The sequence below is a fragment of the Amphiura filiformis genome, chromosome 5 (genome assembly GCF_039555335.1).
Source record: "Amphiura filiformis chromosome 5, Afil_fr2py, whole genome shotgun sequence".
Lineage (NCBI taxonomy): Eukaryota > Metazoa > Echinodermata > Ophiuroidea > Amphilepidida > Amphiuridae > Amphiura > Amphiura filiformis.
Genome location: NC_092632.1, coordinates 73,154,290 through 73,427,140, shown reverse-complemented (window position 1 = coordinate 73,427,140; position 272,851 = coordinate 73,154,290). Strand labels below are relative to the sequence as shown.

Sequence of the window (272,851 nt, the reverse complement as noted above, 5' to 3'; positions counted from 1 at the left end):
TGTAGAAGCAAATCCAGTGCGAGACTTGTGGAATGCAGGATAGCTGCAAACCTTGTAAATTGTGGTTCATTTAGGGGCTGTGCAATAATTGTGAGCCCCCCCCCCCTCGGCCCGCCAAAAATTCTTTGCCCCCCCCTTGCACATGCCAAACTTTTAGGATCCCAATTTCCAAACCATTAATGGTGTATATACATGTTGCGAGCGCAGCGAGCAGGAAAATTTGCACATTTAAAGCGTTTCCGTAATGTTTTCCTAATCCTTTTTAGCGCGTTTTATTTAAAAGGCATCCCATGAATGTGTGCCAAAAATTGCTTGCCCCCCCCTTTCGGCTCGCCAAAAATTTCTTGCTCCCCCATTTTACCCTCCCCTCCAGGGCTCACAATTATTGCACAGCCACTTAGTGACCCAATTCTAAATGCACCATGCATGGCGAGGAACTCACCACTATAATCATATTAAGTAATTCTTGGCCAAACTGGAACATGCGCGTTACGTCCATGTAGTGTACTAAGTGTGTACAAGAATGTATTCTATTCATCCAATTTTTAGTGCAACTGTTCTGAATGATATACTGCAGAATTCCATCTACACATGTACAAGCATATATGCCTCCAAATGAGTTTTTTTTTATGAAAGAGATTGAAAGTCGCACTCTCCACAAAAACATACTAAACTGAGCTCAAAAAGAAACTTATAATTTTTCACAAGGTCATTTCTTAAAATCCTGTCCATCAAAATCAACCAAAATAACACACATGCTTACTTCAATACTCTACTCTAAACGTGTGTCAGTAACCAAGCAGTTATCCAACTGACACAACAGCAAAATGCACTGACATGGAACAGCCCAATAATTGGCACCCAGCAAAAGAAATCTGTGAGAATGAGTACAAAATCCTTGCACCTGTGATAATTCCCAAAGAGTAAGTGGAATAGTGTGGAACAAGACCTGTTTCTTGAAGAAAGTGTGTGAAAAGAAAAAATCAGCACCGTTTCATCATCTGTGCCAGGATCTTGTATGCATTCTTACAGATTTGTGCTGGGTGCCAAATATTGGGCTGTGAAAGTGGTCCAGGAAGCTGTTCTGTGTCAGTGCTTTTGTGTCAATTGGACAACTGCTTGGTTACTGACATGTTTTGAGTGGAGTATTGAAGTAATCCCGTGTGTAATTTTGGTTCATTTTGATTGACAGGATTTTAAGATATGACCTTGTGATTCACAAGTTGTGAAAAAGTTTCTTTTTGAGCTCAGTTTAGATTGGTCTTATTATAGTAAATTATATTAGTATTATAGTACTTGTTTGTACATCTGCCTGTATCAGTAATATATTGCTCAAACTCTAAACATATGATGTATTTTGTGGAGGGCATCTGCCTTTTGTCATCATTTGGTATTGTTCTTATTTAGAGGCATATATGCTTGTAGATGGAATTGTATGGTACTTCAGGGGTTGTAAAGCTACAAATAAATAAATAATCACACCATAATACACAATATTTCAATCTGGGAAGAATAGTTTGGAATAGTGTATTGATTATGCAGCTTTTGAAAATGTCCTTCAAAAATCAGTTTCCCCAAATCCCTCAACTTACTTTTGAGGAACTAGGGGACCCACCAAGCCAAAAGGGCTCTTAATCATACACAAGATACACCAAATCTGAGAGGTGTTTTTAGCCCTGGTTTTTAGTCAATTTAGACCCCTGGGTTCCAATTCGCTGCATGTAAAGCAGTTTTTCAATGCTGATCCCCTGTAGAGCCCAAAATACATCATTTTACCTTTTAAGCTAATATAACTTGATAATGGTGTCACAGAAAGGTCAAAGAGAAATGCATTGAAGTGGTTTTCAACAAGATTTCAGCAATTTTGAAATTTCACCCCTATATCAGGTAGTGTACTATGTCCCTTTAAAATGAGACTTTGACAACTTCCCTCAAATTAAAATTTTTACATGCAGCAGATTCAAACTTGTCACCTCAAAATGACTTAAAACACCTTTCTGATCTTTTAGTGTATCTTGTGCATGGTTCCCTACTAATCGGTGTTTACTCTCTTTTGCGATGACTGTGCAAAGAGTCGATTAGCTCTCCCAGCTATAGAATAATAGTCCAACCTCACAAATTCAGCTGTGCTTAAGCCTTTAAATTGGAGCAGGATACTGAATGACACTGTAAAGCTATTTGGTTTCCCTAAACATTGTTAAAAACAACATTCAAATATGAAAGAAATCGTGATTTTGATTTAAACTCGCTTTCATACCTTTCAAATAAGGTATATTGCTGATAGCAATGGTAAGCCGGCAAACATGATGCATGCTAGGAATGAAAAGGGCTCAAAAGCTATCAAATTCATCACTCGCGACGGTGAATTTGAGCCCTTTTCATTCCCAGCATGTATCATTTTTGCCTATCACTCACTATCAGCAATATACCTTATGTTTCGAATAATGGTGCCAAAAAGCAACAAGTTTTCCTTGAACCAACTTTCAAGAACCAAGAAGATGTAGGAAGGATAAGTGAAGCTGGACTAGACTTGTCACCTATGTGCTATAATTTTTGAGAAAATGCAAAAATAGGCACAAAATTGGGCAGGGGTGTAGTACTCCCTTAACTTGCAAAACAACAAGGTGATAGAAACATGGGGTTTTCAATGAAATGAAGCTTAAAAATATATACTTGTAATTGAATTTCAACCGACTTCAGACTAATTTTGCTTCATCGCATCACATATGTCAGAACTCAACTGTTGGTTGTATTGCCTATTTATCATGTTGTGTATATGTGACATGTCATGTCAAAAGGACACATTTTTGGGCAGGTTATGAATTTTGAAGTTTTTACATATCTTAAGGTTGGTCTGAACCCTGGAAATATGGAAACTTTTGGGCCTCATAACTTCTAAATTGTTGGTTCAAAGTATATAAAAGTATACATATTTAGAATGGCAAAGACTTGATAAGTTCATCTGTGATGTCAAATTTGGGCCAAAATGGCACTTTTGGCCCAAAGTCCCAAAAATAACGGTTTTTTTTTTAATTTCGACCAACTTTGAGAAATTTGCGCCAAAAATAGTCAAAAAATCATAAAAAAGCCAGATTTTGGCCCAAATTTCAAATATTTTTGGTGAAATTGGTCAAAATTCAAAAAAATGAAAAAACGGGTCCTAGATATTTTGATCTAGTTTTTGAAAATTAAGAAAAATAAAGTGTCTCCTTTTGACATGACACGTCACATATATGCTTTATCAAAGCATGTCCTTGTATCTTTAAACTCTGAGCAAGTTTATAGTAGAGTTAATAAATATGTTCAAGACTTGATATAATGGACCCTGAGGTTTTCTGTGAGGTCATACTCTTGGGGCACCAAAGGCATCTGGCATTCTCTCTATAGTGTACCTGAGAAAAAAAAGGAAGGAAAAAAAAAAGAATAACATTTATTACAAACAAGAACCATCCAATGAGAATTTTCTTATAATCGGCCCCTTCATGCCATTGGATGACGTGGGCTACACAATTATCTACAATTTCAGTTTTCCGCTTTGCTAATTCTGGTCTGATTAGAGTTATGATAGCGATGACTTATGTGGCGGTTTGTAAATTTTGACTGGTACCACCACTGGAGATATCTCCAGGAAGCTGGGCAGCAGTTTGGCACTGTCATAAATTGTATGTTATGTCATTCAAATATTGAATGGGATAGTATTCTCAACCTATGAAATCTACCAGGACCCTGACAGTAAATTTCACTGGTATGCCTGCGGACTTTTCCATTCCGATTTAACCAGCGATTCCCACTGTTGTTTTAGCACCCCGGTACACGCATGGAGGGTGCCATTCCCGGGCGCCATTGGGGTGCTAGGATGCTAAAGGGGGTGCTAAAAGCATGTCCTTAGCACCCAGCTACCATGGCTACGCGATCAGCATCGCGTACAGTACAAGTTTCCAACTGTCAATCATCGGGGGTCAATCACCTCCAGCTTGACAAGGACATCTGAATAGACTAACGCCAAGTCTTACGTGTAGGCATGTCAATTTAGGTTAGTTTTCGTGTTTGAAACGGTATTTTCTTGTATATCTTGGCCCGGATAGCGGGATTGTTTGCCTATTCCATGTAAAATAAAAGTTGGTTCATGGATGTGCTAAAAATGTCATTAAAAAGATTGAAAATAGCTGTTCAACATTTGAAAAAAATTCACTGTAGCAGGCTTGGATGCAGCAACTTAAAGCCGGGTAATTTCATTACTTGAACGGGGAGCATAGACATGATGCAGCTGGTAGAAATCGCGGTAGAGTTCCAAGATAGGCAATGGCAAGATAATGGCGGCTTATATATACACCAGGCACAAAAAGAAACTTGTCAGTTATATTCATCCTTGCTGTTCAATAACTTAATAATTTTGGATTATTCTGAAATATACATTTTGTTAATTGGACATTTCTTTCTCATTTGACAACCTGTTCGTGAACATTGAGCAAGAATTGACCAAGATATGCGCCTCCAAACTCTCAAACCCCAAAATGAAAAGTTGCAATTTTAACGACTCAATTGTGCCTGTTACACTGTGTGCTTTATTGATTGGCCCGTGGTGCTTGTGTGCAATGCAACGATGCGTTCCCAATGAAAATCGTTGAAAATGCAACTTTTGATTTTGGGGTTTGAGGTTTGAGGCGCATATCTTGGTCAATTCTGTTTTTTTTTCACGAACAGGGTGTCAAATGAGAAAGCAAAGTCCAATTAACAAAATATATATTTCAGAATAATCCAAAATTATCATGTTATTGAACAGCAAGGATGAATATAACTGACAAGTTTCTTTTTGTGCCTGGTGTATATTTTCTAGTTAGCTATCATATCCCAATTTGTTTTATCTCTGAATCTACAGGCAATCCACATGACCCTGATACAAAACACAAATTATTTTATAAAGCATGTTATACCTACCTTTGTTGTGAGATATACATGATTGGCACACCAGGGACCTTTCGTATTCTTCTCTTCAAATCTCTGTCACATGTGGCTACTATATAACATTTATGCTGGAAAATAAGCAAAAAACAGTAATTTAATAATTATTCATTAGGGCTCATATTGAAATACCCTACCAAATTTTTCACACAGAAAGAAGGCAGGATTCCCCTCGCTAAGCGTGCGCCTCAGGAAAGCTCGGTCATAAAACGGATGGATTATATGCATCAGTGATACACCCTGCCCAGGATTTTTAACAAAAGGCTAGCACAGGAAAGCTGCAGGATGGCGCACACCTTCCTGTGTAAGGGAATTTCAATATGAGCCCTTACACATTTATAGCTTGCACTGTAACATAATATGGTTGATAAATGCATAGAGCAGTGTGAAGCAAAGCGTGAGCAGAGCAAAATAAATTCTCACTCTCTCTCTTGAAAAATATGCTTTTATAGAATATTTTGATTATGTAATTATTGTTCATGATCGTTGGGAACTGATGGCTCATTATGTATGTCTTTTCTCCTCCATCAGTTCCAAGCACAGGGAATTAAAAAAAAAAAAAAATATGCTTTTATATTCCCCAGATTTGGACTTCCTAAACATACAACTTTTTCTTCACTCTTGAAAATCTTGTACCTATACTTTGTTCATGTCTTAATAAGTGAAAAATGAAGCAAGTTGTAAACTGTTTGTAAAATGCATGTCACAGCACCAGAGAGCCAGCTCAAGTGAAAACGACTCGGCTGTTTTCTTACATTTGAAACCCAGTGGACACCATTTTGACACTGAGGACGTCCAAATTTTGGATTGTGAGTATCGATGGTTTGAGCAAGGTGTGAAAGAGGCAATCTGGGTGAGGGTGGCGCAACCGTCCCTCAACTGCGGTGGAGGGGTCTGGGCAAAGCTTTCTCATGGCTGGGACAGAATCATAAAGGACATTCCTCATGGACCGTTATCTATACCAGAAGTTACCGGAACTCAAGGTCATTTGCATCACAACCCACCTGAAGACGGAAGGTTTTAGTCGCAATGTCAGTTCGTCTGTCAAAATTAAGTATGTCTGATTGACCAGATAACCCCAGATTTAATTTAAATCTTCTTTTCAAGTGTTATTACCTGTGTAACTCTCTGTACCAAGCAGTCATCAGCATAGATGCCTTTATGCATGCATGGTAATCGATCAAATCTAGAATCTTTGATGATTTTTAGTGCTACTGTGTATTTCTTTCCAAGTCTCTCTATTTCACCCATCACACAGTCTGTAATGCATGGAATACCTGCAACAGACATAAGAAAACAAATATAATCAGAATTATATCATACTAGATTTCGCGGTTCTCGGGTTGGGCGGTTCTCGTGATAGAACACCCGTTACCCATAATACTTGTCCTGACCTTTCAAACTACTACGATATATGCATGGATATACATCTCACTGTCACACTGTAATGGTTTCCGAAGTGCGATGCGGTACTCTGCGCACACCCCAGTTGATACTCCGCGATAGCACACCGCGAACATGTGATATCGCACCGCGCGTACGCGATAGCGTGCGGACGGACGGATGGACACTCTGTGATTAGTATTATGATGGGTACTTTGGGTTGATTCAAGATCATATTAAACAAAAACTATAATAATTATAATCAACAAAAGGTATTCAATACACAAAAAGGACATTGCAAGAAAATATAGTTCAGGCCTACCAACTTTGTAATAAAATATGAATGATAAAATACATTTTTCCTACATGTAGCAAAATTAGGAATAACGTTGTTTTGTTATAAGCAATAAGGATCACATGATTGGTATACCCAATGATAGTAAGTGAAGGGGTATGCTGTGAAACTAGTAGTAACGGTTGCCTTTTCCAGAGGTCTATACTTTGAATTTGTTTCTACGCTCACCTGTAATGGGTTTGAGCACTTTTAATTCCAAAGTTAGTCACCTGAAAAATAATACTTGTTATACACTTATAATGTATAAAATTTATAACATAACGAGAAGAAAATAATAGTATTATAACTATATAAGTGTACTCTTTCACTCTGTTTAGAACATTATCAACTAAGCATTTTGGCATAATTGACAAAATTGCTTTTTAATTTAATTCAAACTAAGTTAGTTTCTTTAAATATCAGATTATGTTATAACATATATACAAGTCCAGAATTTTACTTGCCTCTTAGACGTTCCATCTTCCGTGTGGATGATTTCATGAGTAGGCCTAATGCGCCGATCTAGCCACTGCACCACCTCTGGCAATCCTCCTACTCTCATCCCCATGGTGTGTAGTTTCTTACAGTAGCTGATTGTGTATGTGACTCAAAGAATAAGTTGCTTCTTTGCCAGATGTTGTGCAGCGGCTAGATCGGCGCATTACTGATGAAATCTTCCAAACGGAAGATGAAACGTCTAGAACGCGAGTAAAATTCTGGACTTGTACAACATAATCTGATATTTTACTTAATTATATCAGTCTTGATGAACTTATTCAAATAATTCATTTCTTTCTATAACATCTTTATTTGATACAACCACCAGTTCCATTCGAGTGAGAGGGACGTTGAGCATCAACACACAGTGTCTATGAGCGAAAACCTAACACCCCTCTCAGCCTCAGTGGCAGTTGAGATTGGATTAAGCACTTCCTTTCTCTTGACCCAAAGGCTGACAGTAAAATTGTTTACTTGATTGTTGGCAGTGGCCTTCCTTTCCTTGTTCTTTGTCTTCAAATCTGTTTCTCACTTCTCTTTCCATACAGGCCAGCATACTTATAGCTTTTTAGCCTGGCTTGAGCATTTTGTTTGAGCCTGGTCCCATCTGGACCCAAGCGTGTCTCCACACTGAGCGACCGTTTAAACAAACAAACAAACAAACAAACAAACAAACAAAACCGGTGAGCAGATCAAGTAAAACAGACAATAACAGTACACTTACATTTTGCGTATAAGCAGTCCATCATACCCTGCATTAAATCAATCTTGTGTTTGATTGAAAAATTGACAAAGTTGGTATCTACTAAAACGTAATATGGCGGACCTAGTTGTGTGTTGTACTTGAAGAATAAAGCTGACGAATACTGGGGTACCTCCCTGGTTACAACGCTGGATTCCTCCTTCTTCTTTCGTTTCCATTTGGGAACTTCTTTCTTCTCCCGTTCTTGGTCTTTTCTGAAATTATAAATAGAGAACAATATTTGTCTCTTATCTATGTAGAAGCTGCTTTCTACTCTCTATTCCAGAAAAATACAGCACTAATTTTTTGGGAGTTAAAAAAATATTATCAAGTTCTGCCAAATGAACTAGCAAAAACATTGTCAAATTTGAATTACGTTTTGGTGTAGGGCCTACCCCGGTACCAGAACAAAATTACAACAGTGTCTTATGAGGCAGTGTAAAATGTATCATAATCATGCATAACTCGCAAACGCAAAATCGGAATCAACTGAAATTATGGGAATAAGCTTTTTTTTTGATATCTACTCTACTGTAGAACAATGTAATAAAAAGCAGATGTTACGATCACAAAATACACCTAGGCTCTTTAGAATATTAAACGGTCTATTTTGTAGTTGAACAGCCAAGGACTTCCCAAATTTTGTTAATGCAATTTTAGCAAAATTTTTGATGCAATCACCTGTCGTGATAGGCTGTGTTAACTTCTGAACTTACGTGGCTTTACACAGCGTTATGATTATGCGAATCCAACTAGATTTTGAAAGCAACTTGGTGTCTAGCCTCAATTTCAAATGTGAAGCTATCGGTGAGCAAATAGCCTAGACTTGATTTTCGAGCAAGGCATAGGCAGACATAGGCCTTTAAAATAAGGTACATATTCTGGGGAGCATAACAAACACCAAATTGGTGTTTTATGACCTTTGACATGCATGTATTCTTTTGCCGAGAGTGACATGTCTTTCAATTCGTGCCGAGTGTCCAAGTTGGCAGACTTGACTATGCTTCAGTGGTCATGAAAGGATTCAATAGATAACCATTGCCCCAATAATCCCAAGCTAAATTGTCAGAAACTGCTCCTTGGAAGATGTATCATATAAGAACTCAGTCCTCATACAATGTACGATAGTCATATAACGTCCAAAAGATAAATGACTGACTAATGACTATCAGTATCATTGAAAAGTTGAAAGTATTTCAATGCTTGATCGAACCAATACATGTGTGTCGGGTCGCTAATAAACATGATAAAACCCACTTGAGAACACACAATTGCCGGTCATTTCTAAAGATGCATTTATACTCGATCGCTTTTGCAAAAACTGAATCGCACGCATGATCAGTGTACTAAATCGCCGTCGTTTTTGCATGCTGAGCATGTGCATGATTCGCTGTTTTTCAAAAGCGACACATAGACCTATATTTGACACCCTCTGCTCTATCTGTCAACGTTTGCTAAAATTACACACATAACTTGTGCAGTTATAGACGACAATGATTCAGTCTGATGTTACTCGAGAACTCTTAGCTTCAAATTTGCACATGATAGTTACGCATTCGATGCTAGAGTGCGTTGCTATAGTTTTTCGGTTGGACAGCGCCACAACGGTGTAATTTTTTGCAACAGAGGTTATTTATTCTGTTAATGTTGAAATTTAGATGAAAGTTATTTCAATGAGTCGACTGTATCTTTTGAGCAGGATTTACCTATTTTGGACAGTCTAAAAATTTGCTGAAGTGTAATTTTAGCAACATTTTTGATGCGATCGCCTGTCGTGATCGGCTGTGTTTACTTCTGGACTTCCATTGCTTTACATGGTGTCATGCTTCATCGAATCCGACTAGATTTTGAATGCAATGGTCTCTAGCCTAGAATGTGAGGCTATCGGTGGTGAGCAAATTCTTGGCTAGACTTCTCGAGCAAGTCTGATGTCTAGACTATGATGAGTAACCCATGTGAGTATAAACACAGTCACAGATTTACAAAAGTCAATGACTAATTTACATATAGCCTAGGCCAGTTGTAGTAACTACAAATTTCGAACGTTTGAGGACTTGTTCTCAAGTTGTAGAAGTTGCCATAGGGTGGCTAGAGTGTTAATTATTTTCATTATAAATGTCGCAAAATATTAATATTGACAATAATTAATAACCTGTTTCACCTCTCCATATATTCATACATTGCTCACCTGTGTTTTCATATCATATTTTGTGGTGAAAAATGATTGCAAATGTGTAATTTGCAATCATTTTTGGAGCAACGATTTCTTTGAACCAACGGCTTAGTGTGTATGTGAATGCACATTAAACACATACAAACACATACACAGCACCTGTTGCAAACTCCCGGTCGGAGCCGGGAGTTTCAATTATTGGAACTGAGCCTAGGCACAAAAGACCGTGTTCGTGTACCATTATTCAGCCAAACATGGCAGAGTAGGGCCCGGATGTCCTATAGCCTATAATCTTCACAACGTCGACGTTAATTTTCTCAAGGAAAGACTCAGTCTCAAGAGAGAGATACGAAAAGCGAACGTCTCGACTAGGCGCGCTGCCAAAATGAAAATATGCCCATTGCCCAATATTAAATTTATAGCAATATATCAGAGGATCTCGATGCAGGACTTTTCCATGGAAATTATTATAATTTTATAACTATGGCATATTGATATTTATTATTGATGGATGTCCAACGAACATGACGAATTCGGAAGTCATGCAGTGGAACTTACATTCTCGCATCCCGAAGAGAGATCATCTTCTTCATCACTGCAAATTTCCTTTGTCTCTTATCCTTGCCCTGTAAATGATAAATAAAAAAGAACCATAAGACATTCGCCATGAAAACTACAGGAAATCATCTTTGTTACTCGCCCCAAATAGTAAATTTACATACCATGTTGATTTACGGAATTCCGACACACAGTTGCATGCAAAACCTTTGACCTGAAAATGGACTTACCGGAACAGAATTAAATAGACATAATCGATTTATTGGAAAGGTTGGTCGGATTATTGTAAAAGTTGGGCGGATTATTGCGAGGAGTCCTCTTGGTTTTCTTGCCATGGCTCATCAGTGTTGTGTAACTTGTGTTTATATTTATTTTCATGTTTTTAATATTTGAGTGTTTTGAAATATGATGTCAGTTAGTGTAATTTTTAATGTAAATGTCATGCAATTCAGCCGTTGGTGAATCCATAAATTCACTATAACACTCTTGATCACCAATTCACTAATAGGCCTACAACATTATATAGGCCTATAATTCATGTAATCTGATTGGTTAAAAGTGCGGTCATTGAATTAGCTATGCCCTCAATAGAAACGAACTATGGACCGATTTGAGTCTACGCATGTGCAATCACATCGTGCATCCATTTGGTATATCAAAACTAATATTGACTGCTTTATTCGGGACATGGTTAAAATGATTTCAAAACCATGCTATGACCCTCGGCTGCGCCTTAGGTCATAGCATGGTTTTGAGATCACCTTGGGCCTATAATTTTAACCATGTCCCTAATAGCAGTCAATATTTGTATCCTATTGCCTCATTGATTGCCTCATTGATCACCCATCCATAAATTCACTACAACACTACTGCCTCATTGATCATCCATCCATAAATTCACTACAACACCATTGCCTCATTGATCATCCATCCATAAATTCACTACAACACTATTGCCTCATTGATCATCCATCCATAAATTCATTGCAACTATTGCCTCATTGATCATCCATCCATAAATTCATTGCAACTATTGCCTCATTGATTATCCGTCCATAAATTCACTGCAACACTACTGCCTCATTGATCATCCATCCATAAATTCACTACAACACTATTGCCTCAGTGATCATCCATCCATAAATTCACTACAACACTATTGCCTCATCATCATCCATCCATAATTCACTGCAACACTACTGCCTCATTGATCACCCATCCATAAATTCACTGCAACACTATTGCCTCATTGATCATCCATCCATAAATTCATTGCAACACTACTGCCTCATTGATCACCCATCATAAATTCACTACAACACTACTGCCTCATTGATCACTCATCATAAATTCACTACAACACTACTGCCTCATTGATCATCCATCCATAAATTCATTGCAACACTACTGCCTCATTGATCACCCATCATAAATTTACTACAACACTACTGCCTCATTGATCATCCATCCATAAATTCACTACAACACTACTGCCTCATTGATCATCCATCCATAAATTCACTACAACACTACTGCCTCATTGATCACCCATCCATAAATTCACTACAACACTATTGCCTCATTGATCATCCATCCATAAATTCACTACAACACTACTGCCTCATTGATCATCCATCCATAAATTCACTACAACACTACTGCCCTCATTGATCACCCATCCATAAATTCACTACAACACTCTGCCTCATTGATCACTCATCATAAATTCACTACAACACTACTGCCTCATTGATCATCCATCCATAAATTCACTACAACACTACTGCCTCATTGATCATCCATCCATAAATTCACTACAACACTACTGCCTCATTGATCACCCATCATAAATTCACTACAACACTCTGCCTCATTGATCACCCATCATAAATTCACTACAAAACTACTGCCTCATTGATCACCCATCCATAAATTCACTACAACACTACTGCCTCATTGATCATCCATCCATAAATTCACTACAACACTACTGCCTCATTGATCATCCATCCATAAATTCACTGCAACACTGCTGCCTCATTGATCATCCATCCATAATTCACTGCAACACTATTGCCTCATTGATCACCCATCCATAATTCACTGCAACACTGCTGCCTCATTGATCATCCATCCATAAATTCACTACAAAACTACTGCCTCATTGATCATCCATCCATAAATTCACTACAACACTACTGCCTCATTGATCATCCATCCATAAATTCACTGCAACACTGCTGCCTCATTGATCATCCATCCATAAATTCACTGCAACACTGCTGCCTCATTGATCATCCATCCATAATTCACTGCAACACTATTGCCTCATTGATCACCCATCCATAATTCACTGCAACACTGCTGCCTCATTGATCATCCATCCATAAATTCACTACAACACTACTGCCTCATTGATCATCCATCCATAATTCACTGCAACACTGCTGCCTCATTGATCATCCATCCATAATTCACTGCAACACTATTGCCTCATTGATCACCCATCCATAATTCACTGCAACACTGCTGCCTCATTGATCATCCATCCATAAATTCACTACAAAACTACTGCCTCATTGATCATCCATCCATAAATTCACTACAACACTACTGCCTCATTGATCATCCATCCATAAATTCACTGCAACACTGCTGCCTCATTGATCATCCATCCATAAATTCACTGCAACACTGCTGCCTCATTGATCATCCATCCATAATTCACTGCAACACTATTGCCTCATTGATCACCCATCCATAATTCACTGCAACACTGCTGCCTCATTGATCATCCATCCATAAATTCACTGCAACACTCTGCCTCATTGATCATCCATCCATAAATTCATTGCAACACTACTGCCTCATTGATCATTCATCCATAAATTCACTGCAACACTACTGCCTCATTGATCATCCATCCATAAATTCATTGCAACACTACTGCCTCATTGATCATTCATCCATAAATTCACTGCAACACTACTGCCTCATTGATCATCCATCCATAAATTCACTACAACACTACTGCCTCATTGATCATCCATCCATAATTCACTGCAACACTATTGCCTCATTGATCACCCATCATAAATTCACTGCAACACTACTGCCTCATTGATCATCCATCCATAAATTCATTGCAACACTACTGCCTCATTGATCATCCATCCATAAATTCACTACAACACTATTGCCTCATTGATCACCCTTCCATACATTCATTGCAACACTACTGCCTCATTGATCATCCATCCATAAATTCACTACAACACTATTGCCTCATTGATCACCCTTCCATACATTCATTGCAACACTATTGCCTCATTGATCACCCTTCCATAAATTCACTACAACACTATTGCCTCATTGATCATCCATCTATAAATTCACTGCAACACTACTGCCTCATTGATCATCCATCCATAAATTAAGGGGCTCAATATAAAAACGACCTATCCCACATTTTGGTAAAAATATAGGGCGCTGCTGAAAAATATAAAGGTCACCAAAGGTCATTATTACAAACATGAAACATTATGAATGTAACTTGGTAAAGTTGTAGAATTAACGTTTTAAGATGTGAAATTGTTATGTATCGTATTGAAAATTCGCACACAGTTTTCTCAAAATAACCCAAATGTGGGATAGGTCGTTTTTAAATTGAGCCCATTCACTACAATACTCCTGCCTCATTTATCATACATACATACATACATACATACATGAGAGCTTTTGTTACACGCCATTTCAAAAGATCACAGCGTGAAAAACCAAAACATAGGCAAAATATATACAAGAAACAACTGAAAAAACGAAAGAAAAATGAAGCAAGCAAAATTATGTTTGCGGAAACAGGTGGGTTTTGAGGCCTTTTTTAAAGGCAGAGACTGTTTGAGCACTTCGCACAGATGACGGTAAATTGTTCCAGATTAGAGGTGCATTGTAGGTAAATGCCTTGTCGGCAGCGGATTTAAAAGTCCAACTACGTATGATCGGCAAATTCAAACGTGTGCGATCTGAGGCGGATCTAAGGCCCTCGCGAGGATTCTTAAGTTCCAGGCATGATGACAGGTATTCTATTCCAATGCCGGCAAGGCATTTAAAAACATACAGCATGGCTTTGAATGTTATTCTATCCTCTACAGGCAACCAGTGGAGCTGATGTAAAAGCGGCGATCATCCATCCATAAATTCACTGCAACACTATTGCCTCATTGATCACCCATCCATAAATTCACTACAACACTATTGCTTCATTGATCACCCGTCATAAATTCACTACACCACTTTTGCCTCATTGATAATCCATCCATAAATTCACTACAACACTGTTGCCTCATTGATAATCCATCCATAAATTCACTACAACACTACTGCCTCATTGATCATCCATCCATAAATTCACTACAACACTCTGCCTCATTGATCATCCATCCATAAATTCACTGCAACACTATTGCCTCATTGATCATCCATCCATAAATTCACTGCAACACTGCTGCCTCATTGATCATCCATCCATAAATTCACTACAACACTATTGCCTCATTGATCATCCATCCATAAATTCACTACAACACTACTGCCTCATTGATCACCCATCCATAAATTCACTACAACACTACTGCCTCATTGATCATCCATCCATAAATTCACTACCAACACTACTGCCTCATTGATCACCCATCATAAATTCACTACAACACTACTGCCTCATTGATCATCCATCCATAAATTCACTGCAACACTACTGCCTCATTGATCACCCATCATAAATTCACTACAACACTACTGCCCCATTGATCATCCATCCATAAATTCACTGCAACACTGCTGCCTCATTGATCATCCATCCATAAATTCACTACAACACTCTGCCTCAGTGATCATCCATCCATAAATTCACTGCAACACTACTGCCTCATTGATCATCCATCCATAAATTCACTACAACACTACTGCCTCATTGATCACCCATCCATAAATTCACTACAACACTACTGCCTCATTGATCATCCATCCATAAATTCACTGCAACACTATTGCCTCATTGATCATCCATCCATAAATTCACTGCAACACTATTGCCTCATTGATCATCCATCCATAAATTCACTACAACACTATTGCCTCATTGATCATCCATCCATAAATTCACTGCAACACTATTGCCTCATTGATCATCCATCCATAAATTCACTGCAACACTATTGCCTCATTGATCACCCATCCATAAATTCACTACAACACTATTGCCTCATTGATCATCCATCCATAAATTCACTGCAACACTACTGCCTCATTGATCACCCATCATAAATTCACTACAACACTACTGCCTCATTGATCATCCATCCATAAATTCACTGCAACACTGCTGCCTCATTGATCATCCATCCATAAATTCACTACAACACTCTGCCTCAGTGATCATCCATCCATAAATTCACTGCAACACTACTGCCTCATTGATCATCCATCATAAATTCACTACAACACTACTGCCTCATTGATCACCCATCCATAAATTCACTACAACACTACTGCCTCATTGATCATCCATCCATAAATTCACTGCAACACTATTGCCTCATTGATCATCCATCCATAAATTCACTGCAACACTATTGCCTCATTGATCATCCATCCATAAATTCACTACAACACTATTGCCTCATTGATCATCCATCCATAAATTCACTGCAACACTATTGCCTCATTGATCATCCATCCATAAATTCACTGCAACACTATTGCCTCATTGATCACCCATCCATAAATTCACTACAACACTATTGCCTCATTGATCATCCATCCACACTGAAAACTTAAACTAGTCAATTACAGGCTGGACTAGCTTTAAACTAGTCAAACTGGTTAGTCAAGCCTGCTTGACTAGCTTAAGCTAGTATTTCAACCTAGTCAAGCCTGCTGGACTAGTTTTCAGCCAACTGGACTAGTTTTGATTAGTCCAGCTGGCTTGACTAATGTGATTTGACCTGCTGGACTAGTTTTAAGGATTGACTAGCTTTGGTTAGTCCAGCAGGAAGTTAGTCAAGACGCCTGCTTGACTAGCTTAAGCTAGTCAATTTGCCAGTAGTCTGTGGTATGCGACCTCTGACCCAACTGAAATCTGTAAGCGGGGAAACATACATTTTGTAACCGTCAACTGCTGAGGTCAACTGGATACTGCTGTCACTTCACTATACAGAGAAACACTCTCAAGTTTTTGCCACAAAATGTCCTGGAATTAATTCATCAAGATTTTGTAGAACATGAAGGTAAGTCTTGCTTTGTGTTGATGTATGTAAGGTTGCAATTTGTTATGATATTACATCAGAAACACAAAAATAGTATCAGCTCAGAATGCCAGTCACTAACCCTATATAATCATGATAATATGCACTATGTACAGCAGTGGTAACAGCACAATACAACATGCATACGTACTACTACTAGTAATTTTGTTGTTTATAGCAATCATGTGTGCACTATGATATTCTACAATGTACTTGCAATTGGCATGATTGGGCCTTGGTCATCAATTTTAGTGTAAGTTCAAGTCTTGGCACCTTTATAATGATATAAAGGTATTGGTAAGCTAGCTGATGAGCCCAGATCCTCCAAGTTAAATTAGGGACTGCCTGTGTGGACAGTGTGTAGGCCTAATTATATATTATAACATAAGCCACCACTGGGGATGGGGGTAAAGTTGTGTAGGCCTACCGGTAATGTTTTTGCTACTTTATTGTTTGTTGCTATAATTTATTCTAAATGAATTAGAAGAAAACTACTTGGAATAAAGTGAAATGAAATTGGGAGAGGGGGTGTTGGCTAGCGAAAAAGGGGAGCAATTTTGGCACACATTCATGGGGCACCTTTTAAAGAAAATGATATTAAAAGCCGTAGGAAACAGTACGGAAATGCTATGTAAATTTTCCGCTTGCAATATGTTTGCAAAATTGGATCCCAAAATTTGGCATATAGGGGGATTTTGGGTAGGCCAAGGGGGGGGCAAGCATTTTGGGGCATGCCATTTGGAAATTCCTCAAGGGGCTCTCAACTAAGAAATGCTATGTGCATGGTCTGCAAAATTATTAATTATCACTTTCTTTAGAATAACAACCACGACCCAAACAATATCTACAGTCAACAGTTTGTCAAATTATACCATTTTAATGTCATGTATTTTTTTCATATAGGTTCTGTTCCTTTTTTGACGATGCAACCGTGAAGCTTGAAAGACTCAACATATACAGTCTGTAGGATTTCACTCAAATAACAAAGGTAATTGAAAAATGTATGACCAGATGACAGCCTCATCCCCCTACTGTTATAAATATCTTATCAAAATGAAGAATTTTTTTTGGCATCAGAAGAAAGCTTATATAATTATAACCCCAAGTGAAATTTTATGCCTGAAATATGTTTTTAAGTTTAGCATGTTTAAATGTTGTAAACTGTGGTTACCACACATATGGATCTCAGTGGCGGCACCTGGATTTTGGGTGGGGGTGGGGGATGGGGAGTAAATTTCAGGGAGGGGGGGACAAAATCAACACATTTTGGGTTAAATTGCTGCAAAAAGTGAAAATTTGAGGGACCAAGAAAAATATGGGGGGAGCAAATGCCCCCGTATTGCCTCAACGATTGGTTTTATGGCCATTGTGAAACACATTTTTGCTGCTAAATGTTAAAACTGCTACTAGTGCAATTTAACTCAAAAGTCATCACGAAGAAATCAGAAATTAGTGTGATGCCAGCCTCAATGTGAGGTATCTTCAAAACACAACAGAATGTCAGAATCTGACCATGCCCTTTAAGACAGTACGCTATATTTTGTAAACACTGTCCCTGGTGGTGGATTCTAAAAATGTGGAAAAATACATGACCAACCAAAATTTTGGAGGTGTAAGAACTTCCTTAAATTTTGGTGGTTTAATTGGTGGGACTATTACGGAACCCCCAAAGTGACATGGAAGAAAAAAACTTGGGCCCGAGATTGTAACTTGGGGCCCGACATCGTAACTTGGAGTCCGAGTTAGTAACTCAGGGCCCCGCAATACCATCTCGGATTCTCGGCTTAGTAAGTCGGGGCCCGAGTTACTATCTCGGACCCGAGTTACTCAGTTGGGGTCCCGAGTTACTAATTCGGGGCCCTGAGTTACTATCTCGGGCCCCAAGTTACTATCTCAGGGCCACAGGTACTATCTCGTGCCCCAAGTTACTATCTCAGACCCCGAGTTACTAAGTCGGGGCCCCAAGTTACTATCTTGGGGCCCGAATTACTATTTCGGGCCCTGATGTACTATGTCGGACCCTGAGTTACTATGGCGGGACCCCGAGTTTCTATGTCGGGACCCCGAGTTTCTATGTCGGGACCCCAAGGGACCCCTGAGTTACTATCTCGGGCCCCAAGTTACTATCTCAGGGCCTGAGTTACTATCTCAGACCCCGAGTTACTATCGCGGGGCCACAGGTACTATCTCGTGCCCCAAGTTACTATCTCAGACCCCGAGTTACTAAGTCGGGCCCCAAGTTACTATATTGGGGCCGAGTTACTATTCGGGACCCTGAGTTACTATCTCGGGACCCTGAGTTACTATCTCAGGGCCCCGAGTTACTATCTCGGGCCCTGAGTTACTATCTCTGGGCATGAGTTACTAAAATCGAACTCCGTTTTTTTCCTTCCATATCACTTTGGGGGGTCCGTAGACTATACATGTATTAAACTGTAAATAAAGTTCTCGCTGACACAAAATATTTTTTCAGAAAACTGCCAGATGTGAAAGCAGGAATATTCATTTTGCCTATTAAAGTTTAACTAATAGTAACTTTTTGTATAATTTGCTTTCAGGTGCTGCTGAAATGTAACCCAACTGTGGTAGAAATAGACTTCCAACAATTGCAACTAATCAAGAAGAAAATGCTGTACATCAGCCATGCAAAATAACGAGTTAAGGCGTTACACAAACAAGTAGTGTGAAAAAGAACCTTGCACTAATTTTGCCTGTCAAAGATGGATTTATCTGAATCATGCACATGAAACTTGTCTGATTGATTTGACAAACATTCAAAATGGATTCATCAAAACTTTTGATTGTGGTGACTTCATTATTGTGAATATGAGTGACAAACTTTAATGACTATTTTTCTCACAATCAGGCATTAAAAAATTATACAATGCCCTTTCCGACCAGCGGTGGTCCGCTATCTCTAAGGACCACTATCTCTAAGGTTCGCTTTCTCCAAGGTTAGCAAATATGAATTGTAGATTTAAAAAAAGGGACATCATGAGTTTGTTTGCTGGATGACTATGCAATGACGTCACTGCCATATCAGGGAGAAAAATGGTATCATACCTATCCATGATGCTTATTATGTATGTTAATTTGTATGACATCTGGATAGACTCTATACTGTGAATTGTAATCAACATGATCAATATTAATGTTTTTAATCTGTCAAACCAAGCTGTTTTAAACAAAAAACAGTTAAGGTTTTGACATATTAAATACATTTATAATTAGTTATTTATTTATTTCATAAACAGAAATCTTTGTAATTTATGTTTAAGGCTTTTATAATATGAAGAGTTGGGTATCATAATGTTGGATGCAAGATAAGAATGTCATAAAGTTTTTTCTAATGTTATTTTGGACTTTGAATTGTTTCTTATTTCAGAATCTATTGTGTCCAAAAGAGGATAGGATACAGTCTGTGGTGGGTACTAGGTAGGCAGATGAAATGAGACAACATGGTCAGAAGAGAAAAAATCAAAATCCTCGCCAACATGCAGGTCTAGTTCTGTACTAATTATTGGTGCTTGCTTTTGCTTCATATTTCACTATTTATGCTGCATGATTCAAGATTATCTATGGAATAATTCTTGTAAATTCATGCAGGAAGCAATAAGCAAACATTAATCTATCTAGACTAAATCCACATGTGGCTCATTTACTTTCCAATTGTATAACCCTTATCAGACTGTATCCAATCTGCAACTGCATGCATGGTTTGCATTAGGTTTGCTCGGCTGGCTGGACTAGCTTGAGGTTAGTCGAGCATGTTAGTCAAGCCAGCTGGACTAGTCGAGCATGTTAGTCCAGATGGGCACCAGTTGGACTAACTTAAAGCTAGTCAATAACTAGTCGAGCGACTAACCTTAACTAGTCCAGCACGCTGGACTAACATCAAGCTAGTCAAAAAACTAGTCAAGCGACTAACCTTAACTAGTCCAGCGTGCTGGACTAACATCAAGCTAGTCAGCGACTAACCAAAAGCTAGTCAAGCGACTAACTAAAAGCTAGTCCAGCATGCTGGACTAAGATAAGTTAGTCATCCTTGTTAGTCCAGCAAAAGTGACTAGCTTAAAGCTAGTCCAGGTGGGCACCATCTGGACTAGCTTTAAGTTAGTCCAGCTGACCAATTTAGGTTTTCAGTGCATAAATTCACTGCAACACTATTGCCTCATTGATCATCCATCCATAAATTCACTACAACACTACTGCCTCATTGATCACCCATCCATAAATTCACTACAACACTACTGCCTCATTGATCATCCATCCATAAATTCACTGCAACACTGCTGCCTCATTGATCATCCATCCATAATTCACTGCAATTAACACTATTGCCTCATTGATCATCCATCCATAAATTCACTACAACACTACTGCCTCATTGATCACCCATCCATAAATTCACTGCAACACTGCTGCCTCATTGATCACCCATCATAAATTCACTACAACACTACTGCCTCATTGATCACCCATCCATAAATGCACTGCAACACTATTGCCTCATTGATCACCCATCCATAAATTCACTGCAACACTATTGCCTCATTTTTGGTACCCCCCTCCCCTTGTGCAACTTCAAACACACCCCTATCAAAATATTTATGAACATTGAACACTCCCTAAGGGGGATGTCATTTTCTTCGGCAGGGGGGGATCATGAATATGTCGGTGACTGGAGTCGATTTTTTTACCCCCCTATCACGGGGAAAGTTTCTATGACCCCCCCCCCCCCTCATCCGCCTACACAGACTCAAAACAAATATTCATTGCCGGAGAAAGTGTGCATATTATTCAAATTTTGATAATGTGTGTAAAGAAGGCGCGTGAAGCGCACAAATTTTGCATTATAACGAAAGATTGTGTGCACATTTTGATTATTATTAAAAGAATGCGAAATTTTTTAGTCGCCAGCTCTTAATAATTCTATAACCCCCCTGTTTTGGTCTAAAATTCTATGACCCCCCCCCCCCTCCAGTATATCCATGACCCCCCTCCGAAGAAAATAATTACACCAACTTTAACCAGAACTAACAGGGCCTGCTGAGAAAGAACCCCAGTCAGTGCGCCCTCGGTTTTTTTCAATACACCCAAATACCGCCCAAATGTAAAGGTGATATTTGCGATAAATCGATCATACATTTAATTTTTCTGCTCGGCATTTTGTGTTGAGAAAATGAAAACAAAATATTGCAGCAATGGGAAACTGGCTGTGAAGCGGCTGGAGAAAGCTGTGTTTAATAGGGATTTAAATGCTTCATACGAATTTCCCTTCATACTCGTGTATGGTGTCAACGAAGGCTGGTAAGTTTTACGTATATTATTATTAAAATAGTGTAATTTTTGCCACAATCATGACAATTGTGAATTGAGGCAGAGGTGAAACACGATCAGTGCCGATGAGCAGTGTATTTTTGACAGTCGCACAGTGTCAACAGTACAACACCCTGTATTAATTTAGGGATTCAATCATATTTCACCGTTGTTCATCACCGATTAACAACGATGCGTCCGCGTCGTCTGAGTGGTTTACTTCTGAGTGGTTTACTGAAGTAAACCACGGCGTGCACGCAGACGCGCCGGACGCGAGTTGCTAATCGGTGATGAACAACGGTGAAACATGATTGAATCCCTTTCAACAACAAAACAAGCTAAAACTTAAAGATGTCTACATTCATTCGGAATGTCCGTTTATCATTGCCACTCAACCTTACAAAAAAGATCGCGGCATTTCTCTGTTGATATCAGCAATAAAACTAAAGAATAAAGTGGTAATAATATTTAGCTGCTACCGCCAATATAAGAGAGTTCATGTTTACACATAATTATGTTCCAGGCATGACGAATTTTACACGCTCATGCGTAACGCGTACAGCATACGCGTAACCTTGCGTTCGCGTATACGCTACTGAACTGTGGATTCATCACGGATTAACAACGGTTGGCTCCTGTACAAAGGTATAGGAAGAGTTGTTGAAAAATATTTTTTCCATTCAGCTCCATACTCCGTTGAAATCAATATTCTATTATTGACACAGATAAAGAAAGTTTACATATATGCATTGTGTTATAGGACTTGCACCTGGAACTTAACTGAATGGGCTAAACGTGTTCCTTTATACCTATAAAAGTATACCGGTAATTGTAATTCTCAAAATTAAATATATCACAATTTTTACGGGCGATTTAAAAATCTTTACAGACAAAATGCAGTAAAAACATATACAACAAACAGCAGGCACCGCTAATTAGTGTATTGCATTTCAAGTTAGTGTACTGGAAACAAAACCCTGGCTTTACTGAAAACAAATCAATTTTTCTTGTAATAGCAACATCATATGGGGTACTAGAGCATGCACAAATCGTACTAATAATAGGGATGCCCACTGTCAATACAGTTTCCACTAGAACGCTTTTCATTAACTGTGTGCGTGCACTCACACACGTATTGTCTATGGAGAAACTGATCGATACAAGAAATCCCAGGCCTGTTAAATGTCGTACATACTTGTTTTGATCCAAATGTAGGCCTATATCAGGGTGTTTCAAGAAATTCCTGATTCCACCAGAAAACATTAACCAAACTTTTTCCTGATTGGTCAGTAAATAGAGAGGACCTTCCTTCATGAAGAGATCAACTTTTTTTAATGAAAAATTTAATGAGATGAGAACTACAACCGGGTAAAGTGACACCATTCCGTGCATCAGGTGTGCAAACGGAATTATCTTCGAATTTGGAGTGAATCAGACAAGCAAACTTACATACTCATAAAATTTAACTATTTTTGAAGACAAAATGTGCAGGATGTTAAGAAATTTAAGAATGTTTAAGCCTACCGATGCCCATCGCAAATCATGCACTTTCCCGTGCACACTACCATGTCCATTTCATATGCTATCTATCATCACTGATCATGGCTTCCATGCACACACAGTGTATATTGCTCAATGTAGTAAAGATAACCTTTGAGTTGGAGCAAATTTCTCAAAATTGGTAGTGATTAATGTTACCAAACTTATGCCATGATGATAATTAATAATTTTTGAAGATAAAATGTGCTGACCTTAAAAGATTGAACAATGTTTAAGACTACCGCTATTCATTTGAAATAATGCACTTTTTGTTCATCTCCTCTATGGAGATATTTTCCATAGCGGCCATTTATGATCATGCTTGAGGTTTCATCAAACAAACCATGGGTTTTGAGGTCTTATATTTTTGTTGTATGTCAACAAAATCGATTAAATTTTCAGGATGATCTTATTTTCATGTTGTTATAAGCAAATATAATGTTCCAGATAACGCTAGTTAATAAATACATTAAGAAAAAGTACCTTAAAGTTGCACTTTCTGTTAGTATTCCTTTTTGGACTTTAACTTTTTAACATGTTCTAGCAGCCCTATATAAACCGTGACACTTTTCGAAAGGCCATATCTCTGGAATGAAACGTCCGATTAAGATTATTTAAACGCCAAAATGTTTCTTTCATCAATTCCCAGCCAATAAGTTAGGTCTGAATCAATTTAATAGTACTTCAATTTTTAGTGGACATGCCTACTAATAATGTGTAGAATATAGAAACACTGTGGTATCTCATATGATAGTCATGGTATGCTTAGCCTGAGTTGCTCGGCCTATCTCGAACAAAATCGCCATGCGTAGCTTTTGAAATACGAGAGGATTCGCTGTACTATCACGGCAATTTTTGACGCGAAGATATAGGGATGATGACGATGTGAGTCATAAAGCTTAAACTTGGATGCTTGATATGGCTTGCTCGAGAAGTCTGGCCAAGAATTTGCTCACCGATTGCTTCACATTGTATGAACGGTTGTTTATGCCCTTGGGCATAAACAACCGTTTAATCATGAAAATATATGAATGAACCCCTAATTTACATAACGCTTTGTGGTGTTTTGATGTTTTGGGAGACTGACTATGAGGGATCCCAACTCGCGGGTGACAGATCTTGATCGAAAACAGTCAGGGGTTAACACCCTACTCTTTTCGAAACTGGCTGCGAAATACATGTACAGGTATGGCTCTCTGCACACAGGACCGACGGCTTAACGTCCCCTCCGAAGGACAGAGTAATTTCATGATTTTACCCAATTCTAAATTAACCATGGGGCAGGGGTAGCACTACCCTTACCAAAGTGTCAGGCCTGAATTAAACCTGAATTCAGCTAGAAATCAGGCCTGAAATAATGACTAAATTCAGGCCTGATTCTAACCTGAAAAAGGGCGAAATATTTAAATGAGATAAGCCAGAAATTTAATGTCAGGCCTGAAATTTTAGCCAGAAAAATTTAACCAGAAATAATAAGCCAGAATTTTAGCTAGAATTATTAAACAGAATTATTAGCCAGAAATATTAACCAGAAATGAAATCAGGCCTGATTCTAACCTGAAAAAGGGCGAAATATTTAAATGAGATTAGCCAGAAATGTTAGGGCTGAAATTTTAGCCAGAAAGATTTATACAGAAAAAATTAGCCAGAATTTTAGCTAGAATTATTAAACAGAATTATTAGCCAGAAATATTAACCAAAAATTAAATCAGGCCTGATTCTAACCTGAAAAAGGGCCGAAATATTTAAATGAGATTAGCCAGAAATGTTATAAGGCCTAGTGAAATTTTAGCCAGAACAAATTAGCCAGAATTTTAGCTAGAATTATTAAACAGAATATTAGCCAGAAATATTAACCAGACTTCACTCTTCTCAACTTCAGCCTCATACATGTGTAGATTGAAATTCCCACAATTGCCATGATCAGAATGCACCAGTGGCATATAGCGGCATGGGGGGCATAGCGCATGTGCCCCAATCGATTGCAAAATTTAGAAAATCCGATATGAAAATTGCCAAAAACAGCTTGTGCCCCCCCCAATCAGCCCCGGTGCCCCCAATCATGGTTGGTGCCCCCCCCCCCATCGGATGACCCATGCTTCGCCACTGGAATACACCTTTTATAGGATTGTGTTATCAGAACTTGCTGGATAACATCAGTTTATTTGAACTCCAAACCTGAAAGAAGTTTGATATTCATACTGTGCACTTGACCCTCTTTACAAATTAATGCTCTCCTTTCTCAAATGTTGGTCACAACCTTGTCAGTTTTGTTTTCAGTCTTTAACCCAGGTGAAAAGTGTTACTGATGTTCTTGGGGTGTTATGAAGTGGGGAAGGGTTATTTGGAGAGTTCAAATATGGCGAGTTGTCATTTGGAGAGTTCTGATATGGCGAGTTGTCAATTGCAGAGTTCAACTATGGTGAGTCGTCATTTGGAGAGTTCCAAAGTGGCAATTTGTCACCTTGAGCATATTGGAAAAGTTTTGTTTGTATAGTTGGGATGTGGTGTGCTATGTCAATGTAATGGGAAGTTTCTATTTTGAAGTGAGGAGGGTAATTTAGAGAGTTCAAATATTCAGAGCTACCTTTAGCATATTGGAAGAGTTTATGTTTACAAAGCACATCCTAACGGCACCACACAACTCTCCCAATATGCAGAAGGTGACAACTCACCATATTTGAACTCTCCAAATGACCCTTCCCCCACATTAAAGTACAAATATCCCCAAGACATCAACATGACATACCACATTGCAACTTTTACAAAATATAACTCCCGGATATAACTCTTTCAATTCGGTGTAGGTCATAACTTGCTCATCCTGGTGCATTGAATTCTCCAAATGACCCTCCTCCCACTTCAAAGTACAAACACTCCCAATTTATGCATCAACAGAACACACCACACTCCAAGTTTACCAAATACAACACTTCAAATTTGGTGAAGGTGAAAACTCACCACATTTAACCACCAAATCATCCCAACTTTAAAACCAATACAAACGTACCACTATGATGTGACAACCTTATTTGAACTCTCCCAATGACAACTCGCCATATTTGAACTCGCTAAATAACCCTCCCGCTTCAAAGTACAACCTCCCCAAGACATCAGCATAATTAACACCCCAACAACATCAGTAACACATTTCACCTGGGTCAGCCAGCATCAACCTGCAGTATACCCACATAATTATTATAAATAAATGATACATGCATAATGCATGCGCATGTCTGCTGAATTCAACAACCTTACTAGGCAATGTTTCCTGGGGAAAAAGAATGAAAAAATTCAGGCTTTGAAACTTACGAACAGCTGATCTTCCTTCCACAGACATAGCTGGTATGTTCCCCATCAACTACACAATGTTAAAAGACCCTAAAATACCCTTTAAACTGTTAATTTTTCAAAAAGTTGTGGCAGTTTCTGAGCCTTATCAGCAGTGTGCTTCCTTACAGTTGGTGACCTCTGACCTAATATCATGTGACCATAATTAGCCTGAAAAATAATTAGCCAGAATACGAAATCTGGCTAATATATATAGCCATATTTTTGATTCTGGTTAATGTTTTAACCAGAATACAAAATCTGGCTAAATATCTTAGCCAGAAAACTTTTCAAGTTAAGATTTTAGCCTGAAATTGGATTCAGGTTATGAATTCTGTTTATTAAATAACCAGAATTGATATTCTGGTTTATTTGTTAACCAGAAATTGATATTCTGGTTAATTTATTGGTCTTAGAATAATTTCTGTTTAGATTCAGGCTAAATTAACCAGAATGTTTGGTAAGGGTAGGTTTTTAAAACCAGGGGTTCTCAGAACCCCTGAACCCCCTGAAAGTGTTAAAAATATGCGCTCAAATCCTAAAATGAGGGGTTCTCTAATCTGTCAAGTATTGAATGTACCGTTTTAATATATCAGTATCAGATTTTGTGATTTTGGTTACAATGAAAAATGATGTGTTACCTGTACCATAGTTAAGCAAGGCCCGGCAAAAAAACACAATCTCACGCTTTTCATGCCGCGATTCTCGCTATTAACCAACTATCGCACTTTTTAAGAAAGTTCCCAAGCAGTGTACTAAAATAAAAGTGTTCCTTTATGCCATAAAAGTTCGCCGAATTCCATAAAACGCAGTTCAACTTCGGCCATGTCGGCAAAGTGCAGAATTCAACACCATTGCAAGCACATGGAAGCTATGCTTTACTCAATAAAAAATGACATTTCATTGCAAATGAGTTCAACTTTAGGTCAAATATCATGATATTTACTGAATTCCTGGAGTATTTTGACTATAAAACATAATTCAAGGGCAAATTTTGTCATTTTTTCTTCTACGGCCGATATCATTGCGTCGTATTTCACCGATGACATATCTCTACACACCACCTGCCAAGCATTTCTTTCCGATCCCTAGAATTAGAAATTACCAACTCACGTACGTGTCATCATTCAGTACTGCAATAACAGTGATTCTAGACAATATCGCAATCTGTGTAAATATGCCGACGGTGTGTATTTTATTTCTATTTTTAATTTATGTTACAATGCTACGGCGACTTCACTTGAACATTTATGTTACATTGCATTTTATGTTACATAATTTCTGGACAGGCCGTAAATATTGGAGATCGAAGCTTTTATTTTCTTTCACATGTTTTCATTTTTCTGCGCATGAAAACCCCTGAACTGGTATGCAAAAATGAATATATGCGCTCAAACTTCAAAATATGCGCTGTACGCGCAGAAACGCAGGTTAGCGCGACCCCTGCCATGGGGAGAGCGGAAGTCTGAATTTAATCTACAGATGTTGCCAATTAATTTCAGACTTTTTTTTTCCAAGTCAATATCCCAGCGAATTGAACCCGAGACCTCATGCACTAAAGGCAAGTACCCTAACCATTGCGCCACGCCCTCCTGGCTCTCCTGATGATGGATTATGAGGATAGAATGGGGAGCTATCTCAAAACGCATCAGAATCAGTGAAGCCTGACACCATGTAAAGCAATGGAAATTCAGAAGTAAACAATACCGATCACGAAGGGTAAAGCGACCGAAAAAGTGCAAGTCAGAGAATTGTTAGCATGGTTAACCTCCTAAAAATTAACTTTTCTCTGAAGATACAGATTTAAGTCTTCAAAATAAATTTTGATACCGGTAAAAAACTTCACAAAGAATTGTTTTTTAAAACCCTAAATTCTATTACCCCCACAAAAGTGGTATACATACGGTATTTGAGTGGTGTGGAGGTATCATATTAACTACTGCGTTGCATTTTTCTCACAAAATAACTACACACTGGTAACAAAAGTTATGTATATGGGCAAGGAATCCAATTACTTCACTGAAATTTCAGTGATTCAAGACTTGGTGGTTCATTATATGTTAAGAAATGAGGTACATTCTAGCGGTTACATGTACCTCTTTTCTTATCATAAATAACGTACTGCTCATCTTGAGTCACTGAAATTCCAGTGTATAAGTAACCGGATTCCTTGCCCCTAGAATTTACATCACTTTTGTTACGGTACCAGTGTGTTATTATTTTTGAGAAAAATGAAAAAATAGTCACACATTTATCAAGGGGTGTAGTACCACCTTAAGAGCACCGATCAGGTTGTTCATGTATTTGCTATCTGGTCAAATTTTAATTTTTACCCAGAGCAGGCAGCGCACATAAATGTTGAAAAGAAACAAACTGGCGCCCTTCGTAAATACTAGCATGGCACTCCAACCAACTGATCAACAGTCAGCATGCCTCTGTTGATTAGAGTGGTTAGGGACCGTTCACAAACACTTGTAAGGGGGGGCCTGGTGCAAAAAAAATTTTATCGCAAAATTTTTTCGGCCCCCCCCCTTTACAGACCTCGAAAATTTCAGGGCCCCCCTTTTTGACATGAAAATTATGGGTTAACCCCATAGAAAAGCATATAAACTCAATTTTTCCAGGGCCCCCCTTTTTGCATCAGGCCCCCCCTAACAAGTGTTTGTGAACGGTCCCTTAGAGTGGTCACTCTAAAGCAGTCAATCAACACTGTTCAACAAGTTTTTAAGGGATGGACTGACCCTATACCCCAACTGTGGACATTGCATATAATGGGTTTAAACTAGATTGGCAAGTTTACTGTGATTTAAAACACTGAATTCTGCGATTTTGTGTGCATGGTTTTAAAAACTAAATTCCTAAAAATTGGGGTAAAAAGAAGTTACTTTCTTTTTCATTATTTTTACCTCACATTCTGATTTTTTTTTCTTCATTTTTATTTTTCTCAAGGAAAAACATGTTTTCCGTGAATTTCTGTGTTTTCCGTTAAATTCCGTGGATTTGTCCATTTTTCTGTGACACGGAAAACTTGCCACTTTAGTTTAAACACCGTTCAATCGTTCACCAATTGCGGACAATACCCCTTCAAAGGTGTCCCCAGTGTCATGTGTGTGTAATTTTGCTGAGAGCCAATTTGATACAAACATGTGTTAAAAATCATACTTTTTTCCTATTTTATATTCTTGCAGATCTTCATCAGCACATTGAATACATCTGATGAGAATTCTGACAGGCCTCAGAAAGCCTGATTCTATAAATCATTAAAAGTTAATGGAAGAGTGACTTATAAACAGGGTGATGAAATCCAAGTTGTAGATGAAACTGAAATCAGATTGGCCAAATCACCATTAACATAGCTTACAACTTTGTAAGCTGGAAAAGCAGCGGATTATTGTTTGAGATAAAATTCAAAAATTGTTGCTCCTGCAACCATTTCTTCATCATCAGTAGTTGGACTCATCATTTGAGGTGGTCACCATGGCAAGTGCAGTGGGAGTATGTGGTGTCACAGTTGCGGTGATGTTTGTGAGTGTGATGTCATGGATGTGGCTGATGAATTGGTGGAGGAGTCGCTATGAGATGGAGACATGGCTGGAAGAAAATGATTTGGATGAATACTATCCAGTCTTTAACAAAGCTGGTAAGTGCTTGAGTAATTCATCGGTCGCAACACATACATGTAGTTTGTTTACCCAGGTTGGTCCGTGAGGGACACATGCTAATCCATGGGGGAAATCCATGGACCGTTCCAAGCTCATACTAAAAAAGCACAAGCCTGGATAGCCAGTGTAGGCTAATAAAATGCAGGCTGGCCTAGATAGCTTTGATAAACAAAGCACGAAATGGAAGAAAATAGCAAGGAAAAGGAGAAAGGAGAGAAGGCTACTCCCAAACACAATTGTACAATTTTACTCTTAGCTCTTACTTCGTGAGAAAGGAAACTGGAATTCCAATCTCAAGCCCCAATGCAAAGGCTGTAGTGGCATATAGGTTTAAAGCTAGCTATTATCCTATAATAGTTAACATATTCCTTGTTAACTATTCCTTGTTAACTATTTAAGATAGTTTTATAGTTTGATTCAACTTCAGGCCCGTACGCAGGATTTCATTTGGGGGGTGCTGATTTTGAAAAAGTGGACTTTTTTCCAGGATGGGGGGGCGATTTTGTGAAATTTTGGGACTTTTTGTATACTTTTCCAAATTTGGGGGGTGCGATGCACCTGCGCACGGGCCTGTTGAACTTCAATTTCAAATGAAAACAGGCCACTGAGAGATAACAGTGGAGGCGTATCAACTCCGTTACTAGTAGCATGTCCTTCAAAAACGTTTTGCTCAGAAACATATTTTGTCCTTCAGGTACATGTGTTGCGACCGACGGATTGTAACTCTGTGTTTTGGTGTAGCTAATAATATTTGTTGTCTTTTAAACATTTGGAAGCTAACAAGATCATTAAGCCTTACTGGAGGCCTTTTGGTGATGGGGGAGGAAAGAAGGAAGGAAGAAATAAGATGACGAGAAAAGTTGTTTACTCGGGTGCGGTTTGAACCACAGACCTCTATGGTGCTAGACACACTACCTGGAATAGCGCGCCACGGGTGTACATTGTACCTTGGCCAGCCATGCTTTCCATGCCCATGTACGTTCGCATGATGATGCAATTGGATCATGTGGTATACTTGAGCTTGCAGAACTTGCTGTACCCTTTTGCACCACACATCATATTTTGATCTTTTTTGTGCAAATCAATAAAGGTTGCACCATGCATCATATTTTTTTGTGCAATTTAGGTAATGAAACAAAATGAACTAGAGTCAACAGACGCTGAATACAAGCCATAATTTGACCCCTATAACTTGACCCCTGGGTTACGGATGGGGTCAACTGCTCTTGCATTGCGCTTAGGATGTCATAAGAAATATTCCTGGTGAATTTCAGCTTAATCGGAACTTATACATGGATTTTGATTTTTTGAAAATTTCTGATTGACCTTTTGACCCCTTAATGACCTTTGACCTCAATGGAAAAAAACCTTATGTACACCGAGAAAATGCATTGTTCCAGTTTTAATTAAAAAATTCTGCTATGTTCAGTTGTTGAGATAAAAATTCTTGAAGTTATCTAGCTAAAAACAGGAAGTGACCCCTTAATGACCTTTGACCCCCAAAATAAAAATACCGTGCATACATCACGTAACACTGATTCATGTATGATGGCAGGGCCGTAGCAAGGTTGAAAAATGTGGGGCGGCCATCACAAATGTGGGGCGGCCAAATTACAAATAAATGCCCAAATTGAAATAAAGATATATAGAAAAACATAACAAATTTCTAAAAAAGTGGGGCGGCCATGGCATCCCCGGCCGCCCCGCTTGCTACGGCCCTGTATGATGGTTATATTACTCTGGTCTGTTTACATTTTGAGATACAATTTTTTTGAACATTTTTGATAATTTTGGTTTTTGACCGAAGTAACCCCTTAATGACCTTTGACCCCAAAACTGTAGGCATCCTAAAGACCCTGGCTAGTAGCGATGCATGTGTGCTAATCATGACTCTCTGCTATGTAATTTGTAAAGACAGTGATTTTTGAATATTTTTAGACTTTGACGGAAATGACCCCTTAATGACCTTTGACCTCAATTCTTTTTAGGAAGTTTTAAGCACTGCCACATGTTGATTCATATGCATGAGTCACATGATCATTGCATGAAATTTGTGGAAGGAGTAGCATTTTTTTGTGAAATCACATTTTTGACCATTATAGCTAGGTCAAAGGTCACAGCGAGGTCAAAGTCAAATGGAAGGTTTGGCCTAGCCCAATGGTCATTTGGGTCAACTTTGGTTGAAATCTGTCAATCCCTAGCAGAGATACATGCAGTTGATTGCGGTTGCCAGAAGAAAGAAGAAAGAAAAAAAAACTAGAGTCAACAGACGCTGAATACAAGCCGCAATTTGACCCCTATAACTTGACCCCTGGGTTACGGATGGGGTCAACTGCTCTTGCATTGTGCTTAGGATGTCATAAGAAATATTCCTGGTGAATTTCAGCTTAATCGGAACTTAAACATGGATTTTGATTTTTTAAATTTTGATTGACCTTTTGACCCCCTTAATGACCTTTGACCTCAATGAAAAAAAAAAAAACTTATGTACACCGACAAAATGCATTGTTCCAATTTTAATTAAAAAATTCTAACATGTTCAGTTCTTGAGATAAAAATTCTTGAAGTTATTCAGCTAAAAACAGGAAGTGACCCCTTAATGACCTTTGACCCCCAAAATAAAAATACCATGCATACATCAGGGAACACTAATTCATGTATGTTGGTTATATTATTCTGGTCTGTTTACATTTTGAAATAAAAATGTTTTGAACATTTTTGATAATTTTGGTTTTGACCGAAGTAACCCCTTAATGACCTTTGACCCCGAAACTGTAGGCATCCTAAAGACCCTGGCTAATAGCAATGCATGTGTGTTAATGGCGACTCTCTGCTATGTAATTTGTACAGACAGTGATTTTTTGAATATTTTTTACAAATTTTTCAGATTTTGACCGGAAATGACCCCTTAATGACCTTTGACCTCAATTCTTTTTAGGAAGTTTTAAGCACTGCCACATGTTGATTCATATGCATGAGTCACATGATCATTGCATGTAATTTGTGGAAGGAGTAGCATTTTTGTGAAATCAACATTTTTGACCATAAGGTCAAGGTCAAAGGTCACAGTCAGGTCAAAGTCAAATGTAAGGTTTGGCCTAGTCCAGTGGTCATTTGGCTCAAGTATGGTTGAAATCTGTCGAAGCATAAGAGAGCTAGGGCGCTAAACGTGGCAAGTCACGCAAAATGTCACGAGTTGCCAGAAGAAGAAGAATTGAGAAGAGACAGAACAAGCCGACATCCGTCGCCGGCTTGTAAGAAGAAGAAAGAATTGAGAAGAGACAGAACAAGCCGACATCCGTCGTCGGCTTGTAAAAAGGTTGCACCACACATCATATTTTGATGCTTTTTGTGCAATAAAGGTAATGAAATGAAATGAAATGAAATAACTTATGGCAAGGTTTATATATATTTGTGCTTTTCAAGCCATGAACATATTTTGGCCCATAAATGTAGGCTGCTGGTTTAATGTATACTATTATCAACTACAAAAATTAAACCTTTCTGTGGAAATCATGAAAAATTAATTGACAAAAACATCTTGCTATGCATACAAATGATTCAATATTAAAGTACTTGAAATATTCACTATTGATTAAATTGTACATCACAAATTATGTTAATTACTAATTAGTCATACATATATTGCCTTAGGGTTTATCAAAATATATGCATTTTAGCCATTACAGACCATAAAAACAGCATATGTATTGTAAATTGTACTGTTGCAAAATAGTGCCCCATAATGAAGCTTATCCCCAACTGAAATTGAATACCTGAGTGGAAGAAGGGCCCAACTCCCAATTTTTTACAAAAATGAGTTGGACCAAGCATTTTATTGCCAGCAGATTGTTCTTCCATGTGTGTGAAAGGTGAGCCAAAATCCACTCTCTAAATAGTCTTCCACATACACTTAATGCATGGAAGAAAGGCCCAACTCCATTGGGCCCTTCTTCCACAAATATATGGTTAAAGAGGAATTTTGTTCATACATGAAATCTGCTTTTCACTACAATAAACTTTCTTGCTAACATATTACATGAGTTCTACTTGTGCATAATGGTGATCATACCTAATTTCTGTAGCTATTTATAACACAGAACTGGCACTTGCAGTATATTAATGGAAGAAGGGCCCAACTCCAGCTCGTATTTAAAAGACCTGCACTGTTGCCATGGAAACATCATATATAATTTTGGATGTATGTACATGTAATATTGTATGTGCATGTATTTAAAGGTCCCATGAAGACAAAAACATTCTGTCTATAAAACTTTTCCAAATATTAATTTATTTCTTAATATCTCAAAAACAGTTTTGATGGAGTTGGGCCTTTCTTCCTCTCAGGTATTCAATTGTTTGAAAATGACATACCTATTTGCCAGTGCACAGTCTTCCCCAACCAGGCACAGCTTTTGCAGCCACAGTGCTTAAGCTCACATTGAATGGGGCACATAGGTATGGGCCCTAAATGTGAACATCTCTGTTTTTAATATTTCAGGATTTGTGCCCTCTGAAACCACATTTTCTTCCCATTAACCCCATGGAGGGAAATCACATAGGAGAGGATTTACACATAAGTATTTAATATGCATGTTAATGGGACTCGACATGTACATGTATATATAGAAAGGTGTATCAGCTGCAGAATCATGGAGCAAAGGGGCCCCCTTTTTCCACTGCAGGTCCCAAAATAGCATACTCTGTATGTGGCTAGTAATCCCAGTAGATCTAGAAAATATAAAACATACTATGTTCTCTAGAGCTCACTGGTTCGACTTGATTCACTAAGATAGCTACTTATAGGACAATTTAGATAAAATGCATGCCTAGTTTGACAAAGCTCATGTTCCTTGGGAAACATCTAAAATTTTGAAAATGATCAGTGTGAAGCAATATACGAGTCTTTCAAGTCACATATATCAAAGATGCTGTAGGCAATTTAAGTGTTACTTTCACAAGCATACTAAATGCCTTTTCCAAGCACGGCATACATAGGTCTACTCCATAATTGTCATCCATCATCCATGCTTTCATTGGTTGTGAATGAGAATGAATTAATGTATGCATGCACATTCTTTTGAAATGTCTAATTTGTCTGAAATAGGTAGAGTTGGTTGGTTCCAAGGTGAATATGGTTTGAAATAACGATATACATACCAGTAGGCAATTTTGGACTAACAGTTACTGAGAATTATGTGAAAATAATGAAAAATACTCCTAAATATGTGAAAATAATGAAAAATACTCCAAAATGGGAAACATTAGCATATTAAAGCTTATTTTACATTGATATGTTTAGATTTTGCTAGAACCAAGCAGTGGTGTAGCTAGAACTTTTTTTAGGGGTGAGGGGAGCAAGGCAACTTTCAAGGTGGCGAAATTCAACAAAAATGGTCAAAAGTGGACTAAAAAGTATAAAAAGGGCATACAAATCTTAATTATTAGCTGGGCGACCAGCATCCCAGATGGGGGAAAGAAGGGGAAGACTTCTCACAGGGGGAATTCGAACCTTCCCCTTTTTGATCTGGCGCGAAAGTTAAACTCGCAGTGGTGTGTATGGACGTACATTTAGTGCGTCTTACTACCATGCTTGGAACTTGTGGTTAAATTGGATTGATAAACAAGTATGATTGACAGTGTGTTTTAGAGACCAAAGTCCCGGGGTAAAGTTCTGCTTAAAAGTCAAAGTACATAGTCGGATTTTTTACTTAGGCTTTCGCGATCAATAAACTGGTAGATTCCAAAATCAGAATTGCTCAATATTAAGTGAGCAATTATAATTATGCAAGTTGCATTCAATATAACTTTTATTGTCACTAATCATCTAATTATATAAACTCTTTATGACCATTTTACTATTGAACACTTTAATTCTAATAAACATCAGTATAATTTTGAGTTCAACGGAATGCGTTCATCATTATTAATAATAACATATTTTTTTAATCAAAATTCGACTATGGCATATAGTCTAGGTGTAATGCTTGAAACCCTTTAAAACCTTATTGCCCGACTTTTTTCTATGCATACATTTGTACATGTATGCGTTATGGATTTAATGCTCAAAGACTCTTTAGAAATGGCTCATTGTAGGAAATGTAGTATGATACTGTAAAGATGATCTTGAAAGATTCAAAGTTCTGTTACCTTAACATATTTCAATTTATGCAAATTACACAAATTTGATGTTACCTCCGTGGCCTAAAGTTCTGTATTGTTATTTCCTGGGTAAGGGAGAGCATGGCCTAATGGTTAGGGTACTTGCCTTTGGTGCATGAGGCCCGGGTTTGATTCCTGGCGGTAGCGATTTGCTGGGAAATAGACTTGTGGGGAAAATGTCTGAAATTAATTGGCAACCTATGTAGATTAAATTCAGACTTCCGCTCTCCCCAGGGTTCATTTAGAATTGGGTAAATGCATCATGAAAGTATTTAAGTTATTAAAAATTAACACACATTTAAATAGTGAGATTAAAATTAGCCTAATCTGTTGCATTTCCACCATATGTAAAGTTTGTTCGGCTTACATAAGGCGGAAATTATTCGGCTTTTGTTACTGCGGCGTCAATAAATTCACAACTAATGCTAGCGTAAATTCACATAAGCGTGCGCCAGTCATGCATTACGCAACGCACAACTAGCGTAAGCACTGCGCCCAATATCTATCAATATACAGTGTTATGAGTGTTATTTTTTCCTCCTTTTGATATAAACCGAACAAACTTTAGCCATGGGTACACACAGTAGCATAGCATTGTGGCAGCCCTACTATTAGGGATGCCCACTGTCCATACAGTTTCCACTAGAACGATTTTTCATTTACTGTGTGCGTGCACTCACACACGTATTGTCTATGGAGAAACTCATCGACACACGAAATCCCAGGCCTGTTAAATGGCGTACATACTTGTTTTTGATCCAAATGTAGGCCTCTATCAGGGTGTTTCAAGAAATTCCTGATTCCACCGGAAAACATTAACCAAACTTTTTCCTGATTGGTCAGTAAATAGAGAGGACCTTCCTCCATGCAGAGATCAACTTTTTTTAATGAAAAATTTAATGAGATGAGAACTACAACAGGTTGAAGTGACACCATTCCGTGCATCAAGTGTTCAAACGCAATTATTTCCGAATTTGGAGTGAATCAGACAAGCAAACTTACATAGTCATAAAATGTAACTATTTTTGAAGACAAAATGTACAGGATGTTAAGAAATTTAAGAATGCTTAAGCCTACCGCGGCCCATCTCAAATCATGCACTTCTCACTACCATGTCCATTTCATATGCTATCCATCATGGCTTCCATGCCTTGACCTACCTTGACCTAAGCCGTCCACACCATTTTGGGAATGTGTGATGGCTTCTGTTTCAGGATGGCTTGCCAGATCCTCCGATCACGTGATAGACTGGTAGCTTCAGCCAGGGAGCTCAGGTTTCTAGTAGCACAGTCTGCCTTTACACAATCTGTCCATTTCTTGGCTGGTCTTCCACGTGGTCTGTCACCATGGATATTGGAGGTCAGGAGAATATTTGGGTATCTTGATGGTTGCATCCGATTGACATGGCCAAAGTATTTCAGTCTTTTTGTGGTCACTCTGTCAATTATCGTCTCCTTCAGACCTAGGCTTTCTCTGATGACGGTGTTCCTGATTTTGTCTAGTCTGGTGACCCCCATGATTTTCCTGAGGCAGATCATCTCAAAAGTCAGCAGCCTATTTTCGCTTCTATCTTTTCAGTGTCCATGTTTCTGAGCCATACATAAGGATGGACAGGACAAGTACTTTGTAGAGTTCGATTTTTGTTGAGCAAGTGATGTCTTTAGCATGCCAGATTTTGTTGAGACTTTGAATCGCCCCAAGCGCCTTTCCGATTCTGTGCCTGATATCTTCTGAGCATGTTCCCCTCTGAGTAATGGCACCTCCAAGGTATATGAACTTGTCTACCTGAAGAAGTTTCACCCCATTGATGTTGATGTTTAGCTCCTGTGGTTGCTTGCTGATAACTTGTACCTCTGTCTTGGCGATGTTAATCTTCAAGTCGAAATTTGAGCTGTTTAGGTTCACTTTGTTGGTCAGTGTTTGCAGATCTCTTTCATTTTCGGCTATCAGCACAATATCATCTGCAAAGCGAAGATTATTTATCAGGTGACCTTGTATGTTGGCGCCAATTGTAGTGTCATTAGTTGCGTATAGCATTACGATTTCAGGAGGATGTTGAAGAGTTGTGGGGACAGTACACAGCCCTGACGCATACTCCCACCGTTGTTCTAAACCACTCTGTCAGTTCGCCGTTCACTCTGACTGCACTTGTAGACTGATTATACAGTGCTTGAAGAAGTTGTATGTGCTTGTTTGAGTATCCAAAGAACTGCATCGCTTTCCAAAGACCTTCCTGCCACACTGTATCGAATGCCTTTTCAAAGTCGATGTAACAACAGAATAGGCTTTTCTTCTTCTCAAGGTGTTTCTCTGCTATCTGTCTGAGGGTGAACAGTTGATCTGTTGTTGATCTTCCCGGTCTGAAGCCTGCCTGGGACTCTGACAGAATTTCTTCTGTCCTCTTTATGATTCTACGTTGGAGAATTAGAGCAAATACCTTTCCTGCATGGCTCAGTAGACTTATGCCTCTGTAGTTGCCACAGTCAAGTTTGTCTTTCTTCTTAAAGATGGGATTAATAATTGCTCTACCCCAGTCAGCTGGGAAGACTTCCTCCTTCCAATGCACACACAGTGTATTGCTCAATGTATTAAAGATAACCTTTGAGTTGGAGCAAATTTCTCAAAATTGGTAGTGATTAATATTACCAAACTTATGCCATGATGAAATATAATAATTTTTGAAGATAAAATGTGCTGACCGTAAAAGATTGAACAATGTTTAAGACTACCGCCATTCATTTGAAATAATGCACTTATTGTTCATCTCCTCTATGGAGATATTTTCTATTTCTGCCATCTATGATCATGCTTGCGGTTTCACCAAACAAACCATGGGTTTTGAGGTCTTATATTTTTTGTTGTATGTCAACAAAATCGATTAAATTTTCAGGATGATCTTATTTTCATGTTGTTATAAGCAAATATAATGTTCCAGATAACGCTAGTTAATAAATACATTAAGAAAAAGTACCTTAAAATTGCACTTTCTGTTAGTAATCGTTTTTGGACTTTAACTTTTTAACATGTTCTAGCAGCCCTATATAAAACCGTAACACTCAAAAGGCCATATCTCTGGAATGAAACGTCCGATTAAGATTATTTAAACGCCAAAATGTTTCTTTCATCAATTCCCAGCCAATAAGTTAGGTCTGAATCAATTTAAAAGTACTTCAATTTTTAGTGGACATGCCTACTACTATATATTTTCAAAATTAACCAAATATAAAATTTGACTTTATTGCCAGTTAGTTTCAACTAGAGGATTAATTAGGATTGTGATATATATTTCATTTTGCCAAACATGATGGGGTTTTTTTTAATTGCAATTTTTTTTCCAAATCTGAGTTAAACTCACTATCCAGACTGTGCTAATGATGCTGCTGATGTTAGGTTAATTATCTGTGCATCTAGAACTGACACATTGATGTCATTGGGCTATTCCAGATGTATTCCGCACCCCCTATGGAAGACACTTCCGAATTAGGGGCTAAATTGACAGCCGGGATTCACATGTCAGGAAAAACCCATGGAAGACACTGCCGGAATTGTGGTAATATGTCTAATATGGCCAGCCGGAATTCATGTAAATGTAAATGTCTTCCATAGGGTTCCAGCTGGAATTAGAACATTTTTTTTTTCCAGCCAGAATTCAAGTAAATGTCTTACATAGGTTAATCGAGATGGTGATCATAAGTGAAGATTCTGCTGGAATTGGAGCATTTTGACCATTTTCCAGCCGGAATATTAAGAAATGTGAATGTCTTCCATAGGCACATCATGGCCTTTCACAATCCCCACTCTTGTTTTTTCGTTTATTTTAGCAGCCGGAATGTCACCTAATCTCAATGTCTTCCATACCCTCCAGCCGGAATCTTTGCTAAAAATGACTGCTGGAATTCTAGACACATCTCAATTCCAGCTGGAATTGTATTTTTTTAAATTTCTTCCATAGGGGGGGGGGGTGCGGAATATATCTGGAATAGCCCATTATTTGTGCACATTATTTATTGCAGCTTGCACTGACTTTCAGTAGCAGGTGTCTCCCATATGGGCAATGATTCTCGTTAAATATGATTCACACCATGAACATTAGACATGTGCCAATATTATTGATCCATCAACTCATGCCGGATCCATTGGGCTATTCCATTTAAAATCCTCACTACCTTTTTGGAAATACCTTTCACAGAGGGAGTATGAATTTAAAATGGAATGAACACATTAGGTAGCTCCATTTGAATTTCATACACCGTCTGAGAAAGATTCAACCAGAATCTTCCACTGAAGGAGGGTGAGTTGGAGCTGCTAATGTGTTCATTCCATTTGAAATTCATACTCCCTTGTGGAAGATATTTCCAAAATATTCCACAGGGCTAGTGTGGATTTTAAATGGAATAGCGCATTCTGAATAGTGCCAGCAATATTTTTTTCAAAAACTATATCATGAATTGTGATAACTATGTGAAACGGTCACGTCACAGATAATAAGACATAAATTTGTCATTAACATTGGTTCTGAGATACAGCCCCATATGTATTCAATGGTAAAAATAAATGGGCTACTTTTCAGGCCTGTTACTTAATGCCTACTGTAGCCCATTGAGAAATAAAATCATAATACCAGTCATATAATGCTGGTATATCAAATGTCACAGATTTCAATTGTATTTTGAATGCAAAGTAAATCTCCCCAATCACAGATTTTGGATGCCATAGAGATTAGCCTTAAACATTGGTGTTGTATGACTCACTCTAGTCAACCTTTCACGATAAGCGTCAACAGAGTGGGCATTTTTTTATGAAGTATTGTGGCTTTCTATCTTTAGAATGTCAAGTGGGCTTATCGAGTCTTTAATCCTACATCTTGGCATTTTGCTGCCACGTCAGAGAGACGGAAATGTTATCTTGAGTAATATCACATCTTGTTTTTAAATTTTAGTCTAGATATTCATTTTCGTTAATTTGTACAACTAATATGAATTCACAAATTTCAAGGTTTACTCCATAAATTAAAGGCCCATTCAGTGATTTGCTCATCTGGACGATCGTAAAAATCATCCAAATTCAGATTTTGGTACCTTTGTCATTGTCATAGATGTGCTAACATAGCCTGCTAGTGGTTCAGCCGAAAGCCGTGTATTTAAGACAAAATAAGACATTTTACACGAATCTGTAATTTAGATACTGTCAGTATCTAAATGAGCTACATGTATTTGAATGGGGCTTCAGTGCTGCTGTTTTCTTTGTTTTTTTGACAAATTTGTCATTTCAAAAATACCAAATGACAATTTGAATGACTTATTCTTCACTCCCTCCCTCCCTCCATCTCTCCATCACTCTATCTCTTCTCTCTTGCTTTTCATCTTCTGAGTCCTCCATTTTAGACTGTATTGTAGTCTATTGTCCCCATCTCTCTGTCGCTCACTCATTTATTTTGTGGAAAATACCAGACTACCTTTAAATTTATTAATTCTCTTCATGACTAAGTTCATGTGGGTGTCAACTGCAGACGACAAGTATCAAATTTGTTTTTAAAAAATCCAAAATTTCAGAACTGTAAATTGTCATGACCATGAATAGAAAGCAAAATTATACTTCTATGCTACTCAAATTTGGTACACTCACCGGAGCGCTTTCACCGGGTCAACCGGCGTCTTTAGCGGTAGTATAATTTTGCTTTCTATTTACGTTTACCGCTACGTATATGAATATAAATCATTATGTCATGACCATATTTGGAATTTGTATGAAAAATACATTAAAATGAGTACAAACAAGCCTAGTATTGGTTCTTAAGATTATAGCTCTTGTTATTTTGAGAAAATATCTGAAAACTTTTTATGTTGAAGCCTATGGCTAGCACGCAGAGCATTTTAAGACTTTAATACCAGCAAAATTTAATTTTCAATCTAGTTTTCTCACAACTATACTGCTTGCAATATACAATGTAGAAGCTATTTTTGTACGATAAACTGGATGCTCTGTCATGCACCATATGGCGGGGAGTGAAATTGACGTTGATCAACCCGATATGTACAGTCGATTATGCATGAATGACATATATGAGATGTGAGAAAACCATGCAAGTATTGGCTTGCAAGTAGGTTTCAGTGGGAAACTAGACCATGTAGTAAAATTAATATCAATGGAAAAAAGAAATGCTAAATGGGAGCAGACAATTAGTGTGAAAGCATTAGCCGCCTCCCCCATTTTAAATATTGTACAAAAGGCTCTGTTTACAATAATAATTTACGTTATCCAAAGTGTTATGTTGAAGATTGTTATATCGTGAATTTAAAGACTGAAGACAAGTGGATAGTGTTTATAAAATCAAAACATGCATTCATTTGGCAATTTGAGATTAAAAAAAGGAAAATAATACACTCCTTACACAGACTATTAATTTTCTTATCTCTGCAGTGTGAAAAAAATTCCTTGTATACAGTATGTAAATATGATTTTTGTGCAAAATAGAAACTCAAAATCAAAATATGAAATGAAGTTCAATATTCTTATACTGACTTCATGTATATAGAACATCTTAAGAATCTTTTATAAGCTTTCATCTTGTTTTAAAATACCATTTTATAATATGATGGTATTAGAAGTAAAGACATCAACATTAGACATCGAAAGTAAGTACATTATCGTCAATATTTCATGTAATAGGCACAGCAGAGTAGACATAAATGTTATTGAACCCTTTTAAAACGATTAATAATCAACCAGCTTGGCAATATTATAGCAAATGCCAACATCCTGACTGAAAAATATCTTGCTTATCTAGAAACGATTAATAATCAACCAGCTTGGCAATATTATAGCAAATGCCAACATCCTGACTGAAAAATATCTTGCTTATCTAGAAAAAAATAGAGTATGTACATATCTCCTTCCGTGCTCTATCATGCTACTGGGACAGCTTTGAACATGGTAATGTATGGTGAAATAATCATGCACTGTGTACAAGGTGCAGGGCCATATTAGATTATGACAACTACATTTTGTATAGCAAGAGAGGTTGTTTGAGGCCAGCATTTCCCCATGAGTTCATAGTGTATAGTAAAAAAGGCAAGTATACCTTCTTCCTCTGAGCTCAAAGCAATGAATCCTCTCCCCAAAAGAGTGGCCAGAAATGTGTACTCATTCAGCCTCAAGCATTATATTAGTGTCTCTTATGTCAGTACCAGTATCAACTTGTGGGGTTTCCCCTGCGGGTTTCATCTTTAACCTCATCAAAAGGCTTCAGAAACGTATTAGAAAGTGTGTTTTATTATGGTCTATATGTCAGAGTGTGATGCTAGTAAAGATTAAACTAAACTATATGACACAAAACGTACTATCCTAATTTCATGTGACTGAACATGAGTAGTGTCAGGCTTGGGCGATATTTTGATTAATCGTAAATAATCAATTTTTTTTTTAATCGGTTAAAAACACCGTAATCGAAATAGCAACATTTTGATTTTATCTAAAATAATTGATTGTTTTTCTGAGGAAATAGATTATTAAAGCAATCACTGATAGGTGTTTTTTTAAATAGTTGCATCTTTATACATGTAGGTGATTATTAGCTGAAACTACAACCAGAATAAAAAGTGAAACAACTGTTAAACACATCTTTCTTCCTTTAACTTACTTGCTTAATTCGAGTGGTGTCCTCGAACTGTGATGGCTTTCCACAACTTCCTGTCCTCCATTGCTGACTTGAAGTCTGCTGCCTCCAGTCCAGTGTTATCTTCCAGAATGTCAATGTAGGTCAGAGCAGGTCTTCCAGGTTTCCGCCTCCCATGCTTGGGTATCCATTATCCAATGAACCATTTTTGATGCGGGCTCTTCACTTCTGGAACAGTGGCCAGCAAACCGGGTTCTTCTTTCCCTGATCTTGTGGCTTATTTTGGGAAGATTTCCATATAGGTCTGCATTTGACATATGTTCCTTCCAATTCACATTCAGAACATATCTTAGCATGCCGGGTGTAACAGCCATCCAGACCCTTTGCAAGTTTAGGGGTGATGGTCCATGCTTCGCATCCATAAAGCAGCACCAACTCCACTGTTGCAGCAAAGATTCAAAGTTTGAAACTCCTGGTAAGAGTTGACCTCCAGATTTTCTTAAGTTTACTGCACGCCCTCCATGCTGCTGCTTTACGTAACTTTACATCCCTTTCTGTGCTTTTCATCCAAGCGCCTAGAGGTATTTGAAGTCATCTACCTCCTCTAGTACTACCTACCTCCTCTAGTATCTAACTCCTCTAAAAAAAAAAAAAAAATGTGCAGTGATTTATAGTGCGCTACGCACAACGCCTAGGCGTTGATCCACAAGCCTCAGCACACTTGACAGTCTAGTACTACATCCTTTAAAATGCACAGCAATGTTTAAAAATAGTGGGATTCTCTATGCAACAACTGATGCTCAACCTATTACAGTCACACAATGTTCAATACATCAAACATAATTGATTAAAAAAACCAATTGAAATAGATTGTTTTTAACAATCGCCTGAGCCTAGGCAGGATACTGTCTTTTAGGTTTATCATTTATGGAACAATTGTGCACAAATTTGAAACTCTATGGCGTATATTTGAAAATGTGTACTTAATTAATATTAACTGAAAACTTGGAATAAGAATGTTTGGGTGATGGTCCTCATTTATGTGAGGTAGAGAAGACAATAATCAGAGCAGTCTTCTCGCACATCTTTATTAATTGCAGGGCAAAACAATTCACCACAAAGTCCTACAAACATTTTGCAAAATAGCTATGTGCTATGCTTTTAGGGCTCATATTGAAATTCCCTTACACAGGAAGGTGTGCGCCATCCTGCAGCTTTCCTGTGCTAGCCTTCTTTTGTTAAAATCCTGGGCAGGGTGTATCACTGATGCATATAATCCATCCGTTTTATGACCAAGCTTTCCTGAGGCGCGCGCTTAGCGAGGGGAATCCTGCCTTCTTTCTGTGTGAAAACGTGGTAGGGTATTTCAATATGAGCCCTTATTTCTTTGTAAAATAAGACATATGGCAGGATTTTTTACTGTATTATTTTTGGCCACTTCTGCAAATGGATAAAAAAATTCTTTCTGACTAAAGAAAAAAAGATTGTAAAAAGGCTTTCACATACTTCGGGCATGAGAGACAAACCTCTTTTTTTGACCTTACACCTCTGTTTCCTGAATATTTTCATGTTTCTAGAAAACAATAAACTACAAAAGAAATTGAGCATTTCTGTTGAGCATAATACATTTTGTACAGTCACTTTTATGGACAAAGAAATCACTGCTCGATCACATCGGATATGTGTTTGTAGTGATTGAGTAGATTTCATTCAAAACAAGACGTGTTTAATTGAATGAAAACACGATATATACATGCTCACCCTATCTAGTATAAAGATCAGTGTTGACCCCTTGGCATTATCGATTTGTAGTTGTGCAGCATCAAAACATCCATTACTGGCTGAAAATCTTGAGCAAATCTGTTTCCAATGTACACGATCTTTATATATACATCTCCCTCACATACATGTATTAAGGGATCTAGAATGAAGCGTTTGAAGTAGTATTTTTGTGGGACTTGAGCACATCAGACATATCGAATTGCATTCTGAATACGAAGAATGTCTTTCTGATATCAAATAATTTTCATTTTTGAAATTCACGATATAATACAAATTTTATGACATATTATTAAAATTTGATATTTTTCACATGTTTGATATATTACAGTCCTTGAAGTAAATTTTATAAATCTAATGATATATTCTTAAAGTGTATGTAGCTGGGAGGAAAAGCTGACGATCGATTGAAAATTTTAACCTTTCATATTGAAGATATGGATTTTTTTCCCCAAAGACCTAATTTTTTGTGTGTTTTGGGAAAAAATCCATATCTTCAATACAAAAGGTCAAAATTTTCAATTGATCGCCTGCTTTTCATCCCACCTACATACACTTTAAGTATAAATCATCAGATCTATAAAGTTTACTTTCGAGTACTGTCAAATATTAAAAATATCAATTTTTAATCATTTGCCATAAAATGTGTATTACATTGTGAATTTCAAAAATCAAAATTACTTGATATCAGAAGGACATTCTTCATATTCAGAATGCAATTCGATATGTCTGATGTGCTCTAATGTCCCACAATAAATACTGTCCAAACGCTCATACCCGGCGGGGGGCATCATCCTTAACATGGTTGGAATGTTTACTATGGGATGTTGATAAGAAGGAATATTTTGATTTTAAAACTTTCTTGGCAGATTTCCATAATTAAATCACACCTTTACAAGAAGTCGCCTCATATGCAGAGGGCAATGCTAATAAATTGGCCCAATTCACATCAGACTTCACCTAATTTCAAATGTTGACTTTTTGAAAGAATTAATAAAAAGCACAAATTTTATTCCATTGTCAAATTGTAAAGCAATTATAGCACAACTTTTACCCATTTATTAGCATTCCATGTATGCTTTACTAATAATGAAAATCAGTCACAACGGGTAGTGAGAATGCAATATTTGATGAAAGATGGAAGACCTTGTATACGTAGCAAACAAAAAAATGTTTTTGCAGAAGGTTAGAAAAGGTTGCCAGAAAATGCTTAAATGTTGGGTTATATAAAGGGTACAAGATGTTTTTACAACATTCAAAAACATTTTTGATAACTTAATGCAAATATTCTAATGTAATGTTATTTAAGTGTTGATAAAATATTTAGCAAGAAATGTTTACAAAAAACATTTTACAATATTAAAGATGTTGTAGTAGTGTGTTTTCATACAAAACGTTCTAAGAACGTTTTTAGAACGTTTTTATGACCTTTATACAACCCAACATTTAATGTTATTGACATGTTTTTAGTTTTTTTACCAAAACCCAAAATTTAACCTGTTTAAAACGTTTTGTGTTTGCTGACTATCTACTGAAGATAGCAAAATCAATTGCAGCCAGTTGAAGTGGCTATATTTTTAGTGTTGTTAAGGCAGTGTGTGAAATCTGTCAGTCAACAGCTATAGATATTTATATGACAAGATTACATTATGACTGCAGCAAGGTGGTTTAGCTTTGCTCAGTATACAGTACACATTAATTTATACAATGTACTGTCAATGGTTATTTTCATGCATGTATTTTTTCACACTTTGCTTATTTTTACTATTTTTGCTTGTTTTAAATGTGTGATTTTTAGTTTTCTTACTTAGAGCTATTTATACATATATGTAAACAACAAAAATATTTGTACATTTTTATTTTGCATCTATATTTATCTACTGAAGAAAGCAAATGCTTTGCATTTCATATTTTCCTTCTTTTTAAAAATTTGCAAAATTGTTCTACATTTCATGTTCATTTTTAAATATACAAAAAATGTTATGGCTTTATTATTTGCATATAGATGTTATCTACTGAAGATAGCAAATGTACATTTTATATATTCCTTCTTTTTAAAAAGTTGCAAAATTGTTCTACATTTCATGTTCATTTTTAAATATACAAAAAACATTATGGCTTTATTATTCGCATATATACATGTAGATGTTATCTACTGAAGATAGCAAATGTTGTACATTTTATCTATTCCTTCTTTTTAAAAAATTGCAAAATTGTTCTACATTTCGTGTTCATTTTTCAATATACAAAAAATATTATGGCTTTATTATTCACATAGAGATGTTATCTACTGAAGATAGCAAATGTTGTACATTTTATATACTCCTTCTTTTTAAAAACTAGCAAAATTGTTCTACATTTCATGTTCATTTTTAAATTTACAAAAAATATTATGGCTTTATCATTCGCATATAGATGTTATCTACTGAAGATAGCAAATTCAACTAGGTGTTTTAGTCCCATATCAGTATGCAGGGGAAGTAAATGGATTCCAACAACTTAATGTCACAACTAATTTGAGACCATCAATGATGTGGTATGCCTGTTAGGTAATTCACTCATACAAAGCATTAAGCTGTGTATAAAGCAATATCTGGCTCTTTTTCAGAAAACAAACAATACCTATCTACAATGTACTGAAGGTTACCGATTGAAATTTCATTTGGAAACATTCTTTAATTCTAGAATTTATCTGTGAAAGCATCAGTTTACAAAAATGAGATGGGACTAAGATCAAGAATTTGTCACAATTGATGTAAAAATGGATGCCAATAAGGACAGCACGGAAGTTACTATAAATAACTTGTGAACACATCTGCATTTGTAAATATGCCTCACGATCAGTCAAACAGGTTTTTGTATGCTCTTCTGTGCAGGAATTTGATGGATGCGAGTAAAGAGCTTTTAGAAAAGCAAGGTTTTACATTTGCCAACTCCATGATTATTTTATGCTGTAATACATGTAGCCTCAATTTTCTATTGATTTTCATTTTGTCATAATTAATCATTTCTCAAAGATCGGATGCTTGACTGTGTATATTTATGCACCAAGGAATAATTGACAGTGAAAATCAATGGGTTTTATAGATTTGTGTTGTAATTAATCGACTTGATTTGTGTCCAAGTTGATGATGATTTAAAAGATAACACTGGTTTCAGGCAAAAAGCTTATGCATGCATGCATGTATTATTTTTAGTATACACAACGTATGATTTGACCTAAAGAATAAAGAAATATGAGCATATAAAATTATAAGTAAATATGAGCATATACCAGAGATCAATATATAGTTCTATTAATACCAAACAATTATAGAGTTGATTTTAAGAATAGTTAGTAAAATTGCACTGTGAATTTTTCCTGCCGCACTTTCTTAAATTGGTGACAATTTGTACATATTTAATTGCATTCATATTCTGTACTAACAAGTACAAAAGTATCAAATTCAATAAGGTTGTCAATTATTTTGCAAACCGAGAAAGTAGTATCATTCCATTGCACAGTAATTTCGCGTCAGAGAATTTTGTTTATGATCAATATGGTGAGCAAGTTCTTATTTGTATAGCAATATGGTATACTTCTGTAGTTGCATTGACTGGATTGTGTAGCAAAGTGTGATGCGATACCGGTTTTATTATACCCAGAGTATCAAATTAATGATGTATGGTGCGATTAAATTAGATTCAATCATGTTTCATCGTTGTTCATCACCGTTTAACAACGATGCTTGACGTTGTCGTCTGCGTGGTTTACTTCGCGAGGGCAGCTTTAGCTGCCCGAGTAAGTAAACCACGCAGACGCCGCCGGACGCGAAGTTGTTAAACGGTGATGAACAACGGTGAAACATGATTGAATCCTTTCAACAACGAAAAGAAGCTAAATATCGTATAATTCACGATTATTTTACGAGGAATGTCAGTTAATCATTGCCACTCAGCCTTACAAAAACTTCGATGATTTCTCTTTAATATCAGCAATAAATAAAACTACAGAATAAAACGGCAAAGTTTAGCCGCTACCTGAAAAATACTGAAATCAACTTGTAAGCTTGCATACGCACACAGGTTCCAGGCATGACGAATTTTACGCGCTCTCGCAGAACGCGTAGTCTCGCTTCGCGTTGCGCACAGATACGCTACAGTAAAAGTGTGGATTCATCACGGATTAACAACGGTTGGCTCCTGTACAAAGGTATAGGAGGAGTTGTTGAATGAGAAGTAACCATTTGACACTCAATGTGAGATATGGATGGAATAAGTATTGCACTTCTCTTCAATTTTAGTCTTTTAGTGCAACGTGAAAGTATTCATTGACCCATGACTCCCATTTTGTTGGCATTTTAGTAGTATGTTTAATCATCAAATATATTATAAAAAACAAGAAATTAATTTCAACAAATAGCATTTTGTTTTTAAAATCGGATCATGGACATTGTTGTTTTTTCAAGCAGGTTGTTAAATTTAAATATCATCAAATTGAGGGCTAAGAACCACAAAGATGTAGCTCCAATGAGGGCTCAAAAACACAAAGACATATCTCCAACATCACTGCAGTGGATTTATTCTGTGTGCTATATTGGAGTTCCGTCTTTGTGGTTCTGAGCCCTCAAGGTTAAATACCACTAATAGGCCTGGGCGATACATTGAAATACGATGAGGAACTATTTGTTTCATGGCATTCGAAAAGACTGCATTAAAATCGCTGAAATTGATCAAGTTATATAGCCAAAAAAGTACTTTTTAGAGTTTGATGCTTCAAAATGGTACATTTTCTCTCATTATATGACATTTTTGATGTAATAGTACCAAAATTCATACGCATGGCTTCGGTCTTAGTAAATAGTCGCCTTATCATATTGTAACTTTCAGCTTCGAGGGCGCACTGTCATTTTAAGGTGTTTACGGTTCAGTGCGTTAAAACAAGAAAAGTCTCAGGTCAACCTATGTTGAATTTTTGATCATTTGGCATCTAAATCATATAGTTTCACCTGATATTGGTGGCATTGAACTGTGAGAGTTCTGAATATGAGAAAATTCCACCCGAAATTAGGCATTTTCCCATTGAAACATGTGTAATACATAATTAGTGGTATTTAACCTCTAAATGCATCTGTTTGCCTCATGCAAAATACGGTATAGACGAATCTAAATTCACGCATTCCTACACCTGACTAGCAGCCTTTAGTTGGTGAGCCGTCGGCTACAATGCACTCAAAATGTAAAATTATTCCGCCTTGGCGGAAATTTTAAACTGCATTCCATCACCCGTTTTACACCTTTCGCGAAAACACAGGTAGACAAAAGAATAACACAATACAGTTCCCTTCGACAAAACACACAGCATGGTCTATTCGTTGTTGAAGTGACATATTAATAATCGGATTAACTATACGCGGTATCTATGCATTGACGAACTTACGAAAAAAAGGACTATATGTATGAATAGATGCGACGGGATTACCTGCGGAATTATCTCCATTATATATATTATTATTCTATTAACCCTCCTCGTCCTTGCATCTTCTCTAGGTGTTAGGCGGATTTTATTTGCACAATTGGACGCTCAAAACATCAGGTTGGTGCTAGCGGCTACCCAAAGATGTCCGACCAAATCCTGACCATGACTTGGCTACTTGGATTCGTCTATATCATGATTTTGAAACATAATTTCTGTTGCACAGACTTGAAAGAAACACAAAAATATTTGAATTGCAGAACAATTCCAACTGCATAATAAATGAATTAAAGATAAACATTGATATGAAATTGACGTTTTGGATATGATTTTTAGCTTTCTCAATTATTACATTGTATATACATGCTCCAATGAATATAAATTAGAGTCACGCGGTAGCCGTGACCAGCAAGTTTTAAAAAAAAAAGACTGATAAAGAAGACTAATAACAGATGCTCCCGCGAGACTATATTTACACCTAACATTAAAACACTTGACTTCTATTGTTCGATGTTATTTTTCGCTGCGTACAAAATGTATCTAAAACCATGCTAAATGTTATTTACAGTCCCAGGTGTAATATCGTGACAACTCATTAATTCCAAAAGGGCCACCAATCCTACAGTCAATCATTGTTAAGTAATAAACAAATATTTTTGCTTCCATTTCACGCGGTATTTCATAGCGAAAATTAGTTGCAAATCATACTGATCCAGAATTTTTGGACACTGCTACAGGTCTACCTGGTTATCACCTTCACACTACTTTTTCAGATTCACTTCCAAATATACCCTAGCAGTTTCCTGGATACCCTACATACAAATTCTGAGCCACATTAGCCAAAAAATCAAGTTTTTCACCTTCTTTTGTTCATATCGGACGACGCATCCATTTATATAATAAATGCTGTATTTCGACACAGTAATTTATAGCAGAGGCCCGTGGTCTAATGGTTAGGGCGCTTGACTCCAGATACGCTATCCCGAGTTCGAAACCCGGTGACCAACTGATTTTTTTCTTCAATGTTTTATTAAACAAATTATTGTCATTAATCAAGGATAACATAATTTTAAACATCCAGTGCTATTGTGATATTATTTTTTTTATTAAAGCAAGTTGTTTGATTCTCATGAAAATTGTTTATTGTGTTAAGGGCCTATTTAAAAACACAGCATAATGAGATACAACACCATCAAGGATCAAAAGAAATCTGAATAACCAAGAAACTAGATCAGGTATTATAGGGTATGCAATACGACGTTACTCATTGTTATTCTCATTTAAATATATTTTGTCCTACCACAGGCAAATTCGCATGATAATAGGACAATAAAACATGATTGTGATATGTATGAATGGTTGTTGAATCGATTCAGAGACCTGACTCTCTGTCATCTTCAGCTATCGTAGAACATGACAATTGTCATACCGTCCCGTAGGTTGATTACAAACACTCTGTAGGTGTGGAAAATTGTTCCGCTAGTATGGAAGGCCAGCAGGAAAAAAAATATCCAAATAACATTTATCAAGCATATATAGTATGGAAGCGTCTATGTGACACAACTTGACAAGATAATTATCTTGCCATGTCGACTTATTATCAGCATTATGTCAACATGACGATATAAAATATCTCGCCAAGACAACTGAACAAACAAATCAACATGGCAAGATAAATTGTCATGCTAAGTCGACATACCAAAAATGGATATCGTCTTGGCGAAATAAATTATTATGCCAAGTCAATTTAGCAACAAATTAATGTCTACATAGCAGGATATTTTGTCACGTCCAGTTGACTTAACAAACAATATAAGTCAACATGGTAAGATTAAATTATCATACCAAGGAATAGTAATTTTTGACACCGTAGAATTTAAATTATTGAAAAGCATCCTCGGGATGTAGAGGAGGCGGCCCGAAATTAAAGGGAAAATTAAATCTCAAAAGACCGCCGACAACCGCCGCTCAATAGGGATATCCAACTAAATTGCCCCGCAGGGCTACAAAGAATCACAAACCGCGAAATTTGGATATCCAGCTAGATTGTCCCGCAGGACTCAGGAACCACAAATCTTGAAATATGGATATCCTACAAATTAAAACCACAAACCGCGAAAAACCGCCAACAACTGCCGCTTAATAGAAATATTCAACTATATTGCCCCGCAGGGCTACAAAGAACCACAAACCGTGAAATTTGGATAGCCAACTAGATTGCCCATGCAAGGGCCATAAAGAACCATAAACCATGAAATAGGGATGTCCAACAAGTTTGAACTATAAATTAGCCCTCGATAGAGGGCAAAGCTTAAAGGATTAGGGAAATTATAACCACGAACCGCGAAAGTTACCTTAACAAACAATATAAGTCAACATAGTAAGATAAATTACCATACCAAGTAATAGTAATTTTTGACACCGTATAATTACAATTTTTGAAAAGCATCCTCGGGATGTAGAGGAGGGGCGGCCCGAAATTAAAGGGAAAATTAAATCTCAAAAGACGGCCGACAACCGCCGATCAATAGGGATAACCAACTAGATTGCCCCGCAGGGCGACACAGAACGTCAAACCGCGAAATTTGGATATCCAGCTAGATTGCCCCGCAGGAATCAGGAACCACAAATCTTGAAATATGGATATCCTACCAATTAAAACCACAAACCGCGAAAAACCGCCAACAACTGCCGCTCAATAGAAATATCCAACTAGATTGCCCGCAGGGCTATAAAGAACCCCACACCATGAAATATGGATGTCCAACAAGTTTAAACTATAAATTAGCCCTCGATAAAGGGCAAGGCTTGAAGGATAAGGAACATTCTAACCACGAACCGCGAAAGACCTCCAACAACCACCTCAATAGAGATATTCAACTAGATTGCCTGCAGGGCTACAAAGAACCACAAACGGCGACATTTGGAAATCTAACTAGATTGCCCGCAAGAGGGCTACTAAAAGAACCACACACATGAAATATGGATATCCAACAAGCTTAAACAATAAATCAGCCACGATAGAGGACAGGGTTTGAAGAATAAAGGAATACCACGAACCGCGAAAGACCACCAACAACCGCCGCTCAATAGAGATATCCAACTAGATTGCCTGCAGGGCTACAAAGAACCACAAACGGCGACATTTGGATATCCAACTAGATTGCCCCAGGGCTACAAAGAACCACTTACATTTTAGTTATAGGTATAGCTACATATACTCGTATTTTTTATTATCATAAATCAAGGATAATATTATTCAAAATTCTTTTTATGCCTCCACCATGAGGCATACTGTTTTACAATGTCCGTGCTTCCGAAGCTTCCGTCCTTCCGTCCTTCCGTCCGGATGCGATATCTCGGGCATGGATGGGCGGATTGACTTCAGATTTTCAGGATAGGTGGGTCATGGTCAAAAACTCTGGCTACTTTTTTTTTGGGGTGAGGTTCAAGGTCATATCTACGGAGGTAAAAGGTCATTTGAGGTCAGAGGGCCAATTTTCCTTATTTACCTCTTTTCTCGGAGACTGGGGTCGCATACGTTCCTCAAACTTGGTGGGTGGGTGCATCTTGACCCCAGACAGAACAAGTTTATATTGGTTAGTGGGTCAAGGTCTCCTGAGGTCATGCAGGGGTCATCTGAGGTCAAATTAGCAAAAATAGTCATATGGCCATGAAACTTGGTAGGTACAGTCAACATTTAGAGCCAAATTTTTGGAAGGTCATTTTGGGGTCATCTGGGGTCACCCAGGGGTCATCTGAGGTCAAATTAGTAAAAACTGTTGTATGGGCATGAAACTTGGTGGGTACAGTCAACATTCAGAGCCTAATTTTTGGAAGGTCATTTTGGGGTCATCCAGGGTCACCCAGGGGTCATCTGAGGTCAAATTAGTAAAAACTGTCGTATGGGCATGACATTTGGTGGGTACAGTCAATATTCAGAGCCAAATTTTTGGAAGGTCATTTTGGGGTCATCTGAGGTCATCCAGGGGTCATCTGAGGTCAAATGAGTAAAAACTGTCGTATGGGCATGAAACTTGGTGGGTACAGTCAACATTTAGAACCAATTTTTTGGAATGTCATTTTGGGGTCACCAGGGGTCATCTGAGGTCAAATTAGTAAAAACTATTGTATGGGCATGAAAGTTGGTGGGTACAGTTAACATTTAGAGCCTAATTTTTGGAAGGTCATTTTGGGGTCACCAGGGGTCATCTGAGGTCAAATTAGTATAATTACTATATGGGCATGAAACTTGGTGGGTACAGTCAACATTTAGAGCCAAATTTTGGGTGGTCATTTTGGGGTCCCCCAGGAGTCATTGAAAGGTTGTTTTGGGGTCATCCAGGTGTCATCTAAGGTCAAATTCAGTATCAACTTGTGAATTCCACATCACTCCCTTTGGTGGAGGCATCACGGTCGACGCTTTGCGTCGAAAACCGCGACATCCGAGAACCGCGGTCCATCTAGTTTTCGCTTTATTCGTCTTATGGAGTACTTCGTAACCGGATGACTTTTCAAGCTTGGAGCTACTCGGCTTCATTCATAAAAAGAAAGCAAATCTACCAAAAAAGCGTTGACAACGTAAAAGCAGCAAGTTTAAAAAGCCCCCACCCGGCTCACTTTTTGAAACTTGGTCCCATTTGTAAAAGATACTGATTTAAACTTTGTCATAATTATCAACTTAAAACATTTGCAGAAGTGTTATGTATCTTTAATTTGCCGATGCGATATTAAGTTGTCAGCATTCTGGAGCGATCAGAAAGGTTGTTCTTGGCCAATATCCTATATATGTTTTGTTTTATAATAATTATTAAGTTCATGATCAATGATTGAATTAAACGAATAACAAGTAGGCATGTTAATGGCAATGATGCTATTGCTGTTGATATTCAAAATGGGACCAAGTTTCAAAAAGTGAGCCGAGGTGGGGCTTTTTAAACTTGCTGCTTTCTTTACGTTGTCAACGCTTTTTTGGTAGATACTATATACATCTTGTGTGAGTATATATGGAGTAAGCATATCTCAAGATGTTCCCGGCATGGCTGCATTCATCACGTTTGCCGACTTGAATGTCAAATTCTGTTGTAAGAATGCAGTACGTAAAAATCAGATTAGGAGACATTAGGCATGGCTTGTAAATATTTGATATCATGGTATTCTACACTCTATATAAAAGCTATTATTAGTGCCTGGCATGGTGAGTTTACCTAGAGCCAGAAGGCATCCATAATTGCCGCCTCACTGTACACGAGCCTTTATATTTACATGTATTGGCTCATTGGAGTTGCTCTGTGATGGTTGATGAGTTTTCTCAACCTTAATACGATGGTTGATGAGTTTTGTCCAACCAATTTGTCCTTCCCTATCAGTATTGGCATAGACATGAACGATAGATGTCTGCTTTTGTGTATGCGTACTACTTATAATCTTCAGCAACATATTTTTATGTCAGTAAATTACAAATGAATGCTCAACATCCATGCATGGTCGAGTTAGTTAATTAGTTGTAGATACCTACCTATTACGGTTAAAAATGATCATTCACCACGTTTAATGGGTGTGTTAAAATCGGCCATACTATTAGAATTAATTATATATTTGAGTGTAAAATGTCACGGTGAAAATTCAATGTATCAGAAATAGCACAAAGAGATAATTGAGCCCCCTTGATGTGTGCTATATAAGGAGTCCATTAGATTAATTTACCATGGCCAGAGGCAACCTCTTTGACGAGAAATTAATCTCAACATTTCTGTTGCAGAAGCAGTTCATCTGTGTTTACATTGAGTTTTTATTCTTCTGCAATAACAAATGTACAGTACACGTAAGTGCATACAGAGGTTTTCTGCAAAGAGAAGTGGTGTATTTTATTTATGGAAGTAGACTGCCAATACTGCAGTGTTAGGTTGCAATCCATTTAATTTTGCAAGGCCAGTTAGGTTGTTTACAGCATAGATCCTAGAACAGGATCTGTGTTTACAGGTAGGATGCAATTTATTGATTGGGGGTTACTTACAGCGTTCGAAATAAGTGGTTGTCCGTTCTAGCACTGGACAACCAAAAATACTACTGGTGTTGTCTACATTTCCAAAAGCTCACATGAAATTACAGTCATGATTCAAGTCATGAATAAAAATAATGGATATGTGTACACATGTAATATATTTTATCAACCATTGATCAAATCTGACTACCGTACTAAATAATAGGAGCTATAACAGGCTTAACAGTCAACTTTTGCAGAAGTTTTGATGTTGAAGAAATATGGACAACCAAAAAATGTGGCAGACAACCAAACAATGAGACCTGGTTGTCCGGCAAACAACCACATTGATTTTCTTATTTCAAAAGCTGGTTACTTATCTACACTGTATGGCTTTACAAATTAATTGAGTATCATCAAACTATGCACAATGAGTTGATGTTGAATTTGAGGTACATAAAATAATTCAGCTTTTCATTTTCTTCTTTCCTCCCTCCCTCTGCCAAAAAGCTTCCAGTATTAAAGGGCACTATAACTGATCAAATTCATTCCATTTTGGCAGTAGAAAAGTAAAAATCAAGCTGCCCCTGTGAGAAGTCTTGTCCTCCCCCCACCAACATAGCACCCCCAGCCCCCACCCCAACCCCCACCCCAACCCATCCATGTTCCTGTGAGTCCATTTTTACACACATATTTTGTATGTGGCATCCTCATCCACTTACCCCTACTTGTACAAGCCCATACTCCCTTTTGCATCACTGCCTTTTTGGTTTGGCTGTATCATTTTGCCACTAGATGTTCACTACATGTAGATTATGATATCATAATTGATTAACTCATGTGCAATGATACAGAGATGGGAATTTGACACCTATAGGTTGGAATTCCGAAAGGTGGTTTAAACCTAGGTTTAGCTAAACCCGGGTTTAAACCTAGGTTTAAACCTAAGTTGCGTTTCCCGTAGCTGGTTTAAGTTAAACCTGGGTCTAAAGCTGAGTACTAAAGTCGCATAAAAGCGGGTCTAACTTAAACCTGGCAGGGGTAGGTTTAAGTCCAGGTTTAAGTGCATTTGTCTGCATGCCAACCACGGAAGCCTGCTTGTTACGGAAGCGGACCACTGCACTTCGTGGTATTTGCAACTGGAAAAATGTGCCACAGAACCAATTTTTGGAAGTCATAATAAAAGGATTATGTTCTATAATGAATAGAGAAGAGTTGTGAGAATTGTAACCAGAGTTTGAAAGCGGAGGTGATCGGCCAAGCTTGTACACAGCAGCAATCATGGACATGGCAGTGGCAGTGCAATTATACATGGCATCGCAGCAGTGACAGTCATACCGATACCGGTACTCACGGCACAGGGCCGCGTCATGACAGTGAAGGTAAGAAACGTCGGCTTATTCGTGACATATTAATACTGTTTTATGTAAATCTTCACTCATTATTAGTGACGATTTTAGGCTGTGGTATTGTTTTAGTCAAGCTTATAGGAATCGATTAGGTTAGGCAGTAGGCTTAACAAATTACATGTAAATACCCTGTAGGCCTACATGAGAATAGCCTAGTCGAGGCTTTGTGGATTTTTTAGTAAACGAAGCTCGGACAAAGCTTTTTCAAATATTTATCGAAGTCCGGGCTTTTTTCCAATGAGTTCCAGCTTGAAATGAAGCAGCTTGAAATGAAGATGTAAGGACTCGGGGAGTTACTCACGGTAGGCCTACGAGAGTGATAATTAGAAGCCGGTTTAGTAAAACGTTTAGGCCTACCCCATCAGGCGGCCCTGGCCTGGTCATGATGGTCCTAGCTGGCTAACCTAGGGCTTAGGCTATCATGGGCTGTAGCCATGTATGTAGCCTAGGCAAAAACTGTATCTGACCGGTACCCACTAGACAGATAAATAGTAATAGGCCAGGCTTCAAGTTCAAGCTTGGTAGTGGAACATCCTAGGCCCTAGCCTTAATATCGGTCTGTACCATATGGCATGGGGCATAATTATGTGATGACATGCCCTACATCTAGGCCCTATGTTTACAGGCTGGCTAGGCCTGGACTCAGGCTGTTCCAGGCTTGTTATTGAACTTGAAGCTCCGCCTAATTAATTAAATATGAAATCTACCGTTTGTTTAATATTTTTGTCTGACTCGTGCTAGGGCATTTATCAGGTCATCGTGGTATAACTGGTATTATGAAAGTTTGGCCAAATATTCATATTATCAGGCATAAAATAGATTGCTCATCATTCCTGTGACTGATTAATTTTTTTGAATTCTCAGTGCTCACTGAAGTATGATTTTTATATACCACCATGATCATGTAGGCCTAAATATTACTACAATTAATATTGAATTGCAAATTTTAAATGCATGAAACTCTGCGACTGATTAACAGCAGCACCTTTGACAAATAAAATGGTATAATATGCTTTGTTTTGTTTTTTCGTTTACAGGCCCGGTTTAATGTCATGTCAAGAGGAATGTTTTCTAATCTGAATGATACGGATGATTCCCATGCACCATAACTTGAGGTTATTTTGGTAAGTTTAAAAGTATGGCAATGTACAAGGTATGAGGTAATTTACTGCCCCATTCCAGAAAAATAAAGCACTGATTTTATTGGATTAAAAAAAAACATTATCCAGTCTGACAAACGAAACATAGATCAATCGTAACTGACTGTAGATAATAGAAAACGTTCACTATTGTACTAATTTCTTGGGGGAAAAGCCAAAAACATGCATTTTCGACATGTTTTCTGACAATCGAGTCACAAAAATTAAAGACTTGGAACATGTCTAAGCATTCAAAATCTTGAGTATATGCCACAATTTTGCTCTAATTTTTTACTTTTGTGTGTTACTTTTGAAATGATTGGTTAAACGAATAAAGGATGCTTTTCCCAAAAATTAGACTTTGTACAAATCTTTATATACTTTTTGTTCATGAATATATGATACCATCAGGCCTAGTAAAAGAAACATCTCAACAGACAACAGCAATTATGAGATAATTATAAATTTTCTTCACATGCCAAAATCTCAAAATTGAGAGTGTGGGTGTATGTGGAGGGAGGGGCAAGATTTGTATATAGGTCTAATTCATATTTTAAAAATACTATTTTTTTCCTTTCATTACAGAACAATCTACGTGATGAAGTAACCGTCATCGATCCCCGGCTGAGATCCACTGGCCATCAAAGTTTGGACTACAGAATCGATGAGCAGTACAACCACAAGTGTTTTTAACATGAAACTTTTTACCTTGCTGAATGTTATAGGCCTTTAAGCCTAATAGTGACATGATAACATATGAGACTTTTGGTATCGATATTTATTACTTCGGAATACTAGTTTGTGTACTACTCAACGGAAATGAAGACAAGTTCTGTACGTTGCACGTTTCACACATAGTAATTATTATTATAAGTCTTAGAAAGGTATTAATAATTTTAAACACGCCCTTAGGTAACATGGTATAAGGGTCTACTAGTCTTCACTACTTTCCTATATATGAAACCAGCATGGGCATCAATCCTGGAGGGGGACATAATATCAAATGTCCGAGAAGGCCTATGCGTGCAGCGCTGACATATCTTTTCACATCCGTGCCCCCTCCATTTTCAGAACGGATCGACATTACATGACAGTAGGCCTGACATAATCTTAATAAATAAATAAACAACAAACCTCTATGCTACTTGAAACGAATTCATTCATTTCTAGTTTTATTTAATGTTCAAGGTGACTACTTGCTCACTATTTGAAGTGATGGATTATGTATCATGTTTATTAAACATTAATAATAAAATAAATATGCTACACAGTTTGCACTTTTTATAGGTCAGTGTTTTGTTTTAATATTCTAAATCTAAATTATAGCTATTTTATGCCTGCAATAGGATACACCAGGCATTTTCAATTATATAGGCCTACCCTCTGCGCTGTCCGTAAAAGAGAGAACCATGTGATGCCTCCTCGATAGATGTAACGAAGCGAAATAAACGGACAGCAGCGAACTCCTCGAAGGGTATTCCGTAAGCCCAATCCTATCCTTGCGGAAATTTCCAAACAACGTGCCACTTTGAATGCCCCTCTCAGCCTGACAAAAATTGCTTGCCCCTCTCGGCCTGCTAACAAATTGCTTGTCTCGCCCCGCCACCTTTGGCCTGCCAAAGTTGCGTCACACCATGTCAAATTTGTGGGAACCCAATTTGCAAATTCCAGCGTAGCGAGCATATTGATCATGTGAACGGAAAGAACGTTTTCATACTCTGACGGATAAGCCCCTTTTAGAGCGTTTTATTAAAAGGTGGCCCGTAATGTGCAAAAATAGCTGGGTAAAATATGCTTCCTCTTCTTTGGCTTGCCAAAACAGCCCCCCCCATCTCCCCAGCTTCATAATTATAATTCCACCGGTATTATACGTGCAAAATCAAGAAATGAAATTTAGAAAATATCATTTCAGCTTAATCACTGTTAGGCCTATAAATACAATGATGCAACGTGTGTTGGTAAAAAACCCTGGGAAATCACAGGGTTTTTAGTAGGCCTAAAATAAAACTGAGCTTTGTGGATTTCATTTGGTTTTTAAAAATTAATCATTTTCATCAATAAACTCAGAAACATGAAAAAGATAACAAATCTAGGCCCTACTACCTGCTGTTTATTCACAATTTCGTACGCAAATGCCTATTAGCCTTTTAAATTAATTGGAACATCATACCCATGCACAAAGTTCCGTGTAATATGCATAATAGTATACACCACAGTTAGTACTATGCGACTACGAAACCAGGTCTAAGTTTAAACCTAGGTTTAAACCCAGGTCTAACTAGTCCGAGCCGGAATCGTAAAATAACTTAAACCTGGGTTTAGGCTTAAGCCGGGACTAGTTAGACCCAGGTTTAAGTTAGCACCGGCTTAAGTTAAACCACCTTTCGGAATCCCAACCATAGGCTATACTTAATCATTTATCATGGTTTAGCAACAACATTGTTAGCTTAAAATTGAGTGAAACATCTCACACAAGACAGAGACATATATCCATGATCAGGGCAACAAGGTGACACATGATTTTTTAATCTTTTCATGTAATTTCAAATTTTTAAAGATCTTTTCATGTAATTCAAAAAGTCAAGAAGTATATGTATAGGATAATGGCCAAGGATTAGAACGTGAGTGGGTAAGAATGGCTGAGCCGCGGAGCGCGAAGCCATTCTACCCACTCACGCTCTAATCCATGCCATTAACCCGACTTTAATACACACCTATGACGTCGCGCTATTGTTTTACCGCTCCATTATTTTTCACGAATGGAGTGTTATTGAAATAAGTTGCTCTTTACAAATTGATCAATTACTCATTGATGCCGGACAATACACTAATATAATGATCGTACTAAATTTTAGGTGCGAGTGCAAAAATAGTCCGACTCAGCTTTATGTAAAATTTCTATAGAAATACCCATCATATCACGATCCAGGTGTTTAGTTCAAATCATCCGTAACCACCTTCTTGAATTATAAAGATTTAAAATGTTTGTTACACAAATTGAATAAACGTAGATTCGTAAAATCATTAAAGTGATTAGACCATCAATAGTTCTTTATGCCCACTTCTAATGTATTAACTGTTGAAGTAGTTGCGTCATGTTGCGTTTAGGTCTCTATTTTGCATAATAAGGAAAATTGGCAACAAGGTCATATAGCATGTATAGGCTCATATGAAATGGTCATTACAGTTGTCAACCTCAAGAAAACTACACCTATCGCTATACCTGAGCAATGATACTCTTCTCTGTGAATCGAGTTTACGATTTTGGAACAACCATGCAATTATGGACACTATTGTTTATCTTGGATAATTTTGTGATGGAATCATTCGAGGATATATATCGTTGATTCGCAGCAGAAGGACCAAAATCAGTTACGAAAAGGTACGAAAATTTTAAATGTACTACAACACATTTTACCTAGGCCTATTATTGTCCTTGAACTTTGTCGGCAAAAAACAAAACAAACTTCGCCGCCTTCGACGCGAAATAAAAGCCACCTCAACTTCCAGTCCCCCTTCCGAAATCAAATGGAGCGTCCCTAACATTGTAATATTTATTTACCGTAAAATGGGGGGTAACTTCGTAAGCGGGTAACTTTGGTTGTTCAAATATATTTTTAAATGGTCATATTTCCATTACAGCAATATTGTTTTTAGTCATATTTGGTCTCAATTTGTTAAGAAATATATTTGGAAGAAGTCGCTCATGTCCAATTTCTTTGAAAGTTACGAAAATATTGGCATTTTTGACCAAAAATGAGCATTTTTTTACATTTTTTCAGACAAAATAAAAATCGATATTTGTGAGCAAGGATGCGTGCTTGCTTAATTTTGCATGGGGATAAATGTCACAAAAAACAAAACCTTGCCCATATACAGCGAAGATCAATTTTTTCATTTTCTTTTCTTCATGGAATGTAATACTCTGACCAAAGTTGCCCCAAATGCGGGGTAACTTTGGTCAGGCTATTTTCAACCCCAAGGGCACCCTTTCAAAATTATTCAAAAATCTTTTTCAACTTCAAGATGTAGAAGGGAACCCTAACGTCATAAAAAAGAGATAATTAGAAATATATTTGGTTTTGTTTGGAAGCAGTGGTTTAAAAACTCTGAAAAGTGCCCAAAGTTACCCGTTTTACGGTATCGGATAGGCCTACTGATCGATGTAAGTAAATATTCAAGCATGCCAAAATACCATCAGATGAAACATCAAATATACTAATGACAAATAAAAAATGCCCGAAGAGAACGATTTGAAAATAAACAGATTCATAGGCCTAAATACATTGATACAGAATGTGTATTATGTATATGTAGCAATGTTGCCCAAAATATGACAAATTATATGTAGGGCCTAAGCCACTGAAAACGATATAAAAATATAAAGAAGGAAAAAAATGTTATAAAAAACAGTAAGCGTAGAAAGAAAGGTCCAAATAAATAAAAGTAAAGGCCTACTTAAGTAAAGCCTAAGTGAGGGTAAAACACATCTTGCATAATAAGTACAACGTACTTAGCCAACAATTTAACCTGCCCGTTTTGATCTTGACTTGCTTTTCACAGATTGCATTGTAAGGGCTCGGATAGCGACGTTTTTACGTATTTTGTTTGTGGCACCTAAGAGCAAATCAGACACATCCTTCTGATATCAAATAATTTAGATTTTTATTAAATTCGCGATACAATACACATTTTAAGGCAAATTATTAAAAATTGATATTTTTGAAATTTAACAGTCCTCAAAGTAAATTGTATAAATCTAACGATATGCAGTAAATAGTAGGAAGTTGGGTTGAACAGCCGTCAATCATATGAAAATTGTGACCTTCATTATTAAAGATATAGATTTTTTCCTCAAAACACTAAAAATGTAGGTCTTTTTGGAAACAAATGTTTAAGTTCTATATGAAAGGTCAAATTTTCAATTGAGTCGGATTTTCATCCCAGCTACATAGGCCTATAGTTTAATTACATATCATTAGATTTATAAAGTTTACTCGAGGACTGTTACATTTGGAAAAATATAAAAATATGAAATTTTAATAATTTGTATTATATCGCGTATTTCACAAAATCAAAATTATTATTATTATTAGATATAGGGACAATCCTCGTATTCAGCATGCAATTCGATATGTCTGATGTGCTCTCAGGTCCCATGACAATACTGTGCAAATGTTGCTATCCGCTTCCTCAATTTATTGTATTAATGAAAATCATTTTCTTCTTGTTTTTCAGTATCATTGTTTTGCATGAATGAAGTGATGATAACAATACCGCACTTTTCGCAAATACTTGCTTTTCAAAAGTGCAATTGATATTAACACTACATTAAGTAAATGCCAGTACTTTTTCCCTGAAAAGTATTTGCTTTTCAGAGAAAAGAGAAAGGCATTACTGAATGGCGTGTTATTGTGATCATCGCTCCATTCGGGGAAAATAATGGAGCGGTAAAACAATAGCGCGACGTCATAGGTGTGTATTAAATAACATTAAATCCTGGACACAAATGCTCTTGTCATGTCAAGTGGATCCTGAGTGATTTATCAATTTGTCATTTACTAACATTTTCACAAATGATGTACTAGTATTACAAATTACAATTTTGTAGGTTTATTTAAAACAGCTGATCCCTGCATGTAAAACAGACTGAAATATATTTTCATTATTCAACCTAATTAACAACCATTTTCTACAACTGCTAAAGCACCTCTTTCAGTGTACTTTTAGAATGAAATTAGGGCAAATATGCAATTTAATCACAGATGTTAATGATACCAGTATTGAGTTTTAATGGTTTTGATTTTTTTTTTTTTGAGGGGGGGGGGGCTCCCTTGGGGTCCCCCTCCCAAACACCACTATGAAAAAATGTGGGTTAACCAATTGTATGATATGATATATGATTTTATTCATACAAAATCACAGCCCTGCCCCAGAGGCCGAATTGCATTGTACAACAAATATAAGCAAAAAACAACAACGAGAAAAACATTAAGTACAAAATTCAACATATTAAATAAATATAACAACAAATGAGATCAGAACACAAGGCAGCCAAAAAGAAACGGAACCCATAGCAAGGCAATTGAATTGTTTAGAGCTAGTTCCTTCTCACCCCCTTCAAAAACATTGATTTGCAGCTGGCTGGGTAAAACAGAACATTACCAGATTCGCACTATATTTAATTATCATAGTACCAAACTTTTATATTATCATGTAACATAATCCAGTGGAGGACTTTGTGATGATACAGCCGATAACATTATTACCGTACTGATGCGAATATAGTCCCACCTTCGAGTATAGTCCCACCCCCAAAAAGTTCTAGGTTCAGGGACACTCCAAAGCAGAAAAAAACGAATAACTTTGTTTTGTTTTTGTTTTTTAAATTCGAGTATAGTACCACCCCACAGTGGTCCCAACCCCTAATTTTGAAAAATGTTCACCCAAAAATGGGGTGGGACTATACTCGAGTCAGTACGGTAATATTATGATTGTATTATTGCTGTCTTGCAGGTGTGTATACATTAGAACAGATTGCATCGCCAGAGTTAACCATGCAGAAGGCATTCAAGAAAATATCCAAGGCAGGCAAAACAAGGATAACAGAGGCTTCGGCGAAATTGGCAGATAAGCTGATACTTTTCAAGTGGCTGGAAGAACATAAGCTTCTCAGACATAAAGACAGGTAAGGGTGTGCTATTCCATTTAAAATCCACACTACCCCTGTGGAAGATTTTGGAAATATCTGCCACAGGGGAGTATGAATTTCAAATGAAATGAACACATAGGCAGCTCCATTTGAAACTCACCCTCCCCTGTGGTTGAATCTTTCTCAGAGGGTGTATGAAATTCAAATGGATCTGCTTAATGTGTTCATTCCATTTGAAATTCATACTCCCCCTGAGGAAGATATCTCCAAAATCTTCCACAGGGGTAATGTGAATTTTAAATGGAATAGCCCATTGCAATGGTTTATTAAATGTCACAAGTCCCCAGGTGCAACATTTTTTGAGAGAACAATTTTTTTAAATTCAGTAATTAGTCACATAGATAATGATGAAGTTTCCCATGACTATACCGAATAATACCCTATTTGTTCCAATAAGTGCCCATACCCCAATAAGCACCCACCCAGGGTATTTTCAGTATGCTGAAGGGTACCATTAATGTTGAAGTGACTGATAGACGTTGATACAGTGAAATAGCTTGAGGATTTGAAGTCCTGTGTAAACTTGCAAGACATTAAGCTACTAGAATGTCTCGGGACCCTATTATAACATATGTAAATTTGTACTTTAATAAACAGCCCTTACGAAAAAATTAGGTAAACCAGGTAAAAAATAAGCGCCCACCCAAAATGACTTTGTAAAGCGCCCTGGGCGCTTATTGGAATGAATACGGTACATTATGCATGACAAGGCTTTCGCTGATTTTAAATAATACACCATAGGCAAGAATTAGTGCCAACTAATTTGAGATTTTGAATCTATCCATCACTAACCTATATAACACATAAATTTGGAGGCAATAATTCCACACTTGCCTCTTGATAAACATTAACAACATCATTACATCCATCAATTTGAAATAAAAATAGCTTTTCTACGTAAATCAAAACCACAACAAATTAATGTTAATTGATAATGCATCAAGCTCTTCCTGTTGTGTGCATCACTTGCTAAATTGGGTAAATGTACCGTAACATTTGCCTTTTCAAGTTATTCAGTTTTGTTATTCAGTTGAAAAAATTAGTACTTTCACATTTATGGTAATAAAGCCAACCAGTGGTGTCAACTTGTCATGAAAAGAATGGGGGGGTAGCCTGAATTGTCAAAAAGTGGCTGAAAAAAAAACAAAAAATATTGGTCATTTGTGACCGTATTTACCGAATGAGCAGTAAATGTCCTCAATTGTATTCTGAGTTACAGTGTAAAATGGGCATGAAGGTCATATTCATAGGTATTTCAATTTGGTGCTACGTGTATCTCATTAAATGAGGTACACGTAGCACCAAATTGAGGTACCTATGAATACGACCTTCATGCCCATTTTACACTGTAACTCAGAATACAATTGAGGACATTTACGCTCATTCGTACTGTACGGTCACATTTTGCAAAACGTCTCTCTGTCCCATCCATGATCCTAACAAAATCCAATTTAGAATTTACATTGTACCGGGTGTCCCAAAAAATGTTACATTTTGAAAATTCTTGAAAATAATCTAAGTTAATGTTAATGTTAACAAATATAAATGTTCTTTTCATGACATAACCTCTATACAATCTACTTGTACCCCTGTGAATGGTCAAGTTCACAACTTGCTTAAGCAGTATATGCAGACTCCAAGTATTAGACGTATAATATTTGATGTAAGATATCTACGTTATTTAATCTAGTCCCATTCTATTTCCAGTAATGTTTAAGTTCTAACGAATGTTTGATAATGTAAAATCGATAATATGTTACGTATAATACCGTAAAACCCCGTCTACAAGCATAGAGTGTGCTTCAGTTGCCATTATGGAGTTTGAGCAAATAAATTACGGATCCAAGCATATACAAACAAGTATTATTTTAAGACCCATCAATTGTATTGGTATATTAACGCTTGCTTCGAATTAATTAAGCTTTTATAAAAAACACCATATATGCTTGTAGACAGGGTTTTACGGTATCTGGTAGAAATATATTATCGATTTTACATCATCAAACATTCGTTAGAACTTAAACATTAGAATGGCAATAGATTAAATAACATAGATATGTTACATCAAATATTTTACGTCTAATAAAAAGTCTGCATACAGCCTTACTTAGTATGTATTTTACATATTCCTGACTGAGCAAGCTGTTTATGTGACATAAAACATGATAATACAACACGAGGTTCATTACCACCATACAGTTGGTCAGGCATTTGAGTAGGCCCAACCATAGCATGGCAGATGCAGTATTTTGTTCTGATGAACAGGGAATAAAACTTGTTCAGTTTTATGTCAAGACTCAGAGTTTGGTCAGAAAATGGACAATATTCTTACAGTATATAATTTTAACTCAACAGAACCCAAACAAATCCTAAATGCAAAAGCGTGTTATTAATTTCATTACCGGTATGTTGATGACAGGAGATACAGCGTGTAGACATGCCTTTGAACACCAAAAAGATGTTCCTCTCTAATGACCATCTTCCTTTATTTGTTGCCACAAGAAGTTAACTGATTTATTTTCCAATGTGCAATATGTAATTTGTCAAAATGGTTATAGTGCAATAAGTTCAACCATGAAAAAGAGGAAAAGAGAAAAGTAATAAGAAAAATATGAAAATAAAGATGTGCTTGTGTTCAACTTTCATTGTACAATATTTTAATGGTTAGTCACTCTCGACACCCTTGTCATCTTGCACTCATAAACTAAGTTGCATTTTAGATTCTGAGTTGAAACTTAGCAGACAATTACAAAAAGGATGAATAAATAAAATCTGAAAAAATGAGTGTTTCGTTGTATACCATCGCAAATCCAGTTCATTTTCTACATGTAATCTTTTTATGGGACACCTTGTATGTCTTCTTAGAGCAGTAGAATCAGTATATTATATGCCAGTAACAGAACATCTAGTTAATTAAGTGTCTTAGTTTTTCGAGGAACAAGGGACAGAGAGGGCCCGGTGTTATCACTTAACATTGACTATGTGTACGCATGATCGTTCCCAATTTCGAGAAAAAAGGGGTTATGTTTAAACTATGATATTTAAAAAATAGGGTTGTTTTTGACGACGGTGTACTCGAAATTAAAAAATAGGGTATGGTATATTTTGTGAATCCTGATGTTGAAATCATTATACCATTTCTTGCTCAATTTACTCCCGGATGTCACTTTTGTGAAACTTGTGCATTCCAAGTAATATTCAGGAACTCACTTCCCAGTTTGGCCGCTGTGTTCTTGGTATGTGTTCTAGAAATGTTAAAAAAGGGGTGCTTTTGTAAAAGTGTACTTGAAATGCAAAAAATAGGGGTAATTTTAAGGCTAATTTGTACCCGTTTTTGTGTAAAATAGGGGTAACAAATGCTGAAAATGTTCTTGAAACCGCGCAAAATAGGGGGGTATTTTTGACTTTGGGAATGATCATGCGTTACGCCTTTGAATAGGAAGTGACAACACCAGGAGAGGGCAAATCCGACAGTGATTGATATATCAGAAGATCTGACATCCCTTACAATGTCAGGGTAATTTAGAACAGTGCTTAAGTTTGTTTAATGCTTGTTGTTAGAAAAAGTAAATGTTGATGTTCTTGTAAATAATGTGCTTGTGTGAGAGTAAAGCTTGCTTTACACGCTGTATATAATGTGAAGGCTTATTTTCTATACCCCCTTCCTAATTTGATTTCATTGCTTGTTAAAAGAACAATGGAGAAAGCATTTTTTGTTTTTTTGTCTTTAGGCATTTCTTTCAAATTGCAACTGTTTTGTATGTTCATGTTCATATGAGAACCTTGGCTGCAATTAGAATGTACTATTTTAAAGGAATTGTCAAAAGACATGTTTTTCTAACAACAACTTCAATGTTTATTTCATGTCAATTATTGGCCATTAAGGCCTCGGAGAGGGACGTGGGACCTGAGAGCATCTAGATATAACAAATTGCATTCTGAATACAAGGAATGTCCTTCTGATATCAAGTGATTTTGAATTTTTTGAAATTGGCGATATAATATTGATATTTTTTACATTTGACATGACTGTTAAATGTCCAAAATGTAAAAAATATCAATTTTTAAAAATTTGCCATAAAGTTTGTATTATATCGTGAATTTCAACAAAAAAAATCAAAATTATTTGATATCAGAAGGACATTCCTGGTATTCAGAATGCAATGTAGTGTGTCTGATGTGCTCTCAGGTCCCACAAAAAATAGTGTGCAAAGGTGGGTGGCTGGAAAGTATACAAAAGAAATTTTAAGTTTGCTTTGACTGCCCTTAAGGGGGTACTACACCCCTCAATAAATTTTTGTCTATTTTTGCATTTTTCTCAAAAACTAATAACACAGTGGCAACAAAAGTTATGTATATTATAGGGGCAAGGAATCAAATTACTACACTGGAATTTCAGTGACTCAAGACAAGCGGTTTGTTATTTATGATAAGAAATAAGGTACCGATAGGATGTACCTCGTTTCCTATGATATATACTGAACCGCTTGTCTTGAAACACTGAAATTTCAGTGTAGTAATTAGATTCCTTGCCCCAATAATATACATAACTTTTATTACCAGCGTGTTACTATTTTTTGAGAAAAATGCAAAAATAGTCACAAATTTACCACAAGGGTGTAGTGCCCCCTTAAGGGATATACATGTAGTAAGGCATCAGGTACAGAATTTCCAAATTATAAGCTTTTTTAATTGTAGAAAACAGAAATTTGCCCCTCCTACTTTCCCCGAAAAAAGGGGCTTTACTGAAGTTTTTACATTAAAAAGGTACTTTCTTGTGGATGCACTTTTGGGTATATTTCATTTGTATCCAGGAAGGTATTAACTTTTTATGGTAAATCATCCTGCCAATATGATTTTCTAGTTTACTGTATCCAAACATACAATGGAATCAAAATATAATATATGGCAATTACAGTTTGATAAATTGTGATGTAAGGAAGGGATTTGTTAATAAATTTGTTCAGTATTTGTATCCATTTCAATTATTTGTTCAAAATTGTGTTTTACTCAATACATATAGGTTACTGGAGAGCGGTTACATAAATTTGGAGAAGGTAGCACAGATTCAGATGGATTCTATGGATGTCATTGCATCGCTCAGTAGGCTTACCTATCCAGGATATGATAGTACTAGCAGAGGGTGCACAAGAACTCAGGAGAACTAGGAAAGCACCAAAGATTAATACAAGTAAATGGAAGAATATGATTAAACCTGAGAATACCCAAAGCATAGGTATGTATTTGTGTAATCAATTCAGTAGAATGCAGGACTCGCATAGAATTGGTCTTGCTTACACAAAATTGTGTACATTGCTGTTGGATCATCAGAACAACAACAACAAGCTTTGATAATATTACTGACCAAACAGTCAGCAAGAAAAACTAGTTAGTTTCTTTAATTTGGTGTTGACAAGTGAAAAACTCTTTTAATTCATTAATTACCAAACCTGATAAATTTGTTTCAAGGTACAAGAAATGATTGAAAACACAAAAGCATACATAAGACATTCTGCAGACTGGCTATCCACATATCTGCTGAGACAAACATGTCCTGCTGGTGGCAGAAGAAGCTGCTGGCAAGGTTCTTTTACGCATTCTTTCATATCTCATCATCATCAACCCAGTGTGTTTCTACAGGACCTGTTTCTGCCTTACATCATTACTTCTCATCAGACTGCATGCTCAGAAACACAGTAGGATCTCGGACAAATGTAACAACATCTTTTTCTTTTCTATGTGTTGTGTACACAGAATTAGAGAAAGAGAACCGGGACTCAACAGCCATCTTGATACAAGCCTGGAGCAAAAATTGGGGGTATTCGGTTTCCCTCGGAATGCGCTCAAGGCATTCATTGTTATGCAAGGGCGACATGGATGATGACGCGAGTACAAAGACAGTTCAGATGAGATGCAGAATTGTTTTCGTTCGTCTCCACGCACTGTCGGCAAGGACCCGAATACCCCCAATTTTCTCCCCATAGCTGACGGCACGATTGTACCTAGCAGTATAGGGAGTCCTGGTTCTCCTTCTTCTAATTCTGTGGTTGTGTCAGATCTTTCAGAAGGGGTCTGATGCTTAAGCAAGCCTGCCTCCCTCCCTTTTCATGTCTAATTAATACTAGCATCTGTTCTATTGTTCACAGAGGGTATCTTAGTGACCTCCATCATCGTGGGTATCCTGTTTGCATGGGTAGGAGGCAACTACCAGGTGGTACAGTCATCAGGAGTAAGGCAAAGACAAACCAACACTGCTCCATTCCTGCACTATATCACAGGCAGCTTCCTAGATCCGAGCAGGTGCAAAGTGGAATGGGGATGGGAAGAACCTGTACAAGTTGGGGATACAATGAGTTTTAAAGTAAAGGTAGGTTTATGAGAGTGTGGGTGCTTGTAAAATCCAACAAATGAGGACACTGACATTATAACATTCCACCAAAGCCAGGCAAAGCCCAATATTGCTCAGAGGCTACTAACTTTAAGGGATGCCAACTGAATATGACGAGATATGGAAGAGGTCTACGGGATATGGAAGAGGTCCTATTTTAGAAGCAGGAGGAAAACCGAGCACCAGGAGAAAAAAATCATGGCTCAGCATCCAAACTCACATGTGGCAACACGGGAAATTGAATGCATGCCACAATGGTGAGAAGCGAGTGAGAAGATCACTATACTAACCTGTCCTCCCATGAGAAATGGGAACATGGGAAATCTCTGTGTAACTTCGGACACACAATACCTGTAGAAATCCACAATGTCTGAACTTGTTTCTAGATCTAAAACGGCATAAGTAATAATAATAATAATAAGAAAGTGTTATAGCCATTGACCACTGGTGCTAGTGTAGGGTCAGTTGACTTAGTCCACACTTTGGATGTTGAAAACTTAACCACATCCATGATAAGGCGAAAAAATGTGTGACTGCAATTGAATAGTAAAAAATCATTAGGCGTCCTTGGTTGCTGGAGTTTACACATAGGGGTGGGTGTGAGTGATGTGTATGACTGTGAATGCAGTGGAAGCAAATTCAATTTCATTGTGATAACTACTGAGAAATTAATTAGAGATTTTATTTGAATATTTTATCTTTGATATAGATTCCTGTTAATGAAATCTCTGACCTTTTGCTTATTAGCAGTTTTCCAACAGCTCTTTTCAACTGTTGCAATTTATTGCTCTCCATGTAACCTACTTCATATGCATGTATTGATAAAAGTTGGTTAATAATTATTTACACAGGCATAATTAGTGCTTTGTACAACTTGTTGGTAAAGCGCTGTATAAACACCTGTTATGAATAATTTCTACTTACAATTGTGCCAGTATATTTAGCCTACAATGTACCTGTTTGGTACTTATTTAACAATAGCTTAGGAACTGGCAATAGGGATTGAGGATATATTGCTGTATAAACACCTGTTATGTATAATTTCTACTTACAATTGTGCCAGTACATTTAGCCTACAATGTACCTGTTTGGTACTTATTTAACAATAGCCTAGGAACTGGCAATAGGGATTGAGGATATAAACTGGAGTTACAAAACTAGTAGGGGAAATATATTTTTGTTATTAAAATGGTACATGGTTACATGGTATGATGAATCTAGTGCTATCCTGTACAATGTACACGTAACTGTCAACTAAAGATTAACACATAAATATTTCTTTTTTCAGTTTTACCAGAGAAATGGTATGTCATACCCTATCACCAAAGAAGATCGCTTGACATTAGAAATCTTAGTGGGGCAACAGAAAGTGGCATCATCAGTAGAATATGGAGGAACAGAACAAAATTACAACGAAGCCTCTGTTGCATTCACAGTAAGACGTGCTGGTGTGTATAACGTTGCTATCTATCTCGGATCATCTCAGATTGTAGGAAGTCCTTACAAGAAGACCTTCCTCTCAGGTAGGATAAATCATGGATATTTTCATAGATAAACTGGGTTAACCCACATCTGTCTCATCTTGGCTTACACTGAAAATCCGAACAAAACATCTTTCAAACCTAAAGTTTCACAGTCACTGAGAAAAAATATGGGCTTTTCACTGATACCAAATTTTGATGAAGAAAAGGTGGGGATGAGGTTATTTATCAAACCCCTTGCAAGTCAAAAGCCACACATATTCTTGGGAATGTAAAGAATTATAAGAGCTCGGCCAAAAAAAAAAAAAGAAGAAGAAAGAATCCCCATAATTAACATATAACATATTCCTTTATTTCAGGACCAGTAGAGCCATCAAAGACTGGTTTTATTCATCACAGCTCCACAGTGATTGCTACACAGAATCAACTGCATGCATTGCTTATTGAGCCTAGAGACCAGTATGGTAATGTGTGTGAGGAAAAGAATAGGGATAACTATAAGGATGATTACTGTATTCAAGTCACAGAGGTGAGTGCTTAGACTAGGCCTGGAAAAAATGTGGAAATTGGGAAGCTCCTTCCCAGGAAATTTGGAAGTTTGGAGGGAAATTAAGGTCCTTAAATAAAGAAATACATAAGAATTTGGAGGGAAATTTGTTTTTTTAATGGGAAATTTTGATCATCTTACAGGGAAATTATAATTTTTTCCAACCCTGCTTAGACTAGGCTAGTAAATTGACTTCATGCTCGACTATACAGCCCTTCGTGTAAACCTCCTTGACCTAATCCTAAGAAATGGAAAGATTTTTCTTTTATAGAAATGGGGGAGTATGTTCATCATAGAGGGGATCTTTGAAAGAGTTTGAATATGCACTTGTCTTGTGGTTCTTGCGAAACAAGTGCCAATGTTAGGGTTGTTCCTGTCATCATATTTTGTTACACCTGTTGATCTGATAGTGCAACAATTCAATTCTTTTGAATCTCTTCAGTAATATCCGCATGTCTGTGACTTTCTACATTACTACTTTTAAGTTAGTTTTTAAAGAGGGTTTGATATTATTTTCGAAAAACTGCCCTTTAGTATAGCTGCACATAAACAAAATGTTAGTCAGTAGATAATGCTCTGCGTGCTAGCCATGCGCTTCAACGGAAAAAGTTCAAGTTTTGAAATATTTTCTCAAAATATCAAGAGCTATCTTAAGAACTACTGAATCAATACTAGGCTTGTTTGTACTCATTTTAATGCATTTTTCATGCTGATTCCAAATATGGTCATGAAAATTTACATTTCTGTAATTTTTGAATTTTTGAATTTTTTTCTAAACTTGTCGTCTTCAGTCGACACCCGCGTGAAGAGAGTTAATATGCCACAGATACAAAGAAGATGTAGATTATCAGCGAAGATCTTAACCCTAACGCCCTAAGTGTTTTTGGCAATGGAAAGGAAAGAAGGAAGAAATAAAGAAGTTGTTTGTTTTGGTCAGGATTCGAACCTGTGACCCCTCGCATGCCAAGCACTAGGTTGTTTCACTGGCCCGGCTAACAAAACTATATGTATAATTATATCACTTGGGATGATTGCTGCACCGCATCACATGGAATGCATGCATGCACGTGCAGTGGATATATCACATAGTATTTTGTAGTGCCTGGGAGCAATCAAGTTCAATTAAGAAACTGGCTGGTGGAATCCATCGAAGCGATCCGTCGAAGTTTAACAAGTGAAGGAAACTATACCAAAATTGATACCTACATATTCAGTTTTGAAATAGGAATAGATTTTTGAATGGTAATTTTGAATGGCAGTTGTGTGATTTTTCCGGATTTTTCCGGATTTTTGGGAAAAAAAAAAATTCCGGATTTAAAAAAAACAAACCAAGAGCTAAATGCTTAACAGAGATGTCACATTTCCGGAATTTTCAGTTTCCAGATATGAGAAAATCTCCAATTTTAAAATGAAAATTCCTTAGAACCCTGACTGGATGATTTATAGACACACTGTGCTGTGCAAAAATGGTGATGCCATTTCTCATGTGTATGTGAATGATATGATACTGGAAGTATGTATTCACAGATAATGAATGTTTTTATACTATAAAGTGAAGTATTTTAACAGTTTCTCATTTTTGCATTTTACCCCATGAAATTGCATCTCCAGTGGTGCTCAAGTGTGGAAAATCCCTCTGGCTTCGGAGGTCTTCGCCCCCTCGACCCCCACCGGGGCGTTGCCCCTGGACCCCCGACCGCAACAGGCGAGAGCTCTGCTTCGCAATTTCATTGCCTTGGGTTTTTTTTTCAAAAAGCACCAATCACACCCCTGTAATGGTTTGTTCCTTTTCTGTTTCAGATTGGTACACGTGAAGACGCCGAGAGCAAAGAATTCCATCCGTTCTATGACTTGGCCCCAGTGTGTCAGAGTAACTGCCTTTCACTATTGATTAAAATAGAACGTACAGGTTGTTACAGGGCTATAGCGACATACCAAGGTATTCCTCTCAGGAATGGGGAGTTCAATATTCTGGTGCTGACAGGTGAGTAAGGGAACAAACCTAAGTTCAATGATGTGCTATAAATGAAAGTCCGGAGGGGGGGGGAATTAAAGAGAAAGGAATTTGTAATATATCACACTTACATTACAGGGAGGGTGGGAGGAGGTCATCCTCCTAAGAAAGCACTTTCGTTTGCAAGATGTCATCAAACATTGGGCTATTGTAGTTGAAATCCACACTACCCCTGTGGATGATTTTGGAAATATCTTCCACCCGCCAACCGTTCCCCAGTAGGAACATCCTGAGGATGGCAATAGGAGGTTGATTACAAAGATAGGGGCATCATTAGAGAAGGCCCTATCCCCAGGATGCTCGCATCAAATGTCTTTTTCAGCTAGCACATGGTGAATCTTTTCCCTAACCTAAGTCAAAAGATAATATTTTGCCCTACACATACCCATTTTTTACAAGAGTGTACTCTCCTTTGACCTACAATCTACGAAAAAAGTCCTTGGAACGCTTGGTACACTCTGGCAAAATTCCGTGCAGAATTTCATATGATCATGGAAATGACGTATATTTTGCCTGGGAACAAAAGCATGACATCTACAACAATGATTTACCCTTCCCCTCTCCCCATCAATCAATGTTGGAACACATTGAGAAACCGCTGAAGACATTGGCATTTCTCAACATTGAATGGGGGAGAGGGGTGGGAGTTTTCCGTTATTTACACGCAAGCGTTCCAAGACTTTTTTCGTTGATTGTAGGTCAAAAATGAATATACTGATGTGTTGATTCAGTGTCCCAATCTGTAATTTTATCTAATCTATGTACGAGGTATATAATACTTTATGATATATTACATTCGTCAAACCATACAGATACCGATTCATCCAAGGTTCACAAGAATGTCAAAAAGAAGAATGTGGACTGTTTTGAGGCCACGCTACTTGCCACAAATAACGAGCGCTTAAGACGTCCAAAAAAGTGTACTGTTACGTGTCGCCCAAACAACTCACTATCAAGGAATTCTACCTCAAAGTGATTCCCAAGAGGCTGCATACATTTAGAGTGTGCCCAGCTACTAAGGTAAGTCACAAATTTATGTCACCCAAACTTCATGATTCTTTGACCAAATATTAAAATTTGACTTCCATTGGCAGTTAGAACTAACAAAAGGATTAGGATTGAGCTATGTTTCATTTCAAAACAGGATAATATTTTTTAAATTCTAAAATATTATGCTCTATTTTTCTGGAATAGGGAGTAATCATGATAATATTGAAACAGGAAGAATATGGTACAGCAGCTGTGTTTTCTCATTTTACCTCGTTGTTTTGACTGAATGTTACAGATTTTATTAATTGGTTTATTTTTGGGGAAAAGGTTAGAACGTGTACAATATATGTGACTCCTCGCCACAACTGAGCCCGGATGTCGCCAGTGCCACTATTGAGATATGCTCCATCGAACTTAACAATAAACAATAGGAAAGAAAGGATTTATTGACTGTTTTATTGATTTTCACTACTTAAATGTCAAGTACTATAGACATGATATACATCATTTTAAAGCTAATTTCAAGCAGAATATTTTGGTTGAATATCTCAAAAATGATGATTGGCGACATCCGGGCTCAGTTGTGGCGAGGAGTCACATATTGCCTCAATATATTGATCAAGACATTAAATATGTGTGTGTTTATATATAGTATTATATCACTCATACATAAATTCTAGACAGTTCATTGGTTGATTACCATTTGCCATTTTTACCATCACCCTCTCCGTGTGATAGTCTTTACTATCATAGTGCTCTGTCAGTAGTGCACCTGCGCCAAGCCGTGCGCTGACTCTTGGACTCGCCGATTTAGTTATGGGTTGGGCCCCAAAATGTGAAGTATATCACGGCAAAACATGGTGTTATGTTGATGAAAAAATGTATTTCCTACCTTAAATAGTATTTTAGTAATAGAATTTATGCATGAGTGATATAAAACAAATATTAACTTTCTTAAATTTGTGTAATGGTCGAAATATAATCACTCGGTGAAAGATGTATTGTTCCATTCCACTCGCCATTCCGGCTCGTGGAATGGAACAATCCATCTTTCACCTTGTGATTATATTTCGACCATCACACTCATAGACAGTTAATATTTGTATAATATCATCTATGATAAGTTGATTAAATCTGTGTGTATGTACCTAAAGGGATAGACATATATTTTTTAGTTGAAATAGTTTGAAAAGCTGTTGGAACTGTTATGTGTCCTTAATGGAATGTTGTTTGTCTTGTTTAGTTTCATTTCAGTAGTAGTGAACAAGAAATACCAGAGTTCAGCATAGATGATGCATGCCAACCATCCATTCAACTTGCCTCAAAACACAGGGATATATTAGCTGCCACATACACCAAATTTCTTCTGGCCAATATTGGTAAGATATTGTAAGAAATTGTAATACTATAGTTTGATCAGCTCGTAATCGGCGGGCCTTAGAACATAGCGGATTGTTATCAATATCTTTTATTCGGAGAATTGTCTAGTGACATCTCGCCAGAAGTTTCACAAATTATTAATTGAAATCCTATACTTTGTGTACTTTCTTCAACACGCAAAACATAGACCAGGCAGATCAACTATAACACTCTTAACGTGGGTCAACTTTTCGGCGTTGTGGTAAATCCCTAAAAATTCCTGCCGATTACGAGCAAATCAAAGTATAGTTTGTACACTTCGGTACAGCAGAAGTGTTGACTATAAAATTCAACATACAAATAGGTCTTTATAGTACAAACAAGGGAATTTTGAGGCTTAGGCATCATACACTGGAACATAGAAACATTCAAACATTACAAACTAGGGCACAAGGTCAAATTAATGATGCTTATTCTTTATAGTACTTTGTGTGTTGAATATGCATGCTCTGGTCCCCATTTGAGTCTGAAGTTGGCTTAAAGCCTTAATGTACGATTTCCGTCAAATTTTAATTTTGTTATTCTTTATTCAAAATGTTGCAATAATGTTAGTAATAACTGCCGGGGAGGGTTGCTGTCCATTTTAAGTTGAAATAACAAGGTAATGTGAAAGAAACCCCACTGGTTATTTTGACCATTTAACATGCAATTCTATGGGAGGACATGTGACCATCCACCACAAAGTGGTAGTTAAGTCGGCTCTAGATCATTTTCTGTTTATTGCAGATTTTGAAAGAATTCACTTTCAGCTTTAAAATGACACTTCAACCAGCTTCATCTGACATCTGGAAGTGAAGTTATGGTTCATCAAAGGTCAAATTCCTACTATAGTTTACATAGAAATCCATATACTGTTTTTGATTGTATCTCAAAATGGAAAATGCAGACTTTACTACCAGTTTGTGGTGGATGGGCACATATTATCAAAATTTTTAAATTATGATAATATGTTGAACTTTGCTCTGTTGACCTACAAAGACAACAAATTTGGCCGATTCCATTTAGGTGCAAGTTGGGAATGTGTAAACATTACAAATATCAAAACAAAAAAAACAGGTTTGAAAAAAATTAACCAATTTCATATTATAAGATCGTACATTATGGCTTTAAGATAAGACATGGCGCTGTTTGTGAAATGGCCCTTGGTCATCAAGCCAAGTAGTTGTAGTGTGTGGTTTGTTCAGATAAAATTAGACACTTGTGTTCTGGACATAGGTTAGAGTGGGGGTGTAATGGGGCTTTACAATATCATATTCCTTTAAAGGAGGATTTCATGATCCTAGCATCCTCTTTTTATGACATTTTTCAGTAGATATCTACGAAAGTAGCTTATTCTCAAAATTTCAGTTGATTCCGATTTTGCATTTACGAGTTATGCATGATTATGTGTATTACACTGCTCCATAGGCCACTGTTTATAATTTCGTTCTGGTATACCGTAATGAAATTCAAATTTGACGATATTTTTGCTAAACGAATTAATCTGCAGGCAGAGGTTTCCAGTGATATAAAAATCTCAACTTTTTTGAGAAAATTGGGGTGATGAGACTGTTAACAAAATGCCCTTTTAAGGGCAAAAATAGACAATGTGTTGTAATTTCGTTCTGCTAAACGAATTAATCTGCTAGAAATATTTTGTACATAAACATTATGTAGGCAGAGGTTTCCAGTGATATAAAAATCTCAACTTTTATTGAAAAAAATGGGGGGATGAGACTGTGGATCATGAAATGTCCTTTTAAAACATGCTGTGTTGAAAGCTTTATGACATATTCTGGACATGAGTTGACTTCTGATGATATTGCATGGCAGTATGTGCACGGATCATTACAATTTCCATTGTGTTTTGCCTGGCAGTATGATTGTGCATCATATTATGTTCAGGGCTCGTGCTTTTAAAACTCCTACCATATCACAATAAGGCTGTTGAACAGTTTAGTTGTTGTAGGCAGTTCGCTCAAGCATATCGATATACCAATCCCTTGATATTGTTGATAAACATTGAGGTCAACTCATCTATCGTCCCTAGCAGAGATAAATGTAGCATATGTGGCGTCTGATGTCACCTGTCATTCAAAGTAAAAGCGTGTTATGATTGGCTGTCTTGCCAACTGACCTAATACATTATTCATACATGTGGCATCCTGTGAGTGCAAACACTTGCCACTCCTTCAATGATGACAACATTCTAAATGTATCTCTACTGATGGTTATATGTGACGTGTCATGTCAAAAGGAGACACTATTGGGCAGGTTATCAATTTTGAGGTTTTTACATAGAGATATTTTGCTCCACAACACCGTTTTCCCCAATGTAATCGGACATTCCTAAGCGAAGATATTGAATTCGTAAGTTATGGTATTAATAAATTGGAAATTGAGATATCGGCCTGTAAAAATATTATTGACAGTTGAGAGTAGGAATTACCTTGAAAAATGTCTAAAAAAAAATACAACTTACAAGATGCAAGTTATATTCCGGTCTGAAACTGTCAGACAATATTTTAAACATTAATAACATCACAAATTCGCAACAAGCCCAAATTGTGAAAAAATCACTCCCGGCCAGATTTTTGGCTATTTACCCCAAGACAGAGAAATTGAAAACACTCGGACGCAAATTTTGCATGCATGTTGGCAATCAGACACGACAACCATTTATTGACTTTTGTTTAAGCCCCGCACCAGTACCTACAACAAATAAACAAACAAACAAACAAACTCTCAGCCGTATAATTGCCAAATATATAATAGGAGATTCTCTAATCGAGCGAATTACCCAACCCAAGACTCTAGCGAAACAACGACCAAAGGCGCCGAAAATCTCGTTTAGCAAAACCAAATGTGATCCAAACTTGCACTCTGGTGGCCGCCACCGAGGCTAAATTCTGAGCGTTTGACCCCGAACCCGTGGATTATTCATCAAATATCATGGCTGGAAACTCAACAATAAATTATGGTACTGGTGCATACAGATCCCACGCTCCCAAGTGGAATTCCTGAGACTCTTCAACAGGTGGTCTACCTGAAGTTACAAAGGATCAAGTCTTAATGTTAGCATTCTATGACATATACATATATCATAATAAATAAATACAGAAAAGATAATTCAAACCCCCCCCCAAGGGACTTATTTTATAAGGAACTTGGTTAATTCCCCCCCCCCCCTCCCCCCTTAAACTTGTTTGTTCACTTTGCTGCACGGATATCATTACCTAAACCTCCTCTATCGCTCCTGGATGATACACAATGGAATGAGGCACATATTTAAAAGTTGACTAGCGCATTTGAGAGCGTCTGTTTGAAAACCAGAAACTACATGGTGATATATCTGCCTATGTTTGATAATGCTACTGATAACTAAATGGAACCTCAATGAAGGATTTTATTGTTAGCACATTGAAATATAAATCACAGTTTGGCTCTGTGCCACTAATTGCTGATTAGCATAAAACAGCACTGTAATTTCTTTGCTGGATATTGACTGTAATCCATATAATTCTCCACAATAACACTACTAATTATGCTGGCTCTATATGCTGCAAGATACATTGTATCGTCACAATAGGATATTGAAAGAAATCAACGCGATAACTAGCCGGCTGCGCAACCTCACAAAAAACTAGAAAAATGAGGGCATAGTACTTGGCCCCAGAGTCTAGCTACCCCATGCCAACCTGGAGTTGATTCCTACTTCCCTTTAACACAGACTTAATCAAACAAATACAAGCACGATTGACTAAATGTTATTAATTTCAAATGTGCAACAGAATATATGTGTTGTTGAGATATAAACCGCACCTGACGTGATGTACTCAACCACTTCTACCCTCGTATAGTCATACTATTACGTAACGCAAAGCACATCAATGTAATATCAGAGGGCTCACCACTGTATAAATTGTTTCTTGTACAATTTTACTTACAATGTAATCAATTTTTAGAAATCCAGATATTAGTGATATTCCAAGTCCCATGAGATTCATTTGTCCAATGGAAATTTCCCATGTTGTCCCCTAAAGTTTTCGGTCCAACTCTGTAAATTGTATAAAATTTGTGTATATGTTGTCCACTACCAATGCGAAGTTGGATGAATTTACTTTCTTCTTTCTTCAAATATATGAAGATGTTGATTTGATCTTTTTGATGATCAACATCACAATGGTTAACTTTCTTTCATACTTTTAGTTACCAATTGAAAAATCTTTTCGTCTATCTCGGGCAGAAATCAAGTTATTCTGTTGTGTAGTGAAAATAGACCTTGTGATCCGAGTAGGGCACCTTGCACTGGCCAGTACACTTACGCACAACCGCACATACAGAACCCAGTGATTGGGTTGTTTAATTCCATTTTGCGTCAGAAATATTGGACCAATGTGGCTAACAGCATTCTGCCTGATGTCTTGCTTTATTTTATTCTATTTCAGCACTCTCGATGTACATGCAACCCTTTGTTCCTGAGTTGCCTTACCAAAGCGCCGGTCATGGCTAAATCATGCACAACCCATCTTCCAAATTTCCACTACTCGACATCGAAGGAATGCTCAAATTAAAATTTCCCATGCAAAGTTCAACTGTGGTTGATCAAACGATGCTATTATATACACCAAGAGAAGCCCTAAAGTATTAACTTTTTCGTTAGCTGGACTCGAACTTCAGAACTTATTTGGTTCAATAGACTTCTGACAGTACAATTTGTGTAAAAGATGCATGCTCTCCTTGTATTGCTCGTATGCGTAAGTTCAGTTTAGCAGATGACACAAAATTTTCAATATGCTTCGCTGTGCATGTCAAAGTCTACTGTCGCCTCACACAAAGTCTAGTAGTCACTAGCAATTATATGGGTGTCCAGGTGTACATGTACATACAGGTCAGGCTTGTTTCTTACCACCAGCATCAAAGTGTCATTGGTATCGCCTGCAATATAAATAAAAGAAAGAAAAAGAAAGAAATGGGAACCAACCTGCCAGCACATCTATACTAATTACCCTGTGTAACTTGAATAAACCTCCTCGATTTTGTTTGTGATCCAACACAAGTTATCAGGAGACAGATGAATATTTAATTTGTATTAATTTCTTTCCCTGACCATTTTTATGAACCATCGTGTTATGTGGATAAGCATGACAAATTATTTGTGCGATCTACTCTCATACAAATTTAACCCTTTCAAAATATGACATTTACTAATTACTAATTCCAGAAACTGAAGCAATCTTTGCCTTAATTACCCTTAATCCACAATAAAAATGCTTTGACACAATATATCCTTGTCATTGTATCACAAATGCAAGGGATGAGGGAACACATTTTCCCAATTTTCACACAATCCAGCTTTTACTTACTTGACCTCAAGAATTTTTTATCCCCGTTTTTCATGAAATCCTTCTCTACATTAATTAGTTCTTTGACCCTGCTTAACGATTTTTCCTAATTAGATATCTTTATATTGGTTTCATGACCATCCAATTTATTTTACTTTACTTTAAATTGACCCCTTGTGGCCAACAGGCGATGACCAATGTATTTGCGGCACTCATAACTACTCCTCCTTAAATCACCATCCAAATATTTGACCTGAGATTTACCACAAGATTATTAAACTATCCAAGATCCTTCTTCACCAAGTTTTATGATCTAAAATCTACCGTTGAACTTCTGAACTTCACATTACTAATACCATCAAGTTCTATAAAGACTCGAAGAGCTCGTCCACATTCCCGTTGAGCCTGTGATCAAAGCCTCACAAGGGATGCAAGGTTAAAAAAGGTATGCAACTATGATCAAAATCCCTCACACAGACCGTAACACACATGATAAACCCTGGTCTTTCATTATTATTATTTTTTTTTTTTTTCAATCCAAATCCAATTTTCAATCCAAATCCAATCCAAAGGAAAGAGCATTGCAATTATTTATTTATTTATTTATTTTTTCTCCATTTTCAATCCACATCCAATTTTCAATCCAAATCCAAATTCAATCCAAAGAAAAGAGCATTGCAATTATTTATTTATTTATTTATTTATTTATTTATTTATTTATTTATTTATTTTTAATCCAATTTTAAATCCAAATTCAATCCAAATCCAAAGAAAAGAATATTACAATTCCAGTCCAATCAAATTTCCAATCCAAAATTCAATCCAAATTCAATGCAAAGAAAAGAGCGTTGCAATGTTATTTATTTATTTATTTTTCCAATTTTCAATCCACATCCAATTTTAAATCCAACTTCAATCCAAAGCCAAAGAAAAGAACATTACAATTCCAGTCCAATCAAATTTCCAATCCAAATCCAAAAACCAATTTTCAATCCAAATTCAATCCTAAGAAAAGAGCATTGCATATATATATATATTTTTTTTTTTTTTATTTATTTATTTATTTATTTATTTTTTCAATTTTAAATTTACATCCAATTTTTAAATCCAACTTCAATCCAAATCCAAAGAAAAGAACATTACAATTCCAGTCCAATCAAATTTCCAATCCAAATCCAAGTATTCAATAACAATTCTCGTCTAGGGACATATCGGGGCTATCCTTGTTTTTCGATACATTTTGTCTACAACCCGTGACTAAAAGTAGACCTACACTATATGACCACTTTATGGATGAAACTAGGTTACCTTTTAAGTAAGGCATTATGCCACAATCAAACCAAATTCAACCAAACAAACAAAACTAATGCATTACCGACTCTGTCATGTAAATTATATATCGTTTTATGCAGAGAAAGCTTAGACATAATCGTCCATTATGAAGGTAAATATCCAAGGGTAAATATACTCATGATACCCTTCCTTTCAATAAGCCACAAAAACCTGGCCTGCTAATGTTATACTAACAATTATCACCTAAAATATGCTTGCTAGAAATTGTCTAAAATTTTACCACAAACGCCCAATACGCTAAATTCGCCAGGGGGGTGACGGGCTGTCTTTACCCCATTTTGACGAACGAGGGAGACGGAAATTGCACAAGGATTTTTCCAGATTTTTATGGCTAAAATAAATTGCCTTTGTGAACTATTTTGCTACAAGTGGCGTTAAATATTATCATCTGTACACCGTATATTTTGCTACTTAAAACTATTATCATTATTAGGGATTTCCCAACCCAAACACGTAATCGTTGACCGACATTATCATCGTCTTACATCTTCCCTTTTGTTATTCTATTTTTATTGATTTTGTTATTTACAAGTAGGAACATAAAATTGACCATCTGTAAATTCTCTACTTATGATTTTCCAGCTTTTAATACGTAAATTGTAAGCCAAATGATCCCAACATTTTTTTTTTTTTTTTTATAAAAGGGATCCCTTGAATGAAAACCACATTAATTTCAAGAAAACTGACAATATTTCTTGGCACTGCTTGAACTGAATTCGCACCAAATTAAAATACGACTGTCAACTTTACCCTAAAAACATATCCGATGCTGAAAAAACCTACTTAAATGAACCGACGCAATCAAAAGCGATAGTTTAATTTGCTTAAATTTTGCCATCCCGAATTCCGAGCTGCCAAACTGATTCGACAATTGCTGTAACTTTGGTAATATTTGTCCAAATTCACCGGGTAAAAACTATGGCTCAAATGTATACGATGACACCGGAAAAATTCGCCATTGATTTGCAATGGGAAGTCATTGTTTGCCAATCGGGATATCGATTGATTCGCCCATGTCAAATTCTCAAGAACCCTGACGCGTCATAATGAGCGTGTCTTTTATTACGCCTTGCCTTATTTGGATAATGGCTACATGTGCATTGTAAAACCCTGCCCCTACATAACAATACCTCATGAATTATTCATAGAACCACACTTGGTAAACAAACATTAATATTAAATGCGAAAAGCCACAGGAATTGCAAAGTTTTGGAGCACTTTTCGTGTGCAAGAAAACACCATTAAATATTATTTAGATCCATTTAAATACAATTTCGACTCCCGCATTATACATAAATTAAATAAATTTATTCTCACCCGGATATTTCTCAGTCTAATCAGAAATTACTCAACCACAAATTTCATGAAGTCTTGAAGATGACTGCTTTGCGTGCATGTTGTGCTGTTCAGTGGGATTCGTCTACCGTAATTTTCCGGGAATTTTCCACGACGATTGTATAGAATACTGACTTGGCTAGCTCACAAAACGTGCACAAAATGTTGATATTACTACATGTATCAATATTTTTTACATCCAAGTTTTAGCACTGCATGCCAGCGCCGAACTCGCCACCAATTATACATAGCGCAGCATTAAATTCGGAACCTGAATCCTGATTATATTGTTGTGCAGTAAGCAGAAACAAGGTAGAAAAATCAGCGTGTCCTTGTTATTGATGCAGTAAGCGTGCACATTTTAAGCTTCCCAAAGCTTGATTTTTATCATCAATCAGTCAGTTGTTTATGTCTGATGAAGTTGCTGTTGATTTCTAAGAATCGGTAGCCAAAGATTTTTGTTGTTGTCGTGTCCAATACAAAACCAACAGTGAATAAATCACCACCAAATCACGCCCGAAACCCGCTGAAGGCGGTAAATCCCATTGGTTCCCCGGTCGAGCCAAACAATACAAATTTATCTGCATGACAATGATTGACATCTGACCCGGTTAACAATAACATGGATTGGTCCATTTCTCAGCAAGGGTAAATTGAGTTTAACTTGTTGCACTGTGTTAAACTTTATTCTCCATTTACGATCCTGCCCAAAAGTGTCTCCTTTTGACATGACACGTCACATATGTCACATATCTGTCAAAATGCCAACCTGTCAAATTATTACAAAGAAAAGTTCACTTGCAGGTGACTCGACTATTGGGCTATTCCATTTAAAATCCACACTACCCCTGTGGAAGATTTACTTTAAGTGTTCCACAGAGAGAGTATAAGTTTCAAATTGAATAGACAATTGGGTAACTTCCATTTGAAATACTCACTCCAGTTGTTGAACATATAGGTAAAGCCATAATACAGGGGGAGTATGGGTTTCAAAATGATTTACCCTGACCAATTACATTTAAAAAACACACCCCGTCTATGGAAGATATTTCCAAAATCTTCCACAGGGGTAGTGTGGATTTCAACTGGAATAGCCCATTAGTATCATGAAATAACATTTGTATTTTAATTATAACAACAACCTGTAATAAATTTTCATTAGATTTGTACAAAAAATTTTAGCATTTTATCAGAACATGAAAGTTTTTAGTGTTTGCTATACTAATCAGTTTGATCACTATATTGTAGCATTTTATCAGAACATGAAAGTTTTTAGTCTTTGCTATACTAATCAGTTTGATCACTATATTGTAGCATTTTATCAGAACATGAAAGTTTTTAGTCTTTGCTATACTAATCAGTTTGATCACTATATTGTAGCATTTTATCAGTACATGCAAGTTTTTAGTCTTTGCTATACTAATCAGTTTGATCACTATATTGTAGCATTTTATCAGAACATGAAAGTTTTTAGTCTTTGCTATACTAATCAGTTTGATCACTATATTGTAGCATTTTATCAGAACATGAAAGTTTTTAGTCTTTGCTATACTAATCAGTTTGATCACTATATTGTAGCATTTTATCAGTACATGCAAGTTTTTAGTCTTTGCTATACTAATCAGTTTGATCACTATATTGTAGCATTTTATCAGAACATGAAAGTTTTTAGTCTTTGCTATACTAATCAGTTTGATCACTATATTGTAGCATTTTATCAGAACATGAAAGTTTTTAGTCTTTGCTATACTAATCAGTTTGATCACTATATTGTAGCATTTTATCAGAACATGAAAGTTTTTAGTCTTTGCTATACTAATCAGTTTGATCACTATATTGTAGCATTTTATCAGTACATGAAAGTTTTTAGTCTTTGCTATACTAATCAGTTTGATCACTATATTGTAGCATTTTATCAGAACATGAAAGTTTTTAGTCTTTGCTATACTAATCAGTTTGATCACTATATTGTAGCATTTTATCAGAACATGAAAGTTTTTAGTCTTTGCTATACTAATCAGTTTGATCACTATATTGTAGCATTTTATCAGTACATGCAAGTTTTTAGTCTTTGCTATACTAATCAGTTTGATCACTATATTGTAGCATTTTATCAGAACATGAAAGTTTTTAGTCTTTGCTATACTAATCAGTTTGATCACTATATTGTAGCATTTTATCAGAACATGAAAGTTTTTAGTCTTTGCTATACTAATCAGTTTGATCACTATATTGTAGCATTTTATCAGTACATGCAAGTTTTTAGTCTTTGCTATACTAATCAGTTTGATCACTATATTGTAGCATTTTATCAGAACATGAAAGTTTTTAGTCTTTGCTATACTAATCAGTTTGATCACTATATTGTAGCATTTTATCAGAACATGAAAGTTTTTAGTCTTTGCTATACTAATCAGTTTGATCACTATATTGTAGCATTTTATCAGAACATGAAAGTTTTTAGTCTTTGCTATACTAATCAGTTTGATCACTATATTGTAGCATTTTATCAGAACATGAAAGTTTTTAGTCTTTGCTATACTAATCAGTTTGATCACTATATTGTAGCATTTTATCAGTACATGCAAGTTTTTAGTCTTTGCTATACTAATCAGTTTGATCACTATATTGTTTTGTCACAGGTGGCTCAGAAACCTTCAATGATAAACAGAGATGCTTTAGCTTAGAAGTTGTCAAATTACATTCCAACCATAAGAGATCATCAACGTGTGCAATTACCATTGACAGAAGAAACATGCTGGAGAGTGTGAGTAAATGTGACCCGTCAGCACAAATGAGCCAGAATTCCTAAATTGTATTCTGAGTTACGGTATAAAATGTGTACGAAGGTCATATTCATCGGTAACTTAAGCTGGTCCCGACATCCGTCTCATTTCGATAGTCAAAAACTAATCAATAATCCTATTGTTGAAGTGGATAATAAGCTTCTACCAAGCTCTGGTCTTTGTTTGCTTATATTGCTAAATCCTGTTCAAGTGGTGGGTTACCAGGCATTGTATTTTGCACAGGTATGCATAACCAACAATTAACAATGAGAGAACTTTCTTAAACCTCGTTGACTTGGGGATGATTTGAAATGACCGCCAATTATGTCTGTTTGATATTTATTGCCAACAATGTGGAAAAAGAGACACATGTAAAAACGTAAAAAGCTATAGTTTTGTTGAAAGAGCAAAGTTTAACAAACCATAACCCCGCTTCTGGATATCGTTTGAAGTCAAATGATATACCATTTTTAAGTTTATGATGTTTATTTTCTAAACACGAAATAAAACAAAATTGACCGGGGGAGGAATTTACGGCTCATTCGCCGTGGACGGTCACAAATGTGAATTCCTATATTCCTAATAAAAATATTGTATCGTCTGCTGAGACACTTGAGGCAGGAAGTGATCGTAACTCAGTTCAGGGGCGCTGTGAATTTGAAGACTCCTCTGAATTCACAAACCATCTATGAATTCAAATACTCTTGTTAATTTCGTACTGCATTTTTAGCTAGTTTTGTTTCAAGGTGCTTACATGGTTGTTTTATAATTATATTGTTGTGGTTTGAACATTTCCTATGTGCTACCTATGTGCTACAATAACATAATATCTTTAAAAACAGTGAAAAGTTATGCTGCAAATTTTTTGGATATTTCTGCTTTATTGCACCATTTTGCTCTGCTTAAAAAATTGCACAGATGGAATTTTAATTTGCACAGATGAAGTTCATTAACAATCTAATGTTGCAAACAGACTGACTAAGTATTTTATTTGCTGCCAAAATTGAAACAAGTGAAAAGTATGTGAAATCACAGACCTGGGTATGTAATTTCATAGACCAGGTTTCTGCATTCAGAGGAGTCTATAAATTAAAAGTGCCGTCGAACTGAATTAGGAAAAGATTCGCGTCATATTGCACAGTTGGATAGCTCATAAATCTTGAGTGGGCTTGTCCGATCCCCACCGGTTCTGATTTTTTCTGCTCTCTCAATTTATTGCATGTCAGTTCACCCAAGCTCTTCTTTCTGTTGAAAATGAATTTTTCTTAGCTATTAGGCAAAATTTATTCATTATCAAACAATTAAAACTGAAACCTTGTGAGCAGAGGGCTCATTATAACATTACGTAAATGATGATACATTTATGATCAAAAGATCTTTGAGTTGCACTAGGATCCACAACATGCTCATCTATCAGGGGAACAGTTCTTAAACCCCAATACATTTGTACATTCATTGAATGACCTTTGAAGATTTGGGTACAAAAACTCATATTCGGCAACTTGAGGTCAAATTTTGCACTTTGATTATGTAATTGAGGTTATTGGACTATGCCATTGGGATGAGGCTCTTGTGGTCCATAGTGTTGTAACAGCTTGTAGATAAAGCAGATGTGATATGCAAACAATGGTTATTTACAGCTGGTATGATGTCAATGCCCTCTGTATTAAACACATAGCTATTAGAGACTTTCCAGGAAATTTACAATGATATGAAAGTGTAATTTTGTGTATTTGCATTGAAACTTGATTGATTTCTTTCCTTTTATTTGCAGTCTTTGAAAAATACAAAGAATCTGTCTACGTCGGATTGGTGCAGGAAGTTTGAAATCACATTTGCTGGAGAAGAAGGTGATATTTGCATAATATATGCAATTTTATGTATGGGATTGGCATGTTAAATTCATTCATGGATAAGTGTCTACATCAGAATTACTGTAAATCATGATTTCAACTTAAACATTGTCAGTTACAACTATTACAGAAATTGGTCAAAGTGCATAGTGTACATTTAAGTGTAATAAGTATTTTACTATGTTCTATATCATCTGTAATTTTGTTATATTATTTTGTTGTATCAAATGTTTGTTGTAGCTCACTATTGATATTTTATATGTAAAATGCCAAGAGATTTATGCATAGGGCGCTATAGAAATCTCTCGTATTATCATTATTATTATAGCTGGAGGAATGACAACTTTCATAAGGCCAAAAAAAAAAGATGTTTGCTTGCCCTCAACCGACCGACCCTAATTTTGGAAATCTGAAAAAAGTTTTTTTCTTCTATTTACTGTACAAAAGAATACCGACCCTATTTTTGAAAATTCCTGAAAAAGTTTTTTTTTTTCTTTTCAAATTTTTGCATTCTGAAGATGTAAATAAAAATGTATTTTAGAGCTTGTGTTCAACATTTTAGTTGTTTTGTAATGTTAGTTGATCATTTTTGACACCAAAATTGTCTGATTTTTCATATTTTGAGCCTTAATTAATACAATAGAGTTTGCTAGTATTAAAAAAAAGAAAAAAAAGAAGAAATCCCGACCGACCGACCCAATTGTGAAAATTCATTGGAGGGCAAGCAAACATTTTTTTTTCTTGGCCTAAACACTAACAATGCAGGTATGCGAAATTTGACAATAGCCACAACCCAGGAAATTAATAGTTGGCACACCTGCACTAAACAATGGAAATGTGTGCCCTATTAAAATTGGGGAGGCGAGGGAAACATGCATGCAATATATGTGAAGTACAGACATTTTTACGGCATTTGTTTCATTAACTGAATATTTGAATTGGGGGAGCGGGGGCAGATATATACCAAAATACAGGCAAACTGTGCCAACCTTATTTTCCTTGATTGCAGCATTCATCTCATTTTGTTTTCATCACATCACATGTTTCCCTTTGCTGCAGGTCAAGATTGGGGCGGTCTGATGAGAGAGTGGATAGAACTTCTTTGTGTCACTTTATTTGCACCCGAGAATCAACTGTTTAAAAGATTCCATGATAGCAACCAGGGTCTTGTAAGTAAACCTGTAGAGCCATTAACAAAGATGGCGGCTGTATAAAATTGTCTTGAGTTCGCATAAATATGATTTTTAAAAAAAGGAACCATTTTTAATATAATTCTAATCTTAATCAGACTTGGTAAAGATTGTTTTGAACAGTTGTTAGAATAAGGGTTGCCAGCTTAATCTTTACCTGAACCATAACCACATGATCATTTTATTAGAATGGCCTAGTTCGCGTTCTTATCCTAATCCCAACACTTCAAGGCACTGTTCGTGATCTCAGCAAATGTGTGAAACAAAGCTTGTTGGAATAGCTTATATATATTTTTTAAGTCATTAAAATTGTCAGTATGTATTTTTTCAAGTAAAACAATTGGCAAAAAGAAGATAAATATGGAGTCCCATTCAATAGGCCATTCCATTTAAATTCCACACTCCCCCTGTGGAAGATTTTGGAAATATCTTCCACAGGGGGAGAATGAATTTTAAATGGTATGAGCACATTAACCAATTCTATAAGAAACTCCCCCTCCCCCTCAGAAGATGTATGAAATTCAAATAGAGCTGCCTAATGTGCTAATTCTGTTTGAAATTCATACTCCCCTGTGGAAGATATTTCCAAAAGCTTCCATAGGGGTAGTGTGGATTTTAAAATGGAAGAGCTCATTGCATGTAACTTCCAAATGCCTGTATGGTCAAACATTGACCAAAGCAAGTGAGAACATGTTACCCTTATTAGCTTGTTTTGGGCCATATCAATTACAGGGTATTACACACCCATTCTCTTTACAAGAATGCAAAAAGTTTATTTTTGATTATTTTTTTAGATGTTTTTCTCATTCAGCAAATCACTCATATAGTTCCTTTAAACCTGACCCTAATTCAAAATCCCTGGGGTGGCTACCCTTATTCTAAAAGCAGGGATTTCCAACCATGGGTCATGACCCTGAATGAGGTGGTGACCTTAAAATGTTAGGTCACATGACTACCCAGAAATAAAGTGTGTCATGTGACCTTATTTTGATATGGGGTCACAAGCGATCCAACTTTCAAAGAAATAGTGTCATGTCCAGAAAAGATTGGGAATCTCTGTTCTAATTCTTTTTTGTTTAATTTAGTCGTGATTGTGCCGCATGGTTCGAAATTGGATAGTACGTTTAATTTGTATTGATAATCCTTGTAAAATTGTATGAAAGTAATATGGTATGTAACTTTGTTTTTAATCAGAAATCCACTGCATTAAATTGTATCATCAGGGGTTGGACGACTCTGGTTTGAAAGTGAGGAAAGCTTTAGGATTTGAGCATTTTATGAAACTGGCATGTGTACACACACGCTCAAAGGCAGTGCATCTGCGCACACACAAAATAACTGTAACAAAGTACTGGTGTCAATGTCTAGAGGAAGTCAAATGGACTATAGTTCTTTTATAGAGGAAGCCCCACCAGAGCAGTTCTTCTGGGGTGAACCAAACCTGCCTGGTTATCAAATTAATCAGTGACAAGGTTAATCACCGATAAGGTGTTAATTGATGTTTTAGTGTTATTGCATCAATTGGCAGCTGTCAAATTCAGAGATAACCTTGTCACTGATTAATTTGATAACCAGGCAGGTTTGGTTCGCGCTAGAAGAACTGCTCTAGCGGGGCTTCCTCTTTAAGTCCAGTATATAGTGTGACATCTTTCAGTTACGACAGACATTACATTTTTGGTACTCTGCTGTGATTTTCGGTTCTTGGATGTGATTTGTCTGCTCGAGTGATTAGCTTTGTACGGCGCTTCTTGACATTTGTCCAGTGGCGTAGCTATGGGTTGTGGTGCCCGGGGAAAGGACACAGAATGGTGCCCCTCCCAATTTCAAAAACAATTGCACAAATTTGACAAATACTACTAATTTGGTTATAATCAAGTTGAATTTTGGACTTAAAATGGTCTTTTAAATGACTATATAATGTTAAAGCATGCACAGAAATTTTTTGACTTTCACTACTTGAAGGGAGCGCAGAATCATCCCAGGGGTACCTAAAATGGCACCCAGGGTATGTGCCCTCCCTTGCTCTCTTTGCTACACCACTGCATTGTTGTTGCAGAAAACACTGTTAAAATTTATCACAGCATCTTGTCGCAAGGAAAAATGACTGTAAGGCTTAAAAACTATATCTCGGTCCTAACACGGTTTAAAAGTGTTAATGGTGGGCACCACATTTATCCCACTCAGTTAGCAAGTGTTGATGGAGCATAGGTTTCATGGTCAAAGCCAATGTAGCCTATGCTTCAGCACCTCAAACAAAACGAACACCAAACCGAGCTGTCATATTTTCAAGACTTTGAATATACTGTGTGTCTTCCCAAGTTGAGAGTAACACCATGTTGGATATCGCAGTGGCAGATTCGAATCAGTGCATTTACGCAGTTGCATTGACAAATTGCCCCTCTACGTGTGTGTGTGTATGCCCCATAGGATTAGGTTGGTATGTGTAATTCAAAGCTGCCGCTGCGTAATCCAGCATGGCGTTACTCTCAACTCGAGTCGAGACAGACTATAGCAAGTGTTGAAGGAGGACAAGTTCCATAGTTACGGTACTTCAGCGCCTCAAACAAAACAAATCTTTTAATTTTCAAGACTTTGTCTAGAGTTAACTAAATCCAACCCTGATGATATTAGCTTCTTGATGCCTGTTGTACTTTGCTAGTGCTATGTATGTGACTCACACTTGCTATTCTATACGTGTTATGTGGTGATTAATCACTTCACAGGTACATCCAAATAGAGGTTGTAACGGACCTCTAGGCCAGCAGTCTAAGCCAAAGTGGTATGAGTACCCATTTAAGGTGAAGAGCAATACAGTTTGTCCATCTCGTTAGAAAACAAAAACGAAACCAAATTGCACATTGATGTGATGTGGTTTACTTACTTAAAAGAGGTTCTGCCTGCTTCATTGACTAAAGAAAGCTATAGACGAATCCAATTTCATGCATTCCTACACCTCAATGGCAGCCATAGCTGGGTCCCCGTCGGGTATATCCCACCTAAAATATGAAATGATGCGTCCATGGCGGGGATTTTAAACTGCATTTCATCGCCCGTGTTGCACATAGACAATACAATGATGAAAGTTTACAACACAATACAACATAACATCGATTTTAAGTGGCTTTAATCCACCCAATTCGGCAGTCACAACACCAGTTTGGTGCGCCGGGGACCCAGTCATGGCCGACTAAATTCTGACCATCACATGGCTCGTTGGATTCATCTATAAGTAAATGTACATCTCTTGTTGTTGGCATAATAGTGAATAGATATCGAGGAATGGTGAGGGGTCCAAATTTGTTGACTTATATTTCTGATACTTTAAAAATATGCAAAGCAGAACCTCTCTTTCATACACCAACAAATATAACCTACTAATACATTGTAGATATGATATTTATACCTGGTCGTTCATTATAACCTTTTTAGTGTTGCCATTTCCAATGATATGATGCCCCCAAAACAACCCAGAACCAGACCTAAGTATCCTTTGTACAGTTGTGTTCATAATAAAAGCAAATCATGGAAGTTCCAGTTTATGTTTAAATATTCATAAATGTATGAATTTATGTTTATTTTCCACATAATATTTGTAGTTCTGTAGTTTCATGCAAAGATAAAAATGGATGCATTGCACACTCACACACAAGAACAATTGACTGTTATGATCAACTTAGCAACTATTATCTGTTTCAATTCCAGTGACACCTCATACATCATTGTTGTCCTGGGCGTTTCATTAGCGTCAATCTGTCTTGGGGGGGGGCATTCAGCCTGAATTGTGGCTGAAAAGAACAAAAAATGGGCAATTTTGCCAAAAGGTGGGAAGGACACATCTCCCTGTCCCCCCAGGATTGATGCCCATGGTCCTGGGTAACATAAGGCCAATGCTTACTGACTGGACATGAAAATTAGCACTACAACCCTTTTATTTTGATTTACAAAAATGCTTATGCCTATTACAATACATTCAGGGGAAATTAATAAGTTGTCAATGGAGCTGGAACAGATTATAATGTTTTGCATAGTTCCTTTTACAAATTAAGCCCATGAGAACTACCTGCCGATTGGCCAAAAAGAAGTTTTCATTAGCAATTGGACCAATCAGGAACATTGTTAGAATAATTTCACCATGCAAAAAAGTTGGGGGGGGGGCTGAATTATTTGCAAAGCTCCATTCTGATTGGTGATTAAAGTGAAGATATCATGTAATTGACCAATCAGAGGCAATGTTAGATCAGCAGGTAGTGCTGAGGGGGTTAAGCGTGCTCACAGTGCTTTTGTTGCGGGGATATGCACAATAACAACACGTATGACGAGTAGTTTATTGACCCGGCAATGGTAGATCTCGTCAGCAGCCACAGAGACAAGTGCATTAAACAAAGTGACTATGCGACATATGTAGTAAAGTACGCTCTTGTAAAAGGAACTAAGCAATTTACTCTAGGCGATATTTGAAATAATATCACAGTCAAGTAAGTAAATCGGTATTAATACGAGGGGGTATCCAAAAGTTTTTGACATCACCTAGAAGCGAAGGAGCTATATCAATGAAATTTTGTGTAATTACTGGTCCTTATGTACATTATGGGCCAAAAATGGTCTCGTAAGTATGTTTACTTTCTTCACAGGTGGCGCTAGATGGGCAGTAGGCGCATAACCTTTTCATGATGAGATCCTCCACTTTCTTGGATTTCTTCACTGTAGCCGCATCATGCGAAAGTGATGGACATCCACTTCTTGGCTCATCTGTGAGGGACATGTGGCCAGTTTGGACTTTCCTTTTTCAAAATGCAACAGTGCCATATGATGGGCAAACATCACCGTAGATAGCTTTCATTTGATCATAGATTTTCTGAGCATTGTAGGCCTAACCCTTCAAATGCAGGAACTTAATCACGCTGCGTGCCTCAATTTTCACCATTTTATAGGTTATGCACCTACTGCCCATCTAGCGCCACCTGTAAAGAAAGTAAACATACTTATGAGACCATTTTTGGACCATAATGTACATAAGGACCAGTAATTACACTGACAAAATTTCATCGATATAGCTCCTTCGCTTCTGGGCGATGTCAAAAACTTTTGGATACCCCTCGTATATGTTTCATTTTGCATTTTTAAAGTTGCATGAAGTCCAGGTGTTTTTGTGGACCCAGAATAGGAAAATCAAATTAAACACATCATATATCTGAGTTTTCAAAAGTCCATTATCTTGGATTAATTCCAAATTTAGTGAATTATTTCTGCTACAATACCGATTTTGGTCTGAACAAAGGAGTAGAATATTAAATTTGTCAAAAGACTTTATAATAAATCTTTCACTGGGGAAACTTTCCACAATATCTTACAAGGAGAAGTATACTGCGCCAATAAAGTATCTTTACACTTGGAAAAATAATCACAATTTCAAAACTGAACAATATTGGGGTAAATTTGTTTTTTTTAATAGATGTACTATCTAATTTTGCATATTATGACACCATATTGAATCCAATGTGACCTCAAGAAGTAAAGTTACAAGCAATTGAATAGACGAAGGTTCAGTTTTAAAAGTGACAAACTGGCCTATACAAGGCGCAAAATGATTCCAACAAGCGCAACAAAGAGACAACACAGTTTCTTCAATGAAGCGTTATTTAAAGCAGTTTTTATTTCAGTTTTCACTTCTCTGTACTTTTCATAACTTTCAATTTATTTGTCAGTTTTCTTTTGTTCCTTTTGTTTTAAATTAAAGCCAAACGCATAAATTAGCCATTCACCACTCTCAAACCAGATGTCTAGTCTGTGGAGTTTTGAAACTTTTAAAACTGGACCTTCGTCTAATCAAATGCTTGTAACTTTGCTTCTTGAAGTCGCATTGGATTCAATGTGGTATCATAATGTGCAGGATTAGATGGTGCATCTATTAAAAAAACAAATTTACCCCAATATTGTTCAGTTTGGAAATTGTGATTATTTTTCCAAGTGTAAGGATAATTTATTGGTGCAGTATAGATGTAGATAAGGCCAAAAAAAAGGTTTGTCTCAAAACTTGCATGCTGCTTGTAAAATCGCACAATTTGACAAAAAAAGAAATGCGAAATTTTGTTTATTTCAAAAAAAAAATTTTTATAGTTTTTTCCAGAAAAAATCGGTGAAAATCAGACTTTTTTTTTCAAAATACCATGAAAAAAAGTCAGGAATAAAAAAATATAAAAAAATCGCATTTCGCATTTGTTTTTTAAATTTCTTGTGAGCTTTGAGACAAACCTTTTTTTTTTTTGGCCTAACATGATACAAATGTGACATTTTAGCTGAAAATTAACACAGGTGATGGAAACTAACTTACCACTAACCCATCAATTTAATAAATAACTGCTAAAGGTGCATGAGAAATTAATATTTCTGCTGCATAATGTAGAGCTAATTATAATGGCTGCCACTTTATGATGAAAATAACATGTTTCAGGCATGAGAATTTTCAGGTTGAAACCAGAATTAGGGTTTTTTGGTTGCCAAATTTAACCGATCTTTGGGCTCAGTTTCAAGCTCTTTTCCAGATTTTTCTATCACTTTGGGGTTTTTCAGCTTTTTCATGACAGTTCATTCTCATGTCTGATGTTGAATCCCTGGTGCAGGTATTCATTAAGGCCATTCCAGTTGAAAACCACACACCCCCTATGGAAGACTTACCCTCAATCTCCCACACAGGGGTGGTGTAGATTTCAAATGGAATCACCCATTCAGGTAACTCCATTTGAAATTCACACTCCCTGTGTGGATGATTAATGTCATGTCTTCCAAAATGGGTGTATGGTATGGATTTCATCTGAAATAGCCAATAACAACCACCTTCATTCGCCATTCAAAGTGCTATGGTTCCAATTCAATTTGGGCATCACATTTTGTTGTTGAATTATATTTTTAAAAGTAGTATGCAGCCATTAAACTTGAGTAGATATCTCACTTTTTATTGCCATTCTGCAGTCCGGTCCGACTGCCTGATCAGGAAGCACTGCCGAATCAGGCAGCATGTTGCCGAGTCAGGCAACACAGGCTTTGGTAACCCTTCCGAATTTGACAGACTAAGGACTAAATTGTTCATGGTGATTTTATAAAAGATCGGTGGAAATTTTATTTTGACACACATGAGCTACATGCAAGTTGACAATTTTTCTCAAGGCGAAAAAAAATTTTCACGGGGAGGAAAATAATTTAAATAACAAAACAATTTCTAACGGTTTTTTTAAAAATTTGATTAAAATAAGCAAATTAACTTTATTTTAACTACAATTGATGAAAAATTACTACTAATTGTAAATTCATTGATAATTTTATATATTTTACCTACTTCTTTACTCTAAACTAAGAAATAACGGTATATTAAAAGATGCTCTATTTGAAATAGAGCATTGCATTGTGGGATACCATGCTGCCTGACTCGGCAACATGCTGCCTGATTCGGCAGTACTTCCTGATCAGGCAGTCGGACCGGACTGTTCTGCTGCCAGAGAAGTCAATGCTAACAAAAGCTAGCAGGAAAATCATCCTCTTTATGTATTCACTTTTTTATGACTTGCTTTACTTTTTTACGGGAGAAAGTTTGATTTTATTTTATTATGATTTTGATGGAAAAAACAAGACCTTGTTTACAACAGGAGACAGTTGCAAATTGATTTAGATTTATTTGCTATTGAATTGAGTCGTAATTCAGTGCCAATTATAGTGTAAACAGGTTCGCTATTGTTTGCCAATGGCCTCCAAGCATTCACTAGAGAATTGTATAAACCAGAGTACACGCAGTGAAATAAATTTCTATTTTTTTTTGTATCTGCTGAATAATTTTCACATTTAAAAAAAAATTTCATTAGAAAACTTAAAATTTACTGATATTGTAAACACCCACTGACTAAAATCTAATTACAACTTTTCCATAGTGTAAACAGGTCTAAGACAATGTTTCCCTATTATTTTTCTATTATGAATATAATTTTTAAATCTTGTGTAAAAGGGAGATTGTGGTTAGAATTCCCCCTTCCGGTGCGAGAGGTCCTGGGTTTTGATTCCTGGTGGTGGAAAACTTTCTGGGGTATATTGACTTGGGGAAAAAAACATTGGTAGATTAAATTTAGACGTCCACTCTCCCTCTGTTACAGTGGGGTATAGACGAATCCAATTTCACGCATTCCTGCTCCTCAATGGCAGCCATTAGCCGCAACGGGTACCCAACTATCCCACCTAAAATGTGGGATGATGCGGCCTTGAAGGGTATTATAAACTGCATTCTATCACCCGTGTAACATGTAGGCAAAAGAATGATGACAGTTTACAACACAAAAGAATCTAACATTGAATTTTAAGCGGGTTTCATCCACCCAATTGGGTACTCACAACACCTGTTTGGTGCATGCGGGTACCCAAATATGGCCGACCAAATCCTGACCATGACTTGGCTCGTTGGATTCGTCTATATCAAAGAATCTTGTCCTTTGGAAGGGATGTTAAGCTATTGCTCTCATGTACAGAAGAGCCATTTCTTCTTTTGTTGAATAATTTTAAAATAAAATAAAATAAAATAAAATAATGGAGAAATCCAGCAAAATAATATATTCATCCATAAAATGAAATGTCCCAAGCAAAATATTTGCACACTATTTTTCTTATAGACTGTGTTTACAAACAAGATGAAAACAATAACATTATATCAAAAATAAATCTTTTCTTATCCGAATAAAATTTAATTTTCACATAACCTAGACCATCAGTCTAGTTCTTTTTTACAAAACTTCTTACATGTATAAGCAAGAGAGAAAAGAGTTCAGACTTTTCTTAAGGGATCTGGAATGAGCGTTTTGAGCGTTTCGGCAGTATTTTTTGTGGAACATGAGAGCACACCAGACATATCGTATTGCATTCTGAATATGAAGAATGTCTTTCTAATATCAAATAATTTTCATTTTTTGAAATTTACGATATAATACAGTCCTCGAAGTAAATTTTGAAAATTTTGACCTTTCATATTGAAGATATGGATTTTCTTCATATCTTCAATACGAAAGGTCAAAATTTTCAATTGATCATCAGCTTTTCATCCCACCTACATACACTTTAAGTATAAATCATCAGATTTATAAAGTTTACTTGGAGTACTGTTAAATATCAAAAATATCAATTTTTAACCATTTGCCATAAAATGTGTATTACGTTGCGAATTTCAAAAAATCAAAATTATTTGATATCAGAAGGACATTCTTCGCATTCAGAATGCAATTCGATATGTCCAATGTGCTCTAATGTCCCACAATAAATACTGTCCAAACGTTCATACCCCATCCCTTAACTGTTTTGTCAACATCTAATTTGCAAATGGTTGGCCTTGTTTCACCATTTCACCATAACATGCCATGCACTTACTAGTCCAATCCTAGCATTTTGCAATTTGATGGTGGGAAAAAACCACCAGTTTAAATGTACAATTGAAATTAATATTTAAACTTTTATATTGATTTACAGGTACATCCAAACCCTAACAGACCGTCACATCTTAATAAGCTCAAATATTTTGAGTTTGCAGGGAAAGTAGTAGGCAAGTGCCTTTATGAATCTGCATGCGGCAGCCATTCCAGACAACTAGTCAAAGCAAGGTTTTCTAGATCTTTTCTCGCACAACTCATTGGACTCAGGATAAACTATAAGGTAAGTTTATCAAGTCATAACTGAATAGCTGCCTTTGGAAACTAAATCATTTTTGAAGTAGGTTAAATACCTGGATGTTTATCTCAATTTATTCACCTTTTCGGTATGGTATATGCTTAGTCAGGAGTGTACTGTGATGATGTGCGTAACATCGATGCCGTAATCTCGGTTTAAAAGCCAAAGGTTTTAGGATCGTTTAAATGGTCTCTTTAGAGGGTCTGACTCATCATATGTGATGTGATCAAGCAAAATCAGTCGGAACTTGGAAATATTGATTTTGAGATATAGCCAAACAAAGGAAATATTTCCTTTTGTTTCCTCTTGTTTTGGAAACTCTTTAATTGCTCATATCTTTGGAACTGGTTGTTTAATTTCATTGGGATTTTCTGCAAAATCCAGCTTTGTAAATGCTTTTACCTATCCTATAAGAAGCTGAAAATTTAATATTTCCTAGTTCCGACTTATTTTGCTTGATCGCATCACATATGTGATGTGATCAAGCAAAATAAGTTGGAAGTCGGAATTTTGATTTTTGAGATATAGCCAAACAAAGAAAATATTTCCTTTTGTTTCCTCTGGTTTTGGAAACTATTTGTAATTGCTTTGAGCTATTAAAGTTGCTCAAAGCTTTTAAACTGGTTGTTCAATTTCAATGGGATTTGCTACAAAATGTAGCTATGCAAATCCTTGTTACAATCTAATAAGAAAATGGAAATTGAATATGACCAACTTCAGACTGATTTTGAATGATCACACCACATATAATCATTTGACGATGGTTCTCTAAAATAAAAAGACATTGTGAGGCATGCGGGGTTAGGTTAGCATGCTCTATTCGACACTGACAAATCGGGTTGAGTCCACGCAGAGGTTTGCCTGCCGTGTTATACTTCAGCAATGGAAGTTATCGCATGATGAGCTTCTCCAGGATACTGATTTACAAACCCTCTCTAAGCGCCGTGACGTAGCCATCCTTTGTCATCTATATAAAATCTTCCACAGTCTGTGCTCGTCTCCAAACCCCTTCAGACCCCATCTTCGTCCTACCCTGTGTCACTTAAATTCCTGTGTTGTTGATCCCCCTTTTTGCCGCCTGACTCTTTCTAAGAGATCATTTTATCCATATGCTCCCTCGCTTTGGAATTACCTCCCGGAAGCCATCGTCAAGTCCACATCCCTTCAGGCCTTCAAATTGGCTGTCCAATCCCACCTCTTTTAGCCAGTATCTTTGTGTATTTTCTCAGCTATTTCCTTTTGCTTCTTTTGTCGGTTTGGCATGTTTTGGTACCTTTTTGTGTTTTTATTTATTTTATTTATTCTCTCTGTTTGTTTTTGATGTTATTCATGTATAGGCATCCCTTCAATTTATTACTTGTCAATATTGGGTTTAGCCTGGCGTTTCGCCGAATGTTATAAATAAATACTGTGAACAGCAAATACACCCGGCACAAAAAGAAACTCGTCAGTTATATTCATCCTTGCTGTTCAATAACTTGATAATTTTGGATTATTCTGAAATATTCATTTTGTTAATTGGACTTTTCTTTCTCATTTGACACCCTGTTCGTGAACATTGAGCAAGAATTGACCAAGATATGCGCTACAAACTCTCAAACCCCAAAATGAAAAGTTGCAATTTTAACGATTCAATTGTGCCTGTTACACTGTGTGCTTTATTGATTGGCCCGTGGTGATTGTGTGCAATACAACGATGCGTTCCCATTGAAAATCGTTTGAAAATGCAACTTTTGATTTTGGGGTTTGAGGCTTTGGAGGCGCATATCTTGGTCAATTCTTGTTCGTTTTTCACGAACAGGGTGTCAAATGAGAAAGCAAAGTCCTATTAAAAAAATGTATAGTTCAGAATAATCCAAAATTATCAAGTTATTGAACAGCAAGGATGAATATAACTGACAAGTTTCTTTTTGTGCCGGGTGTAGGTTATAACCCACCTATGTCACTATCAAACTTGTGGTAGGCCTAAGGGAAATACAGAATGACACTAGACTGCAAAGTACCGTAAAACCCCGTCTACAAGCATATAGTGTGCTTCTGATGAAAGCTACATTAATCCAGTCGCCATTATGGAGTTTGAGCAAATAAATTACGGATCCAAGCATTTACAAACAAGTATTATTTTAAGCCCGATCAATTGTATTGGTATATTAACGCTTGCTTCGAATTAATTAAGTTTTTAAAAAACACTATATATACTTGTAGACGGGGTTTTACGGTATTGCCCGTAATGTGGATGCTGAATCTAATAATGAATTTGTCCTACTTATATTTTCAAAAAAGTGTTTTGAGTCATTTTAAGTTTCAAAATTGCCCGCCTTTATCTTTGAGTTAAAGTATAGAAAGTACCAGATTTGCAGAATCTTAACTGAAAACCAGTCATCATGAAGTCATTTGTCATAAATTTGTAATTCAAATCTGTGATGTTATATGTCTTTGCTTTGCAGTACTTTGAGACAGATGACCCAGATTTCTATACAACCAAAGTGCGCTACATTGTGGAGAATGATGTTGAGGATATGGAGCTCACATTTTCAGAGGAAGTATTTGATAGTCATGGTCATCTTGAACAGGTAAAAGTCAGTTTGACAATAACTAAATGTACTAAATATTTAAACCTGTGCTAATTCATCTTAATGTGGCACTTTGTAAAGTGTCACAAAAAGTGGTTCAAATTGCCAGTAAATTCAGAGATATTGAAAGGATGATGAGAAATGGGTATACTTTGTACAAAGTGTTACAAGAAGTGGTTCAGGATGATGTGAAATTATTATACTTATAACTGGCAAGACTCATAACATTGTGGATTGATTATATAGAATGGCATGCACACAGCTGAGGCACAGCACATACGTTAGTTGCTCTTTGAGTAATACATGATTGTCATGTGCTTAAGGGTATACGATGTATTGTTGGTCGAAGCAGCAGGAAAAAAAGTAGTACATAGCATCTTGCAAATGGCAGTGAGCTTTAGCAAAAATTACATTGCTCAATTCATAGCGAGCGAGTAGAAGAATTCAAATTTCACAGATATACTTTAATAGGTCCTGTGGTTCTTGAGTTATGTTGTAAAGAGGGCTGAAACAACAACACTTTTGTAAAATGTACGTAACTCATTAACAACAATAAATTAATTAAGCAAGTTTTTAAAGTATATGATTTGTAGAATAAACTTTTGCAAAACACCAAAGTGTTATTTTTCAATAATATATTGATTCAGATAATGAAAATCAATTTTTTGGCTGCTTTGACCAACAATACCTCGTATACCCTTAAGTGAATTTGTGTGAGGGTAAGTTCCAGGGGTAAGTTAGGTCTTTATTGACGTGTGCAGTCAGTTGCATAGCCAAAAGTTTGCCGATTCAAAAAGAATTGGAAAAAAAGATGAAACTTGTCGCCTGCTGTTGACAGTCGTGTTGAGAGTTAATTATATGTTTGATATGATTTGATGTGATTGAATGTTTCAGGTTGTTGAGTTGATGCCAGGTGGTGCAAGTATTGCAGTCACCAATGAAAACAAGATTCAGTACCTAGATTTATTAGCCCAGCATAGATTAGCTAACAGTGTACAGGACGAGATCGAGGCATTCTTGAAGGGTAAGTTACCAGGGCATTTTGACAAGAAACGGTGAATGGTTCTTATTTTATTTGTGTTTCCATTGATTGATTGGTGGAACTCTCCATATATGATGTGTGTATCATAGAATTTGAAGTCATTTCAGACAATTGATTTTTTCATAAAGCTTAAGTATTTGGTGAGAAGTTGGTCAAATCATCAGCTGATGGTTCTGTTTCTTCACCAGTGGTGTACTCCTCTACCAAAACAAGAGAAAGAGTGGCTGGAATTACCCTCCTAAGTTGTGTTAATGGTACAAATTTGGTGAATTAATAGACGTTGAGACTGCCACTTTGTGTTGTATCAATATAAGACAAAATATGGTGCTAAAAATGTTTATGGAACATCTGAATGCAGTAAAAAGACAACTTTAGTTGCTGGTTTTGCTGTGGTCGCCAAGAAGCAACGGGTCTTTACCATTTGGTGGCAAACTAGCAGTACAACCTTTGTGGTAACAAACAAGCAGTACAGACGTAGGGTTTGTATGCTTTGATCAATACTAATAAGTTATCGCCAAAAACTACTTACTTAAATGCCTTGTATACATAATTGAATGAATACCAGGCCTATACGCACCCCCCCAAATTTGCCAAAGTGTACAAAAAGTCCCAAAATTTCAGAATTTGCGAGCGTGGCGAGCAAAAAAAATCAGGTTTTTTTACAGGTTTTTCGTCAAAAAATGTCCAAATTTTGGAAAGAAAGTCCACTTTTCACAAAATCCCCCCCCCCCCCCGGAAAAAGGTCCACTTTTTCAAAATCAGCACCCCCAAACAAAATCCTGCGTGACGGGCCTGATGAATACTGTCTGTATTGGCTGTGTTGTCAATGAAATCCTCAGTTATTAATGTTCCTTAATGTGGCATCACAGAATAATTATGTTTATGCCAATACTTGGTATAATTGTCCAAATATATTTTTTTTTAAATATGCATGATTTTATCAAGTGTTAAAGAAATGGTCAGTTTGCTCTGTCCAACCTGTTACTTGCAGCAGTGAGTTATACTTTGTGTTTGCCCAGCAGGACTGAATGACCTCATACCAGACAACCTACTCAGTATGTTTGATGAGAACGAATTAGAGTTACTCATGTGTGGCACCTGTGCATTTAGCGTGTCTGAGATGCAAGCACATTATATCCTCTCAGGAGCTGGATATGGATTTGCTAAGGTAAGATTGGCTGAAATGGTTAGATTTCTTTATAGGAATGGGACTTATGAAGTTCAGTTTGTGAAATGTTTTCTTTTTCATGGTACTTCCACATCACACTATCTTGAATTTTAACTCAAGGTTTCATAAGTGATGGCCAGGGGGGAGGGTAGCAGTACAAATACGGGGACGTGCGGCAAACATGGGCGGCATTTTCGGTCTTTTAGTATATCAATGACATCCTTTTCTAGGCCAATTTTGGTATATGGATGGGTCCTTTTTTCAAAATTTTCTGAATTTTTTTGGAAAATATCCCAATTTTGCCTCACTGTAGCCAAAATTTTTGAAATTTTCCTAAAATTTGGGGGAAAAGTTGTAAAAATTAAGACAATTTGTGTTAAATTTGGCAGAAAATTTGGACTTTTGGTATATCGATGGGTCCACATTTCTTGATAAATTGGTATATTGATGGGCCTACTTACAAATTTTCAGCGGCACACCCATATGCAAACCAAACTTAAGTACTCCCTCCTCCCTGGTGATGGCAACACATTTACCCCCAGCTTCTAATCAGAACCCTTGCCAGGTTACACAAGTGTAGTGACCATGACAGTTTTATGATCATCCATTTCCAGTGAGCATGCGAGTGAACCCCACCAGGGAAATCCATTGATTGCAAGACCCACTTGTTGATAACTCCTCAGAGGGTGTAGGTCATGATTTCATAATAACATAACAAATTAATTTGTGACATCTGGGCACAGAGCACGAGCTATTTCTCTATTGATGCTACAGAATGACATGGTTGTCTCAACCCATTTGCTCTAGAAAGAGAATCTTTAACTTGGATCTGACTTTTGTGGCTAGCTTAAAACACTACTGTACCAAGAAACTGAAATTCAATGTTATTAATATCGTGAAAAGCAAACAGACACATGAATGTATTATTTGAGCTTTACCTTACGTTCCCAATTCATACATGAATATGAAAAACAAATGGGCTTTTCCATTTGGGCTTTTCCATCACCCCTTGGAAGACATGACTTGAATCTCCCCCACATGGGTGTAGATTTCAAATGAAGTCACCCCTTCAGGTAACCCCATTTGAAATTCACACTCCCTGTGTCAAAGATTAAGGGCATGTCTTCCATGGAGGATGTATGGATTTCAATTAGGATAGCCCAATTGAATTGCATCTGGAAACACAATAATTTACAGTTATCGACTGCTCAGTGCCAGAAGTGGGCAAGTACAATAGATGCCCTGTGAATATTTGGCAATTTACACACAGTATATTGTACTCAGCTACTGTACTTACCCACTTGTGGCACCGAACAGTCGTTATATTTGGGGTTTTTTTATTGCACAAACTTTAGGTAGTGGACTGGTTCTGGACAGTGGTAGCCAGTTTCACCCAGGAAGAGATGGCTCGTCTGCTGCAATTCACAACAGGTTGTTCTCAGCTACCACCAGGTGGTTTTGCAGAACTCAATCCAAAGTTTACCATCTTGGCTGCACCAACTCATGGATTACTACCTACAGCTCATACATGGTAGGAAAACACAGTTCATGTTATAAGATCAAAAAATATAATAGAAAATCTTGCCAAAACTTGATGCTCTGTGTACTAGCCATAAGCTTCAACATAAAAAGTCCCAAGTTTTGAGATATTTTCTCTAAATATCAAGAGCTATCTTAAGAACACTTAACCAATACTAGGCTTGTTTGTACTCATTTTAATGCATTTTTCATGGTGAGTCTTGAAAATTTACAATTCTAAAATTTGTGAATTTAAAAAAATGTGAAACTCGTCGTCTGCAGTCAACACCCACATGGTGAAGGCTAATGTTAAAATATGCTTTAGAAATATACATACTTTGGAGTTCTATTCCACTGCTAAGTACAGTGCATCTTACTCAATTCAATACACCATTGTCTAAATAAATCGTACACGGCCTAATCAAGCAAGTTGAAGATAGTGTCAACAAAAGTTACTATAAAATATTTACATTGAGCCAACAAAAAATATGTTTGGTTTGCCTTCCACAACCGACCAAAATAATTAGAAATCTTGGGGTTTTTTTGGGTTTTTTTTTTTTTCAATATCATTTTTTAAAAGAAATCTTAAATTTTGACTATATCAAGGACATTTTATATTTGTTATTCACTTATTTTATTCATTAAATGCATTATGCATATTTGATTAAAAACATTTAATTTAGTTCTTCAATCTTTTTATTTTTCTCATTTATTTTGCAAGTAATCAGTATTTAAGTTTTGACCCGATGTTGGATGCTGATTGTGATGCATATCCAAAGGTAGCACTTATATTGATATTGGGCTATTCCATTTAAAATCCCCACTACCCCTGTGGAAGATTTTGGAAATATCTTCCACAGGGGGAAGTTGAATTTCAAATGGAATGAACACATCAGTAGCTCCGTTTGAAACACATCCTCCCTCAGTGGAAGATTCATGTTGAATCTTTCTCAGAGGGTGTATGAAATTCAAATGGAGCTGCTAATGCATTCATTCCATTTAAAATTCATACTCCCTCTGTGGAAGATATTTCCAAAATCTTCCACAGGGGTAGTGGGGATTTTAAATGGAATAGCCCATTAATCCAGTTGTAGAATATTGGAAAGATTTTTATATTTCATGTATCTAATTCTGTTAACAGTTTCAATCAGCTGTGCCTGCCAACATATGACAGCATAGAACACTTACAGAAAGCAGTTGTGGTTGCCATCAATGAAGGCAGCGAGGGATTTGGACTCATCTAACTATGTTGGACAACTCTTTCTCATTCTGCCACCTGGTAATCTTCAAAGGCTGGTGTTTCCAGGGTTGGTGCTTTATTATGCCATCGATGAAGGCAGTGAGGGATTTGGACTCATCTAACTATGTTGAACAACTCTTTCTGCTCCTGTCACCTGGTCATCTCCAAAGGGTGGATTGGACTCATCTAGCTACACTAAACAACTCTTTGTCCTCCTGCCACCTGGTGATCTCCAAAGGCTGGTGTATCTAGGGATGGTGTATTATTATTATGTCATCAATGAAGGCAACGAGAGATTGGACTCATCAAACTACACTGGACAACTCTTTCTCCTCCTGTCATCTGATAATCTCCAAAGGGCGGACTGGACTCATCTAACTACACTGAACAACTCTTTCTCCTCCTGCCACCTGATGATCTCCAAAGCCCACTGTTTAATCCCAAGTTGCTGTGATCTAGGCAAGGACTCCCTCACAAAGTTATTTTGTAATTGTGTATACCCATTATGCAGAAAGTAAGGTGTATTACACTTTACAGGCATGTATTATTCCATGTATTCAAGTACATGTTACATTAAAGAGGTAAACGTGACCATGTTTTGTGTACATGGGTTGCTAGTTTCATATAGTTGAAAAAAGTCGAATGTTTTTACCCAAACAAAGCAACATGTTGCTTAATTAAAATAAGCGTGTTACAAATATGCACCATGTTTGTTTCAGACTTTATTTATATCTTCTTCAAGCTACATGGTAGGAGACAACATATCCTCACCTAAGGCCATCTTAATCTAATATAGTTCATCTCAAAACCCTTCCCAAGTTAAAAACCTAATTTTTTTTTTTACTTTAATTTTTTTATCTGTGGGACAAGCGTTTTGACAAGAATAGACCACCTTTTCATCTCTCAAGGAAGTTTCACTGTGGTCAAGATGAAGAATTTTATTTAGAATTTCGATTTAGGCTATTTTGACGTCTGACGATGTCAGACGTGAGATTTTTGTGTGGTAAATTTGAAAAAAAAAATGTAAACGGTGGGACAAAAATGAATAACACGCAAAACGTGGGTGATTTTACTAAAGTGTGTGGGGGCTTTGAGACAAACTATTAAATTAAGATGATCGAATGTGTAATATTTGACTTATTTGCAAAATCAGGACTTGCTTGTAAGATCTAAATGTCAAAGGTTACCTGTAGTCTGCATGGATTTCAAACAATGTTCTGGTATGTATGACAATAAGACCTTACTGCTATGAACATGAACACATTGTTCCTACAAATTTGTATATTAATCATGCAGATTTGTAGGAATTTTTATATTATATAATATATATATTTATTTATTTCTGTGAGTTTCAAACTTTCCCTGTGATGTATTTTGTTGATGTAACTACTTGACACGTCATGTGTAGTACTAATATTATGTGCAACATACCATTGCAATATTGTCATGAGGTCTTTGTGTCATATGTCAATGTCAATAATCTTTGAATTTGTATCAAAAGTTTCTTAACATTTACTGTGTTTTTTGACAGTGTTATTTTTTTGAACTTATTAGTAAAAAGTAATAAATGAATATAAAGTATGTATTGTACTTTTTTGATGTGCAATGAAAGTATGGATTTGAAATGTAACTTAAACTACAAGAGTATGAGGAGACTATTTATTTTCACACTGAAATATAGTTGAAGAGCTCATGAAAATTGTAGAAAGAGCTCATTAAAGTTGTTGCAATAGTTTGAGTTATAGTATTTACCCCGTAATGGGCAATTTCTTTTGAAATCCATACCCCAATGAAAAACCTGACCTTAATCTTCTACACGGGGAGTGTGAATATCAAATGGCATTACCTGAATGTGGGACTCCATTTGAAGTATACACCCCCTGTGTGGAAGATTAAGGTCATGTCTTCCATAGGGGGTGTATGGATTTCAACCAAAATAGCCCAATTACATCATGAGATTTAGTGTACTTGTATTACCCACTGAATTAGTTACCCAGATTAAAGATTTCTTAAAATATGTGACACGATCAAGGGAAATGAGTCAGATGTCGCTAATATTCATTTTGAGATATTGGTAAAGAAAGTGTTAAAATTCTTTTGTTTTTTATTGTTTTTAGGGATTGATAAATTTATGTAACTTAGCGAAGAAAAGTCGTATCAACATGGGATTTTCAGTTTCTGAAAGCTCTAAATGACCCCCTTAGAATCATGTATAAAACTCATTTTTAACCAGGGTCGACATGTGACTCATTCCCCTTGATCATGTCACATATAATAAATACCTCCCAATGGAGAAGCTGTGGTAAAACACTTTTGTTTCTCCCCTTACCTTCATGTATACATTTTATAATATCTATAAATGTGACTGTGATTTAGCAATTTGAAGAATTCAATTATCAGGACAGAGAATTATACCAAAATTATGCAGTGAAATACATACTGAACTTGATGTACGAAATCATTAATGTGTGTGATATATTGACTTGATTTAGTATTTGTTCAAACAAGTTGATGACATCATTTTTCAGTTAAATCATGATGGTAAGTAAAGAAAGGCAACCCCAACAGAACTGTTATTATCCATTCCAGCTCCAGTGATGCCTCATTCATTTCCCTGGACTTTTGGATTCATTGAAATAGTTATTAGCATTTTACTGTGGAAAATCACTATAACAGGGCCGCAATGCTAGTTTTCATGCCCCTCCAATGAACATTTGCCTATACCCTGGAAAATATACACGAGGTGTCACTTGAGTTAAAACAGATAATAATATAAAGAATTCTACTTGGAGTGGTCTATGTATGAGATCAGAACTACATGAAGTTAATTTTTGCATTCAATAACATTTCTGGTAAAATAGTGCATGTTGCTTTTAATAAAACAGATACACATAAAGATTAAATTTGACAGAAATGATTGTTCTGGTACAAGGTATCATCCCCACTTGGCAAATATTATAAACATCTCAAAAAAAGTAACTAACCCCCTTTAAATAATGACCATTATTCAAAAACGGGCTATCATATTACAAATCTGTAAAATGCGTTGGAAGCAGAATTTATTTCTGCACATTTTGACAGCTCGTTTGTAGCAATTGTCAAAATATTGACGTTGCAGCGTACATTCAAATCAATGTAACCCAAGATTTGAAAGTTGCAGTAAAATCTATTGATTTGTATTCAGTATAATGGAAGGAAATTTTGTGTAATGATATCTGAGTGTTTTTGTATTGTTGTAAGTGCAACTTTCAAATCTGGACATCACTACATTAAATTGATCAGTGTTTGATTGTTTTGTAGGCTATCATATCAAATGAGGTGTCAAAATGCGCATAAATAAATTCTGCTTCCAACGCATTTTACGGATTTTGTAATACAGTAGCCCGTTTTTGTGTAATGGCCATTATTTAAGGAGGGTTAGTTACTTTTTTTGAGGTGTTTATAAAGTAGATTACCCCATGCTTTTTGCTGCTTCTTATATTGCAGGCCTCTTTTAATAACAGAATTAGAAAGCAAACTCAATTTAAAATGGGCGTGACCCAATTAACTGCCACTATTTTGCATCATCAATCCTGAGACTTTGGTATCAGAAAACAGCTCATTTTTTTTTCTCATTACCCCAGTAAAATTCAACACTCAAGATTTCTTTTGTTTAGAGGGTGTGAATTAAAATGTGGTGAAGTGTGGTAACCACAGCCGGAAGTGTGTACTATCCTATGGGGCATTATTATACAAATTTCGGATTCTCATATCAAAATCACTGGAGCAATACAACTCCAAATTTGGAAATTTTTTTAATGGTAGACCTCAATATAAGATAGAAAACAGAACATAAAAAATGGGGCCATGCCCCTTTAAAGAGTAGCATACCCAGGGTAACTAAAATGGTAGTATAACACAGCGTAGTTTATCAAATAAACATTTTATAATGACAAACTGCTGGCAGTTATTACTAAATCAAAAAATGAATTTTCATAATATCTAAAGAATATCAGTATACTTCTAGTTTTAGATAGTAGTCTAGTTGTACATCTAATAATTGACCATTGTGTACCACTGGTACCATTGTGCGTATTATGTGTTTGGTCTTTTGAATAATGAATCATATTTTGTATCTTTATTTATTTTTCTTCATCATGTAAGCAAGGCATCTTTTTTGCCATTGAAATGTCATTTAATACAAACATATTTTGAAAATATAAGTTATGCATAATTTAGCTGTAATTTATACCAATTCCTTGGTAGCTGTACACTGTCCTGCTTGAAGTTTGTATGGATATTACCTATCAAAAATGAGATGTGCACAAAATGCTGTTTCTGAGTGTTTTGGCCTGCTCTGCTTAAGGGATCTAGAATGAGCGTTTATGGCGTTTCGACAGTATTTTTGTGGGACATGAGAGCACCTCAGGCGTGTCAATTGCATTCTGAATACTGAAGCATGTCTTTCTGATATCAAATAATTTTCATTTTTGAAATTCACGATATAATACAAATTTTATGACAAATTATTAAAATTTGATATTTTTCAAATTTTTGATATATAACAGTCCTCGAAATAAATTTTATAAATCTAATGATATACTAGTATTCTTAAAGTGTATGTAGCCGGGAGGAAAAGCCAACGATCAATTGAAAATTTTGACCTGTAGTATAGAAAATATAGATATTTTATCCCCCAAAAGACCTATTTTTTTTGGTGTTATGGAAAAAAAAATCCATATCTTCAATACTGAAAAGGTCAAAATTTTCAATTGATCGTCGGCTTTTCATCCCACCTACATACACTTTAAGTATAAATCATCAGATTTATAAAGTTTACTTCTAGTACTGTTAAATATCAAAAATATCAATTTTTAATGATTTGCCATAAAATGTGTATTACATTGCGAATTTCAAAAAATCAAAATTATTTGATGTCAGAAGGGCATTCTTCGTATTCAGAATGCAATTCGATATGTCTGATGTGCTCTAATGTCCCACAATAAATACTGTCCAAACGTTCATACCCCATCCCTTAAGAGATCCCAATATATGACCTGATCCGATCCATTCAGGCTAAAGTCAGAAATATTGAAAATTGAGTTACTACCATTACTGACATGCCCAGTACCTATACTTACTGATGTTGAATTCCCAGGTCTCTTGAATACTTGGTTGTATTAATTATGATCATTAGGCCAATGGAACTCGATTATTAGTTTCCGATTGGATGTTTGAAAGAAAGGACGAGGTCACTATTTCATTATTCATTATTCGGTCTCTTTTCATTAATCATTATGTCAACAAAATCAATGATTTTATGAACAGCTTTCTCCAAATTTAGGTACCCCACCAGTACCAAAGTTTATTGTTGATGAAAGACCATCTCAAAACAGGTATTAATGCTTAGATCATCTTCACAAACATTTTGCAACAGATTGAGAAAAGATTTGAATTTGTTTTTATTAAAATGAAAAGAAATTATGACTAGAAACATGATGAGGTAATCCTTAAATTTCCATTATTTACTACATCCTCTACCCCTACAACTAAGAAAAACTGCTCATTATGATCAGCAGGGGATGTCAGCCATTTTGAAAGTATCAATTTTGATTATTTCCATCTCAATTTTCAGATAATTGACTTTTTAATGAAAATAATGAAAGTTTTGGTCAAATTGAAAAGATGACGCGGGCGGTCAATAGGAAACTCACAATCGAGTTCCATTAGCCTTATATATTAATTTCCTTATGTTTTTTTATTGTTTTTTTCTCCTCATTTTTCTTATCTCAGTTTCATTATTGCCGACTTTAGCCTGACTGGGCTAGATCTGGTCACACTTATGATTTTCTTCTGATTCAGTATTTATGTAGTCAAAATCATGTTTTAAAGGTGAAACAAAATCAAATGTGTGTAATTCACAGTATTGTAGCTAGTATTTATATTGTATACTTGGTTGAAAAAATGATAGCATATGAAGCACATCGCTGTACCTTTTGTTATACTTTTTGCACATTTTTGTACATGCAAGATATTCTTTCTTGCATTTTTGGTGCAAATGATATAATTTCCCATGCTTTTCAAATCAGTTGTGATCAAAATTTCATTACTAAGACATGTTTATGTGATATTGAATATGATATGATGAAGCTCTAATGATTCTTATATATTTTGTGATGTTATTACATGTATGTTTTTGTGTTTGAACAAATGAAAACACTCCCATGGTGGAAAGTTTTATGAAGTAGAATTAGATTGATACACTTGCTCCGTGACATACACAGAAACACTAGAAAGCTGCATGTGTCGTCGTAGATCATTAGTTATTATTTGTGGCACATGTGGCAGTTCAAATAGAACCAGGGGTCCATTTCACTAAACTTTTAATCCTTCGTAAAGTTACGAATACCCAATACCAGACGTAACTTTACGAAGGGTCCATGTAGTCGAAGGGTACCATTCGTAAGTAAGTTTATTGAAATGGAACTTACGACTCATGGTAAGTTACGAACGATTTTGAGACTTAAAGTTTAGTGAAATGGACCCCAGGCATCTTCACGTTGCAGGTCAGCTCAAAGCTGACAGTATTTCTCACACTTGTGTCATCATAACTCAGCAGGCTACATTTCCATTTATTTTTGTCCAAGTCTGGTGCTAATTACTTGAATGTTAAATGCTATGCATGTCAAACTATAATTTAGTCCCATGTTGCTGTAAGTGTTGCTCTTGACTCATCCTCATTGTCCTACAAAAAAAGTGGTACTTAAGTGAAATGAAGTGAAAAGTCTCTGTAAGTTTGTGATATAAAATGAAACCATGTAGAAATGTAGTGAGAACAATAGTGCAATATCCAATGAGGTAGAATCAAAGAGTACCAACTCTGCCATGTTTGCGGGTCGCTCATGGAGGCCACTTCATGTTCCTCTGGATTATTTCGCTATTCATCTGGCAAACTTGGTTGTCTATATTTTGCATGTAACACATCGTGCCAGAAACATGTGCTAAGCACTGTATGCTCAAACTTAAAGATGCAAATAATAATTTGATTCCTGGTCCTTGCTAATGAATGCCAGAGGTACATTAATTGGCCTCCATGAGTGACAAACGAAGATGGCGGATTTGCCATAGTGCAACGCATAGAGCAATTTTGAGTTGGTGCTCTTTGGGTGTAATATCTTTGGCAATATCTTAAATAAAATAATCTAAAACTAGTGCACAAATGTAGAGATGAAAAGTGTTTCAATCTCAAGATAATTTTTTTTTCAAACTGGGTGTCGGTCAGTCAATTATGTTTATGATATAGAGTTCTGTTTATTTGAGTAATGATATGTAGGATGTTCCCCCCATACCGCTCTCCCATACTTGCAGTTTCACTTTTGTTTTATAACCATGAACCTAATAAAATATGTCAACAAAATTCAAATTGACTTGGAAAAAAAGTTAACTCTCAGGATACTAAAATCATGTTTACAGATTGAAAATAAAAGTCACATTGTTTAGTCCAGTGTGAGTATGGTCATTAAGCACAGACCTTTTATTTGTTTACCAAAAAACAAGAAGTAGACATACTGTATTTTATCTAATTGATGCCACTCTCTAATAAACACTGCCATCTTTGTCAAAGAAGTGACCAAAATGCAGAAATATGGATGATTAGCATGGCGAAATTTCATGGGCAAATCCTATTCCAACTTATACATTTCCATCCAATTCATCACCACATAGTAGAATGTTCATACATTTAACTAAATAAATCACATCCTTGCCTAAAAATGCACTTACAAATCTAATTTTGTAGTATTTTCTGTTAATATGTGGTTCCCGTATACATTGTAGACACTGCCATGTTGTATTTCAAACTGGAAGTCGCATTTCGTGATTTCCCGGAAGTCATATTTTGTGTGTTTTTTTCATTGAAAATTCACTTCTAAAAAGAAAAGCCTTTAAAAATGTTACGCCCTGGGGGCATTAATTAGAGGCAATATGGTACCTGAGCAGTGGCGTGTCCAGGGGGGCTTTGGGTGCTGAAGCCCCCCGCACTTTGTTAAAAACATGTAAAATCATCCGTTTTTTGGCGATTTTGGCCATTAAGCCCCCCGCATAAATCTGAAAGCCCCTCTGGGCCCCTCGCAGGAAAAGATCATGGACACGCCGGTGCTGAAGTTATGATAAATACATGAAGTTAATATAAAAACATAATATTTTCCCTATTCCAAGTTTCAAAGCCATGTAGCTGAAATTTGACTGGACTGGTATATTTCTGAATTTGGTCGACACAGTTAATGTTGTACATGCACATATCCACAGATTTGAAATCTGTAACTGTAAATTCATCACATTGTGTTTTATATTTGACAAGTGCTAATATTGTATCGTGAATTTATGTTTTCATAAATATCAATAAATGTAAACAATCTCAAATATCTTTAAATATGTTTGTCTTTCTCAATTTTGTAAACATTACATTTAAAATTTAGCATTTCAGGCCATTGGGTTTAGCTACAAGTTGCAATTTCAGAAAACTGGTTTAGAAAATGGGCAGTTTACCCCAATTTTCTCAAAAAAAGTTTAAATTTTAGAGAATGGGTGATATTTCCCAACTTCTGAAAAAAATAAGAAAAGAGTGCAAATTTTTCATTAGCCAAATTAGTAACAAATCTGCAGAAATGTGGCCCATTTAGCTTCGTTTTGAATAAAAAAACGGTTTCAAAGTCCAGAAAATGTTATTTGTGAGTGTCTTTTTCATCAAATTTTTGGGTTTTTTTTCTGTTTCAGAATCCAAAATCAAGAACCACTCCCTCTATTTTTTTGTCACTACAATCATCAATTTTGTTGATGATTCACTTCAGTTTTTGAACATAATAATTATGAGATACTTGTATTATACACCATAAATATTGAGGGTTCAGAACCAGAAAGTCATAACTCACTTTGACCAGCTCTTTGACCATTTTGACAAAATGAGCATAAAGTTGGCTTCTTGCTCTGGTCTTCAAAAACCAATATTTTCTCCACAATGTCTTTTGTTTTTCTATTGAATTTTGTAATGATTAATGGACTGTATCTTCTATAATGTCCTGGCAACTTGATGCTCATTTTGTGGGAGCAGATGATTGTGAGTTGAGGCTTTCTGGCTCTCAACCCTTGATATATTATATTCAAGTTCATATTATACAGTCTTTTTAAGGGGTACTACTCCCTGGTCAATTTTGTGCCTATCTTTGCATTTTTCTCAAAAATGATAGCACATTGGGGACAAGTAAGATATGTATATTAGGGAGTGTTCAGAAATACTTTGGTGGGGTGGGCTGGTAAAAGGGGGGGGGGGCAAAAAAAGTTTTGGACCTTAAAAGAGGGGGGACCAAAAAGTTTTAGGTGGTAGGAAAGGGGGGGCCAAAAAAGTTTTCCTCTTCAAAACCCAAAATTTTCCTCTTCAAAACCCAAAATTTTTGCACGCTTCGCGCGCATTGAGATCCTCTATATCACTTTTAACATGGCCAAGTTGGGGGGTTTTCAGTGCTTTTGTTTGAAAACATGATGTGTACACAAATCTATTAATTAATATAGGCCTAACATTAAAGATGATCAGCAATATGCAACATCTGGGTTGGTCTAAGAAATACTGGCACTTTTTATCATAGAATTTTATATCTCTTCAAAGTAGGCTACAAATATGATTTAATGTACCAATCTGATCAAAATACAATGAAATCAAGAAAATATTGCAAATAAATTGGATTTCTTTGCACGTAAACTGCACACTTTGCAAAATTATTTTGTACACATAGGCCCATGGGTAGATTTAAGGGTACTACACCCCTGACCAATTTTGTGCCTATTTTTGCATTTTTCTCAAAAATTATAGCGCATTGGTGACAGGTAAGATATGTACATCTAGGGGCAAGGACTACAACTACTGCACTGAAAGTTCAGCAACTCAAGGCAAGTAGTTATTGATTTATTGATCAAATATTGGTTTTCCCTCATTTTTGACTGTAACTCCACAACTGTTGTCTGTGCTAAAATAAAATTTCCAGTGCAGTAGTTGTTGTCCTTGTCCCTATAATATACATATCTTACTTGTCACCAATGCGCTATAATTTTTGATCAAAATGCAAAAATAGGCACAAAATTTGGCAGGGGTGTAGTACCCCCTTAACATAGGGCAGAGTGGGCACAGGCCCAGGTACCACGGTCTTTGGGGCCAAAACTAATATCTGTGTACATTTGCGTGACCAAATTAATCTCATATTTGACCATTTTAGCTTTTTGCATAAATCCGTTCCAATATTAAAATATTTGACCATTCAAGCTTCAATATGGCCAATATATATTTTTTGCGTGGTTCACGCGCATTTGTACTGTCATATTTAAAAAAAATAGCCACAGATCCAAATTATGCTGATGTGCCTATGAACCTCCAAATAAATCCTTTATTTCATTTATCCCTGTAAAATCAGATAAACACCCTGATTTTGGGACAAATCTAAATTAAGTATAAAATGAAAATTTCCTTGTGCTTGTATTTCATACGCAATTGTCCAACCGGGAATGTTTCAAACATTTACCTCCCTCAATGATATGTGACCTAGATAACACACCACTGGAAACAACACTATTAAGTAAGGCTGGCATTTTCGGTCGGGTAAACAGGTACCCGCCCGAGATTACATTACCGGGTAGGAAATACCCTCCCAGGTACCTGAAATTAAAAAAAAAAAAAAAAAAATTTTTTTTTTTTTAAAGTTTTTATTTTTCGGTTTTGTAGTGTCCCTGGACCTAGACCTAAATGCTAGGATCATTCATGGTTGACCTAAAAAAAAAAAAAAAATTCAAGATATTTTGTTATTTTAATATGAAAATTGATAATTTGTATTCATGTCATAGTCTATTAATGATTTCAAAATGCATTCAAATTCAATACATTTTGAAATCATTAATAGACTATGACATGAATACAAATGATCAATTTTCATATTAAAAATAACAAAATATCTTGAATTTTTTTTTTTTTTTTTTTTAGGTCAACCATGAATGACTACAAAACCGAAAAAATAAAACTTAAAAAAAAAAAAAAAAAAAAATCCATTTTTTTTTTTTTAATTATTTTGGTACCGGTTACCACCGAAAATTGCGGCGGTACCGGTACAAAATTACCCGAAAATGCCAGGCCTACTATTAAGTATATTTGTTATACAATGGGGGGGGCCAAAAAAGTTTTTTCTGTCAAAAGGGGGGGGTCCAAAAAGTTTAGCGGGCCATCGAGGGGGGTCAAAAAAGTTTTCGAGCGAAAAATTTGAGGTAGACCAGCCCCCCCTACCAAAGTATTAATGAACACTCCCTTATTGGGGCAAGGACTACAACTACTGCACTGAAAATTCAGCAACTCAAGGCAAGTAGTTATTGATTTATTGATCAAATATTGGTTTTCCCTCATTTTTGACTGTAACTCCACAACTGGTTTGTGTGCTGAAATAAAATTTCCAGTGCAGTAGTTGTAGTCATTGCCCCTATAATAAACATACCTTACTTGTCACCAATGCACTCTAATTTTTGAGAAAAAGTCAAAATAGGCACAAAATTGGGCAGGGTGTAATACCCCTTAACTCTTTCAGTATAACTTCCATGTTTGTGAGAGTTTCTTCAAACTATGCTAAAGTTGACAATTGGTTCCATAATATGGAGGTTGACAGAGACAGCGAAAACCCAACGGATTGGAGGATATTTGACAACATCCATTGTTTTGGCATGGGTTTTCATCACACTGAAAAACAAAACAAAATAATATGTGTGGTTTAGTTTTTAATTTATTTATTTATAATATTTGGCCAAAGCCAGGCAAAACCCAGTTGTGGTCAGAGGCATATAAATTTAAAGGGATGCCAACCGAAAATGATGGGACAGGGATATGGGAAGAGGTCCGATTTAAGGAGGAGGAATATTGGGGCACCTGGAGAAAAACCTGCAAGAACGAGCATGGATCAGCAACCAAATCCATATGTGGTAGCACGGGTAGTTGAACCTGGGATGCAGTGATGTGAAGCGAGTGAGAAGACAATATACTAACCCGTGCTCTGTAAGGTCACAACTTCAAAGCAGTATGTAATATGCCTACTTCCGGGACATAACACAGTTTTTGTTTATAGTGCATTCCTAGTCTTTAAGGCAGTATCCATTTATTTAGAAAGATATTAATTTGGTAAAGTTGGTTTCAACAGTAGCCATTTTGCATTTCTAAAAGTTTGCTTGCACAATAAATACATTAAACACCTTGGCAACCCTAATGGGCTATTTCAGTTGAAATACATGTACCCCCTATTGAAGACATGACCTTAATCTCTCACACAGGGGTGTAGGTTTTAAATGGAATCACCCATTCAGGTAGCCACATTTGAAATTCACACTCCCTAGGTGGGAGATTAAGGTCATGTCTTCCATTGGGGTGTATGGATTTCAACTGGAATAGCCCAATTTAGACTCTTTGGGCCGATTTCTAGAAGCATGGCTAGTGGTTAGGCTTCATAAGCCATCAGCCTTAAGCCCAATTTGTCCTATATACCTGTATTTGCAATTTCATGTGGTGTATCACTTCGAAAGATAAATCAATAAAATGGATCCACATTGATAGGGCTACCCTGCTGGATCAGGTAGCTAGACCACTAGCCAGGCTTTGAGATATTGGGCTATTCCATTTAAAATCCACACTACCCCTGTGGAAGATTTTGGAAATATCACCCAAAGGGGGAGTATGTTTTTCAAATATAATTGATCAGAGTTAATCATTTTGGTCATTTTGAAACCCATACTCCCTCTGTATTATGGCTTTAGCTATATCTTCTACAACTGGAGTGAGTATTTCAAATGGAAGTTACCTGTCTATTCTATTCAAAACTCATACTCCCTCTGTGGAAGACTTATTGGTCAGAGTTAATCATTTTGAAACCCATACTCCCTCTGCTTTAGCTATATCTTCCACAACTGGATTGAGTATTTCAAATGGAAGTTACCTAACTGTCTATTCTATTCAAAACTCATACTCCCTCTGTGGAAGACTTATTGGTCAGAGTTAATCATTTTGAAACCCATACTCCCTCTGCTTTAGCTATATCTTCCACAACTGGATTGAGTATTTCAAATGGAAGTTACCTAACTGTCTATTCTATTCAAAACTCATACTCCTTCTGTGGAAGACTTGAGCTAAATCTTCCACAGGGGTAGTGTGGATTTTAAATGGAAAAGCCTATTGGACCTTTCTGTACCTTTCCACCAGGATTCCTGTTGACAGAGTAGAAATCCCATCCTTGTTGCTCTTCCAAGATGCCCTCATAATACCGTACCGTGTTTAACTCGCAGGTCATTGATTCAGTATGGTGGTTAAAACTTGAACAGGTGGTGTCCAGTTTACATTGTATGATGCATTGGGCAAATGATAAACCTTGGTATGAAAGCACAAGGTTTCCTGTACTGGTGAATCGTGAGTTGGAATGCATTATTGACGGCCCAGCAGGCATACGGAGTGGTGCTGTTAAATATAGATGTATGCATAAAAAGAGTAGGATTCTAGCATTATTTGCCATTTACAGTCCTATGAGAGAAATATATCGTTATGAGTTTAGCATACAGCCAAATCCGTATTCATCTTTTTGATAAATTCATGTTACGCTTGAATTTTTATTTTGAATCAGCTCATTATGACAGTGTTAGCTCTAGATAACAGCATATCAATTTTTAATGGTGTCAGCATAGTAAGTAAGCAAAGAGGGCAGCATACAGAGTTGGCTAATGGCGCAGCACAGTACGGTCGAGGCTGATCACCAAATTGATATGCTGCCCTCTAGAGCTAAAGCGCTGGTCCCTTATTCTCTAATTAAGAATTTATCAAAAAGATAAATCCAGATTCAGCCTTCTGCCGAAGTCATAACAATATATCGATCAGTAATATCAATTAAATAAAGTCATATCATTCAAATTAAAGTGTTACTTTTAAGTTGGCATTAATTTTTTAAAAAGTGAGGCATATCCAATACAATTAGCTTCTTACCATCTTTGCCTTCAGCTAAACACAGTTAACATTGAACTCCATTTTGATATTATTTTGCACAAATTTTTTGGCCAGCCAAAGGGAGTAGGGGGGGCAAGCAATTTTTGGCAAGACAATAGGGGGAAAGCAATTTCTGGCAAGTGATTTTGGTATACATCTATGGAAGGCCTTTTAAATGAAACACTCTTAAAAGGCTTGGGGAAAATAGTACGGAAATGCTTAAATATGCAAATATTCCTGCTCGCTGCGCATGCAGTGTATATTTAGACCATTTAAAGGAAGTGTCCGGTAATCACAACATTAAGCCTTATTTGTTAGAAAAATAATTATCAAGCACGAATCACATGGTTTTATTTCAAACAAACTCATATTGACCATAAAAACGAATAAAAACAGCCGTCTCTGAACACGCGATATTCAAAATTCCCGCGTCGAAATGTTCTAGAGCAGTGACGTCATGGTTATTTGTGCTCATTTGTCGACAGGCTTCATTGAACTATTGGGACGTCACTGCTCTATACAATTTCGGGCGGGAATTTTGAATATCGCGTGTTGAGAGATGGCTGTTTTTATGCGTGTTTATGGTTAATATGAGTTTGTTTGAAATAAAACCATGTGATTCGTGCTTGATAATTATTTTTCTAACAAATAAGGCTTAATGTTGTGATTACCGGACACTTCCTTTAAGGCTTGCAAATGAGGATCCTAAAAATGGCATGTGCAAAGGGGGGGGGGGGCAAAGATTTTTTGGCAGGCTGAGAAGGGGGGGAGAAACAGCCATTTTTGTCAGGGGGGGGGGGCAAGTATTAGGACCTCTTAATTACTGAACAGCCTCCACAAATGGAGGTAATAATGTTTTCACCCTGAAACAAATAACTAATTGATAGATAAGATCTGAAAATAAACTTACTTTTGATAGATATGGCAAATACATCTGCATAGTTAACTGGATCTATAAACAAATAGATAATGAAATCATCAATTATTTCCGTCTAAAACAACATCAGTCCCCCTTTTAAAGAACAGGTGCATGGTGGTGAAGTGGGAGTTTTAACCAAAAATATTATATAAAGATGCTCCCTTGAATCCATTCAAACTGTTTGGATTACCCCTTGTTTCAGATTCCCCTCTTAAGACTAAAAAAATTCTGATTCCCCTTTAAAACTTCCACTCCCCAGCATAAATATTGAACAGTCCCTAATGAAAGGATTTTTTTTTACAATATTTTTCATTTAATAAAGCAGTAACATCTTTGAAATCTTAAGATGGAAATCACATAAAGTTTCTTATCTGTCCTACCGTATGAAAAAGTTTGGCCCACTTTCAGTCAGAAAAGATTGACCAGCCAAGCGCACAATCAGTATTATTATACCATAAACACTTGGATATAAGCCTACCCCCATAGATGACAGAATTCACTTCAAAAATGAGGTTGGGCTTATGACCGGGGAGGGGCTAGTACTTGAATTTTAAAATAAGAGCAATCATCCCCATTTGTATATGCCCGATGTACCAGTAATTTCTATCATCTATGTCAATGTTTTTTAATTATAAGTATGGAATGTAATTTATCAACTGACATTCTTTTATAGTTGTTCTTAAATGTGAGAGAAAAGCATTGATTTGATTTAAGAATTTAGCCAAAGTTACAACTGGGCTTATAGCAGAGTGCACCCTTGTTCCCAGAATGTTTGGAAAAATAGGGGGTGGGCTTATAATAGCTGAAGGTGGATTCTCCATAATCATACATTATGGCTTTACTTGCTTGTTGCATTTAATGCGACAAATCCTCTGGAAATATTGGGGCAATTTTAAACTTTGTAAACACAGGCTTTTCCCATCATCAGAAACTTTCCAAGTAAGATTTATTTTGATTAAAACACTTCTAAGCTGCTAATTATGGGTGTGGAACTGTATATTTTGTCAACACATGCCCAGGATAAAGGTTCACAACTGATTTGCAATGGAAAGCGACATGCTTGACATATCACAAAATGTCCGGAACTTTTCCATAATGTGTCAAGGTAACTTTTAGATTTAAAAATTTTGCCAAGCGAAAACTACAAACCTGATTCCCAGGTGCTAGCAGTTGTTTGGTCACTATACACAAAGAATGGATGTGCAATCCCAGCTGGGCGATCCCAGCTACATCCTGCCCAATAGTCTGTTCCCATAGCAAGCCAACCTGCGTCATTAGCGCAACTGTTATGATTCGATGCAATGTAGAAACGACGAATTGCAACATTTTCATGGTATAAACTGTTTATAGAAGATAGAATAAGATTAATTGTTTTAGAGAATTAATACTAAACATTTAAGAAAGCAATACTTTCTTATAAGGCTAAATTTTAATATTTGGGTGGGTTTGTCTGTCTTGTCTATAGTTTGGGTCAGTGGCGTAGCGTGGGTCATCCGATTGGGGGGGCACCGGGTCTGATTGGGGAGGCACAAGCTGTTTTTCGCCATTTTCCTATTGGATTTTTAAAAATTTCAGATCGATGGGGGGCACGTACCCCCCATGCCCCTATGACGCTACGCCACTGGTTTGGGTGTCATTTGTACTTGATTTTATGTGTTGTTGTAAACTGATGGTCACATCTTGTTTTATTGGCCTCATGGTTATCTCATTAATATCATTGTATTTAATTATGAGGTTATATGATATTGAAATCAAGTTTGATATGATATACTTAAAGCCATATTTGTAACAATTCCATAAAAAATAGAATAGTATTTCTTTTCCATAAATTGTTAGCTTTTACTGTCAGATATGTCCACTTTTAATTTTGAGCCAAACAACAGAACAACAGGTAAATTTACTACCAGCGGCAATGGCGCCAATGCGTATAACTCCATCAGTCGTGCTACAGCACGTCCCTTGATGTGTGTATGATCGTCTCGCAAGCCATGTACGTTCTGTGTTATGAACTCTGCATACGTGTTTAACTAATAGTTCCATTGTAGTAATTAAACGATGGTTTGTGCGCTTTATTCAAAATCTTTGATTTTGACAAAACTACAGCACTAAAGTCTTGAATTTTGCAGGGTATTTTAGTTTGATGAAGTACAATTACAATCATGTAAAAAACAGAATTTTAATAAATATTGAGGGCGTCCTCCTCAGCAAATGTTACAACAGGGGGGGCCAAGATCGACTGAATTTTGACGTCGTCATTGGTTTAACACGTAAACACGAAAATGTCTCAAATAATTCCAAAAGTGTATGTATGTTATCAAGCACTATTTTATCAGTCTAAATCCGTTGAGGTTCGACAGTGAACCTCATAGTAAGTACTGTTTTTTTAAATTTTTTGTATGAATAACGCATGATACGTATGTTATGATATATACTGAAAATTCCTCCATGGAAACCAATGCCACTACGTGGTGTAACGGTAAGTGTCTCGCCTGCCACGCAAGAGGTACCAAGATCGATTCCCGGCCCCGGCGATAATAAAAAAATTTTCTTCACATAATTCATTTTGAATCCAAAATTATTTATTTTCATGTGAAAATGTATACATTGCACTGGGAAATATATTTTGTGCATTTTTTTCTGTAACGGGCCAATAGAGCTAAAACGCACCTTGGCTCGGGAAAAATAATTGCGCCCAACGTCCAGGCAGTGTTGCCGTCATATTGTCTGTTTTGTTTACGCTATTGGCTGTTGCCACATTGAATAATGTCGGCCACCATCGTCTGTGTTACAATATGGCTCTAATACTGATATAAGGACATCTGGCTGTTCCAGTTGAAATCCATACACCCTCTATGGAAGACACGAGTAGAGTGTGAATTTCACATGGGGTTACCTGAATGGGCGAGTCCATTTGAAATCACCCCAGTGTGGAAGATCAAGGTCATGTCTTCCCTAAGGGTGTATGGATTTCAATTAGAATAGCACATTACCCCTCAACACTGCATAATAAAGTATTTGTTGCAGAGTCCAGATCACTCCAAGGAGATGCAAGTATTTTAGATGTTGAGAACCAGCTGACATGATCTGACCCAGTACCATCAAAGAGGATCTCTTTTACTACCACACCATTCTTGATCAAGGAGACTTTGACCTGATGAAGAAAAAAGTCAGAATAGTTGGATTATCTCTTGAAGTTGTCTGGTCTGAATTAGGAACATAATGTGACACAATCTGATCCTCTCCGGGGATCCTCTCAGGCCAAAGTTGGACATTTTTAAAATTAAATATTAACTTGCTCTCTACCAAAGCGTAGTGAAATTGAAATCTTAAGTCTCTGACATGCTTGGTTGATGAACTCCTGATTATATGACCTTATAGTTATTTGCTCCTTAATTTGCCTATATCTCAATTTCATTATTTTCAACTTAGGGGCTGGATAGCTGCGAGTACTGGTTATGCGAACCAGAGGTCACCGGTTCACATCTTGATTCAGCCAAATTTTCTTTGCTCCCCTTTTTTACTAAATAGTAACTGTATCATGATCCTTGGTGCCGGCAAAGATATTGGTTATTGAGATTACATAGTTCAGATGGTAGAGGTCCCCGATTGCCAGTTCAAATCCGCTTTAGCCACATTTTCTTTGCTCCTACTTCAAATAGTCACAGATAAAGCAGCACAAAGCATTGTAGCAAAGCATATTGTCAGCCTATGCTAATTGCCTATGTCACAAAGAACAAAATGTGGTTCAAGCATGCATCAGTTACGTAATCTCCCTAATTATTTTGGATTATTCCCTTTTATTGATATCATTATCATTTGTTCTTTGTATATTTTGTACTTTGTTCTCAAAATTACAAAAACTGACTAGGCAATTAGCGTAGCAAGCCGACAATATTGCTTCACGACTCATGGGCGTCTTTATTAACATTAGTCATTATTTAGTAAAGCCTGAAACATGGCTTGATTCCTGCACATGAACAACCTTTGGGGAAAAAGAAACATACAAATATGTTTACCTCAACAACATCAAGTTGGTCCCAAAGCCCAACAAGCTTGCTTTTATAGTGTCCACTGAATTCATTGGTCAGTTGCTGTGCTTTTGGTACATATTCATTGAGAGGTGCATCTGATATCCAGAGTTCATATGGATCAGGCTCGGCAACACCTGCCACCGCCTTAAACACAAGATGCCAAGCTGAAAGATATCACACTCATTTAGAAACATGTGTTTCTGTCAGGCGTAGCAACAGGGAGGCAGGAGGGGGCACGTATTCTGGGCGCCACCCTTGGGGGCCGAATTGACCAATTCAGCATCGATTCTGTGCCCCTCCAGCGCAAAATTGTTTGAAAGATCAATTTAAGACCGATATTCAACTTCATTATAACCAAAATTATAGTGGTAGGCCCCGGGGGTAGGCCCTATTTGTTCAAATTTTTGGGTGCTCCGCACGCAATTGTTTCAAGGATGGGGGTGGCGTCATTATGTATCCTTAGCCCTGGGTGCCACAAGCCCTAGCTACACCACTGGTTTCTGTAATGTGATTTGAATAAGTTTCAAGTAATACATGTAGATATCAAAGTATCTATATCATTTTATTTGCTACACTCTTAGAAAAAAACGGTTCTTGGCTGTCCTGTATATAGAACCCTCAAGAACAAAGTTCTTGAAAATTGAAAGAACCCCAGAATGGTTCTTTCTGGTCTTTTTAGAATCCTTTTCAAGTCTAAAATGGTTCTTTCTAACCTTTCCAGAACCCTTTTCTGTTCTTTGTAGAACCATTTAAGGTTCCACATTCAGGATAGATCAAGAACCATTTTAGGTTCTACATGTACTTAGAACCATTTTTCCTACGAGTGTAAGTACCTTTTCACGTATGTATATATGTCGCATCTGAAAATGCCACTGTGTTACATTGAATATCAGAGCCAGATCACTTTTTCATTGAGGGCACATCGAGACTAAAATTATATACTAGAACGAAATAATTGTTCCAGCATAAATATTAGTAACCTCCGCGTGCACCATATAGTATAGTATATTATAGTATATAGTATATTTTATTCACACACATATTGTATGTCAAACAAACTGCGTATGCGCTGGCCACCATATTTGGATTGCGTGCTAACATATTTGGATTATTTGCACAGATTGTGATATACGCATTGCACTGTTATTATTGGTCATCCTGTTTTTGCCTGTTCGATTTTTGAACCGGACGATGTAAAAATTGTTTATTTTTACAAACTTTTGAGGAAAATTTTGCATTATTTTGTAAAGTGAAGAGATTAAAGTGATGGTTATGAATAAGGTTAATAACTTTGGACCTCGGAATACCTCGGTTCCAAAGGCAAATTGTTTAGATTTTTCACAATGCCCTCCAAATACTGATGCACAGTTATTAAAGCAATAATGTGAGATTTGCATATTCTTATTTAAATGGTTGTTTTCACTGATCACATTATCCCCTTTTAATTATGAGCCAAACAAATGTGGTATAACGAAGAAAATTGCGATTCATTCCAACGCCTACAATGCGTGTACTACGCTCGCCGATCGTATTACATGTAACTGCACGGAGCATCACGCTCGACGTGTTTACATACAAGCTGACACCCACGGTACATGTTAGCAAGTACTCGATCGTTGAACTCTGAATAAAACCGGTCGACCCGGTTTTAATACAAAAAAATAAATTTTACTGTTATTAAAGCCCTTCAGGCTTAGTCTTTTACGTGGTATTTTAATATACCACTGAGCATTATAATTGTGCAAAAAGTAGAAATCCGAGTAAAATTGAGGGCGTCGCTGTGAAGCAAATCACACATTATGGCTTTAACCTCTAAATAATTACCTACCTGATAACGTCTGCGAATCCACGTTGACAGCACATGTTTGGAAACAAACACAACATGTAAGTAGGAACGTCATCCCCGCAAATTTCACAGCAATCTCCATTTTGAATGTCTTGTTAGCCAAATTCAAAAAATAATGCACACTTTGCTCATAACAAATGCTCAGTGTGCCTGCATGACATCAATACCATATCATACGTATATTCTCACATTTTAGAATTACCAGAATGAATATTTTATAATTATTGAAAATAAATTGATTTGGCCTTTCATCACTATTTACTTACTTGCAAACATATTCTTAAATGACATACAACATTAATGGCTAAATCAAACAATAGAGTCTGAACAAAAATAGTTGGTTAAGAAAGGTTTGTTGGAATAAACATTATCGTATTATTATATGTACATTATCACTATTATGTGTTATTATAAACTTATTTTTCTTTAAAATTCCGTAAAAACAAATATGTTGACATATTGTAGGCCCTGTAACAAGTTTTCCCATTCTATTTCTATTCAAATCTTACCTGATTTTAGCAAAAAAAACACAAGAACTGCATTGTGGAGTTTATTTGACTTCTGACTGATTTTGCTTTCTATTACTGATTAAAATTCATTTTGTGAAACTGTTGAAAGAATAAGTGCTTTAGAAACTCAATATGTGACGTGTCATGTCAAAAGGAGACACTTTTGGGCAGGATTGTAATGGAGAAATAGCCAAAAATCTGCCGGGTGATTTTTTTCACAATTTTGGTTTGTTGCTTGAATTTGTGATATTTTTAATGTTAAAAATATTGTCTGATAGTTTCAGACCGAATATAACTGGCATCTTGTATTTTTGAGGCGTTTTTCAAGGTAATTCCTACTCTCAACATTGTCAATAATATTTTTAAAGGCCGATATCTCAATTTCCAATTTTATAATACCGTAACTTCCGAACTCAATATCTTTGCTTAGGAATGTCCGATTGCATTGGGGAAAACGGCGTTGTAGAGCAAAATGTATCTTTATTTAAGATATGTAAAAACCTCAAAATTGATAACCTGCCCAAAAGTGTCTCCTTTTGACATGACACGTCACATATTATCAGCAACATGACAATAAACATGAGGAACCAAACAGTAGTTTTTAAAGAGAAAAAAATTAAACAAATGAATGAATATTGATATTGTTTGACAAATAATTAATTTGTCTTAACTTTTACCATGCCAACTGTTACTAGGTTTTATTTATAACGGACAATGACAATTTCATAATTTGATTGGGCTAATAAATCATAAAGAGTTCATTATGTTAAAGAACAGCAATTGATTATTTAGTTGTGGAACTAATTGAACTTGTATGTTTTATTAATGGTGATCAATTATAGGTTTATGCATATCACTTGATGGGAGTGATATTGTACAAAATAATGCACACATACTGAGATGTTGATGTGTCTAATGCACTCCCTGCTTCAGGGCTTGTATGCTATTAGATGCATCAACATCTCAGTACAAGTGCATTATTTTATACAATTTCACTCCAAACAAGTGATACACATTTATTGACCTACATGTATTTCATACACAAGAAAAAAATCCTGTGATTTTTACAACAAAATTGTTGCTAAAATATTGGAAAATGCAAGCAAATATAAAATTATAAATGCATTTGAAACATTCTGTAGGAGGCAGATATTCGTGGATATTAGGGTGCTAATTTGATAAGTTTTAAGACCATATTTGAAAAACTTTCCTGACCTACTTGCCTGGTTGCAAAAAAACAACCCTTATTACCGTACTGGCTTGAAGTATAGTCCCACCCCATTTTGGGTGAACATTTTTCAAAATTGGGGTGGGACTATACTCAATTTCAAAACAAAAATATTTAAAAAAAAAACAACCTAGGATCATTCATGGTTGACCTAAAAAAAAAAAAAAAAATTGGAATTTTGCACGGTGTTTTGTGTTTTTAATATGGAAATTGATACTTTGTTTTCATGTCATACTCTATTAATTGATATCAAAATGCATTGAATTTGAATGCATTTTGATATCATTAATAGAGTATAACATGAAAACAAAGTATCAATTTTGATATTAACACTACATATCTCAGAAAACAGTACAATATAGCAAAATCTAGGAAAAGAGGGGTCAGCATTTTTTACTCATATTTTGAAGTTTCATTAGGTTCCCTAAAGTATTCATGAAAATGGTGATGAAAAATTCTCATATCCCCCCTGAGCAAGATACCAGACCCCCTAAAACCACCCTAAAATTGGCTTCTGCTAACCCCTGACAAATTTGAAAATATTGAATTTTGCACACATTCCAGATGACATGTTTGAATATAACACAATGGTTTATCACTTTACTTTTTCTGTCATGTAATATTACATATTTTTACAATATAAAAATGCACAGCAAGCTTTAAAAATGTTTGGAATGTTCCATTTTCAGCATGAGGGGTGACACTATATTCTTGTATTTTTAAAATGTTGAAAATGCCTAATTTTCCCCAATCTTTGAGGGAAAAAATAAAACCTTCATACCTTTTTTTTTTTTTTTTTTATTTTTTTTGTCATAAATTACCCCACTCTTGATGTTTACAAAAATGCATTCTAAATCATGGAGACTTCTTTAGTATTTTACTTACATATCCACCAATTCAGGGCACTTTTAACAATTAGTCAAATCAGGAAAGTCAAATGAGGCATTTTTGTTACTTACACTTCTACTTCCATATCACTGCATATAGTGATGACTTCAATTCAAAACTGCAACATTTTGTTTATCTCTCTATACCACATGACTACGCTGACACAAACATGTGATATTAGCCAGGGTTAGTCCATTATTTCAAAGGGGTGTTTGTAGAAAACTGGGGTGTCATGGTTTTTGTTATATTCCACTGTGTAAAATGGCTGATATTGAGCAGATAATAGCTGTACGGTATGCTAAATGCTCATATCTCTACAATATAATGCTAATTAGGAGATTGGCATTAACTTGGTCAAACTTGACAAATATTGTTATAGCAATAAGCAACGAAAGACTTAAAAATGTTTTTTTTATATATATATCCAGTCTCCATGTTCAAAATGCCTTAGTTCCTAATTTTAGGAACTGCATATGGAAATGGCTTCAATTCAAAACTGCAATATTTTGTTTATCACTCCATACCACATGACTACGGTGACACAAACATGTGATATTAGCCAGGGTTAGTCCATTTTTTCAAAGGGGTGTTTGTAGAAAACTGAGTTTATCATGGTTTTTGCTATATTCCACTGTTTAAAATGGCTGATATTGAGCAGATAATAGATGTGCGGTATGCTAAATGCTCATATCGCTACAATATGATGCTAATTAGGAGAGTTGCATTAACTTGGTCAAACTTAATATGGTTATTTATATATAATAATAAGGAACTAAGACTTAAAAAATGGGTTTTTTTAAATATCCAGGTCTCCATGTTCAAAATGTTCAAAATGCCTTATTTCCTTATTCTAATTTGTGTGTTTTTATAGGAAAATATTTCATTTTTTGGAAACATTCCACTATTGCTGTTTGCACAAATATGCAGTCATATCATTGAGACAACCATTGCATCTTACTTACATGTCCACCAATGGGGAAAGAGTCCCCCCATGGCGCCACACTGAAAACAAATCATATTTTAATTACAAATACACATTAAAGATTAAAAGCCCATATCTTAAAAACATCTGCATTCTAGCATTTCAAAAAAGTAGTCCACTTCTGGCATGTGTACCTCGTAAACTAAAATATCCTCCATGACTTGTATTTCTTTATTTATTAGTCTGAAATTAAGGGTGCGGATAGCGGCGTTTCATATGTTTTGTATGTGACCTGAGAGCACATCAGGCATATCGAATTACATTCTGAATACGAGGAATGTGCTTCCGATATCAACTAATTTTGATTTTTGAAATTCACGATGGGATGAAAAGCCGACGCCGACGATCAATTAAAATTTTTGACCTTTCATAATTATATAGATATTAAAGATATTCATATTTTCCCAAAAAGATCAAAATGTTTTTGGTATATTTGAAAAAAACAACAACATTATATCACACATTTCAAAAAATCAAAACTATTTGATATCAGAAGGTTCATGTGCTTTCAATTCCAACAAAGAAATCTGTGAAAACATCGCTATCCGAGCCCTTAAACTAGTTCACCTGTGAAAATTAAAAAATTAAAATATATGGAGGTTTTTATTTTTTGCATCAACATATTGGTTACAAATCACATTATTCACTGTTTCTCAAAAGGTGAAAAGTAGGAAAACACCCTCCCCAAAATGGAACAAACCATTTGGATTTTTTTACCTTTTCTCTTATATTCGTAGTCTTATTAAGAGTAATTTAATTTAACACATGCAGATTATATTTTTGATTGAGAAGGGTTTTCTATATCTTTGTTCATCATGAAAATACCAATTTTCTACCTTTGTTGGTGTTATTGGACCATTATAAGCTAACTTTCTTGAGAAACACCTCTGTATGTTAATGGAATACCCCACACATCAAAATACCCTTGAGTGTACAATATAAAGGAGAAACAAAGACTTCAAATAACCATTTAAATTCAATATATTTACAGCATTGTAGTGGGTAAAAAACACATTTTCCCTTTTTTTTCAAAAAGTGAAAAATAGAAAAAACACCCCTCTTAAAAATGGAACAAACCAATTAGATTTTTTATGTTTTCTTTAATATCTGTTAATGGTAATTCATCAACTTAATACTTACCGAGTATATTTTGTTATTTTGAATGGTTTTCTATATCTTTGATCATCGTGAAAATGCTCTTTTTCTAGCTTTTTAGGCCCTATTATAAGCAAACTTGAGATGTTCTAGGGTGATACCTCTGTATTATAATGGAATAGCCGGGCTTCAAAATACCTTTGATTGTCACCTTAGACATTATAAAGGAAAAACAATTTCTTTTTATTAACAATACACAATCAGGGCTTCAAAAAACCAATTAAACTCGATATCTTTAGAACATCTGCATGCTAGAATATGGAAAAAGTAGTCCGGGGCTTCTATCTCGTAAATCAAAATACTCTCCATGATTTTTATTTCTTTATTTAATTACTCTTGTATTAAACTAGTTTACATGTGAAAATTATAAAAATTAAAAGGTATGAAGGTTTTTATTTTTCCGTCAAAAAGTGGGTAAAAAACGCATTTTTCACTTTTTCTCAAAAAGTGAAAAATAGGAAAACGCCCCTCCTAAAAAATGGAACAACCCAATTAGATTTTTTACTTTTTCTTTCATACCCGTTACAATTAATATGTCAACTTAAAACCTGCAGAGTATATTTTTGATTGTGAATGGTTTTCTATATATTTGATCATCTTGAAAATACTAATTTTCTAGCTTTTTAGGCCCTATTATAAGCAAACTTGAGATGTTCTAGGGTGATACCTCTGTATTATAATGGAATAGCCCGGGCTTCAAAATACCTTTGATTGTCATCTTAGACATTATAAAGGAAAAACAATCTCTGTTTATTAAAAAATACACAATCAAGACTTCAAAAAACCATTTAAACTCAATATCTTTACAACATCTGCATGCTAGAATATGAAAAAAGTAGTCCACTTCCGGGGCTTCTATCTGGAAAATTAAAATACTCTCCATGATTTTGATTTCTTTATTTAATTAGTCTTGTATGAAACTAGTTTACATGTGAAAATAAAAAAAAATTAAAAGGTATGAAGGTTTTTATTTTTTCCATCAAAAAGTGGGTAAAAAACGAATTTTTCACTTTTTCTCAAAAAGTGAAAAATAGGAAAACACCCTCCTAAAAATGGAACAACCCAATTAGATTTTTTACTTTTTCTTTCATATCCGTTAAGATTAATATGTCAACTTAATACCTGCAGAGTATATTTTTGATTGTGAATGGTTTTCTATATATTTGATCATCTAGAAAATACCAATTTTCTAGCTTTTTTGTTGTTGGAAAGGGGGAGGCAGGGGGTCATTTTAGGGGGGTCTTGTATCTCGTACCAGAGGGGTCGTGAGATTTTTTCAATGTCACCAGTGTGCATAACTTGGGACACTTGCTAAACCATCAAAGCATGAAAGAAATCTGCCTACCCTCGTTTTCCCCGGTCTGTCTGCTTCTACCAGACATTCCGTGTTAAAAACACAAAACACCGTGCAAAATTCCAATTTAAAAAAAAAATTCAACCATGAATGATCCTAGCATTTAGGTCTAGGTCCAGGGACACTCCAAAGCCGAAAAAATAAATAAATTAAAAAAAGTACGGTACTTTTCTTTTCATTGTTAACGTGTACAGTGTGTTTCACCATAGACCCTGGAAGATATATTCAGGGTCTATATCTTAATACTGCAAAGCAATATTGCAGATCATGATAATAAATCAAAATGAGTTGTCAAGCAAAATCAATATTCATTTTTCCATTTATAATTTTTGCTCATTCAATTGAATACAATATGCTGTAACAGATTTAACAGTCCTCAGATATGAAATGAAAGTTGATTTTGATGACAAATGGCTCATTATTACATAAATAGATCACCACACATACATTATTACACTTCTCAAAGACAGATTTATGTTCAAATTGTCCAAATTTTATTAGTGGTTATCATATTAAAGAGGACAGCATAATTTTATAAAAATATTTCCAATTGAATATGCATGGTAATATAAATTTGATAACTCAATTCTTATAAAGTTACAAAAATATATTCCAATTCTTCAGTCAAATACTGAAATCGGAAATCTATTCTTACCCTGTCTGTATTGATCTTTTAACACCCTTCCCCCCCCCACACACACACACAAATCTAACATGGATTTACTGTAATTTAGAGTCTCAGTGCAGTCTGTCAAAAATTGTGGTGCAAAAATGAACAAAAGAGAAACCTACCCCGGGGGTCTAACGAAAATTCAAATTTTGCTGCCCCTTCATCAACAGCCCGAAAAGGTTGACCCAATTTTTGAAAAAGTGAAGAGCAAAAAAAAAAGGATTTTAGGCGCTAGCGCCCTAAACGGAACACATTTTGATTTTTTCACAATTTTTTCCGGCCTTTCTTCTTTACTAATTCTTCCGCCACCCCTTCGTTTTGGCCGCCCCCTGCTTTTTGCCGCCCCTTCTTCTTCCGCCACCCCTTCGTTTTGGCCGCCCTTGCTTTTCCCCCGGGGGCTTGCGCCCCCAAAGCCCCCCCCCCCAAAATACGCGCATGCATTTTAATCAAATTGCACAGGCAACACGATGCTTCAATCCGGGGCTTCAATACAGGGACAACTGAATCAGGCGATCAAGACAGTCTGCGATCATGATTGCCAGCTGGCCATGCTTTCACATGTTTAATTTCACATTGATTTGGAGCAACATGTATTTTATGTACAGGTGTTTTACATTGAGGGGCTCATTTAATTAAGTATTTCTATCATATAGTTACCAAGAGATCAGCAATACTTTTGTTAATTCTGTTCCCTATTTCAGGCAATGGTTGAGGTCCAATGACCTTTAACCTTTTCCCAAACCTCCTCAAAAATCATTAGGAATCTATTATAACACATAAAACTAGATCATAAAATCTCCCCCCCCCCCATTGTTTAGAAATGGTGTGGATGATACCAAAGTACATGTATAAATAAAATGTTTTTTATCCAAATGATTCTCCTTTTATCCACACGATGACAAGAACACTGTCAAAAGGTTGTTTTACCACCATGAAAATTTTAATTTCATTAGCATCTGAGACACATTGGAACTCTCAATCAATCAATAACCCAATCAATCAATCAATCAATTTATCAACTAATCAATCAATCACCCAATCAATCAACTTTATTTTGGCACAAAAGGCCCAGGATCAGCAATCCCGGGTCAGCAATATGCTGTTCTTCCATGGGGCTGTGTTACACACACAAAAATACATATTACAGGATAATAATTAATATTAATACAAAACAAATTAAACAATATAGAACATTAGACTTAAAATACATAATTTACAATACTAAAAATCAAATTAAAAGAAAAGTATCTAAGTAAGAAGACTTTTGTAAGAATTATGATTAGGTGCAGTTCGCATATTATTAGATTGACACTGCACCTATTCATGAACTCTTTTCTTGGCGTTGGTATGTTTAAACACAGATATTGGAAAGATTTTTACGGTGCAGATTATAATTATATGAACATACGGTGAATTATTCACGGAGATAATTAGAAAAATAGAGCTAATTAGGAATTAGGAAAATCAAAATAGCTGAATGAAATCTTGGGTCTTTTGGCAAGTGTGTTCCAATAAAGAGTTGTTAATATCTAGGTGTATCCTATGGTTCTATCTTCTAACAGCTTTACTAAAAGCTAACAGGGTGAGTTACAAATACTCAAAATTGGCATCATTATGACATAAGAAATTTCTACAAAAAACAACTATAAAACAATCTAGTACTGTTTAGCTACCATCTAGGAGTTGTACTTTCTATTACTACTTAGTTTATAGATGAGGTGATTTCTGACGTCAATGCCTGGCAGTATGCGCACACATCATCACAATTTCCATTGTTTTTTGCCTGGCAGTATGAGCGCGCATCATATTTTGTTCAGGGCTCGTGTTTTTAAAACTCCCACCACATCACAATAAGGCTATTGAACAGTGAAGTGGTGGCATGGAGTTCACTCAAGCATATCGATATATACCAGTCCCTTGCCTTTGTTGATAAACATTGAGGTCAACTCATCTATAAAAGAATCACTCTTGCAAGGTATATAATACAGTCCACTGTAAACCTCTTATTTCCAACCATGATTGAGCTAAGTGAAACATCCAAGTAAATTATAGTTACAGTACCTCCCCTTGCCAAAAAAGCAGGCTAATTTAGCATGTAATTAACCTGCAGCTAGCCTGTGTTTGAAAAGCAGGTTTATTTTAACCTGCGCGAGGTTGCACTAGCGATCAGAAATGAAATGAAATTGATTTTGATGACAAACAACTCACTTTGATATAAGGGGGTATCATTTTCTTCGGAAGAGGGGGCTCCCAAATATACAGGGGGTCATAAATTATTGGAATGAAAAATAGGGGGGGGTCATACAATTTTTGATGACCAAAATGTAGGGAGTCCTAAGATGACCAGATAGTGTGTTTATTTTATTCAAAAAGACTGACTTCAACACAATTTTAGCCTGGGGGCAAGGTGTATCGGTGTTAGGGGGTCATAAAATTTTTGCTGCCGAAATAGGGAGGGGGTCACAATTTTATTGATGCTGACTTTTGTAAATTTGAGACCCCCCTTCTGAAGAAAATGATAGCCCTAAATAGTACAGTACAGTACTGATCAAAGGTCTTCAATCAGGTGTAAATGCCTCGCATCTGATTTGTTATTGATAGAGATTATAGTATAATGACACCATTCTTAAGGGCTGGGGTATGAACGTTTGGACAGTATTTATTTTTGGACATTAGAGCACATCAGACATATCGAATTGCATTCTGAATACGAAGAATGTCATTCTGATATCAAATAATTTTGATTTTTTGAAATTAGCAATTTAATACACATTTTATGGCAAATCATTAAAAATTGATATTTTTGATATTTAACAGTACTTGAAGTAAACTTTATAAATCTGATGATTTATACTTACAGTGTATGTAGGTGGGATGAAAAGCCGACGATCAATTGAAAATGTTGACCTTTCGTATTGAAGATATGGATTATTTTTCCCAAAACACCAAAAAAAATAGGTCTTTTTGTGTAAAAAATCCATATCTTCAATATGAAATGTCAAAATTTTCAATTGACCGTCGGCTTTTCCTTCCTGCTACATACACTTTAAGAATATATCATTAGATTTATATAATTTACTTCGAGGACTGTTATATATCAAAAATTTGAGAAATATCAAATTTTTATATAATTTGTCATAAAATTTGTATTATATTGTGATTTTCAAAAAATGAAAATTATTTGATATCAGAAAGACATGCTTCAGATTCAGAATGCAATTCGATAGGTCTGAGGTGCTCTCATGTCCCACAAAAATACTGTCAAACATAATAAACGCTCATTTTAGATCCCTTAAACACTTGAGAAATTTCCTGCAATCTTATTGGCTCTTACTTAGCCGTGTTATATGACAAGATATAACACGGTTCGGCAGTACATATCAACGTGATATGTGTATGTGCTATTTGAACCAATCGTGAGGCACTAGCAATAATGAGACTTTTCAATTCTAGTAAGTCCTATGTAATTTCATGTGAAACGTAGGATTTAATTTGATTAATATTTTTATTTGAATTGAAGTGTTTAAGGGGTACTACACCCCTGCCCAATTTTGTGCCTATTTTTGCATTTTTCTCAAAAATTATAGCGCATTGGTGACAAGTAAGATATGTATATTATAGGGGCAAGGACTACACCTGCTACACTGGAAATCTTATTTCAGCACAGACAACAGTTGTGGAGTTACAGTCAAAAATGAGGGAAAACCAATATTTGATCAATAAATCAATAACTACTTGCCTTGAGTTGCTGAATTTTCAGTGCAGTAGTCATTGTACCTATAAGGGCTCATATTGAAATACCCTACCACGTTTTCACACAGAAAGAAGGAAAGCTCGGTCATAAAACGGATGGATTATATGCATCAGTGATACACCCTGCCCAGGATTTTAACAAAAGAAGGCTAGCACAGGAAAGCTGCAGGATGGCGCACACCTTGGAATTTCAATATGAGCCCTAATATACATATCTTACTTGTCACCAATGCGCTATAATTTTTGAGAAAAACGCAAAAGTAAGCAAAAAATTGGCTAGGGGTGTAGTACCCCCTTAAGAATGAGAATAAAGGTATTGTGTTTTGCTGCTGTCGTGCATTTATTGTATGATATAACAAGGCGAGATCATTGTTGTTGGCGTAAAACAACTTGGCTTTGCGTCATTGTTCTACTTAATATAATAATGTCGCCTGTGTTATATGAGACAATAGATGCATGACAGCAGCTTAAAACAATACCTTTATTCTCTAAATCTGTCATGGTTTCATGAGTTGCCTGTTTTTCTAAAAATAGGATCACTTTCGAAAAGGTCAGGAACCCCTGATATAATGCCAATCATGTTTAATTTAGACTCATAAGAGTAAACAATTCTATATATCATAAAAAATCATATTTTACAACAGTGCAGCAAGTTTGTATTCATTTAGTGTAGTCCCTTTCTCTATACATTTGTAATCAATAATTATTTTTCAAATATATTCCAAAAATATACATATCAAATTCCGGTACAATGTACAATACATATACAATTAGGCCTATTACAGGTTTAATGTTGAACCTGAATACTTATACTGGTATTTTGGCAAATATTAATGTATGGAATAAGCCAGCAGAACCGAGAATGTATTATTTTGTTTTTACATGAACATTATTTGTTATTGTGGTTCTTGAGTAACCATAATTAGGGACTAGTCAATATTTATACTGGGGTTGTGAATTCATATTTTTTGACAAAACATGCTGCATGCACTTTGTGCTCCCTCAAAAAAATGTGTTCTCCATTTTGAAAATTATTGTATCCCCACTAACAAATACACCACCATTTAAAATGTTTGTTTTTTTCCTTTTGTTAAATCCTTTAAAGAAAGAATTGCATCCCCTTTCTCTGTAAAAATATTATGACCCCAAACATTACTCCATTTAAATCTTGATTGATCCCTAAAGGCAGAAACTCCAACACTTAATATTGAAGAACTAGTAAATTCTTTGAGTCAAAATCATACTTTACATACACACACATGTTACTTGTTCTGGCAAAATCAGATGAAACTTGGCTCCTTTATGTTACTGATTACAGAGCTTTGCCCGATGATCAAAACTGGTGTTTTGTCCAGGGGCACTGTGTACACATCCACTGCTCTGTGCCAGAAGTGGGTAAGTGCAATAGCTGCCATGTGTAGATGAGTATTGTGTGTAAATTGCCAAAATGTTCACAGGGCAGCTATTGCATGATCAAAGTTTTAAGAAAGAAACTCTGTAACCATTAATTAACATGATTGTGTCCATTTAACCTGATTTGGCCAGAATAGATCATTATTGCCATTCATAAATCACTGTAATTACAGTACAGTGCTGTTATATACAGATTTAAAAAATGTTTTTTTAAATAAACATACTATTTCATTGCATAGTAATTAAATGATTCATTTCAAATATCTTGGGAAGACATGTAAACCATATAGAGCATTACATGATACAGCATGTACTTGTATAGATTAAAGCACAACATAATTATACAAAACATGTAAAAGAGTCTCCAGCAAAAAATGTGAATGCATTGTTGAACCTTGTTGCTTCATATCACATATTACATCTCAGAGCAATGTTCGATTTTGTTACAAGTATCGATTTCCCCCCTCAAAATCATAAGATAACTTTTCATTGAGTCTAAGTACTGAGATAAAGTAAAATAAAACAAAATAGCTGTGTCATTCCAATGCTTAAATCATGTTTCAGTGTTATCGGTTAGCTATTTTACCTCCAGATCTTGAGTTTTTATCCAACATCTTGGATTTTGTCCAAACAGCAGCTTAAGGTATTCATTTTCACATTGTACATTGCAATTGTATTCTTTTTTTGGATAAAAATTGTCTCCATTTGAGAAAATCTTCATATCACTGATTCAATAATAACAGACATGTGTTTCACACCGATTCCATGCAGATCTAAACAAAGGGCACATATAAATGCACACATTACCCCAGGCATAAAAAAGTTTGTATTGCCCTTGAAGCTCCAAATATTTTGCCACATACAAATTGCATTAAAATATTAAAAAATGCAAGTTCACTACAAAATATATTGGTAAACAATGATTTATAAGGTTTATCAGGCTTGTTTTTTCATTATATTAGAGTTGCATGGAACCAACTACGAATAGGTAAAACATTTTGCAAATTTTATACCAAACATTTAAAAATTCAAATATGAAAAAAAATGTGACCCTACTTTTTCAGATTTTGGGGTCGTTTTTTTTTGGTTTTAGAGCAATAAAAACATTTTTAGGCCTCATTTAGCCCATCCCACACCATTCTGCTATGAATACACATTTTGATAGCTTAGTTTGCCAATAAATGGTGCATCATAAGACCCAAAATAGAGATGTGAGCCTAGATCTAACACCTCACTCACTCCAGTGATGGTTTGTCCTGTTGGGTCATGAAGACTACGTATAATTTTACCATTTTCATCTAGTTCAACCACAAGACCGTATTTTGGTACAAAATTCATGATGAATTCTTGATTAAACAACTGAAAGGAAAAAAAGTGATAAAATAGACTTATGATAAATGCATGTTATTTTATTTAACATATTATGTGATGTAATGCAGTGGCGGATTTAGGGGGGGCGCAGCCGGCGCGCGCCCCCTCTATTTTTTGCCTAGCAAAGGGCGCCGGCCCAACTTAAAATACAAAAAATGAACAAATTTTAAAAATGAACAAATTCGCCATGAGCAGCAAACAATGGGCCAAAACCGTTGAGTTTTCGAGGGGGTAACCCCCTTAACACCATTTTTTCGTCGTTGACTAAAAGGCGCCCCCTCTATCAAAAATTCCTGGATCCGCCCCTGTAATGTGATGTGTTTTGTGCATGCATGTGCAACTGCAGATTTGCAAAGGCCTTCAACGGAGGATGTTGACCAGAATACACTTCGCATAACAGTGGACACACAATAACTGTGAATATCCCCAGTTCCTTCTCCCACACCAGTGTATTGCACAACATAAAAATGCATGTATGACCATGTCTTGTATGCTGCATAGCGTAGGATCAGGTCTCAGTTGGATTGGGTCCACAGTTAGATACAAGTTCAAGGAAAATCTAGAGTCTGAGTCTACGTTTGTCCATCTAAAACTGCTCTTGGTAATATATTCTGCCAAACTTTCCATCATATGAAAAATTGTAGTAAATTCTGCACTAAGAATATGTTTTATAAAAATGCTGATACACTTTTTTGCAAAGACCTATCGCACTGGATGACCGATCGCAGGTAATCATATCACGCCACACATTGCCACTTAGATTGACCGGCGAATGATGTGCTGATACAATGATGATGTGATTCAATTAGCCAATCAGAACCCGACTTCGTGTTTATGCCATAAACTGCACCATATCGGGCAGTGTGAAAGATCTTTGCAAAAATGCTTTAGTAACCTGTATTTACCTTAGCAATAAATGTTCTGATCCATGGTCTACTGGCCATAAAATCATACATAGAAAACGGTTGTTTCCTCACAGCGGCAAATCCCACCCAATAACCTCCTCCATTACTATATCTAATGTTATCTGGAAGACCAGGAAGATTATCTATAAAGATCTCTGATGTGCCTTGCTTTGGACCATCTAAATAATATCTGTAGACATAAAAAAGAAAGATATTTACAACAAATAAACTTGAAGAGGTACTAGGTTTAATCCATATGTATATATGTAGGATAGGCAGTGGCATAGCCTGGATTTTTCACATTGGGGCAAAGGGGAGGGGGGGGGGAGATTTGACAAAAAATGTAAAAAAAATATCATGGTGGCCACCGTGGCCTGCATCCTGCAGTGGGAAAGTGTAGGGTAAGATGTCCCACAGGGAGCAGCTAAATGAGGCAAAAGGAAGTGCACCCGCTACATAAACATTATTTGGAGTTTGAGCAACTACAATACTGATACAGGTGGCTGTACAAGCATGCATTATTGTAAGACCAATCTACTGCAATGTTTTTGTGGAGGGTGCCTGCCTTTTGTCTCTTTCGTCAAAAAACTTGTTTAGAGGTGCGCGTGTACTTGTAGATGGTATCCTATAGAATCCTATGGTATGACCCCTCCAAGGGGGAGGGTTGGGGAGTAAACAAGCCTACATGGCATCATGTATGAAGCATAGTATACTGCGCCAATAAAGTATCCTTACACTTGGAAAAAATAATCACAATTTCAAAACTGAACAATATTCGGGTAAATTTGTTTTTTTAATAGATGCACTATCTAATCCTGCACATTATGGCACCACATTGAATCCAATGTGACCTCAAAAGTAAAGTTACAAGCAATTGAATAGACGAAGGTCCAGTTTTAAAAGTGACAAACTGCCTATATGAGACGCAAAAAGATTCCAACAAGCGCAACAAAGAGACAACACAGTTTCTCCAATGAAGCATTATTTAAAGCAGTTTTTATTTCAGTTATTACTTCTCTGTAATTTTCATAACTTTCATTTTATTTGTCAGTTCTTTTGTTTCAGTTTTCTTTTGTTCCTTTTGTAATAAATTAAAGCCAAATGCATAAATTATCCATTTACCACTCTCAAACCAGATTTGTGGTCTGTGGAGTTTTGAATAGGCATGTTTGTCACTTTTCAAACTGGACCTTCGTCTAATCAAATGCTTGTAGCTTTACTTCTTGAAGTCACATTGGATTCAATGTGGTGTCATGATAATGTGCAGGATTAGATAGTGCATCTATTAGAAAGACAAATTTACTCCAATACTGTTCAGTTTGGAAATTGTGATTATTTTTCAAAGTGTAAGGATACTTTATTGGCGCAGTATATTTGACCTTCAAAACACCTAAACTACCAATATAGATAAACATATATATACCTGGTGTCATTAAAAATGCAGATTTTGGTATCAGGTGAAAGGTCATATTTACTTACTTGTGTATTCTACTCCTAAGAGTTTCACATATAAGTATATAATCTTCCTCTGCTGATATCTGAATTCCATTAGGGAGAGCTAAACCATCCATCAACAAGGTTACTTCATCTGTGTATGGGTTCAATTGAAACACTCTGAAAAATAATGATATAATCTCAGGTGAGCTGACAAGACACATTTCTTGTCTATACAGGGTGTATCAAAATAAAGTATACAGTTTGAAAAATACCACTAGATTAAAAACTATGGGACATTTGGTCAAAATACTAATAGTTGATAGCTGAATCAACATGTTGTCCTCCTACCTCATGCTTTTCAATCTAGTGGCATTTTTCCAACTGTATACTTTATTATGATACACCCTGTATAACACAATAAATACATTATCTGAACATTGTGATGAAATAATTGCACTAATAGTATGTAGCACTTAACTTTGTAAAACATCTAGTCATGACAAGTCATCTTTTCCTGACTTTCCTATGTAGATTCAGTAGAAAACCTAGGTTTCAAACCAGTAGTATATTGTCAAGTTTGTCAAAACAAAAACAAAAAAGGATGGAGTATGTATGTTCATAAATCCTTTCACCAAAAACCACATAAGTTAGCTGGGGAGAGAAAATTTGCCTAAAGGACCAGCCTGTGATAGCACAAAGGCTACTAGAACTCAAGTGTTATATCTTAACGTGTAAGGCTAGCTTCAGACTCCATATTGTACGTACAATATTGTATGTGTAATATGTCCGCTCTAATGCATAACATATTAGAGTAATCAGGAGGCTATGAGTCGCATAATATATAAGAATAATCAGGCTATAAAGTCAACGTGGTTTTATCTAAATCGGCCATGTTGTAGAAGCCCGGATGGGCGGTACTTTATTAGCTAAGTAACATCGCGATGTATATGGCTGGGCGGTATTACATAAATCCATATACTATAACATCTCGTTACACCTTTCCTTTCATAATGAAAAGAAGAGAATCCTCCTGTGTTCTCAGTATCAAAACCATAATATTATAATACTGGAAGAGTGTAATACACAAAAGGTATTATGGCACTTGATATTATGAACCAGTGTGAATTCTAGACCTGTGTCATTTTTTTGACCAATTGTTTTTAGCAACAATAAACTGTTCAACAGTTAACAATAAACAAAGTTTAACAAACTAACAAGTGTGCTTTTAATTGTCTATAATGTCCTTGTCTCTCCTTTTTAGTTGCACACATACTCCTCTAGATGCTTAGGTGCTCTATGCGTTCTGCTACTACGCCTCAGTGGTTCTGATGGTTGTTTCATTTTCACTGTAGGTTTAGCTTTGCGTTTCAGCTGGGTTACCCTTGGCGTTGTCTAGCGAATCATGCGCGTTGCTGAATGGGAAGTCAGGTTCTGGGGCTTTACAGAATGATTCTTGCGTTTTTTTCAGATGCTTGCGGTTTCTGCGGTATACGCGACTGTCTTCTGTGATGACCTTGTATGACCTGATATTCACTTGGGATTGTACTTTGGCTTTCTCCCACTCAGTATTTCCAGTAGTGGGTCTGATTCTCACTGTATCACCTGCTTTAAGAGGTGCTAATTCTTTGCTACCTCTATTGTAGTAGTGTTCTTGCTTGGCTTTCTGCTTAGCTTTCTTGTCTACTACATTCTCCACTATTTTGGGTTGCAAAAGTTCTTTGCGTGTGGGTAGGTTTGTTTTAGTACGGCGACCAAAAAGTCTCTGGGCGGGCGAGCTTTCTAGCCCTTCAGATGGAGTATTCCTCCAAATTAGTAGACTTAAGTAGATATCTCCATTGTCCTTCTTCGCTTTCTTGAGTAGCTGCTTAGCGATCTTCACCGCGTTTTCTGCTTTACCATTACTTTGGGCATATGTCGGTGAGCTGGTAGAATGTGAAAAACCGTATTTTGAAGCAAACTCAGCAAACTGTTGGGAATTAAATGGAGGACCATTGTCACTAAAGAATCACGCCGGAATACCATGGCTTGCGAAATGTTTCTTTAAGAGTCTTATGATGGCTGTTGCGTCTTTCTTGCCTGTCAATCTGTCTATCTCAAAGTAGTCGGAGAAGTAATCTACGGTGCAGAGATAGTCTTGTCTGTTGAGGGTGAATATATCACAAGCAATTTCTTCCCATGGATACTCTGGGATGTTATGTCTTATCATAGGTTCTTTCTGCTGATTTTGGGGGTAAGTGTTACATGTCTCGCATTTGCTGACTATGTCTTTGAGTTCACTAGTCATCCCTGGCCAGTATACAGTCTCTCTTGCGTATCTTATGGTGCTCTGAATCCCTGTATGTGCAGCGTGGAGCTTGTTTGAATCTTGGGTCTCATGGATGTAGGAATGAAGCAGCGTAATCCTTTGACAATGATCTCGCCGTGATATGACAGCTCATCACGAATATTGAAATACGGTCTTGCTTCAGGAGTGCATTCATGAGGTTTCTCAGGCCAACCGTGCTGGATGTATCTGATTACATGCGAGAGTTCTTTATCCTGTGCGGTGGCATCTTGCAGTTCCTTGCGTGTGCTCTCTGTCAAGTGTAGATAGTCAGTGGTATGAATACTCTCAATATTAGTCTCTGTTTGTGAACGGTCAGTGTTCTCCAAATATGCACGCGAGAGGGTGTCTGCGAGTATGAGCTCTTTTCCTGGCATGTAGCGGATTTCAAAGTCATACTTGTTCATTCTCAGCAGAAGATTCTGTAGGCGTTTGGGTGCAGCGGTCAATGGTTTCTTTGTTATGGATACAAGGGGCTTGTGGTCAGTCCAGAGTATGATGTGGCGTCCATATGTATATTGGTTATTTCTTTCCAGTCCGAATACCTGTGCTAGCAGCTCTTTTTCTATCTGTGAGTATCTGGTTTCAGCATCAGTGAGCGCGCGACTGGCATAAGAAACTGGGTGTCCATTTTGCAGAAGAACGAAGCCTAGTCCTTTTTCAGAAGCATCACCTTGTGCTTCTGTAGCGACTGTCGGTCGAAGTAACTAAGAACCGGTGCTTCTGTCACAAGTCGTTTGATCTGCTCGAAGGCCGCGTCATGCTCTGAAGTCCAGTTCCAAGGGGTGTCTTTGTGGGTAAGTTCTCTAATGGGAGGGCTAATGTTTGATAAGTCCGGTACAAATTTGGCAAGATATTTCACCATGCCTATGAACCGTTGTACCCGGGCACATCTTGTGGCTTTGGCATCTCATTTATGGCAGTCAGCTTTTTGGGGTCTGGCTTAAGTCCGTTGCTTGTCAGGATATGACCCATGAAGCTGACCTCTTGGCATCTAAGTTCAAGTTTGTCATAGTTCAGAGTTATGTGGCGTTCGCGACAGCGATTTAGGAAACACTCAAGGTTGGCGTCATGATCTCTCTGAGCTTGTTCTAGTGTCTCCCCTTTGCCTGTGATTAGAATGTCATCGGCGATCTTGTACAGACCCTGTAGGCCTTCAAGATTTTGGTCTAAAGTTTGTTGGAATACCTCTGGAGCTGGGCTGACACCAAAGGGTAGGCGGTTCCATTTATATCTACCCCATGGAGTCTGAAATGTGGTTAATACTGACGACTCGTCGTCTAGCTCACATTGTAGAAACCCTTCCTTCAGATCCGCTTTTGTGAAGATTTTGACATCGTTTAGTTCTGGTAATATTTCCTCTATGGTTGGCATAGGGTAGTGAGGGCGCTTTAACGCTGTGTTAAGTGGTTTGGGGTCTATGCAAAAGCGAATTTTTCCGTTTGGCTTCTCCACGCAAACTAGTGCGGAGACCCATCCCGTTGGGTCCGTGACTTTCTGTATTACCTGTAGTTCAGTCAGTCGGTCTAGCTCGGCTTTGAGCTTGGGTTTTACGGCAATAGGGACCCTGCGTGGTGGTGTTACTACAGGTGTTACCTCACTATCTGTTTCCAGATGTATTTTACCTGGCATTTTACCAATACTGCAGGTGGTGAAAACGTCTGCATAGGCTGTTTTTACATTTTGTTTTGAATCTAGATTTGTACCAGAGATTCCAACTGTTGCAATGTTCTCATAATGGACAGTGATGAGCTTCATTTGCTCAGCGTTTAGTTTACCAATCAATGGTATGAATCTAGATTCTTTGACCACTAAAAATCTAAGCAAATATTTGCGTCCATTCTTTACATTTGTTATGGGTAACCGACATTTTCCCAATACGGGTACCACCGTCTTATTATACATGGAGAGCTTTGATTTGCATTTCTTGATTTTTACTCCCGTGGGGATGAATTTCTTTGGGATTACATTACACGTAGCCCCGCAATCCACTTGGGCTTGGATTTCTGTGCCCCCTTTGACCTTAAAAGCGGTCATTATTTTGTCTGAGCTATCCTGAGAGACGAAATGTACATCAACTTCATCTATACTGAGGGCCTCAACATAATCATATTCAGAGTCACTGTCACTACTCTGATCTGAAGCACTATCTAAAGCATGCGCAGTATGCTTCTTTTTCCTGTGGTATGACCCACGGGTTTTTGACCTTTATAGTTGTGTCTTTCAGTATTGGTGCACTTTTCTTTGAAGTGATTCAACCTACCACAACTAGTACAAGTCTTGCCATAAGCAGGGCACTTTGCTCTTTGCAATTCGTGTTTACGCCCACACCATTTGCAGTTGTCAATTTCGGATGCACGTGGTGCAGCAGCGTTGCCTATGCTTATTGTGAAAAGTAGCATGTACCTCTGCTTGTGGCTCTTGTTGATACCCTTTCATGACTTTCATCTGGTCACTTGTGGCCTCTGTGCCTGACACATTGTGACGCACTTGTCTAACGAGAGGTCGGCCTCTTGTAAAAGGCGTTTTCTTAGGGCGTTGTCTTTGATACCGCATACTATATACGGTCCCTAATGAGTTCGTTTAGTAACTCCCCATATTCACATGTCGCTGCTAGGGCTCGTAATTTGACAAGATATGCATCGAATGAGTCATCTCCTTGTGTGGAGCTATTAAATTTGTATCTCTCATATATTGGATTAGTCTTTCCCACACAGTAGTCCTGCCACAGTTTTAGTATTTTATCCAAGTCTTTTCTATCCCCCTCATTCTGGTATGGGAGGTTATTATGAATATCAAGGGCTTCTAGCCCTATGGCTGTGATAAAGGTAGCAACCCTGTACTCTTGCTGTTTATTCTTTAACCCAGTCAAGATTTCATAGCTTGTCCAAAGTTGGTGAAATTTTTTCCAGTTATTTTTCAAATCACCTTGTATGTTGAGATTTTTTGGCAATGGTCCCGAAATACGAGCAGCTTGAGCTTGCTCTTGATTTTCTGGTGGTGGCATGTTCCACAAATTTGGTTACCTTGCTAATATTAAATACAACACACTAAAATTTAAGGCCTTGAAAATCACCAAATTGCATAAACTTCCAATATTAGGGCGCTTTACCTGTTCAAATTTACACAAACTGCTGGCATATGTTTTCAAATATTACAAAAGTGCACAGCTTTTATGGTTTAAATTCATACGTATAATGATACATAACATACACTGATACATATGATATGGTACTCACAATGGTACGCAGTTTTACATTTTATACAACACAGCAATATCAAATCAAATATTTGTGCAACTGTTTTCTATACGCTCTCAATGGACGTAAACCTTGAATACGAAAACGTTTGCACGACACTTCCTGAAAAAAGAAGTCTTAAAACATGCTTGTTACATTACATCAAGCATGAGAATGGCTACCTACAGTACTACAGTTTCAACTCATGTTACACATTTTAAAGCATCATGAATAGTGTTTTACCAATACTGCAGGTGGTGCACGCTTAATTTAAATATTTAAGCTCGATAGTTTGCAAACAAATTCACTTTATTTCAGCTAAATCAATGTCTTAATGAAGGTACACCATTAAAGCTTTCATGAAAGAAGCCTAAGAAACCTTTCTGACACTAAGCTGCATTTTAATATAACATTATATATGCAAGTGACACTAGCAAACACATCTTCTTTTTTTTTCCACAAATTTTGCCTGATCCAAACTTTTGAACGATCTTTGAACACTTAATACAAGTTACAAAGCTTATAGTTCCTAAAATACAATACCCTTGGACGCATACACCAGCCTATGCAAACAGATCAACGATCTTGATAGTCGTTTCGATCAACTAGCATTTATAATTTATCGCGTGAATGACTGAGCGTCGAGTGGTCGAGTGTGCCGAATTCGGAGCCGCTGAAATCGCGAGAGCTCATACACACCCAAATTAGCGATTATAACTCTGATCTTGGCGAATGAGTTCGATCTGATGACACCATGTAATATGTCCGCTCTAATGCATAACATATTAGAGTAATCAGGAGGCTATGAGTCGCATAATATATAAGAATAATCAGGCTATAAAGTCAACGTGGTTTTATCTAAATCGGCCATGTTGTAGAAGCCCGGATGGGCGGTACTTTATTAGCTAAGTAACATCGCGGTGTATATGGCTGGGCGGTATTACATAAATCCATATACTATAACATCTCGTTACAGTATGTACAATACTTTTCGTGACGTCAAAAATTATTGCACGTGCAATAAATAAACGTGCCACGACTAGTTGAATCAGATTAAATAACGCGCTATAACCCTGACGGTTCATTGTTTGCTAAATCCAAGCGAGGACACCAGAAAATCTATGCAAGATAAATTTCTACTGCTGCTGATGAAAAATCCTAGAGTGCGTTTGGAGGTTTTTTCTGCACTTTACCAGTAGGCCTAATAAATTCATAAAAAAATAAAAATAAAATTAAGATTTAGGGTGAATGTTTTTAATCACTGCTCATCTGATCCACTTTCCCAGGAAACTAAATACCGATACTCCTTAGTTTTTCCCTGACTTTCCAGACATAATTATGAGTAAACATCAAATTTAGTGTTTACAAAACAATAAAATATATATACATTCGTTTGCATTTTGTACATAAATATTAATATTAATAATGTACAAACACTAAAAAAGGGGGCCTAAGAGTATGTCTATTTTTAATCATATACTAATTCCGCCATGCCCAAACATATTTTATATAATATGAAATCGTGTAATGGCACCCAAATTCCAATCAAAAAAAAAATAAATAAATAAATAAATTTTAAAAAGCGCAGTGATTTATAGTGCGCTACGCACAGGCACTAACGCCTAGACGTTGATCCACAAGCCTCAGCACACTTTACAGGTGTAATGGACGATAAATATTTGGCAATACCGGATTTACCACAGAGCCAGTGGATAAAGAAATTAATTACAATTAAAACAAATTAAATGAGAAAATGAAAGCAAGGACATTTTGGAGTTCAAAGTTCAGGTTCAAAGTATTGTTTTAGAATGCGAAGGAGTCCTAAATGTTATCCTGGCCCAGGACACTGATTAATGTAAATTCGACCCATAGTTATTTTATCTACTTTTGCCACCATCAACCTGTTCAATGTGATTTGTGCCTATTTTTAATACAATTCCGAAATCTGACGTATCAACGTTGTACGGTCCACAAACTATGATCCGAGACTATTTCATATGACACGGTTGTATGGATTTCAAAAGATCGGTCCTATAGTAGATATCGATTAGAGAATTACAGCATGAGGCTTTGAGGATGCCGTAAACCTCTTGACAATCAACCAATCAGAGAGACATATTTCAGAAATATGTTCGTATCGTTGAAACTCTTTCAACTCTGAAATATATATTTCAAGTAATCTCGTTTCACATTAACACGTTTATGGATGTATTGGGATGATCATAAGTAGGTCTATAACATACACCATCATAACATGCCTCAACGATATCAACATGTAAAAAGCTGTTGCAAATTCATAACACAACGTGTTATTATGTATAATGTTATATGCCAAAACTTTAAAAAACAATAAAAATATCGGTATCAATCAAATCAAAACCAGAATAAATACATAGGCCTACAAATAATACTTAAGAAACTGACTAAATCAATATATGACTGAATGTCGGTATAAATGAATCGCTAAATCAATTAATCAACCAATCAATCAACCAATAAATAAATAAATAAATAAATAAATAAATAAATAAATAAATAAACAAATAGGCCTAAATAAATAAATCTATAAATAAATAAATAAAAACTGAATGTGCCATTTATATTATTATTACAATTTTAATATTATTAATATTATTAGTATTAATAGGCCTTTTAATATTAAGTACAGTTGAATACAAGAAGACATAAAAAGATGTTCATCATTCCGCACGAACACTCACTAAATTTACCACTCTTAGAAATTTGGCAACTCCGTATCAATTAAGCAACCAATGATTGTAGCAAAATATATATTTTCCGGTACATACTATTTATTGCACGTGTAATACTTTTTGCGTCACGAAAAGTATTGTACATACAATATTGTACGTATAATACGGAGTCTGAAGCGCGCTTAAGGGTAGTGAGGGGTGTAATCTAAAGCACTGACCACCCTATCCTTGTCCGAGAGGTATCGTCTGCCATCTGGATGCAAGCACTGTTCTGAATCTCAGGATGCTTTCAGTTTAGGTCATGTATAGAGTGCACACCCCACCGCACCACTTAGGTGTGTATCTGGGGTGAGGGGACCAGCAACCCCCACTCTAAGCTGCTGTGAACCACTGATCGGCCTGTGGTTGTCTTTTATAGTGCCTATGTGCCTAAGTTCTTGGCCTATGTCACTCCTCATGGGCTATTGTTCACTCTAGCATTTTATAAAAAAATGTTTGTTTTCAAAGATAATTAAAATAATCTTACTGGCTTCCCTTAAATGCAACATATGAACAGTTCTCTTGTAAAACAGTGCACCTACCTCCCAGTAGCACTACCTTCTAATGCCAACAATTTATTCTGCCGTCTTTCAAATTTGTCACTTGAATCGGTGAAATATATCATATCCTCTGACGCTATGTCTAGATCATTTACGAACATTAAAGGTCTTCCGTTAACAGGCTCTCGAGTGGAAAAAATCTCCATAGCATCACCTACACAAACCAAACAAACAAAATAGTTGAGAAAGTTGCTATCAAATGTGCTATTCCATTTCAAGACCACACTACCCCTGTGGAAGATTTATCTAAAGTCTTCCACAGAGGGAGTATGAGTTTTGAATACAATAGACAGTTGGGTAAAATCTATTTGAAATACATGTACTCCCTCCAGTTGTGGAAGATATAGGTAAAACCATAATGCACAGGAAGTATGGGTTTCAAAATGATTAACTCTGACCAATTACATTTGAAAAACATACTCCCCCTGTGGAAGATATTTCCAAAATCTTCCACAGGGTAGTGTGGATTTTAAATGGAATAGCACAATGCAAGGCATGTGAACAAAAGTGTTACACACAAAAAATTTTTTTAATGATAATTTTCATGAATGAAATCAAGCAGATGTTTGGATTTTTTTATATCCATTCTCAGTTGTCATGGTTATATACAGACTGCCTAAACAATAAACACATTTTGGGACAACATTTATTACCTTCAGACGGATTAAACAGCTTACGGAATATGCCGGCTATAAAATTCCTCAACTTATCAATAAGCTCATTTTGGTGTAGGCTTATGTGAATAATAGACTAGATAACAATTAAGAGTACGACTGTCTGTCTGAGGTTCAAGCTTGCAATTATGACTGCAGTCTGCTGAATGATGGTTTAAGTGCCAACTTAGACATATATTAATGTTTTTTATTAATGCACTTCACAGATTTCTCACAGCTGCATCAAAAGCAATGAGGCCTACCTAATGCACTTTCTCAGGTACTTAAAAATTATTACCAATTCATTTTTACTGACAAAAATGTTCATACATTTAAACACTATGACAATGACATAACAATACAATTTGCTGCAAATACTTAGGAACATGAAACTTGCACAAAATTAAACAACTCTTAAATTTTAATATAATTTTTGTACATAATTGTTCACAAATCACAAAGATGGTGATATGATCAAAATACGCCTATTATCACAAAGCTTGAAGCCTCCCTACGGCTACGCTTATTCCCTCCCCTTCCCTGACCATTCAATGTTGGATGCTTATTTGAGGGCTGACACAAAATTTTATGATTCAACATTGAAGGTTAAAGACCACTAATAGGCCTGGGCGATACATTGAAATACTGACGAGGAACTATTTGTTTTCATGGCATTGAAAAGACTGCATTAAAATCGCTGAAATTGATCAAGTTATATAGCCAAAAAGTACTTTTTAGAGTTTGATGCTTCAAAATGGTACATTTTCTCTCATTATATGACATTTTTGATGTAATAGTACCAAAATTCATACGCACGGCTTCGGTTTTTAGTAAATAGTCGCCCTATCATATTGTAACTTTCAGCTTCGAGGGCGCACTGCCATTTTAAGGTGTTTACGGTTCAGTGCGTTAAAACAAGAAAAGTCTCAGGTCAACCTATGTTGAATTTTTGATCATTTGGCATCTAAATCATATAGTTTCACCTGATCCCCTATGAAAAGAACGACCATGTGGATGCGATCATATTTACAACCAAAATTGCGACCATAATTACGACCAAAATTGCAACCATAATGGCGATCAAATTTGATTGTATTTATCATCGTAATTTTGATCGGAAGTGGTACCACAGCGACCATTATTTTGATCGTTATTAATGATCGTAAATTTGATCGCGAATATGCGACCATTATTCAACCAACTTATGATCGTTTTTTTGATCGCAAATAATGATCGTAATTTTGTGTAATCCGATCATTAAAACGATCGCATTATTACGATTGCTATTTTTGATCGCTGCATTTGATTGCTTCTATCGCAATCAACATTTTAATAATCGTAATTTGAAATTTCCCGCTGCTGCGACCAAAAATGTCTAGTAAGTACAAACCAAGAAGAGCATCAACAGTTAAGTTATAATGAATGGTATGCTGGACAAGATGTTCACTTTAGGCCTAAATAATTTTTTTAAACAAAGAGTCAAAGTCAGTGGAAATAGTAAGTCTATAAACTGGAGTTAATATATAATTACTCAGCTGTTAACATGGTTTAAAGTAAAAGTTCTCGAATCATGTGTGAGTATATAAATAGTTGCAGAATGTCAGAAGACAATGGAAGAGAATAATTTCCCGGATAATTTCCAGAGCCAGGCCGGCCAGCTAGGTGCATTCAAAAAAAGGATTGCCAACCATCATCAGATCATGGCCGCCATAAAAATATGCCCTTTAAGTTTGTATAATTTATATACTGACGGGTTCAAATTTTAAGCTTATATCCTATAGCATGCTAAAGGAGCTCAAATTCATTTCTACTTCTACTTCTACGAAGAAATAGAATTTATCGTAGTAGAAGTATAGAAGTAAAAAAATTTAAGCTTACCTAACTGACATGCTCCTTTTTTTCTAGAAGAAACTCATATTCATCATTCATGCCCATCTCTCATTTCACTATACTGGCGCTGGCTCTGGCTGGCTGGTCCTTTTACAGCCAGGGATGTTTCTCACTTTCTTTCTCATGGACTTTTTTTTAATCAGAAGATATTATGTATATTTGATCTCTGCAACTGCAACTGCATCCAATTCATGTATGTAATGACAGAATTTTAAATATAATGACCTTTGCCCATGTGAATTGTGATTGGCTGTAATGGGCTACGGGCTTTGACCCTTCAGAAAATTTAGATTTCAAAATATTATTTGGTTGTATTTGCTGAGAAAAATGTAACAAATATTTATGCATATGATGACAAAATTATTAATCACTTTTATTTAGTAGAGAAGTTTTTAAAAAATGAGTCAAAAATTAATAATTATATGCAAATTAACCACAAAAGGTCATCAGCTAATGGGCTACGGCTGTCCCTAAGCTAAAGCTGATACCAGTACAACATGCAACTATACGAGTCGTGAGTGCTGAACTGCTGAGTGCTGTGCTGTATAAAAGATAATATGCAAGGATTATATTTGAGGACATTTATTTCTTGTAAGTAGCTGCATGAAGCGGAAGGCTATAATAAGTTTGAATATCAAACTATAGTTGGTTTAAAACACAATTACTCTGCTGGTATCCCAGGCTGGTATGGTATACTCATGCTCAGTAACAATACAATATCATATGCAGTACCTTATAGGCTTTATATTCTTTTACTACATGTACCATAGTAGTTTACTGGTAATAACTTCAGTTTATCTCTTGAAGCAATTGATATCTGCATGCTTTAAATTCAATGTGTATTTTGCAATTCATTTTTGTCACCATAAACTTTTAACACATTGTAAATGTAGAGACTAAGCACTAGTAGTGCACCGGTTAGCTGTCGTAATAACAGTGTAACGCTAAGGGTGCATGGCGAGGTCAGAACACAAAAATTTCAGGCGTAATTATGTTCTATGCATGGTATTTTATATCTCTGTAACATATGAAGTCAATTTTATTGTAAAAGCAATTTTTACTATATGGAAATAACATTGATTATGAAATAAAATGGCAAAAAAAGGACAATTTCATGGCTATTAAAATATAATATCTGGTCATTTTCATGGTTTTGATTGAGATTTATAGGCCGTGTTCCTAACGTCCTATGACAAATTTGTGATTGTAATTTTCAAATGGTGAATTTTAATTTTTGATAGTAATTTTCCAATCATAAGTATTGCGACCATCTTGAATGATCGTAAAATTACAACCATCAGAATTGTGATCATAATATACGATCAAAAAAGCGATCAAAATTTGGATTACAACCAAAAATACGATTAACTTTAGTCACAATCGAAGTAATAATTGCGATCAAACATATTTGGATTCAAAAAACGATCAAATTTACGATCAATATTTGGATTACAACCAAAAATACGATCAACATTTGTGTTACGATCATTTCTACGACCATTCTTTATAAGATCACAGCAGTCCTATTATGGTCGTACGATCGTCGGCGATCAAAATTTTGGTCGCTGCGACCATTTTTTGATCGTAACGACCAAATTTTTGGTCGTTACGATCATGATTTGATCGTTGTTTTTCATAAGGGATATTGGTGGCATTGAACTGTGAGAGTTCTGAATATGAGAAAATTCCACCCGAAATTAGGTATTTTCCCATGGAAACAGGTGTAATACATAATTAGTGGTCTTTAACCTGAACAGGGTGTATAGGGGGTTCATTGCGAATATGCCCGGGGTCACTCCCATTGTGGCCTGTACACCATCCGCGATAATCAACTTTTGAAAAGCACCCTAAACAAGGATTTAACCCTTGGCTAAAACAATACCCTAAACAGGGATTTTATTCCTTGCATCAAATTTCATACCCTAAACTTCATTTCTGCGTATTAGCAATATTGCAATTTTGCTACCCTTTTTTCTATATTTCATGTTTTTGACACCCTAAACGCGTTACGCGCGTATCGTGCCTACCCACGAAAAGCTACCCTTTTTACGCGTTTTCATTATCGCGGATAGTGTACAGGCCACAATGGGAGTGACCCCCGGGGCAAATATGGTATCAAAAAACATCTGAAGATCAATTTTCTTTGGGGTCGTAGGTTTATTTTTTGATTTGATTACCTTAAAATCAGATTAAATTATATACTTACCAGTTTCTAGAAAGACCCTATAGATCCCACTGTAGGCATCTACAGCATAGAGATTACCATCTTTGTGGAAACGTACTCCAAGTGGACGACCACAGGTGTGTTCATTTTCCACTCCACCTGATCAAAACAAAAGTACAATTGTAAAGTTTGACTGTGCGGTGTGGATTAATATACCAGTTTTTAAAGAAATTTGGACCCATCGATATACCAAAAGTCAAAATTTATGGCCAAATTTAACACATATTGTCTTAGTTTTTTCAAATTCCCCCCCCCAAATTTGGAGAAATTTCAAAAATTTTGGCTACAGTTAGGCAAAATTGAGATATTTTCCAAAAAATTGAGAAAATTGTGAAAAAAGGACCCATCCATTATACTGAAATTGGCATAGAAAAGGGGGTCATTAATATACCCAAAGGCCGAAAATGCTACCCATGTTTGCAGCAATGTCCCTGTATGGCCATTTGTTGAGTACCCCCACAGCCCACACCCCCGCATTAGTTCGCTCATTGTGTTGTACCTATACATGTATGCCTATGTTACATCAGTCCACAACACTTTCAAACCTCATTGAGGTCGTATGGCCCTGTTATTGCCATGATAGAAAATAGCCCCACAAATTTGAATGATTACATTGTCACCAGCAATCGAGCCATAGTTTCCAATCAAGCTGCCATGCCTCATTAGCATATGGTTCATTTTATATATATTATATTGGGCGTGGTTACAACCCCAAATTTGAAATTTACAGCTTTTACACACACACAAAATGCCTGAAAAAATAGATGTGTTTTTGACAGCATCTTGTGTATGAGACCTTTGTATAACAGAATGTTGAAATGATGGCCTGAAGAGCTAGCTTACACATATAGAAATTTCTGTATATTTGTGCAGACAAACTATACAAACTACTAACTTAACCCCATGAGCACTACCTCATTGATTGCCTCTGATTGGTCAATTACATGATATCTTCATTTTAATCACCAATCAGAATGGAGCTTTGCAAATAATTCATCCCATTTATTTTGCATGGTGAAATTATTCTAACAATGTTGCTGATTGGTCCAGTCGATAATGAAAACTTCTTTTTGGCCAATCAACAGGTAGTTCTCATGGAGTTAACAATCAGTATATTGTCAAATTACTGCAAATGTACATTCACCTCTTCTATTTCCACACCATTTGCAGTAAGATGCCAACCAAGAGTTAACAAAATAATAAATTGAAAACCACTAACATGCAAAACCTGGTTTTTTGTTTGTGTAAGAGAGCACATAATTTGGGGAATGGAATACAATAAGATTTTCAGTGGCATAACTGGGGGAGCAAGGGGGGAAACGTGCCCCAGGCGTTACCACTAGGGGCACCAAATCGGCCTCACTTAAAAAATATTGTGTGGCATTCCCACACCGGCCCCGCGTCTAAGATATTCTCGGGTTGGGGGTAGGGGTGCCAATTTTGTTTCTTGCCCCGGGTGCTACCAACCCTAGTTACGCCACTGAAGGTTTTATTTTGTGAACTTTTTTAATCATCTTTATAATAAGGATTATATGATACACAAAAACATGGCACACTCACCACAAGGTGGTTTTCCCAATTTAGCTATTTCTTCTATTTTATTTTTAGTAATTTTAATAATTCTGCCATCAGCCAACCCTGTGTAGAATCCACCTGCAAAATAAAGATAATCAACCATATCAGGTTACTGGCTTCAATAGTAATTGTTCCAACGAATTGTATACTCTATTTAGTTGATTTATTGATATATGTATACTGTCAAATCATACTATGTGTGAGACGATCGTGTAATCCAATCTGACCGAAGTTGGCAATAATGAAATTGAGACATAGGCACACATAAAGAGCAAAAAACAATAAAAAACATTGGAAAATGGAAAAAGTTCATAACCAAGTGTGCCGGGGATTTCCATATCAGTAAGTTACTGAGGAAGTTAATAATGGTAATAACTCAATTTTCAAAATTGCCAACTTTGGACTGAGTGGATCAGATTCTATATCACATAGCCTTATTTCTTTTTGGTGCCATTTTTTTTCATTAATTTTGTCAATAAATGGTAGCAAAAGTTTAACAAAACAAGCCATCAAAAGTTTGATAGTATCCCTGTAATGAGTTTTCCCTAAACTGAGGTCATTTAACAATACCAAACAAATTTTATTTTTACAAATGAACAGATCGTTATCAGTGTAGGGAACCAAGACACATATTGTGTACAAAGGTTTGTCTGTCTGATTGGGGAATTGATCAATGGGCAAAATAATTCAATTTGATACTAATAGAACAATTTTTCTCCATAAAATTAGCTCAAACTAATTCAAGCTGTAAGTGATTGTTGAGAAATCATTGCAATAGATCCTATTGAATACGTTGAATAAAATCACATCCACCAGGAGCCATCCACCGGTCGGCATGATAATAAAATAAAAAAGGTGATACGTATGAATCGTTGTGGAATCGAACCTGTGCTTCTGTCATCTTAATGCTTTGCGTGCTAGCCTTGAGCTTCAACGGAAAAAGTTAAAGTTTTGAAATATTTTCTCAACGTTATCAAGAGCTATCTTAATAACTTCTAACCCAATACTAGGCTTGTTTGTACTCATTTTAATGTATTTTTCATGCTGATTCCAAATATGGTCATGAAAATTTACATTTCTGACATTTTTGATTTTTTTAAATTTGAAACTTGTCGTCTGCAGTCGACACCCGCGTGAAGAGAGTTAAGACTGTTGAATAAGTGTTTGTTAATGGTAATAAATTAACCATAGCTGTTTCACTAATTTAGAAATTTAGATGTTTGTTTGTTTGATTGTTTGTACCAGGCATAAAAAAACACGGGGGCGAAGGGCGATTCGCCCCTCATTGGTTCAAAATAGCCCCCAAACAAAGGTGAACTAGGGCGAAAAAAATATACAAAAGCACAACAATCGCCCCCATCCAAAAACTAAACATCAGAACTAAATTAATGTGATTAAGAAGAAGTTTAGTGTTCGAATCTGTTTTCATTTCGCAGGTGCTAAATCTTGAATTTCCCGATGATTTTTCCATTCACCTATTTCAATGTAAAATAAAGTAGCCCCCTTGAAGCTTAAAAGAGCCCCATTAGAAATCAATACAGGGCGATTTTTATTTAAAAAAAATTGAAAATAGCCCCCTAGAAAAAAAAATTTTACCCCTGGTTTGTACCTTCTTATAACCTTATTATCAAGGGAATATGCATAACTTTTATGATAAGAAAAAATTGTTGAAAATCAATCTATTCTGTTGTTGCGTTTTGACAGTACAGCAAACACTCCTACTTCTTTGTGACATCATGTAAATATTAACCAAAGTTATTACCTAGTAAAAGTATGAATACAACAAATTTTCATTTTTATTAAGTTTTCTTTACCTCTCCCCTTTTCCAAAGATTCTGGTCCAATCACTTCACCTTCATAAATTTTTTCTGCTTGCTGCAACTTATTATTTGGTGCTAATGGCCCTTCAAATACTGGTGGGTCTGGAAGACTGAAAAAAGTAATCAATCAAGAAGAGAAAATGCATAATATGTGAACAAAAAAAGGTTTAGAAAAAAAGTTGAATAAAGGAGTACATTGCCCTGCAAATGGTGAGAAAGGCCTTGGCATTTCCAGCAATTACTTGTACTATCATGATTATAGGAGACTGTACAAGGCTTGTTCAGATTGACTTCGGAATTAAGTTTGTGTTAGGTTAACACTAAGCTACCTCTGTGGACATTAGCGTCAATCCAGCTTGAAATGTGGGGGGGGGGAGACAACCGGCCAAAATTGTTAAAAAGTGGCTGAAAAGAACATAAAATGGGTCATTTTGCCAAATGGTGGGGGGACACGGAAATGTGGGGGGAGACAACCGGCCAAAATTTCAGTGCAGCAGTTGTAGTCCTTGCCCCTATAATATACATATCTTTATACTTGTCCCCAATGCGCTATAATTTTTGAGAAAAATGCAAAAATAGGCATAAAATTGGGCAGGGGTGTAGTACCCCCTTAAGCTCAGTGGGAAGAGATTGTGTTAAAGGATGACCTTGCACTACACTAGGATCCACAACATGCCTTCTGGGTACAAAAACTCATACTCTGCAACTTGAGGTCAAATTTTGCACTACAGGTGTTTAATTGAGGTTATTGAACTATGTCTTTGGGATGAGGCTATTATGGTCCATAGTGCTATATTAAAGGAGTATTTCGTGATCCTAGCATCCTCTTTTTATGACATTTTTCAGTACATATCCACGAAAAAAGCCTATTCCCAAAATTTCAGTTGATTCCGATTTTGCGTTTGCGAGTTATGCATGATTATGTGTATTACACTGCTCCATAGACAATACGTTGTAATTTCGTTCTGGTGCACCAGAACGAAATTCAAATTTCACGATATCTTTGCAAAACGAATTAATCTGCAAGAAATATTTTGTACATAAACATTATGTAGCCAGAGGTTTCCAGTGATATAAAAATCTCAACTTTTTTGAGAAAAGTGGGGGACGAGGCTGTGGATCACTTAAATGCCCCTTTAACACAGAGGTGGATGCCATGTGATCACGGTGTTAGGAAAGGGTTGGATTAATCTCACAATTAGTCACACAACTGTGATTCTTTAATACAGCATGTAATGTACAGACAGTACGTGTTGCTCAACCGTAACAAAAGATTAAGTGAACGATGACATTTACACATACATGTACTTATTATTGCACTGATCAGTAATATGTTTTGTCTGCAATATAATATGGTGCATCAAAAATCTTTGTAGAAAAATCCAATTTTGGAGAAAAAAAAACATTTTATTTAATTCTGTTGACCTAGTCAGGTTCCTTCTACCCCCTGGCTTGCATCATTTTTTTCCTCAAAGATGTAGCTATATACATTTATTCCACTGTTGTAAGAATATGTCAACTGCTAAATGCTCAAGGCATGCTCATACCTTTGGGTAGCGCTCAATGAACAATATTCATAACAGCACCCCATTTTACCCCTGGGTAGATAGAGGCAAGTAAGCTTAAGGTAAAGCACCTTGCCCAAGAGCACATAACACAGTGGCACTGACGAGGTGAAACTCATAATCCACTGATTTCAAGGCAGAGCCCGTACCGCTGCGCCACTGTGCCCCCGCAGATATAAAGGGATATAAAGGAGAAAAAGCAGAATAATTTCCCAGTAATCATTATACCCTTTATCCATCCTTGATCTCTCAACCAAACAAAATGCTGAAATAATATTAATAAATGAAGTTAGGAGAGGATTCTGTCCATTTTAAGCTGAAATAACAAGAATTGAAGAATCCCCACTGGTTATTTCAGCTATTTTGGCTATCTAAATAGAGTTCTATGGTCTGGACTTAATGTGACAAAATTGCCCTGTTGACTTACCAAACACAATGATTCCATTTAGGTGTAAGTTGGGACATGTGAAAATATTACAAATATGCCACAAAAATGAGGTTTGAAAAAAAATTAACCAATTTTATATTATATAAGATGGTACATGTACATAGGGGAGAGCATGAAATTGAAGTCTCAGGCAAGTCACATGAGCGCATGACCTAGCTGTGTTTGTACTCAAATATCGAGACAAATAAATCTGGCACACAAGAAGAATGTTATGGGTTCTATAAAGGAGATCACAAGGGTTGCTATGAGGGGTGTCATTTCCACTAGCTGTCAACATAACCACATAAACGCGACTCAAATCTACCACTGTGAAATCAAACATGGCATTACTCTCAACTTGAGACGAGACACACCATAGTCATAGTATATTTGGAACTGCATTAGCAGGCCCGTACGCAGGGGGGTGCCCCCCCCCCCCCAATTTGGAAAAGTATACACAAATTCAAAAGGTTCAAACTTAAAATTAGGTTTTTATGCTTTTTTGGACAAAAAAGGTCCAAATTTTGTCCACTTTTCACAAATTTGCCCCCCCCTTGGAAAAAAGTCCACTTTTTCAAAATCAGCACCCCCCAAATGAAATCCTGCATACGGGCCTGTGCATTAGGTACATATTCTACTTTTGTAGAACTGACAGAAAATAAATAATTTACTGTAAAATATATCATTACTATAATTCTGGCACATATATGTGTGTTAAAGGGACGTCCCAAAGAATGAGAGTATACTAAAATAGGAACGTCGGTCTCAGATAGGTTGTCCGAAGATATGTGTAGTGACATGCATTTAGGCCTGGTACATTGCCCCCATGTTTGCAGTACTGATTTTACTACTTACCTGAAGCTAACAGGATCTATTGGTGATGGAATGATAAGTAAAGCTAATCCTAATACAATGATGAGTACAAGAGCCACTCTACGCACCCAAGAGAAGATTTTTCTGTAAGAAACACGATTCATACAAATCAAAAATTAGTAAACTTGGGTTTGGATCAGGAGTTCAATTTGCAAAAGTATAAAAAAAGGCCAAAACATCCTCCCCCCCCCCAAAAATGGTGTGGTTTTTTTTGGTAAAGAAGATGTATTGCCCTTTCAGCTCCAAAAGTTGGGATCAGTCAGTTGAGCTTTTTTTAAATATTCTGCCACAGACGATATTGTTAGTCAAATGAAAGTTCCATGCAAATACTGAAAATAGAATGGTAAGCAGCGGTAGTGAATAGAAAATTATACAGTTTGTCAGGCGTACATTAGGGATATATCAGACTTATGCAGTACTATGAATTACAAGAGGAAAATCATTCTACAAATTTTAACCAAAAAAATGTGAAAATTATTAAAAAAATGTGACCCTAGATTAACACATTTTTGGGCTCAGTGGTCAAAAAAGAACAATACTACTTTCTTTATTTTTTCGGGAGGGAGGGGGCTCATTTGCAAATATCTACATCAACAATTAAAATGCAAGCTGAATTCTGTACATGTGGATAGTGAACTAAATATTAAAATGTATTACATATGACGATTCAACATTAGTTTTATAGAACAGTTGATTAGTATGGTTACATTTTAAAATGTGTCACTAATTATTGTCAGTGGTCCTCATGAACTTTTTTAATACAATTTAAACTGAGAAAATTTGTGACACAAGCTTACCTTGAATGCCTAACAGGCATATGATCTGAAAACATTTTCCTACCTAATTTATATCCACTTGTCCATAGGCACACATTAACAGTTAAAACAATTTTAAATAAATGTGATATAAAAGACACCATTGCTAATACAATTATATCAAATCATCTACTGGAAAATAAGTATATTCCCATTACTCAGATATCTTCACTTTATGCTGCTCAAAATGATAGTGGCACTGCCAGCAGTCAAATAATCCCAAATATCCCACGCATCTCTTACAATGTACTTGCTGTGTGTGTCTGTAGAATTGAAATGATTGCGCTTGTTTTTCAGTTTGCCAAAGTACTATATTATGACATGCTCTATTTATACCTAATGGCTTTTCTAATGTATAGTATCCTTTCAGCACACAGAGCAAAAAGTTTTATTTACTTATGACACTTTGGCACAAAAGAATACCACCTATTAAAAGTTGAAGTGCTTTCATTGATCAATTCAAATATTCAAAGCATCAATTATGCCAGTACTATTTTACTATTTGTTTTTTTACACATTTAGTCATGAATATTCATTTGATATTATCAATAAAGTGTCTCAGGCTTTTAGCACTTCATGACAAAGATATAAAATTAAAATGTGAAAGCAAATGCTGATTATAATCTTTTCATGTCTTCTTTGTTGAGGCACATCAGGATTTTTAGCAGTGATTGCCAAATCAGAAAATCTGAAAAAAATCCATCTTGTTGCAAAGTTTTTTTCTTTTTTCATATGAAAAATACACCTAATGTTTTATTAACTTATCCGTCACTTTAAGGGGTCTGATAACAACGCTTTCATGTATTTTTTGTGGGACCTGAGAGCACATCAGACATATATAGAATTGCATTCTGAATATGAGGAATGTCCTTCTGATATCAAATAATTTTCTTAAAAAAGTCATTTAAAAAAAATATTATATACTCCTCTGTGGACAGGGATCACTGGTACATGTAGGGCCTTTCCAGCACTATTGTAATATGAAATTCACAATTTAACACAAGTCTAAAGGTACAATCACTGATCCGGTAAATCATAAAATCTTTAAAATCAGATTTGTGCATTTTGTGTGTTAACACACTCTGAAATTGACTGCCTTTTCTACAAAAAGTATAAACAAAAATCTTTTAGCAACAATTTGAATTCTAATGGTAGCTGTGTAAAATGAAAAAAAAAATGTTGGATCTCCCTGTGATGCCAAATCACAATGGAGATACAATATTTTTAGACCTGAAAATTGTCTTTGTAGAAAAATGCTCAAAAAAAAGTGTGAAACCAAGGTAAAATAGCTCAAATTGGGCTGAAATAGAAGAAAATACATACATTTGAGCAAAAGAAATGCTGAAATTAGCTGAAAAGCTGACAAATTTCAGGTCTGTATTTTGCATTGCATACATGTACCCCGGGACATGTACTTGTATTGCATATTTGAGTCCATACATAGCAACTGTTGATTTTTTTTCTGAGCAACCAACCACATTTTCCCAATAAAAGTAACCCCTTCACCAATTTTAACTAATTATTACTCCCCATAAGCTCTCTTCTTGTGTATGTCCATTATATTTAGATCAAAAAAGAAATAAACCTTTTGATGAACAAATTAGTATATATCCATAAACAACATTTTGCTAATTATGATAAGGATAATGAACTGAGTGCAATGCATTAGTCAAGATAATCGCACGCGCCGTGGAGTTATTGCATTTAGCTCGAGAGCCGATAGGCTCGAGAGCTGAATGCAATAACTCCATGGCAAGTGTGATTATCTTGACTTAATGCATTTGCAATACATTATCCGTCATATACTTTGAGTGTATTAAAACAATAGGCAATATTAATTGCTGCATTCATTATATTAGTTTGAATATTAGGTAAAATATCTTAAATTTTAAAAACACCGTCAGGTCATTGACCAGGGTAGCATTTACTAGTAACTGGTCAAGTAAATCAATCACTGTATAAGTTAGCTATTAATGGTATCGATTGCGCCATACGTCATACTTTAGTAACTTATTCACGCATGGTTTGTAACCAATTGACTTTATGTTGTGATCATTTAATATCGTGGTTCCGAACACAGAGAGCACAAAGCAGTTGACCTGGAAACAATCGATGTTGACGTCCCACTACATGCAGTACTACGGTGAATGGAGATGAGAGAATAAACTTATTTATCAATATCAACTGGACTTTATAGTTCTACAATTTGAACTTTAAAATCTACTAAAATTGTTAAAACACACAACAGTGGAATTTTTTAATTTGTTCAATACTATAACGCATGATCATGATATTATACGCTAGTGTGTGTTTCCCGGGCGTGTATATGTTATCTTAGATATAGGCCTACATGTAATTCATTTGTAAAATGCTGAATATTTTGTAATGGTATCATCTTGTATAATTATGGTCCACCTGTTTTTAGCCCTTTTTAATTAATAGAAGCTCGATTATTCTCATTTGATATTTGATTTATTTGAGTTCATTAATCATAATTTATGGCAATGATAGTTGCAAAATAGAACAGTTTGTAACCTATGATTTACAAAGTGCACATGAGAAAATACCATACCCTATAACTATTTTAACACCACAGAATGTATATTCGTACTTTTTTGGTGGTATATATATCGAACATAGTTACATAAATTATATAGTAATGTGAAAGTAGTATTTCTAGTATTTGAGCGTGCACGTATTATCTAAAATGTATTGTTTAGCGTGCGGGTTTTAGATAATGTATTGTTTAGCGTGCAGGTTAATATAAACCTGCACTGCGAGGTAGTTCGCGAAAATAATGCACGGGAGAAGAATACATAATGATGAATAGAAACGGGCACTAGAAGTATATTGCAAGATAACATAGACAAAATTGAGTCAAGCATCCCCACCAAATATCTATTGTAAAAATTGCATTTGTATGAACATAAAAGTGATGAACACCTGTGTATATACATGTGATCAACATGCATGCATACACCTGCAGAAGTAAATCCAACTCGCACAGATTGGCAGGTATTTCCAATAATGTCTTTTGATTGGTTTGATCAGTATTTTCACCAACTCAATATTTTGTCCTTTAAAATATGATCGCCTCCTGTCGTGTTCCTTCTAGTAAAATTATTACCAGGTATAAATACACCCTATATGTGGATTTGTAATAAATTGTACACAATCAAAGAAAATGTAAATGGATAGATTTTTTTGTGTAAATATCTACACATAAATTACCTTTTTGTCCTCCTATTCATCTTGTCATTGACATCATCTTCAATCAAGTTGGGAGCATATCTAGACTGCTGCTTACCACGCTGTCGGACCGTCTTATCAACGTCCTGTCTGCGATCGGCCATGGCTATACCTGAAAAACATAATACAAGTACAAGGTATCAGATGTGAATTGTTCACAAACTTTGAACCTGGTTAGCACATTTTAACACATCTGTAAAAATTGCGGACCTTCTCGTAGATTCAATAACACAGCCCAAGCTAGAAAATTATTACTAAACAACTACACAAATAAAAGACTTGCTTAACAATTTTACTTTACAATCCAGATAATAAACCCAAAACCAGCCCTCGAATTAACCTACGGCATAATGCCGTGGGTGCCCATCCCCACTGCCGTAATGCCCTCAAAATATGTCTTTTACCAACGGCAGTCATGTGCCATGCCCTCTATTGAAGCTGCCATCAGTGCCCCAGCCCAGGCCCCAGCCCTGCCCCTTCATTATCATCTATCAGACTGTTTGTGTGTTTTCTTCGCTTTTGAGAAATTGCCTTGGTGCCCTTCTCAAATTGTCAACAGTTGCCATGATGCCCTCTTGAAATATTACAAACTGCCGTGCGGCCTTGCCTTTTCAGTGAAAATCCAAGGCAATTATCAACTTGCCCTAAAAAAGTTGCCGTGCCCCTTCAGATCCTTAATTCGAGGGCTGCCCAAAACAAGATATATGAAAATGTAAAATTTACCAAAGCCTTAACAGCAACATCTCATGTGCATTTGGCCAAAGATAGGCATTACAACTGAGTACGGTAAAATCACATCTGGGACAAGTGCAAAGATGTGGTGTAGGCGAAGGTTTAATTTTAAACCAAATATGCTTGCATTACTCGATGACTGCCGATAAAACGCCCAATAAAGACTTAGTCACCGGACCGCGCCGGCCAGTTAAAGTACATGCCCTATCACACCACTCCACACCATACATAAATTCTCCCAGTCACATTTCCCAAATATGAAATTAAAAAAAGTCAAAGTTTGGCAGAGGCGGGGTTCGAACTCACGGCGCAACGCTTAGTACTCTATGAGCCTAGCGCCTTAGACCACTCGGCCACTTGTCTTCTTGTTATTCAGCTGAAACTTATTTAAAAATATAATCGCAACTTCAACATAGGCCTACCACGTGACAAGCAAAGGCAGAAAACGTATTATATTTTGGAATTTTATCTGCTTAAAACATTAATGTGTATTATAATAGAGCTACCATTATTTATATTGTTGAATTCTCAAGCGCATAGAGACAATTAATACGAGCGTCCTATGATACATACACAATACATAAAATCGATTTTGATCTTCGGCATTACTCGGTGACCTCCGATAAAACGCCCAATAACGCCGGTCAGTTAAAAAATGCTTAAGTACATGCCCTATTGAGATAAGCAATCCTTTTGTGATATGTCCATTCATCCATATAATAATAGCAATCAGATTTTTGGATGGATGTTTTACACAGTGATTGGAGAAGAAGCTATGTAAATAATCAAAAGTACATGTCTACAAATTAACAAGGACAACTCCTTTTGTCAAAATTGTTTTCACCTATTGCTCAGTATGTTAATTAATCCGATTAATTACGTAATTTCGCCAGCGTATGATATATCAGTACTAATATGTAGGCCCAAGGAGGTTAGATATAGAAAGAAGAGGAAATAGATTACGTATCGCATATTGGTCCTTTGTGCCTATTAGAGTTTCCGCCAAGTGGAGGAAGACACAAAGGAAGGAGGGGGGAAGGAGAGAGAGGGAGAGGGAGACCGATGGAGTCACAGGGCTCTAAATTACATAGGCGTAGATCGGGGGGGATAAATGCCACAATATTTTGCCAGGGGATGGTCAATATAATCACCCCCAATATTGACGCCTGTGTATTGGTTTGTGTCGAAATTAACCTCATATTTGGCCATTTTATAGCCACAGAATGCCATTTTAGCGCTTTGCGCGAATTTATTCCACTTTTGTCCCATATTTCACCAGTTTAGTTTCAATAGGCCTATGCTAAAATTTTCGCGCGCATTTGTACCATAAGGTTCACTGTACTGGGTACTTTAAAAAAATCCTAACCTAACCTAAAACATAACTTTAACCCTTAGATTGGAGCTCTACTAGAAGTAAAAATATAGATAGTGAACGAATTTAGTATTTCTATCATCTATGAGCGTGTTTATAGTGAGACAATCTTTCCGTTATTTAGCTAAACTACCGCGTAGTCTAGATTTGCAATGGTTAGTAAAACATAAACAAATATAGACTGCGTGGCAGTCCAGCTAAATACCGCATAATCTGCCTCACTATAAACACACTCTATGTGAGAATGATACAATAGAGGCCCTGCATGAAATTATTGATTGGCTCCAAACAAAGGTTTTCAACCGGTGTCCTTCACCGTAGTTATGGCGGAGTGCAGTCCATTCAATCAAATGTTGTCATCAACCTATTTGATCGTAGTGCAGGATTATGTGTGTGAGACGAACTGTCACGGTAGATTGCAATCATGCTTTTGTTGAATGCATTTGAGTAGTCCGCCATATTTACGGGATGATACGTCGCATGCAAGGCCTCTATATGACATGATGAACATAGTCATTGATGCATCAGTTTTAAAATAGACTAGGCGGTTACCCATATTTGGCGGTTCTCGGCTGGGCGCGATTACCAGGCTGATGGTGACATGCCCATATGACAATTTTTACTAATTTGACCTCAGATGACCCCAGGGTGACATTGGATGACCCCAAAATGACCTAAACTTATAACTCTAAATGTTGACTGTACCTACCAAGTTTCATGCCTATATATGAGCTTTTACTAATTTGACCTCAGATGACCCGTGGTGACCTTGGATGACCCCAAAATGACCTAAAAAAAATGCTGCTTTAAATGTTGACTGTACCTACCAAGTTTCATGCCCATACGACACTTTTTAGTAATTTGACCTTAGATGACCCCTGGGAGGGGACCCCGTGGTCGGATGACTTAACGAACATAGACATCTTCTTGCCAGGACAGAACTACACCCACCCACCGAGTTTGAGCCCCTGTAGGACCTAGTTTCATGCCCATATGACAGTTTTTAGTCATTTGACCTCAAATGACCCCTGGGAGGGAGCCCCGGGGTCGGACGACTTAACGAACATAAACATCTTCTTGCCAGGACAGAACTACACCCACCCACCGAGTTTGAGTCCCGTACGACCTAGTTTCATGCCCATATGACAGTTTGTAGTCATTTGACCTCAAATGACCCCTGGGAGGGGGCCCGGGGTCGGATGACTTAACGAACATAAACATCTTCTTGCCAGGACAGAACGTCACCCACCCACCGAGTTTGAGTTCCGTACGACCTAGTTTCATGCCCATATGACATTTTTTAGTCATTTGACCTCAAATGACCCCTGGGAGGGGGCCCCGGGGTCGGATGACTTAACGAACATAAACTTCTTCTTGCCAGGACAGAGCTACACCCACCCACCGAGTTTGAGCCCCGTACGACCTACGACGGCCTCACATTAGCATTCACAGACAAAACCTAAATCTACAGAATATATCCATTACTCGTCGATACTCGAAAGAGCTCAAAATAAATAACTTAGAAAATTTTCTTGATGTCCTTTAACATGTTTTCATAGTTAACCATCGTTAGCCATGGATATCTATCATGAGAACTGACCGGTGACTAAGTCCGATTTATTGGGACGTTTATCGGCAGTCAACGAGTAATGGGGGAACACAGCACAAAAAACAAGCTATTTTGAAACCATGGCATGAAAAAGCCATGAATTAATGATACGATTCACATGACCTGAGCCATATGTGGGATATATTTTCCTAAAATATCACATTTGGTTTACTCACCGGAAATATGAACCATGTTAGAATGTATAACATTTAGTTCAAGTGGTTGATCACAAATACACCACATCATGCCCACTTGGCCTATTTATCATAAATAAGTCAGAAAATTGTGCAAATCTTCCTAACCTGGCTTTATATAACTACCGTATAGTACAAGTAATTGCTTTAAAATTAACAATTGCCAGCCTCACCCCCCCCCCCCCCTCCAACTTCACCTTATTTTGGTATAAGGTGAAAGCTCATAAATAATTTTTCTCCGGTGAAATTTTAGGCCTGAAATATATGTTTCATTTAGGCGGTATGAACAAATACATGATAGTTTGGTGTTTACCACGCCTGCAATTTTCTGCTCAAATGATTAGCTTATATTGTGGTTTGTTCTTCTCCGCAACATAATTATGTCGCTGCAGAAACCACTCTGGATTTGTTTTCTTTTAAATAGCTTTAAATCATGTCACCAAATGTTTTGAAAACTTTCCCACTATTAAAATGTTCCAGTGTTTCTAACAATATTTTGCCCATTTGAGACTAAAGATTTTTCCAGTGAGTATGGTAAGGCCAAATAAACAAAAGGTTTATCTCTCAAGAATTTTGAAAAAAAAAGCTATGTGGTATATGCCTTTTCTCTTCTTTTTTTTCTTTTAGAAATACAACTTACAAGCTAAAAGTGGTACATGGGACTTTTTTTAAATAATTAAAAGCCTGTAAAAATGCCTAGTGCATAGAGCTATGTGCTCTAACATAAAATGGCTTGCACATACTTGGTACTTCGATTTTAGAGACAAAACCTTTGGGGGGGTCTGAGTCTAATATAGGTCTAAGATACTACTATATTTTGTAAATGATTTCTTAATTCATTCCATTCCATTTACAAATATTGGCACAATGATGCATTCAACCTAGCAAGAATCAAATACACATAATTGCTTGTTTATACTAAATGAATGATATATATATATTTGTGTAACTTGAAGTTGAAACACGGGGGAGTTTATTTAGTTTACAGTAAGCAACCTTGTTTGGGACATTTTTAGACAAACAAGCTATGTACTACAGGGGATTTTTTTTATAACTAAAAAGAAAAGCCTTTAAAAAAGGCTCAGTGCATCTATAAGCTTATAGGGCTATACATGCTAAAATGCCTTTCACATACTTTGCGCTCGGCTTAAAAAAAATAAATCTCTTGGGGGGCTTGATATTATAAGCCTATAAGACAAATTTTGTAAATTATTTCTTATTTCATTCCATTGATAAACATGATCTTGGTATAATACCGATGATGCAATCAAGAAGCAAGAATTAAATATAGGCCTATATGTATGACTACAAGGGACTACAAGCTGAATTGTTTTTTCTAAAATATGAATGTTCAAAACTTGTGTTACTTGAAGTCGAAACATATGGGGTCATATTCAGTTTACGGGTAGATGAGGTATTGTTGGTCGAAGCAACCTAAAATCGATTTTCATTATCTAGATCAATATATTATTGAAAATTAACACCTTGATGTTTTGCAAAAGTTCATTCTACAAATCGTATACTTTGCAAACTTGCTTAGTTTATTGTTGCTAATGAGTTATGTACGTTTTACAAAAGTGTTGTTGTTTTAGGCCTCTTTACAACGTAACTAAAGAACCGCAGCACCTATAAAAGTGTATCTGTGATATTTTAATTTTCTACACGCTCGCTATGAATTGAGCAATGCAGTTTTTGCCAAAGCTCACTACCATTCGTAAGATGCTGTGAACTACCAAATCACAACAGTTTAAAATAATTAATAACCTTAAAGTAAATACATAACCTTGTTTGGGCCTTATTTTTAAGAATTGGCTTTCAATGGCCCACACATTGCACTTGGCAACATGCAACATAACACAACATGCACAATGAATAGATATAGAGATTCTGGTCGATCCTTCATGTAATTATTTCGTGTAATCTAATCCTAACTCTAACCCTAATCCTAACCCTAACCCTAAGCCTAATCATAATCATAACCCTAATCCTAACCCTAAACCTCATCCTAACCCTAATCCTAACCCTAAACTAACCCTAATTTCGTGTAAAATTACATGAAGGAATAACCGAGATTCTTCACTTATGGAATAATAAATGTCACCAAATAATCAATCTATTCATATCAATACTAATCCCTTCTATTTATACAGATATTTCCTTTCGTTGTTGGTATGCCAAAAATTACAACATGCTATCAAATCATGAAACTTATACTATTAGTCCAAACCTGCACCCCCCCCACAGTGTCTTCGACCCTATATCTTCATGGCAGGAATCGCCATGGTAGGTTAAATCCACAGCCACGATTAGCCATTTGGTTCAAACCTTTAAAGCTCTTTTAAACTAATAATTAGTCGAGGGACATAACTAAGGCTACTCACAATAGCCGGGTAATCGATCTTGGTTGTGCGTGATTAAGCTTGTATACCCCATTGAGGTCAATGGTCATCGACTTTTATACTGCCTACAGTGAGTGCAGCTGTACTACACGCTGCACGCTGTAGTCCATAACAGGACCAACGCAATATAAAATGGTCAAATTTTGAGTTCAAAGCGCACGGCCAATTTTCAAAGCGCATTCTAGCGACTATCATATCTGTTCAACACGTATTTCCAAGTTTATGAGACCAAATCTGGTTTCTTGAGAAAAAAATCATGACGGGAGATATTCATCATTTTCTAACCCGGTATCAGAAGATTTTCGTCTGATATCAAAATCGTGCATAGCAATTCACGTGTATCGATCCCGTGTATTCATTTTAGTGTCCCTTCTGCACCAAATAATTATTAGCCAGGCGGTGTCGGTGTGCCCCCCCATGAAAGAAACATGCACCTGCATATTTTCACATTCAGTCTACAACAACTAATTTTTATTCAATTTGAATAGAAACCAGATAAAAAATGTTGGATTTAACGACCTATTCGATATCACAACAACCTGTGCCTGATGTTGTGGAGCTTATTTTAAAAATTGGCAAAAAATGAATAGATTTATATAATGTATTCACATATAGAAGTCTTTTGCCAGAAAACATGTTGGGTCCAGTTATATGAAAAGCCTTTCCTTTCATGGCATTTTCAATACATGATCTTGTTTTCGTATAATCAAATAAACATTGCATGTATTTTTTAAACACATAATAGTCAAGAGTCACTGCATACAATTTTAAAAATGGTATCCCTATTCCCTAATATATAGTCATACTCATGATTGATATGCCTTTAAATGAAGTAAAAGAATAAGGAATATAAATAAAACAAATGAAAGACCAGGTAAGCGAAACTATTTACACTCCAATTTTAAATCTAAAAATCTAAAGATCTATAAATAACATTCATTAATTACAAATACAATTTTAAGAGAAAAATCACTAACCTGATCATCATGATGAGATCATTGAGAGAAAAAATGACATGGGCCATTAAACTTGAATAGGTGTAGGTACTACACACACAACTAAATAATTGAAGATCAATGTACAGCCAAGCTCAACCAATATCTATAGTTTGTCTCAACTGGGTATGCTTGGGCACACAAATATACACACAGAAATTCTTGGTCCATAAGCCTTTCAATTCTTTCACACATCATGATAGTTTTTTAGTCAAATCACCTGGGTCATTCAAGTAAATGAACTAACAAAATACCAAGGTTTGCATTTTACTTTATTTGTTAAATCTGTTTGATTTGTTTGAATACTTCCAATTCAAGGACTTGGTCTATAGTATTTACTCTATTCACTAATATTATGACTTAATTTAAAGGTGCATGGTATTAAGATATCCAGGAGAAAAATTAATGCATAAAGATGAAAAAAAAAACACAACCTTTTACAAGTATAGCTTGAGGGTTTTAATGGTTTACCTTTGGGTAAAGTATATACCTGTTAAGCTTTCATCATGATCATGAAGAGTCCACAGCATCTTTTTGACAAACTACCTATTGCTGCTGATGATGCAGGTACACCCCTACTCAACTACTTTGTGGCTCCTCTAGAGTACACCAGTGCAGTACCAATCTAGTACTGCACAGGCTTCATCTGCTATCCATTGCTGATATGTCTTCTGCTATCTACTGCTGATGTGTTCATCTGCTATCTACTGCTGATGATGTCGTCATCGGCTATCTACTTTATGATGATGTCTTCATCGGCTATCTACTGCAATGTCTTCATCTGCTATCTACTGCTGATGTGTTCATCTGCTATCTACTGATGATGTCGTCATCGGCTATCTACTTTATGATGATGTCTTCATCGGCTATCTACTTTATGATGATGTCTTCATCGGCTATCTACTTTATGATGATGTCTTCATCGGCTATCTACTGCAATGTCTTCATCTGCTATCTACTGCTGATGAGTCATCTGCTATCTACTGCTGATGTGTTCATCTGCTATCTACTGCTGATGTGCCTTCATCTGCTATTTACTGATGACGTGTCTTCATCTGCTATCTACTGCTTATGTCTTCTTCTGCTATCTACTGCTATGTCTTCATCTGCTATCTACTGCTTATATGTCTTCATCTGCTATCTACTGCTTATGTCTTCATCTGCTATCTACTGCTATGTCTTCATCTGCTATCTACTGCTATGTCTTCATCTGCTATCTACTGCTTATATGTCTTCATCTGCTATCTACTGCTATGTCTTCATCTGCTCTCTACTGCTATGTCTTCATCTGCTATCTACTGCTATGTCTTCATCTGCTATCTACTGCTATGTCTTCATCTGCTATCCACTACTGATATGTCTTCATCTGCTCTCTACTGCTATGTCTTCATCTGCTATCTACTGCTATGTCTTCATCTGCTATCTACTGCTATGTCTTCATCTGCTATCTACTGCTATGTCTTCATCTGCTATCTACTGCTATGTCTTCATCTGCTATCTACTGCTGATGTGCCTTCATCTGCTATTTACTGATGATGTGTCTTCATCTGCTATCTACTGCTATGTCTTCATCTGCTATCTACTGCTATGTCTTCATCTGATATCTACTGATATGTCTTCATCTGCTATCTACTGCTGATGTGCCTTCATCTGCTATCTACTGATGATGTGTCTTCATCTGCTATCTACTGCTTATATGTCTTCATCTGCTATCTACTGCTATGTCTTCATCTGCTATCTACTGCTTATATGTCTTCATCTGCTATCTACTGCTGATGTCTTCATCTGCTATCTACTGCTGATGTGTTCATCTGCTATCTACTGCTGATGTGTTCTTCTGCTATCTACTGCTGCTATGTCTTCATCTGCTATCTACTGCTATGTCTTCATCTGCTATCTACTGCTTATGTCTTCTTCTGCTATCTACTGCTATGTCTTCATCTGCTATCTACTGCTTATATGTCTTCATCTGCTATCTACTGCTTATGTCTTCATCTGCTATCTACTGCTATGTCTTCATCTGCTATCTACTGCTATGTCTTCATCTGCTATCTACTGCTTATATGTCTTCATCTGCTATCTACTGCTATGTCTTCATCTGCTCTCTACTGCTATGTCTTCATCTGCTATCTACTGCTATGTCTTCATCTGCTATCTACTGCTATGTCTTCATCTGCTATCCACTACTGATATGTCTTCATCTGCTCTCTACTGCTATGTCTTCATCTGCTATCTACTGCTATGTCTTCATCTGCTATCTACTGCTATGTCTTCATCTGCTATCTACTGCTATGTCTTCATCTGCTATCTACTGCTATGTCTTCATCTGCTATCTACTGCTGATGTGCCTTCATCTGCTATTTACTGATGATGTGTCTTCATCTGCTATCTACTGCTATGTCTTCATCTGCTATCTACTGCTATGTCTTCATCTGATATCTACTGATATGTCTTCATCTGCTATCTACTGCTGATGTGCCTTCATCTGCTATCTACTGATGATGTGTCTTCATCTGCTATCTACTGCTTATATGTCTTCATCTGCTATCTACTGCTATGTCTTCATCTGCTATCTACTGCTTATATGTCTTCATCTGCTACATGTTCATTCATTCATTCATTCATATTTTATTTTCATCAATCATCAAAATGCATGTGATACATAAAACTCAACAAAGTAATACAAAATATATGAAGCTAGAGTAATGAATACAATCAGGAATCAATCAATATAATGTAAGTCAATACAATAATATAACAATGCATGCTTAAGCAGACTACCTTTTAAATGGCAGTAATGATAATAATAATAATAATGATGATGACAATAATAATAACACTAATAATGATAATAATAATAATACAAGATAGTACTGCATGATTAATTATTAAGCAAGATTAAGCAAGCATTAGATTATACAAAATATATGAATGATCATTGATATAATGAATAATGAAATATGAGGCAAGAATTATTCTGAATTAATGGTATAGTTATATATCAATACAATCAATTAGTATTACAGTTATATCAGTATAATATAAATAAATACAATAACATAATAATGCATGCTTAGCAGACTACATTTTAAATGGTCATTGATACGATAAATACAAAGTATAGTTAATACAATATAGTACTGAATAAAGTAGATTATCTAGGCTGAAATAAAATACAATTCTGGACTAGGTTGTTGAGCAAAGGAAATTGAGAGGGAAAAGAGATGAAAGAGATGAGATTGAGAGGTGCAGAGACCTCATTGACACACAAACATACACATACACATATCCGACAGAAAGAAAAGAAGAGAAAAGGATATGAAAGGGAAGAAAAAGGAAAGAGAAAGAGAAGAATAGTGAAGGTCATAGCTACTAATTACGTCAAGAGCATAATGGAAACAAACGCCTACGGTTTCTGATGATGATTCTGATGATGCAGTATTAATGTGAAGTTTGGTGGCTACTATTGTAGGAATGCAAGCAGTAGAAGACAATTAAAGCACACAAAGGGAACACAATACAAACATTGGACAGCAGCGAAGTAAAATTAAAAATCAAGCACAACTACCGTAAAGCTTCGAGGGTAAACAAGGAGTGTCTATGCCGAATCATATTCACCGATGAAACATTTTTTCAACCTACTTTTAAAGGCAACATGTGATACAGAGTGCTTGATGTTAAGAGGGAGAGAGTTCCAGAAACGCGGTCCTCTGGTTTTAGAGGTGTTACTAGCAAGAACAGATTTAGTAGGAATGATGAATGGCTCATTAGCATGTCTGGTGTTATAGGGGTGAGCAAATCCATGTATCTACTGCTGATGTCTAATTCAGCAATTCTGCTATCTACTGCTGATACACATCAGTTCATCTGCTATCTGCTGCTGGTGTCTTCTTCTGCTATCACTGATGTCTTCTTCTGCTATCTAGGGGAGAGTGGGGTAAGTTGAGCCACTTTTTACATTTACTTTCCCTACGCTCAAGTAAATAAAGCAGGACCCAAATGCAGTGTTACAAATGAAACATATGTATGTTTACTTGGTTATGATACCACAAAATTGTAATCAATATTTTGCACTTTCTCACAGTGAGACTTCAAAAATCATTTGCAAATTGGCTCAACTTACCCCAAGGGTGGGGTAAGTTGAGCCAGTCGCAGGGGCAAGTTGAGCCACCATAGAAATGCACAGTATATGCCATAGCTGTGAAATTCAATTTGGCCTTTTTTAATTGTTGTTTTCAGGTATTTATTTCGAAAAATAGTTTGATATAGAAGTAGTTTGATCTAAATATTGCATACAAGTAATTTCTGACAAGATTTTACTTTTATTAAAAAAATTGGGGAAATTTCTGCAGGTTTTTCCTATGCTCAACTTGCCCCATGGCCTTTGGCTCAACTTACCCCATGTGGCCCTTTTTGTCAACAACCAAGCCTCCCGCCTGACTAAAACTTGTTACAGTTGTAAATAGTTTCCTAAAATAGTGTTCATATATCACATCCTCAATACCCAGAATGTTATCATTTTAGCCTTTTTCTTTCTGGGTGAAACATGAAAAAAATTGGTTTTTGCCAAAAGTTCAACAAAAGTGCGAAAAATGAACTTTCTAATGCAGCTTTCTTACCCTATGAGCAAGTGATTCCATATTACACTTGAGAAGCCTCTGTTATGTCATATACAAATAAGTGGAACTGCAAAGTAAGATAAGTTTTTAATTTTCTTTCTAGAGGGGGTGGCTCAACTTACCCCTTGGCTCAACTTACCCCACTCTCCCCTACTGCTGATGTGGCTTCATCTGCTATCTACTGCTGATGTATCTTCTGCTATCTACTGCTGATATGTCATCTGCTACCTACTGCTGATGTATTCTTCTGCTATCTACTGATGTTGTCATCATGCTGATGTCTTCTTCTGCTATCTACTGCTGTCTGTTTCTGCTATATATTGATGTTTTCATCTGCTATCTTCTGCTGATATGTCTTCTGCTGCTATCTACTGCTGATATGCTATCTACTGCTGATGTCTTCTATCACTGATGTGTTTTCACCTGCTATCTACTGCTGACGTGTTTTCTTCTGCTATCTACTGATGTATTCATCAGCTATCTACTGCTGATGCATGTGTCTTCTTTTGCTATTTACTGATATGTCTTCATCTGCTATCTACTGCTGATGTGTCTTCTGCTATATACTGCTGATATTTCTTCATCTGCTATCTACTGTTGATGTGTCTTTATCTGCTATCTACTGCTGATATTGTCTTCATCTGCTATCTACTGCTGAAACATGGATGCCTTCATCCACTATCTACTGATGTCTTCATCTGCTACCTACTGCTGACATGTCTTCTTCTGCTATCTACTGCTGATGTTTTCTGCTGCTATCTACTGCTATTCTGCTATCTACTGCTGTCTTCTTCTATTACTGATCATGTTTTCTTCTGCTATTTACTGCTGATGTCTTCTTCTGCTATCCACTGATGATATATCTTCTTCTGCTACCTACTGCTGATGTCTTCACCTGCTATCTACTACTTATATGTCTTCATCTGCTATCTACTGCGGATGTCTTCATCGGCTATCTACTGCTGATGTCTTCATCTGCTATCTACTGCGGATGTCTTCATCGGCTATCTACTGCTGATGTCTTCATCTACTATCTACTGCTGATGTCTTCATCGGCTATCTACTGCTTATGTGTCTTCTTCTGCTACCTACTGATATGCCTTCATCTGCTATCTACTGCTGATATGCCTTCTTCTGCTATCTACTGCTGATATGCATTCTGCTATGCTATCTACTGCTGATATGTCTTTATCTGCTATGTGTGATGTATTCTTCTGCTATCAACTGTTGATGTGTCTTCATCTGCTATCTACTGATGTCTTCATCTGCTATCTACTGATGTCTTCATCTGCTATCTACTGTTGATGTGTCTTCTATACTGCAACCTTTTAATTGCATGACAATAGCTAAAAATACTTCAGTTTATTCTTAGTCTGCACTCGATTAGAGTAAGTTGACAATCCTTCAGGGAACACTGATTCTGGGTCCTTACCAAACCATTTACATGTAGAATGTAGATTTGAATTTTAAAAATAGGATTAGGAATCAGAAGCTCACAATCCACACACACATAGTGTTGCTCCATACTCATTCACCCTTGTACCAGTGCAGTGTACTGACATAATTCCACCTCATCAAGACAGATGGTCAACATGGCCAAGTCAAAGAAGATTACCCACAAAAAGCACTTTTGCAGATGGGTACAGGCCTATCAATTGAGGTAAACATGGTAAATGTTAGATTGGAAGAGATGAGTAAGATGGGCGAGGGGATGGATTAAACTCGCCACATCAGGGACTGCCTTTTGGAAGTTGCAGGAGAGCATTAAATAGCTCTTCTGGAGCCTTCAACGAGAGCTGTTTGGAGCATTTACAATAGAATGTATATAAAGAGAAAATGGTAAACTAAGGAGAGCTAAAAATCATTCTCCTATAATAAAAGGAGAGCAGTAGAGAGTGATTGCTCTCACTCTCCTCAAAAGGCTCATTTACTCATTTACTTACCATGACTGGTTGAGCCTAATGCTCTCATCCATATTTGGTGTTTGGTAGCAACCACAAAATTGCTGAACAAAATGTGGATGAGTCTTAAACTGAACATATCACATATGATCCTCAGCTGAAGGAGCAGTTGAAGGCTGTTTTTATGGTCTCGTGCAATTCTTCTTCTTCCTATCTTATATCCATATTGTACCTCAATGTTGAGTATTATATCGCACAGGATGAGAGTACATTGTACCGTAATTCACTTCATGTCATTGTCATATTATTTCCCTGATCCCAGCATTATTGCTTTGAATTCAGTCAAACTCTGAATACTAGCTGCAATACTGCCGAGTCAACTTTAATATTGGTAGCATTGTCAGCTAGCTGTGAAGCACTCGTAGTTGATTGATCAGCGCAATGTGCCAGGGTGACAAAATTATTTTACATGAATACACCTTAACACTAAGGGACTGTGAAATAATTATGAGCTGGGGGAATTTCCATAAATTGCTTGCTCCTCTCTCAGCCCACCAACAAATCTTCCCCCACCCCTTTGGATATGACATATTTGGCAATCCACGGTTTTAAGGATTTTAATATTTAGCGTGTTTAAGGGTTATGGTTTTAGTTACCTTAGGGTTAGGGTTTATTAGGGTTAGGGCAAGGTTGGAATTAGGGGGATGTCATTTTCTTAGGAAGGGGGGTCATGAATATGTCGGTAAAGACCCCCCCCCCAGCATCGCGGGCTTAATTTATTTACGACCCCGCCTATCTTGAGTCAAAACATTTTATTACCCCCCCCCCTTTCTGCTTACACAGGTTCAAGACAAATCATTCTTCGTTGGAACTAAGGCGCAGAGCATGCCAAAACATTTGGGCCGTGCAATAATTATGAGCCATGGGGGAGGGTAAAACTGGGGCAAGAAATTTTTGGTAAGTCGAAAGGGGGGGGGGGACACAAGCAATTTTGTGAAAATCCGAGAGGGGGGCAAGCAATTTTTGGCACAAATTCATGGAGGGCTCATAATTATTGCACAGCCCCTTAGAGCGAAGAAAGTGTGTGGAGCGCATTAAGATGCCCCCCCCAATTTTATTGCACAGCCCCTTTTTTAATTTAAGACTTTTAGTCGCAAGTGACTAACCGTACACTTTTCAATTTGAATAGATCCTTTTCAATTATTTTTGTTATTACTTGCCAAATTCATATCAGTTACAGCCTCAGGCTGTTCTTTATGATGCCTAGTTCACCGACATCTTTGTAGTTATGTTAGCACCCGGCACCCCGGGCTAGCTACATGTAGCACCCGGGGCTATGCACAGTCCATTCTCACTTTTATACTAATTATTTTTCTAAGTATAATTTAACAGGGTCAGATCAAAAGGTCAACAACACCTTACGTCCTTCTTACCAATAATATTCACGCTTCGTTTCGCTTCACTGCAGCCCTTTCGATTCTCTAGGAATTATAGCTCTCTTGCAGATCCAATTTTGCCATGCACCATGCACATTCAGGTCGGTTTTTGTAAATAATACCAACATCATCCCCTAGCAGACGACTCTTCTAAACAAAAGCAATAGTTTCCAATAGAGACTTACTCTTAGCGTATCAAAACTAACGTATGTGATGTAAATATTGGTAGTATGTTTTGGGCTGACGATATTGTACTAATCGCAGATAATGAACACAAATTGCAGACGATGTTAGATCTAGCGGCTAATTTTGCTCGCGCTTGGAAATTAAGCTTTAACCATAGCAAATCAAATGTATTGATTGTCGGCAAGCGATTGAACCCCAATAGACTATGGCACTTAGGGGAGAGTTTTATTCATGAAGTTGACAGATATAAGTACCTGGGTGTCACTCTTTGTAGAAACATGTCAAATCACTATCACATTGAAGAAGTTATTAAAAAAGGGAATCGAATGATTGGTTATATTAAATCTATTATTGATGGTCAAGACGATTTTAATCGTGTATATTATGGGGATATATTGTGGAAAAATTTGGGTCTTTCAACCATAAATTATGCTTCAGCTGTATGGGTGCCCAGTAGTTTAAATGATTCTAAGAGACTCGAGCACCTTCAAAATCAAATGGCTCGTTCTATCCTTAGAGCCCCTAGAAACACACCAATTGAATGTTTATTAGGCGATCTTGGTTGGCAACCAGTCGCTGTTCTTCAAGATAAATTACGTATAAAATATTTTAATAGACTAAGATGCATGTCTTTACATCGCTGGCCTAAATTGCTTTATAATGTCACAAATGTAATGTATATTTCAAACAAAGCCAAACACCTTCGGTGGTTGTCACATCTACAAAATGTATTTATTGAATGTGGTATGGATCACGTGTTTACTGATATGTCACTGTGTAATAACTGGGTTAACAAATGTATTAATATTCTTATTGATAACTCACATCGAAAATGGGAGAAGAACGCTATGTCTAAATCTTCTTTGTTAGATTATAACTTGATCAAAAACATGCCTCGTCTTGAAGGGTATCTGTTAAGTAACTTAGATTTCTATGCTGCATCTCTTAAATTTAAAGCACGCTCGAACACCTTACCGCTCAATGGTAGAACCCATCATTGGAACGATGGTGCAACCCGTATTTGTCCATTATGTAAGAATGAACCTTCTGAACCTTCTGAAGTTGTAGTCAGCAGGGCGAAAACCGCAAATCGCTAACTATTTGGTGACCTGCAAGCTAGAGGTTTTTCTTGAATATATCTAAAGATGGGGCTGATATAGTGGTTTGAGTGAGGGAATTCCATGCCCTTCCAGTTCTTGGGAAAATGAGTTTTTATAGACGTCCTTCTTGATGAATGGAATTTCAACATGTAGGTGGTGGTTTCTTCTCAAACCCGCAGCAGAAGAAGTTTGAATATAGGCTTCTTTGTTGATTCCTACCAACTCATTTTGGATTTTGTAAAACATAGCTAAACGATTTCTCTCCCTTCTGACAGCTAGAGTGTCCCATCCGAGATCTTCCAGCATTTGAGTGACACTACTTTCTCTTTGGTAATCCCCTGTGCAAAATCTTGCAGCTTTTCTCTGCACACTTTCAATCTTCTTTATGAGTCCCGCCCTGTATGGGTCCCATGCACCCGCAGCATACTCTAAGACTGGACGCACTAACGTTAGATATGCAGTAGACTTCACTTCCCTGGACAAAACCACAAGTTTCTCCTCAGGAAACCCAGAGTCCGGTTTGCTTTGTTAACTGTGTTTGTAACATGTTCTCCCCAGTTCAGCTTGTTATCCAGCTGCACCCCTAAGTAAGGATTTGAGTTTGGCTGCTGTAAAACTTGCCCGCAGAAAATATAGTCTCTGTGTGGAGGGTTTCTCTTCAAGGAAATTTCCATGACCGTGCATTTGGAAGGGTTAAAGCTCATCTTCCAGGTCTCCTGCCATGTTTCAAGAGATTTTAGATCAGCTTGTAGAGAGTCCATGTCCCTTTCATTTGACACTGTAGAGTACACCAGGCAGTCGTCTGCGAAGAGTCTTACTTGGTTGCTCAACATGTCCGGGAGGTCGTTTATATAGGTTAAAAACAACAACGGCCCCAACACCGTCCCCTGTGGTACTCCAGAAAGGACCTCTTTGGGTGATGAAAAATTGCCCTCACATGCAACTCTCTGGGTCCTATTTGATAGGAAACTTCTGATCCATTGATGAAGGTTGTTTCTAATCCCGTAATGATGAAGCTTATTCAGAAGGCGTTCATGAGGAACCTTATCAAAGGCTTTGGAGAAGTCTAGAACTGCCATGTGCACTGAATCCCCTTGTTCCAAAGCTCTTGCAATATCATCAACAGTTAAAATGAGTTGAGTTTCAGTGGAGCGCTTAGATCTGAAGCCATGTTGTGAATCAACCAAAATATTATGCTGCTCCAAGTGATCCATAACATGTGAATGTATAATGTGCTCCAGAATCTTGCAGCTGACGCTTGTTAACGAAACGGGTCTATAATTTTCAGGCACGGCTTTGTCCCCTTTTAAAGATGCCACAAATGTTTGCCTCCCTCCATTGATGGGGAGAGTCCCTTGATCAACAGAAGCTTGGAACAAGTCTGTAAATATCGGCGCAAGTTTCTCAGCAAACATTTTGAGAAACCATGGAGGTATCTCATCAGGTCCTGCTGCTTTATTCGGAGACAGTACTTGGAGTTGCTTTAAAACCCCCTTTTCATGAATAATTAAATCTGGAATGTCTTGAATACTGCTACTGCCAAGTGTAGGAATCGCTTCCTTGTCTTCTCTTGTAAAGACACTAGCAAATTGTGCGTTCAATGCCTCTGCTTTTTCCTTCCCATCGCTAATGATATTATTGTTAACTTTGAGATCTGCGACACCGCTTTCACTTTTACCCAGTCTTTTCATGTATGACCAAAACTGCTTGGTGTTCTCTTTCATTGCAGTGGTAAGATTATTTGCAACAAACTCACGCTCGGATTCATTGAGAGATTTCTTAAGTTCTTTCTGGCAAGACAAAAATTTTTTCCAGTCATCACTACTTTGCGACTTTTTCGCCTTGTTAAAAGCCCTCTGCTTCCTGCGTCTGAGTCTGTGGTGTGATCTCTTAAACCATGGCAAACTGTTTGGTTTAGCAGCTGTCTTTTGAGGAATATGCTTATTCATGACTGTCTTTATTTCACTTTCAAGATTGTCCCACTTTTCTTGCACAGAGACATTTCCCATGCTAAAATACTTGTCCTTGAAGGTACTCAACTCCTCATTAATCAAATCTTCATTTGCCTTCCGCCTGACGAAGTACTTCCGTCTTGGTTGTCTCTTCCATTTTGCTCTCAAATCTATGTCGGTGATTACCATGTAATGATCACTGAGTCCTGGATCAACTTTGACATCTCTCACAAGACTTGAATTATTAGTGAATACAAGATCCAAGATACTGTCTTTTCTTGTAGGTTCCAACACATGCTGGTTTAAACCAAAACCTGTTGTAGTCTCAAGAAGCAGCTCTGCTGTGGATTTAGATGCGGGTGATCGCGGATGACTGTGCTATTTTTCCAGTCAATATTTGCTTGATTGAAGTCGCCTGCCAGGATAATGTTATAGCCCTTGCCTTTCTTTTCAATTTTGTCAAGAGAAACCTCAAGATCGGTGACAAATTTTACATTGTCATGTTTATGTTTATAACCGGTGCCAATCAGTAGCGAGTGGCGCCCCTGGAGTTCAAGTTGGTTCCACATGAGTTCATTTTCTGTTTCAAATTCTTCCCGCTTTGTCATGATGAGATCCTTCTTGCACGCAAGTAGAACTCCACCATGGATCCCCTCTTGTCTATCCTTCCTAAAACACATCATACGAGTCCGGGAGGATTTCGGATTTTTTAATGTTCGGCGAAAGCCAAGTTTCGGTGCCTTGAATGATATCAGGTTTATATTGTTCAATAAGCACTTTGATATCGGCCGATTTGTTACCAATACTCTGGAAGTTCAGTAACATAATACGTATTGATTCCCTGCTACTCTTCTTTGTTTTTGCTTTATTAGAAGAAACTTTTTAGCTGCTTTTTACCGGGGGTACTGCGATCAGGAATCTGACAGTGGTCGTCAGATACGTCAGAGAAGGTTGAATTTCCATCGTCATTGTCACTCAAACTGGAAAATTGGTTGCTGGTACTGCAATCCAAAAATGACTTGAATAGGAGTCTGAAAATTCATTATGTCACACATTGGGCATATCCAGGTGCAATTTTTCCTTCGAATTGTAAATAAGTTTCATTATCAACTCCACCACATTGCGCATGGATCCACTTTTCACAGTTGTCACACTCCAGTCCCTGTTGGTATTTTGTCACCAAATTATCACACATACCACAAGGCTCAGGTTTACAAAGTGGGCAAAACCATTCCTGGTTCTGTTTGATAATGTTTTTGTATTCTTTCGAGGAAATATTGGCACAATTTGCATGGTATAAATCGTCACACTCAACACATTGCACTTTTCTGCGATTTTTCATTATTGGAACTTTACAGCTCTCACACTTGACTGGACCAGGGTTTAGATTGATATCACCTGATAACAATAAGATCATGCAGATGCCAATATGTCTGTTTGGACGAAGCTGGATATTGATATATCTTGGTCTAGACAACAATTTATATGTAGTAATATACAAAGTTGAACCTGCTGTACAATCCACTCTAGCTATTGTCTGAGAAAACCTCCATCCCACGAATTTAACTTGTCTAATGAATGATTTACTTCTGTTTCAGATGTACGCCCGTTTACACACGTCATACAATGTTTCACAAATAAGTAGACTAATACTATGTTCACAACACCACTGATATTCATGATGAGAGTTTTGCTGGAAAATACACACTTAAACTGGAAAATTATGATTTATCTCCTGCTACTTCTGCTAACGTTTTATGCTGCTGCTGCTGCCAAAAAATTCACAATTGCACAATGTAAACGAAAGATGTATAGTTGACACAAAATGAAATGTTTTGCTGCAAAGATTTGTTCTCCTCTTCAAGTTCAACATACAATGATATGAAAAATATGAAATGTCTACTTCCCTTTATCTCGAGGTCTGTGAAGTTCAGTTGCTTGATTTCTGCTCCAAGTTCTGCTCCTGCGCCACACCCTATTTGGTCGGATTCAAAATGGCCGCCGCTTTCCCGCCAAAACCAAAGATGACACAAATCACAAATATTGCACCAATATCACAATGACCCATACACCAGATGATGAAGAAACTATGCTATATTTCAGATGATACACGATTACAAGATGGATGATGATAAATAACATGTATTGCACAAAAATGATCCACCGATGCGATGTCCTCTGCTCTGCTTCTGTACTGTATATGTACTGCCACGCCTTCCAATTGCACTCCAAATCCTATTCTGCTGGGCTAAAAATTTTACTGAAGAAACCACTGCTGCTTGTAGCCATAAAATACATCCAAAAAGTTCACAAATTTCACATATAACACTGCCACTAGTTGATAAAAATAACTTAAAGATGGTTGAAGACACGATGAAAAGATTGCACGTTCCGTTGCTGTGTTGCACTTGAAGATCCTTGCTTGTTGGTTGATAATGTAAACTCCGCCGAATTCCTCTCTCTGCTTCCCGGTGACTCGTTGGTCTTCACACTCGAAGTTAAAAATACATCAAAGTTCTCAACATAAATTCACAGTTACTCCACAAAGTTCACTATATTAAACATCCAATGATAAAAGCCAGTTAGGCAATGAAGACATCCAAAATTTTGAAAAATATATGCAAAAGTTGATTAAAAAGAGAGAGCTCCGGAGCTCCAGAAAAACACGTCTAGCTTGCACGAAGTCACCGATACCCAAATGGGTTGAAGATCTAAGGCACTTTATGTTTGTTTGTCACGCACTACAAAATGTCAGAGCCGCTGAATACCACACTCTTGAATATAATCTAAATGTAAACAACTTAGATTTTATCTGGCAGCTTTTTATATCAAGTGATTTAAATGTCAAGACATGTTTTATGTTAGGTATCTCCAGTGATTATTTTCTTGATGTTTATAATATTGATGTTGACTGTTTGTTAAGTATTTTTGACTCAGCATGTAAATCATTTTTAAAAAGAGCCTGGGCCATACGTAATAATTGTATAAAGTAAGCCGACGATCTCTTATTTTATCCTTTACATGTTTAATACTCGGCTCTTCATTCTGTAATTTCACGTATATTATAGTTTGTTTTCTGTGTACAGTCCCACTCGATCTGTCGGACACCCGCTGCGATACCTACTCGATCGTAAATCGTTCACTATTAACTAGTAACAAACGCACGGCGCATGCGCGAGCCGGGAAGTTGAAGCTTGCTGTAGACTCGGTCCCTACACATATATGGCACGTTTGCAACGCCCTAACTCAGGTGTCAATTTGTGGATAAAATTAAATAAAATTAAATATCTTTTTTTCTATATGTCCGTTTTTCCGTCTCCCGGGGAATTGACTTGAAAACACTATGAGGATTACTCAGTTAATTTTTGAGGACAAAAATCATGAAATTGGTGGTGTACGGGAATTTTGTTATGGCCAAGTTTTAGGCCAAAAAAATGTGATTCTTTTCGAAAATGTTTTTGACCGAAAATTCGACTCTTTCTCGCTTATCTGATGAATTTTCAACTTCTTTTTGACATATGTGCTAGATATGACTTTGGTGTTTATATTCCCTGAAGTAATTGTTGTAATTTTGCTTAGTTTTATAAAAAGAAGTGATTTTCTGCATGGAGTTGTTTTGATATTCGGCTTTGTTTACGTTTCAAAACCAAAACTGAATTTCCCGGCTCGCGCATGCGCCGTGCGTTTGTTACTAGTTAAGTTCACTATGCGTATACGCCCTCACTCAACCTAGTGACTTTAACGTAGCGCTGTTGCGCCTGGGCATCCGCAGCATCCCGCCCGGCCGGGTGTCTAGAGTTCGATTTTGGGCTTTCACTGTTTTAAATACTATTTTAGTTGTTTAATTTTCTCTTGTTCCTTTTACATCTTTATGTTTTTCTATATTTTGTAATACCTTTGTAAAATTGTACATGAACGCACCGTCATGTAGACGAGTGCCGCTGTTTCACAAGCGTTGTTCAAATAAAATTATTATTATTATAACATAGAGATTATAATTGAGTTCAAAGGTTAAGTAAATGGATCAGTGTCATCTACGACGTCGCATGTCACAAGTTGGGTATTTTTATGTGGGAGTATACAACTTTGATTTTAAATTGATGATAACCCGGAAGTGTGTTGTCAGTAACGCTGTTTCAATGCACACTTTATAAAATCACGGTCGCAGTGCAGTGCAGCTGAGCTAACTGATCGTTTGTAGTGCTGTATAATATCAGGACATTTGATGCAGTTTGACTTTGCAAAATATGGCTAACAGCTGGTTACCTTTTCTGGCCATTTTGGCGTATTTTGGAGCTGTGGTAAACGCTGAAAAAGCTGTAGGATACAATGTTGTGTCTGGGGAGGAATTCAAGAAGCAAGTATTTGAAAATCCAGAATCACGTTTGTTACGAGTTGTCTATTTTTGGAAATTTGACACCATACCTGGAGGTCGTAAGTGTTTAAAATCATTGTTTTTGTAAAATTATAGTGAAATGTTTAGTCAATTTATTTGTGTTTAAGTATAGCCAGCAGAGGTATTCTATCGCATTGACATGTCGACATGTGAAAAGGCCACGTAGACTTCCCTATTGACTCAGTCAAGCATGGATTCCATGAAACGATTGTCGATTCACTAGCATGCTAGACTGCACAATCATGATAAAACATGACAATGGTGTATGTGGAGAGAGGAGACTTTCACACTGAAATGACTGATAGATCCTCCAGAACTTTTGAGTTGCATGCTCCAGTTCAAGTATGGAAGAAATAGATCTGGGAAGGTCTCTTTCAACGAGGAACCAAAAGTGATAGTGAAGGAACATTCATGGCTGTATTATGAGCCCTGGGAAGTGGAATTCAAATGGGGGAGGGAAGCAAGCAAAGTGGGGGAGGCAATTTTGGGCAGGTCAAAGAGGGGGAGAAGCATGTTTTGGCACACATAACAGTCTCATGGATGGTCTGTTTTTTTGACATTTGAAGTTTGATCATGTTGATAGATAATCATGATAATGCAGTGAACACACTTGTAGCCTGGATTTTTTAAAGGGTGCAGGCAAGGGGAATTTCAAGAAGAAAAAAAAAAAAAAAATGGGCTAAATAGTACAAAACAGGCATACCATACAAATCTTAAACCCATATTGTAACATTTGAAGGAGGAAGCCCTCAATGTTTTTCAAAATTCTTGTTTTTTACACGATATTAAATGTACTAACATGCCCTGCAAAAATCAAGACTTTCGGTGCAGTAGTTTTGTCAAAATCAAGATTTTGAATAAAACGCAGGAACCATCGTTTTGTTATTACGATGGAAATATTAGTTATCTGAAAAGAGCCGTTCACTGAAATCAAGCAGACCTCGCCTATCTGCTAATTTTTAAAGGTTTGGTGGCTCAAAGAGCTGTTGAGTGTTCACTGAAGACTGCCCCCAGGAGGGTCACTTGTATTTCAAGGTGGACACCATGCTCATGTACAAAAACAAGTAAAAAGGGTTATTTTGCAGCATTGGGCACTAATCTGTACCAGTTTAGGGTGTCAAAAAAGCCAAAAATCAGGAAAAAGGGTATACTTTTCCAAGGAAAATACTTCCTTAGGGTAGCAAAGTTTAATGGCAAAATAAAAAAGGGTGAAATAGGCTATGTTTGGCTTGGAGCGATTGCCGAATAATAGGGTGCAACTCTACTAGTCTTATTACAAGACTGCCCTACCCCAACCCTAAACCCCAGGCGCGTCGCAAGCAGGGCGCCCATGGGCGCTCCACTTTTTTGCAAAGAAAAGAAGAGAAAAGAAGAGAAGAGAAGGGAAGAGAAAAAGAAAGGGGAAAAAGGAGAAAAAAGAGAAGAGCAAAGGGAGAAAAGGAGGAGAGAAAAAAGTTAAATTGAATTAAAACTTATAATAATAGGCCCAATTAAATTAAAACTTATAATAATAGCCTTAGGCCCTAGGCCTATAGGTCTGCACTCATTTTAGGCGGGTCCCGGTTCCAGCACTCCGTGTATACCGCGGGTCATTCATGCTCGTCGGCGAACTTTTCAGGATAAAAACACCCCTATTTTTAGCAATTTCGCGAATGTTTTGCCCTTCTACATTGCCACTCTTTTCGCTAAAACGCGAATAATATTTCTAATATACCCCTTTTGGTGGAAACGTATTAATTAATGTACGGCATCCGCGGTTGTATATGCATCGTATAATTTATGTGAAACGGAATAATGAAACTGAAATTCGTAAATGAATTGAATAATGAAACTACGATGATTTATGTATGTGATTGGTGAATAAAGAGCACCCTTTTTTATTTTCGCCTCTGCTTTAAACATTTGCCAGTTTAGGCCCTATGTTTAACAGAATTTATAGGCCTACAATAATACTAGGGAAAACTACTTCAAGTACTTGTCCACGAAAGGCTTCATGGACCGTCATTTCACAAATTTTCGGCTTTAAATTTCAAACTAAAATTTGCTCACTAATAGTGCTGAAATGGTCCACCAAATCGCTACAATTAATAGGTCTTCATTTTGCACAAGTTTCTTACTTCGGAGGGGGGAACATCCCCCCTCAGACACCCCCTCCATAGTGGACAAGCAAGTGGCAATTTTCGCTTCTCCTTTCGACATTTGCCATGTTATAACACTTATGTTTTAACACAATTTATAGGCCAACAATAATAGGGAAAACTTGTCCACGAAATTCGCGCGAAAGGCTTCAAGGAACGCCCATTTCAAAAAAATTTGGGCTTTTTAAACTAAAGTTTTACACACTAATAGTGCTAAAATGGTCCAAACATTGCTTCAATTGGGTCTTCATTTTGCAAAAGTTTCTAATTTCTGAGGGGGACACATCCCCCTCAGACACCCCTGCGTCGCGCAAGCGCAACGCGATGGCCGCTTCACGGCCATTTTTGTCCATTCTTTTTCTATGTCATAGTAGGTCCGTCTATAGGGCGCCCTACTTTTATACCCCTTGCTACTGCGGTACGCGCCTGCTAAACCCTGACCCTAAACTCCGTAAACGAGGACTGGACTCAAGTCTAGCAAGTTGCATCCTATTCGGTAATTGTACCTTTGGCTTCTATCAGAACACATCGTAGGGTAAAATATTTTAAAAGAAACATCAAACTTACTACCGGTACTACTATTAAACAAAAACCTGAACATGAATTTTTACTTTCTTAGTGTTAAAAAAATGGCAAAATACTTGTTTAGGGTATGTTTTGCACACGCTGAGTAATACTCGTTTAGAGTGTGTTACTTTTAAGAGTCCATATACAATACATAAGCATGGTGTGGTGCCCATCACATAATATATATAAGTGGTCCCCCTGTGGACTGCCCCTTGTGAACAGACAACACGTAGACCTCGCTTAAATCTGCTATATTAAAAGTTTGTTTCCCATTGTAAAAGCCTATCCCACAATCAGCATACCAACATTCATACATACATACATTCAGTGGTGAAGCCAGGGGAAAAGGGACAGTTCCCCTCTGTGAGGAGTCTTGCCCCCCCAGTGGGATGCTGGCCACCCTGATATTTATGATTTTTGCCTTTTGTTGTTCTTTTTTAAAAGCCCATTGTTTACCATTTTCGTCAAAGTTTGCCCCCTCAAATGTTGGCTTCCCCCTTGCCCCCCTTTTGCTCACCCTCTGAAACAGTGCTGGCTATGCCACTGCGTACATTCTCACTTGGGTCTACAACTCATTATGGATGGGAAGCATAATCTGACCGTACAAACGCTTTTCTCAAATGCACAGTACAAAAATACATCAAGGTCTATTGCAGATTGAAGAGATGTGATACTCCATGTTATTATGAACTTTTGAAACCCAGAAAATGACTTTTTTTTTTAAATTCTCTGTGTCCGACGATTTTTTTTCAGTGGAATAATTCAGGGATCCCCATGGGTTCGGGGAATGTACTTAAATGTTACATACTATGTCCAAATATAACAAGCCCCATCATTTCCCCACATTTCCGAGGATAGATAAATCACTGTACAGTGGTGCGGTACTTTTAAAGTATTCCATCATTCTATGCTTATTTCATAATATGAATCATGATACATTTATTTTGTTATGCTCTACTGCAGACATTCATCATAGACTACATGTATATTATTATGTTTCATTGGTTGTTTGTTTGTTTGTTTAAAACCAGAAATACTCACTTCACTGGTTTAAAAACGATTTTGTTTTCCTAACCATGGTTTACCAAAATCCGGGACCAAAATACTAGTTTGTTCCCTAAGTGACTTACATACATGTAATGCTTCCTTTCAGCTACCATATTATCCCCTCGTTACAATCTTTCCCCCATCCTCGTTCTGCGACAGACTTATGCTTGTTGTGCATTGCGTAATGCGTGACTGGTGCACACTTACTTGAATTTATGTGAGCATGAGTTATTTGGAACTTTATTTGACGCATGCTGTAATAAAGACCCAAATAATAATTTTTTGCCAATTATAAGACAAACAAACTTCAACTTCATCTCTTTTTTATCATCAATTGGACACAAATAAATTTTCAGCAAGCTGAAAATGGTGGGGTGGGTGGGGGGGGAGGGGGAGCAAGTGAATGTTTGCAAACATTTTGATTACTTTTCCCGGGACTTTTCCTCAAGGATGCATGCTGTACAAGCCATTAACATTTTAAAGGGGCTCTTTGAGATTTCAGAAAACTTATTATACATGTACCCTCAATTTCAAAATCAGTACTTTCCTGCATTTTAAAATTAACTTAATTCCCATACACCATCCATACATGTAGCAGATAATCTGAACACAGCGTTCGCAATGTGTCTCTTATTTTAAATTTTATTGTTTATTGGCTCAAAATGACTGCTCAGTACGCTCACTGAGTATTTAAATAAGCCAATGTTTTCTCAACAGATATTTTCTTTAAAATCCCACAGAGCTCCTTTAACATTTACATACTACATGTAGCTTTAATAATCAGCATCTAGTTCCAACTACATGTTTCAATTGAGAATCATTGTTAAATCTGTTTGTTTTAGCTGAAGGCCATATTATCAAGTCCTTCCAAAAGAATTACGAGGATGCAGGAAAATACGTCATAAGCTTCAAAATTAAATTCATGACGGTAAGTAAACATCTATTTTATCGGTTTTATCCTAATTATAATCATTCAGGGACTGCCTTTTGAGGAGAGTGAGAGCAATGCTCTCTACTGCTCTCCTTAAGGTGGCACTACACCCCTGGCCAATTTTGTGCCCATTTTTGCATTTTTCTCAAAAATTATAGCGCGTTGGTGACAAGTAAGATATGTATATTAATATAGGGGCAAGGATTACAACTACTCCACTGGAAATTCGGCAACTCAAGGCAAGTACATGTAGTTATTGATTTATTGATCAAATATTGGTTTTCCCTCATTTTTGACTGTTCTGCAACTGTTGTCTGTGCTGAAATAAACTTTCCAGTGCAGTAGTTGTAGTCCTTGCCCCTATAATATAAATATCTTACTTGTCACCAATGCGCTATAATTTTTGAGAAAAATGCAAAAATAGGCACAAAATTGGCCAGGGGTGTAGTACCACCTTAAATCTGATATACATGTAGGAGAGTGAATTTTAGCTCTCCTTAGTTGACCATTCTGCCCTTACATTCTATTGTAAATGCTCTAAATAGCTCTCCTTGAAGGCTCCAGAAGAGCTATTTAATGCTGACAGCTCTCCTGCAAATTCCAAAAGACAGTCCCTGAATTTAAAATCAATATTTTAATTGAAATCACCGATACATTGTTGTTTAGGCAAAAAAAAAAAAGGTTTGTCTCAAAGCTCACGAGAAATTTAAAACAAATGCGAAATGCGATTTTTTATTTTTTTATTCCGACTTTTTCATGGTATTTTGAGAAAAAAGTCTGATTTTCGCCGATTTTTCTGGAAAAAACTATTAAAAAATATTTTTTTGGAATAAAAAAATTTCGCATTTGTTTTTTGTCAAATCGTGGGATTTTACAAGCGTGCGTAAGCATTGAGACAAACCTTTTTTTTTTTTTTGGCCTTATGTTATTAAATCAATGTATTGTCTTCAGTGATGGATCAAGTCATTCAAGTCAAGTTAGTGGGTGTTGTTGAAATCAATTTGGAATTACTGCCCTAAGAATTGAATTTCTTATGTATATAATTCTGTGCAACATTTCTTTTCAGGCTTTGTCATTTGAGGAGATCTAGAACAATTGCTCTCCATCACTCCCCTCAAATAAAGCTGAGGAGAGCTTTTTATTGCTCGTCTTCCTGTGGTCTAACAATAACCATATACAGTTACAGTAAAATGCTCTCTTAGTGCTCTCCTGTAGCACTCAAGGAGAGCGATTAAAAGCTCCCTTGCAAATTTCAAACGGCAAATCCTAGCTCTATTGTGCATTTTTGATGTGAATGTGTATGGGGTTTCTTTCTAAGGGAAAATGTGGGTATGGGGATACATGTAGTAGTAGTGCAGTAGTTTCTCCAAAAATCTAGAACAAAAGTAAGTGTGATGATTATCCAGAATTGGGCAATTTACACTAATTTGGAACAGAAATAATGGAAAATTGTTCTATTTTTGGGGTCTCTTTTCATCAAATGTTGTATACCGGTACTTTCAGATTTATATAGGTACGTATTTCCTTAAATAGTCACCTCCTCAAATAAACACCCCCACCACTTTTTTCAACCAAGATGTTTCAAAATGCTGATATATTTCCTTACTATCTTGTGTAGTACTAGCTTACCAAGGTGCACACATGGTCACTAATTGCGTCGGTAGTTGGCAAAAATCTGATTGTAAACCAGGAAGAGAACCAGAAATCATTGTTCCTTAAGTTCATAGTTCGTCATTTCAGCGTGAGTTTTAAGCTTACCTAATGATTTTAACGGGAATTATCATTCTTAAAATGACCTCTAATAAACGCCCCCCTTTTGGAAAATGCAACGCCCCGGGGGCGACTATTCGAGTAAGTACGGTACTTTCTGATTTATAATAATGATATGAATGATAATGAATGATTGTTTTGGAAAATGTCCAGTGATCAGGGCTGGAAACAATTTTTGTTTCCCAGGAATATTTTCCATCCGAATAAGCGTCTTCTTTCAGTTCCTCGGAATTCTTCTTCTTTATGCTGTACCTACACTTTGGAACTTGCTTCCTTTGAATCTGTGTTTCAAATAGCTAAAACACCAATAATCAATTATGGAAAGTGTCAATAAATTATCTTGATGTTTTCAAAAAGACTTTAAAAACTTGTCTGTTTAAGGGGGTACTACACCCCTGCCCAATTTTGTGCCTATTTTTGCATTTATCTCAAAAATTATAGCGCATTGGGGACAAGTAAAATATGTATATTATAGGGGCAAGGACTACAATTACTGCACTGAAAATTTTAATTTAGCACAGACAACAGTTGTGGAGTTACAGTCAAAAAGGAGGGAAAACCAATATTTGATCATTAAATCAATAACTACTTGCTTTGAGATGCTGAATTGTCAGCACAGTAGTTGTAGTCCTTGCCCCTATAATATACATATCTTACTTGTCACCAATGTGCTGTAATTTTTTGAGAAAAATGCAAAAATAGGCACAAAATTGGGCAGGGGTGTAGTACCCCCTTAAGATTGACAAAATTTTGACTTCTATGTGACTGTTTTTATAATTGTGTGTTAATTTTTAATTGTTCAATGTTTGCGCCTCGGAATAGGTTGTCTAGAATAGATGGCGTATTATAATGCATTATTATTAGTAGTAGTATTATTATCAGACATATTTCATTTCCTACATGGGTAAGCAAAAATATCCTTTCAAATTCAAATTTCCCTCCCAGATCCTAAAAATTCTTTGGAATGAGTTACCTGGATTCCAGATATTTCTGGGTAAAAAAGGGTTAACAACTTAACATGTTTGTGCCATGTACTAGTTCTCAAACCGTGACGCCTCTCGAACAGCGAGCGGAGCGAGCAGCGAGCGCAGCGAAATTGAGTTGGAAATCATCATACAAGTATCAGAGTACAGCTCAGAAGCCAGTGCTATGCCATACATTTCTACAATGTAGTTTCACTTCCACAACCTGTACAAGTATGGAGTAAGCTTATTTTCACCAAGCATGACTAAGAATGCATTGCCATTCAATATTTACGCCAGCAGGGAATGGGAATTTAAAGGGGGAATATGAATTTTTTGTGGGGTCTTGATGGAGGAATTTGAATTTTTTACTTGAACCATGAGGGGGGATGTTAAATTTTAAATGGAGAAAAGTGGGAAAACAATGGGGGAATCTGACAATTTTGAGCAGACATGAGGGGAATGAAAATTTTTTTGGTCAAAACTCCCACCCCCCTGGTGTAAATATTGAACGGTCCCTTATTAGTATTCATCGTCTAAAATAATAAATTTGTTTCATTGATTTGATTTTTTATAGGTTGACTGCACGAAAGATCCAGTGAAAGAATATTGTGATAAGCCTAAAGTGGAAACTCTGGTTTTCGTATTCAAGTATGTTATATAGTACAACTGAAACAAGGAGCGATTCAAAATAATACGTTCAGCAGGGCTGTCAACTTTTTGGAATTGCTTGGCGTGAGACAGAGGTGTACCGGGATTTGCAGACTCAAATGTTCATTTTGCAATATGATTATTTGAGCCACGGCGCTCGAGAATGGGGGGGTAGGAACAACAAATTATTCATGACGATGCGTGAGATTTTACTCATTTTCCAGTTTTTTGCGTGACATTTACTACCCAGGTGTGAGATTATACTATACTACCTTGGCGTGAGACCGTGAGAAAATGACCCAATGCATGAGACTCACGGCCAATGCGTGAGAGTTGACAGCCCTGACGTTCAGTGGCAGCACCAAACCATTTTTGGGGGGAGGGGGGGCATGGGGGTAAAGTGAATTTCAGGGGGCATCAAAAATCATGAAATTTCCGTAAAATTGCTGTAAAAATGGTACATTTTTTGTTTTTATTGGGGAATAACTGGGGGGACCAAGGTTTCTGACTGGGAGCTGTTTTTCCCACATGCCCCTATCATGCCTGTGACACAGCCACTGAATACGGTCCCTCGTGCTATATTTTTGCAATTTTAACAATGTTATAATCTTATATACTTGACAACCTCCATCATGAATATAAACATGCAGCTTCTTGGGAACTCCTCCGGGAGATAACTGACACCAAATCTGCTCCTGTGGTTAGAGTGAAAGGCAATACATCTGAAGAGCGTCGTGACAACTGGTTTCTACACTTTTCCAACTTACTAGGGAAACCAGAGCAAGACGTAAACCTTGAAGATACGTTCTTTAACAGCAATGTCTCTGACGATCTCCCAATACACACTGGTCCATTTACTATGGAAGAACTGCAAAAAGGTCTGAGCAAGCTCAACAAGTCAAAAACACCTGGTCCTGACAACATACCAGCCATTGTTTGGAAAAACCCACTCTTCCATCAGCAACTGCTTGATTTCTGTAATGAAACCATGAAGGAAATAAGCCAAAAGCCTTGTCAAGATCCACAATTATACCTCTCCGAAGAAAGGGATCTTTCACAACCATCAAATTATAGAGGTATCACACTGTCAGCACTTGCTGCCAAGCTGTATAACACTATGCTGCTCAACAGGATTTCTCCTCATCTAGATCCTATTCTCAGACGTAACCAAAATGGTTTTCGCAAGGGTAGATCAACCACACCACAGATTCTAGCCCTTAGAAGGATAATAGAAGAGCTTAAAATCTCAAAGAAGCAGGCATATATTGTGTTTGTTGACTTCTCAAAAGCTTTCGACAGTGTTAACCGGAAGGCCATGCTGCATATTCTTCGTAATTATGGGATCCCTCAGGAGATTGTGAATGCTATTGCAATAATGTATGATAATCCTTCAAGTTTTGTACAAACAGGTGATGGACCAACTGAAGAGTTTCTCTCTACTGCTGGAATCCTGCAGGGTGACACCTTGGCCCCTTACCTTTTTGTGATAGTGGTAGACTATCTCCTCAGACAGTCGATAGACACTGACAAGTCCAAAGGGATTGACATCATGCCCAATAAGACGAGCAGAGAGAAGAACAAGTATTTAACCGATCTTGACTACGCAGATGACATCGCTTTAACAGCTACGTTATCACAAGATGCCCAAGATCTTCTGTCATCTTTAGAAGATGCTTCCGCCAAAGTTGGCCTCTTTCTCAATTCCAAGAAGACAGAATATATGTGTATTAATGGAGATAAGAACCCAACTCCAATCCTTTCTCGGGATGGCACACAACTCAAGGAGGTGTCGGACTTTAAATATCTTGGTTCATTTGTTGCCGACAGCAAGAAAGACTTTCTGACTCGCAAAGCTCAAGCATGGAAAGCTTGCAACAAACTGCACACCATCTGGCAGTCCAACATATCAAGAAATACCAAGCTTGCCTTCTTTAGAGCCTGCATAGAGAGTATCCTCTTATATGGAAGTGAGACCTGGACAATGAAGAAAGATCTTCAGGACCGTCTTGATGGTACCTACACCCGGCTGTTGATGAGGGTTGAAATATATCCTGGCGTGAACATAAAACCAAAGCAGAGATCTATGATGGTGTTCCACAGGTGTCCTCCATCGGTGATGAACAGCGAGCCAGATTTGCAGGCCACTGCTACCGTGCAAAAAGACCAAATAATTTCAGATGTCATCTGTATGAGGCTTCCACGAACATGTAGAGGAAGAAGACCATTCAACTACATCGACTGTGTGGCAAGGGCGTCAATCAAGAAATTAATGACCTCCCAAATCTGATGGCTGATAGAGATTCCTGGAAAAGAATTGTAAACTCTTTCTCGGATGCGTCCGCAAGATAGATAGAATCTTATATTTATGGAGTAATTCAATTTAGTTGACTAACCCAGTCTATTGCATTGGAAATTGATGCCAGTGTCTTATCAAAATGAATGGTTGCATTTTTTGAAAGCAATTAAAGCATCAATTTGTAATATAATACAGCTAAAATCCATTTCTCAACACATTGCTGCTCATCTCAGTTTTTCTTGATATTAGTCTCATATATACAATGATAACAATATGGGAAATGCACGTACATGTAAGATATGATTGGGCTATAGAATGACGAGTTGTCTATATCAGTACTTTGCTCTCTGAAGAGTACAGTTCTCTTTGAACCGAATAAAGATGACTGTTTTGTATAAAAATTAGGTGTATAAGGTTATAGATAAATATAGGGTATTTGGTTTATGGTATGTTGAATTCATTTATTCATTCATTCATTCATTCATTCACTCATTTAGTCATTTATTTTCCATCACTAAAAACACAGAAACGAGTTATACAAATAATTATGATGGAGGAGATGCAACAAAAGGCAAAAGCCTGAAATTGCATTGCATCCTCTCCAATAACCAAGGCATACACAACATACAGGGTGTATCAAAATTATTGGTACCCATCCGCTTTGTCGTCCAATGAAATGCCTGCTTCTTTCAAATCCAACATTAGATCCTCTTGAAATGACCACAATTTATAGTTTTATGACCTTTTGTTACATAAATCTACAGATAAGGCGGACATTGTGCTACATTTTGATGGGGCAGTCTTGTCCATTGTCACTGGATATTAATGGGTACCAATCATTTTGATACACCCTGTATACGAGACAAGTACTATACCCTATTCCAGAAAAATACAGCACTAATTTTTTTGAATTAAAAAATATTATCCTGTTTTGCCAAATGAAATCCTAATCCTTTATTTAGTCCTAACTGGCAATGGAAGTTAAATTTAAATAAACTCAACCCAGAAAGTATCAAAACGATTATAGATGGTCAGATATATCGAGAACTGAAATATATAGCAAAAACTTATTTAATGTATATAAAGCGCAGCTTTCTCCTGCGCATTTTGATACCTCTTTTGTTGCTCTGCGATATCATTTGGTCGAGTTATGGGCGCTTGAGTGGCTTCAAGTCGGATTTTGAAAGTTGCACTTACTCATTTGAATTTGGCGAACAAAAGCAGTGGTCATTTATTGGTCACAGTACAACGCATTTGGCTTGAATAGGACCTTTAAAATCCGACTTGAAGCCACTCAAGCGCCCATAACTCGACCAATGATATCGCAACAAAAGAGGTATCAAGATGCTCAAGAAAAAGCTGCGCTTTATATACATTAAATAAGTTTTTGCTATATATTTCAGTTCCCGATATATCTGACCATCTATATAATCGTTTCGATACTTTCTGGGTTGAGTTTATTTGGTTAATTTTTGGAAATAAGGGCCAAAAAGTTATGCATTCTAACTTTTGGAAAACACATTTTCTAATATTTTCCAGAACCAATTATCAAAAATAACATAAAATATTAAAATTTTGAGCTCACTCTCAGCCTATAATCAAGATTTTGAATGCTTAGACTTGTGCCCAGTCTTAGAATTTTGTGATTTCAATTGTAAGAAAACATGCAAAATTGCATGTTTTTTGGCCCATTTCCCCTCAAATTGTCCAAATATTAAAATTCGACTTTTATTGTCAGTTAGGAACTAACTAAATGATCAGGATTTAGCTATGTTTCATTTGACAAAACAAGATAATATTTTTTTAATTCCAAAAAATTAGTGCTGTATTTTTCTGGAATGGGGAGTAGTATATTACTATTCCACAATTGCTGTGGTCTTATGATCAAGAATACTAATATACACTTTTTTACAGAATATGTAGTTGTCAATTAACATGATTTAATTAGCAAAAGAGAAACAAATATGAACGAACTATATTGAGTATAAGTTAAGGGCAATTATTAATTTGATTTACCAGAGGAAATTGTAAATGATAATCATTTTTAGTTAATACTTTTCTCCTGGAGGAAAGTAGGTGACATTTCTGACCATCTTGATGCAGGCAAATTCAGTTTTTGGTAAATAAATTACAGTTTCATCAGAAGAACACACAATTTATGCTCAACAGTTTCATAAAATGAAGAGGATAAGATAATTAATTTTGCTTGATCCAATGTCATGCATAATTTTGATTGATTGTGTCGTTACAGAGATGACTATGTCTTGGATGAGATGCCCATGGATATACTGTATAGCTTGGATTCCATTGTCGCCAATGTGCTTCAGTAAGTGCACCTTGTAATACTTGTATACGCTGTCAAAGTGACGTAATAATTGGATTAACTACCATAGCAATAGGGCAAAACAATTTTTCAATGTATTGCACTGCACTACAAGCAGGTTGTAGTACTCATCACCTGTGGATGTCTGCAATCATAGATTGAATACAATAACGCTCCTTTCAAATATACTAATCTTACGGGTGCGAGTGATCAGCTTGATATGGTTCAATGCCGGGGTTCAATGCAGAGGTACCATGTGAACGTACCAGTGAAGTGCGATATATTCAAAAATTGTTTTACCCTATTGATGTGGTAGTTAATCCGATTATTACATCACTTGATGCTGGTCTTAGGCAGGATTTGAAGGTTTGGGTGTGTATATTCAAAAACCTGGGTGTGTAAATTTAAGATTTGTGCAAAAGCTAAGTATAGATCATATGGGCAAAAACTGGGTGTGTATTTACAAAGTTAGGTGTGTAAAACACTCCGTACACGGCTCGCTGCTTAAGCCCTTGTTTCGACAGCGAATATACATGTAGAGGCTTTTTATTGATGACATATCAAAATAAAAGTGGAAAGTGAAATAGAGTTTGGAATTTGAAGGCGGCAAAGATTATTTATGTTACTCACTTTTTCTGTTTGCCTCTGTCTCTTTCGCTCTGTCCCTCCCTCCTCCTATTATCAAAAGGTACCTTAAAGAGGAAGCTCCGCAAGCGCAAGACATTCTTCTCGGGTGAACCAAACCTGCCTGGTTATCATATGAATCAGTGACGAGGTTATCTCTGAATTTGACAGGTGTTCATTGATGCAATAACATTAAAACATCAATTAGCACCTGTCAAAGATAATCTTGTCACTGATTAATTTGATAACAAGGCAGGTTTGGTTCACCCCAGAAGAACTGCTCTGGCGGGGCTTCTTCTTTAAGGGTCCCTTTTAACTCTTTGAAAGTATTGAGATTTTAACTTTACTTTATCCTTTTACCTCGTCAGCCTAGCATTGCTAATGGAAGTACCCACTGTGCATACAGCTATGGAATTAGCATCTCTAAAACTAAGAGCTATTGAAACAAAGAAGAATGTCATCTTTGGCAAAATTATGGCCATTGGAACTCCAAGTAAGTTTGTTAAAAGGGGGTTTATGTGTGTTGGGGTGGAAGTGGGGGGAGTATTATGTGAGTACACCCCATTGATGCACATGTGTATAGGGGGGTGTGTACACTGTAGGAGTCTGGGAATATTAAATTATATCGTAAAAACACAAGTTATAATTGATTATGATGGCTCACAGGAAAGTGACTGACAAAATTATGAATATTACAACACCAATAAATTGTGACTGGTTTATAACATACCTTGTGAAAAGTGACAGCTATTATGTATAATCTTTATTTCAGAGGACAGGGCATTCATGGAAGGAGTGTTTGCTTACAGTTTTATGTACCAATTTGCAATGACTACTAGCAGAATGGACAATATACTAGGAATTGAGTAAGAGTCTCTCATCTCTAATATCGATATTTACACCAGGAGTACATTTTTAGCTTAAAAAATCAATTTTTTAGTCTAAAATTGGCCTAATATTTGGGAAATGATAACCAATAAACAATACAAATGTTCCTACACAATAATTGTGTAGGAACATTTTTATTTTTAATGTTTGGATATTGGCCTCGTGTTTTGAATCATTTCCCAAATATTAGGACAATTTTAGACTAAAAATTGACTTTTTTTATCTAAAAATTGTATAAATTCATATTTTATGCCTTATTTGGACAATAATTCAAACAATAAAGTCAGTATCCAATAAATGAAAAAGCTGTTCCTGGAATGTGGTGTCTACAGTGTACAAAGGCTATATAAAAGGCACTTTAATTTAATGCCCATGTAATACATGTGCGCCGCCATACCAAGACCACCAAGTGATCAGTAGATGTGCTACAATGCTAACAGATAGGAACTTTTCAGACAGCGTATTTCCTTTCCAAAAATGCCTTTTTTTAAACAAATGTTGAATGGCTAAAAGAAGTTGAAGCACTTTTTATTTATGCATTTCTTAAGAGTGCACAGTATCTCAGTCTACAAACATTGTACATATATAACTTAATAGCAGCCCTATTACCGGTACTAATGAATTTTGATTTGAATTTGTTTAATTTCTATCTTCAGGGATGTAACAGAATGGGAAGAAGAAGATGACCGTGTGTGGTACTTTGATTGTGCCAATGCAAAGAATATGGACTGTGATCGTTCCATCTACCATGGACCAATGACTGTACAAAACTTTGCAATCTTTATAAAGACCCTTACACTCCCTACTGTGGTAAGTGCTTTTGATTGATTAAATGCCCTATAAGTGAATCAGTCAGACATATGTTTTATCCTATTCTTTTTACTTTGTCATAACATGTTAATGTTACAGTATATTCCTGCCACTGTATGTTGGGGTGTGTGTGTTTGCCTGCTTGTAGTATGCCCGGGGGCACTCAACTTTGGAAGTGACGGGGATGTGTGGACAGCAGTTCAAACCTAGGGGTCTTTTAGTGAGAGCATAGATAAAAGGGGGTCTTTCCGTGAGACTGGGGAAAATCTTACCAATAAAAGGGGTCATTCAGTGAGACTGGGAAAACTTTTGGGTGAAATTATAAAAATTGGTACAAAATTGAAAAAATTTAAACGGGGTCATTCAGTCAAAAATTTTCCCAATATTTGTGAAAAATGGGGGTCTTTTGGTGACAGGAAAACAAAAAAGGGGGTCATTGGGTGAGAGGGAGTTCAGTAAAACAAAAAAGGGGGTCATTTGGTGAGAGGGAGCTGAAAAATGGGGGTCAATGTGGCCGCACATCCCCGTCACCCATTTAAGTGAGTGCCCCCGTAGTATGCCTGTGTCGAGTGGTGTCCCCAAACTGTGATGCCCCCCCCCCCCATATCTTTCTGTCTTGCGTCACTGTCTCAATGTCAGGAGACTCCAGTCAACTGTCTTGCCTGCCTTACACTAGGATCCAAAACATTCTCATCTAATTGTGCACAGTTCTTTAACCCCAATACATTTGTACATTCAGTAAATGACCTTTGAAAATTTGGGTACAAAAAACTCATACTCTGCAACTTGAGGTCAATTGTTGCACTATAATTGTTTAATTGAGGTTATTGGACTATGCCATTGGGATGAGGCCATTGTGGTCCATAGTGTTAGGATGGGGGATATGTTAGGGCAGGTCTTGCTGGTTTTCTGCTCACATGCGTTTGGAATCCAGTGCACCAGTTTAGAGCTTTAGATGCAGGTTCAGTCTTGTTTCTATAGCAGTGACCAGCAAACTGTGTCCTTTGTTTTCTGAAGCTTTGGACAGTGGCGTAGATTTCTGTTTGACATTGGGGGGATGGGGTTGGAAAAATTCCTTGAAGTATAGAGGCCCTGCATGAAATTATCGATTGGCTCCAAACAAAGGATTTGAGCTGGTGTCCTTCACTGTAGTTATGGCGGAGTGCAGTCCATTCAATCAAATGTTGTCATCAACAATTTGATCGTATAGCTCTGTATTTGTCACATGCTGTATCCAGTGGATGTTGTACATTGAACTCACCAGTAACATCAGCATATATACTCAGCATATAACAGCCATATAGCAACATATATGTGATGCGATCAAGCAAAATCAGTCGGAACTCGGAAATATTGATTTTGAGATATAGCGAAACAAAAGAACTATTTCTTTTGTTTCCTTTTGTTTTGGAAACTCTTTTATTACTCATATCTTTGGAACTGGTTGTTCAATTTCAATGGGGTTTTCTGCTAAAACTATCATATAAGAAACTGAAAATTTAACATTTCTGAGTTACGACTGATTTTGCTTGATCACATCACATATGAGCACATATAGGAGCAGACAATTTAAGGGGGTGGGCGATGGGGGATTGCAAAGTATTTCCTGTGCACTGCTGGGGGATGAGCTAATATGGTGTTCTTGTCACCAGAATTTGGCAACAAATAAAGTAAATTTTGCTCTTGATTTGGTGTGGGCTGTATTTTACAATTGATCAATTTTGACCAGGCAATTTTATCCTTTCCAACTCAGTAATGCATTTTTGAAAAGCGGAGGCAGTGGAAACATATAGGCCTTGTATAAATATATAAATCGGTGTTTAATGACACCTTTCTAAACGTAGTTTTGCAACACAAATCCAAGTCAAAAATAGCATATTAGCTTTTTTGTGATATAGTGATAGTTACTACACTTTCATCCAACCCTGAGGTTCCAGCATAAGTTCATCAAATCCTTTCTGGTGGCTATTTCCATATACGTAATGCTATGGGGATGAACAAGTAATATTTGTATTTTGCTTTTGCACATTTTCAACAAGTGCAACTTATGTACTGAGGGCCTGTTGGTCTGATGATAAAGATGTACATCCCCGGAGTACACCCACCAGTGTTCGATTTACCTGGACTCGCATCGCAAAATGCGAGTCATTTTTTACAAACTGCTACTCAACTACACAGACCAGTAGCAAAAATGCGATCCCAAAAATTGGGGAAAAATGCCTACTTGCGATCGTGAACCACGCTGATATACCATCATTTGCAAGTTGCCATTTGTCGAAGTCAAAAATGTTTCCATAAATTCTATTTCCAAGAAAATAATCCACAAAAATATGACTCAAAAGTCCCTAAAATCGTGATGTTTACGCCATTAAACTAAATACAGTATCCTCCCTTGTATGCAAATTTATTTCCATGACGTGTTGTGTTACAAACTTCCATGTATTGCCAGATAACTAAAAACGTGCATATTAATTTTATGACGTCATAGAAGTAGCACTGTTTATATGGTGTATAGTTCAGTGGTGAGATGGAAATATCGTGTGTCCTTGGGCTTGGTGACAATCTTCCAAAATTATACTGTTATACAAGATTTTTAGGATTTCATAGATTCCTCACATTATTTTAATGCTTCAGCTAATAAATTAGTGAGTTTCCTCTACTCAAAAATGTAGGACTTCTCTTGATTACTGAAGGAAAATTTGCGTTTAGAAAGGGCACACGATAATCAGCTTAGGAAGTTTAGGTGCCGAATTTTGAACCACATTCGGTCTGCAACACTGCAGTTGCATAACATTTTTTTAAACATTGAGTACTGGGATTGAGTAATCTGTGAGAAGATAAGAAAGTACAAAAAATCGATAAAATATGGTGAAAACAAACTGCTACTCAAAATTTTGGAATTGCTACTCAAATCTGAAAGTGAGTAGCAATTTTTGCTACACAAAAAAATAGATGAAAATCGAACACTGACACCCACAATATAACAATGTAATGTAATGCATCCTTTTTTCTAACAATTCCTAAACATATGTTGTGTTGTTCCTATTTAGTATTTTTTGGTTGTATGATCAAAATCATGGTTCGGACAATGAATCTATTGTTATTGTATAAATTGAATGGGAATATGACAACATGAACAAAACCTGCCATGCATTTTTCATTAAAATGGTGCAAATAGTATTGACAGCCATGATTCAATCCATTCTTTTCTGGTGACTGTTAAATGTGGGGGGGCACTTGTATATATTTGCACACATGCCATGTGCCTATCAATAGACACCTTTTTTACAGCAAATCTGCCACCCAATGACTCCCTTTTATATTCATCAGCTTACACCCAATGACCCCCTTTTTTTAGAAATTTACACCAAATCTGAAAAACAAAATTAAGCGCTTCACACGCATTTCAATTTTTTATACACTTTTGTAGCAATTTTTGCTTCAAAATGAGGGATTTTTCACAAAATTTTGCAGTTTTGACCAGAAAGTATTTATTCACGATTAATGACACCCAAATTTTAGTGTTTCCACACATAATGATCCATATTTTCTTGGAGTCGTCACTGAATGACCCCCTTTTTTCAACATAAATTGCCACTGATATATACCGGGTGTCTTACTCCGGTAGGCACAGGTATGTCACTTTCATATTCGTGTGCCCCCCAGCTTCAATGCCTATTTATCTGATGTTATTGGGATGAGTGAATGTTATTTATTTGTTTTTACAAATTTTCAAGAATTGCAGCTCATGAACTGATGATAAAGATTTACACACACGAAAAAAAAAAGCAAATATTCTTGACAGTCGTGTTCGACAGAAAGAGCCAAACAAATGTGACACTTATATCTCCTTCACTAAGTATAAATACACTGCATTACAGATCTTATAATGTAAAGTGTGTAGTTGCGATGGTTTAATATTTTGTTATTGTGTGAGCCTGCATGCATCAACCTGATTATCTTTGAGCAAATGCATTTGAAGTACTACTGTAAACACATCACAGACTCGGATATGATATTTGTCACTAAAATGAATTTTAAATTTGACCGAAAGAAGTGCTCACTTTCTCTTATATTTTATATAAACATCTAAAAAAAAAGTAACTAACCCCCTTAAATAATGGCCATTATTCAAAAGTGGGCGATTGTATTACAAATCTGTAAAATGCGTTGGAAGCAGAATTTATTTCTGCACATTTTGACATCTCATTTTTAGCAATTGTCTAAATATTAACGTCACATCGTAAATTTAAATCAATGTAACCCAAGATTTGAAAGTTGCAGTGTATTGATTTTGTATTCAATATAATGGAAGGAAATCTGTGTAATGATATCTGAGTGTTTTTGTATTGTATGTAAGTGCAACTTTCAAATCTGGACCTCACTACATTAAATTAACCGGTGTTTTATTGTTTTCTGGGCTATCGTATCAAATGAGGTGTCAAAATTTGCAGAAATAAATTCTGCTTCCAGCACATTTTATAGATTTGTAATACAATAGTCCCTATTTGAATAATGGCCATTTATTAAGGGGGTTAGTTACTTTTTTTGAGATGTTTATTTCCTGCTACATGAAAATGCACCATGAAATATTCATGAACAGCAAAAAGTGTTGCATTGTGAACAAGCAAAATGAGTTGGATGTCGCTAATATTGATTTTAATAGTATTCAACTTTCTTTGTATTTTATTCTGAGCAACACTTGTATAATGGCCATATCTCTGGGACCGTAAGTCTAATTGTGGTGGGGTTTTCAGCAAAATATAGTTTTGAGAAAGACTCATGTGTTGAATTTGAAAACTGAATTTTGATTTTGATCGACATCAGACTCATTTAGCTTTATCGCATCGCATATTGTAACCTTTAAAATGAAATAAGAGTAATAAATTTAGAAATTAAACTTAGAAATTGATTCACTCCTGCAATATATTGTTTTGATTGACTGTGGAACATCTGTGTGATTCCGGATATATTTGGTATCCCTTGGACAAGTAACAAAGAAAAACAGTATGGAACATGTGTGGTGCGATTCTTATTATTATCCCTTGTAAAAACAAAAATTGTGAAAAAAATGCTTGCATTGCATATAAAAAAGGTGCTAAGCAGATTATTTCATCATTTTGGTCAATGGGCATATTCATTCAAGTCAAATAAGATACATGTATCACTATGGACCACAATGGCCTCATCCGAATGGCATTGTTCAATAACCTCAATTAAACACTCTTAGTGCAAAATTTGACCTCAAGTTGCAGAGTATGAGTTTTTGTACCCAAATTTTCTGAGGTCATTCAATGAATGTACAAATGTATTGGGGTTAAAGAACTGTGCCCTGATAGATGAGCATGTTGTGGATCCTAGTGTATATTATAACAACATAATTCCACTTGATGGGTTTTTTTTTTTGATGCATTAGCCTTGGGTATAAATTGGACTCAATTGTAAATCATATATTCTCCTGTAGTCATTTTGTGCTCTGTGATATTCTATTCAAACTGTATGCCCCATGCAAATCTTCAATTTACTGCATTATTCTCTTGTGGTTGAACGGTTGTGAGGCTGTAGAATTTCAAATTACTACCCACATGCTTGCAGATGTTTTGAGAGCTTTCATGAGTTGTACAGTATTGGTGTTTACTTACAAGGATGGCAGAAGGGAGATATGGCTATTATATGCATTTGGCACAATATAATTCAGTGCTAATAGTAATATGGAAATAACAGATTCACATTGATCCATGTCTGAATAATTGATAACCATTAAACCATTATAATTTATGTTATAGATTTGGAATGAGATAAAATTTTATATTTAAAATGCAATTGTGGTAAAAAATTTTTTTTTCTTTCTTTTCTTTTCTTTTCTTTTCTTTCTTTTCTTTTCTTTCTTTCTTTCTTTCTTTCTTTCTTTTTTCTTTCTTTCTTTTTTTCTTTCTTTTTCTTTCTTGCTTTCTTTTCTTTCTTTCTTTCTTTCTTTCTTTCTTTCTTTCTTTCTTTCTTTCTTTCTTTCTTTCTTTCTTTCTTTCTTTTTTTCTTTCTTTCTTTCTTTCTTTTTTTTTTCTTTCTTTCTTTCCTTTCCTTTTTCTTTCTTTCTTTCTTATTTTCTTTCTTTTTTCTTTCTTTCTTTCTTTCTTTCTTTCTTTCTTTCTTTCTTTCTTTCTTTCTTTCTTTCTTTCTTTCTTTCTTTCTTTCTTTCTTTCTTTCTTTCTTTCTTTCTTTCTTTTTGGTGACTTGGTACATTGCATATTACCATCATCATATCAACCTGTTTCATTTCCTACATCCAGTGTGACGATAGTAATTTTGCTGAAAAGCTGCCCAAACCTTTACACGAGATGTTAGGTCTGCCTGTATCCTATTTGATCACAACAGAAGAAGACTTGGAAGAACACAGACAAGTATATGAGAAGATTGCCAAAGTATACAAAGGCAACCTTGTGTTTGCTATCAATACAACGTAAGTCTCTAGATAATATCAGTAACAGTGGCGTAACTAGGGGCGGGGGGAAATGTGCTCCAGGTGCCACCCTTGGGGAGCAGACACAGACAAGTATATGAGAAGATTGCCAAAGTATACAAAGGCAACCTAGTGTTTGCCATCAACACAACGTAAGTCTCTAGATCAGGGGTCCATGAAATAGCGGCGCTGGCCACTTGTGGCTCGCCGTGAGCTTCAGTGGTGCTTGGCGCGCGTTTGGATTTTTAAAAAAATTAATTCCCATGTTCTCCTTGTAAAGACAGGCTAAAATAGTACAAAATGTTGCACCAAATGGCGTCATTTGCACCTCAAATTTTAAAAAATCAATAGCTTCAAAGGGGTCACCCCCTCTGACTCCCCCCGGCGGTGCTAAAGCACCGCGATGGCTCCTTCGCGAGTGGCGCTTTGCATTTTTCTTTTATTTCATGTGGCGCTTCAACAAATCTATTTGAGGAAGCCTGCTCTAGATAATATCAGTAAATATATTCTTAATCAGCAGTGGTGGCACCATGAGGAGGGCCAAATGCCCCCAGACAGAACTGGCGCCCCCTTCTGATGCCAACCCATTGGGCTGTAGATCACAAAATGCCCCTTTAATATTCACAATTATATACTTAAAGTATATCTATTATTGTTGTATTTTATTATTAGAATTTATATTTATTTACTTAAATTACTTTTTTTTTTCATTATATATAATTTCTAATTTGTTTTGTAGGAAACCAGGTGAGACATCAGACCTGTGTCCTCGACCACCACCCTGTGTTTCCATTAAACCCCCAGGTGTAAGTACTTGCCAATTATGATGTGATATTCAAATGTAAACCTTAACTTTGTGGCCTACTCCCATTCCCAGAAAAGTACAGCACTAATGTTTAGGGATTAATATAATATATTATCAAGTTCTGCCAAATGAAACATATCTCATTCCTCATCATTCATTTAGTACTAACTAGAGATAAAAGAAAATGTTCACTATTTAACTAATTTTCTTTTTAAAAAGAGCCAAAAGCATGCATTTTCGGCATGTTTTCTGACAATCGAGTCACAAAAATCATAGACTTGGAACAAGTCTAAGCACTCAAAATTTTGAGTATATGCCGAAATTTTGCTTGAATTTTCACTTTTCTGTGTTACTTTAATAATTAAATATGATTTGGTTATAAGAATGAAACATGCCTTTTCCAAAAATTAGAATGCATAAATTGAAATCAGACTTCATACAAATCTTTAGTCTTGATTGTCACAGCATGTGAAAAACACCCTAAAAATGTAAGTATTTTTGCCAGTTAGTACTAACTGAATAATTAGGATTGAGCCGTGTTTCATTTGAAGTTGATAATATTTTTTTTTAATCTCAAAAAATTAGTGCTGTATTTTTCTGGAATGGGAAGGCTAGTCATATGAACCATTTGAGTCATTTTGATAGGGGGGCATTTTTGTGTTTTGATGAAAAACAAACTGCTTAAACACAAATGAGTTATGTTTAATGCAGTTTTCATTCAAACACAGTTATATTCATTGAAAGCGATTAATGTTGGATAAATACACACATTGAGGTGTATTGAGTGAAAGAAAGTTGAATACTAAATGAGGATAACCAGAGGTCCATGCAAAAAGGGGTATAATTACCATCAAAATTGAAAATTGGTTAACAATTGGATACTAGCAACAACATACCTACAATTATTTCATAGACATTTCAAATGATTACTCCTCATTCATGATAAGCCGTTTTGAAATTGACCTGTACTGCACATCCAACACAGCCGTTCATGCTCATGGCGGCCATCTTGGATGCGCAAGGAAAGGAGTATTCCCACAAATGGGTTGTGCGCAGGCAGTGTTCCAGCATTTAAGGCAAATTAAAAATATTCTGTGAAAAACAGAATTGTTGGTTGGTATGTTTGTTTTAAGCATGGAATTGGGTGTAGTTAAGGGCATATCTTTTGTCTCCAACAGGAAAAGACTTCATGTAGCATGCAAGACAACAATGATGAGTACACAGAAAAATATGGCAAACAACCTGTAAGATTATGCACAAAATAATAATCATCACTGGAATTCTCTCATCTTTGTGTTGCCTATAACACCAATCACTATTAAGTCCATGTAACACTCTTCCCTAATATTGAATCATGTTTCTCAATCAATCGGTCTATTGACCCATTCCATTTAAAATCCACACCCCCCTGTGGAAGATTTTGGAAATATGTTCCACAGAGGGAGTATGAATTTTAAATGGAGCTCCATTTGAAACTCACCATCCGTCTGTGGAAGATTCAGGTGGAATCTTTCTCAGAGGATGTATGGAATTCAAATGGAGCTGCCTAATGTGCCAATTCAAGTGAAATTCATACTCCCCTGATGAAGATATTTCCAAAATCCTCCACAGGGGTAGTGTGGATTTCAACTGGAATAGCCCATTTCATCATTAAATAGATTCTACATGTAAATGTGTTGAGCAAAATCATGTAGTGGTTTCAGGGTTGCCCACAATTTCCAGCCCAAATCCTGCATTGATTTCACCAAAAAATCTTTTTTTTTTTAAATCTCTAATTTTTTCTATTAACTATTGGTTTCTATGTGCTCGGAAATGATTTAAAGAAACATGAGGAAAATTTTCTGAAAGCCGGCCAATTAGGCTGCCAAATTGCCGGGATTGGTAACCCTAATCATGTTTTTCTGTTTAAATCTTGAAAATCGCCTAATTTTCAATATTCTTTATTTTAACATTTCCTATAATTTAGTTTGTTCTGCTTATAATTGGCCAAAAAAGTGAGACTCATAATATTGTGTCTTGATATAGAACGGCAAGCACGCACTTAGGTGCAGCTCTTGGGCTAGTTGCATGTTACATAATGTGTGACTGGCACTCCCTTATGTGAATTTACGCGAGCAGAGGACATTATTGACATGGGCAGTAACAAAAACAAATAATTTTCACCAGCCAAACAAACAGTAACATAATTCAAATAATTATACTTTAAAAAGTCTAGTGTTCCCTGTCAACATCATTAACTGTTGGTGCACAAATTATACACTGAAACATCATGTAACTGTCAATGTCATATATGTGTTTCTAACCTTCCTAATCTGTTGTTGTAGTGACAGTTATTCTTACATCTTCTGTATACAAAATGTAATGTTATCAGTAGTTTCACCGGGAAATAAACATATTGATTTAGAAATGCCCCATTATTCTGAAGTCTTGCTGAATATTGTATTTCGCAAAGGGAAACCATAACAAGCAACAAGGTTTCCTCGGGTGTACTGTCGGATTGAAAAGGTTTTCGAGCTGTTGCCAGTTGAGACTGACTTCTTCAAAGGTTGTCAACTTTCTTCAGGCCCCTGACTTCATCAGGACTGAAGAAGTCGGAGTCACACATGACGAAAGCTCAATAAACTATTCAATTTGACGGTGCACCCGTTGAAACCTTGTTTCTTGTAATTATGTAGTATGTATTTATGCAAAATATAATATTATCAATAGTTTTACTAGGAAATAAACATTGATTTAGAAATACCGTATTTATATTGATCAACTTTAACCCTATGAGAACTACCTGCCGATTGGCCAAAAAGAAGTTTTCATTATCAATTGGCCCAATCAGCAACATTGTTAGAATAATTTCACCATGCAAAAATATTGGGGTAAATTATTTGCAAAGTTCTATTCTGATTGGTGATTAAAGTGAAAATATCATGTAATTGACCAATCAGAAGCAATGTTAGATCGGCAGGTAGTGCTCAGAGGGTTAAAATCACAAAGCTCATATATAACTGGTTAGAATCATTCACAGACCATGTGGTATGTTATATATTACAGAAACACCCTATGGGGCTGAGCAAACCATTTAACTTAGTTAACATGGATGAGCTTGTTCGAGACTGGTTGGAAGACTACTACTTTGACCCAGCAGAGCTGCTTGAAGATGATGATGACCATTCTTTTGGGCCAGAGACACCAGGTAAGTAATTGGGCTATTCCAGGTGAAATCACTACGCCCTCTATGGAAGTCATGACATTAGCCTCCCACACAGGGGGTGTAGATTTCAAATGGGAGTCACCCATTCAGATAACTCCATTTGAAATACACACTCCCTGTGTGGGAGATTTAAGGTCATGTCTTCCATAGGGGGTGTAAGGATTTCAACTGGAATAGACCATTTTGAAATAGTAAGTTTCTTAAAATGTAACAGGTGCAGAGTCAAACAGTGAAGCCTCTCCTTTATCTTGGAATGTTGAAACTAGTAGAGAGCAAAATTAAATCTATGCAACCCAGTGAGGTGGAACCAAAGAGTACCGACTCTGTCATGTTTGCATGTAGGCAAATAGTGTACCTCCCAATGAGGTCGAACCAAAGAGTACCGACTTTACCTTGTTTGTGTGTCATTCATGGAGGGCAATTAGTGTACCTCCCAATAAGGTGGAACCAAAGAGTACTGACTCTGCCTTGTTTGTGTGTCACTCATGGAGGAAAATAGTGTACCGCTTGATAATTTCAGCCTGTAACTGGCAAACTTCAATTTGCAGGGGGGGCAGCGGGCCCGGCGCCACCCTTAGGGGGGTGCCAAATTGACCAATTCAGCATCAATTCTGCGCCTCCAAGCGATGAAAGTCAAAGTTTTCGCGCGTGAGCACAAAATCAATTGAAAGAACATTTTAAGACCGATATTCCTATTCCTATAGGCCTTATTTGTCTAAAATTTTGTGCGCTCCTCGCGCAATTGTTTCAAGAATGGGGGCATTATTTATCCTTAGCTCTGGGCGCCATGCACAACCCTAGCTACGCCACTGCCCGCATCTAAGATATTCTCGGGTGGGGGTAGGGCCGCCAATTTTGTTTCTTGTTCCAGGCGCTACCAACTCTTAAGTTACGCCACTGGTAACAAGTCACCAAAAATTCAAGTCAAGTCATCTGGCCTAATTTTTAACTCAATTCAAGCCAAATCACTACAAATTCAATGGGGTCAGGCAGGTCACTGAATGTCACTTGAGTCACTTGCCTCTCATTTTATCACAAGTCACATGATATGAAACAACACTTGACCTGCGCGTATGCAAGTGTAAAGTGTGCTGTAAAGTGTGCTGAGGCTTGTGGATCAATGTCTAGGCGTTGTGCCTGTGCGTAGCGCACTATAAATCACTGCGCTTTCTTTCTTTCAAGTGCACAAATGTGTGCACACATAAACATATGATGCTTTCTTATTAAATCATGCACTATTTCCAACAGATCCACCGTCAAATTTTGTTTTTGAAGTTTAAGTTAAGCATATTGCATATTAGCTATGTACCACAGTTTCTAATAATGCCAAATTTGGGATGATTCGTTTTTTGTTAGTGTAGAAAATATTAACTAAACATTTAGTTTAGAATGTATTGCAACAAGTTTAAAAAAATGTTTTTGAATGTTTTAACAATGGTTTATACACCTTGAATAACCCAACATTTAAAGTTAGGTTAGTAAAATATATCTGTCCTCAAGTATTCCTGTTTGGTGGTAAAATCAGACAATTGAACTAAGGCCTAAAAAAAATTGTTTGATTGGCGTAACCCGACCTACCCTAAAATTAGGCCTGACCCTAACTTTTTTTTATTTATTTTTTTTGCAAAAAAAAATAATAAAATTTAAAAAAAATAAATATAAATAAATAAATTTAAAAAAAAGAAGAAAAAAAAGTTCAAAAGTCTTTATCAAACAAAATTTACAGCTTAAAAAGTGAAAAAGAAAAAAAATCCTGAGAAAAATGACAGTATTTCTCTCATTCAGGCCCTATAACTACTATGAGATAAGATCAGTGCTGTATGGTGCCACCATTTTAGTTGCATTGGTAACTAGATTTGTTCTGATATGACTAAAAATTCAATCCCTGGTGCCAATGGCGACCAACTGTTGAAGCTTTTAATCGCCAGCAAATAGGATAGGATAAGTCAAAAGTTTTGATTGTTTTTAAGTATTCAAGATGGCGTCAAAGTCAAAAAGAACTTTGAATTTGATGAATTTTTTGGTAACAAGGAGGAAGATGAAACAACAAAATCAGGGAATCCAACAGCTATTGGTACTATTAATGAAGCTAGTAGAATGTAGTACGTACTAGTGGTGTTATATAAGGTCATGGAACTGGAAATTGAAGTTGGCCTAAAAAACTTAAAATTGAACAGATTTAAACCATTGTAGCAGAATGATTATGAGCGGTTGGAATACGGTGGGAGCAAAATTGGGGTGCCTAAATTTATAAAGTTACGAGCCATTTGCTCCTCAATCAGTTTTTGCACTGTAAAGCACTGGATAAGATTAAGTGATCGCTTATGTGGCCAAGTGGTTAAGGCACAGGTCTCATGAATCTGAGGTCCTGGGTTTGATTCCCATCTCCTTCATTATTTGTGATGGCGACCCTGGTGAAGAAGTATGTTAATGGAAATGTTTATATTCCTATACAGATCAAGAGAAGCAGGACGATGCAGTGGCCTTAGCTGTGGATCAGATGAAACCACTCAAGCTAAATCTTACAGACATACCACATCTAACAGATAAAACATTTGCAGAACATCTTAAGAAAAATAAGATTAGTATAGTCCTCTTCACTGTGAAGTGTAAGTATTCTTAGCATAGAAACCATCAAAATTCAGTCTTTTGCACCTTTGTTTGTAGCTTAGATGTGCTGGAATAGCCTGCTAGTGGCTAAGCTGAAAAGACAAAATGAGACATGAAACTGTAATACTCACTTAGAGAAATTAGCTACATGTATTCAAATGAGGGCTTCAACTCAATACTGCTTTTTGTCCTGGTTTTTGCCAACTTTTCCATATCAAAAATACCTAATGACAGTTTTAATGACTTATCCTTCACTTTTAAGCAATTTATACACAATTTGATTGTTTTAACACTTTCGCTGGGATCACTGAATGGGCCTTTAAAGAAGCAGCATAGAAGTGCATAGATTCAAGTGCAAAACAGCTGCCTTTAATGTGTTGACATCACTGCTACATCAGGTTACAAAATGGTATAAATGACATCTTCAATGAAATTATGGGGCGATTTGGAGATGCAAAGACATACCGTTTCATAGATTAAGGACAGAGTAATGGGAGAGAACATAGACCTTTTCCAAAATCAATGCTTCTGAAGTTTATGTTCAAAGCATATAAAACTATATATTTTTGGAAAGGAAATGAGTCAAGGAATCACATACAGATTAGGGGGTATAAATTAACGGTTATTTGTCTATCCATTTAAGGGGTGGGGTATGAATGTTTGGACAGTATTTATTGTGGGACATTAGAGCACATCAGACATATCGAATTGCATTCTGAATACGAAGAATGTCCTTCTGATATCAAATAATTTTGATTTTTTGATTTTATGGCAAATGATTAAAAATTGATATTTAACAGTACTCGAAGTAAACTTTATAAATCTGATGATTTATAATTAAAGTGTATGTAGGTGGGATGAAAAGCCGACGATCAATTGAAAATTTTGACCTTTTATATTGAAGATATGTATTTTTTCCCAAAACACCAAAAAAAATTAGGTCTTTTTTGGAAAAAAATCCATATCTTCAATATGAAAGGTCAACATTTTTAATTGATCATCGGCTTTTCCTCCCAGCTACATACACTTTAAGAATATATCATTAGATTTATCAAATTTACCGAGGACTGTTATATATCAAAAATGTGAAAAATATCAAATTTTAATAATTTGTCATAAAATTTGTATCATATCGTGAATTTCAAAAAATGAAAATTATTTGATATCAGAAAGACATTCTGCGTATTCAGAATGCAATTTGATATGTCTGATGTGCTCTAATGTCCCACAAAAAATACTGTCCAAACGCTCATTCCAGATCCCTTAAATGGACCACAATCCGTCGGCTAACCGTGTAAGCGTATGTTTAAAAAAAGTTTCTCTTTTTTTTTTGCTTTTGGAGTGTCCCTGGCCCTAGAGCATATGTGACGTGTCATGTCAAAAGCAGACACTTTTGGGCAGGATCGTAAATGGAGAAATAGCCAAAAATCTGCAGGGTGATTTTTTCACAATTTGGGTTTGTTGCGAATTTGTGATGTTATTAATGTTAAAAATATTGTCTGCTAGTTTCAGACTGGAATATAACTGGCATCTTGTAATTTTTGAGACATTTTTCAAGGTAATTCCTACTCTCAACATTGTCAATAATATTTTTAAAGGCCGATATCTCAATTTCCAATTTTATATTACCATAACTTACGAACTCATTATCTTCGCTTAGGAATGTCCACTTTCATTGGGGAAAATGGCGTTATGGTGCAAAATATCTCTATATTTAAGATATGTAAAAACCTCAAAATTTATAACCTGCCCAAAAGTGTGTGATTTTGACATGACACGTCACATATAATTGTGTATAGAAATACAGAGAACACAGCAAATGTAATAAGTGCTTTGCTACTGATTCTATTACCCCCACGACCCATTATTCAAAATCGCGCACTGTGATTTGTTGAAACGCGTCACATGACAGACCATTAATTAGCGATAAAGTGTCAAGGGCAAAGAACTTTTATGTTCTTCTATCATCACACCGCACCTGCTTATGTAGGGAGAATGGAATGTCAGGGGTGTGTTATTGTATGTGCATACCTGCTTATAGGGGAGAATGGAATGTTAGGTTGTGTTATTGGAATGTGCATACGCTTTGGCTACGCGTATGCACTCCACCTTGAGGTAAACAACTTGAAATATTTGGGCAAAAAATTTGATATTTTCTCTTTAAATCACACTATTTTGTGGTAATAGAATAGAAATAAAGGGTGCAGCATTATCCTTTACATGCAAATAATGTGTCCTCGGCAGTAAAAACGTTTAAATAATGGCTGCGCCTCACCCATTATTTACGTTTTTTACTGCCTCGGACACATTATTTTCGTGTAAAGGATCATGCATTACCCTTTATTTCTTAAATATAGCCCTTGAATTTTACCACTGACTACAAACCTTGTACAATCAAGCTCTCATTTGATTATTTCATCAGGGGATCCTCGTAGCCTGGCTTTCTTACACCCTTATCACCAAGCTGCAAAAACCTTGATGAAAGATTTTTCACTGGAAAAAAGTCCACTTGCCCGCGTGGAGTGCTCCGACTGGCCAGATGTGTGCGATAAAAATAATGTGACCAGATTTCCTACCATTAAGGTGTTTGAGTGGAAGAAGTTTGTGAGGGACTACACAGGATCACTTGATACAGATAGTGTCGTCAGCTTCTACAAATTGTGAGTCTGTACCTCTTTATCGAAAAACTTTTTCAAGTGAGTCTCATTAAAGCTCACTATGAAAGCCATTGCGCGTGCAATGCATGCATTCCACGTGAGCCATAGTCATATATACCCAGGGAATGCATAACCCCTGTGGCTGCAGGTTATGAGACAAACCTTTTTTATTTGCTTTAGCCCTAACCCAACCCATGTTTTTTGGTTTAGCAGAAGGGAAAGAAGAAACCAAAAAGGAGAGAGAATGAACAAAAAAGTCACTTGGCACAACAGGGATTTGAACCCCGTACCCCTCGTATGCCACAGAGAAGATCACCGGGCCTTTTTTACAGTTTATCAATGGGAAATGAAAAAAGAGTGCAAGTGGCAAAAAAATAAGAATAAAAGTGTGTTAAAACTCATATAGAAAAAAGAAAATCCTACACTGCACAGCAAATACTTGTCTATACTTACCTGTCAAAGTTATTTATGCTCTTGCATGTATCATCACTCATGAAAAGCAGCTGAATGAAAGTAGTGGAAAGGTATTCTACAGGATGGGTAAAAACGCATTCCTATTTTTAGTGTTGTGCATACAACTCATTTTTACTATCATAGTGATTGAATTTCTTCTTTTTCAATGCTGCATACAGGTTTAAACTCAAGACTCCAGTGATGCTGAGTGATGCCCTCGATGTAGAATATTTCAAGCTTGGTCAAAAACCTGTGGACAATCTTGGTGATCTTGTACAATCAGTTACAGTAGCTGTTATTCCTGAAGTGATGGCTACAGGTATGATATACATTTCATCTTGTCAAAACCAATTATGTATTACTGATCTGACAGTTATGACCATCTTGGGTGATGGCCATCTTCAGAGTGATGTTTTTTGATCCAAATTCTGTACACCAACAGAGAGCACACCAGTGCCCAGAAGGTTGTACATGTGACTAAGATATTGGGCTCCCTCGTCTCTGTTCAAGAATATGGCTACATAAGAAAATAGACAACATAAAACTTATAGCTCTAGAACCAAGTATGCTAGACCTGTGGTATTTTCATTATACAATAGCCTAATTTTTGTATATTTCTTGAAAACACATTTTTAATCTCTTTATGATCAATTTTCAAAATTAATGGAAGATTTAAAAATGCAGAGCAAAATTCTTGACCTATACTCAAAATGTTTGTTGAGTGATTAGACTTGTAAGAAAACATGCAAAATTGCATGTTTTTTGATCCAGTTTCCTTCAAATTATGAAAATAGTAAAATGTGACTTTTATTGCCAGTTGGTACTAACTAAAGGATTAGGATTTAGCTATTTGTCATTTGGCAAAACGGGATAATATTTTTAAATCCTAAAAGCATAGTAGTAACAAGTCAAGTAATTTTGTGGTCGAGTCATTTCGTGGTTGAGTCATTTCTAGCAAAAGTCGAGTCGAATCTATGAGGAAAATTAGTTAATCTGAGTCGCGTCATTTCATATTTGAAAAGTTGATTCTTGAGTCGTGACTCATTACACAAGTCTGCTTTTAGTAGTGTGTTTTTTGTCTCGCCTGAATGTTCAGGGAGAGACTTAGTAATCACTATGGTGTGTGTGTGTCCGTGTGTGTGTGTGTGTGGATGTGTGTGTGTGTGTGTGTTCGGAAAAAGCTTGTGAACGCGTTATCTTGAGAACCGTAAGTGCTATGATGATGAAACTTTATAGGGGGTAGCATGACCAAAGGGTGTCGACCTGATTAGATTTTGAGCGCAAAATATGGTAATTAAGTACCTAATTTGCATAATTTATGCGTAATAAGCAAAATACCTTGTGAACAGATTATCTGGAGATCCGTATGGGGTACAGTGGACGTAACTTGGTGGAGAGTAAGCGTGGCCAGATGTTCTCGACCTGAGTAGATTTTCAGCGCAAAATATGCTAATTAAGTACCTAATTTGCATAATTTATGCGTATTTGATGCGTATCAAGCAAAAAAACCCTTGTGAACAGCTTATCTGGAGATCCGTATGGGGTACAGTGGCGTAACTTTGTGGGGAGTAGCGTGGCCAGATGTTCTCGACCTGATTAGATTTTCAGCGCAAAATATACTAATTAAGTACCTAATTTGCATAATTTATGCGTATTTGATGCGTATCAAGCAAAAAACCCTTGTGAACAGCTTATCTGGAGATCCGTATGGGGTACAGTGGACGTAACTTGGTGAGGAGAAGCGGGGCCAGAGGTTCTCGACCTGACTAGATTTTGAGCGTAAAATATGGTAATTAAGTACCTAATTTGCATAATATATGCGTAATAAGCAAAATACTTTGTGAACAGATTATCTGGAGATCCGTATGGGGTACAGTGACGTAACTTGGTGGGGAGTTGCGTGGCCAGAGGTACTCGACCTGATTAGATTTTCATGAGGTCATAGGTCACATACAAGGTCAAAGGTCAACTGAGGTCACCAAATCTTTTAATAATTAATTTCCAACTGTGCATCACATATCCCAATAACAGCTTGATCGGTCATGTAATTAAGGAAATATGACGACTTTAAGATAGTCGCTTTCTTTGTAAAGTAAAGCAAAGTAGCACTTTCAATGAGTGATAACTTGTAAAGGAAGCATCTTTCTGTTTTGATTTATTTGATGAAATAGTTCTTTGGTATTGCCAAATTTGATTTTTCAGCGCAACATACTTTATCCAATTTCGTGAGGTCAAAGGTCACATACAAGGTCAAAGGTCAACTGAGGTCACCAAATCTTTTAATAATTAATTTTCAACTGTGCATCACATATCCCAATAACAGCTTGATCGGTCATGTAATTAAGGAAATATAGCGACTTTAAGATAGTCGCTTTCCATGTAAAGTATAGCAAAGTAGCACTTTCAATGAGTGATAACTCGTAAAGGAAGCATCTTTCTGTTTTGATTTATTACTTTGATGAAATAGTTCTTTGGTTTTGCCAAATTTTTGAAGGTCATTACGGGTCATCCGAGGTCACTCAGGGTCATCTGAGGTCAAATTAGTAAAAACTGTCGTATGGGCATGAAACTTGATGGGTACAGTCAACATTTCAAGGCAAATTTTTGGAAGTTCATTTTGGGGTCACCAGGGGTCATCTGAGGTCAAATTAGTAAAAACTGTCGTATGGACATGAAACTTGGTGGGTACAGTCAACATTTCAAGCCAAATTTTTGGAAGGTCATTTCGGGGTCATCTGAGGTCAAATTAGTAAAAACTGTTGGATGGACATGAAACTTGGTGGGTACAGTCAACATTTAAAGCCAAATTTTTGGAAGGTCATTTTGAGGTTACCAGGGGTCATCTGAGGTCAAATTAGTAAAAACTGTCAGATGGGCATGAAACTTAGTGGGTACAGTCAACATTTAAAGCCAAATTTTTGGAAGGTCATTTCGGGGTCACCAGGGGTCATCTGAGGTCAAATTAGTAAGAACTGTCGTATGGTCATGCAACTTGGTGGGTACAGTCAACATTTAAAGCCAAATTTTTGGAAGGTCATTTTGAGGTTACCAGGGGTCATCTGAGGTCAAATTAGTAAAAACTGTCGGATGGGCATGAAACTTAGTGGGTACAGTCAACATTTAGAGCCAAATTTTTGGAAGGTCATTTCAAGGCCACCAGGGGTCATCTGAGGTCAAATTAGTAAAAACTGTTGCATGGGCATGAAACTTGGTGGGTACAGTTACCATCGGCCAGATAATCGTGCCCAGCCGATAACCGCCAAATTCATTTACCTCTCTACCAACAGTTATCGCAAAAGCAGGCGGTCACAAAAGCAGGCGAGACTCGTGGTTCGAGAACCGCCTTGTCTGGAATTGAGAGTAGAATATTGAAAACATGAATCCATTTATAGCGCTTTCTATTGCCTTTTCTTTATTGGGAAAAATGAATTGCTCACTGAATTGCTCATAGACTGGATCTAAATTCGGCATAAATATTAATCCTTGTACAACTTGACTTATTATTTGTAGAAATTGAACAGTATAAATTGGTTGCCAAGGAACTGAGAGGAGAGTATGTACTAGGCCTCTGCACTGGGCATTGTGCTGAAGATACGTAAGTCTATATTATTATCTCACTAAAGTTTCCCTTGATATGAAAAACCGACAAGTTTCACAGGAACAGAGGTAGAAAACGGAAAACAAGATTTCATATTGAAATCATTGATAAAAGTGAATGCAATACAAGTAAAAAAGTGTGTCTGTTGTTGATTTCAATCAAATAAATGTGTAAAAAGTGTGTATAGTTTGTAATATATCTTTAATAAACTAAAAGTAAAATTGGACAAACTACGGAAAGCCACAAGAAAAATGAAAAACAGGGAAAGTGACATATTGACAAAACGGAATTTCAAAAGTAGACTTATGGCTTTCGATCTCACAAAACATGTCCCATAACAACATGTACTAAATTTGCCTTAAGAAAACATCATTTTTTTCATCACAGGAGCGAGTCAGTTCTTCTAGCAACAGATATGATGCTTGAAATCAGCCCTTGCTTGATCCCTCTGACTAGAAAAAATATAGGTTGACCGTCATTATTATTACGAATGCCCCTCAAAAGTGTATGATGTCTGGGAATTACCTAATCATGCTAGAGTTTCTATACAGATTTTGTATTTTGGGAGAGGTTTTTTTTATAACTTTTTGCTAAAATTGTGTAAAATCAGCTGTTTTGGAATCAAAATGTATTGGTTTGACTGAAAATTTTTGAAGAAAATTCAGTACATTTTCAAAATTTGTTTGCAAAAAAAATTATTGAATTTTTACGAAAATAAGTTCATCCGCGGCATAATTAATGACAAAATATCACCTCTTACACAAGTCAATATCTTACACAGGCATACCACATTGCTCATTGAGTATGTGTGACTGACTTCATTTGTGCAAACAAGTGCCTTATCCTATAGTTTGTTATTACTCCTGAATCCTTGGTTTTAATAACAATTTATTTATATTTTCATATTTTCTATATATCACAGCCAGGTGACAGCAAACGCTTACTTGTTTGTGGAACGATTCAATGATCCACATAAGGAGGAGACACATTTCAAAGGAGATTTATTTTATCCTGAAATAAGGGCATTCATCGAAAGGGCTAGTTTACCCACTGTGGTAAGTTTGTAATGGACCCTTGATCTTGAAGCCTCATGATTTTTCTCTTCATTTTTTTTTTGTGATAATGTAACATGAGTGTCTTGGCATCATCAACACTGTGGGTATGATTGATGAGTTAGATGTGACCGTGTGAGTGCTTGGCTGACACGAGACTGGTGCTTGTGTTTTGTATGTGAGTGAGAGTGAATGATTGTCGTCTGTGTCTCTTATGTCCTTCTTTGTACCTGTTGATTGTATATATTTGTACCAGCTGTTGATTTTTATGTAAAGGTTCATTCATGATTGTTGGGAACTGGTGGTCCATTGTGTATGTTTTTTCTCCCTCCGCCAGTGCCAAGTACCAAGGGAATAAAAAAAAAAAGTTTGTAGTATATAAATATTATTAAGATTCTTGAAGATGTTCATGATATGATTTTTTTAAATTATTATTTATTTATAACATTTGGCAAAACTCAATATTGACAAACAATAAATTGAAAGGGATGCCTATACATAAATAACATCAAAGTCAAACAGAAATAATAAATAAAAGCACAAAAAGTGGATTTGCGAAATTGTAATGCTTGCAAATATTTATTTTACGTATTGTCCTTAAGGGCTCGGATAGTGATGTTTGCACAGTATTTTGTGGGACCTGAGGGCACATCAGATCAGACACACCAAGTCGCATTCTGAATACGAAGAATGTCCTGATGATATCAAATAATTCTGATTATTTTTTTAAATCGCTATATAATACAAATTGTATGTCAAAGTATTATAATTTAACATTTTTGAAGTTAACAATTTATATTATTGATATTTAACATTCCTCGAAGTAAACTTTATAAACTTAATTAATGATATGTTCTTAAAGGGCAGGTCTATAGCAAAAACAATTAAGTTTATCTCTATTCGAAGAGAATAATTATTACATTACAAGTTGACACTTGTTGCAATTTTTTTGTGCGTATTTCTCCTGAAAAAGGAGAAATTGTGTGGGTAAAGTTCAGCCTCTGGTACGTGTTCTTCCCCCGTTTGAAGCGTACGTGTTCTCCCCCGTTTGACTGATGATGTAGGTAAATGAAGCAGACACTTTATCATGCTCTCATCATACAATCACAATCACTTTGACAAGTTTGACATTAGCAACAATGAGTTGTACTATCACTTACCATATAACAATCCTGCATAACAATATGCACAAAGCCCACACAGTAATTGTTACTATGCGTTTGCTTTGTAATATTTCATCCAACTGAAACTATAGCATTGCAATATACAGGGAAATCAGATACATGAGTTTGTGGACTAACACGGTTTATATGCTAGTTTCAGATGAAATTCTAAGCTCAAATTATGTATTTATTTTTTAGGCCTAATATTTCTCATGATATTGATATACATATGAATTGTAATATCACAATTGTCTAATATATAAAAAAAGAAGCTGCTGATTTTATCCATATGTTAAAAACCATGAAATTTGTAATACTTAATTTGGAATTTTTTCTGTGAACAGCAACAGTATACGTTCTGTCCATTGAGAGCGTTTATAGTCCCTTTTCTCACAGCGGGCACATCTCATTTCATGACGTCACCGGTTTTCTAGGCCAAATCTGTCTCGTTCGAAGGAACTCACCGCTCAAGTTGGTTTTTGCGGAATATCAATTTTAAACGTCTTATTTTCTCAAAAAGGAGTCATTTTCATTGTCCTCATAATATTAGCTTGCCAATGATATGATGTTGTTTTTGCTATAGACCTGCCCTTTAATGTGTATGCAACTGGGAGGAAAACCTGTCCATCATATGAAAATTTTGACCTTTTCTATTGAAGATATACATGCATTTTCATAAAAGACCTACAAATTTCATGTCTTCTGGGAAACTTTATGTATATCTTCAATACAAAAGGTCAAAATTTTCAATTGATGGTAAAGCCTCGTTGAATGGAACAGTCCATTTTTACCTCCTGGAAAATATGCTTACCGTTGTACTCATCAACGTTCAATATTTGTATATTTCTTGGTAATATTTGATTGGCACATATTAATTTGTAAAGTAATGTTCCTGTTATTTTTTTCCAGCCTGAACTGACACCAGCCAGTCTTCCCAAGTTATTATGGTACAACACTCCTTTCGTGATTTTATTCCGTGTCCCTGGAGACGAAGCATCACAAAATATAGAAGAAATGTTGGTAAAGCTGACTGAATTTGAAAATAGAGTAGTGATGGCTTGGATGGATGCGTAAGTTATTACAAGTTTATTATTTATAAAATTATTGAATATCAATCTCAGTCAACTCTCCGCGCAGGTGACAACTGCAGACGACAAGTTTTAAACAAATTTAAAAATTAAAAAATTTCAGAATTGTACATTTTCATTTTTGGAATCACCATGAAAAATGCATTAAAATGAGCACAAACAAGCCTGGTATTGGTTCAGTGGTTCTTAGGATAGCTCTTGATATTTTGAGAAAATACCTCAAAACTTGGGAGTTTTTACATTGAAGACTATGACTTAAGTTTGTTTCGCTTTTATAAGGTGAAAATTATTTGGCTTTTGTTACTGCTTGCGTCAATCAAGTCCTAACAACTCACGCTTGCATAAATTCACACAAGCGTGCGCCAGTCCCGCATTACGTAATGCACAACTAGCATAAGCACTGCGCCCAACTGCGTCAGTGTTGTAGTCGAGACCGGCCTGTCCGAGACCGAGACCAGGCAGTCCGAGACCAAGACCGAGACCGGCTGGTCCGAGACCAAGACCAAGACCGGCAGGTCCAAGACCAAGACCGAGACCGGGCTTGAAAGTAATATCAATATCAGTGGAGCCGCAAGCATTAAACAGTTGGGAACAAGCAGGCCTATTTTGATCGATTTTATTGAGACTTATCAGATTATTGTAGCCGTTAATGAAGGTGTGTTTTGATGGGTCATTACTCGCACAAAATGTTGCAATTTTACCCTATTTGGGCCCAAGACACAGTGTTTTTTGTGATAAAAAGGAAGATACACAAGGCAAATCCTGCTTTATTGTTTTCTTCTATTTTCGATTTTTAGGGGGGACGTCACCCTTGCCAATATTTAAGGGGCGTGTCCTTCATCCCCGCTTCTGACGCATGTTGATAATGAATGATAATTATCTCAGTGACTTGTACAAGATGGGCCATAAAATCCATATTTAGCACTAGCTTTTTAAGCAAGTTACCAAAATTTTATTTCTTCACAAAATTTGGATCCCAAAGCAAGAGAAATAAGGGTAGTTAACATGGTTAAAATGATTAATATAGGCCTACGGTACAACATCTAAATGATAATTTATGTACCCAAAAGCTAAAACATGGAGTTCTATGATGCGCTTTTGATCATTAGGCCTATATGATCTATGTTACAAATTTATGCAGCATTATCCGCTATGGAATTTGGAAAAAAAAGATCCTCGGCAAAATAAATGTTGCTCTTTAAAAAGATAATATATTCACTATATAATTTTGAAGCCAAACGTGTTGCAGAGCATTTTCCAAAAAAGTAGTACGACACTTAAATAACCTAAGGTCTATAATCATGATAATGTGGACTTTAGGATAGATTTCAAAATAACTTTTATCAATCACATCGTAAAAATGTTGTTTGTTAAATGTTTTCTGCCAACTTTATAATAACATTTAACAAATTCTGAACCTGTGAAACCTTATTGTAAAAAGAAAATGTTTCATAATCTTTCCTAGCGTCTACAGTAGACATGTTAACAATATCTGGTAACCTTTGCGAGTCCTTTAAAATGCTATGAAGAAAAGTAAGAAGGGCTTCTGTGTTTGCTGGAATTAACTGTAATGTTGCTCCTTTTTGAACGATGTATAGTATTTGATTTTTAGGCAAATGCAAAGAACTATGATGTCTTGCTGAAAATAGATTTTAACGGAGCTGTAGATATAATCTAGGATTCTGGAGATCGAGATAGAGTTTACTAGCATGAAAGTAAATTGAGATAGAGTTAGTTTATGATGAATTTATACGATATTTAATTTTAAATAATTGGGCCTAATTATAAATAATTGAGTAGGTCTTAAGTTAAGAATGAGAATGTTAATTGGAGATTTAGTTTTTAATCTTTAACATGTTTAATGATTCAATTTATGAAAACTGTTTGAGCAGAATTAACTGCTGCCAAATGACCAGAATGGTGCTATTTTACTGGTCTCGAAGCCGGTCTTGGACCGAGACCTCGAGACCAGGAGGGCCGAGACCAAGACCAGGCTTAGCTGGTCTCGAGACCGGTCTCAAGACCGAGGCCGGTCTCGAGACCTACAACACTGAACTGCGTGCATGCCATTCTATATCAATACACGGTGTTACAAGTCTTATTTTTCCACCTTATAATAAGCCGAACAAACTTTAGCACGCAGAGCATTAATGTTTTAGAGAATGATGCATACAAATTCAGTAAATGACACATTACTTTGTCTTCAAATTCCCCTGACAGCTCTCCTGATTCTGGAGGGTGTCGTCTGCTAGTAAATTACATTGCTTTCTCTTCAAATTTCCGTCTCAGCTCTCCCGATTCTGTAGGGCGTCATCTGCTAGTAAATTACATTGCTTTCTCTTCAAATTTCCGTCTCAGCTCTCCCGATTCTGTAGGGCGTCATCTGCTAGTAAATTACATTGCTTTCTCTTCAAATTTCCGTCTCAGCTCTCCCGATTCTGTAGGGCGTCATCTGCTAGTAAATTACATTGCTTTCTCTTCAAATTTCCGTCTCAGCTCTCCCGATTCTGTAGGCCGTCATCTGCTAGTAAATTACATTGCTTTCTCTTCAAATTTCCGTCTCAGCTCTCCCGATTCTGTAGGGCGTCATCTGCTAGTAAATTACATTGCTTTCTCTTCAAATTTCCGTCTCAGCTCTCCCGATTCTGTAGGGCGTCATCTGCTAGTAAATTACATTGCTTTCTCTTCAAATTTCCGTCTCAGCTCTCCCGATTCTGTAGGGCGTCATCTGCTAGTAAATTACATTGCTTTCTCTTCAAATTTCCGTCTCAGCTCTCCCGACTCTGTAGGGCGTCATCTGCTAGTAAATTACATTGGTTTCTCTTCAAATTTCCGTCTCGGCTCTCCCGATTCTGTAGGGCGTCATCTGCTAGTAAATTACATTGCTTTCTCTTCAAATTTGCGTCTCAGCTCTCCCGATTCTGTAGGGCGTCGTCTGCTAGTAAATTACATTGCTTTCTCTTCAAATTTCCGTCTCAGCTCTCCCGATTCTGTAGGGCGTCATCTGCTAGTAAATTACATTGCTTTCTCTTCAAATTTCCGTCTCAGCTCTCCCGATTCTGTAGGGCGTCATCTGCTAGTAAATTACATTGCTTTCTCTTCAAATTTCCCCTGACAGCTCTCCTGATTCTGGAGGGTGTCGTCTGCTAGTAAATTACATTGCTTTCTCTTCAAATTTCCGTCTCAGCTCTCCCGATTCTGTAGGGCGTCATCTGCTAGTAAATTACATTGCTTTCTCTTCAAATTTCCGTCTCAGCTCTCCCGATTCTGTAGGCGTCATCTGCTAGTAAATTACATTGCTTTCTCTTCAAATTTCCGTCTCAGCTCTCCCGATTCTGTAGGGCGTCATCTGCTAGTAAATTACATTGCTTTCTCTTCAAATTTCCGTCTCAGCTCTCCCGATTCTGTAGGGCGTCATCTGCTAGTAAATTACATTGCTTTCTCTTCAAATTTCCCCTGACAGCTCTCCTGATTCTGGAGGTGTCGTCTGCTAGTAAATTACATTGCTTTCTCTTCAAATTTCCGTCTCAGCTCTCCCGATTCTGTAGGGCGTCATCTGCTAGTAAATTACATTGCTTTCTCTTCAAATTTCCGTCTCAGCTCTCCTGATTCTGAAGGGTGTCGTCTGCTAGTAAATTACATTGCTTTCTCTTCAAATTTCCGTCTCAGCTCTCCTGATTCTGTAGGGCGTCGTCTGCTAGTAAATTACATTGCTTTCTCTTCAAATTTTTGTTTCAGATCTCCTGATTCTGTAGGAAGTCTTCTGCTAGTAAATTACATTGCTTTCTCTTCAAATTTCCGTCTCAGCTCTCCCGATTCTGTAGGGCGTCATCTGCTAGTAAATTACATTGCTTTCTCTTCAAATTTCCCCTGACAGCTCTCCTGATTCTGGAGGGTGTCGTCTGCTAGTAAATTACATTGCTTTCTCTTCAAATTTCCGTCTCAGCTCTCCCGATTCTGTAGGGCGTCATCTGCTAGTAAATTACATTGCTTTCTCTTCAAATTTCCGTCTCAGCTCTCCCGATTCTGTAGGCGTCATCTGCTAGTAAATTACATTGCTTTCTCTTCAAATTTCCCCTGACAGCTCTCCTGATTCTGGAGGGTGTCGTCTGCTAGTAAATTACATTGCTTTCTCTTCAAATTTCCGTCTCAGCTCTCCCGATTCTGTAGGGCGTCATCTGCTAGTAAATTACATTGCTTTCTCTTCAAATTTCCCTGACAGCTCTCCTGATTCTGTAGGGCGTCATCTGCTAGTAAATTACATTGCTTTCTCTTCAAATTTCCGTCTCAGCTCTCCCGATTCTGTAGGGCGTCATCTGCTAGTAAATTACATTGCTTTGTCTTCAAATTTCCCTGACAGCTCTCCTGATTCTGTAGGGCGTCATCTGCTAGTAAATTACATTGCTTTCTCTTCAAATTTCCGTCTCAGCTCTCCCGATTCTGTAGGGCGTCATCTGCTAGTAAATTACATTGCTTTGTCTTCAAATTCCCCTGACAGCTCTCCTGATTCTGGAGGGTGTCGTCTGCTAGTAAATTACATTGCTTTCTCTTCAAATTTCCGTCTCAGCTCTCCCGATTCTGTAGGGCGTCATCTGCTAGTAAATTACATTGCTTTCTCTTCAAATTTCCGTCTCAGCTCTCCCGATTCTGTAGGGCGTCATCTGCTAGTAAATTACATTGCTTTCTCTTCAAATTTCCCTCTCAGCTCTCCCGATTCTGTAGGGCGTCGTCTGCTAGTAAATTACATTGCTTTCTCTTCAAATTTCCCACACAGATCTCCTGATTCTGTAGGGTGTCATCTGCTAGTAAATTACATTGCTTTCTCTTCAAATTTCCGTCTCAGATCTCCTGATTCTGGAGGGTGTCGTCTGCTAGTAAATTACATTGCTTTCTCTTCAAATTTCCGTCTCAGCTCTCCCGATTCTGTAGGGTGTCGTCTGCTAGTAAATTACATTGCTTTCTCTTTAAATTTCCGTCTCAGCTCTCCCGATTCTGTAGGGCGTCATCTGCTAGTAAATTACATTGCTTTCTCTTCAAATTTCCGTCTCAGCTCTCCTGATTCTGGAGGGTGTCGTCTGCTAGTAAATTACATTGCTTTCTCTTCAAATTTCCGTCTCAGCTCTCCCGATTCTGTAGGGTGTCGTCTGCTAGTAAATTACATTGCTTTCTCTTTAAATTTCCGTCTCAGCTCTCCCGATTCTGTAGGGCGTCATCTGCTAGTAAATTACATTGCTTTCTCTTCAAATTTCCGTCTCAGCTCTCCTGATTCTGGAGGGTGTCGTCTGCTAGTAAATTACATTGCTTTCTCTTCAAATTTCCCACGCAGATCTCCTGATTCTGTAGGAAGTCGTCTGCTTCACGGTTACAACTTTAAGGACACCAGTCCACCCAACTTAGTCTTTCTACATCATGCTACTAGTCGTGTGTGTAATTATCCTAATATTGTGGATATTGCATGGGATAAAAACGAGTTGTTCAGCCAAGTCATTCAGTGGATGATTGATCTACTACAAAATGAAGGCAGTTGTAATGGTGAGTACAGGAAATTAGGCTATTCCATTTAAATTTCACATGACCCCTGTGGAAGATTTTGGAAATATCTTTCACAGGGGGAGTCTGTTTTTCAAATGTAATTGGTCAGAGTTCATCATTTTGAAACCTATACTCCCCATGTATTATGGCTTTACCTATATCTTCCACAACTGGAGCGAGTATTTGAAACGGAAGTTACCCAATTGTCTATTCTATTCCAAACTTATATTCCATCTGTGGTGTGGATTTTAAATGGAACAGCCCATTGGAAAGGACTGGCCTATGCTACTCTGATGTTAATGCCTACGGAGATTCTCAGTGCAAAGATTAAACCTGCCCTCAATTTGAATGCGAATTTTGGGTATTTGACCAAGTTGATCAGGCCATAGCTACGAAACACACTTTCATCCTGTTAGCTAGTCCAATGGGCTATTCCATTTAAAACCCATACTACCCCTGTGGAAGATTTTGGAAATATCTTCCACAGGGGGAGTATGAATTTTAAATAGAATGAATGCATTAAGCAGCACCATTTAAATTTCATACACCTTCTGAGAAAGATTCAACCCGAATCGTCCACTGAGGGAGGGTGAGCTTTAAATGGAGCTGCTAATGTGTTCATTCCATTTGAAATTCATACTCCCCTGTGGAAGATATTTTCAAAATCTTCCACAGGGGGAGGGTTGATTTTAAATGGAAAAGCCCAATACTGATATATATTTGGTACTTACTAGCCAGATGTGCTTTTGACTTGATCTGATCAATAATTGTTGAAATTTAGAGGCACAATGATGATTGGATTTTTTGAAGTGTCACCTTATGCCTGATTGTCGGGTATATGAGGGGGTATCAAAAAGTTTTAGAAATTGCCCAGAAGTGAAAGAGCTATATCAATGAAATTTTGTCAGTGCAATCACTGGTCCTTATGTACATTATGGTGCAAAAATGGTCTCATAAGTATGTTTACTTTTTTTACAGGAGCTAGATGTCACTACCTGCCTATGTAACCGCATAACCAGCAAAATGGAGAAAATTGAGGCATGCAGCATGATTAAGTTCCATTTTAATGGTTACAGTGCCCAGAAAATCTGTGATGAAATAAAAATTCCTTTTCCAAACAGCAACAGTGACATATCACAATCACCACCGAAGATAACTTTCATTTCATCATCAATTTTCTAGGCACTGCAACCCTTCAAAAGCAGGATCTTAATAATGCTGCTTGCCTCCATTTTCTCAATCTTGCAGTTTATGCGCAGTAACTGGGGCAGCGGGTTATTGGCATCTAGTACCACCTGTAAAAAAAGTAAACATACCTATGAGACCATTTTTGGACCATAATGTACATAAGGACCACTGATTGCACTGACAAAATTTCATTGATATAGCTCTTTCACTTATGGGTGATTTCTAAAACTTGTTGATACCCCCTCGTATGTGTCCTGCTACCATAAAATGAGCATAAAGTCGCAAGTTTCAAAACATCCTGGCTGCTGCGTTGGTGTTCTTTGTTTCACGCGCACCTGTTCAAGCCAATTGTATGCCTGTATGTACTTTGTGAATGGGGGCACAATGGGCTACTGGCTTGTACAGGTACGCTGCAAACAAAGAACATCAACTCAGCAGCCAGGATGTCTCGAAACTACATGTACCAACTTGCGACTTTACATTCATTTCTTGATAGAAGGTCACATATGGAGTTGCATGCAGGGTGTGCATATACCACTATTTTATTCAAAATGGCCCCTGTGGTGTCCTCCTTTCCATATTATAGATTCACTCAGGAAAAGTTTGAAGGGTATGTCTGATATATGTGATAGATATCATTGTGTAATATTCGACTTCCTTGAACAAGATAGTTTGTCCATTTGATATGTAAATGGAAGGTGTATAAACACCACCATCAAAGTATAGTTTGAATGCAGGGCTGATGGTTACAGATGTAGGTGCTAAGATAATACTAATCCAGTTGAAATTTATACATCCTCTATAGAAGACATGACCTCAATCACATGGTACCGTATTTCGTCAAATAGTCGCCTCCCCTCAAATAAACGCCCCCACCACTTTTTTCAACCAAGATGTTTCAAAAATGCCGATATTTCCATGCTATCTCGTGTAGTAAGCTTACCAAGTTGCCCACATGGTCGATAATAGCGTCAATTGGCGAAAATCTGGATTGGAAACCCGAAAGTGAACCAGAAGTCAGTGTTTCTAGTTCAAAGTTCGTCATTTTAGCGTGAGTTTTAAGATTGCCTAATGATTTTAATGGGAATTATCGTTCTAAAATTGACCTTGAATAAACGACCCCCCCCCTTGGGAAATGTAACGCCCGCGGGGGCGTTTATTTGATGAAATACGGTATGTAGATTTCAAATAGAGTCACCCATTCAGGTAATCTCATTTTAAATTCACACTCTTTGTGTGGGAGATTAAGGTCATGTCTTCCATGAGAGGTGTATGGATTTTAATTGGAACAGCCCATATATGTGACCCTGTTCACAGCTAAACAGCTGGTTGCACTAGATTGGTAGCCATCTGAAAAAAAAAAAGCGCAGGGATTTATAGTACACTACGCACAGGCACAACGCCTTGACATTGATCCACAAGCCTCAGCATACTTTACAAGATGACCACATGTTAGATATTACAGATTGGGACACTTGGCCCAACACACAATTTCTTTTTTTGTTCACTAGAATATAGCCTTTTTCTAAATTGACAAATTGTGCCAAATTTTAACAAAGCTTGAGTTACTACATATAATGTTAGGCAAATCTTTCAGTAGGAACTAATTTTGGTTTTCTTTTGCTTCACAGTACTTGAGAGTGGCCATCACGAACCACAAGTCCCCAGCTACGACTTCCTGTCACGTATCAAAGCAAACCGACAGAGAAAGGACGAGCAAGCAGACCAAGCACGAGGGCGCTTTGGTCCGCAGAAAACAGTAGAAATACCGGATGAAGGAGATGAGGTAGAGGGTGATGCAGGTGAAGAGAAGAAGCCGATGGAGAAATATGAAGATGAAATGTTTGGAATGGAAAAAGATGATGATATGAAGAACCAAATGCAGGCAGAAAAGCCTACACATACAGAATTATGAGGTGGCAATTAGGAGGGCATGTTTCATACCTAAAATGTATGCAATATTTTGTTATTATGTCATGGTGCATAAATCATCCTCGTCTTAGTTGAGGATGCTAGTTCTATATAAAAGGGGGTTAAGTCACACTGAGTGCATTTTGAGAAAAATGGCAAAGAATATTGCTATGACTATGTAGTTTCAGTGCAAGGTGGTGGTTATATCCCGAGGGGGGTACTTAAGTTTGGTTTTGGTAGGGACGTGCCGCTGAGATTTTGGAAGTAGACCCATAAATATACCAAGTTTTCAAGAAATTTGGACCCATTGATATACCAAAAGTCAAAATTTTCGGCCAAATTTATCCAAAATTGTCTTAGTTTTTACAAATTTTCCCAAAATTTTGGGCAAATTTTGGCTAGATTAAGGAAAAATTGGGCTGTTTTCCGAAAAAATGGAGAAAATTTTGAAAAAAGGACCCATTCATATACTAAAATAGGCTTTGAAAAAGGGGTCATTGATATACCAGAAGGCTGAAAATGCTACCCATGTTTTATGCACGTCCCGTATGGTCATTTGTACTGAGTACCCCCCCGGTTATATCCATGCAGTTTCAACAGAAACCACATTATTTTACTATGAAACATGCATAGGTGTAGACAGCCCCCTTGTAGCAGAAACTGACACTGACTCCATTTTCGTAATTTTGTGACTTATCCACTTATCATCCTCAACTTGTGGAGATTTGAATTAAGCAAGGGCAACATTTTCTTGTCTTCTAAGCAGTGTGCACACTTTTTTGGTGCATTGAAATTAGTATTATGTTCTCAAAATTCTTTCCACCTAATCTCATTTTAACTTGTCAAAATAATGACATACAGGGTGTATCAAAATAGAAAAGATTCAATTTGCCCCTTGCATTTGCTCAAAAAACTTTTTTAAGTTTTTAAAAATATTTCTTGTTACCCTATTTGTAAGTATGGTTCATTTGCCAGTCATATTTGACAGTGCCATATAAATCAAAATGTGTTAACTGTCACTTTTTTGTGTTCTTCTTTTGGGGGGCGGGGGACAAATATGCATATTAGGTTTTTGTTAGAATATTGCAGAATATTGTGTGCAGACTTGTTAAATTTCAGAAATATGGGATCATATTAACATTTTAAGAAATTCAGTGTAAAATATTGTACACATTTTATATTTGGTATTTATTGCTGAACTAACAGTTCTAAAAGGCAGCTTAAAAGCTTACACAGGGTATTAAATTAGAGACTTTGTTACAGTTTTGCAGTTTTCTATTTTGAAAGTATGTGCAAGTTGAAGGTATGAGATATGGGGCATTGTTATACACATTAATTTTTGCTGCTCATATCAAAATTGCTGGAGCAATATAAATCGAGTTTTAAACTTATTGTTTTAATGGTAGGCTTCAATATAAGATAGAAAACAGAACATTTGGACCATGTCCCATTAATGATTGCAAGTTGAAGGAATTAGTACAATATCATACCTAATTGCCAGGTATTTTGCCAAAATTTGCAGCATGAAACAAATACACAGATTTTTAAAAATATTACTTTAATACCAATATCTCTGCTATTATTCTATTGATAATATTAACATTTTAACAGCTTGGTTTCTCTAAATTTCTTTTGTATTATATTATTTATAAGTGAGAGCCCATGGTTCAAAACTTAAAGAGGGATATATTATATGTATATATCGGTCAAATAACAAATATTTTCTTAATTTATAATAACAGATGGTGTGCTAACAAGTGTGTGGATATTCCACATGAATTAAAGGGCATTTTGTGATCCACAGCATCATCCCCCCACTTTCAAAAAAAAAAAAAAGTAGAGATTTTTATATCACTGGAAACCTCTGGTTACATAATATTTATGTACAAAAAATTTCTTGCAGATTAATTCTGTTTAGCATAAATATTATGAAATTTGAATTACGTTATGGTACACCAAAACGAAATTACAACACATTTTCTTTGGAGCAGTGTAATACACATAATCATGTATAACTCGCAAACGCAAAATCGGAATCAACTGAAATTATGGGAATAAGCTTTTTTTGTGGATATCTACTGAAAAATGTTATAAAAAGATGATGCTAGGATCACAAAATACTCCTTTAATACTATTTATCTTCTCTCTTCATACAATAAGAGCAAGTAACTCAGAAATATTTTTTCTTTTCATTTATCATGTTGCACTGAAATAATAGGTCCTAATGCAACTAAAACAAGCAGAACCATTCATTTTATTTCCAAAAATGCATTTTCCCATTTCCCTTGGCCATAAAATCGTAACTGAAAAAAAAAATCAGTATTAAACATTTTTGTCAGTATGTTATTAATATTAGCATTATAATATATGTATGTGCATTTTGTAATTTAATGTATGTTTATGATTGTTTGATTCTTTGCCATATGTAACAAAAGAATAATTTCAGCAGTACCCAGTACAGAATATTTGAAAGTAACCCAACATATTATTGAAGACTTGGAGCCAGAACTAGTTATGTGCCCTAGGATAGTTGGATTAGATACACCATTTCTAGCATGCAGGACTGTATATCAAGGTTGACAATAACCAAAATGCAGGGTTTTTTTTTTTTGGGGGGGGGGTCAAAATTGGTATGTTATAAAGAAATATATAACAAAATACTCCAACATTTGGGCAGCCATGGTAGTCCTACTTGCTGTGTTCCTGTTGGGATTAACTTGTACATGGTCAATGTGTCTATATCAGGCCTTCTCAACTAGTTTATTTGAAGTGCCAACTGGGAAATTTTAGTGATAATGAAGTGCCAACATGTTTAGGGAGCATTTTGTAAGGGAGCGTGTGCGCGATCGAACGCATATAGCGGATGTGGTCCAGGAGACCCGCGCCATATGGCCACTGTAGGGTTCCAGTGTGAAAGCCCCAGCCGCGGGGGTCCAGGGGGCAGCGCCCCGGAAGCTCTGAGATTTTAAGGCTATCTAAAAGCTCATGTGGTATTTTCACCCATTTTTTGTAAACAATTTATGAGGAAAAAACTAGTAAATATACCGTGCGTCACTTCATGCGCCACTTCGACTAACTCCAAGCGCCACAAGTGGCGCGCGCGCCGCCAGTTGAGAAGGCCTGGTCTATATCCTATACTATAGTCTATTCGGCTTCCTCGAGAGAGAGAGTGACATCAGTTGTAGTAAATTGCCTGCGTAGGTGACTAAAAGAATTGGCATGTTTACACGCGGGATCTAAGGTGGTGCATCTTTACACACGCGAAGTAACTCTGCAAAGTACTGACATCACTCTCTCTCAAGATAAGCAAATGGACTAAAGTAGAATAATTGTGTTTGTAGCAGTTTCTGATTTTTAAGAAACAACTCAAAACATCAGTTTTTGACCTAGGCAGGTCTGATCCTAAGCCAGCGACATAATGTATTAAAATGGGTAAGAACGGTGAAGCTTTCAAAACTGTTTTGTAAATAAAAAATTTAACTTTTTTTTGTGCAAAACTATTGATATGTTCATAGCAACATACATCTTGCCATCTGATTTTCAGGAATTAAACTTGATATTATTTTTGATACAAAGCCCCTTTAGAAAGAAGAACATTATGCAAGTGGAAATTTTTTTTCTCACTTACTAAATTAACATGTTGGCTAACGTATATATATTGGGATATGCCAATGTCACTAATGGTGCTATGAGAACTAAGTATTAACTCGTTTTATATTAGATATATTATAAGGTACTCATTCCACATTAAAGGTTCCATTCTACTCTATTCAATTATTAGGCTATTCCATTTCAAATCCACACCCCACCTGTGGAAGGTTTTGGAAATATCTTTTACAGGGGGAGTATGCACTTCTTGAATGAGCATATTAATTGAAACCTCATTAGGTATAACTCATTTCACTATTCATCAGCTGAATAGTAACCAGCAATTTGTAATTGTATGTTGTGTTACATATATAGAATTTTAGAACCTTAAAACTGTCTTGCATGGTTGCAAATCATGTAGAGTTATGTATAAGAATGTTACAAGGTAGATAATTTATACAATATACTTTGTCATAGTATGCATATAATGCATTGTACTGTGTCTGGTGACGCTTACTTCAAGGAAGAACTGTCTTGTCAATTGCTGTTGTGTTTTTTGCTGCCTTGTAGCGGTGTTCCAAGTGGTGGTGGCATTAAAATATTTGTATTCATTATGTGTGCACATACACACAAGGAAGGTGTTCCATGTCAGTGCATTTTGCTGTTGTGTCAGTTGGACAACTGTTTGGTTACCTGACCAGTGTTTAGAGTAGAGTATTGAAGTAATCCTGTGTGCAATTTTTGTTCATTTTTTATGGAGAGGATTTTAAGATATGTGACGTGTCATGTCAAAAGGAGACACTTTTGGGCAGGTTATCAATTTTGAGGTTTTTACAAATCTTAGATATAGAGATATTTTGCTCCACAACGCCGTTTTCCCCAATTAAATCGGACATTCGTAAGGGAAGATATTGAGTTCGTAAGTTATGGTATTATAAAATTGGAAATTGAGATATCAGCCTTTAAAAATATTATTGACAATGTTGAGAGTAGGAATTACCTTGAAAAATGTCTCAAAAAATACAAGATGCCAGTTATATTCCGGTCTGAAACTATCAGACAATATTTTTTACATTAATAACATCACAAATTCGCAACAAACCCAAATTGTGAAAAAATCACCCCCGGCAGATTTTTGGCTATTTCTCCATTTACGATCCTGCCCAAAAGTGTCTCCTTTTGACATGACACGTCACATATGACCTTGTGAGGCCAGTTTATGTTGAACCAAGGTATTTCTAATGTGAACCCCAGTGTAGTCCTAGTTGTTGATAGAGGATGTATCAAAATATTGGTACCCATCAGTTTTTGGTGATTATCGACAAGACTGCCTCATCAAAATACAACGTAAGATCCACCAATTTTGATATAAAATTGGATCCACTGAGCCCATGTTTATTGGTTGAGCTATGACTCATAGCGAGACCAATAAATATTGGGCGTAAAGCATCCAATTTTATCATTATTATGTGTTGGATCCAATATTTTCGCACACTTGGATTCATCAAAACATAATAATGGTTAGATTTGTGTGATAAAAGATTCTAAACTATTCCTGGCCATTCCAAGTGGATCCTAAGTTGAATTTGTAAGAAGCATGCTTTTCATGCAATTAACACCAAAACCAGTGGGTACCAATCATTTTGATACAGCCTGTATAGTCCTTGTACGTACATTTGATTTTATAATCATGTCAAAAAGGGACATTTTGATGATACGAGGTTTGTCTGCAGTCTGGCAGTGAAAAGTTTTTTGTGAGTAATATATATCTTAAACCATAATGTAGAATACAGAATTGTAGTTGGGGTCTAGTGCATGTAATGCAACTACACCCCCAATACCATCACTCCTTGGATATGACTACATGCAACGATACTGCTTTGCGAGTATTATGTTTTATGAGTATTTAAATTGGTATCTCTATGTATATTTTGTTCTGATCACTGTATGTTACACAGGATTGACTTATGGTAGAAGGTGAAATAAATCCAAATAAAAATTACATGTGTTAACTGTTCTTCTTTAAAATTTGCAATGAAGTCTGATTGAGAGCAAAATATAGAAGGTACTTCGCCGTCAAAGTTATGTTATAATCGGATTAATTACCATAGCAATAGATGAATACAATTTTTCGGTGTTGGAATTAAGCCTTTTTTTATGCATAGTAAAATTTGCTTTCATTACTTTTCTCTTGGCACATTCACATACTTCAGTGTGTAAGTCTATGGCATAAAAATGCTACTTAAAACTCCAAAATTGTGTAGCAAATTGATAAAATTGTGTAGCATTTTGCTACGCGATACCAGCTATTTCCAATGCTGCTAATAGATTACCCTGCACTACAAGCAGGTTGCACTCATCATCTATGTATGTCTGCAATCATAGATTGAATACAATGCTGCTCTTTTCAAAGATACTAATCTTACAGGTGCTTACAGTGATTAGCATTTCTTTGACATCTATATGGTTCAATGCATAGGTACCGTATGAACGTTGTAGTGCAGGGCGATGTATTCAAAAATTGTATTCATCTATTGCTATGGTAATCAATCCTGTTACATCATCACTTCGACAGTGAATAGATGAGTTGACCTCATGTTTGTCAACAAAGGCAAGGGACTGGTATATCAATATGCTCGAGCAAACTGCATACAAAACTGTTCAATAGCCTTATTGTGGCAGGAGGTTTAAAAGAACAGGGCCTGAACAAATTATGATGCGTGCATGGATTGTGGAACAAGACCTGTTTCTTAAAGAAAGTGTGTGAAAAGCAGACGCAGCCCCGTTCCACACTATTCCACTTACTCTTTTGGAAATAATCACCTGTAAAGGATCATGTACGGATTCTCACAGATTTCTTTTGCTGTGTTCCAATTATTCGCCTGTGAATGTGGTCCCGGAAACTGTTCCATGTCAGTGCATTTCGCTGTTGTGTCAGTTGGACAACTGCTTGATTACGGACATGTGTTTAGAGTAGAGTATTGAAGTAATCCTGTGTGTAATTTTTGTTCATTTTTATGGACAGGATTTTAAGATATGACCCTGTGAAAAGTTTCTTTGCAAGGCCAGTTTACTTATGTACTTTGTAGTTCTTATCATATCAAACTCATGAAAATATTCTCAGGCAACTTTGGTTGTGGGACTAGCAGCGCCTGTGTACACAATTTGAACATAACTGCACAGTCTCAGTATGGCTTTTTTCCACATAGTTTTCTCAGTCATCAACTTGGACAGTTAACAAATGAGGGCAATGGTCTAGCTGTGTCACGGATGATACCTACTGGTCAATGGCCAGTAGTCCCCTGTGAGGGCAATGGTCTAGCTGTGTCACGGATGATACCCACTGGTCAATGGCCAGTAGTCCCCTGTGAGGGCAATGGTCTAGCTGTGTCACGGATGATACCCACTGGTCAATGGCCAGTAGTCCCCTGTGAGTGCAATGGTCTAGCTGTGTCACGGATGATACCCACTGGTCAATGGCCAGTAGTCCCCTGTGAGGGCAATGGTCTAGCTGTGTCACGGATGATACCCACTGGTCAATGGCCAGTAGTCCCCTGTGAGGGCAATGGTCTAGCTGTGTCACGGATGATACCCACTGGTCAATGGCCAGTAGTCCCCTGTGAGGGCAATGGTCTAGCTGTGTCACGGATGATACCCACTGGTCAATGGCCAGTAGTCCCCTGTGAGGGCAATGGTCTAGCTGTGTCACGGATGATACCCACTGGTCAATGGCCAGTAGTCCCCTGTGGGCCAAATGTTGGCAATCTAGAAGCTTGTAACAAACCTTTGGTGTGTGTTCTACATTATACCTACATAACATATTATCAAGTGTTGGTATTGGTATCGCTTTGTTAACCAATCCAGAGAATAATTTTGTAATTTGCATGGGTAGATATCCGTTTGTTGTAGATGGATTGTATACCGGTAACTGCAATTTAAGAAAGCAACACCATCAATTTAGCCCATATAACTCAATTTAGCCCACATAACCTTTGTTGCTTACCTATCCAGCTAGTAGTAGCCATGACCTATTTATAAGAAAGCAACACCATCAATTAACTCAATTTAGCCCACATAACCTTTGTTACTTGCCTATCTAACTAGGAGTGACCATGACCTAATTAAAGCATATTTCAAATGAAAGAATTATCACATGTTAGCCATAAACACAACCTTTTATGTGCAAATTACATTATGCATGCATGGTAATTGGTACGTTACCTAGTATGATATATTGCATTACCAATTACAGGTAATGTCCGAGGATGCATGAAATTTTCCAGTCAAGGGTCATACATGAACTCTTATTTGCCACATATTATGGCTTTAAGAGGCATCCTTTAATATATCAGGCAATAGTCCACCAGCAGAGCAGAATAAGTTGCTTTTGCTTCCCTAGTGTCTCTGCCTATTTTGCTCTTGATAAAACAAGACCCTGGTGTAGCAGGGATCCACAAATGCAGCATATAGCCTCCCTCCCTCCCCCCAACTATTCAGCAGCAACAAAGCAGGAAAGGGAAAGAAAGGAATGAAAGAGAAAGAGAAGAAATAAAGAACTAAGAAAATTCAATCCATTGCACCCACTACCTCACGCATGGCTCTCTGCACTGGATCACTGTACAACCTTCTTACTTGTGCAAATCATGGATTTGCCTGAGGGGCCGGGTGCGTGTTACTCAAAATGGTCACCCTTGGGCGATCCTATAATTAGTAGGACAACATTATGCTGGGGTTGCATTTAATTTTGAAACTGCTGAAATTTGGGTTTATCCTTAGTGTAATAGGATTAGAGCCCGGGGGCACTCCCATATATTGACATACGTCATGTTCACATGAAATGACCCCGTTATTTTTGGCAAATCCTACACCCAATGACCCCGGGTTTTTTTTTCAGTAGCCTACACTGAATGACCCCCTTTTTGAACAATTAGTCCTCAAAATTGAAATGTCAGTGCGCATTTTGAAAAAAATAAATGAGTTTTGTCTGTAAATTGGGTAAAAAGCTATTTCTGATTGTTAATGATGTGAAATTGTGGGTGCTCCTATACAAAATCACCCCATGTTTGACATTGCCAACACGGAATGACCCTCTTTTTTCTGAAAATTTCTACACTGATAGACCCGTAGTTTCATACGCTGGTGGGCACAGGTACTTCACTTTCATATTCAAGTGCCCCCCCCCCGGATTAGAGTTAGGGTTAGGATTAGGGTAGGATTAGGATTAGAGTTGGAATTTGTTTGGTATTCTCTTACACGAATGATACACCGAAATTTGGTTATAAGGGACGCACCATTAGACTTCAAGGGGAGGGGGTTAGGAAGTTGTTTCACTCTTGGTAGATTGAAATGTCAATCTTTTCGATTGACCCGAAGAGTCACTCTGAGGAGGATTGACTTTTCACTCTTTGGAATTTAAAGAGTTGATGAAGTAACTATCTGCTGCTGATATTGGTGTTGATGAAGTAACTATCTGCTGTAGACATGGTAGATATTGCTGTTGATAGGATCAGCGCACGCCGAGAAAACGAGGTGAAGACCACATACATTGAAACATAAGTAACTACCTGCTGCTGATATTGGTGTTGATTGAGTAACTATCTGCTGCTGATTTTGGTGTTGATGAAGTAACTATCTGCTGTAGACATGGTAGATATTGCTGTTGATAGGATGAGAGCACGCCGAGAAAACAAGGTGAAGCCTACATTGAAACATAAGTAACTATCTGCTGCTGATATTGGTGTTGATGAAGTAACTATCTGCTGCTGATATTGGTGCTGATGAAGGAACTATCTACTGCAGATATTGGTGTTGATAATGAAGTAACCATCTACTGCTGATATTGGTGTTGATGAAGTAACTATCTGCTGCTGATATTGGTGTTGATGAAGTAACTATCTACTGCTGATATTGGTGTTGATGAAGTAACTATCTACTGCTGATATTGGTGTTGATGAAGGAACTATCTACTGCAGATATTGGTGTTGATAATGAAGTAACCATCTACTGCTGATTTTGCTGTTGATGAAGTAACTATCTGCTGCTGATATTGGTGTTGATGAAGTAACTATCTACTGCTGATATTGGTGTTGATGAAGTAACTATCTACTGCAGATATTGGTGTTGATAAAGGAACTATCTACTGCAGATATTGGTGTTGATAATGAAGTAACCATCTACTGCTGATATTGATGTTGATGAAGTAACTATCTGCTGCTGATATTGGTGTTGATGAAGTAACTATCTACTGCTGATATTGATGTTGATGAAGTAACTATCTACTGCTGATATTGGTGTTGATGAAGGAACTATCTACTGCTGATATTGATGTTGATGAAGTAACTATCTACTGCTGATATTGGTGTTGATGAAGGAACTATCTACTGCAGATATTGGTGTTGATAATGAAGTAACCATCTACTGCTGATTTTGCTGTTGATGAAGTGCCTATGTGCTGCTGATATTGGTGTTGGTGAAGTAACTATCTGTGCTAATATTGGTATTGATAAGTCTGCTACTCATAGTGGTGATAAGGTAACTATCTGCTTAAAAGACAGAAACCAAGAAAGAAGGAAATAAATAAATTAATACCAAGAAAGAAGGAAAGAAAGAAAAAAAGGAGAAAGAAACTAGCAAATAAAGAAAAAAAGGAACTTCAAGGATGAAAGACAGACAGACTAATAATGAAAGAATCACGAAACCCCGTCGGGAGTCGAACCTGTCAGCATTTCTTTACTGTATGAACCCGTTAAACTTTCACAGTCAGGGGAACTATCGATTAGGCCACGCATGAATCGGGGATTCAAAGCTATTTATTGCACGTATTAAGTGACAATTGCGCCCTCAACTCATTGGTAACAGGACAGAGAACCGACAATGTCGTATGTTTAGGCGTACAATGAAAGTATTGATACATGGCAAAAAACACGGAGGTGAAAATTTTCCAAAAGTTTTCAGTCAACCAACGTATGCGAATGCTCTCTCATACGTCAATGGCGTATGTTTGGCGTATACTCGTATATTGTGCGCACCATGCTAAATTATCGCCCCATTGAAGTACACGTAAAAATAATACCCGTTTTCTTCGCTCATTTTGAAATGTTGCAAAACGATAAAAGTTCAAGTTAACATAAATTTTGTTTCAATGTACGTGGTTCCTCACCTCGTTTTCTCGGCGTGTTCTCAAACAGCGCCCTCAATGTTTTGACCTGCTCTCAAACCCGTTTCCGATCATTCAATTCGCATAAAGGCGCAGGATTGGTCATTGCACAAATAGCCTTCAATTGCAAGAAACTGTGCAATTTGTATAAATAGCACAAATTGCACAAATAGCCAGTTGCCTAAGCAATTTTTACAAATTGCATAAATAGCGACAGGTGTTGCAATTTGTGCCATTCATGTCAGTCAATTGCACAAATTGCCTACAGTTGCAAGAAAGTGTGCAATTTGTACAAATAGCACAAATTGCACAAATAGCCAGTTGCTTAAGCAATTTTAACAAATTGCATAAATAGCCACAGCTGTTGCAATTTGTGGAATTTATGTCAGTAAATTGCATAAATAGCCTACAGTTGCAAGAAAGTGTGCAATTTGTACAAAATCCACAAATAGCACAAATAGCCATGTACGTAAGCAATTTTTACAAATTTTAGAAATAGCCACAGGTGTTGCAATTTATGCAATTTATACAAGCAATGATGACAATATCTGAGTTGCTTCCAGTAAGCGCTATTTGTGCAATTTGTGCAATTGGTGGAAAGAAAATATCAGGAAGAATGATACGTACGGGGATATTTATAAGCAAAACAAAATCCATCAACCACCCTAACTACGAACAGTTCTAACTACGGTTACACGCAACTTTTCCGGGCTCGCGCTGCGTCTCAACTTTTTCGGGCTCGCGCTGCGCCATTTTTTTCGAAAACCGCTTTCTGCGAGGCAACAAAAGGTTATAAGACTCCCAAAATAGGACTGTCCCATTGCTTTCGAGAACCGCCTTATTACAAACCGAGAAAATTGAAGGAAAAATGATACGTACGAGGATGTTTAGAAAGAAAAAACAAGTCCGAAAACCGCCCTAACTACGGTAACACGAAACTTTTCGGGCCTCCCCTAATTTCAATAACGCTAATAAACGCATCATATCGGAGTCATCATCATGCTACGCATTATCATTTTCATCATCACGATCATGCAAGTCTTCATCACCCTAATTCATTTTGTTATTGTGATTAGGCTTGGGCGGGGCAATACTAATACACAAAATTTCCCGGAGTCATCATCATGCTAGCCATCATCATTATCATCATCATGGTCATATCATGATCATCCAAGTCTTCATCATGCGAGGCATCGTAATCAACAACATTTCACGGTTGATTTAGCTATACACACAATTTCCCGGAGTCATCATCATCCTACGCATCATATCGGAGTCATCATCATGCATGCTAGCCATCATCATTGATCATCATGGTCATCATGATCATCCAAGTCTTCATCATGCGAGGCATCGTAATCAACAACATTTTACGGTTGATTTAGCTCTTATTCCCGCTAGGGTAATTAGATCATCATCATCATCATCATCATCATGAATCTGAGGCATCGCCGTCTTGTCATCCTCATCATCATGGTCATACTTTATCGCTGAACGTTGGCCATAATTTCATCATATCGATAGGCCTACATTACTCCGCAACCGTGCACATCACTTACACATAACTTATACATTTGTAATTCTAAGGTTCCGATTTATCGCTGAGGTTTGGCCATACCCCTTCCCTTAACCTATTCCATATTATAAGATTCGCTAGTTTCAAGCACTCTTCCCATTTAGCTGAGTTCACATTGCAACTCAGTGCATTCCCAAAGATCCCTTTCCACCAATTGCACAAATTGCACAAATAGCGATCATTGGAAGCAACTAGGATATGAGAAAAATAATCTAAGTTCTAAATTGCATAAATTGCACAAATTGCTGACGGCTAGAAGGGACTTGGCGATCAATGTCATAATTGCTTATATAGTCGGCACGTTAAAGCCATTTCCACCAATTGCACAAATTGCACAAATAGCGATCATTGGAAGCAACTAGGATATGAGAAAAATAATCTAAGTTCTAAATTGCATAAATTGCACAAATTGCTGACGGCTAGAAGGGACTTGGCGATCAATGTCATAATTGCTTATATAGTCGGCACGTTAAAGCCCTTTCCACCAATTGCACAAATAGCGATCATTGGAAGCAACTAGGATATGAGAAAAATAATCTAAGTTCTAAATTGCATAAATTGCACAAATTGCTGACGGCTAGAAGGGACTTGGCGATCAATGTCATAATTGCTTATATAGTCGGCACGTTAAAGCCCTTTCCACCAATTGCACAAATTGCACAAATAGCGATCATTGGAAGCAACTAGGATATGAGAAAAATAATCTAAGTTCTAAATTGCATAAATTGCACAAATTGCTGACGGCTAGAAGGGACTTGGCGATCAATGTTTATTGCTTATATAATTGCTTATATAGTCGGCACGTTAAAGCCCTTTCCACCAATTGCACAAATTGCACAAATAGCGATCATTGGAAGCAACTAGGATATGAGAAAAATAATCTAAGTTCTAAATTGCATAAATTGCACAAATTGCTGACGGCTAGAAGGGACTTGGCGATCAATGTCATAATTGCTTATATAGTCGGCACGTTAAAGCCCTTTCCACCAATTGCACAAATTGCACAAATAGCGATCATTGGAAGCAACTAGGATATGAGAAAAATAATCTAAGTTCTAAATTGCATAAATTGCACAAATTGCTGACGGCTAGAAGGGACTTGGCGATCAATGTCATAATTGCTTATATAGTCGGCACGTTAAAGCCCTTTCCACCAATTGCACAAATTGCACAAATAGCGATCATTGGAAGCAACTAGGATATGAGAAAAATAATCTAAGTTCTAAATTGCATAAATTGCACAAATTGCTGACGGCTAGAAGGGACTTGGCGATCAATGTTTATTGCTTATATAATTGCTTATATAGTCGGCACGTTAAAGCCCTTTCCACCAATTGCACAAATTGCACAAATAGCGATCATTGGAAGCAACTAGGATATGAGAAAAATAATCTAAGTTCTAAATTGCATAAATTGCACAAATTGCTGACGGCTAGAAGGGACTTGGCGATCAATGTCATAATTGCTTATATAGTCGGCACGTTAAAGCCCTTTCCACCAATTGCACAAATTGCACAAATAGCGATCATTGGAAGCAACTAGGATATGAGAAAAATAATCTAAGTTCTAAATTGCATAAATTGCACAAATTGCTGACGGCTAGAAGGGACTTGGCGATCAATGTCATAATTGCTTATATAGTCGGCACGTTAAAGCCCTTTCCACCAATTGCACAAATTGCACAAATAGCGATCATTGGAAGCAACTAGGATATGAGAAAAATAATCTAAGTTCTAAATTGCTTATATGGCGTACGTTAAAGCCCTTTGAACCCTTGTCTTTTGCATTTACTTCTAGCTATTTGTGCTATTTGTACAATTTATGTATGTGGCGAAATGTAAAATTTCCCTATACCTTAAGTATAGGAAATTTACTAAAACAACCAATCCTGCGCCTTTCTCTCAATTCGCGGACCTATTTTCTTGATAATAAAAATGCCACTGTTATAAAGATTCAAATTCAGGACAGGTATAGGCATTAAACTTTTAATTAAGCTATAACATGCTACTCTCTGATAACGAGTCCAAAGAGAAGCTCAGAATACCTCAAAAACGTGTTTGTATGTTAACGGAACTCGTTAGGGTTACACAAATGGCGCATTGATTTAGAGGTGTGCTCTCTGTAGTTAATACTTCTGGATACGAAGTAGTTCGACATTCTGAATCATGTGAATAGGCAACTCTTCATTTATGTTTTATATTATAAAAACATTAAATATACAACTACTGATATTGGTGTTGATGAAGTAACTATCTGCTGCTGATATTGGTGTTGATGAAGTAGGCCTACCTATCTGCTGCTGATATTGGTGTTGGTGAAGTAACTATCTGTGCTAATATTGGTATTGATGAGTCTGCTACTGACAGTGGTGTTGATGAGGTAACTATCTGCTTAAAAGACAGAAACCAAGAAAGAAGGAAATAAATTAATACCAAGAAAGAAGGAAAGAAAGAAAAAAAAGGAGAAAGAAACTAGCAAATAAAGAAAGACAGGGACTTCAAGGATGAAAGACAGACAGACTAAATGAAAGAATCACGAAACTCCGTCGAGAGTCGAACCTGTCCGCATTTCTCCCGGCATTTATTTACTGTATGAACCCGTTAAACTTTCACAGTCAGGGGAACTATCGATGAGGCCACGCAAGACAATTAATATATATCGGGGATTCAAAGCTATTTATTGCACGTGATTAAGTGACAATTGCGCCCTCAACTCATTGGTAACAGGACAGAGAACCGACAATGTCGTATGTTTAGGCGTACAATGAAAGTATTTATACATGGCAAAAAACACGGAGGTGAAAATTTTCCAAAAGTTTTCAGTCAACCAACGTATGCGAATGCTCTCTCATACTCTCTCATACGTCAATGGCGTATGTTTGGCGTATACTCGTATATTGTGCGCACCATGCTAAATTATCGCCCCATTGAAGTACACGTAAAAATAATACCCGTTTTCTTCGCTCATTTTGAAATGTTGCAAAACGATAAAAGTTCAAGTTAACATAAATTATGTTTCAATGTACGTGGTTCCTCACCTCGTTTTCTCGGCGTGTTCTCAAACAGCGCCCTCAATGTTTTTGACCTGCTCTCTAAACTTCAAACCCGTTTCCGATCATTCAATTCGCGGACCTATTTTCTTGATAATAAAAATGTGACTGTTAATAGAGATTCAAATTCAGGTATAGGCATTAAACTTTTAATTAAGCTATAACATGCTACTCTCTGATTACGAGTCCAAAGAGAAGCTCAGAATACCTCAAAAACGTGTTTGTATGTTAACGGAACTCGTTAGGGTTACACAAATGGCGCATTGATTTAGAGGTGTGCTCTCAGGCTGTAGTTAATACTTCTGGATACGAAGTAGTTCGACATTCTGAATCATGTGAATAGGCAACTCTTCATTTATGTTTTATATTATAAAAACATTAAATATACAACTACTGATATTGGTGTTGATGAAGTAACTATCTGCTGCTGATATTGGTGTTGATGAAGTAACTATCTGCAGTAGACATGGTAGATATTGCTGTTGATAGGATCAGCGCACGCCGAGAAAACGAGGTGAAGAACCACATACATTGAAACATAAGTAACCATCTGCTGCTGATATTGGTGTTGATGAAGTAACTATCTGCTGCTGATATTGGTGTTGATGAAGTAACTATGCTGCTGATATTGGTGTTGATGAAGTAACTATCTAATGCTGATATTGATGTTGATGAAGTAACTATCTGCTGCTGATATTGGTGTTGATGAAGTAACTATCTACTGCTGATATTGGTGTTGATGAAGTAACTATCTGCTGCTGATATTGGTGTTGATGAAGGAACTCTCTACAGTAGATATTAGTGTTGATAATGAAGTAACCATCTACTGCTGATATTGGTGTTGATGAAGTACCTATCTGCTGCTGATATTGGTGTTGATGAAGGAACGCTCTAGAGTAGATATTGGTGTTGATAATGAAGTAACCATCTACTGCTGATATTGGTGTTGATGAAGTACCTATCTGCTGCTGATATTGGTGTTGGTGAAGTAACTATCTGTGCTAATATTGGTATTGATGAGTCTGCTACTCACAGTGGTGTTGATGAGGTAACTATCTGCTTAAAAGACAGAAACCAAGAAAGAAGGAAATAAATTAATACCAAGAAAGAAGGAAAGAAAGAAAAAAAAAAGGAGAAAGAAACTAGCAAATAAAGAAAGACAGGGACTTCAAGGATGAAAGACAGACAGACTAAATGAAAGAATCACGAAACTCCGTCGAGAGTCGAACCTGTCCGCATTTCTCCCGGCATTTATTTACTGTATGAACCCGTTAAACTTTCACAGTCAGGGGAACTATCGATGAGGCCACGCAAGACAATTAATATAAATCGGGGATTCAAAGCTATTTATTGCACGTGATTAAGTGACAATTGCGCCCTCAACTCATTGGTAACAGGACAGAGAACCGACAATGTCGTATGTTTAGGCGTACAATGAAAGTATTTATACATGGCAAAAAACACGGAGGTGAAAATTTTCCAAAAGTTTTCAGTCAACCAACGTATGCGAATGCTCTCTCATACGTCAATGGCGTATGTTTGGCGTATACTCGTATATTGTGCGCACCATGCTAAATTATCGCCCCATTGAAGTACACGTAAAATAATACCCGTTTTCTTCGCTCATTTTGAAATGTTGATGAAGTAACTATCTGCAGTAGACATGGTAGATATTGCTGTTGATAGGATCAGCGCACGCCGAGAAAACGAGGTGAAGAACCACATACATTGAAACATAAGTAACTATCTGCTGCTGATATTGGTGTTGATGAAGTAACTATCTACTGCTGATATTGGTGTTGATGAAGTAACTATCTACTGCTGATATTAGTGTTGATAATGAAGTAACCATCTACTGCTGATATTGATGTTGATGAAGTAACTATCTGCTGCTGATATTGCTGTTGATGAAGTAACTATCTACTGCTGATATTGGTGTTGATGAAGTAACTATCTGCTGCTGATATTGGTGTTGATGAAGGAACAGTAGATATTAGTGTTGATAATGAAGTAAGCATCTACTGCTGATATTGGTGTTGATGAAGTACCTATCTGCTGCTGATATTGGTGTTGATGAAGGAACTCTCTACAGTAGATATTGGTGTTGATAATGAAGTAACCATCTACTGCTGATATTGGTGTTGATGAAGTACCTATCTGCTGCTGATATTGGTGTTGGTGAAGTAACTATCTGTGCTAATATTGGTATTGATGAGTCTGCTACTCATAGTGGTGTTGTTGAGATAACTATCTGCTTAAAAGACAGAAACCAAGAAAGAAGGAAATAAATTAATTAATACCAAGAAAGAAGGAAAGAAAGAAAAAAAAAAAAGAGAAAGAAACTAGCAAATAAATAAAGAAAGGAACTTAAAGGATGAAAGACAGACAGACTAATAATGAAAGAATCACGAAACCCCGTCGGGAGTCGAACCTGTCCGCATTTCTTTACTGTATGAACCCGTTAAACTTTCACAGTCAGGGGAACTATCGATTAGGCCACGCATGAATCGGGGATTCAAAGCTATTTATTGCACGTATTAAGTGACAATTGCGCCCTAAACTCATTGGTAACAGGACAGAGAACCGACAATGTCGTATGTTTAGGCGTACAATGAAAGTATTGATACATGGCAAAAAACACGGAGGTGAAAATTTTCCAAAAGTTTTCAGTCAACCAACGTATGCGAATGCTCTCTCATACGTCAATGGCGTATGTTTGGCGTATACTCGTATATTGTGTGAAGTAACTATCTACTGCTGATATTGGTGTTGATGAAGTTACTATCTGCTGCTGATATTGGTGTTGATGAAGTAACTATCTACTGCTGATATTGGTGTTGATGAAGTAACTATCTACTGCTGATATTGGTGTTGATGAAGTAACTATCTACTGCTGATATTGGTGTTGATGAAGTTACTATCTGCTGCTGATATTGGTGTTGATGAAGTAACTATCTGCTGCCGATATTGGTGTTGATAATGAAGTAACCATCTACTGCTGATATTGATGTTGATGAAGTAACTATCTGCTGCTGATATTGGTGTTGATGAAGTAACTATCTACTGCTGATATTGATGTTGATGAAGTAACTATCTACTGCTGATATTGGTGTTGATGAAGGAACTATCTACTGCTGATATTGATGTTGATGAAGTAACTATCTACTGCTGATATTGGTGTTGATGAAGGAACTATCTACTGCAGATATTGGTGTTGATAATGAAGTAACCATCTACTGCTGATTTTGCTGTTGATGAAGTGCCTATGTGCTGCTGATATTGGTGTTGGTGAAGTAACTATCTGTGCTAATATTGGTATTGATAAGTCTGCTACTCATAGTGGTGATAAGGTAACTATCTGCTTTTGGTGTTGACAGTGGCGTAACTACCGGGAAGCAGAGGGGGGCAACGTGCCCCGGGTGCCACCCATAGGGGGGAGCCAAATTGACCAATTCAGCATCGATTCTGCGCCCCTACAAGCGCATGTCAGTGCAAAATCAATTGAAAGAACATTTTAAGACCTATTCAACTTCTAGTCATGATGCAGTCATATTTACTGTAGAATTCAATTCGACCTTTGCAGGACTTAAACCCCATTAAAAGCTATTAAACCAAGATAACACTCATTGAAAACAGCTCAACTGATTAAATCATATCTTCTCTGGTTAAATACACACAACATATGTGTCTGCTTTACACGTACAATGGAGCAATGAGCTGGGATTATACTTTCAGTTGGGTGAACGATTATAAAGCGAGCGCTAGAGAACAATTGTGTGTGGTCTTTGTTTACGAAATGAGATAATACGTGCTTATTGTTAACCAGCGTTCTTGAAAATGAGAAACATGGTGGTTTGCAGACTTAACACGGTTTGGAAATAATTTCTTCATATTTTTTGGTGTTATCTGATGTCGTTTACATATCCTTCCTAAAACACCAAAGTACGCATATTTCCAAACATCTAAATTAGCTAAAAATTTAGGACATGTTACAAAACTATATTGTCTAGAATTTTAGAAGAGTACTTTTAATATTGGCCGGTTATTTTTCACACAGCGACGTTAACTAGGCAATGTACTATTACCTATAACATTAACTAAAACACCAAAGTACGCAAATGTATTGACAGTGGACATCCCTAGTTATAGTTTAAAAAGTGACATACAAAGAGATATCGTATTCTTTCTGGTTTGGGAAGATATTGTATTTCTTTTGGTTTATATTCTTTCAGTCATAAATGTTCTTTATGACTGAAAGCAGTTACAGAAAAGTACTTAATCAGCTAATTAGCACTAATTAAACCTTTTGAATACTTGATTAGAGCTGATAACAAAGCAAATTTTTATCACCCTGTATACATAGAAGCATGCATCGCACCCTACATAAAGATATATTTTCTGCTGGGCCTTTTCAAGCTCTGTTTGATTTTGTGATCTTCAGATTGAGAAAATATTCCTGAAAAGAAATAAGCACTCCCAAACTGTACCACATGTTCACTAAGAAGCCAAATTTTACACCCTGTATATCTTCTAGTACAGCCTGAATATTGACTTCAGGTTTGAGTCATTGTGATTTCTGTTCTTCATGCTTTCCAGCAATGTATACTTTTACAAAGGCTTACTTGTAACTGGTAACCATTAATCTAAAAATTGATGTTTTCGCTGTAGAAAACAGTATGCCACGAAAGAGGGTCCCAACTTGTGACACATGGCCATATACATATGGTCTTGCACAAATACACCCATTTCGTTTCATTTCATTTTTCATTTCAATTCAATTTATTTGCCAGATAAAAAAAACCCATATAACAACAATAGCACATACAAGTTAATATTGCACAATAGATTAAAGAACATTTTCAAATGCTGAATCCGCCCGAGCTGGGTGTAAGGCCCCGTATCCATAGGCTGTTCCCTTGTGGCGTGTGCCCTTGTTCCGTGTTCACTTGTTCCCATGTGACCTGCCACACAGACAACCTATGGATACGGCCACTAATTAATAAGCAAAACAAAGGTTCGTTGTCCGTGTGGCAGGTCACATGGGAACAAGTGAACACGGAACAAGGGCACACGCCACAAGGGAACAGCCTATGGATACGGGGCCTTACATGGTCACCCTTGGCAATCCTAGAATTGGTAGGACAAAGTTAATGCAGGGGTTGTATTTGATTTTGAAACTGCTGAAATAAATTCGGTCATAAGAAATGAAAAGTTTGACTTACCTATGACTTGCCCTTCATGAGTTATGAGCAAAAAAATGTCAAAGTTTTAATTTTGGACTGCACATGTATCAAACTAGATTTGAGGAAAATGGGACTTATTGAGAGAGAAATTTGAATTAGACATGCAGTTTTTTAATGTTTTTCCCCAAACAATAATCCTAACCCTAATGCTAACCATATACCCTTAACCCCTAACCTAAATGGTCTATTGCCATTTGGTCTAATACCATTTGGTCTAATTCACGTTTCGTCTATATTCAATTAGTCTATTACCATGAAGGCTACTTGTCATTTAGTCTAATAATCATAGTCTAATGTCCATTTAGTCTAATATTGTTTGGTCTAATATCCATTATGTCTACTAACCATATAGTCTAATAACCATTTGGTCTAATATTTTTCAATAACCATTTGGTCTAATAACCATTTGGTCTAATAACCGTCTGGTCTAATAACCGGTAGGTCCAATATTCCTATGGTCTAATAACCAGTTAGCAGTCTAATACCATTTCGTCTATTTGCCAATTCGTCTAAAAAAATTGCCATTTCGTCTACTTATGTACACGGGCTGAAAATACATGTAATGAGGCGAGCCTGTTTAATGAGATGAGCACATGTAAACAAACGTACTACATGTATCAAATCTTATGCATTCTTAGTAGAATTATCATTGTTTATTGATGTATCCAAAAATGAAGACTAATACAAGTCATGTAGTCCTTCTTTTCTCGGTCTTTTTAAGGTTAATATGATAATAGGCTCATCACGCATCACTGGGGTGCCACGGGTGCAAGGCATTTGCCGGTATTGCCATTCCAGTATTGAAACAAATTAGATTTTCATGTTTTTGTATACAAAAACATGAATATGTTTTATGGATATAGACGAAATGGATATTAGACGAAATGGTATTAGACCAAATAGCAAATCCCCACCTAAATTGTCCTAAACCCTAACTTTAACCCTTTTCGGACTAATGACCCTTATTCGGACTAATTGACTGCTCCCCGATTTAGCTTCCCAGCAAAGAGAAAACCTTTCAATGTTGGGTTATATAAAGGGTATAAACGTTTTAATAACACCGGCTCAGAAAACATTTTTGAAAACTTGATGAAAAACACTGTACCATAAAGTTGGTAAGTGTTGACAAAAATGTTGGCCACCAAATAAAATTCTGACAACATTTTTAAAATGTTGTGGGTTTTTTTTCATACACACTTGAAAATACGGGGTCAAAAATAACCCCAAAAGGGTCATATTTGACCCCGCAGGCGACTGTCAATAATATGTACCGACTAAAGAAGGGTCAAATTTGACCCCGGTGATGTAGTGAAAAACTTAACCCAAATTGTGGTTAAAAATGACTATATTTAGGGTCAAAAATTATTTGACCCCTAATATAGTCAGTTGAAAAATAACCCTATTAGTGTCAAAAAATGACTATATTCAGGGGTCACGATTAGAAAATGACCCCTAACGTGGTTGAACAGACTATATTCAGGGGTCCCGATTCGAAAATGACCCCGGAACTTGGGTCGAAAGATTATTATATTTGGGGTCATTTAAATATGACCCTTTTAGGGGTCAATTTAATATGATGCCAACCGTGGTTGAGTTAACCACGAATAAGGTTAAATTAAACTGACCCCGTAAAAGGGTTGATATTTTGACCCCGTCGTTTTAAGTGTATAGGCCTAAACGTTATAAAAATATTTTCATGACCTTTAAATAATCCGACACTTTTAAAAATGTTATTAAAACGTTTTGACCAAAACCAAAACGCGTTTTTAACACTTTTATAATGTTTTAGAAAACATTTTGTGTGTTTTGCTGCATGGGTTTGTCCGGGGTTTGGTTTAAATTGCTTATAAATTACCTTAAGGGATCCAAAATGAGCGTTTATTGCGTTTCGACAGTATTTTTTGTGGGACATGAGAGCACCTCAGACCTATCGAATTGTATTCTGAATACGAAGCATGTCTTTCTGATATCAAATAATTTTCATTTTTAAAAAATTACAATATAATACAAATTTTATGACAAATTATAAAAATTTGATATTTTTCAAATTTTTGATATATAACAGTCCTCGAAGTAAATTATATAAATCTAATGAAAGACCTAATTTTTTTTTGGTGTTTTGGGAAAAAAAATCCATATCTTCAATACGAAAGGTCAAAATTTTCAATTGATCGTCGGCTTTTCATCCCACCTACATACACTTTAAGTATAAATCATCAGATTTATAAAGTTTACTTCAAGTACTGTTAAATATCAAAAATATCAATTTTTAATGATTTGCCATAAAATGTGTATTAAATTGCGAATTTCAAAAAATCTAAATTATTTGATATCAGAATGACATTCTTCGTATTCAGAATGCAATTCGATATGTCTGATGTGCTCTAACGTCCCAAAATAAATACTGTCCAAACATTCATACCCCACCCCTTAAAAAAGTGAAGGATTCATCATTAAATTGTCATTATGTATGTTTGTTCTGAAAAGAAAAGGCAGAAAAAAGCAGTATTTGGTAAAGTTGAAGCTATTCGAATACATAATCGTCTGTATATCTTTCTCGAGTCAGTAAATTAAGATTATTGGTTTTTTATATTGTATCTCTAAATGTAATGATGAGAAGTATGAAAGTATACTTTTTCAGAAGGGAAATGATGCAAGGAACATAACAGATTCCTGCAAAAATTCATTTTTTGAGAAATTCTCAAAATTTGATTTTACTTTACTGACTCGAGTAAGGTATACAAACTACATTTAATTTCTCTACGTAAGTATATAGAAATTACAGATTCGTATAAACACGGTTGTTTGATGTGATCATTTATTAATTTTTCTGACAAAAACTTATATAATGTTCAATTCTAGACCTGGACAATAACAACAGCTATCTAAAATCCTGTACATCAAAATATTATTAACCAAAATAACACACAGGTTTACTTCAATACTCTACTTAACACATGTCAGTAACCAAGCAGTTTCATATCCAACTGACACAACAGCAAAATGCACTGACATGGAACAGCTTCCTGGACCACATTCACATCCCAATAATTGGCACCCAGCACAAGAAATCTGTGAGAATGATTACAAGTTCCTTGCACACATGATAATTCCCAAAGAGTAGGTGGAATAGTGTGGAACAAGACCTGTTTCATGAAAAAAGTGCATGAAGAGCAGAAAGCAGCACCGTTTTATCATCTGTGCAAGGATCTTGTGTGCATTCTCACAGATTTGTTGTGTGCTGTGTGCCAAATGTTGGGCTGTGAAAGTGGTCCAGGTAGTTGTCCGATGTCAGTGCATTTTGCTGTTGTGTCAGTCGGACAACTGCTTGGTTACTAACATGTGTTTTGAGTAGAGTATTGAAGTAATTTTGGTTCATTTTGATGGACAGCATTTTAAGATATGACCTTGTGATTCACAAGTTGTAAAAAAATATTAGTTTCTTTTTTAACTCAGTTTAATATACACATATTTTGTTTAGCAATTCTTAGCATATATTTTCGTTTCTATATATATTTTTTGGTGGTTATTTTTATTCTATAAACTGTACATTTATGTGCAAATTTAGGCCACAATTTACAGTTTCAATAATTATAAATTTAAATTAGCCAAATAATATGAGATATTCCTTACATTTTATGATAAAAAGTTTCTTGCAAATGTCCTTGTCATTTGTTAGTCTTTTTCTGATGTTTAAATACCATTACACAAGTGGCTGCCCCTTGTAAAGATGCAAATAAGATTTAAGATAAATAGCGCCATCATTGTTCAACTTTACTTAAAATTTACTACAGTTTTACATGCCATCGAACAACTGTGGGAAAACGTTCAAAAATCAAAATTGTCAATGGTGACGATAATGTAACAACGGCAAAACGCACTCTACGACCCCCATAATATTTTCCTTTCCCCAAATTTGTACCCCCCACTTTTAAGGCCTTTTCATTTCCAGCCTGAAATGTTACGCAAAATTTGTGGATTCCCCCCCCCCCCTGAAATACACTTTGTCCCCCTAACCCCCGACGAAATTCCTGGCGCCCCCACTGCTGGTCCTTACACATGGGTGACGTTACAAGTTAAGTATCTCAATATTTGGTTTCTTCACTTTAACTAAAAAATATCTTTTTTTGCTGTAACCGCATAGTCTACCAAAAGTGTTCATTCGCTCTTTTCGTGTCCGAGATATTGTCATTACACGGGCCCATTCATGTTCACAGAGGATGTTTTTCTTGATGATACAGATCTGTTCATTTTACTCTTTGGTGTGGAGCATCCAAATGCTTCCAAAAATCCTTGGCGATAATATTGGCTTGTAAATGCGTAAATGTAGCTATTAATTGATGAATTGACACAGAGTAATCCTCTTGAAAACACTTTAACAGTATCCGATTGGACTTCGGTCAGAAATCCAAAACCGCTGATGTTTTTACGAGGAAGGTGCGGGATTGGCTCTTAGCAGAATTAGCGCTATTTTGCTAAAACTGCTATTAGCACAAAATTAGTGTATAGAGTCTATGAGAAATAGCGCTATTAGCAACGCTATCCACAAAAGTGTTAATTCTGCTAAGAGCCACTCAAGAATTAGCACTAATAGCGTAGTATTAGCGTCATATGCAATTGTGCTAAATTTGAAAATATTCTAACTCTAGGAAAAGCGTGCTATTAGCGCTATTAGCGCTAATAGCGATTAATAGCAAGTCATATGCAATTGTGCTAAATGTGAAAATATTCTAACTCTAGGAAAAGCGTGCTATTAGCGCTATTAGCGCTAATAGCGATTAATAGCAAGTCATATGCAATTGTGCTAAATGTGAAAATATTATAACACTAGGGAATGCGCGCTATTAGCGCTATTAGCGCCAATAGCAATTAATAGCACGTCATATGCAATTGTGCTAAATCTAAAAAGATTCTAAGTCTAAGGAAAGCGTGCTATTAGCGCTAATAGCGCTATTAGCGCTAATAGCAAATAATAGCACATCCTATGCAATTTGTGCTAAATCAAAAAAGATTCTAAGTCTAGGGAAAGCGTGCTATTAGCGCTAATAGCGCTATTAGCGCTAATAGCAGTTAATAGCACGTCATATGCAATTGTGCTAAATCTAAAACGATTCTAAGTCTAAGGAAAGCGTGCTATTAGCGCTAATAGCGCTAATAGCAAATAATAGCACGTCCTATGCAATTTGTGCTAAATCTAACAGAATTCTAAGTCTAGGGAAAGCGTGCTATTAGCGCTAATAGCGCTATTAGCGCTAATAGCAAATAATAGCACGTCCTATGTAATTTGTGCTAAATCTAAAAAGATTCTAAGTCTAGGGAAAGCGTGCTATTAGCGCTAATAGCGCTATTAGCGCTAATAGCAATTAATAGCACGTCATATGCAATTGTGCTCAATCTAAAAAGATTCTAAGTCTAAGGAAAGCGTGCTATTAGCGCTAATAGCGCTATTAGCGCTAATAGCAAATAATAGCACGTCCTATGCAATTTGTGCTAAATCTAAAAAGATTCTAAGTCTAGGGAAAGCGTGCTATTAGCGCTAATAGCGCTATTAGCGCTAATAGCAATTAATAGCACGTCATATGCAATTGGGCTAAATCTAAAAAGATTCTAAGTCTAAGGAAAGCGTGCTATTAGCGCTATTAGCGCTAATAGCAAATAATAGCACGTCCTATGCAATTTGTGCTAAATCTAAAAGATTCTAAGTCTAGGGAAAGCGTGCTATTAGCGCTAATAGCGCTATTAGCGCTAATAGCAATTAATAGCACGTCATATGCAATTGTGCTAAATCTAAAAAGATTCTAAGTCTAAGGAAAGCGTGCTATTAGCGCTAATAGCGCTATTAGCGCTAATAGCAAATAATAGCACGTCCTATGCAATTTTTGCTAAATCTAACAGAATTCTAAGTCTAGGGAAAGCGTGCTATTAGCGCTAATAGCGCTATTAGCGCTAATAGCAAATAATAGCACGTCCTATGCAATTTGTGCTAAATCTAACAGAATTCTAAGTGTAGGGAAAGCGTGCTATTAGCGCTAATAGCGCTATTAGCGCTAATAGCAAATAATAGCACGTCCTATGTAATTTGTGCTAAATCTAAAAAGATTCTAAGTCTAGGGAAAGCGTGCTATTAGGGCTTATAGCGCTATTAGCGCTAATAGCACATGATAGCACGTCATATGCAATTTGTGCTAAATCTAGAAAGACTCTAAGTCTAGGGAAAGCGTGCTATTAGCGCTAATAGCGCTATTAGCGCTAATAGCAATTAATAGCACGTCATATGCAATTTGTGCTAAATCTAAAAAGATTCTAAGTCTAAGGAAACCGTGCTATTAGCGCTAATAGCGCTATTAGCGCTAATAGCAATTAATAGCACGTCATATGCAATTTTGCTAAATCTAAAAAGATTCCAAGTCTAAGGAAAGCGTGCTATTAGCGCTAATAGCGCTATTAGCGCTAATAGCAATTAATAGCACGTCCTATGTTTTTTGTTGATGTTGGGGACAGCGGTCACACTAAGTTTCTTGCCCTGCGGGGCCCATTTATATTGGAACTCACTTGGAGTGTTTAGTTGTCGTATGTGAGTCTCCGGCCTCAGGCCTGCCGGCCCTGCGGTCTTGATATTTTTGTTGATGGTGGGGACAGCGGTCACACTAGCTTTCTTGCCCTGCGGGGCCCTTTTATATTGGAACTCACTTGGAGTGTTTAGTTGTCGTATGGGAGTCACCGGCCCTGCGGCCTTGATGTTTTTTGCTGATGGTGGGGACAGTGGTCACACTAAATTTCTTGCCCTGCGGGGCCTTTGTATATTGGAACTCACTTGGAGTGTTTAGTTGTCGTATGGGAGTCTCCGGCCTCAGCCCTCCCGGCCCTGCGGCCTTAATATTTTTGTTGAAGGTGGGGACAGCGGTGACACTAGCTTTCTTGCCTTGCGGGGCCCTTTTATATTAGAACTCACTTGGAGTGTTTAGTTGTCGTATGGGAGTCACCGGCCCCGGGCCTGCCGGCCCTGCGGCCTTAATGTTTTTTGTTGATGTTGGAGACAGCGGTCACACTACGTTTCTTGCCCTGCGGGGCCCTTTTATATTGGAACTCACTTGGAGTGTTTAGTTGTCGTATGGGAGTCACCGGCCTCGGGCCTGCCGGCCCTGCGGCCTTGATGTTTTTGTTTGATGTTGGGGACAGCGGTCACACTCAATTTCTTCCCATGCGGGGCCCTTTTAAATTGGAACTCACTTGGATTGTTTAGTTGTCGTATGGGCCTGCGGCCTTGATGTTTTTGTTGATGTTGGGGACAGCAGTCACACTAAGTTTCTTGCCTTGCTGAGCCTATTTATATTGGAACTCACTTGGAGTGTTAAGTTGTCGTATGGGAGTCTGCGGCCTCGGGCCTGCTGGCCCTGCGGCCTTGATGTTTTTGTTGATGGTGGGGACAGCGATCACACTAGCTTTCTTGCCCTGCGGGGCCCTTTTATATTGGAACTCACTTGGAGTGTTTAGTTGTCGTATGGGAGTCACCGGCCTCGGGCCTGCCGGCCCTGCGGCCTTGATGTATTTTGATGATGGTGGGGACAGTGGTCACACTAAATTTCTTGCCCTGCGGAGCCCTTTTATATTGGAACTCACTTGGAGTGTTTAGTTGTCGTATGGGAGTCTCTGGCCTCAGCCCTCCCGGCCCTGCGGCCTTAATATTTTTGTTGATGGTGGGGACAGCGGTGACACTAGCTTTCTTAACCTGCGGGGCCCTTTTATATTGGAACTCACTTGGAGTGTTTAGTTGTCGTATGGGAGTCACCGGCCTCGGGCCTGCCGGCCCTGCGGCCTTGATGTTTTTGTTGATGTTTGAGACAGCGGTCACATTACGTTTCGTGCCCTGCGGGGCCCTTTTATATTGGAACCCACTTGGAGTGTTTAGTTGCCGTATGGGAGTCACACCGGCCTCGGGCCTGCCGGCCCTGCGGCCTTGATGTTTTTTGATGATGTTGGGGACAACGGTCACACTAAATTTCTTGCATTGCGGGGCCTATTTATATTGGAACTCACTTGGAGTGTTAAGGTGTCGTATGGGAGTCTGCGGCCTCGGGCCTGCTGGCCCTGCGGCCTTGATGTTTTTTGTTGTTGGTGGGGACAGTGATCACACTAGCTTTGTTGCCCTGGGGGGCCCTTTTATATTGGAACTCACTTGGAGTGTTTAGTTGTCGTATGGGAGTCACCGGCCTCGGGCCTGCCGGCCCTGCGGCCTTGATGTTTTTTGTTGATGGTAGGGACAGCGGTGACACTAGCTTTCTTGCCCATGCTGGGGCCTTTTATATTGGAACTCACTTGGAGTGTTTAGTTGTCGTATGGGAGTCACCGGCCTCGGGCCTGCCGGCCCTGCGGCCTTGATGTTTGTTGTTGATGGTGGGGACAGCGGTCACACTAGCTTTTTGCCCTGCGGGGCCCTTTTATATTGGAACTCACTTGGAGTGTTTAGTTGTCGTATGGGATTGTACGGCCTCGGGCCTGCCGACCCTGCGGCCTTGATGTTTTTTGTTGATGATGGGGACAGCGGTCACACTAAGTTTCTTGCCCTGCATTTGCGGGGCCCTTATTATATTGGAACTCACTTGGAGTGTTTAGTTGTCGTATGGGAGTCTCCGGCCTCAGGCCTGCCGGCCCTGCTGCCTTGATCTTTATTCTTGATGGTGGGTACAGCGGTCAGACTAGCTTTCTTGCCCTGCGGGGCCCCTTTATATTTGAACTCACTTGGAGTGTTTACTTGTCGTATGGGAGTCTCCGGCCTTGGGCCTGCCGGTTCTGCGTCCTTGATGTTTTTGTTAATGATGGGGACAGCGGTCACACTAACTTTCTTGCCCTTTGGGGCCCATTTATATTGGAACTAACTTGGAGTGTTTAGATGTCATATTGGAGTCTCCGGCCTCTCCGGACTCTGGTGGGGACAGCAATCACACTAAGTTTCTTGCCCTGCAGGGCCCTTTTATATTGCAACTCACTTGGAGTGTTTAGTTGTCGTATGGGCGTCTCCGGCCTCAGGCCTGCCGGCCCTGTGGCATTGATCTTACACTAATTATCGCTAATAGCGCTAATATCGTTATTAGCACATCTTATGCTATTAGCGCTAATAGCGCTATTAGCACACCTTACGCTATTAGCGCTAATAGGGCACATTAAGCTAAAGATTGCTATTAGCACTATTAATAGCGCTAATAGCGCCTACCATCCTGACAAAATTAAAAATACCGTTATTAGCACACCTTACGCTATTAGCGCCTACCAACTCACGCTAATGAGTGCTATTAGCGCTATTAACGCTAATAGCGCCTACCATCTTGAGAAAGTAAGCGATTTTGCAAATGATATGTTAATAGCGCTAATACCGTTATTAGCAAACCTTACGCTATTAGTGCTAATAGCGCTATTAGCATACATTACGCTATTAGCGCTAATAGCGCACCTCACGCTAATGCGTGCTATTAGCGCTATTAGCGCTAATAGCGCCTACCATCCTGAGAAAGTAAGCGATTTTGCAAATGATACGTTAATAGCGCTAATACCGTTATTAGCACACCTTACGCTATTAGTGCTAATAGCGCTATTAGCATACCTTACGCTATTAGCGCTAATAGCGCACCTCACGCTAATGCGTGCTATTAGCGCTATTAGCGCTAATAGCGCATACCATCCTGAGAGAGTAAACAATTTGCAAATGAAACGTTAATAGCGCTAGTACCGTTATTAGCACACCTTACGCTATTAGTGCTAATAGCGCTATTAGCATACGTTACGCTATAAGCGCTAATAGCGCTAATAGCGCCTACCATCCTGAGAAAGTAAGCGATTTTGCAAATGATATGTTAATAGCGCTAATACCGTTATTAGCAAACATTACGCTATTAGTGCTAATAGCGCTATTAGCATATCTTACGCTATTAGCACTAATAGCGCACCTCACGCTAATGAGTGCTATTGGCGCTAATAGCGCCTACCCTCCTGAGAAAAACAATTTTGCAAATGATACGTTAATAGCACTAATACCGTTATTATCACACCTTACGCTATTAGTGCTAATAGCGCTATTAGCATACCTTACGCTATTAGCGCTAATAGCGCACATCACGCTAGTGAGTGCTATTAGCGCTATTAGCGCTAATAGCGCTAATAGCGCATACCATCCTGAGAAAGTAAACAATTTTGCAAATGATACGTTAATAGCGCTAATACCGTTATTAGCACACCTTACGCTATTAGTGCTAATAGCGCTATTAGCATACCTTACGCTATTAGCGCTAATAGCGCACCTCGCGCTAATGAGTGCTATTAGCGCTAATGAGTGCTATTAGCGCTAATAGCGCATACCATCCTGAGAAAGTAAACAAGTTTGCAAATGATACGTTAATAGCGCTAATACCGTTATTAGCACACCTTACGCTATTAGTGCTAATAGCGCTATTAGCATACCTTACGCTATTAGCGCTAATAGCGCACCTCGCGCTAATGAGTGCTATTAGCGCTATTAGCGCTAATAGCGCCTACCATCCTGAGAAAGTAAGCGATTTTGCAAATGATACGTTAATAGCGCTAATACCATTATTAGCCCATCTTACGCTATTAGTGCTAATAGCGCTATTAGCACACCTTACGCTATTAGCGCTAATAGCGCACCTCACGCTAATGAGTGCTATTAGAGCTAGTATCGCTAATAGCGCATACCATCCTGAGAAAGTAAAAATTTTGAAAATGATACGTTAATAGCGCTAATACCGTTATTAGCACACCTTACGCTATTAGTGCTAATAGCGCTATTAGCATACCTTACGCTATTAGCGCTAATAGCGCACCTCGCGCTAATGAGTGCTATTAGCGCTATTAGCGCTAATAGCGCCTACCATCCTGAGAAAGTAAGCGATTTTGCAAATGATACGTTAATAGCGCTAATACCATTATTAGCCCATCTTACGCTATTAGTGCTAATAGCGCTATTAGCATATCTTACGCTATTAGCACTAATAGCGCACCTCACGCTAATGAGTGCTATTGGCGCTAATAGCGCCTACCCTCCTGAGAAAAACAATTTTGCAAATGATACGTTAATAGCACTAATACCGTTATTATCACACCTTACGCTATTAGTGCTAATAGCGCTATTAGCATACCTTACGCTATTAGCGCTAATAGCGCACATCACGCTAATGAGTGCTATTAGCGCTAATA

At 36.8% G+C, this 272,851-nt stretch overlaps 6 protein-coding genes and 1 long non-coding RNA gene across 8 annotated transcripts; 3 read left to right on the top strand and 4 right to left on the bottom strand.

Annotated features, from left to right (window-relative positions):
• Positions 1-3,205: 3,205 nt before the first annotated feature.
• On the bottom strand, positions 3,206-10,909 carry LOC140153680 (rRNA-processing protein FCF1 homolog). The gene is made up of 6 exons (XM_072176489.1): positions 10,815-10,909; positions 10,651-10,718; positions 7,902-8,134; positions 6,079-6,239; positions 4,939-5,033; positions 3,206-3,392 (listed from the first exon to the last, which is right to left on the bottom strand). The coding sequence occupies exons 1-6, from the start codon at positions 10,815-10,817 to the stop codon at positions 3,344-3,346; spliced, it is 609 nt and encodes a 202-aa protein (XP_072032590.1). The 5' UTR covers positions 10,818-10,909; the 3' UTR covers positions 3,206-3,343.
• Positions 10,910-16,662: 5,753 nt separating this feature from the next.
• Positions 16,663-20,420, top strand: LOC140151970 (uncharacterized). The gene is made up of 3 exons (XR_011859010.1): positions 16,663-16,937; positions 17,859-17,943; positions 19,514-20,420. It is a non-coding gene; the product is annotated as an uncharacterized lncRNA (long non-coding RNA).
• A 17,713-nt stretch (positions 20,421-38,133) lies between these two features.
• Positions 38,134-38,484, bottom strand: LOC140152386 (uncharacterized). Its single transcript, XM_072174693.1, has one exon. It carries the CDS (start codon positions 38,482-38,484, stop codon positions 38,134-38,136), a length of 351 nt encoding a protein of 116 aa, XP_072030794.1.
• A 28,437-nt stretch (positions 38,485-66,921) lies between these two features.
• On the top strand, positions 66,922-112,991 carry LOC140153684 (apoptosis-resistant E3 ubiquitin protein ligase 1-like). The gene is given in 18 exon segments (XM_072176493.1): positions 66,922-67,035; positions 72,083-72,295; positions 73,206-73,426; positions 74,736-74,970; positions 75,288-75,457; positions 77,276-77,459; positions 78,302-78,406; positions 78,409-78,509; positions 79,723-79,858; positions 90,553-90,677; positions 92,471-92,546; positions 93,609-93,718; positions 103,235-103,417; positions 105,880-106,005; positions 106,900-107,029; positions 108,070-108,215; positions 109,571-109,746; positions 110,875-112,991. Coding segments are annotated over 17 exon segments (2,478 nt in total). The 5' UTR covers positions 66,922-67,035; positions 72,083-72,144; the 3' UTR covers positions 110,978-112,991.
• Positions 112,992-122,560: 9,569 nt separating this feature from the next.
• On the bottom strand, positions 122,561-131,905 carry LOC140151969 (uncharacterized). The gene is made up of 7 exons (XM_072174271.1): positions 131,772-131,905; positions 129,929-130,107; positions 128,903-129,063; positions 127,062-127,252; positions 125,904-125,945; positions 124,212-124,474; positions 122,561-122,716 (listed from the first exon to the last, which is right to left on the bottom strand). The coding sequence occupies exons 1-7, from the start codon at positions 131,869-131,871 to the stop codon at positions 122,606-122,608; spliced, it is 1,047 nt and encodes a 348-aa protein (XP_072030372.1). The 5' UTR covers positions 131,872-131,905; the 3' UTR covers positions 122,561-122,605.
• Positions 131,906-142,533: 10,628 nt separating this feature from the next.
• Positions 142,534-185,660, bottom strand: LOC140153679 (adipocyte plasma membrane-associated protein-like). Its single transcript, XM_072176488.1, has 10 exons — positions 185,281-185,660; positions 171,400-171,529; positions 167,336-167,437; positions 164,483-164,598; positions 162,654-162,746; positions 161,076-161,192; positions 156,309-156,480; positions 147,497-147,631; positions 146,018-146,207; positions 142,534-145,100 (listed from the first exon to the last, which is right to left on the bottom strand). Exons 1-10 carry the CDS (start codon positions 185,375-185,377, stop codon positions 144,885-144,887), a joined length of 1,368 nt encoding a protein of 455 aa, XP_072032589.1. The 5' UTR covers positions 185,378-185,660; the 3' UTR covers positions 142,534-144,884.
• An 8,377-nt stretch (positions 185,661-194,037) lies between these two features.
• On the top strand, positions 194,038-241,542 carry LOC140153678 (thioredoxin domain-containing protein 16-like). 2 transcript variants are annotated; one of them, XM_072176486.1, is made up of 19 exons: positions 194,038-194,346; positions 198,903-198,988; positions 202,301-202,374; positions 206,922-206,996; positions 207,986-208,110; positions 208,390-208,483; positions 209,162-209,315; positions 215,603-215,772; positions 216,512-216,578; positions 217,756-217,821; positions 219,623-219,764; positions 222,239-222,391; positions 224,815-225,052; positions 225,682-225,821; positions 229,013-229,097; positions 230,023-230,155; positions 232,225-232,385; positions 237,730-237,935; positions 240,755-241,542. In XM_072176486.1, exons 1-19 carry the CDS (start codon positions 194,160-194,162, stop codon positions 241,036-241,038), a joined length of 2,640 nt encoding a protein of 879 aa, XP_072032587.1. In that variant the 5' UTR covers positions 194,038-194,159; the 3' UTR covers positions 241,039-241,542. The 2 variants fall into 2 exon arrangements, with proteins under 2 accessions (XP_072032587.1, XP_072032588.1); XM_072176487.1 differs by lacking the exon at positions 217,756-217,821 and having other exon boundaries at positions 240,755-241,541.
• Positions 241,543-272,851: the final 31,309 nt, after the last annotated feature.

What these genes read in the sequence shown, in the direction of transcription:
- LOC140151969 (XM_072174271.1), bottom strand. Translation starts at nt 131,871, where the DNA reads ATGGAGATTGCTGTGAAATTTGCGGGGATGACGTTCCTACTTACATGT. An exon ending in GGATTCGCAGACGTTATCAG is followed by an intron (nt 130,108 to 131,771) that starts GTAGGTAATTAT and finishes GATATCTTTCAG; the next exon opens with CTTGGCATCTTGTGTTTAAG. An exon ending in ACAGGAATCCTGGTGGAAAG is followed by an intron (nt 122,717 to 124,211) that starts GTACAGAAAGGT and finishes TTTGTTTTTCAG; the next exon opens with TGTGATGAAAACCCATGCCA.
- LOC140153680 (XM_072176489.1), bottom strand. An exon ending in GGACTGCTTATACGCAAAAT is followed by an intron (nt 6,240 to 7,901) that starts GTAAGTGTACTG and finishes TGTCTGTTGCAG; the next exon opens with GTATTCCATGCATTACAGAC. An exon ending in ATGTATATCTCACAACAAAG is followed by an intron (nt 3,393 to 4,938) that starts GTAGGTATAACA and finishes TTTTTTTCTCAG; the next exon opens with GTACACTATAGAGAGAATGC.
- LOC140153678 (XM_072176486.1), top strand. Translation starts at nt 194,160, where the DNA reads ATGGCTAACAGCTGGTTACCTTTTCTGGCCATTTTGGCGTATTTTGGA. An exon ending in AGTCCTCTTCACTGTGAAGT is followed by an intron (nt 222,392 to 224,814) that starts GTAAGTATTCTT and finishes TTATTTCATCAG; the next exon opens with GGGATCCTCGTAGCCTGGCT. An exon ending in AAATGAAGGCAGTTGTAATG is followed by an intron (nt 237,936 to 240,754) that starts GTGAGTACAGGA and finishes TTTGCTTCACAG; the next exon opens with TACTTGAGAGTGGCCATCAC.
- LOC140153679 (XM_072176488.1), bottom strand. Translation starts at nt 185,377, where the DNA reads ATGTTCAGTTTAAGACTCATCCACATTTTGTTCAGCAATTTTGTGGTT. An exon ending in CTTAGGAGTAGAATACACAA is followed by an intron (nt 146,208 to 147,496) that starts GTAAGTAAATAT and finishes TTATGTCTACAG; the next exon opens with ATATTATTTAGATGGTCCAA. An exon ending in TCAGAACATTTATTGCTAAG is followed by an intron (nt 145,101 to 146,017) that starts GTAAATACAGGT and finishes TTTTCCTTTCAG; the next exon opens with TTGTTTAATCAAGAATTCAT.
- LOC140152386 (XM_072174693.1), bottom strand. Translation starts at nt 38,484, where the DNA reads ATGGGGGTCACCAGACTAGACAAAATCAGGAACACCGTCATCAGAGAA.